Here is a 288,358-nt window from a genome sequence, read left to right on the forward strand (position 1 = left end):
AGAAGTCCTGCATTGCACTCTGTATTAGTTTCCTAGAGCTGCTGACACAGAGTATCACAGACTAGGTGGCTTTAACAGGAATTTGTTCCCTTACAGTCCTAGAGGCTAGAAATCTGAAATCAAGTGCCGGCAAGGTTGGTTTCTTCTAAGTCCTCTATTTTTGGCTTGTAGATGGCTATCTTCTCTCTGTCCTTCTACATCACCTTTCCTTTATGCATGCCTGTCTCTATGTCTAAATTCTCCCTTTGCATAAGGACACTAGTCATATTGTATTAGGATCTGTTGTGATGACCTCATTTGACTTGATTACCTGTAGACCAGCTGCAAATAAGGTTATATTCTCAGATACTGGGAGTTAGGACACTAGCATTTCTTTTCTTTTCATTCTTTCTCTTTTCTTTCTTTCTTTCTTTCTTTCTTTCTTTCTTTCTTTCTTTCTTTCTTTCTTTCTTTCTTTCTTTCTTTTCCTTTCTTTCTCTCTTTCTTTTCCTCCCTCCTTCCTTCCTTCCTTCCTTCCTTCCTTCCTTCCTTCCTTCCTTCCTTCCTTCCTTCCTTCCTTCGTGGAGAGGGGAGCACAATTTGACCTAAAACAGACTCCCATGGCATCTTGATTTATACTTTTTGGCGAACGCTCATCATTCTCTCCTCCCTGGCATGCACGCTCCTTGTGGGTATAACTGTGTATGTCCTCTGGTGAGCCTTACACTTTACACACATTCATGAATACTGGGGCAAATGAGTAGTAAACAAGGCACTCATGGATGAGTATGGGCCACTGCCATCGTGACAGGCCTGGAGTGTACAACACATGATACTAGAAACAGACCTTGGCAGACGATGTGGCTGCCACTGAGGTTGGATCTGATCTCTGGAAGGACCCTGCCTAACCACCAGAAAAAAGTCTTTCCCTCTGGGACCTGAGATGTCCTACTGACAAATGATGCTCCATGCCAGCTCTTTGTGATTCCTGATCTAGAAAAATAGCATGGCCTCCTTCAGGAAGCACAGGTGCTCGGGGTGAGGGAAGGAACCTCTATAGGTGGGGATGGACTGGGGAGCAAAGGGAGGGAGCCTACTTTATAATTACCTCCTAAGATGGGCTCTAACTAACAAGACTTACGGTTCTCAAGTGCATTGTTTAGTTGCTTGGTTTTCTACAAGTAGAAATCACTAATTAAAAGCAGGAGCTATGCTTTCTTTCTTCCCTGTCCCATTTCATTTTTCTTTGCTTCCATATAAGCACAAGCCTCCTTGTTCAGTTGTTCAATATTTCTTTACCTTTATGGAGCTAACACAGCCTGTTACGACCATTTCAGGAGGGATGCTAAAATGGTGTTCAGATGGTAAAGCCGGACTGGATAATTCAGCGAGATTTAATAACAGGCAATTTATGTCAGTTTCCAGATCACAGATGTCAGTTCCAATCTCTCCCTTAAGAGACTTGTCGAGCTCCACGGCATTCGATGTCAAGCACATGTCCCGCCATCCTGGTGAGACTACGATGTCGAGCTGAGGGACTTTGCACACCGCCCGCCAGTACAGCAGCTTGCATTCATTTCTGTTCCTGTAGCTTTCTTTTCAATGCCAGCAGAATGATACAAAAGCTCAGCAGAGGACCAGTTCATTAATAGAAGTGAGGGGTGCTGGTCCATTAATCGATCTTCCCTATTAATCCTCAAGGATCAGCATTATGCACCACACATTCAAATGGGGGAAACTAGGATACGAACGGCACCCTCACAGCAAATCCATGGTCCTGATTATAGGAACACAAATCCCAGAGTTTTTTCCCCTTGTGAATCCATCTTTCAGTTTTAACTCTTAGGGTACGTCTATTACAGGTGGCCTACAGCTGTCTAACAGCCTCTCTCTGAAGCAGAAGGAGCAAGTGCAGGCAATGCAATGCGTTTACTTTTAAAAAATAAAGTGGGATGTTTACTTTGGGTCAAATGCCATACCAATGTAGTCAATTTTCCATTATTTGCATCTGAATCATTCCCTTGATCCTCCATTTGTTATTGCTCCCCTGGCCCTCCCTAAGCACCCCCGATACTGCTGTCTAGGAAGGCTTTGCACGGAGGCCTGCTTTGAGAATTCTGGCCTTCACTCTGGGTCTGAGAAAGGCCTATGACATTTACTACAGATATAATAATACGAATGGGTATGATACTTGGTCTGATGAGGTCTGTGTAGTAGTAGGTATAAAGTGAGAATAAAAATGTTATTTAAATAATTTTAATAATTAAAAAAAAAAAAAAAGAAAGATCAGTGAGAACGAATTCCCAGGTCCTCTCTCTGGGCCCAAGCATGATGCTGCCCACCCTCAATGAGGGATGTGGGGATGGTGTGTGGTGGGGTGCTGATTGAGGCCTTCACCCCATGGGACCTCAGAACCTCAGACACCCCAGATAAACATTCAAGGACCAGTGTCTGAGCCCTATTGTTAATAGAACAATTAAGATGCTGAAGAACAAATGCGATTTTTCTTTTCAAAAAAATATGAACATATGTCCCTATGTTAGCCAATGTAAAGAAAAATCTAAAATATACATCAAATTACTAAAGTGCTTGTATTTGGGAAGTGGCGACAAAGATACTGTCCTTGACCAAACATTTAGCTAAGCTCCTGAGATCGGCTAGGCCCTGTTTTGGGGCATGTCCTCCAAGAGCCCACTTTCGGCAAGAATCTGGTCAAGCAGATTTTCCCGGATCCTTGACATCTGATCCTCCTCCACCATCCCCCAGGCAATGTGTCATCGCAGTGATTTGCCTTCAGCAAGAATCCTGTTAGGCTGATTTAGCTAGAAGCCTCCTTCCCCTGATCCTGATGTTTCCTCTTACTTTCTCCAGCTAAACCTCATTGCAGGGGTCCCTATACTTATTGTGAAAGCCCTAAATAAAGTCTGCCTTAATGTCTTAAGAAGTGTCATGGATAGCTGTCATTTGCAATTCCTAATTTATATATCCCTATAATGTTTGCATTTTTCACATAGGTCAGTGTTACTATTTTTTAAAACAGCTTTCTTGAGGTATTATATATGCCATAAGATCCACCTACGTCAGGCGTATTTGATGGCATATATAAAAAGGCTCCTGCTTGTTATTTGCGGTGACCTTCACTCCCATCGCCATCTCCAGCCAGTCCCCGCTTGTCCATAGGGGGACTTGCATGTGCTCTAAGACCCCAGTGGACATCGGAAACCTTGATAGTAATGAAGCCATATGTACTATGTTTTATCCTATATGTATGTACCTATGATAAAGTTTAATTCATAAATTGTGCACAGTAAGAGATTAACAAAAATAACTAATAAAATAGAACAACTGTAACAATATATGTTAATAAAAGTTATGTGAGTATGGTCTCTCTTTCTCTCTCTCTCTCTCTCTCTCTCTCTCTCTCATAACTGATCTGATGACAGAGACAGTTGTTTATTGACTGCCGGGAGAGTAGACGGCGTGGACACACGGGACGAAGGGGCGGTCCCTTTCCTCTATGGAACAGAGCAGGACAGTGTGGGGTAGCATCATGCTACCCGGAACTGTGCGCTATTGAAAACTTATTGTTCGTTTCAGGAATTTTCTATTTAATATTTTTGAAGCAGAGCTGGCCATGGGTGGCGGAAACTGCGGAAGTGAAACTGAGGGCACAGGGGGACCACTGTAAACGAAGCCTAAAACTGTGTGGTCGTCCATTGCTGGCTACTTTCACCGTTTGAGGGGTTTCCATGGTGCAGTGTGCTTCGGCAGTCTGTTGCCTGAGCTGTTGGCTGGCATTCTGTTGTACAGAGGTACCACATTTGGTTTATCATCCATTTCTCAGTCCTCGTGGATTGTTTATGGCTTTGGGCTCTTATGAGTAATGTTTCTATGAACATTCACACACAAGTCTCTGTGTAGACAAAAAGTATTAACTTTTTTATCAGAAAGAAAAACAAAAATAAAGGACCAAAATGGGTTCTCAAGCTGTTTCCGAAATGCATCACCTTTTACCAAAATGGGACTTCTATGAATAGGGTCAAAGTTTTAAAATGAGGGGACAAAGAAGTGGGATCCTGAGCAGGCTCTCCTCGGCCCTGACCGGGCACCGCCCAGGAGGAACAAATAGGGACCGTGGTTCCACTTCTCTGGGAGCTGCGTATATGCGTTTGGTTCCTCTGAAACCTCTGAACACACATCTCGTCTCTTCCACTGCAGCTTTGATAGAGATCACAACCCAAACATCAGTTCCCCTCCTTGAAAGTCTTTTTGTCCAAAAGCAGCACCTTAGGGAAATGCCAGTCACCTGACTTTGCTGTATTTAATTAAAGTTCGCCAGGTTGCTTTGTTTTCACAGTGGTCCCTGAGAAAGGCCTGAAGCTTGGTGCGACACAATTGGCTGAGCTGTTAAGATTTACCAGTTCGTGTTTTTAGGCTGAGTCCTTTCCCAGTGTGCAAAGGTCAAAAGTCGCCGCTGTGAAGAGGAAGAGATCAGGAAACCAGCTAAGAGAGGATCTAGTTCTATAAGCAGGAAAGAGATATGGGGAACAACTCAGAGTCAAAGAGGCAAAGAGTGAATTAGCAATACGAGATGAGGAACCTTACTTCCGGAGAAGAGGCGGGAAGCAGACTGACAGCTCAGCACTGGGGGACAATGTTTAATATGAATAGATGTACACGATTTGAAAGCTCATTGCAGGTGAAGGGACAACGCAGAGGTAATGAGTATTGCTGATGACACCTATTGTATCTATCATCTACAGCAGGCTCTCTGCTGGAAGTTCTTATAGCAAACCGAGTTATTTTCTGGGCACGTAAGGACCCAGGTGACCCCTTTGAACTGTCACTGACATAGGCAGCCCTGCCTCTTTTCGACACTCCACTGGTTCTACAGTCCTTCTCTGTTCCTCATTGCTTACTACCTCTGAGCCTCTCTCTTTCCTTTCTACATTTATTTCTTTGGAAGTTTCCTCTCATTTTGGTTTGACCTATAATTTCTAGGTGCGTGACTCACTTCCTTCCTTAACTTCAGCTCTTCTCTTTTCTCTGCCGGCTGCCAGAACGATAACATTAACGTCAGCAGGTACCTAGCACTTGACAACATTCAAAGAGCTTCCACTCGATTCTCACTGAAAATCAACTATATGATGTGGGCAGGAAAGCATTTTTTTTTTTTTAAAGGAGTTGTGTAAGTTCTTTATAAATTTTGGATATCAACCTCTTATCAGGTGTATCATTAGCGAATATCTTCTCCCGAACGGTTGGTTGTCTTTTTGTTTTGTTGATGGTTTCCTTTGCTGTACAAAAACTTTTCAGTTTGACATAGATCTTTATGAATTATTGTCTTGGTTTTCTTTGGATAAATACCCAGAAGTGCAATTACTGGGTCAAAAGGTAGATCCATTTTTAATTTTTTGAGGAACCTCCATACTTTTTTCCAGTGTCTGTACCAATTTGCAATCCCATCAAGAGTGTATGAGGGTTCCCTTTTCTACGCATCCTCGCCAACACTTGCTGTTTATTGATTTATTGATGATAACCATTCTGACATGTGTGAGGAGATATCTCATTGTGGTTTTAATTTGCATTTCTCTGATGATTAGCGACCTTGAGTATCTTTTCATGTATCTGTTAGCCATCTGTATTTCCTCTTTGGAGAAGTACTGTTCAGGTCTTCTGCCCATTTTTTAATTGGATTGTTTTTTGTTGTTGTTGTTGTTGAGTTGTATAAGCACTTCTGGGTATTTATCCAAAGAAAACCAAAACAATAATTTGTACAGATCTATGCACTCCAATATTCATGGTAGCACAATTTACAATAGCCAAGATGTGGAAGCAACCTAAATGCCCATCAACAGATGATTGGATAAAGAAATCATGGTTCATATATACAATGGAATATTACTCAGACACTAAAAAATGAAATCCTACCATTTGCAATGACATAGATGGACCTAGAGGTTATTATATTGAGTGAAATAAGCCAGAAAGAGAAAGATAGATACCATATAATTTAACTTATATGTGGTATCTAAGGAACAAAAAGAACAAACTAATCAAGAACGGACTCACAAATATGGCGAATGATTTGGTGATGGACAGAGGGGAGGGGGGTTGGGAGGCTGGGAGAATGAGGTGAAGGGTTAAAGAAGTACAGGTTAGTAGTTGATAGCTGGGCACTGGGAACATAGAAGAGGGAATGTAGTTAGCATGAATATGATAGCTAAGTGGAGGGCTAAGGGAGGGGAGAATCATTTTATGAGCATTATAGATGTCTAACCAATGCACTGTATACTTGAAACTAATTTAAATAAACAAATTTATTTTAAAAAAGTACTCCTATAAAATAAGAAAAGTAAAAAAGAAAAGAAAAGAAAAGAAATCAAGGTGGGAAAGTTCAATGACCGGCCAACATCACACAATCGAAAGGTGATGGGACCGGAAGTTGGTTACAGTCCCAGGGTAGAGGCACATGAGTAAGTGACAATATTTCTAGCAAATGGCTTGTTATTCAAAAGAAGGTAAGAAAATGCATCTAGAATACGTTAAACTTAAGCCAAAGAGGAAGGCAGTAACAACTCATAGGAAGTCTACAAACTTGTTCAAAACCATGAATTTAAGCTCTGAAGAACATTTGAGCCTGTGAAGAGTTTTCTGGGTCATTTTTAGGTTTTCTAAATGCTTTATGTATTTAATATTTTTAAAAGGCACCCGGATCGTGAATTTGAGATGTAGATATAGTTGTAGGATAAAGAGTTTCTACTGAAAAATGATTTGCAAAAATGCCTTTAACGTAGTACTTAGAAGTCATTTTATGGGTCAAATATCTATTTGGTCTTCTGCCCATATAGAAAATTTTGCCCTAAACTAAATTAAAAGGTTGGTTAGCATTAGTGGCGAAATACTGGTACTAGGTTAACAATTACAAAAAACTATTTTTCAGAAAGGAACATGCTTGGAATACAATATGAACCAATCAATTAATTATTGTGTTTATTCCGAAGCTTTTATTTTGGAGTCCTAGATTGCAAAATGACATGTTTAATGTTTACGACAGATATTAGAAATTGAGATGTTTTTTTATTTCTACTATTTTAGAGTAAAATTGTAGATAATGTTCCAAACCACCATCAAAAAATGCAGAGCAAACTTTTCTGTATATAAACTGTACATAAAAACAAGGCACTATACATTTTGGGGCGATATTAAGGTAGAAAGGTGGATTTGCACAGATCCCATGCCAGGAAGTACACATTTTTTGTTCATTTTAGCACCGTAAGCAGCACTCAGAACAAGTCAGACCTAATGCTGTAGGAGACGTTTCTGAACACGCGTGAAGATACGAATCAGTGGCAGAGCTAATTCCATAGAAGCAACTCCAACTACCTTTTAATATTATTTTGACACCAAAAAAAAAAAAAATCTTAAAAGTGAATGAATACATATTGCTTTGTTAAATACATATTTGATTTATATGGTGTTTATATAAATATATATATATTTTAGAATCCACAAACTATCAAAAAAACACTTTATAAAGAGAACTGCTTAAAAAAAAAAAGGCAACGCTTAGCGGGAGCAGGAGGGCGGAGCTGGAGCAGCGCGGAGGAGCCGCTGCTAAGGGCGCCTACGGGCGGCGTTTTCGTGACCATCACCTGCTGCATTGTGGAGAGTTTCCGAAGAGTTCTCTTAAACATTTACAAAATACACAACTCCGGGACAAGCAGTGGCGCTCATAACTTCAGGTTTTGAATATTCTGATTAAAAAATATTTTTAAAAAGACCGGTCCAAAAAATATCCATTTTCCTGGTCCATTGATATTGAAAGTGACAACGGAGGTTCCGCCAGCATCTCTCGGCTCAAAACAGACCTTTTGCTTTCTTCAGGTTCACCTGCTTCCAGGCCGGAAGTGCACTGTACTCCTCTCTCGTCATGTCTAGTGCAAACTGGAAGAATGGAGAGAAATGCCCAGGGGCTGAATGAAAGGACTCCTGCACCAGCCCAACATGTGGCTTAACTGCTATCCCACCTGAAGAGACACTTACCTCGAAGTCTTCATCGGTGAGATAAATCTCAAGCTTTAGAGGGTCAACGCCCTCCGGCAGTGGCCTGGCTAGCAGATCGGCCAGAGGATAAATGGTTTTACAGAGCTTGGCTAACACGTCTTCCACAAGGGTGATCTGATTCGAAACTTCTGTGTCCTAGAGAAGAGGAGGGGTGGAGAGGAAAACTCTGTGTCCCACGTCTGAACATGCTCTATCCTGTGCCTGCAAATACACAACCCAGTCCGAGCCCCACCCAGCCTGGAGACCCTCGCTCTGAAGTGGACCAGAATTGCCCAAAGCCCCTCGGTTCTCCTGACTGACTAGTTATCCCCTCACTCCACCATAAAGTTTAAACAAATCCTCAGGGCGGCCTCGAAAAAAGGTTTAGGGAATATCACATGAGTAAATTATGGCATCTGATCATTAAATCTGAAGTCAAAACACCAGAGCATTCAAATAATGAAATTTGTGTAAAAAATATTTTAAAATACTTAACCATAAGAGGGATTGCACTCCTCCCTTTCCCCCACAGACCCGTTACTTAATCCATGATAGAAAAAGAAGGTACGAAAATGCATCTAGAATATTCTGGGGCTGAATTAAGATTTTTATTTATTTATTTATTTATTTTTTTTTACCACTGTATGCATTTAATCCGAACAGGTTATTCAGGTAAATCGTCTTCCTCTGTTAAAACTGGGGTCCCAGGTTGGCTGCCCTCCTTTTGGGTGGGTGGGTGGGAGGAATGAGTGGCTAACAGCGCAGCAATACACAGACTAGCCGTCAGGAGGTAGTTTTCAAGCGAGTCTGAGACTGGGAATAAGCTACCCCATGCTTCTGTGCCTCGGCTCCTTGGCTGGTAAAATGCGGCTAGTAATAAGGTGAATCTTAACGAAGTGTTGTGAAGATTAAAGGAGAAAATCAATATAAAGCGCTTGGAGCCATGCCTGGCACACAGCGAGCTCTCAGTGAATGTTAATTATTATTACAACTTATCGGTGTGGGAAGCCCAACTGTCTATTCACTGGCCGGAAGCCCACCCGCGGGTCTGCAGAAAAATGGCCCTGATTTATGTCCTTGAACCTGGACTGCAATGACAGTGCTCGTACTCCCCAGAGCTTGGAAGTTTCCTGGATCACATATTCATTGTGAACAGAGCCCCCCCCCCCCCATGGTGTTCGCATTGGTCAGCAGGCTGCCTTAGCCCCTGTGAAGATCAAGTCCATTCTGCTACAGGGAGAGGATAGGACCTGCATTATGAAGTGGGCTCCCTCCGTTGTTAAGCAGCGGGGAACTTTTATTTGTTTAAACTTATTCAGACCTCCTATAAAATACACTCATGTCATCCCCTCCCTCCCCACCGGAAAGTAGCTCTCCCACACAGTACGAAAACCAAAACGGAACAAACCTATTTTCCACCCAGCCAAAAATACCCTTCAATTGCTATTGCTGGCAATGTAGAAAACTTATAAATTAAAAAATTCTACATAGCTGTAGAAAGCTTCCCTTTTTTTTTTTTTCTGTGCAGTTGGAAATGATAACATTCTGGTTCCTAATATTTTTTTGGCAATAGAGATTCTGATAAATGTCTCATGTGGCAATACCAGGTGGTCTCATAAAAGACAATATTAATGAGATAGTGAGCAGTTCCTTATCAACAGTGACTCACAATACAGTCATTCAGTCAGTTATCTGCACATGTTAATTCATCGCAGAGTTATTTTGTGTCTTTTCTAACACAAGGTCAACATCTGAAACATGAGGCTTTTGTTGTGCCTTATGTGGACCTTGAGAAGCAATAGATTTTTAGCTAATAATGAAGAGACAGTGGCTTTTATTTATGGATATTCTCAAAGTAATTAAATTTATCTTTGCTTTTAAGATTTTTAACCTGAGTACCACGTGTAGAAAATTACCAAAATACTTCAATTGGTTTCTCCTTGGGCTTTTCCTCTTCCTAAGCTAATTCTGTGTAGACTTGTTAACATGTTGTAAATGAAAAAACATGTTCTCACTTTGAAAATGCAATTGGATGCTTCCCCCCAAGGTCAAGTCCACCCACGATCCAGAAGGCGTGGAGCCACCTTCACAGGGACGGACGGGGGTGCTCACCATCTCTGTGATCTCAGCAATGTCCTCTCTGTGCTCCCAACTGGGAAACATATTGGTGAACGTCAGGGGCTCCAGACCAGCGTGGATCAGGTAAGATTTGGGGGGCGGCTTCTTGATATTTTTCCCTGTGGTTACATAAAATGCAAGTGTCAGTTCACTCAGGGTGGGCCCAGAGACCCCAAACTTCCTTTGTTTGGATCTCTAGACTTTACATTTAAGACAGAAGTTTTGGGTAGTTCATAACAACACACGGATGATGGTTATATAACATGTTAATTTTATGCATATGACAATGCATGAAATTGCATGTAATCGACCTGACTCTACTTCCTGAACATAACAAAATCCTTCTAGGTCCTTGGATGGGCGAGAGAACTCTCTCTGTGGCCGCTGGGCGGGACACTTTCTTCCTCCCTGCACTCACCTCTGACTTCCTAACTTGGGGTTAAGGTCAATGTGAGTGAAACAGCTAATTAAAGCATTTTATAAGCCACTTTAGCTTAAACATTTGGTGGTAAGTTTAATTAGTTATTTATTACTAAAGAGCTTTTCAAGAAGGAAAGCCATCGTATACTCGGTGACACTCATCAAGCAAACCTTAAAAATTCAGGTAAGAAATTACTGGCATTTTCATGTTACATAGAAAACCACACATTTTAAGTGGACAATTCAGTAAAAACCCATGAATTGATTATAGATCTTTCTTTTTAGCTATCGCACTAAAGATAATAATAAATAGACACGAGGTTGCCATTGGCTTTCCAGCCTGCGTGGGGAGCTTCCTACTCCCGGTGTGAGGCTGCGTGCAGTGTGGACAGTGTGTGGGTGGAGGCCGATGCATCCCACAGCGTGGTTAATGCAGAGTACAAAAGGGTTTTAAGCAATCCTGGGCATTCCACAGTATACACGACCCTCGAACAACCTGGGGTGGGGGTGGTGGATTAGGGTCACCGACACCCCACGCAGTCAGAAATGCACATATCACTTTTAACATTCCCCAAATTTAGCTGTCCCTTGCTATCCGCAGGGGATTGGTTCCAGGACCACTTGCAGAGACCAAAATCCATGGATGCTCAAGTCCCCTATTTCAAATGATGTGGAGCAATGCACAGTCAGCCTCAGCATCTGCAGACTCCCAACTGCAGGTCGAGAACACTGGTTTTGATCTGCAGTTTGTTGAATCTGTGGATGTGAAACCTGTGGATATGGAGGGCCAAAGTTTTTCAATTTTTATTGAAAAAAATCTGCGCACAAGTGGACCCACACAGTTGAAACCCATGTTGTTCAAGGGTCAAGTGTAGAGCATTTAACCTGTAGGGTAATGAGTCAGATGGTTTCATAACATAGAAGAGAAAAGTGAAATCTCATTCATGTCGGCAGCTGAGAATATTCTAATTTCAAAATAAATAAGCCTCAAAAGTGAAAGGGAAAAGTTATTAATTAGTTCCATCACTGTCTGGTAGGCTTTTTCAAGGCCAAAAGGGACTCTGACCTAGTCTGCAGAAAACCAGCTGGGCACCATCCTCTGGGCGTCTGCTGGCCACTGTGCGCACGTCTCCTGGCCCGCCCGCCGCCCCGGGTCCCTGCCCGGGGACGCTCACCTCTGCAGTACTGGAGCACGGTCTCCATGGCGCTCTTTCGGTCAGAGGCCCAGCGCATGCGGGCAGAACCTGTGATCTTGTTTTCGATGGGCCACCAGCCTTGCCAGAGGTACACCTCATGGTGATTGTCAACAAGGAAAAGTGCTGTGAGGGCGAAGACAGACCAGGCAATCAGGGGCTTCTTCGTGGACGCTTCTGGGTCACTCTTTCCCAAACCTAACAGATGCCTTCCCTCCCTGCCCCCTTTGTCAGCGGGAGAATGCCCTGGGCCATTACATTCAGGGACAAAGGGAAGATCTTCATAACACCTCAGCCCTTTGAACAGTGAGCCAGAACAGACTGCTAGGCAGACAGCGGTGGCGTGGCGTCGGTGAGGCAGGCATCTTTCCCTGCCTCACCTCGTCTCTCCTCCAGTCCCGTCTCTCTCTGCCCCTCCTCCACCGCAGGCCTGCCTCTGGCCCTCCGGGACACTGGCACTGCCAGGGGCTGAGAGTGGAAGGAAGAACACACATGCTACTCGAGGCGCCGTTAGCAGTGCTCATCTCCGAAGAGCATGTGAAACACTGCGGAGCACATCACGCTCGCCCTGCACGGCCCTGAAGCTCACGCCCGCGTGTGCCTGCCTTGCAGGTAATGTAAGCCCGTGGCTGTTGGAGAGAAATGGGCCTTAGACATCAAGTGCTCTCACTTATTCTCTTCATCGAAGTCTGCCTGGCTCTTACTTGCTGCGGCAACGGGATCTCACTGCGAGCTCAGCTCACCCTGAGTCCTTTCCTAGCGCACAGTTTAGGATTCTGTGAAAACCACACACTTGAAAAGCCAGAGGAGGTAGATAACCCATCCCGAGGCAAAGGATGAAGGGGGGCGGGTAGCAGCCCCCCTGTGTAAGACACCTTGCTGATGTTTCCCACAGCATGACTCGTGTAGCAGTCAAGTTTTTGAGGTGGTGACCTGGGCAGCCAGAGGCGGCTGAGGTTCCTGGCCGTGGCTCCAGGCTTTTATAGTGGGAGAGGGGAGCAGCCATGAGTGCAGGGACCGCTGAGCTCAGGCTTGCCTGTGGCGGGGCGAGGGTGGTGTCTGCACAGCCCAGTCTCCAGTGACTGTGACTGTCCCAGCAGAAGAAGAGCACAGAGGCTCTGCCTTGAGGTGGTGGCCGAGTGGAAACAGACTTAACCTTGGGGCTGAAAGACACGGGAGCGAGCCACGGCTCTGCTGAGCAGCCTTGGCACAGTGGATACTGTTCTGTGCCTAACTCAGCAGATATGCCCAACTTCCTGCTCCTTGGCCACTTGCTTTCCCAGGCCCCCTTGCAGCTGGCCATGCAAAAGAGCTCTGGCCAAAGGGGTGTAGGCAGAAGTCTGCTGGGGGCTTCGGGAAAAGCTTTTGCTTTATCCGATAAAAGGGAGCGACATGGCCATTATTGCCCTTTCTCTTACCCCCGTTTTTTCTGTCTTGGACAAAATTGCGGATGGCGGGAACAGGGGCAGACAGCTGGGGACCATGAAGCAAGACTTAGGGAAGGCCGGGAGAGCCGCAGACACCCCAGGCCTGACATGCTGTGCCCCAACTATTCTTAACTGGTATGTCTGGGTGAGTTAAGTAACCGAGTCTCAGTTTCTTATAATAGGTGTTTGATGTCACCTTCTTTTTGGGGTAGATGTGGGGATTAAATGAGATCATATAAAAAAAATGTTCTGACAGTGCCCTGAACAAATAAAAACTGCCTAATAAATGCAGAATGAAAATAAAAAGGCTTTTGGAACGCACGTCTTCTGCATGACCACTGCCCTCCGAGGGCCGTACCTGGCTGCGGGGCGCTATACAGGTCTTCCTGCAGGAAGGGCATGGAATTGACCACAGAGGGGTCCCGGGCGGGATACATGAATTCTGTGGCTGAGAAATCTCCAGAGCAACTGCTGAGGATGAACAGGCGGGGCGTGAAGTTAAAGTTCCCGGGATCTTGGAAAGAAAAGAGAACAAAGCTGAAGAGAAAACATTCACCAAAGTAAATTTCAGATAGATTGGAGAATTCACGTACAACACAAAATAATCAAAGAATTAGTATTAAAATACATAGGGTTTATATGAGTTTGGAGGTGGGGAAGGCCTTTTAAATCGTAATTACAAAAGAAGCCATCAAAGGGGAAGGGATTTATGCCTTGACGACATAAAAATGAAAAATCACATTGCAAAAAAATAAATAGGCCAATGAACAAAATGAAAAGGTAAATAAGAAAATGGGCAATAAGAAAACTCATTAATATCCTTAGCGTATGAACAAAAATTGCAAAAAGCCCAAATAAAACATTCGCCAAAGTAGAAATACAAATGGCTAAAAAATACGTATAAAAAGTGCTTAATGGTAATTTAAGACATCGAGTTAAAACAGTGCCTAGACAGCATTTTCCCTCATCAATTTTGGCAGAGATGAGCAAGGTGACGTGCCGAGTCCATGACCGTGCTGGGAAATGCGCACTTTGGAGTATTGCTGGGGAGAACGCACCTTGGTGCGAATGCCCTGCTGATGCACTTGTCGATGTGGAATATAAGAATTTTGCTAGCTGAACACAGCAGATCCACAGCTAGATCGTTATTTTAAAAATTATTCACAACCGTATCATTATAAAAAATGGAACTGGAAACAACTCAGCTCTCCAACTTTAAGAGAGGTTTAAGTAGAGAATGTCATATATTACAGAATACTCATGGAAGCTGTTCATAATAAATTAAAAGGAAAAACTAGGGTACGAAACAGTATGTATAATGCTATCCATATTTTATTTATTTTTTTTTAAAAAGTGTGTATATATAACAGAGAAATGTTAATTTTGGTTATCTTTGAGAGGTGATTACAAGTGACTTATCTTCTTTAACTTCCCTGTCTTTCAAACATTCTCCATCACTAATAAACATTATTAAAAAAAAAAACTACATACGAGTTTATAAAAATTGAGAGGCAGTACAATGGCGTGCTTATGAGTATATATATACCACTGCTGTCCAACCTTGGTCAAGATAATTAACTTTGTTGTGCCTCAGTTTCCTCATCGGTAAAAATGGTAGTGTGTTGAATTGTGAGAATTAAATGAGTTAATGTCTGTCAGGTGCCTGCATCATCCTAACTGCTTAATAATTGCTAGCTTTTCTTCTTATGTTAATCTGCATTTAAGTTGATCTGTATGTATTTTGTCTTTTGTGCACTGAAACACAAAACTGACCTACTGTCCAATTTAAACTCCACTTCTCTGCACCCTGGGTGCTGGCCCAACTGAAATCATCTTGTTCCAAAGGTTCACACTGTATCATTGCTCGTCTGATTCCCTGGAATTTTCTTCTCTTTTTCCTTTTTCTTCAAGTCATACCTACCTCCAGCTCCCTGCAAATGTCATGTTTTCATGGACCTGGGTGTGATTTTTCCTGGCACAAGTAATGTTTTTCTTTTTAAACGCTCAACCTTTTTCACCTGTACCTCTTCATGACACATGCAATTTTATTTGGCATTGTAATCAGGTAGACACATCACTTAGCCTCACCAGGTTGCAGGCCTGTGAGGACCTAGCCTGGGTTTAATTCATTGTCTGGTGTCCACAATAGCCGCTCAATACCTACGTGCCAAGCAGATTAGTGATCAGAGGCTGTGGGATGTGGTATTACCTTGAAGCATGCAGTCATAGGCCTTCCTGTCTCTCCTTCCTAATGCATCCCAGAATCCCAGAGGCTCGGAGCCTTCGTCACACTCGTGTATTGTCACTTTGCTGCTGCTGTGAAGTCCTGCTTCCAGGGGGCATCTGCATAGAGACCAACAGTCTTTTTTTAAGCTTTGGAAGTGTTGGCAGCACAAAATTATTCAAGACTAAATCTACAGATGAGTTCGCCATCTCTCTTTCATTTTCGAACGGCAACAATTCTTACTAATGAACAAAAACACGTTCTGTAGCTTGTGAGTGTGTAGAGGTTGGCCTGGTTCTTAGAGAGGCATGTGCAATCACATATAAGATGCACTGAACATGATGTCCACTTACATATGTAACATACACATTTGCTATTCCTGGTCCTCTCTCGCTGGAACATCAGCTTCATGGGAACAGACACTTGGTTTTCTCACTGGCCAGTCCCTCGTCAACTAGGCACTCAATGATGTTTGTTGAATGAATGAGGGAATGTGTTCCTCATGGATTTGTCTTCTTCTTAGGAGTCCAAGTAAAAAATCCGGTGGGCCGTGAGTGCCTTCAGATACCTCACGGAACATCATTTATCACCCCTCCCCACTCGCCGGGAATGGTTGAATAAATTAGTGATCAGAATGGTGTTGTGAGTTGAAACATATTGCTTCGCAGCCATCTCCATGTTGACAGGCCGCTTGCCTTCCTCCTTCTCCCTGCCCTCCCCAGGTGGCACTAGGCTTTAGGGGGGTCCCGAGCAAAGCAGGCCATACTGACCCATCTTGGTGCCCAGACAATGGATTTTGCCTACTTGGACTTTGGGGGTGCCAGGAAACTCTTCATTTTTACTGTACAGATGTTACCAAGGTGCCCCCCAGGTCTCAGCCTGAGAAATGCTGGGCATCTCCTGGATGATGGGGGATACTGAGACCTTTTTTTGCTACTCGCAATGCCCATTTTGCACAGGCTGCTAGGAGGTGCAGTGTCCCGGCAGCAGCCCACCTCTGACAGGTGACTGTCCTTGACAGCCCACTTGTGAGTCCTCAATGGTGCAGCATCGTGTGCTCCCCTGCGTGCCTGCTTGGGAGAGGAGCGAACCCCAACACCTGTGTGCTGGGCCCGAGACGTGCCCCGGGGGTCTGACGACTCACTGTCAGGTGCTGCCTTTGAGAATGCAGAAATACAGTCATTCTCTACAGAGGGGGCATCTTACAGTCTGGCACAGCTGGTGGTTGCCCAAACTCCTCATTAGCTAAATGGAGTTGAAAAAAAAAAACAACATTCCACTATCTGACAAAATTAACACTCTGAACTGCTAAGAGATATCTGAAATTTGCTCTCTTTAAGCAGCAAAGGACTTACAAAGAAATCGCAGCTACAAAGAAACTGAAGTACTTGCTGGGGTCCCGTCCCTTGCCTGCCACTCTGCCTGTTATTTAGGCAGGTACATCCTCAGGGAGTGGACGAAGCCCTCAAGTTGGAGGTTTTGGCTGAGATGTGTTGGGACGTCAGAGGTCCTTGACAATGGTCCTAACTGCCCTTGTCGAGTTACTGTCAGAACACATGGGCACACCCGCTGAGACTGCTGGGAACCCTTCCCACCACCTTCTGCATGTCCCATGGGGAGCCCTGGCCACAAAGAGCTGTCACACACATAATACTCACTGTTCTTTGATTTTATTTGCTGCCGTCCTTCCAACCTCCTTCGTGTGGGCTTGGGCTTTGCATCCGTGCCACAGGTAGATGAGGGCTTTATTTACGTTGAGGACAACCATGGACGTCCTGGACCTCAGGCTGCTACAGTGACAGGCCACTTCCAGCAAATTTCCTTCCATGGGCACCTCTCCTCGCACACAGTACAGCCTCCACTCACCTGCAGGGGGCACCAGCGGCACAGGGTTAGCTGGCGGTGAGCTTGACAAAGGAAAACTGCCTAATAAATGCAAAGGGAAAGGCAGACCTGCCCTCCTGGGTCCCTGCTCAGCGGTCAACAGCAAATACCACCCTGTGACTTAAGGGAAGGTGGAGGGTAAGATCATGCGGTGGCTGAAGTCAGCAGCTGTCTCACTGCCAACCCAGAGAACAAATCTTTTTGGAGCTTGAAGCAGGTTGCCAAAAGTTCACGATGAAGATAAACCATTTTTACAAAATTTGAAAATGCCTAGGTAAGTCATATAAAGGCTCTAAAGAGTTTTTTTTTTTTTTTTTTTTTGGATGCTGGCCAATAACAGTATCATAATTTATAATAGGAGATCCACTGATTTTTTTTTTTCCCTCCTAAAAAGAGACAGAGTCACTGGGAAGATTCCATTTAAGGTGAAGTGATCTTCCAGCCTCCATCCAGCATGCCACGCTGGGTCCTGAGGTCCACTGCGCAGGAGGGGAGAGGGTTATGAGCCTCCCATCAAGCTGATTCACGAGGCAGACACTGGGAGGCATTCGGTGGTAAAGCCACGCTCGGCTACGTGAAGAGAGGAGTACTTTAAACCCCCACGCCTATAAAAATACCTTCCAGGAGAGGGGAAAAAATCGAATTCCAACTGAAGAAGTGACTCACTTTGCGCATTTTCTTCCTCCTCTTCCCGTCTCCCGGAGTGCACCACCATCCCCCCCTGGAAGCACTGCAGAAAACAGGGGGGCTCCTTTCCCTGGAGAACCTGGACCTTCCGATTTAAGCACATTAAAATAAGTATTATGTACTGGGTTTTCAAAGGCATAAGAATAATACACGCCATGGTACACAATCGGAAAAACATCCAGAAGCACAAACAAAAGCCAGTGACATTACTATTACCTAAAGATAACCACTATTAAAATTCGAACATAGAGCTTTCTTTTCAAAGTATTTTTCAGGTATCTATTTGTTTTTCAAACAAAAGCAGGATTGCTATTTTATGATGCTTTCTATCCTTATTTTCTTCACTTAACATTTGTCTGTTATCGAATATTTTTTTAACATGTGAATTTTGATGTATAAATGGTATTTCATGTATAGATATAACACGATTGATTTAAACACACTATTAACAAAATAGACTTCTCAGCAGTGAGGATGACTAATCACGGGCTTAGTAATTCCGAGGGAAAGAACCGTCTCCTTCGCAATGTAAGAGTCTAGTCAGAGCCACGCGCCTCCGGACCTCAGCCTCCCCTCGTCTGTCAACACCTGTGTTCCCTCCCATCAGGTGTTAGCTGCATCATAATAATGTTAGGGGTTCACGGTCGGTTAATTCACCCTCCCTTTGACAAGACATTTTCCCTTAAAGAGGAAATCGTTGATGGAGCCGCAAGAAGTCCAGGAGCACTGCTGGTAGGAGGCATTTCTCACCAGGAGTTAGCTCATCAATCTCAGGGCCCATTTGGCATAATTAAGTGCCACTGTGTGGCAGTGCTTTATATGCCTAGTGATTTTCCATCTGTTGGTTTAACAAAAAAAAATGAAATGCTCCAACTAGAGAGATGAAGCCTTAAAACTCTAAGGATGATTTTGAGGGTATGATTAAAACATCGTCATTGATGGCTTTTATGAAAAAAAAAGCAGTTGAAATTACCTACTATTACAAATAAGTGAAAATTCAATGGTCATTAACAACTACTTGTAAAATATAGTCTACAGTAGAAGATGATTGTTTCTTAGGGATCCGGAAGGTGGAGTGAGTATTACTCTATTTCTGGAGAAAATTCCTTTGTTCTCTCCTTTCCAGCTATTCTTAACTATTTATCCACCATAGGAAAAATAGCTGCACATAGTGTCATATTTCCCCAAAACCCAGAGCCAGCTCTTCATTACTGGCACTGAAGGGTGGCACATGAGGCCCGGATAATCCCAACACTAGAAAGGATGTTTACAAAACCTTGGATGGGGACGGTAGCACCTGCCTGCCATTATTCAGGCCCTGGGGTTATAGTGGTGTCTAAGACCGGAACAGAATGGTCTCTTTAATGTTTGTGGGGGAAAGACAGGTAACAAATAAGTAAATAGAATGGCTATCAGTTTCACACAGTGGGAAGTGCTGTGAAAAACGAAATGCATAGTAAAGGGACAGGGAATGATGGGAGCATGGGGAGGGATTTGGATAAAATAGGGAGGTGACACTGAAACCTAAACCTGAATCATGAGGTTGGGAGTTACATGCGAACCTGGGGGAAGCGTGCCAGACGGGGAGACAGCGCCAAGGCCCCGGGCGGGCGGAACGAGGTATGTCTGAGGAACAGCAAGAAGGCGGGCGGAGCCGGGGGCTGGTGCAAGCCCAGGGGAGGTTGGAGAGGTATCCAGGGCCGACCATGAAGGTGCTGGGAGACCACTGGGAGGCCACTTAGATTGTAGGTCAAGTGTGACAGGTAGCAAGGGAGTGACATGATCTGACATGTTCTAGAAAAATCCCTCGGGTTGCTCTGAGGAATGCAGACGACGGAAATACTCATTTTTACTTTAATCTCTGATATTTCCTTAGACTAGAATTGTGTAAGCGGAATAACTGATGAAAGTTTGTGAACATTTTAAGGTTCCTGAGCCTCAACTGTTTCTCAGGATGGCTGTTTCAAGTTATACCTCCAATGAAAGCACACGAGGGTCCTCATGCTACTGGCTCCTAGACAGCCTGGGTCCATCTGCTGTAAAGCATCTCTACAAAGGTTAGAAGTGGAAGATAGCATCTCTTTGTTTTATTTATAATTCCTTGATGATTAGTTAAGTGGGACCTTTTAAAAAACACTCATTGGCCCCTTGTCCTTGTTTTGCAGATTTACTATTTGCAGATCCAATATTTTATTTAGGATCTTCCAGGCCAATCCGTGGAGAGATGAAAGGTGAGACGCAGCCTGAGGTCTGGAGAAGCCAGACCAAGACTAAAACAGTGTGTTGGGTGAGTTATCTTTGTTCGCTAGAAGTGGATCCTTAGGGGACCTGGCTATACATCCCAGAGCTCCTGAAGGGTCATCTTTTTCATTTCCGGTGCAGCAGCTTTCCAGGACCTACCTGGGCACCCCTTTCTTCATCCAGCTCCACTGTCATCAGGGCCGACGTGCCCTTCTCACTCACAGTCGACTGCCGGCCTTGCCAGAAGAAGTAGACGCACTTCTCTTTGCCGGCCACCCTTATGGAATGCTCTCCCTTCTGTCGACTTCCCACTGCAGACACACAACATAGCAGGGGGCCAGGTGAGTGCCCGATAAGCCAAAAGAAGAGCAAACACACGGCTCACTTACTGTTTGTGAGGACAAACAGTAAGGAAATAGCTTTTGGGCAATGGGCTGAGGAGAAATCATTTATCACTGGAGGGCAAGTCAATCACACTGCAGGAGAAGAGAAAAACCACCTTTCTTCTAGCTAACTGAGCCTGAGACCTGGAGAAAAGCGATCTGAAGGGCTCTCTTGATACCCCAGGAAAAACACCTATTATCCTAGAGGAAGACGCAGACACTCCAAGTGATCACCAGAGCAGGACCTGTGGCTCTCAAAGACGCAAACGCGTTTTCCATATTACACCATTCTTGGGCAAACGATTAGCTGGTAGAGACAAGATATTGAAAACAGCAGCTGGGCCGGCTTTAGGCACAAAGGAAAAAAAATTTAGTCTGTTAAAACTATTCCAGTTGGGAGGCAGGGGGAACACTTTGAAGTCTCCAAGTTCTGTCAGAAATGGAAGAGACGAATTGCTGACATATCATTTTCATAAAATAATCTAGGACTTAAATAATGTCTGTCACCAGGGCTGTAGCCAGGATTAGTAAGTGCTTGTTATCCTTATTGTCTGGCACCTGGCAGGCATTCGACACTTAGCAGCAGCCCACGGAAGGCAGGTCTCACTGACGAGCTGTCACAGAAAGTTAATCGGTCAAGTTGTCATTTTAGACAGTATTTCAGACCACAAAGTCACTGCCTATAGGAATAGATCTCACTACAGAATCCCCTCATTCATTCATCATTCATTTAGTAAATATTTACTGAGTATCTACTATGTGCCAGCAACTCTTTAGGATACTGGGACCACAATGATGAGCAAAACAGAAGAGAAGAGAAAAACCACCTTTCTTCCAGCTAACCCATCCTGAGACCTAGAGAAAAGTGCCTTGAAGGGCCGTCTTGATGCCCTAGGAAATACACCTGCAGCACCTGAGGAGGTGATTAGGGCAGGACGCTGACCCTCCGAGGCCTCTGTGGAGCCCAGGGAGCTGGCCTTGCTGCGTGGCTGTGTGGGCTGCCTAGTGTCCACCTGCCTTGGAAGGTGACCGTCCTGCCTTGGCTGCTGATTTCTGCTCAGCCTGTCCCAGAAGAATGTCCCAAGCTCCAAGTTTGCAGGTGCAGCCCTTGTGGGGTATGAGTGATGAGGAGGAGCTGGACTAGCCATCACTAAGGGGCCAGTGCTTCTGTGGGGACCTCGGTGGGACTGCAAGTGACATTGGGCTACGCTTTCCTGCTCCCAGAGGGACGGTCTGGAATCTGAATGCTCCCCACTATAACTTAATTCTCTGCAGCTGGACTTCTTCTAAATTATAATTTTTCTCATAAAGGTACTGCTGGGTCTGGCTGTGAGATGAACACATTGTTTATTGGGAAGAAATGCAGAAAGTATTTAGCTGGCCCAAATCATTATTTCCCAGGCACCTCCAAATAAAGAGTCTATGAAGGTCTCCAATCTTAGATTTACTTTTAAATTAGTTCATTTTAATAATTATTCATTCATTCATTCATTCGTTCACTTGCTATTCTTTTTTATAACAGCTAAAGTAAGGGAGTGACTCAATTTCACACTGAGGAGCCTGTTAGCCTCCTTCTGTAAATATGTGATTCCCTTTCTGTATTTTAAGAACAAGAACTCTGTTTGCCTTTAAAGGTTGTTTCTTAAAGTTCCCTCTTCCGGAATCCCCAAAGTTACTAGGTCCCCTCCCCGCCCCATTCACACTAAATTCCCTCTTATTGTTTTTATGGCCAATCAGCAGCTCAGATTATTACGAGTTTGCCAACTCTGTGTCACATCAGGGAGCCTGCATCCATGACAGTCACCCGCAGGAGCTGCTTTTATTTTGGGTAGATCCGTGTTGTCTCATCTTCAAGTTAAAGACGGCAATTACGCTGTTGCAGCCGAGAACGTCGATGGCGATTTTCTCCTGCTCCTAACACGTGAATGCGTGGTGGGCACGTGCTGCACATAATACGTCCCGGACCATGACACTCTGTGAGCTGGGTGTTATTATCTCTGTTTTCCAGGTGAGACAACCCAGGCTCAGAGAGGTTAAGTGACTCTACCCAACTTGCCAACCTGGCACATAAAGCCTGAGAAAAGATTGAGACGCAGGCCATATGGCCCCAGGACCTGTGACCTTTCCTCCCAGCACAGGGCCTCTTACGAAAGGGAAAGGGGTTTTAGTGTCCACTGTGCTCTCTCCTGGCTGAGACTTCAGTGGGTTACTTGATTTTGGTGCTCTGTTCCTTATCTGAGAAATGAGCATAAGGAAACATCCCATGGACTGTCCGTGAGGCGTTCAAGTAGTGGCTGTGGTAAAGCCCCCACTGTGCGCCTTGTGGGCTGGGTGGACCTCTGGGCCTGCAGCCCACCTCTGGGCACAACCCTGCACAGCCCCCGTGCCCTGCCTGGCGATGCCATCCATTGGCCGCCCAGGTCTTGCTCTGCTGGGCTTTTCCCACTGCGGGCAGGTGCCGTCTCAGAAAATCGAGCCCTCCTGCTGCAGCACGAAGTAGTTACCTCCCCCTGTACTTGCCTCTGCCTCACTGTCATTTGTGCCACAGGCTTCTTGAAGGCAGGATTTGCAATATTTACTTGCTCCCCCCACAGTCTCTAACACACAGGTGTTTGATTAGCAAATCAGGGCCTCGCCGAGGCCCAGCGACAGCACCACCTGGGTGGCGAGGGGCCTGCGAGGAGGTGAGTCGACGATTTTGGAGCTGGATTTGGACATCTGAGTAGTGACATAAACTCTCAAATCAGTAGGATGATAAACGCTAGGTGTAATGTGGGTAATGGCTACTCATCAAAGAAAAGGGATCCTCTCCCCAAAGGTCACTCGCTGTCCACCCTCACTGCTTCTGGTGCCAAGCATACCATTGTTTTTCTGCAAAGAGTATTTCACTGGCAGGAACCCTGAGTCTGACTGTGTATTTACTCTACCAGATCCACAAAGCACTGCTAGGTTCTCGGCCTCTCAGGAAATAGCTTCTTTCATTTTTAACAATTTTTTGTGCATGTCTTTGCTACCCTGTTACTATACCATTTGGTTTCAGTTCTACATCATACAGATATGCTTTACTTAATGATTCCTATTTAAGCAGCCTCCAGCCACACGACAAATATTCTCCAGAGGCAAATCATCATTTCCCTAGAAAACCTCTGAGGACAGGGCAGGGGAGGGAGTGAAGGTTGTAGAAAAACCTTAACATGCAAGTTTAACCTCTGTAAGGAAACAGATGTTGGCAGTGCTGAGTGGTTAGGAATTTGTCTACAGGTCGACTAAGTTGTCCTCAAAGCGAAGGACTAGGTGGGCACACTGCGCCTCCGCCCCGGGGTGGGACGCGGCTCGCGGGGAGGCGGGCTCCAGCAGCGCTGCGTCCTGGCCTCGGAGCGGGTGCCCGCCCGCCGCGGTTTGAAGAAAACGAACGTGTCACTAACCTGCGGTGCTCACCATGTACTTCCACTTCACCACGTAGGCGTCCCCTTCGTGGAACTGCCCGATGCTCTGTTTGGGGAGCCTGCTGTAGTCGAATTCTAGGATGTGCCAGACATCCACAGAGACGCTGGTGATCTCAAACTGCCTCCTGTCGCCCCCTTCCACCAGGCCGTAGCCCCGGCCCACGTTCACCCCATCCAGCACCGTGCCAGCCACCGTCTGGGGCACTGGCACCATGCGGGTTACATCGTATGGCTTGACTTCAGCCCTAGACTCGTCCTAGAAGGGAACAGAGAGAACATCTGTTCAGCCGGCTGTTTGTCCAGCCGTTTCCTCTCAGGCTTGTGCTGTCTCACTGCTAATGGGACAGCGTAATAGTGTGTTGCTTTCACACTCTGTCTCAGGGTGTTGAAATGCGCTTGAGAAAGGCTGCCTTTAGGAGAAAGGATATGGGAGGCCTGAATACTCACTTCGCTATTGTGAATGGGATGCTTATAAACCCAAAGGTGCAAATAGGGCTATTTTCACTCTCGGAGTTGGAATATAATTGGAAACCAGATTGCTGGCAAACCCTGGGGAGGCTTTCTGCTTCCGGGCCTCTCTCGTTGGGGCCGAAATAGGCCCTGAAGTCTGAGGCCTGGCTACCCGAGTACCTTCTGCTGAGCAAGGTCTCCTGCGTTCTTCTCATTAGGTCTCTTCAGTTCTGTCCAATCGAGAAATTTCTCCTTGAACAAGATAGTCTCATTGTGTTCCGTAAGTCGCCCAAATATTGCCCAGTCCGGCCGCCCCTGTCCTTTCCTGCAGGTGGGCGGGGGGGGGGGGGAGGAGTGGGGGAGCAGACAGGAAGAGAAACAAAATTAAGCCATGCTAAAACAAAGGGACCTAAAACGAACACATGTGGTTATTGAAAAAACTCCGACTACATAAGTACTATATAGAATGAATGCTTTATTTTACTACATAAGCGACATTTTGTTTTTTTAGCCCGAAGCCTTGAGAGGTTTTGTATCCTTGGAGCTGATGAGTCAGAATGCAATGCGAACCACAATAGGACTGGACTTTTCTTTCATTCTAGTAGATTCTCGTATTTCAGATAGCCTGGGGGTGGTGCACTAGACCGTGAGCTGGGGGAGGCAGAAGTCACATGCATTTGTTCCCCAGCTCCTTTAACGCTGCCCACGGGCACCTGCAGGTGCTCACCAAGTTTCTGTCAAGTTCACAAACAGCTGGGAGTTTCCCCTGAGCTCTCTACTATTTCAAGCCATGTTACAACGATGTTCTCCGGTCTATTCTCCTCTCTTATTAAACTGAACATACTGCATACATCATAAAGTGAATGTTTGCATATTTATTTCTAGGCCACTGGACTCGGCAGTAGGTAGGGGCAGCACAAGGACACCAGGAAGGAAGCGACACAGCCCAGCCTGGAGGTCTGCTACTGCCTCAGGACCTCGGAATCTGAAACTGCTCGGAACCAAAGGTAACTTAGAAAAAGGAACAGGCATTCCTCAAAGATATGGCAGGTTCGGTTGCAGACCACCGCAATAAAGCAGTGTTGCAATAAAGCGAGTTGTAATCTTTTTGCTGGTGGAGGGTCTTGCCTTTAATGTGTAAAAAAACACGGCATCTGTTAAGTGCAATAAAACCAGGTGTGCCTGTGCCCGAGAAAGTACACGCTGCAGAGGGTCCGGCCCTGAGAAGGATGCGCGGGCATTTCTCATCCTTCCAAACGCACCCTTGGCTGTGAACTGGGCCGGGGATGCGCACATCCCTTCAGACTGATGAGCATGGCCACTGCGCCCTGCTGTGGCCCCTAACCCATCACTTCCTATTTTGGCCCAGACTACAGTTTCTGACATCATGGTTAAGGCACATTGCAGAGGCTGCCCGTTTCAAAAGAGACTGAAATGATGATGCACGGGATACAAACACCGCCACCTTATGCTCCTACGGGACTTAAGGAGCCAGGTATCAGCAGCTATGGAAAATGCAGGACTGCCCTTGAAGGGCTATGGTCTTTCCCAGAGAATGTCTGAATGGCTGTCTTTTATACAAACGCGACTCTGCAGACCTGCTACGATGTCTACAAAAGGGAACTTGGTTTCAGCTTTAGAAGTGCAACTTTAAAGTTGTGAAGTCGCACAAACAAGAGCGGGGGTGGGGGAGGGGTTTGTGAGCCTGTGAACGGGCAGGCGCTTCTCTCTCCATCCTGCCTTAGGCGTTGGAACTGGGCCGAGTCCGGCCGGGTCAGTGGTTTCAGGCTCCTCGCTCCTGAAGGAGGGCTGGATGCTAAATACTGGCTGTACCTTAAAACCTCTGGGTTTCCTTTAAAACATACTGATGCATAAGCACCTCCCCCCACCCCCCAAAAGGAACTGAAAACACCTCTCCAAGGCTGGGCCTGGCACATGCATTTTTTTAAAACTCCTCGGCTGATTTTGATCTGACAGGTGTTGGAAACCAGGGGGTTAGGTGAACCCTCCTCTACTTCCAGATCTATGATTATGTCGCTGCAAAATTTGAATTGTCCAGCATGTGGATTTTAAGCTTCAGCATTTTTTCCTTTTGCTATACCAAATAATATATTCTTTTTAGCCTCAGCTCCTGTCTGTAAAACTCTAGTTGTTACAGTACTCATTTGTTTAAAAGGTATTTAAAAACACTTTACCTACATTGGCAGAATTTTTAATTGTTTCTATAGTGCTAATAATAAAATCAATAATGTGATTTTAGAACAGGAAGCTAGGTAGGAAAGTTGAAATTTGTACACTAGTTCAATGGACAGTATTACAATGCAGTTGTGTGATACCTAATATTCTATGCTGTTTGGTGGCACATCCATTTCTAACCTATTATATGGCACACGTAATTAAAAATACTTCTTTTTTCCAGTAGTTAAAAAAATCCTTTTGCATATAAGAATTATTTTTCTTATGATCGTATTTCTTAGAGTTTGTGGATATCTTGCCAATCTGCCAAAAATTACTTTAAAAAGTCCAGTACACTGTAGAAAATATTAAAATTACAATCATTATATCTCAGCATATCCTCTCTTTTTTCCAATTAAAGGCAAAAACATCATCTACTGGCAAATAAATAGTAAATCCTGGAATTCAATGGCTATGCTGGGAAGGTGTGAAATTAGGAAAAAAAAATGTATTGCTTTTGTAGCTTCAGATCAATGGCTCAATTCCAGACCCTGGGAAGTGTTCAGATCAGCACACATTTGGTTTAAACAGTTGCTATTCATTTGTCACAAGAGCACCTGGAACGCCGCAGGGGAGAACAATTTGTTCACTTCAAGAAACAAAAGATAACACATTTTCCAGAAGGTTACAGTATCCGTATTTCTGTATTAGTTAGGTAAAAGCTAAAGAAATGTCCTTTTTGTGAATATTCACGGTACTGCATTGCAGTCATTTATGAAAACAAAAATCTATGAAGAGTGACATTTGACAACCGCGATAAGAACTGAGGCCCCTGAGGGAATCAGCTCACTTCACAATGCCATCGAGATCACAGGAGTACCTGGGAATAAGTGGATTGCATTCTCCAGGATCCAGAGGGTTAATGTCACAGTTCTCATAGTCAAAGGTTCCATTCCACAAGTGCTTGGCCAGCTGAAAGGCTATTTTCCGTTGCGCTAATGTAACTTCTTTTCCATGCCACACGTAAACTTCACTACCAAAATCAAACACCAGGACCTGGGAGAATGGCACAGAAGAATTTTTTAACTTCAAGGACAAGCTCCCGCTGAATCGGGTCCCTACCGATAGGGAGTCAAACGGGTGATGATACAAATCCAGACGCGGCAATCAATACAAACGCAGAAAGATCACTGCAGAGCCAGGCTTTGTCCCGTGGGTGGGATTTCTAAATTCCCTAAAGGCCCAAGCTGAACTTTCAAACCACCTAAAACTTCCGATTCGTAAAAACGTTAAGGATGTCTTCCTATCTTTCTTTCTTCCCCTCTGCTTTCCTCACTCCCTCTCTCCTTTCTTCTCTCCCTACGTCCTCTGTCCACTCATTCACTTAGCGCGTGCAGGCCACTTCATACATGCCAGGTCCAGATGACCCAGTGTTGTCATCTCTCCTCTATACGATCCTAAGAGTCGCAAGGGCAAAGACCATACCATACTCGTGTCTATGGTAGAGTGCTGTTTGCTGAATGAATACATGAATGTAACGCTCTTTCTTATTTCCATGCCTACAGTTCTACTTTCTTCCTAGAATAATTTCTCCATTTCCAGTAATTCAAATTCTACTTAACTTCAAACAAAGCTCGATTTCACTTTCTCTTAAAAATTACTCCTGAGTATTTCTTTTTCTGTGAATTTTTCCATTTAGATGCCCATCTATATCATATAATCAATCTAACTTCGGATTACATTCTTTCTAACATTCTTCTATTCGATGAAATTTTGTGTCTTTTCACTTTTCCCCTCAATACTTAGAATACTAAACAGTACTGGAAATGTACGTATTTAATAAATATTTACTGGCATGAGAGAAAAAACCTAACATCACTTGGAAAAATATAAAGAGAAATTACATATATACATCTACTATTCCCGAAACTTAAGAACTGAAAAATACTTTGTTTAATATTTATACAAAAATCAAGAGCTAGAACTAAGTAACATAGACATTTTGTGTGAACTAGAAAAGCTTTGAATGCTTCGATGAACCTCCTCTGAACAATTTTCTAAATTCTATGTGAGTATTTAAGATGACAGTAATGGTTTGAAATCACAAATAAACATCCTTTCAGAAGATGCCACCCTTCCACAACGGTGCGGACACTGGCTAACGTTCATGGGGCACTTGCTGTCTACTCTACTGGGCAGCCCTGTGCAGGGCGCCCCTCTCACTCACTGTACCTCTTTTGATTGCAGAAGGGAGCACTTTGGGATTTTCCCCCAGAAGTCATCATCGGGAACGAGCTTGTCATCCAGCAGACGGTAAGTGCAGTTTGTTTCTATGATGGCTGTTTCATACAGCTCGTCTTCTTTCGGGTCCCCAGCAGCTTTGGGATATGAACAGTAAGAGGGCATTATATTATAAGCTGAAAAGTGGCTGATTCGGAAGGATAAAGTGGGGTAGGAGAAAGAATATTCAAGCTTCTCATCCTCTGAAGTATAGTCAACTTACATTGATAACTGGTTTGGCCACCCAGAAGCTTCCAGAAGTCTTTGGCTGCATGAGTGTGTGTATTAATCCCTTCTTCGATAGTTTGGATGTAAGTAGCTCTACAACCCAGTTCCCTCTTTGTCTGGATTAAAGTTGCAAGTTCCGAGGCCTGAAAAAAGGGAAGAACATTGCATGAGTAGACAAGCCTGTGGCCAGATGGGGTGGCACACGGTGGAATCAGAGACCAGAAATGGTGTGTGTCTGAAAAGAAAACCTTGTGACCATGAGGGGACCGAGGCACTGGTTGTCAAGCATTTTCAACGAAGTCAAGAAAATATAACTAAGAACCAGGAGTATCAATTCTTTGGAGCAGAAGTTCTCAGTCTTCGGATTCAGCAGATCACTTGGAAAGCTTAAAAAAAATACCCATTCTCCGGGCTTTTCCAATGAGATTCTCATTCATTAAGTCTGTAGCAGAATTTCATAGGTATCTGGGGTAAATGGCTGTGAAGTGACATGCCAGTTTCTTTTTTACACAAGAGTGAGAAAAAGTCCAGGACTTAAATCTGGAGGAAGAGGTCATAATCCTCCTAAAACATCCCACTTAAGTACCAACATAAATGATTGTTTGAGAGACATTCAGGAAAATAACCGCTATTATCCCTTCTCACTCGAATGAAACATTGCACATTGAGAAGCTTTGTAATCATCCAGCAACTGGTTGAACAGTCCATTGGTGTATAAACGAGATGCTTAACTAAACTATTGTTATATTTCAGGTACCAACCTTCGCCTTTTCTATGACATTTGCAAACTCTCCTACCCACAGGAAACAGTAATGGGGAGAGAGCAGGAGGAAGCAGTCCCCGCTGTTGAGTGACGAAGCTCGAGGTTCAACCAGTCTCGTCTGCACGTGTCTTCTTCCTGAACACGAGACAAAGAGTCACCATCTCCCCAGGAAGGAGAGCTCTGCCAGCCACAGGAAGGCTCAGGGAGCGCCCCCATCTGAAGCATCCCTTTCAATTCTCAAGAGCCTCGCCTACTAATCCCAGTTCCCGTGACCAGAGCGGCAGAGGGAGTTTTCGAATGACAGCATCACGGATTACTTTTACTTCAGCGCTTTCCCAAATGTCGCCATGCTTTAGGACCCCTATCGGGGCACGTGTATGGAGTAGCTGAGTCCCCTCCTCCAGGAAAGAGCACGCATGCCCCTTTCCCCTCCTTTCCACTCTCCTAGCCTTCTCTCCACTCGGCCCACCCTGACATTTATGACCATGGCCAGCTCGCCACAGGTGGGGTGCACCTTTGTACAGCATCTGCTTCCACGGGAGTTTCCACTCTAACCCACAGGAGAGGGGAATTGGCCTGGTGCTGCGATCAACACCCCCTAAATGACTGTTGATTTAAACCTTTCCACAATCACACTGATAGTATAGTGTCTGGGTTAGAACTAGGGACAGAGGTTGGTTATTCATGCTGGTTACCAGTCTTTTGAGTACACTAAGGACAGTAGTTATGCAGAAAGACACTGGAAACCCTCGTAGATGGAGAGGCTACTTCATCCATCCTTCTCCTGGTGATTAGTCTACAGCAGTTGCCTCTTGAAGGCAGTGAAGTCTTTCTTCACAGCCCAGAGCTAAGTCTCCATCGTCGTAGACAGAAAGAGTGTTGGCGTGAAATCCAGCCCACTTCATTTGCCTCTGCTTACTCTGTGTTTCTTCTCCAAGAATGTGCCTCTCTCTGTCTGGCCTGCACTGACTCTTGTTTACCTCAGGGAGGATGCCTGCGTGGAGAGAACCACTGTGATGGCTGAGGGGGCATCTGGTAACTGCGTGGCAGTGCATGGCAGGGCCCACGGGGAGGCAGCCGCCTCTGGAAGGGAGACACCTGGGTTCAAAGCAGCTCTGCCTCTCAACAGCTGCTGTGACCTCAGGCATGTGCTAACCCCTCTAGGCCTCAGTGGGTACAATACCTCGGGGATTTTGTGACGCTTGTGTGTGAGGAGGTAGCTCAGTGCCCGGCCCCTAGCAGGTTCTCACAAAGCGTGTGTTCGCTTCTTCCAACAGACGATTCCAGGCAATCGCGACCCCTGCCGTCTGCAGACTAAGACCCCTGCTCCGCGTGTCTCCTCTCTGCTGCTCCCACATACCTTTAATCTGCAGCAGCATCAACTTCTTGTAGGGCACCGCGCTGTTGTTAGAATTCTGTTCTGTCAGGTTGACGCTCCGCAGACTGACGTTGCTGAAGTTTTCCTTACTGGCTAAACCTGCCAGAGTGACCTCTGAGAAGTTGGAGTTGGAGGACACTGGGGGGTTGAAGAAGGAAACACAGCGCAGGGGAAGCAAGATGACCAGGTGAAATGACGACACTTCTGAGCAGAAGTTATTCGCAAGTGACTATTTTTTTCTTCTAAAGTTAATCCTGGGCTGGAGAACTCAAGTTTGATTAACTATACAGTTTAATGCTTAACCACTATATTAAGAATTGAACACTGTACTGAAAATATAAACCGACTGCTGACAAGTGTCACACCTCACCACGCGGAGACAAAAATTGTGTGACAATGTGGTACAGCTACTTTAGTATAAAATCAGAAGCTGGACTCATTTATTGCAATTTCAGTGAATGCTTTTATCGTTCCTTACAACGTTTAGATGTTGAGAATGCATTCCCAAAGAACCCTGTTAGATACCTTTCATCGAAAGTCTTTATTTTCTACCCAAAGTAGAAAAGTGGGCATTCTATAAGAGATGGTTTAGTTCTAATCTTTTTCTGGAGGCAAATTGATTAAATAGCTGATGTCCTGAGGTCCTTTGCTCTCAGACTTAATATTATACTAATAAGATGTTGAGTTTTCAGTGTGGACCAACAAGTGTATATATGCCAGTCACCACAAAGCCATCCTCTGCGCCCCCTAAAAGTAGAGGTAAAGTACCTAAAATGGGCACCAATAAACATTTATTTCTTCAGCTCATTGTTTCAAAAAATGTATATGCTGGACAGAAAGTCAATAAATCATTTTGCTGGGATTAGTTCTCATACTGAAGAAATATAACACACCTTGACAATTCATATGGCACAGTGATTTGGAAATATACTTTCTTAGTAAACCAGTCACGTTGAAAAGACTCAACCACTTTATCTAAATACTAATTTTTAAGGAAAACTTTAGCAAATAAGTTTATGAGTGCTACAGTAAAATAAAAATTACAAGAAGAATATTCAAAACAGCAAGTTTATATATGCCATTATCTCCTCTAAGGAAACTGTTTCAGAACTATGAAACCTCACATTACTGGGCAGAGAGAAGCAGAGCAGCTTAGGCTAAAGTGAGACAGAGTGGGGAGCCTACCGCCTCACTCCCCCTCCACTGCCCCCACCCCAAGTCGCCCCATTCCACCCAACCCGCACCCAACTTCTAGGAGCCTGAGGGTCCCACCAAAGACATTGGCAAAGCATTGGTTTATGCATTAATTAATAATACAAAGAACTAGGATTAGGCAAAGTAGTGATTTGGGACATTTTTCCATGAGAGATCAAATGATTTCCTTTTGAGTAAGATTAAGTGGAGAATTATTGTGTTTGGGCCCAACAGAGCTAAACATGCGTTGATTTACAAAGCCCAGAAACATCCTGCTCCAAACTCTCAAAAGAAAACTGCAGGAAAACAATAATTTGAATTCACCAAGTGAATTTATCACTGTAAAAATTTCTGTGAACTGCCTTTAAATCCCAGGTAGGTTTTCTGCAGGTGCGTGCGTGCGTGCGTGTGTGTGTGTAAACTTACTCATTTTTATTTAATGGGTGTCTTATGAGCACTATTACCAGCCTTTGCAAGGCAGAAAAAGGAGATGATTAAAATAACCAAATCACCAGTTCCCAGGCACAGAAGCAGTGTGGTGCTTCCAATAACTCACTCTTTTCCACTTTCATTCTCTTTGACTCCATGAAGGCAACGTTCAGTCTCTGCTCAGTGTATTCCTGAAGGAGATCTTCTCTTGCTGCCAGCATTTTCAGGGGGTTTTTGGAAGCCTGAACCCGGCGCTTGGGCCTAACTGCACGCTTGTGCTCAGCCACTGAAGACGTCAACCTGAGGAGCAGAACAGAGCTGCAGCCCCGTCTGTGATATCGCCCACTCCTGGTTTATTTGCGAGTCTCTGACCTGAAGTAATGGGCTCCACGGTTTTATTTCGCACTTTCGTTATAAATCTTAAGACACCTCCTCTGGCCTACCACTCCTCTGTCATGGAGTCACAGCTTCTTGGGGGATGGAAGGGAGGAGATTTAAGGAGAGTCATTTAGTTCAGGAGCCCAGCCAATCATGGACATCCCTCACTCACCTAGCCCTACGATCTCTGCCTGAGGAGCATTCATGCCTGACGGGCAGCTCATCCCACCACTAGGCAGCTCTGAAGGGTAGGAAGTTCTTCCTTAACCTCAGCACCCCCAGGCCCCGGTCCTAAGTCTCTCTATTGGAATAATACACACATCCACGTCTTCTGTCAATCACAAACCCTTCAGGAATTTCTAGCTGCCATTGCTTCTCTATTTAATCTTTTTCTAGGCGAAACTTCCTCTTTACATGATAATTTTTCAGTTCCCTCACCAACTCCCCCCATTAACTAGCCTCCTCTCAACACACTGCCCCCTTCCGAAAAATAACCACTATTTGGAGAATATATGCAAATAAAATAGGCCCACAAACCAACTATGACTATCATACACTCACAGGATTCACTGGGGCAGGAGACCAGACGTGGGGAGGCGGGGGACCCAGTCACACGATTGCCCGATGGATTCCAGCTATACTACTCCCAACCTCCAACTTCATGGGTTTCTGTGCCTGCAAATCTTCTTTATATATAATATTGTCCTGTATGTATGTGTGTGTGTAAACATATATATATATACACATATGTGTATTTAAATGTATGTGTATACATATACATATATGTGTGTATATATATATCTGTTTACACACACACATACACATATATATATATAATAATTTAAACAGTGGCATTTGAGTTGGGAGAGATTGAGAAATGGCTGAATAACTATATGTGCAAATGCCCCAAATATTATTTAAACATGGGAAATGGCAAATTGTTTATTTTTTAAGGTAGTGGATTGGAAAAAAAAAACTGAACACATTGAAAAATGCAAAAACGTATCAAGAGTGGCTAAAGGAACAATTTATGATAACTATACAGACTTCTGGAAGAGACTATGCCACTCATAGAGAAATAGATAAATATGATTGATAGCTGTGGGGTTAGCCTGCCCAGCGTACTATTCTCCCTGCTTCTGGTAAGAGCAGCTTGCCTCTCGTTTGTGGGACCAACCTTACTCCATTCCCCACTCCCCACTCAGACTCAGGGCTGGATCCAGAGACCAGCCCTGGCCAATCAGCATCTTCCACCCCTTGGCCACAATGATTGCTTTAGGAATGGACTCAGGCCCAAAAAAATCAAGCCTGGGACTTCTGCTGGACTCACTGGGAGGAGAACCTGCCTGTGCTGGAGTGGCCAAGTAGGTAGCTAAAAGTCCAGAGCTAGGGGTGGCCACTCCCCAAGATACGACAGCCTGAGAGTGAAGCCAGCCCAAAGGAAAACAGGCAACACAGAGACCACCTTCTTATGAGCCTCCAGACCCTGAGTTCATGCCTACGCTCATCAGTGAGCGAACCTGCAAATCCCCCTCTCCTTTCTTTGGCTAATGTCATTTTGACTTGGATTTCTTTCTGCCACTGAAGGAACCTTCATACCATAATCATTTTTCTTGGGTGGATTAGTCACATTCCTATGTGAAGAGAGATCCTGGGACACCACTGAGAAAACCCTCAGATCTACAGATTTTATAAGTTATTCTAAGTTATGTGACATGTTTTATTCATTTTCTGGTTAGTTGTATTAACCTGAGCCCATGCGATCCAAATATTTTTGAAAGCCATGAGTAAGGATTCAATATGTCAAATACGTCAAATAAAAGAGAGGCATAGAAATCTCTGCTAAATGACGTTAGTCTGAAAATCGGCAAAACAGTGTTGGAGTTATGTGAAAAACCCAGTGGCAGTTTTAGGACCAGGGCAAACATCTGTGGCACATGCAGAGCTGCAGCCCCGTCTGTGATATTGCCCACTCCTGGTTTATTTGCGGGTCTCTGACAGAAGCGATGGGCTCCACAGTCTTATTTCCCAGTGCTGTGTGTGCAAGACTTGCTGCTTGAATGCGCGTCTGTTTTGGGTTTGCGCGCTGTATCTACCCCGCAGCACTATTCGTCTGGCTCACAGTATACGGTAGTCCTCCTAATCCAGTTTCACTTTCTGTGGTTTCAGTTACCCACAGTCAACTGTGGGCGACTATTAAGTGGAAGTTTCCAGAATAAACAATTCATACGTTTTAAAGGTGCACCGTTCTGAGTAGTGTGATGAAATTTCCTGCTGTCCCGTTCTGTCCTGCCAGGACCGGGATCATCCCTTCAGTCCAGTGTCTCCGCATTGTACATGCTCCTCGCCTGTCAGTCAGTAGCCATGTTGGTTATCAGGGCGACTGCCATCGGATCACAGTGCTCGTGTTCAAGTCACCCTATTTTACTTAATAGCCGCAAAGTGCAGAGCGGCTATTTGGATATGCTAGAGAGACGCCGTAAAGTGCTTTCTTTAAATGAAAAGGTCTGTGTGGATAGGAAAAAACACAGAATGCACAGGGTTCGGTACTATGCATGGTTTTAGGCATCCACTGGGGTCTTAGAACTTATACCCTGTGGATAAAGGGGACTATTTTAATAATTTGGTTATAATAAAGTTCTATCACAGGAGAGAACACAGTGAAGAAGATCCTAATGAAAGTGCCGGGTGATGGCTGATCAAGGAATCTGTTCTCAGTGTGTGAAAGATAGAAATTGCAATAACTCACTTGGGAGCATAAGGATCAAAGATAACATCGAAGTCTTCATCCAGCTCCACAGGGCTCCTCGGCGCCGTACAGTCCATACTGCGGTAAAATTTGGCAAAGGTTTCATCATCGTCCAGCTTCATCACCTCCTTAACAGATTTGCCAGTGACGGTGAGTACAGTTTCCTGCATCCCACCAACTGTCGACAAACAAGCAAATAAAGGCCATAAGTTTGTATAAAAATATTACTTCAATTGGACCTCACAGTGTCTTAAAAATTATTTTCCCCCTCAGTTCTAGGAGTGGCGAAAAGATATTAGTGACATCCAGGGTCCTGTGATGCTTCCTAGGCCTTCCTGGACTTTTCATGAAAAGACTTCTTGTCTGAATATAGCTTGTGCCATGACGTGGGAGGAGAGAGGGAGGTTGGCCTTGCTGCATGCAAGCCCAGTAAGCATTTCTGAACTTGTTCCTTTCGCTACTGGAGGCAGAACCAGCTTCAGCCTCATTCTAGATCAGGGGTTGGCAAGATCTTTTTCTGCAAAGGGCTACACAGTAAATATTTCAGGCTTTGCAATGGAGGCTATATGGCCTGTGTTATAACTACTCAACTCTGTTGTAGTGCAAAAGCGACTATTGATAATACTTTAAATAGACATGATCATGTTCCAATAAAACTTTATTTACAAAAACAGGTAGAGAACTGGATTAGACCCCTGGGTTAGACCACTGTTACAAATATATGTAATAAACTTTGAATCATGTGCATCCTTGCCTTGCTAGGTTAGTTATTCTATTACACTTTTATATTTCTGGTTTAGAAAGACTGTTTGTATTATTTCCAGCCTATTAGGGATCACTGTCAAAGGAAGAGACTCTCAAAGCTTAGTATTTTGATGAGTTTCAAGTACTAGACATTTTTATGAAGAGATGAGGCTATTGCTGCATATTATTATTTTATTTTATATTGAAATATTTATTTTAAAAAGTATTTAACAGAATTTTCTTTTAGAAATCATTTGTGATTATAACATAAATATATCGGCTGCTACTTTATTGGAAATTGACACATACAATTTAAAGTTCATCGGGCCCAAGAGCATATAGGTTTTGTATAAGTATAATAATCTGCTTTCAGTGTTAAAAGCAAGTTTAAATCATGATCCTGATTGGATTACATCCCAAGGATTTAGACTTAGAAACAACTGTATTGGGGGTCCCCAATTTAGTATATTATCAAGTGAATCAAGGCTTGGAAATACAATCAGACTTGACCAACAACTTCATTTTTAAAAAGATAACAAAGATAACGCTTACAGTATGAATCAGTGCAGTTATATATACAGTTTAGATGAGAAAAGCCATCACAATTGGGATTTAGAGATTTTGAGAGAGGAGCAGGTTCTTTTTAGGTTTCCTTAGCTATTCACTGAAATATGAATCACACCATGCTGTAAGCATATAAACCAAAGCGTCCCTCTGGCTTCTGGCATGTACCTTTGTTATTCAGCCTTCTTAGAAAGGTTTCCAGCCTATCCAACTTCAGGTCCGATTCTAACTGCATGTCTGGTCTGGCTTCGATATCTGGCAAGTAGAAAGCATCAGTGAGTGAGTGCCATTGAGAACTCTTCCGGTCATAGAGCCACTGGCATGTCAGGCACCTTGGTGACTTACCTTCTAGGGGTTTAGAAACTGGAGTTGTTCCCCTTGTTTTACTGCAAATAGGGGATGCTACTGGGGTTATGGCAGTGGGTGACGCCAAACCTGCGGATTAAACAAGCGAGCTACTTAGTACCTCAGGATCATATCTGGAAATCCCCAGACACTGCTGGATCTCTTTTAGCCCCAGTGTGGATATTACAACTTTACAGGATTCATACACACGCATGCATGCACGCGTGCGGCACACGCGCGCGCGCACACACACACACACACACATTTGGCAGGTACCATGACTATGTAGGGTAACTGCAAATGTAGACAGAATTTGATAGTTTCCAAGGACTGTACTAGCTGATAAGCTGCCATCCCAAAATTAACAATGAGGACATTTTGGAAAAGATGTCCGTAACACGTTAAAAGAAAAAGAAAGTACAACAGGTAACAGAATATATTCTAAAGAAAGCAGTTGTGAGTTTTGAAGGCCCTTCGGGGTGGTGGACTTAGTTGAAGAGAAAGCCTATTTGCACTGTCTCCCAGAGAGGAAGTGGAGAAGGGGCTCTGTCACACTGGCTGGCAAGTGGCCCCCAGAACTGGAGTTTCCCTCCAGGCTGAGGTGAGGTAGGGTCAAGTTTTGCCATTGGGCACATCACTCAGAGGCATGTGGTTCCATTGAGCAATTGCCCAAGGAGTGCTAGCCTTTTAGAAGAGCAACACAGAAGAGTATACGTTTAAATTGATTTTTGATTGTAGGAAGGGTGAATCCATTTCAGGGGTGGCTGGGAACCAGCAATTTGCTTTCACATTTGTTTATCAAGAAGCAGGGTGGGAGAAATTTTAAAGAGAGAAATGGTAAGGGACATACGAAAGGGAAGGAAAGGAATTGCAGCATAAAGAAGGTAACTGGATAGAAGAAGAAACCTTAATAAAAAACAAAGATGAGTATTTTTGTCCTAACCTAAGTAGGTGGGATTAGAATGGGAAGTAATTAGTGTGTTTACAAAGAACTAAATGAGATGTTAATGTTCTTTGCATCCATCTGTAATGCATGTGAAATCCTCTGGTGACACTGCCACTTTAAGCACCCATCAAAGAACATGGGCAGGAGATATAAATCACTATGTCTTATAGGCCCTTCTTCCTCTGAAATGGAGAAAGATGTATTATTATAGCCTCTGATTTTAAGGAAAAATAATGAAATACAGTTTAAAACTTAAGTTTTAGTTGATGTTCTAGAAGTACTTCTCAATATGTACATAAATTTGGTGATGACGTCAATAAAATTTCCAAAATTGATTTCAGTTACCAGACCGGCAAAGGGTTTACATCAGTGAGAAAGTAAACTTTCTGGGAAGAAAATAAGGACAGGTAAAATTTGGTATCATAGCCTGGGGCAGTAGACTGTTACCTACTATAAGGATGCATAAGAGACATGGCAACGTTCATTAGCACAGAGGTCATTAACTCTGAAGCTTATAAACAGGCCTGACTCAAAAGGCAACCGGGAAACTTGGTCCTCCGTACTGTCAGGGCACCCCCTGCTGCCCACTCAGGCAGCAGTGTGCAGGAGTGCTCCTGGGGGTGGGCCTTCTCTTTCCCAGCTTGAGATAAGGAGGAGGGCATTTAGATATAAAATTACACAACGTTAAAACAAAGCAAAGCACTCCCTATACCTGTTTCTAATGGATTCTACATGCAACAACTAGTCACCCACTCTTTTTGGGAATATTTTCTCATCTCTCCTATTCAAAGGCATACTTTTAGTATTCTTCTTTCAAGGGAAATACTAGAATACCACAGAAACCTTGTGGAGTACTAATTGTTACAGAGACTCTGGGAATGCCAAAATGGGAGAAAGTCCTAATGGGGCTAAAGGAGAGCAGAGTTTTCTGGGGTGAGAGAATGAAAACTAGGGTACAGCATGCCTCTTGGCAATTCCCCAGAACAACTCGCAGCTGCGAAATGTGCCATTATAACCAGTGAGATGGGACATCTTGGTGGCAGTAGTGTAGAGGGCTATTTTAATCTGTGGTGAGTGTAAACTGGATGCCAAATTATGGCAAATCAAAAAGATCTCATCACACAAGTGAAAAAGACAACTCTGTATATGGTAACAAATATCAGAAAATTAGGGTGCAGTTTTTTCACTAGATGAAAAGTATAAGAAAATTATTTCCTGAGCAAGCCATATATCATCTGTTAAATAAAGATTCCTGATTTATTCGGGAAAATGTAAAAGCAAACTCATCCATTAAGGCAGCGGTTCCCAAACTTTTTGGCACCCAGGACCGGTGCTCCTATGAGAATCTAATGCCTGGTGGTCTGAGGTGCAGCTGAGGCCGTGATGCTAGCGCTGGGGAGCGGCTGCGAACACAGATGAAGCTTTGCTCACTGGCCCATCGCTCATCTCCTGCTGTGCGGCCCAGTTCCTAAGAGGCCATGGACTGGTATGGGTCTGCTGCCCGGTAGTTGGGACTCCTGCACTAAGGGACAGGAACTTCTTCAATCTTGCTCCCCAAACCTGCATAACAGCAAATCTCCTTCCTCTGACACTGCTGTGGATGAGGGCAGTAGGATTTGGTAAGTAAGGGACTGCTTACAAATCAATTATGATTTTTTAAGATGGAAGAGGAAAAAAAAAAACCTAAAATGAAAAGTTATCAGGATAAAAGTCCAGGCTAGAGGTTGGAAGATCTGAGCTTTGGTCCAAGTTCTCAGCTTGAGTCCTTCTTAACTGAGGTGGGCTTTAGGGGCCTGTCACTATTAACACAGAGATTGGGCTCATGTTGAAGTAGGTTAACATGATTGAATAGTTCTGTGATTTGGTGAAGAACATACTCAAATGCTACCTCATTCTGAGAGTAAACGGTCTGGTGTTATCTTCTGGCAATTCTGAGATGAATTAAGAATTCGTTACAGAGGATTCTTCCTCCAAGATTTGCGTTATCTTAATTCAGAGGGTTCCCCAATATTTATGACAAGGCTACAATTAGGTAAGCACTATGTATGAGGATCCTGAAAGGTTTTGAGAAAAGGGAAAGATAAACCTAGAAAGCTGATAAATTAACTCTGAGTGTGAAAACATTTATCACTAGGTTAGGAAATTTGCTTTTAAAATAATAGCTTAGAAAATGAAGGTGTGTGCATATAGGTGACAAAGGGACAGCACATTTTAACCATTTCCTACAGGATCTGGAGGCTCAAAGCTCTCTGGTGACTTTACTAACCATGTGATTCCTCAGTTTCATAAATCTTTGGATACAGACTTCAAATCGGTTTCAATAGCTCAGCTGCAGGAAAATGACAATCTGCAGGAAAATCCAACTTCCTTGTAACTGGATAGATCTTACACACATCTATTAAAAAAAATACCTGGAAATTAGGCTTTGTAAGCCAGAGAACTCTAGTTTGATGGAAAGGGGCTTAGGAATTGCCCCACAAGGGAGAAGAGATAAACTTTTTCTTCATTGAGAAAGGCTAATTTAGGTTAACTGATTGCTAGATGGCAAGAAAATGGAAGTAATTTTAAAGCAATTATAAAAAGGACTAAGATTTGTTAGCAGATTTGCAATTGCTTTTGAAACCTGTGCTCAATTTCCAAATGGCTAAGTTTTGAAACGTGACTAATTGAATTAAGCTTCTTACATTGAAGACGACGCCATGTATATAAAAAGGTTTTTGGTAGGAATAATCTCACAAAACCTACCTCCAAACCATTTACACAAGTTCAGTGAAGTTAAAAACTAGAAAAGATAGTTTTAACCGCGCTGTCACAGGCCACCCTCTATGGGTGACGGAGCATGCACACCCACGCGCGCGCGCATGCGCACCCGCACGCTCTGACCTTTCTTCACCATTCTCCCGGCCACCGTAAACTGAGTGGAGTCGTTAGCTGCTCCTTTGCCCTTTGTCTTCCAGGCTTCCTCTCTCACAGTAATGAGGTGCTTCCTCTCTTCAATAGTCATCTGGTTCTCTCGACTCTCTGTGACCCGCTGTTTTAAACATGTACGAAGGAGAAAATTGGAGAGGAAAAATGACAGAGATGTAAATTTAGCTTGTCACATTCCATGTTGATGAAAAGAATGCCAAAACAGGAGCTTTACACTGTCCAAAACTGCCCGTAACTGTTCTATCTGAAATAGGTTTCCTTATTTCCACCTTGGGTTAGAGATTGCCATCGATAGATAATATTGAAACTTTAAATTAAAACGTAGTAGATTTTTTTTATTTTTCACTTATTTATTTGGAACACTGAAATAGCAGAATGATACTTTGTAAAAATAGAGAGACTGCCTTCATGTCATGAACTTTATAGGGTTTTAAAGTTGCTCTGTTTGACCTATTTGGTTAAACTCAGTTGATGAAGAAATGTCTCTCTCTCTCTCTCTCTCTCTCTCTCTCTCTCTCTCTCTCTCTCTCTCACACACACACACACACACACACGAAGGGGAAAGGGAGAAGCCAGCAGGTGGGGAGGAAGCAAATGTCAATCATTGGTGGGTCTGGTAAAGGATATACGATAATGGTCTTTCTATTATGGCACACTTTTCTATAATTTTTAAAATTTTATCAAAATAAAATTATCAAAAAATTTCAAAAATCTTTTTCTTAACTTTTCTACTCACGATTGATGAAATGACCCTAATCCTAAGTACTTTCTGAATCACACACCCTTATGAAATTATGAGGTTGATTTGCCAGGAAGACCTCATCAAAATTCATAAAAAAAAGTAAGTTTTCTTTGAAAGTAAAGTTTCAGGAGTGCATTTTAATCAAATCAATATGGCACTTGGCTTGAAATATTTTGAGAAAACATATAAAGTGCCAAGAAAGTTTGCTTCTCCAAGGACCCAGACATCACTGGTTCTGTGTGAAATCAGTAATACATCTGCGAAGTCCTGGGTGTGGCAGTGGGATGTGGTTAATGACTCAGAAAAATGGTATCCCCAAATCATCAATTCCATTTCCCAAAGCTCTAAGATTCCCCTAGAGCTTCTAGGAGAACGTGACAGATAGGAGTCCTGCCATGACACAGTTGTTTTAGGATTTAAAGTTTCCCGCAATCTGCCAGATCTATGTTATTAAGGTGTATTTTTTACTCCCCTCTAAATGATAACATTACGTATAAAAATTTTTGCTTCTCTAGAAGTCTCAGCTTAACTTTTCTCTTTAATGGAGTTGGTTTAAGACCCACTAATTCCTACCATCTCGCTTTACATGGCTCTATAATGGGGTAAGAGATATATAGCTTGTTTATTCACTGGAGAATCTAATAAAAACTTATCCCAAGTTGCTATTAAATTATAGAGCTCAAAATGTGAAAACAAGTAAGATGGACATCTTTGTCCATTTACTTTCCTTCTTTTAGCTTAAAACTTCATTATTGTCCTGTTCTTCCCTTCTAAGTTTTATCTCCTCCTTTAGAGAAGAACATGATGCATACTGTAATAAGCATTGTGTCATTTACCAGGTTTATTCAGGTTTAGCTGTTTTTAGTATTGACTGGAATGGCAAGAGAGAGTTGTCAGAATGGAAGCAGAAGCCCTACTCCATCTGTCCTTCACTCATTCAAATATGGATTCCATGAACGAAGTGTGGAGAGTTGGGGCCGGGGCACGTGTGCGTGTGCATGTGTGTGTGTGTGTATAGAAAGCAGTGAAAAACTGGGAAGAGAGGAAAGTCTTGGGGATGGCCAGACACTTGACAGAACACAGCTTGAAACCACAAAGGGTAGCTCTGCAAGAATGTTTTCAGGCTGCCACGCTGTTGCTGATAGGTTTGCCTCTAAACACTTATGGTTGACCCTTGGACAGGAGATCGAACTACGTGGGTCCACTTATATGTGGATTTCTTTTCAATAGATACTGTAAATGTATTTTCTCTTTCTTATGGTTTTCTTCATAATATTTTCTTTTCTCTAGTTTATTGTAAGAATACACGTAACATTCAAAATACGTGTTAAATGAGCATTAATTTTATCCATAAAGCTTCTGGTCAATCATAGGCTATTAGCAGTTAAGTTTTGGGGGAATGAAAAGTTATATTCAGATTTCCACTTGCATGGGGGTGGGAGGGTCAGTGTCCCTAACCTCCGCATTTCATTATTCTTGGGTGAACTGTACTGAGAAATCATAGTGCAAATCTCACTAAATGTTTCTGATGCAGGGAAGTGATACGTCGGAGAGCAGAATGAACCTGTATTACTAGGATTAGTGTAAATTTAAGGGTAAAAATCTCCCACAACTGGAAATCTTTAAAAAAGAGCTTTGTAGAAAATATTGTGATCTGGCTTTACATTTTTTATCTTATTCACATATAGTTAAAATAAATTATAGAAAGAAATGATAAAAGTACATGCTAGGTAATAGAAATAAGGTAAAGTGACAAATCAAGTACTTCTCAGTTTTCAAAAACGCTATCACCATTTAGAATTCTGTGCACTGTTAACGAAACTTAGCTTTGCCGCCACAAAAGTGATTTCAGGCCATCACCAGTGCATGTAGCCTCAAGTGGCCTGAACAGAACGTGAGCAAGATCTCAAGTACACACGGACCTTGGAGTAACCATAATTTGGTCTTGTTGTCACCTACCAGCTCCTAAAATGAAAGGACAGGAATTACGGGAAATCTTATTCTAGTACAGCCCTGAGGCATATGAGGGAGAAGAAATTGTGTGACGAAACTTAAAAAAGAGACACCCAGTCCATTTAGATAGAGCCTATGTGCTGTTTAAATGCTCTATTTTCTTCTCTGAGCTTCTGCGTTATTAAATGCTGACAGCAAGATTGCTGGAAGAAAGGAGTCTCCTGACTGCTGGGAACATGGACAAGCTAGTGCCACGTGACTCGCATAGAAAATATTTACCTGGGAAGACTGTCAAGGAGTAAACATATAGACGTTTTAAGACACTTTAACTTTGAAGTAATAAAATAGAGATCGTCTCTGGTAAATATATTTTTTAAAACTTAAAAATATGTGGAGAGATAGTCCATGTTCATGGATAGAAAGATGCGATATTGTTAAGATGCCAGTTCTTTCTAATTTGATCCATAGATTTGGTGCAATTTCAATTTCCCAGAAAGTTATTTTGTAAAAATTGATGAAATGATTCTAAAGTTTATATGGAAAAGCAAAAGATCCACAAAAGCCAACACAATATTGAGGGAGAACAAGTCAGGGGACTGGCACTACATGACTTTGAGACTTACTATAAAGCTATAAGTAGTCAAGACAGGTGAGTATTAGTGAAGAAACAGACAAAGAGATCAATAGAACAGATGAGAGGAACCAGAAACAGACCCATGCAAACATACCCAACTAATCTTTGACAAAGGAATAAAGGCAACACAGTGGAGAAAAGATAGTTTTTTCAGCAAAGGGAAAACCTGGACATACACAATGAAAAAAATAATCTAGATGTAGACCTTACACCCTTCAAAAATTAATTCAAACTGTATCATAGACCTAAATGTAAAATGCAAAACTACAATATTTGTAGAAAAAAAACATAGAAAAAAGTCTCGATGGCCTTGGGTTGTCAGTGGTGACTTTTTAGATAAAACACTAAAGTCGTGATTCATGAAATAAATAATTGATAAGCTGAATTTCCACTCTGTGAAAAACTTTCAAGAGAATGAGAAGACAAGACACAGACCAGGGGAAAACATTTGCAAAAAACATATTTGATAAAGGACTGTTATCGAAAATATACGAAGAACTCTTTCTTACAAAATTCAACACACTCTTACCATATGATCCAGTAATTGTGCTCATTGATGCCCAAATGAGTTGAAAACTTATAGCTATACAAAAACCTATATATGGACACTTATAACAGTTTTACTAATAATTGCCAAACCTGGGAGCAATCAAGACACTTTTCAGTAAAGAAATGGATAAACTATGGATCGTCTAGACAAGAAATGTTATTCAGCATGAAAAAGAAATGAGTTATCAAGTCATGAAAAGACACGGAGGAAGCTTAAGTGAATGTTACTAAGTGGAAGAGGCCAATCTGAAGAGGCTGCCGCCTATACGATTCCAACTGTATGACATTCTGGAAAAGACAAAACCATGGAGACACTGAAAAGATCAGTGGTTGCCAAGCACTGGTGGAACAGAGGTGAACAGATGGTGCACGAAAGATTTTTAGGGCAGAGAAACTATTCTGTATGATACCGTAATGTAGGATACAAGTCATTATACATTTGTTCAAATCCACAGAAAGTACAACGCCAAGAATAAACCCAAATGTAGACTATGGATGTGGGGGAATACTGATGTGTCAATGTAGGTTCGCCAGTTTTAACAAATGTACCACTCTGGTAGGGATGTTGGTGGTGGGGAAGGCCATGTTTGGGGGGGGGGACTAAGGGGTCATCTGGGAAACCTCTGTATCTCCCACTCAATTTTGCTGTAAATCTAAGACTGCTCTAAAAAGTAGAGTCTATTAAAAAATATATGTATATATGTAGACTACATATTTAAGGAGTTCAATAATATACCTTTTAAATAAGGGTGAACTTGTGTTCACCCTTAGTGATAGAACTGCAAGTTTGCCCAGATTTGAGCCTCTTTTTTGGGTTGACACTACCAGCTACGTGGGGCGGGGCGCTCACAGACCAGCATTCCTAACTCAGAGGAAAGAAACCAAGGAGAGTGAGGGGAAAAGTCCACCTTCAGGAGTAGAAATGGGGGTTCCCACATGTGAAGATGCAAGATGAAGACAGAGGACCCCGAAACACCGCTTCCTGGCAACACTCCCGCCAATTTCACTTTTTGAAATCCTGCACCTCACGCGCAAAGACCTGCTTTGTTACGACTAGTCCTAAAGGTACTGCCATGAAATGTTTAGTAGAGGCCACCTTGTAAAGTCTCAGTCCTGGTGAGGAGACAGAGGCCCTGACTGGGAAGTGACCCAGCAGAGTTCCATAGAGAAGGAAAACGAGAACCTGGGCTTCAAGGCAAAGGGGATGCCACCACTTTTCATAGCTCTTTTGACACCAGGGACATTCAAGGGGAATAAAAAATAATTATTGTTGCTTCTAGCTTTAAAAATGATCACCTATTATGCACCAACAGAATGCCTCAGACCAGGCCAGGTGGCCCTGCGGGGGTGGGGTTCAGGCAGGGTGTGGTGAGGATGAGCATGGAAGGTAGAGTGCGGGAGGCCTCTGGTTTCTCATTTCTACAGAGCCACTGCAGCCAGCTCACGTCACACTGGCCTCTCTCTCCTCGTACCTTTCTCCCTGTCCCTTCCACGCTCCACACTGCCTCCACTGCGTCCTCCTTGTCTATCGAGCTAAGCCAGATGGCATTATCACTGAGCTGGCGGCAGGAACTCCCTGGGGGATCTCTTGGGCTCCTGACTCAATTAAGGATATAAAGCTTAGAGAGTAAAAGGGAAAACTTTCTTCTTCAACCAGTTTCATGACTGTGAGGTAAATTAATATCACCAGGTCTACTTGAAAGTCTGAGCCAAGGATGTGATGTGTGTGACTGACTCTAACTATATGAAGAACTGATTAAACACACACACACACACACACACTAACACACACATGTACACACACACAGGCTGAAACGCAGCAAAGGAGCTGCTTCCCCAAATGAAACAAGATTTTTCCTACTGCTCGGAAATTGCAATGAGGCTTAATATGTGTTGGCTTTTCCTCACCTGATTAATAGATACAAAAGACAGGTATTTATGGGCAGCAGGTATAGCAGGAGAATAAGTAGAAGCATATACAGGTTCCTATAGAGCAAAGCAAGAGGATTAGAGGTGAAAAGAGAATACCGGAGCGGGGTGGGGAGGGGGAGAGACAAACACAATGATTTCTCTAACAAAATGTTAATTTACTCATTGCAATTTCACTTATCTTTCCAAAAGAGTAATTCCTATTTGTTTATTTTTTAGAACGCTGAAATAAATCCACATAAGCACAGTAAATATACCCAAAGTCAGTTTTGTATAAGTAATTAAACGAATTAAGGGCAAGATTACTGCAGTTTATAGAAGATACTAAGTCAGAGAAAGGAAGACCATTGCTTCTACTGACAATTTTAACATTTAGCATACAATATCTCCTTTAAAGTTTTTTCATTACATGATTAAAAAGAAACGAAAGGAACTAGGATAGCTCTCCACTCTGGATAAAGGTGGCATCTCACCCCAGGATAAAAATACCAAACAGGGAGGAGGCACAAGGGAACGTCACCAATGAGAATGACACGTGTGGACATAACTGGCTAGAATCTAGAGGACCCCTCTGTTAGAGTCAGGCTTACCCAAAGCAGGTTAGAAATGGCACTATCATCTGAAAATCCTCCTTCTTCCTACAGGTTAAAACAAATAGTAACATTGCAGAGTGTCACAAGGGCAGGGTCGGGTTAGGGTGTCACGATCTCTTTCCAGTACTTGGTGCCTGGGTTTAATTAGTAACATGCACGTGCTCACAAGTCAAGGGGCACAGAGACCAAGCAAGCTCATGCCTTGTCAGCAGGATGGTGATTTTTAACATGAGCCCCTCTCTCCCTCCTCTCCTTGCTCTTTCAATTGGCTTCCTTCTCCTAAATGCAGATTTGGAATTAGAACACGCATGAGCAGATTTACCTTCCTTGAATTGTCAAGGGCTTGATTTGGGAACGTCATAGATCTTAGCTTGACTCACTGACCTGATCCTACTGAAGCTCAGTAGGTATAAAATCGTAATCTGAGACTCACAAATAGACACAGGTTGTAAAGGCAAACTTGTAAAGGGTTCTTATTTCCCAGAAAAGTTTGATATCCTGGATGATTATCAAAACAAAAGGGCATGGGATTCTCTGGTTATGTATTAATGTCGAATATGCCAAAATGAGATCGGAATTCAAAAGAATTATTTGGTGAAAATAAATAACTGCGATTTAGTTCTGATAGAGATTCCTGCCAAGACACTTTCTTAAAACTTCGCTTCGTGTCATTTCTCTCACTCTTTCGATGGAATGAGTTACCCTGCAGCAAACGGTCCACAGATCATGCTCAAGTACACACATTCCACACGGTGTGAACTGGGCCAAATCTACAAACCAAATGGCTTCACTGTCTTGAGAACTAATTATATATGCTAAAAAAGCAGAAATGTTTAAGTCAGGTTAGCACTGCCCTAGACTAAGCCAAAATCGGGAGAAAGAAGAGAAGAAGGGTGACGAGGGAGAAAGAGAGGAGAGAGAAGGAACTCTCTGTCATAGGAAATGACAGTCGGCTAGGTGAATAATTAGTGTTCTTAGGCTCCAATTCATCAGTCCTGATACTGGAAGATAAATTTGGAAAGCAAGGAACTGCCGTTAGGTTGCGTATTCTCTGAGACATGATCGATCTTTTCATAGGGAAAGGAAAACTCTTAGTTCCCCAAATCTATTCATGGGCCAAAAAAATATTTTCTTACCATATAGGACCCACAAAGAAATGCTAGTTAGAGAACTACAAATTTGTTTTGTTTGGAGACAAAGCCTTTGACAGAAATAAAGCAGTTATAGATTTCTAAGGCAATGTTTACATTTTTTTTCAATGTGGTAACTAGACAACCTACAATTATTTATGTGGCTCACATCGTATTTGTATTAGATGGCAAGGATTTTCATGGGGTCAATGGAAGCGATTTACAGAGTCCCGTCTTTACTTCCTGCCTCCTCTGCATTCCCATGGAGGGCAGCTCATGAGACTATGCTCACCACACACAAAACTTGAGGAGGACAAACTGTAATATGTTTGGGAACCATGAATATATGCTGCTTGATGAATGCAGGGAGTAATGACCTGACTGTAAAACCAGTTCCTTTCTACCTTGGTGGAAAAGGTGGGAGGGTCTGGTGCTCGCTCTGCTGGGCGGCTCTCCGTTAGTAAGTCTAGATCCAGTGCAGGCAGCAAAGTCCCATCTGCATGCACCACGTTGTGACCCATGCCCGTCCCTCACTCTCCAGGGCAGCATTCAGACACCCAGCAAGCAGTGGCGATTACTCAAATACTCCTCAGCTCTTTGGGGACTGTCTTAAGACAGATCAGGTTTAAGGAATCTCACATTTGAGCACAGTGAAGGTGTGACAGAAATATACGGCCAGCCTGGGGAGGAAATCAAGCCAAGGGCTTATCAGAGGCCATGTGAAAACCACTTGACCTCAACAGAACTTGAGATGTCCCAATGTCTGCTACACGAGCCTAAAATAGATAGGCTTATTATAACTTCAAAGAGCCGATTGTCTCAGGCCACAGTGAACTAGGTTACTGAGGAAGAGTGGGAGAGAGAGTTCACTATTGCTGCAGAATCTGCAGCTCCCATTAGTCAAGACGCGTCCTCTCATACACAAGCCCCAGTCACTTAGAGCCCCAGCACTTCCTTTGACTAGAGTTCCCACCCCAGGGGCAACTGCAGTCCCCTTGTATCTCTTGCCTTCCAAACACCTTAGCCAAGTGTTTAGGCAGTTCAAATCTCACCCTCTACTCACAGCCTCTGGTTTCCATAGCCTCAAATGACCCCTGTCTTCAAAACAGGTAGGACACTTATCTCATTCTACTATTCATGAGGAAAGTATCTAGCTACGAAGCACATTTGTAGCTTTATTTTAATTTTCACCTGGCCTGATGGAACTGCCAGTCCCAAGGCTTTTTTTTTTTTTTTTTTGCATCTTCCAAAATGACCGACGTGAGGTAAACGTTATTTTTGAAGCAATGACTTCAAGATCTTTTTAAATGAAGTCTGTGGGAGTTAGGGATAAATTATCTGAGGGACTAGTTTTCACTTGAGGATCTTATTCTTAAAATCCAAATTTTACATGTATGCAAATCTAAAGTTCACAGCTGATTGTATTTGAGAAATTTACTAATGGCTGGGAATTAAGTGTTTTTAGTCATTATCTTTAAAATCATGTATGTCTCAAAAGAAAGAATTCAAATTGCTGTTCCAATTTAACCTATGAAGACACAGAAATACTATATAAAAGTGTCAGAACTCCTGCCTCACAGTTTTATGCACACACTATCTGTTTATGAGTTTCTTAATGAATAAAGGTCGTATTCATAATTTCTCTTTTTTGCAAATGCTTAAGTCGTTTAGAACTAGAAAGGCACCACGTGATCATTTGGTAGAAAGTTTCTTCTTTTCTTCTCTGTGTGAAGACTTTTGATCCCGGAAGTTGCCTAGTGGAGGTACCACAGCGTCCCTCTTGCTTGCAGCCAGCAAGTTCATTTGCAATCAAAGGGCCAAGCAGTAGCAAAGTCACCAGCCACTTTGAAAGTGTGCACTAACTGGTCAAAAGCTGGTCATCATTATGTTGGTAATTTAACAACTTATCAAAACTTTTGCACATGAAATCCTTGCCAGTACTAATAACAATGTGTTACTAAATTTTATTTAAATGCACAACATTTTTCCTATGTATTCTCAGTAAAAGGCACACCTGCTCATTGTGAAATATGCTTAAAATTAAAAAAATAAGGACTCACTGACCACGAAAATTGTGTCCTTACTTTGTTTACCTAGGTTTTAAATCTCAGTATAGGACAATTAAGTCCATATTTTATATGGAACTTATAAACTTTTAGTGGTCAATTAAAGTTTTTCATAATAAAGGCTGTATTAACATTGCAAAGTCAGACTTCACTTAAGAAAGTTTTGAAACAAAGTAAACGTACACACTTCAAAATGTAGGTGGTACAGTTACCAGTTCTATCACATCTCAAGACTTTATCTTTTGATCAATGTAAGCTGTTGCAAGATAGTTAATGTACGTTCAGTGTGTACTCAAACAGGAAGGCAGTGCTAAGGCCTCACAGAGTGGTGTTAGTGAAGTTGCGCATGCCTGACTGATGCACTTGCAAGCGTGATGTTAGTCAGAATGCTTTTTCCTAACATGGAAAACGTCACCTTCTTCTTGAGCGACTGCTCCGCTTCTTGTACGTGCAGGCTGCTTGTGACAGACGCTTTGCCGTACTCCTGTTTTCTGCTGAGTCTGTTTTTCCAATCTTCCTCACCACTCTTCTTCAACAGTGCTAATCTACAGGGAAAACACACCAATCAGAAAGTTCAGCACCAAACTCTCACTTGTAATAGAACCATAACTTAGATAAGTTAGAAGTCTTGGCCCGTTAAATGACCACAGCTGCCTAATTTTAATCTTTTTGAATTTCACTTTTTTTTTTTTTTTTAAGAAAGTATGTGTGGAACAATAACACAGGGGGCCCTTTGCTAAGATGGTCCCATAGATGTTAACGTTGATTGAAATGCAAAGCTGAATCTGACTCATCAGATAAAAGATGCATCATCATTCCACCAAAGGAATAGCTGCGATTTTCCCTTGCCCTTGGTGAGAGCAGAGAGAAAGGAATCGGTCCCCAAAGAAAAAATGGCTGCCAGTGACCCCTTCTGGTCACTTGATATAATAATATTTAACGACTGAAGCTGAATAGTAACTTATTTGCAGAAAATACAGCAGAAGTGGTTTTAAAAACGTAAAGCTATAAAACACTGACACTCTATTAATCTCATACTTTTCAATTACAGGTAAAAGTTCATATTTAAGACTGTGTCTCTTCCTATATTCTGAGCTCTGTTCTTTTCCTCCAAATGAACTTGCTTTTTCTTCTTAATACAGAAACTATTCTCTACAAACCCATTTTTAAAATTATTACTTCAACTTTCCTCAGGGGAAAGCTATATACGAAAAAAGAATCTAATTAGCTGAGATTTTTCCTAACCTACTTTAGGTCGACTGCAGCATGTGCTGCTTGAATGTTATATTCTGTGAAAGGTTATTTTCATGAATATGAGGCTGTTTCATCTAACTCCATCACAACGAATGAAGACGACTTAAGCATTTCCGCTGGACAACACAGAAAAGGTAAAAGACAAAAAAGTGGCGGTCATTAAACTCATGTGAGCTGAGGCTCAAACAATTGGAAAGATTTGGCAAAAAACGGCCAGAACCGCTTTCCCTGTCCCCACTTGGTGCCGGACGAGCCGCGGAGGGTGAACGGCTTTTCCCACACGTGTTCTCTCCCCGCGCAGTCTCACGGCGCTGCTGACTCACCGCGGGCGGCCGCGCATGTGGCGGGCCGAGGGGCGAAACGTCTGGTCCTGCACATGACACAAATTACTGCCTGTGCAGTTCAAACAACTGTCAGCACTTTCAACATCTGCCAAGTCCAAGTGCTATTTGCAGGGCTGTGATGTTGCGAGCCTGGACATCTGCTTAGTCTGATGGGAGAATCCAGCGAGTGGCACCGTGTTAGCCTATTAACCCCGAGGCCTGGCTGGGGCCACCGTGACATGTACTTGCCAGGCCGCCCGGGGAAATGTCCGCCCTTCTTGCCCCCGCCCACACTTTTCCAGCAGGGAATATTGGCCCGAGACAGCTGTTCCACCGGCCCCCAGCTGACAGCCCTGCCTCATTAGAACCAGTTCTGTGGGGTCACAGCAGTCAGGGCTGGGTCACACGGGACGGGCGAACCGCGTGCCCCTAATCTTCAGCATATTTTTTTCTTCCCCCTTTAAAAACTGTCCCTGTATTCAGAGAATCACCAGCGCCACACAAATTTCAGATAGGGCCAAACAGCACTGATTAGTGTTTACATCAGATCTTGACCTGGGCTAATTTGCAGGCTGGAGGAGTGAACTAATCATGTCTTTTAAATGAAGGCAAATCAAAAATCAGAAAAGGCGGGTCAAAGAGGCATGATACCCCTATCCCTAATACATAAATCTGGGCCCTCTAGTGGCTGAAATCTCCCAGGTAGAAGGTAGGAGCCTCCAGTCTGTTGGGGGAGCGTGGATACAGCCATTCGGCTGGGTGGAGAGCAGATGGGTGGGTGGAGGATCCACAGGGGGACCCCTGGTGGCCACTGTAAGTCAGGATGCTGCAGGCTGGTAGGAGGCATGGGGCGGGTTCTTCAACCTTCCTCAACTAAGTTTCACATTCCACCAGTTCCAGTGAAGGGATGGATTCTTTACTTTTTTTCAGTAAACATCTCTCACGCATAAGGAAGCTCAGATCCGTTTGTTTCAGTAATTGTGTAAATGAGATTTCTAAAAGCCTACTGTACTTTTAAAGAGATATCAAAGGTTTCGTCCCTAAATAACATAAAGATTATTTGATTTGCTATGCTTTTCAAAGGAGTTCCCAAACGGGAACAATTTATACCCCAATCATTTAGACAGTTGTGAAACACTGATGTTATTAATCCAGTGAAAAGAAGCAGATTGTATTTAAGTTCCATGCTATTTAGGGTTCCAACTTGGCATTCAAAATGTCAGAAAAAGATAGAAAAAGAAAAAGATATGCTTCCTTAGGCATCAGACATGTTCTAAAAGCGGAGTGCATTCAGGATTGAGTTGGGAGAGGTAGAGACTAGCCTCTGCTGTCAGTTCTGTCTGCCACGTGACCCTCGTGGTCTCTAGAACTAAACCCTCCCTCGGAAAGAAGAAAAAGTTAGGATCAGGTAAAACAGTTCCATTTTACATGCCACCTTAAAAAAAGAAAAGTAAAACCCAAATAAATAGCATTTTTATCTTAAATAGGTCAAATTTCAATATCTCATTTAACAGAAGAGAGGGATTATAAACCCTTCCTAGGGAAAAGCTATCATAGACAGATTATAAAGATATGTAGTTCTGTGACTTCAGCAAAGTACAAATAAAAGTACCATTAAGATTAGGGGGGAGATCACTGACAATATATTTCATATTAGCATAATTAATTATAAGTAGCTGCTAAATAAAGTGTACCTCATCCATTTTTAAACATAGAGGTATACCTCATTTTACTGTATTTTGCTAGACAGAGCTTCACAGATGTTGCATTTTTTACAAATTATAGGGAGGACCCTCCACCAGCAAAAGGATTACATGTGCTTTATTGAGATACTTGCTTTACTGTGGTGGTCTGGAACCAAACCCGCAATATAACTGAGGTATGCCTGCAAATTTTAACAATTAAACTGAATAGCTAACTACTTAACATGGATTCATTATCATCACATTTCTGAACAGTTCGGGATTACTCTCAGAGACTGAGAGAAGTTCTCTCTCCCATTAGCCAGAGGTTCTGGTATATACAGTCGACTTTGAACACACTTCCAGGCAGTTCCCAGAAGCCCTACAGCTATTCCAGAACTTCTCAGATGTCCACAAAGCCTGGGTTAGGAAGCTGCCACTTTATATCATCTTGTATTTTCCAAAATGAGAATTTTACAGGATTGTTAACATTTACTAAAAACAGGCACATGAGTAATTATTGCACTGTGGACAGACACAAAACTTTATCAAAAGTCCCAAGTCCCAACAGATAGATTATACCCAGGGATAGGGAATCTCCTTTATGAACCTTTGAAAGAAAGGGTATATTAGTATTTCCATTGGATTTTACCCCCAGAAATGTTTTCTGATATGTAGAATATCAGAACTTGTGTATAAGTGATGTTTATCATTAATTCCATTCAATGGTATTTCTTCCTTCTCACCTAACTGGTGTTAATAGTTGGCTGTCTAGGACCAAACTCTCTTCGAGCCAAGTTTCTGCAGAGGAGGACTTCATAGGCCACACAACTTCCCTGATTAAGACATCGCTTTTATTTGGCTCATCCCCTCAGTCCTTGTCTCTGCCTCCTCAGTCTGGTAGGTCTGATTTATTGCGAATTTTAAATAATAAAGGTGAAAATAAATAAGTTCTAACAACCTTACTAATTTGTTAGTTCAAAAAGACTCCATCTAAGTAATATTTTATGAACATTGTTCAAAAGCTTGGCTTGAAAAACAGAATGAAGAATTTTCATTGTGTTTTGATATATCGTCTTAGGTAGTTTGGAATGTAGCTAGAAAAATAAGAGTGGCCGGAGCCTGACAGAGTGAGATTTTTGAGTGGTGGGAGGTGCTGAGGCTGAGCCCAGGTGGGCAGCACCGGAAGGAGACGATGGAAATAGTTCTGCCCATGAGATCGATGAGACCTTGCTCAGGTGTGTTCCTATCACTATTACCGCTGCTCAATTCAGCAGTGGCTTAAAGTTAACAAGGAAAATACAACCTGAAATATTTAGCTCTCATTCTTTGTATCTCTCCCATTTAAAAATATCCTCTCAACCCTCCATCATTCTGAAATGCTGTTATGGGATTGCTATGCAAATGTAATCTTTCATTGCTATTATCTGATAAAAACTTTCTAAATGCAGTTCAGAAAAGTCATCCATTTTATCTTCTGTAAAATAAACAAAACTTAGATTCTAATACCGAAGATTGATATCCTACATATGAATTTATCTTCCTTCCCTCTGCATACACTTTACACAGACAAATAGTCACAAGCAGTGGGCGCATTTATTCTGAAGCCACGTGTATCCAAGAGAGAAAAAGCCAAGAGCTTTGCTCCTATCACTGGACAGCCAAAGAGTTTAATATAAAAAAAAGAAAAAGGAACTGCAAACAAAAGCAGCGCACAAATGTCTGTTTCTGTCGGTTTCCTCATCTGAGCCTGGAGCTGGCATTCTTCCAGCGTTACCCAGCCAGCCACCAGGGCGAATGCAGTTCACTCCCAGATACCCCGACTTCCAAAGAATTCTAGCAAAACGGCACATCCTCTCACTCAGCCAGACTCCTGATTTCCAATCTTTCTTTGCCCATTACTCGGATTTTTTTCTAGAAGCAAAACTTTAAGTTCCTCCCTAATAGAATGACTTTGCGATCGTTGGATCTGATTACCTCTCTTTAATCGACATGGTTTTGCTGGGTGAATCGAGGATGCCCTCCACCACCGGCGCTTTGATCTCTCCAGCAGCAAACATCGCACACGGATTCTTATAGTGCTTCTCCTGCGCCTGTTCTGAAGGCTCGTGCTGCTTCCAGGACCCTGGGGGTGCAGTCTGGGCAACCGTTTTCCCAGCAGCTGTGCCGGTCTGCTCAGAAGTGGGCTCCCCGAACTCCGCCGCTGGGAAGCAAAGGAGCTACGTCAGCACTTCCTCCTCCAGGCAAATGTGCTCCCAGCTCTTCACCCCTAACAATTCTGCACTTGGAGTTCAATCTGTGGGCACATGGCTCATTACCCAATCCACTGGGATTTATGCAAATCTGCGGCATGCTACATTCTGTGAGAAAGCCAAACTTCCCAGTGGGTTACCCTGCACAGCAAACTGCTTTGTGACAATTGGTCTTTTCCTGTGTGCAAGGCACAGGAAGTTAGTTTTAACTGTATGCTCCAGAATGTTTTACTCCTCCAAAACAATCTTTCACATTTCAAACATGCCACATTCGCAAGTCAAAAGCACTCTTATAACTTGCACACTATTATTTTATGTAAATGTAGAAAGAGAATGAAAGGCCTATGCAGTACAGTTTGCTAGTCTGCATAAGAGGGATGCAGAAAGCAAGCCTGGAAATCCACAGATCTGGGTTCAAGTCCGGCCGCCCTGTGCTTACCCAGCCCTGGACATTTGGGGTCACTGACTTATAAAAGGGTGAGCAGAGCCGGCAAGTTCACAAGGCTGTGATGTGAGCTAATGTGACCAGTCATTCAACACCCTTCTCAAGATGTGTGAAAGAGTGTCAGCTATTTTTATGGCTGAAAAACTGGTAATCCACTGAACAAGTCAGATTCTAGGGGAAGAGAAGTCTGGGGGAGAGTGTAATTCACGCTACTAGTTATAAGCCACTAGTTACAAGCTACTTCATAATTCAGTCAGAAACGCTCACAGACACATGCAAACAATCAAGCAGAAACTAAAAACCCAGTCAGAGGCAGTCAGTAGCAGCTCACCTCTCAGCGAAAACTTCCTCTTTGTGACATTCTCCATGTCCACTTTCTCCTCAAAGTGCTGCCTGTCCTTCAAGTCTGGGGTCCCTGGTGCGGTGCTTTCCGCGGTGGAAAATTCCTTCAGCACGTCACCCAGAGGGGCAATGGGAGGACTGGCCAGCTCCAGGCTTCCCTTTCTAAGGACAGCGTATTTAGGTTCCTTATGGCTGTCTCCTTCCCGGACTTGGTTAAGGATGGCGTAGGATGGCTCTGCTTCCTCAAAGGACCCGTACTTTCTAACACCACCGTCCCTACCTGTCGCGGCTCTCTTGCTCTCTGTCTCTCCCAATTCTCTCAATGTGCCTTTGTTCCCACTGCCTTCTAGTGAAAGCGGCCAGGCTTGGGACCTCAGAATGCTTCTAACTGGAGAGTCTGAATTTTCTATCGAAGAAGGAAACTTGTAGTCAGTGGCGTTTGCGTTGTCGTCCACGGACGGCTGTGCCCGCAGCTCCCCCGCGTACATTGGAGTGACTGTGGATGCCACGGTGGACACAGATGTGTTGACAGTGGGCGAGAAAGGAATGAGCTTTCCCCTTTGCACCTGGGGGGACACAGCGAAGAAGGGAAAAGCCGATTTAAAAATACTGTCTCTATAAATCCCGGTGGGTGGATAGACCTAGATTGAACTTAGTGCAGTGTAATGCTCATCTTAGTGGGAAACCGATCCTAGATATATTTATATAATGTATTTCATTAGCTGAAATCCATCCGGGTGAAAAGTAGATTCTGCCCCCTATTTTTTCTCTCCAAAATGAACTCATTCCAGATGATTCCGAATTATAAAAACAAGAAAGAAAAAAAAAAAACCATACTTGGCATAATGACTTTCTTAGGAATGAAGTTGTTACCAAATCATTTACAGGTAGATCGCCTTGATTATGTCATTAACCTAAGCCTACACGGTGCTCCTACAGTTTAAGAACATACCTGCAAACTGGGATTGGATTACGGCGCACCCACCTGCTCCACCTCTCCAAGCGTGACCGGCTGAGTTTGGTAGCGAGCATTCATTCTCCTCTGTCTCACGTCTATTCTGTTTCGGGTAGAAATAGCTTTTGAGACCGGCTGGGACAATTTGTTAAACAAGGCCAACTTCTCGGCTAAGCTGAGAGTGGAAGAATCAGGTTCTCCTTGTTCAGCAGAATCTTTGCCCTCATTTGCCTGGTCTCGGGCTAGAGCCTTTTGGTGAGCAGAGGCCTGTAACCTGAAAGGGAGAAAAAGTCGGTAACACAGATAAAAGAAACAGAAGCCCGCCACTGATCGTATATATTAATTTTCCTTCCAGTGTCAGTTTTGAAAAGGGCTCATTTTTGCCCACGTACATTCAAGACAGGTGCAGGCACTTATTTAGCCATTAAACAAGACAGCGAATAGCAGAGTAGGCTGGTGACACCAGCATTATCAGTTTCATAAAGGGCAGATATTTAGCTCTAAAATGTCCCTAAAAATTGAGCTTCCTATTTAGGGAATTGAGGTTGGTTTGGACATACCTAATTTTAGAGAGAGAGGTTGTATTGTTAGTATCAATAGCATGTAAGGCTACAGGGAGTCTTAAGGCATCACCATATTTGGATATTATCTAATTATGTGGTTCAGAAGGTAGTCTTTTCATTTTAAATAATTAGGAAATAGAATGCTTATTCTGTCAACAACATTATCCACAATACAGGGTTTTCATTTTCACTTGCTAAACACAAATGGTTTCATCTAAAGATTCTTTCACTCCCTCACTTTAGCACTTTCTCTCAGAGGTTTTCTCTCTTCTCTTAAAGGCACTTAAATTTGTACTTCCCAATGACTTGAAAAGTGAAGGAAATTTCAGGCAATGGCACATCCCTCCGGCTTCTAGGCAGAGCAGAAGGCTTCCGGTTACATGGCCTCACTGAATCCTCAACAGTTTAAGACAAGGTCCCTTAGGCCACTGGCAAATTCAATTTTCAAATCCAGAAAACAGAATCTTCTGCCTTGACTCCAACTAATCACCACTTCGCAAGTTGCCCCAGACATAAGAGCAGTGTCAGTGTTCCAGGGTATAATAAGGATGGCAATAAAGGAGCTCTGAGTCTCGGTGTCTGTCCTGAGGGCTAGAGGCACACCAGGAGGGCAACCTCAGCCTCCCCCCCAGAAAGGTCCCAGCTTCTGGCTTGTGCCAGCTGTATTTCTGCACTGTCATTTTACTTCTTTTAGTCTTATTTTTAGCCTTTGTGTTTTGGCCCATAACAGCACAGTAGAGGGGCTATTCCCAAGACTTAAGGACATAATTTTAAAACACGATAATAAAACATCTAAGTTCAGTCGCTACAAATTCTCGATTTCCTAATTTCCAAATATAACAGCATCGTCTGTACATTAGAAACAGGTAGGACTATTTTTTAACACATATTAAAGAAAACCGGGTATTATCAGAATGTCGACATTCACGTTAACTCCCATTTTTCTATTAATTTTTATTAAGTGCTAGTATTTTACATTGAAGAATGACATTTCTTAGGGATGGCTATGATTATAAAAAACAGCAAGAAAACAAATGGATGAGTGAGTTAGTGTGATCCTAGCTCTAATACATCATGGAAGCAGGTAGATGAATTTTTTTTTTCATGCAGGCATACATGAAGTTATCAGCATCTTGCACTATGACAAAACAAAATGCCACACACTTCTGGAACAACTCATTACACTGACTTGTTTGTCAAGTAAACAAAAGGCATTCACGGTTTTAAGGTGCATCTGCAATTTAGCGTCTTTGCCCTCGGGGCCGCATGCCGCTGCTGCTGTCCAGTACCTGGCAGGCTGCACCGTGCGCTTAGCTACAGTGGGGGTAGGAAGTCTTGCCATTACGGGGTGGGTGGCCACCGGGCACGAAGCAGGGAGAGGCTCACTTTAAAGCAATGGCCAAAGAAGGAACATTCATAAGGAGAGAGAAGAAAAGAAGCATTAAGGAAAGCATAGTTTTCAATTCAGAAATGCGAAATCAAATATTTTAACGGAATCATTTTCTTATCATTGGGAGAATCACAAAAGAACTGGAAAAGCAATGACAAAGTCTGGAAACAAGAGACAGAGGCTGCTCAAAGTAAATGGAATAAGAATAGGTTTTTAGAGCTTAGAAAGGATTTACCCTATCTTTAGAAGAAATAGTCAGCAAGCCTTGCGAGGTGATAATTTTTCCTTATATTTACTACTTTCTCCCATGAGTAGCTGCTTTATGTTCTACCACAACCACTCAAATATTTAAAAAAATTAAAGGTAAAATTAAACTTATTTGCTAAGAGTTCCTAATAAGTATAGGATGTATTTTTTCCTAAAATATACCAAGAAACTGAGGAATAGTTGGGGAAATAAAGGCGGCTAGCTCATCAAACAGCAGGCTCACAGGTATGGGCTGTGACAGAGAGGCCTCTTGGGATGTTAATATCCTGAGTATGATGTGCTTCAGTTATTCAGGAAGTGTGTGTGTGTGTGTGTGTGTGTGTGTGTGTATCCAGAGGAAGCACAAAAATAATTTTTAAAAAACTAATAAAATTTTCACTTGATGGAAGCGATTATCCCTGAATGAATGAATTACTTTGGAAAATCCATTCCGAACATATTAAAACATACTGCTCAAAAATTACTTTCCATAGTTTAGAAAGTTATCAAACTTCCTTTTTTTTTTTTTTTTTTTTTTAACATTAATGGGAGACATGGTATCTGGAATTTTCTTGAAAATAATGCAGGAGGAAAGGGGAAGTGAATGGGGAGGGACACAGGTAGAGTGGGAGCTGAAGATGTTGAAACTGACGAGAATGTGGGGTTCAGTATATTAATTCGTCTCCTCTCATGTTGTAATTTTTCCATCGTAAAAGAGTTAAAAAATGCAGAGATAAAAAAATTAAAAGAAGGTCCTCTTCAAGTTTTTCTAGGAGATACAATAGGTAACGTGTCCCATTCCCAGGTTCAGAGAGAGCAGTAAGGAAACTTCCTAAGCACCGGCTTGCCTGAGGCTTCTCATGAGACCATCTCCCCATTCACTCGTTTTACTTACGAGTCTTTACATCTTTCCCCCCCCCCCCCCAAGACATTACCGCCCAGGCCAAGAGGCGGCGAGGGAGACTCACGTGGCTGCGATGACCACCTCCTCGCTGGTGACCGGCTGGGTGTGGGATCTGTCCTGCAGCCGTCGCAGCCTTTGCTCCACGGCCGCGTTTCGTGAGCGTCGCTTAGGGACGTTCTTCTCATCAAACGACTTTTCCATTTCCTGAGACCAGAAACGTGGTGGAATCCTTATGACTGAGAGGAAAGGAAACTGGGGCAGCAAAATGTCTCCACTCCATTCCCCTTCTGACACTTTAGTGATCAGGAGTGGGCACGTGAGGTGCTCCAGCTGGTGCTCCAGCTGGTGCTCGCGCCAGCTCCGGAGAACCCAGCCGCGGACCTGGGGAGAACCACGGTGGGCCAGCGCAAGGTGGGGCGCCGAGGGCCGGGAGCCGGACGCGGCTAGGAGCAGTGGACGAACTGACAGTTTCTACTCAAACACTTTGGCACATCTTACCCTGAAAAGCAGCCTCTTGGCAGCGACACTCAGCTTGGCTCGCTCATCGACCTTTTCTTCATCTGTAAAAAGCCACGAGATAAACACTGAACATCATTAGAAAATTCAGGCAAAGGCTCTCAAAAGTCTCCCAAGGCTGACCTGGAAATCCTTCGAATGTAAGAAGAGATGTGCTAAAAATTAGAAATGGCGATATTTTCACCTCGTGGGGAGCCCCTTATTCAGCCCAGTGAAAATATGCTAATTTCCATTGCAATTAATCAGATGAAACTCTGCCTGGACTGTAATTTTCTACTGTACGATTTGATGAATTGAGATTTAATAATAGATTAATTTTGGAAGGAATGTCTCTTCTTCATTGTGGAATAGCAGCAGTAACAAGAAAAACCTTTTTTGTTGTTGTTCAAATCAGTTATTTTAATAATGCTCACTCCAGCCTTACTTAATACTCTCAAAAATAAGGGAGAGATCATCCAAAAATCTCACCTAGGTTTTATTATATTCACAGAAAGAAAGCCTGCAGAAAAAAAATTGATATGCACCATAACCTCATCCCCTCAAAAAAAGCAAAATCGTATTTAAATCTAATCCAGATGAGATGATAAAGAAGAAGCAAAAGGAAAACACATACTTACCCTCGGCAGTTGGCATTTCTGAATTTGAAGTAGACCTGGGAAGGATATTAGCAAATAATAATAACAAAAAATTAGCTGATGGGAGTAGAAGGTCCAAATATAATATTGCATTAAAAGTAAAAATAACAATGCAATGAAACTGTCTTAGAGAATATCATCCTGAGAGCAGTTCTAGTTGTGAATACATGTGTACAGTTAACAGACACGTGGAGTGTGTGTGCACACAGCTCAGCCAAGTGCACACCTCGTGGAGACAAACCAGGCTCAAGCACGACTTATTAAACATAACTGATGATAAGTGTTTAGACCAACCTTATCATTTCCAGACATAAGCATGTGATAATATAAAACTCGAATATACCAAGTAGGTGGAATTTATAAAATGAATATAAAATCTCCTACTTAGTTATTTTCACTGTAAAATGTGGTGAATACGCAATATGGTTTCTAATTTAACAAGGGTATAAGGAATTAAAAAAACATTAAATGAAGAAAAATAATGTTCAACCTCTTACAGTCTGAATGTAATTTAAAACTGCATCTTGGGAAACTGTTGTCACGGTCAACTTTTTTTTTTAAAAAAAATGTATTTATACAAGCTAAATAAATATCCCTTATCAATTAGATGGAAGGATGAGGATTAAGGAATCACCACACTCCATTTAAACAGGATCAGGACCACCACTGTAAGTGAAAATCCCACATGAGCTCTTTTAAGTACCTAGACCATAGAACTACACATGTGCATGCCTACCTATCTGATTCCTTTCGTTCTGCTGAGGTTATTGGTTGAGTTCTAAATCTCTCAGAAGTTTTTCTACTTTCACCAGGAGAAAAATACCGTCTTGGTTTCCGGGACCCTCGCTCCCGTTCCACAGAGGTAGGCAAGCCAACTCCTTTGGGTGACCTCTCAACCCGCGATTGGCTTTTAGAATCATCGAGAAAGAGTATACGGCAGGGAAATGGGGAGACAGAGAGAGAGAATAAAGCAAAGGTTTATGCATCTCAGTGAGTCAAGGCACAGACACTGCCAAATTCCACTGCACGCCTCTACCATGCACGTGAAGGAGGTAGAACATTCCAGAGACCCAATCCTCCAGCTCCCCATTAGTATGCGGAAGCAGAATGGTAGTTTTGAAGCCGTTTTCTATATGGTCTGCCCTGCACACTTGTGAGCTAAGCTTAAATATGACTCAATGCAGGACACAACACAAGTCGAGAAGTGAATAATTCTGCCAAGGGCGTGCAAGTGACACATCGGGAGGACGTTTGAAATATCACCTACAGTTCGGGTTTCTTTCTGGCACTGGCAAACTCCAGAAATGCATTTCGGAGCTGGGCGACAGAGACCTTTGTGTCCAGCATGCTCGCTTCCACTTGGGGCCCCTCCGCTTTGGGACTCTGCAGCTCCGGCTCTCCCTTGGCAGCCAGGTCCTTACGCTTCAGGGCCTGGAGCTGAGGGGGGCCCGTGTAGTCAGACAGGGAGCGGGTGAGGACCTTGTGCTTCCTCCTAGGTGCTTCTTGTTTGTGACCTGAAGCTCTGGCATCTTGGAACACAGGCTCACTCTGAACATACAAAACCATTTCGCTCCTGCCGGTTCTCTCAGTGAACTGGTGCTGAACTTGAGGCGAGTGTGACGAGTTTTCTGGTTCCTTTTGATGTTCTAAAGTGACTGTGCTAACAGCAGGCTTGCCAAGGTCCTCGTTTCCAGAGAGGTCTTCCTGGCTTCCTGCAAGCCCGCCGTCCTCTAATGCCAAGAGCGCTTTCCTGCTGTTCTCGAGAGCATCAGTGAAGGGCATGTCTTCCTCTGCTTTTGATTCACAGATATGGAGAACGGGGGTGTCCCTTCTCTCACCTTCAAGAACCTTCAAGGTGGGAGGCTTTGTGACGTTCTGGGTGGCCGACCCCCCCCAGCTGCACTCAGACACACTTTCTGGGGTTTCTGAGGTCACCAGCACGGCAGTGTGAACAGGATCCGCTGGTTGGACATAGCCACGGATCGGCTGTCGCGCAGAGCCGGCCACCTTGCCCGTGACCCTATCAAAGGCCGAGTTTTCTGACTGAAAGGGCAGGTAAGGCGTCGGCAGGGGCTGGTGTCTCCTCTGAGTTAAGGACTCTGAGCCAAGTTCGGGGCTGCTGCGAGCACTCTCCTCTTTCACCAATTTTTCTCTAACTTTAACTCTTTAAGAAAGAAAAAGGATTTAAGTTGCAACGTGCAGTAACTGCTTAACGGGAAGGAAGCATGCGCAGATTACCAGTGAATGGAAATCAACCCAAAGAAAGAACGACTTGTGAGAGAGCATCTTTGATGGTTAATGCCAGAAACCCACAACTTGCGAGATGAATGATTTTCAGTTGAGCTTCCAAATGTGCATTCGAATGCCGGTGTGGTGCAAAACTAATTCTACCCTCTGCAAAGCCGAGAGGGGTCAGATGCTGTCCTGAGAGAGAATGAATGCCTTCTGAATAAATGAATACCCAGAAGACACAAAAAAATTCCTTATTATATACCACAAGTATGCATGAGGGCACACTGAGGCTGATGCTGTGAATGGTAAGCTTTTTGCATGTATCTGGATCTTGGGGGTAGTTTCCAGGCACATACACACCTATTGACCAAATGTAATTTCATTGTCTCCTGGAAATGCAGAGCATTTGTGATTATTATTATTTTTTAATTGAACTTAAGATACAACAATCACCTGTTTTCAAGGACTCAACTAAACATCTACAAGCTTTTTCATGCAATGCAGACCACATTCATTCATTCAGAAGATATGTGACCAGTTTGGACATTGTGACTACTAATAATTGTAGCACCAAGAAGAATGTTAGGAAAAAAAAAAAATTTGTTGAAAGAATGAATAACCTAAACATTTTCTCTCCTCTGGAATTGCTATTAGGCCGTTGGTTGAAAAGTAATCTAAAAAGAGACTGCGCTAGTTGTCTCTAGAGTTATTTAAATATCTGAGAGTAAAAGTGAAATCCATTTTAAAAGCTACTTTTCTATTTTTTCTATTACTGCAGAAGCAAAATAGCCAAGAGCTCTGGCTGTGGGGTCCGAGGACACCTCGGTTTCAAGCCTGGCTCAGCCTGTTCGAGCCATGTGGTCTCAGGCCCTCTTACTTGCCTTAGTTGCTTTACCTTTTAAATGGAAATAATAGCGAAAAAATGTAATATCATATCTGCAAAGCACATGGTTTAGTGCTTAGTAAAGAGTAAATATTTAATAGTGGTAGCTGGTTCTTATTTTTACTTTTTGAAATACCATGTAGTGAGAAAGGAGAAGTCATTGAAACTGCTAAAGAATGGATTACTAATTGGGGATAATCTTTAAAAAAGAATGCCTTTGGAGTGAGAAAAGCGATTTCTTGGGAAAAGTAAACTTTTATTTACTTAAGATTAGCCAGCAAAAATTATTATTTCTGTACACACTTTTTGGAAGAGACTATTTCCTTAAATGACAAAGGTACCTGGCTATATTTGATATAAACTCCTACATGTTTTTCAGCATAAGATACTGATATCTATGTGTATTTCATTATAGAAAAATCAAAGACACACATGAAAAGCAGTTACTCTGAATGATTCAGGGGAAAAAAAAAGCATTCTGAGTCGTTATTTTTCTCAGGGCCTAGGCAGTGTTAGACTAGCCAGTTTTCATATTTATAAGCTTTGTTAATCAAAAGAAGACTGAAATGTGGTTCAAGTTCTCCTGTGGAATGTGTCCTTCTAATCAGAGACAATCTGAATGTTGTCCTCAGCTGAGAACAAAGTGACTGTTAGAAACTTAATATATGGGTGCTTTGTCCTGCCAATGACTTACTCATTCTTATTCCTTCGGCCTCTCCCTGCCCCCAACCTTAAAAATGAAATGATAGGAGTTTTTGTCTGCTTTTAATACCACAGGCCCTCAATGTAACTATAGAAAATTAACTATTGGCTCAGAGATGAGGAGACATGAAAACAAGGAGGCTAGAAGCGCCAGGTGAAGGGTGGGGGTGGGGTGGGGGTTGCCGACAAGATGGGACACTAGCCGGTTAGCAGGCCTCAAAGGAGAGCAGCCCAGGGGTGCCAGGTAGGTCCTCACCCCTGCCTCTCGCTGGCAGTGAGTGAGCTGGTGAGAGAGGAGAAAAACGAGAGGGGGAGCCAGAAGATTTTCAAAAAGAGGAGCAAGAGGATATGCCATTAGAACGGATTAGGGCAACTGAAGGAGAAAAGCAAATAGTTAGCAGGTAACTTCCAGCAGCACCTTTTGGACACATGGTTTTCAAATGCACTGCAGTTAGAAAGAGGAGAGTCAGCGTTGGGCGATGTGTGGAACAGCAGGGCGAGGCAGCGGGGAGAGGAGAAGCACTCACAGAACAAAAGCCAGGCATTCAGCCCGGGGATACCTGGAAGGCCAGTTGATAAGTGAAGGTGTGTCCCCTTCGGAGTCTTTCTGTAGAAACCACTCATGTTTGGCTTTCCCTGTACTATCATGTACAAAAAACAAAACTTCAGGTAATTCCTATTGAAATATCAACGCATACACAGACTTAATGATTATAATTTAAAATCCAAAGGCTGACTTCTGTTAAGTAAAGAGTGATTCTGGCTTTTGAAAGTGGATAACCCCATTTTTTCCATGGGATTTATATTTATGCCATGGACTTGCCAGGACATTTGGCTTACGACTGAAACCAGGAGACAGACGTAAATATATCTAAAGCCACCAAATAAAGGGTGTTTTTTTTTTTTTAAGAAAAAGTAATTTGAAAGTATTAAGAGTTGGTTATATTCACAATGGGCCCACGAATACCAGAGAATTGTCTTGTAAAAAGTTGGATTAAAAATATAAGGCAACTAACTAATATCCATAAGTTTTGCTAAGGCACATTGTTAAATAGCCAAATATAAAAAGTGTCCAAAAGAATACCTATTAAATAAAAGTAATAAATAAAAAGAAAGTCAATAAGGTCATATCTTTAATTGCTATTATGTTTTCCTTTTGTATTTATCACTGAATAATGCAACCAACATAACAGTTACCAACACTAATTCAAGTCTATTCGATAAATGTTTTGAGTGCCTACTTTGTACAAAGCACTGAGCTAGGCTTTGAGAAGTGACGAAGGTGAATCAGGTATCATCCAACCATTAAAAAACTTATACCATGCCAGGCAAGATAATATATGATTTACACATTCATTCCTCAATGCACAATCGAATATAATGCAAGGTTGAATATGAAAAAGTACAGCTGACCCTTGAACAACATGGGTTTGAACTGCAAGGGGCCACCTGGAGGAGGATTATTTTTAGTAAAGATACAGTCAGCCCTCCATATCCCTAGGTTCTGCATCTATGGATTCAACCAACTGAATTTCTTTAAATACAGTATTTTTGATCCATGGTTGAGAATCCATGGATGCAGAGGGCTGGTTGTACATATTGTTCCATGCTATTTTATATCAGGGATGCTTGAACATCGCAGATTTGGGTATCTGCTGGGGCGGGGAGCAGTCCTGGAACCAATCCCCGATGGATACCGAAGGACGACTGTAGTTAAATTTTTAGGGAGTCAGGTTAAATGAGATGCCCCCAAACTTCATGTTGTTCAAGGGTCAATTGTAATTACATGAGGCTGAAGATATTTTAGGGAAAAATTACAGGCAAAGGAAATTGTGTGGTAACTATGTCAAGTGAGACACGGGAGGAATACTCAAAAACTTACCTGCATCCTCTTACAAAATGGAAATTCTGTATGTGAGTTATAGTTTGTCAGCTCAAACCCTTACAACCTATTTGCAAGGGTTTTTCAATACCAGGCTGGAAACACATTTTAGATCAAAGCAAGAATCTGTCTGTCCCCATTTCTGTACATTTTGCTGTGAAATCTGTTACAGTCTAGACTTGAACTTCTGTTTCTCCAGTAATATCCCCCCTAAACCTATCACCCACTTCCCTATGTCCACTATTATAATAATTTAGCCCATAGTCGATAAATAATTCAGATGGATGGGAAGCCATTTTATTTCTAAGTATAAAGGGTCTAATTTCTTAACATTTATTTAAACAGAGGAACAATTTAGCATATCATCTACAGCTAAGAAAGGATACAATGCAACGTAGCACAGGATACAGAGGAAGAAGAGGGAGTAATGAATACTTACTTTTGAAAGTTATATCAAGTTCATATGACTAATATTCTTATATCACCGAGTTATTTTAAGGCCCAAATATTTTTGGTATAATAGAGTGCTTTGTAAACTGTGAGGTATTAAACAACTTTCTGAATATGACCTTCGATAAGAATAAAACTTGGTCAGAACCACCATAAAACATTTTCAAGGGCTTAAAAATATGTCGAGTTGGCTTTTGTAAAATGAAAACAATAGACACAGAGACGACTTGCTGGGCTCCATTAATTCACTACAACTGAGATATGAAGCTGGACAGAAATAAACAAGTAACTTCTACCGTGGTAGGGGAGACTCAAATTTTGACACATTGTATATATTACAAATGTATGTAAGGAGAAATAAATGCATTGTGCAGAGAACATAGTAAGCCCTTTGAAGTGCTAGTCTCCTCCTCTCCTTCCTTCTTCATTAGACAACACAGTATAGCACATTTGAGCTACTGTTTTTATATTTTAAAGAGATGATACATTATTCCCAGTTCAGAAGCCATGTGATTTTAAGGCGGGCGGGTGCAGCCTCACCAGGAGAGCCCAAGCATGTCTTAAATGAGTTTAATGCAGGAGTGATTTAGAACAGTATATCTCCAAGTAATGCATTCAGGAACCTGGAGACTGGCTAAGGCACTTACTCAGGTGAGCTTTTCTGCCATCAAAACCTTAAAATAAAAATCAGTGATGAGGAGAGACCTAAAGTTAATTAAATACTTATTATTTAATTAAACAAGGCTGTCCTGGGCACTTCATGTCCACTTTACTGCAAAACGTGGTCACTTCTCAGTCATTCTCTCACTCACCTACCAACAGCACTGGATATAGGTGATCGACCACTCACTCCCTTCACCCGCCTTCTACCTCACTCGGCAGCCTTCTTTGTCGATTCCCCCTCACCACCTGGAACTTCAGAGGTCAGGGTGCCCATGACTGTCTCCTTTCCTCCTCCATCAACAGTCTATGCCTTGATGACCTCACTCAGCTGACCATCTTCCAAGCTTTATCGCCAGTCCGATCGCCCCCTTGAACTCAGACTCCTGGATTCTACTGGCTACCTGACATTTCCATTTGGATACCTAACAGATGGTTTAAATTTCACATGTCCAAAAAATAAACTCTTAACTTCCCTCCAAACCTCACTTGTACCGGAGCTATCTCTAGTTCAGCAAATGGAAACTCCTGCATTGAGGTGCAATGGCCGAAACTTTGAGCTCACCTTTGACTCCTCTGTTTCTTTCATGACCCGCATCTAAGTCATCGGCAAATCCTATTGGTTACCTTTCAAAGTATAACCTCTTTTTACTACATTTGTTGCTATCATTTTAGTTCAAGCCACCACCATCTCACACCTAGATTACTGAGATGATGGTCTAACTAGTCTACTTATTTTCATATTTTCCCCACCTTTAGTCTATTTTCATTAGAATTGTTTTTAAATAAAAGGCAGATCTGACATTCTTCTTTTTGATACCCTTATATGGCTTCATTTAGAGAAAAACCCAAAGCCCTCATGATGGGCTACAGGGCTGTCCTCATCCGCCTACCCCTCCTCACACACCCCCCCTTTCCCTACCCTTCCTTTACCCCCATCACCTCCCCTTAACCCCATGCTCCTGTCTCACTGGTGACTGGGGGTCTCCTCAAACAGTGTCCATGCAGGGACTATTTCTGCCTGGATGAATCCACCCTGATAGGTGCATAACTTGCTTCCTCACTTTATGTAGGTCTCTGCTCAATGCTTATCTTCTCAGAGAGACCTTCCTAACCACTTTATATCAAATAAGAACCCTTAATCTTTATTCCACTTTCACTGAATCACTCGAATTTTCTTCACAGCACTTATCACACCTGTCACATGGCATACTTATTGTCTCTCCCTTCACCAGATGTATATGCTTCTTAAGAGGCTATTGCATCATTAGCTCTCAGAGCAGCATGTGGAAAATAGCCGGTCTCAATAAATATTTGCAGAATGGGTGAACTGTTGAATGTTAATCTCCACAACAACTCTCTGAGGTAGTCTTACCCTCATTTTATAGATGAAGAGAGAAAAGTGCAAAAAAAAAAAAAAAAAAGAAAAAAAAGAAAAGAAAAATGTATTAACTGCCCAAGATCACATGATCTTGATTAATGAAAGGATGGATCTTGCTATGGGACCCCACAGCCTACATCATCTATTTCTCACAGGCTCCCACATTCTAGAAAATAACTATCTTCCTGGTTTAAATGAGTAGTGATGTAGTTGGGATGTCAGTGGTCATGTGCTCTAGGGCAGGGGTCCCCAACCCCCAGGCGGTGGACCAGTACAGATTCATGGCCTATTAGGAACCAGGCTGCATAGCACTGTTTGCAGCCGCTCCCCAGCACTAGCATTACTGCCTCAGCTCCACCTCAGATCATCAGGCATTAAATTCTCATAGCTGCCAAAAAGGTTGAGGACCACTGCTCTAGGGCTCAGCAAGGAAAGCACCAAAGGCATCTTGGTCGCGCCCACAACCCTGACCATATACTGTCTCTCCAGCAGACAGCTACTCAATTACCTATAAATCCTGCAAAACCTAATCATCTTCTTCTGTTTTTCCAAATGTACAACATGAAATGAAAGGTGTCTGGCAGTGAAGAGCAATTTGGCTCACAGGGCACTTGCTGCTGAAGGGTGCTAGGGGAGAAGGGAGATGCTGGGACCCAGACGTGGCAAAGCGGGTGAAATTTTGTCTCCTTCCTCCACCAAAGAAATCTACAGCAGAAGGCAAGTGTAAGAATCAACCATTTGGAAATGAGAAAATTCATGGGAGGAATAAACGGAGACCAGGTGATACTGGATGTTATGAGGAAGGGATTATAATCTGAGGACCAAGAGAATATTTCAGCTGGACTGATCTCTTGGCTCCCCCATATCCTCCAGCAGAACAAAATAACACTGTGATATGACACCTAATGCATGAAACCTAATTCCCAAATTCACAGGTACTTTGCAGACTTCACATCACAACAGCTAAATATCAACTGTTCATCAATAAATATTAATGTATTGGCTCTGACATATGTGTAATGCCAGCATCGGGGAAAATAATTTTAGCATGCACAGCTGACTTCATTGTGTTTTGACCATTCACTGGAAAATCTGAAATTAAAAATCAGGTCTGTATAAACTACATTGTCCATCTTGAGAAAAAAGAACAAGGCTGAAGGCATCACTCTGACTTCAAATTATACTACAAAGCGATGGTAATCAAAACGGCTGGTATTGGCAGCAAAACAGACACATGGACCAGTGCAACAGAATCGAGAGTCCAGAAGTAAACCCATATTTATATGGGCAAATTATTTTTGACAAAAAAAAAAAAAAAGCCAAAAACATGCAGTGCAGAAAGGAAAGCCTCTTCAATAAATGGTACTGGGAAAACTGGAAAGCCACCTGCAAAAGAATGAAACTAGATTGTTGTCTATCACCACACACCAAAATTAACTCAAAATGGATTAAGGACCTGAATATAAAACTTGAAACAATAAAATGCATAGAAGAAAACATAGGAACTAAACTCAAGGATATTGGACCTAAAGAGGATTTTATGAATTTGCCCTCAAAGGCAAGGGAAGTAAAAGCAAAAATAAATAAATGGGACTATATCAAACTACAAAACTTCTGCTCAGCAAAAGAAACCATCAATGAGGTAAAGAGACAACTATCAGAATAGGGAAATATATTTGCAAGCAATGCCTCTGATAAGGGCCTAATATCCAAAATATGCAAAGAATTCATATAACTCAATAACAACAATAACAACAAAATGATCCAATCAAAGAATGGGCAGAGGACCTGAACAGACACTTCTCTCTAGAGGACATACAAATAGCCAACAAATATATGAAAAGATGCTCAACATCTCTAGCTATTAGGGAAATACAAATCAAAACCATAATGAAATACCATCTCAGTCCTGTTAGCTATAATCAGCAGGACAAGTAATAATAAATGTCAGAGAGGATGCAGAGAAAAAGAAACCCTTATACATTGCTGATGGGACTGCAAATTGGTACAGCCACTATGGAAAACAGTATGGAACTTCCTCAAAAAACTAAGAATTGATCAATATCTGGTGATAAAAAGAAACCTAACTATGGGAGGTGAACGCACAGTATAAAAATATATATGTCTTACCGTTAAAGTGTACAGCTGAAACTTGTTGGATTTTGTTAACCAATGTCACCATTAAAAATAAATAAATAAATAAATAAAAATTTAAGAATATTATAACCACTTAAGATGGCCTTTTTAAAATTGAGATATTATCAACAGTCAACATTAAAATTTCTCCTATGATTTCAAATAATTTAATTTAATATAATGTATTTTGCATTGATGAAAACAAAATATGCAAGGGATCTGGTTTTATATATTAAAAATCTAAAACTATAGCACAGAAAATGAGTTATTGGTTATCAGGGCCTGGGGGCTGAACTGTTTTATATCTTGTAGTGATAGTCATACGATTTTATATAGTTGTCAAAAATACATGAAATTTTGTGGATAAGGATGAATCTACTGTAAGTAAATTACACATCAATAAAAATAAAATTAAAAAATCTTAAGCCTTCTGAAAACTATAATTCAGCCTTCATAACTGATCTAGACAAGAGTCAGAGTTCCAGGATTTACTTTGGCACAGATGTTCAGTTCAGTTAACGGGATTTTCAAATTCAAATATCTCCTTTCATTCTTTAAAAGCAAAAAAAAAAAGAAAAAAAAATTTACAAATGAAAAGTCAGTAAAATGTGGACCACACACAGTCAATGCCACAAAATCTATTTTGGATCTTTTTCCTTCCTTTCCTTCAAATTTTCTCCCCAAAGCCCTAAGAGACCGAGAAACCTGAGTTAAGAACTAAGAAGAGCTCAGAGTGGCCCCTTCAGTGTTTACATTGGTAAAGAAGCCAAATTCTTCCTCTGGAAAGCTGATTAAATGCATGCCCTGGCTCCCAAAAATAGTGAATCAAAGTACAGAGCTGATCTGGCTAATTCACAGGCACCACAAAACTATGAAACACAGGGGAAGCATTTGGCCAAGTTTTCCACTGTGGAACACAGCCTGATTACAATACTGCATCCCAAACTCAGATGAAAAAATACATCATTTGTTAAAAGTACATTGATTTCTGGCATTGTTTTGGAGAAGTAGTATAAAAACAGGTGAGTTTCTAGAAATAAGAAAAAAAAAAGATCGCATCTGAATAGTGGTGACAAAGCCTTTGGTTTTCTCTTTATTTCTTTAAGTCTTACACGGATACTGTTATTTTATGCAGTGTTCCTTAATGTTGTGCTTAACTATTTTTCATAATTAAGGCTTAGTTAAAAAATGCACATTGGGAAGGATTAGTTTTATACGATATGAGTTGAGTATATGATATGACCAGGCTACAACAGCTAAGCATGGTTAAGAATCAGTGTTGGTGGACAGATACAAGGATGATAAACCTTTTCTGCTTTAAACTATGTGTGTTTTGATTTATATTACACCTCAGTTAAGAATGATAGAGTGAGGCCTTTTTTTGAGAAATGAAAAGTTAGAAATTCAGAGTTTTCTTGGGACAGAAGCAAGATACACAAGCAAGATAACTGGTTTCTTCCATCTTGCTGAACTAATCTCAGCACTGAACGCCAAAATGCTGCCTCCTCGGCCAGGAAAGGGTGATGGTCGAAGGGACATGCAGCTGGACAGTCTGAGAAAGTGCTGGAGTCTGAGGAAGGTGCTGTCGCGAGCCTTCCGAAGTGGATCAAGTTTCTGGTTCCCGGCTGGGTTTGGATTTTCATGTCCCCTGCTTGGACTCTAAGGACCCCTCCGAGAACAAAGTAATCCAGGGATCTGACCGGCTTAGTCATGAAACCAGCTCAGAAGTGGCCTTTCAGGGCTGGAGGTTGAGTTTACCAGCCCTCAAAAGCAGCCACTGTTTTTTTTGTTTGTTTGTTTTGTTTTGTTTTGTTTTGCTTACTTATCGCGATTCCCACTCACAGTTTAATAATATTTATGAGTACACTGACTCAAGACCATAATACAAGAATCCTAACCTCTAAGTGGAAAAAGCTTTATAGCGTAAACAAGAGCTACTCGAAGCGTGTGCTGCTGATCGTGTCACTGGTCGACGATTAAAGGCTCGCAGAGTGAAAGTGAATGACGTCCTTAGCCTGCCGTTTAGTGCGGCTGACGTTTTCCCCGTAGCCTGACTTTGTTGATGAAGGAAACGACTCATGATTCACATTTAGGCACAAGTTCCTTACAGGCTGTAGGCGGATAAAGGGTTTGCAGACTGGCTATTCAAGTAGCACTGCTATAGTTTGGTGACACTTTAAGGAAACAGAAAACAGTAGAACATTTCATTCAAAAATGATGTACTGAGCCACTTGGTGTGTGCTAGATGCTGGGCAGTAGGAGGGCAGGAAATGAGAAAATAACTACGATAAGGCACCTACGCTTCCCATCTCACAGCCTGGCATGATAGCAAATTCATGGTGCCGTTCGCGGTTTGTGGGAATCCTGACAAAACTGCTAAAATCCCTTTCTGCGTATGTCAGTCTTGTAGGACGTTGGCCATTTGAATGTCCTTTTTCCTAAGACATGAGGTACAGGTGAAGCTGCGTTTGTGAGAAACCTCGAACTAATCTGGTTCATGATCACTTTCTCCTCTTTTCCTTTTTGGCAGAATCATCATCAGCAGGAGGCCAGTCTGATAACATTGGGCTCTCTATGCCACGCCAAGCTTGAGCTTTATAACTGTGCTGGAGAATTAACAATCTGATAACGAGAAGAACGAACGGGTTTGAGAGTCTAAGCATGAGAGAATGTGGAAGAGACTCCAAAAACGATTCCATGTTCTATTAAGCCAGGGAGAGGTTTATGAACACTTGGAAAGGTCAAGGTAGCAGGGCAGGCGGGAAGGCAGTCTCTCTAGACACGTTCTCATTTGTCAACAGTTCAATTCGAATGAGATACCCAGATGTAATTTGACACTGCAGAACACAGGTGGACCAGGACCACCTGCGCTATTGACAGTTCGCTTTCGTTAATGTTCCCTGAGATTGGATTAGCCATTTTGGCAGTCACATAAAGAACCTGCTGTCAACTAAAACTCCTAGGTCTGTTTCCCATGAACTGTTGTTAAATCAGGTTTCCCCAACCTTGAACGTGTACACTGTTCTTTGCCCCGTCTAAGTACAGAACTTTATTAAATTTCCTCCTGTTAGTTTCCGACCATTGTTCCAAGTGTGCGTGCTCCCTTGCCTGTGTGCTCCCATTCCTTCTCCCTCCCTCGCCCTTCTCCTCGTCTCTCCTCCTGCTCTGACCCTCCATCCAGTCTCTCTGTTTATGCCACCAAACTTATTTACAATCTCTCTCCCAGAAATTTGATCACCCTATCACGGGTATCTTCTAGATTAGCTAATGAAACGCCAAACAGAACCAAGTTAATGGCAAAGCTTAACCTGGAACCAGAGACTTCATTATCTCATGCCCGGGTAACTGCAAACACCACGTCAGTGGGTTCTATGACTGAAAATAATCCAATCCTCCACACTCCTTCAGAGCGATCTTTCTAAAATACATAACCAATCATCCTTGCTCTAAAATCCTTCAGGGACTCCCATTGTCCATGAGGCCAGGACCAGATGCTTCTATGTGTCATACAAGGCACGCCCTGGGATTGGTGCCCACCTGGCCCTTGGCCTCGTCCAGCCCCCTTCCTTCTAGATTTACAATGGACCCCTCCAGTCCTGTACACTCACCGCATCCTTAAGGGCTCGGTTCAATTATGATCACTTCTCTCAGGAGAAGAAGCGATACATCATCTTGGTATTCCCACGGTACCTAATCTTGGCTTCCAGAACCTTATTTACCCCTTTGTGTTCAGTTATTTCCCACATTTTAAAAAATCATATGCCCAGCTAGAATGAGAATGCCTGGAACACAGAAGGCTCAATGGCTCAATATAATGCTCCTCATTGATCAGCTAAACTACTTTGGAGCTGAAATTAACCCATAAATCAATACCTATGAGATATGGATAGATGGATGGATACCTACTGAGTTTGGATCTTCCTGTACTACAAGTGTTCATTTGGTTTATGAAGGCGAGGCTTTTAAATACCTTACGTAAATACACATAAAATGTTCCTATAATACCCCCGATCTTTTCTAAAATTTCCAACCACCAAAAGGCAAAAGGGGCAAACTCTTTTTGTCCACTATGATGGAAAATAGAACTAACACAAATAACAAGAGCAGAGTATAATGGAAAGGTCTGATGGATTCAGAGAACCTGAATGAATGAATAATGGATATGGACTCAGTTTTGTTAAAGTAGCTATATGGTCTTAATCTAGCTATTTATGTTCTTTAATCTTTAGTTTCTTCATGTATAAAATAGGTTTTTAAACTGAATAATCTCCAGGGTTATTTATATTTCTAAGATTTAAAATTATTTAAAACCAAGTATTTATTTTGTGGGGTGTTGGGGTGAGTGAACTCCCCATAGGGCAGAGGTTACCTCAGGTATAAGAACTATTTTAATGATGTAGCAGGAGTAAGAACTCACCTTCAGTTGTCCTAGATGACAGGAGTTGCTCTTAGTTTGTGTCCCTAAGTATATTATGACATGCTTTAACTCCCTATATCCTTAAGAGTCAACAGAATAAAACATGCTTCCTGCTACAAAAGGAAGGTTAAATCCAGCACAGCAAAATTACTTTCACCCCGTGAAAGTCCAGATCTAATTATGTAACAGCTTCTAATTATAAAACATTATTCGGCTTAAGAAGAATGTCTATTAACTTTAGCGTGTCATTCAAATTTACAGTGCATTTGCTTAAAGTTGCTTGTTTGGAAAAACAGCTAATGATCGCTTTGGATATATGCACAGGCGTATGAATGTGCAAGGGCACACATGTACAGACAAAACTCTGCATTTAAAAGCTGGCAGATGTTTGCATTTTCAGGACATAGTAGCAAGTATTTTGGGTGACCTGTTCATATTTAATTCAATGCACAGAAATTGATGCTTTTCATTGAGAAGAGAATAAGATGAAAAGAAAATGGAATGAATTGCGTATACGTTAACAGCCAAGGCTAGGAGAGCAGGGAGAGGACAACGATGTTGGGGGTACAGGGACTGAAAGCCGAAAAGGATTCCAGGCCAATACTGGCATAAGCCCAGAGGTCTCTTTGCAGAGTGGATCCTCAGCGGTCTACATTTTCCATGACATTCTGTTGTGAATGAAGCCTGCGTTAGAGAACCTTCCTGCCATCGGAGGGATGCCGATGGTCAAGAGGCAGTCGTTTCTCTCAGCATAAGTCTCTTGTGGACATTTCTATCAGTGCAGGTAAGAGACAATTAACAACTAGAACAATGAGCTTGAGGCTCTGGGGACAGTTTTTAGACTCCAGCCTCTCACTGTGAGATGAGTAAATGCAATCAGAAATACACTACAAGAATGCAGCATAAGCCCCTTTCCTTCTCAGGTGGCCCAGTCTGCACGTCACGGTGTTATAGAAACAGCTCACTTTGGAGGGTGCCCCGGTCTATATTCCCGAGCTCTCTGGTGTGACAGGGGGCCCCGTCCAAACCATCATTTACCGATGGCAGCTGTGCCCCGGTCAAATTTCAGCATCAGCTCTGCATGAGATCACCGTCATCGCTTTCTGTCCACTGATGTTACAATTTGCTAAGTGGGAGAAGGAATGGAGAGGATCACAGTCATAACAAAACGAGCGAGGGCTTTCTACAGCAGATCACCACTAGGAAAGGAGGTGCCACTCCCTCTTTGTCAGCTCACTGCGAACAGGGAGTCACCACTGATGGTCAGGAAAACAGCAGCCATGGGACTCGCGTCTGAGTTTCTCCACTCACAGAAATAACCAGTATGGTGCATGTTATTTATTTATTTATTTTCTAATAATAAGAGATGCACAACATCGCAAATTCCATTAGAGCTTTGATTCAGGATTTCTAATAGTAGCAGCAGCTCAGATTTTTTAAAAAATGAATAATGCATAGGCCTCCAATCACTTTAAATTTTATTCTAAAATCCACAGTGGCTGAATCGACAAAGAATGGTTCATATCAGTAATACTACCTCTCCAGAAAACACAGTTTCTGAAATTCCAAGTTTACGGGGCTTGGAAGGATTTGGTAAAGGGGGTTGGGAGGTGTCTCATGCTCTATTCTGTTACTACGTGTATTCTTAACTTGCCTCAGAACAATGTGTTTGCCTGATTCCCAGGCAACTAACAGGATATCTGAGCTAAAGACCTTGTACCCTATGTACACACATGTATATCTTCTTTATCATATACACTCAACATTAAATAATTCTACAATAAATTTATTGCTTAGCTAAGTAACACTCTTAAGACTGTTACTGAGCTTATAATGCTTGAAACCAGCACAGTACCATGAAGTACTAGAACTAATGGTCGTTCCATGTGCACATGTATCAGTGTTTATGAATCCATATTGGAACTGAGCATTTGATACCTGGCTTACATTTGAATTTTCAGGCCACCACAGGCAGTCTTGGGATGGTATATTCATGAATGATGTATTCATATTTAATTAAGAATTACCTGGTACTAAAGAAAGAGCATCTAGCAGAATGTTCACCCTTTTTAAATCTATCTTCACAAGATGAACAAATGGAATTATTACAAAATAAATTTTAATTATTTTTTAATGCATATGTCACACAGCATTTTCCATCCTTTTTAATGTGAAGATATCTCAGGTACTTTCTATATGTGAAACGATTTGTGTTTCTTTGCCTAAAAATCATGAAATTGTATGCCTTAAACGGTTTTTAAAAAATAAAGTGTGTGCTTCCTCAAGAACTCCATTATAATTTCTTAAGTATTTTAAGCCTTACTTTGTGAGCGTAAGGCAATGGGAGGCTAAGGCGAGGCTTAGGAAAGCTTCTAGGTAATGTGCTTCTTCAAATAACCTAGAAAGAAATGACTTGAGATTTTAAGTTATATATGTTTTTTAATATTAAGATTTTAAGTCACACAAAACGATTAAGTGTGCTTTTTACCTGGAATACCCAATGAAGTTTTAATTATTATCACAGCTGATTTAAAATATCCCTGAGACTATCACATGTGATCTAGATGCCAACCTCGACGCTGATATGACAACTTAATTTTCGGAATACAGCAACCAGAAATTAGACTCCTCATCATTTTTAACCCAGGTAATTGTAAATTTCTTTCTTCTAAATTGGAATGTTAGGTTTCTTTGTCTTGCTCTCAAAGCACATGAAGAATTCACTTTGATAGAGTGTAACTAAGCCAAGAACAAGGTTTCTTTTATGAAATGCAAATTTCCCAAACAACAGACTTTCCTTTCAAAATATGAGACAAAGGCCACAGCCCCTAAATTTCAAGCAGTTACATCCACAGCTTAACAAAGACCCTCAAAATCCAACCTCAGGATCTATAGTATTTAATTTTCTTAGAAGCTGATATCTTGAAATATTTTAGTTTGGATGATCAAGTAAGTAGTGACAGGTCTTTGGCTCAATAAACTTCAATGACTAAAATGATCTGTTTTAGATATATTAAAAGAGACCATATTTAGATATATTAAAATGATGTGAAAATGACCCCATTTACCTTCTGTCCCAATGTGGAATAAATAGGAATATTTTCCAAATTTCTTTTTTCAGAGTAAATTTGCTTGACTTTAGGTTTTTATCCTTCCTCAATTCACCTGTGAAGTGAACGCTCGTTTGAGCTGAAAAATACACTTATGACTTTACCTAGGTAATTACCCTAAATCTTAAAATGCAATATTTAAGAAAATTATATTTTAAATATGGTCATCATACTCATTAAATTTAAATTAGAAAGAAACACATATTCTCTTCTGGTTGGTAGTTGACTTTCTGATTTTATACCTTTTCTAATTTTTCCGAATGGGAGTTGTTCTTGTCTTTGGTTGATCCTATTATTACACAGTGATTTCTCTTAATGGCTGATCTTTTTACTAAGGTATTCTTACAAACAACTGTTTCCTTAGTGTGTTGATATGCTTACATAACTGTATGTCACAGCTGTTTTCAGTGCATATAGTACTCATACTCCATATACTAAACTGAGACCCTCCCATTGGTTAGTGGTGGCCCTTCTGCTTTGGGATTTTAGATGACAGCAATGAAAGCAATCATCAAAAAGTTTTGCGTATGATTACAGAAAAACAGGTAACGACAATTATTAAAAGGCAGGTGAGAAACATTAAAAAGAAGGGTCCTGAAAATGTCCCTATGACACTTGTTCAGTTTATTAAAAAAAAAACAAACATGTGAGGGTTTCTGCTTTGGTAGAACCTGTTTTGATACTGTGGAAATTAAAAATCTATATCATATTATTTCTGCCATGAGCCCTGACTGCAAGACACCTCCAGGCAGAGAGAAGGCACGGGAGCTTCCCACGCGAATGGTGGCCAGCCTGGGCTGGGTGCTTACCTGGGTCGAGCCTCAGTGGGGAGTGGCGGGTCACCAGAGTGGCTCGGGGAGGCTGGCTGCCGAGGTGAGGAGAGGGGCACACTGTGCATTTGCTTTGGGGACCTTGGCACTTCACCGAAGGAGCAGTCTCGCCCAGAGAATGGGAAGGATGAGGAGCTCTCAGCCGTGGGCGGCAGGTCGCGGGCCTGTTGCCCAGTGGCACTCAGCTGTTGACCTCGTCTTTGGTTTTCCACGTTGAGCAGTACCTCCGTGTCAGAGACACCATCCCTGCCGTGGAGGGCATAGTCCTGGGGTTCAGCCACACAGGTCCTGAGCCCCGGGATCTCAGTCCTGGAGTATGTGGAGCTCGAATCTTTGCTTGACTCGGCTGGCCTGTCGCTTTTTCCTCCCCGTTTCTCACCAGCATCGGGCTCCCTCCTGGACTTGGTGTATCGAGACAGAGACTCAGAGTCCGCTTCACAATCCAGAGTCAGCCCATATTTTTCTGCCAGCTGCCGTCTCCTCTCTGCTTTGTACCTTGCGATCCTTTCGGCTTTGGACTCAAGACCCTGGGTGTCCATGATACCTGAACTATGGGATGAGTCACCATGGACGCCTGAGGTTTCTGTGCAGTGTTTGGGTCGAGTCTGCTTTTCTAAAGAAGAATCAGAAGTTTCTTCCTCTTCATTTGATCGGCCTATGAGAAGATCACACAGATAATAAATACAGATTTAAGTAAAGACACACATTTACTATACTCTGTTTTGTACACGATACACACTTGAGTTCCTAGGCTGTGAAGGACCAGTTTCTCACACGGGAGTAGTCAGCTAAAACGGTTTACCTGGGATGCTGAAGGGATTTGAGATCTGCAGTGAAATACTCAAAGGCTGAAAATGTTCTATGGACCCGTAGGATGCAAAGCGTGGGCTGAACCAAAGCTCAGTCCCCACCTTGCTCTCGAGAGCTCGTGAGTCCTTGCTCAGTACTTATTTCCTCTTATTGATTTATGTTTGTTTGTTTGTTTGTTTTTTTTTGAGTTTAATATTCATGTGTGAGGCCAGAGGACGAGTTCTGAGCCCTCTGGAAAACATCGTAGATATTCAAACTGCTGTAATTGGACAAGAGAGGGATTGTGATTTCACAGGGTCTGATAGTAACCATAACAATAATAGCCCATGTCAATATTCACTGGGTTGCTGTTGTTTGTGTGTGTGTGTGTGTGTTTTAATAGAAGTGGCTTTTTTGAGTTATAGCACACATACTTGATGTAGAAAATGTCTACCCTGAAAACACAGGAAGGCGAAACCCCAAATCACTAATATATAATAAGCAATAATAAATAAATTGATAATCCGCCAAACATTTCTACATATTCCTTCTAGTCTTTTATATAATTGAATTCTTTTATACTACATTCATGTTCCATATAAAACATTTTTCTATATTCAGAAATCTTATTTTGAAGACATCATTCTTTTAAGGCTTCATAATATTCTATCCAACAGGCATTCCATAATTAACCCTTCTCATATTAGTGGATATTTAAGTTGTTTCTAACTTTTAATCAGTCTGATTTTCTGATTACTATCACAATAGATAGACTTGTAAAATTGCTTTATCATAAAGTACAGCATTTTAAGACACATACTAGATTGTCGAAATAATTTCTATAAAGTCTGCATCAATTTATACTTGAATCTGCAATATGCGCTCTCTGATAAACATTAAGCATTAATTTTAAAGATTTCCTGTGATTACTAGAAAAAGAGAATATATGAATTTTTAAAATTATTTAATAGCCATTTGTATTATCTTATTCTTCTCTGGAATACCCGCCTGGTCAAGCTTATTGTTCTATATCCAATTGATTCAGTGTCGTTTTTATTGGTTTGCGTAGACTTTCATAGGAACATGAGCTTTGATCTTATCTATAAATATTTTCAAACTTGCTTGTTTAATTTTTTTGTGAAACCTGTGTGTAAGATTTTCTTTGGAGCATAGATGTTAACTGTTATGTACACAAGTAAATTGACCCATTCATTTGTGATTTCTAAAGCTGTTTCTGTGTTTTGACAGTCCTTTTCCATTCAACTTGAATTAAATATTTACCATGGTTTCATGTTTTTAAATTATTTTTTAAAAAATTAATCATGTTATTAATTGAAACTTATTTTTGTGTTCAATGTAAAGTGAGAAATGTGTTCTTTTCCCCACTCCACTACAGCCCATTTCCCAATACCATTTTATTACATAATTCTTCCCTTTCTCACTAACATGTGATACTTTAAATGATCATATAATACATAGATTAACATTTTATATACTCTAGGGTTTATTTCTGACTATAAATTTGGTTCTCTGTTTATTCTTTATTCACGTATGTAATTTTAAAAATCTAAGTACTCTAGTTTTCTTGCCATAAAAGATCAGAAACTATAGACACAAGCAAACTGATAATATCATGAAGGGAAATCAACAGCCTTGTCTGAGGAAGAACTAGGAAACCCTGGCTGTAAAAAGCAGCACCACGGAGCAGCAGAGCTGCCGAGCCAGGGATGGGGGTGGGATAGGTCGCCCTCTCCCAAGGCCAGGTTGAATATTTGATGCCTCCAACAAGAACTGAGGAATCAAGGAAAAGCTGTCATGTCTGACATACTGCTTAATATGAGATAAATGTGTAATCCATCTAAAATTATATATATTAAAATAATTTAAATAGAACATTTGTTGCGTAAACATGTAGAGTAAGAACCCTAATCACTCGAGGTCCAGCTCTCCCCGGTCCGTCCTAAGAGCAGCTGTGCCCTGTGCTCGTTTCAGGGTGTCTCCTTTACCAAACGAACTTTTACTGAGGATCTCTAACGGCAAGCAGGTCCTGCACCAGGGCCCTGGAGATGCAAAGAGAGAATACAGTCCCTGTCCTTGAATGAGAGGAATCACTGGTCATTGACTACCCCATTGGGTGCCAGTGCTGTGACAATGCTGTGACAATGGAGGACCACGCCTGTGAGGCAGGGCAGAGCCAATGTACGTGTTGTTGCGGTTTTTAACAAATACATGTATTTAATAAACAATTGCATCTATACGATTCACTTTTGTGGACTATCTTGTCTTCCAGTACCACTAGGTAAAAAAGGCTACGTGGGAGAGCTTGGGGAGTGTGCTCGATGCCAGGCCAGGAGGCAGTGCTCACCGATGTGGGGGCTGGCCGGGTCTGTGGCGCGCATGTATCTGGGCGTGTCTTCCTCCAGCAGCCGGTGAGTCACCAGCCCCGTGCAGCTCTGCAAAAGGATGGGCTGGGTATCCGTTTCGATTCCTTCTAAGCGCCTGGCAATTCTTTCTTTTCTGTGCAAGACACCAAAAAAGGCAGAGTGAGCAGTGAAAATCAATTCTAAGGGAAAACTGATAGTTTGGCCAAACTCTTCTACTTTTTCTATTTATGTACAATAAATGTCTTACCTTTTCATTTCTAAAAATTCTTTACTCTTTGGTTCAAAGATTTTTCTTAATTCTGCAACTAAAACAAAAGACAAAAAGAGAGTTCAGCATTTACTAGTTATGCATTCGTTTTACTCATGTGTGCATTGAACTCCTATTTCTGTTCTTGGTTCCCCACGCAACAAACAGTGTTACGGAAAACCGAGCATGTTCCTGTTTTCTGGAGGATTCTCTTCTAGTGAGGAAGGCAGATGTCAAATGAGAGGCGTGTACACGCACACACACACATGCATGTGGATGCACACACATGTGGCTCAGATTGGACTAAAAAGTAAAACCATGAAAGTAAGGGACAGAGTGACAGAAGCGAGTTTTATTCCATCCAGAGGAATCAGATGAGGCCTAACCCATAAGATCTCTCTAGCAAGCAGATATCCCAATAATTGTTTTTAACGTTATTAGTTTTAGGAAATATTTTAAGGTTTTCATTGATTTGCAACAGTAGAGATTAATACCATGGCCCCCTACATGCCCACGTGCAATCATGACACAGTACTCCTGTGTAAGCCTATCATTTAACCTGTAACTATCTGTAACTACCTGATTGTGTTTCCAGTGGTACCTAATGTAAGCATGCCTTGGTGAATTACAGCTTAGACTAGCACAGTTCCATTCCTGCGCCTCCTTGTACAGGCCTTCCCTGGAAGGAAATGTTAACACTTGCTTCCTTGATATACTTTAGGTGGACGATGGATAAAGGAATTACCGTAATTCTCCCACCAACACTGGATGACCAGTAAAATGTCTTGTTGTTGCGAGGATCTCATGTGATACTGACTAAAAGGATATGACTGAGATGCCAAACAATTGTTTCTTTGGAGAAATGGCCAAATTTTGTGGAGAATAAAGGTCTCTCTTCTCCCCTCCTCCTCAATCACGAGAATTCATGCGGGCTCATCTGAGTGGCTCCTATTGAGGACCCAGAAAGGGGTGGGAGAGGGGGAGGAGTCACTGACAGCTCCGGGGCCCATAAATTTTTTTGAAAGGCTGAATCAAAGAAGAAACCCATCAGAGGGGTATGAATACATGGAATTTAATTCAACTGCTTCCATTTCCATTTGGTCATTTGTAGGCATGAGTCAAAACCACACACACACACACACACACACACACACACACACAGAGCTTTTATACTGCCCTGTGATTGTGTTCAGAGATATAAGCTTTGTTTTAATTTCCTTATTTACTTTTAAATGAAAGCCAACTTAAAATTTTAGTTGGATTGACTTCAGTTAAGATCGTTGGCTTCTAAAGAGCCTCTTTTTCAACTGGCCTTCCCAGGAACCAGAGTAGCTAGAGGCAGAGGCGTGCTTGCTCTGCAATGTTAATTATATTCCTATTTAGAAGACACGGGTATAATGGTAATGGTGCATTGCTGGTATACCCCACCCTGCAGGCTTTTGGGGAAGCTTGGCTAATAATAGCTTCCCAGTTAACAAATTAGCACTAGTGAGATTATGGTGATGAAACTTTAATGGTGGGTAGCAAATATTTTGAAAACATTTTCAAAGAGATGTAAACCAAAGAGCATCAATTAATTATTTAAATCCCAATGAAGAGATGGAGCTGTTATTTTTATAAGACTGCTCAAGAAGCTATTGAAACCAAGTGCTCTGAAAAGTATGTCTTGAACCCGTGCCTCGAACTCACAGATGAGAAATAGAGTATGTTAATAGGGTCCTGAGTAGCATAATGACACTTGCATGACACCTACCTTTTCTCCTTCCCAAATTATTTCAACTAGGTACGTTATGGTCTGGATGTTGCTGTCCCCCCAGATCGTATGCTGAAATCCCGATCCCCATCGTGATGGTGTTAGGAGGTGGGATCTTCAGGAAGTGGTTGGCACTGCCCTCGTGTTGCGATTAGTGTCCTTATCAAAGAGGCCCCACAGAGCTCCCTTGCCCCTGCAACCCCAAAGACGACCCTAACCAGAACCCCTGGTCTTGGACTTCCGGCCTCCGGAATGGTGAGCGATGAGCCCTTTCTGCTTTATAAACAGCCACCCAGTTTATGCTATTTTGTTGTAACAGCCCCAATGAACTAAGACAGGGCAAGGATGAAAATATTAAAGTAACACACAGAGCGGCACATAACTTCCACTGGGAAAAGTTAAGATTGACTATTTTTGTCTTATTGTGAGTCTCTGAAAATCACTTTCATGGCATTATTTTTTTTAAATGTTCCTATAAAAATTATGCAATTAAAGACATGACAAAGTGCTTCTAGCAATACAGTGAAAAATCAAGCAAGTTGCTTTTAACACTCTATGTTCCATATTCTAGAATGAAAGATCAACTAATTGTGAGACTATGCAAATGACCCACCCACAATAGAACTATAATTTTTCTATCACCACTACCATCCTGTTTCAGTATTCTATAGGATGAAGAAAATATGAGAAGGGTGCACGCTGGTGGTCAGAACATAGTTCATTACAGAAACTGAACCCCAAGAAGCCTGGGGCAGTGAGAGGAAAGAGAAAGATAGAGCAGGTAAGCCAAATTATCCTACTGTCCATTAAGGTCTCTTGTTTTCTGGACAAAACAGGCTGGGCACACACACGCATGAACACTGTCATCTAATAGGCATTCACTGCTGGGTATAAGAAGTCTCAGGATAGCACTTAGCAGACATACAGCTGCACCTCATCGGGGTCACAGACTCATAGACTCCTCACTCTGGAGTAGATCGGAGACCACTATGGAGACGCTCATGGCCTTCTAAGTGGGGGATTTCTCTGCAGCGAGCCTTGCATGATAGTATGTTGAGTAGCATTGGCTCCTACTGCATTTCGAATCATCCTGTTGCTGTCACATGAAAATGTTCCCATGTGTTTCCACAGCGCCCCTGAGGACAGTGCTGTCCTGGATGGAGAACCATTGATCCCAGGACAAAGATTTCCAGTAGGAAGTCCCCTAGATTATTCCCTAGGTTACGCCAATGTCAGACACCACTCTTTCAATCACGAGTACATTCAAACTCAAACCTGTGTCAAGCCTAAAACCTTATACTCCTCTTTGATCATGTACTGAAGAATAATGAGCCATAAATCAAACTGTACTATAAATGTATTGGTGAGCATATTCATTCTTAGGGAAAATCTATAGCAAATCTTTTAGGAAAATTAAAAAAAAATTCTTCCAGAAAATAAATTACTTCTAAATCTATTCCTTCTTCCAAAAATATTTTTAGTTACCAATTTGCCCCCTTCCTAAAGCCATGAAATTATAGGGAAAATAAATAACATGGAAGATAAAAAGAAGTAACAGGCATCTTGAGTCTGGCTTCCTTTTCCCAAGTCTATAATTTAAAAGTAAAATTAGTAAAACAACATGTAATATAATTATTCTAGTGCATCAATTCTGTGGAAAAATACTTCAGTTGTGTAAAAGGGAATGATGTTTTATTTGAATTGCTGATGTGTGTGTACTTTGTTTGTTTCTTTTAAGGGGGGGAAAAAAAACTTCGTATAGGCACTTATAGTTCTCCTTAGGCCTCCAATTGAATTTTGGTCAGGTTTATTATAAAGCACTGAAAAAAGCTAATACTCAGAAATCATGAAAGTCACCCCAATTGTAGAAATGTATGTTGTCACTTCACTGCTTCATTTATAAAGACTACCAAAAGTTCTATAGCTTATCTTCTGAATAATAATCTTGAACATAATTTATTATTTATGATCTACCCAAAGAAGTTCTCTTTCTTTTAAATTATATAATTTCAGACTCATAGAAAGTTAAAAGATGTCCTTCATAACATGTTAACATTTTACTACATTTGGTTTATTTTTATCCTTTTTTCATCCCTTCATATGTATATTTATGTGTGTACACGTATATACACACAAGCACACATGCACACATATTTACATATTAATTTTTCTGAACTATTTAAAAATTGCAGCACAATGCCCCTTTACTTCTAAATTCTTCACTATATATTTCCTAAAAATAAGGAATAAGAATGTTTTTAAAATTAAACAGATCTAATTCAATTGGTTGTACTCTGTGTCACGATATATATAATTCATCAATGGTTCAAGAATCAGTATACTGATTAATAGTAATCCACATATAAACAAGCACAACTGATCTCATTTCTGTTGTAATAAATTTTCCACTTTGCTTTCAAAAACATTAGGATTTTAACATATGCTAACTTATCATTTATTATACCTACTTTTTAATTGTTTGAGCAATATGGAGTCTATGAGTCTACATCTTTAGTTACTTCTGATGGGAATTTATTGGTCATTTTCCAAGCAAGGCAATTTGAGGGGATTTGGCATCAGGGCTATAATACTTTATAAAGTAACAACTGTCTAGTATGTTTTGTAATAATATTTAATACCAACTTTCAGATTTGCCTGGTGCTTTTCTTGGGGAACATAGTTTCTTCAATTAGGTGTGAGAAACAAGTTTTCTGGTAAAGTTATTGCTGAGTTCAGTCCTCCAAACCTGAGTACGTAGAATCTTCCAAAGAAATACAAGGGGCGGGGGACTGCCAAGAACACCTCTCTCTTACCCTGCCTTTGACAGCCTAAGAGCACAGGCCAGATCCAGAATATTCTGAATACTGATCTTACTTCCCACAGGAATAAGCACTTTAACGTTTACATTTGGATGGAAGCCGCTAAAATAAAGGCAAGCAGCATATGAAATAAGCGATTACAAAATCAGAGGGATAAGGGGGAGGGGTGATGGCTAAGAAGTGCTGCGTTTCCTTCTGGGGTCATGAAAATGTTCTCAAAGTGACTGTGGTGATGGACGCACAACTCTGTGATTCTACTAATAGCCACGGAACCATATGCTTTAAATGGATGAGTCGTACGGTATATGAATTATATTTTAATAAAGCTGTTAAAATAGGTAGAGTAATATATTTGGTCCATTTTGTAATTCCTAAATGGAAAATCTATTTTAACATTATAATTGTCATATAAATAAAGTTTTTAAATCTCTGATTACCTGATTGTGATACACAGTTAAAGGAAGCCCCTTAGAGGAAAATCAATGATCATTTTAATGCTCAATTTCACAGAAGAATCCCTCATGCTAAATGAACAGAAAGAAATTCTGTAATCTTATAAACAAACATAAAACTCTAGGCCATTAAAACAATCAAAATCAATCCCTTTTTAAAGCTAAGCACTGATAGAATTATTAACATATTTGTTAAGATGGAGAAATGACAGCTTGCTGGAATTAGATTAGTCTTTCCAAACATGTGTGCCCCAATTCATAAAGGCATAGATTGTGAAATAAGACGGTGGAAAATTTAAATGAAATTCAGGAGAAGAGATCTTAGTAATTTAGAAATATAAATCTGGTTAACATATAAAATGATCATATCGATTTGTGAAAATTATGTTTTTATGACCAATTATGATAAAATTTCTAATAAAACTGGTTAATAAGCTTAAGTGTTTTAAAATGTGTTTTTAAATTTTGTTACATACGGAGTTGTTGAATCTTTAGGAAGCTAGCATCTCATATTGTTTTTAATTTTTCTGATCCCGAAACTGTTTATTGTATTAAAAAAAAAAAAAAAAGAACTAGGGCAGAGAGCGAGGAAGAGGGCCCCTCCTTCATAGTGGTCGAAATGACTTTTGTCATAGAACTTTGCCTAATCAGTCAAATCTAAGCTATTTCTAAAATCATCTGTTCATTGTTATAATTTGTTTTGATAATCTTCATAGATTTTAAATTTGGCTCAGATTAAATTGAGTTTCTTTGTCTTTCACAAAGTCTTAAAATTGGAAGGACCCTTTCATTTCACACCTGGCCCACACACCCATCCAGGTGGGACCCTCCATAGTCTCTGTTCGCCCTGTGACTACATGGCCGTATAACCTTCCTTGTACATTTAATGAGGAGGACTAATAAGATCACAATGCAGCCCATCTCACTTCTCGGTCCTATGAATTCCAGAATTTTCTTTCTCATATGAAATCTCACTTACTTCCTTGTAATCCTACACATTATTCTTATTTGGGGCCCCTGGAGCAATGCGGAATAAGCCTACATTCCAGTTGACAGTTTTATATGTATTTGACAAAATGGCCCTGTTTAAGTTTACTCTACCAGGCCAAATCCCAGGTGTCCTTCAAATATCAATCTTCATCAGACTGTGTCTAGGTATATCACCCATTCAATTCATCAGGATGTATGTCGATTTGTCAGTGGGCCTTTTAAACTGGATTTAGTTTCTATTAAAAGAATATTCTTTCTGGTCTAATTTCGTTTGGGCTTGATCTTGTGGTATTTTTTTTCTTTCAAATACAAAAAAAAAAAAAATCTGACCTTGCAGAAATCTGAAGTAAGGGTTACAGAGCTCATTCTGGAAGGAAGACAGTGTGTGAGCTGGTACTATCCTGTGCTCGTGATACAGTGCTGGAGACAAAGACCAGGTAACATTCACGTCATTTCGCAGGCAAAAGTGGGGGTTCTCGGTGGGCAGCAGATGCAAATATTATATTGAATATCTGTCTTTACCAATGAAAATACTAATTTACCACATATGTGAGTGCCTACTCGGGGAAGAAGAGAAAAGATGAAGATACAGTCTGCTCTGGTGGTCCGGTGTGTACTACATAACCCTGGAAAACATCAGGAGGCTGGAGGGCATGGGAGGGCTGAATGGGGAATAAATGGGAGTATGGGCAGAACTCGCCACCCCTGGAGATGGCTAAAGGTAGGAGAGGGAAGAGATAAGGTCGATTCTAGGAACCTTCCTGCCCCTTTCCCATCTGGGCTCCAGTGAAAACTTGAGGATGCCTAAAATACAAGAAGAGGGGTCCTTTAATTGAGGTTAATTCTTGGATGAAGCAAAAAGGGGCACAAAAGAGAGTATAAGCTGAAGGTCAGTGAAAGAATTTTCAAAGAAAATCATATGACACAATATTTATATGCCCAGGACACTAGTCACCATTTAGAAAGTCTCACCTTTAGGGAGTGCAGTTAAAAACTTAGCATCGATTCTTCTTTTGACGTTAGCAAGTTGTTCTTTATCTTCAAGCAAGAACTCTTTCTGAAAACTAAAAATTACTCCATTAATAAAATATTTAACTTAATTTAAATCAAGAGATATTAAGTAAAAAATTGCAGATGGTAAAAATTATCTGTTACATATATGTAAATACATGTATGTAGATTATAAATAAAATGTTTTATTTGGGGGAACTAATTGGTTACTTTTTTATTTACTTATGCTAGTATGATTTTTTCTTTTGCATGTGCAAATAATTTCATCAGCACAGGCAGGTGGTATAACATAGGGTGGTAAAAACATCGTTCAGATTGACTACCTGTCCTGGAGCCATCAACAGCTGTTTCAGCTTAGATTAATCACTCAAACTCTCTGTGCTACATCTACTTCCTCAGAAAATCAGCAACTTGTCTAGGTGATGTACACATTTTCCTCCAGTGCTGAAATTATATTAAAGTAACAAATGCCTTCCAATAATCAAGAAATCAAAGCTTGGTGAATATGTTTGAAAGGTTCATGAAAACGTGTCTTGAGACAAATAAAAGCAAATGAAAGGGGAGAAGAATAAAGGGATTGAATATTTACTATGTACTTTCTATGCTAAGCATATCCCATATATTAATTATCTTCGCAAGGCCCTATGAGGTAGGAACTACTTAGTGCTACCCTGATAAATGTTTAACAACTGGCTCCTTCCTCTTTTACCCCCTCCCCCCACAAACACTTGCTTTGTAGTATTTGCTTGTAGTGTTAATACTCCCATCATGGCCATTTTTAAGCTACCCACAGGACTCGCTGAGCTCAAAACTGGAAGACAGGTGCATGCCTGCTCTGCCGAGGCACTACCGCACACCACTGCAACTATTATCCTCCTTGATTTACAGATTAGGAAACTGTTAAATGACTTCCCCAAGCAGGCATATTTGGCAAGAAGAGTATATGAGATGCAAATTCAGCTCTTGCTCTAACACTACCTCCAGTTGCTGCCCCAAGGCTGCTGTATGCACAGCTCCAAGGTCTGCCACGGGAGAGAGCCTGGAGCTGGGCTAGACAACAGAGCTGCTGCCTCGCAGCAAGACAACAGGAAACTAATATTCCTTAATAATATGATCACATCCAGAGAGGTGAACGATTGGCCTGAAAACACGTTCAGTGCAGAGCTGGCCTTCCCCACGCACTTGGCCTCTGTTAGTGTTTCTGCCCTAGAGCATACACTTCCACAGAGCCCCAAGGAAAAGCCTGAGGAAGGTGCTGTGCATACTAGGTGAGTGGGACACATGAATGATCTGTATCTCACACATAAATTAATGTCAAGGAGCTTCCATATATTCCGCAGCAGGGTACACCATCCCATCTTCCGAGAACCAAGCTCACCTGAAACCTTAGTTATTGCTTGTAAACGTGGTATGGCTTATATTCATAAACATGGGTGGCATGTATTCACATTATTTAATAAAAAGTCCTGAGAACAGTAGCCTTTACAAACTACACTTCAGACTGCTTGAAGATCCTAGGACACTTGCTTAGATCAAAACATAGAATTAGCGCTGACTGCTAAACAGTGAATGGTAACGCAGTGAAGATTTCTTCCGGTGTTTTGTTCAGATGTATGATTTAGTATAACTTAAAAAAATTAAATAACTGCAGAAATGTTCCCTACTTAAGGAACAATAGGCTCTTTCAGTTGATTAACTGCTTGTTTAAATAGCTTGATAAAGTTCTGTACTTTCTTTGGGAAACTAAAATCCTAAGAAAAAAATTCTGTATTGAAACAAAATGATGCAATCCCTCTCCTTAAGCCATTGACCTTGGGGTACAAATATTATCTTATATTTCCAAAAATAAACATCTGAATGTTCCTGTTTGCCTCCTTTTTTCTGCTTATCGAAAAAGCTCAATGAAGCCACTAATGAAGGCTAAGAAGCTACCCCCTAGTTATTAAACATTTTTGCTGAAGTTTTACAAAGTTGAAGTCACAAGCATCACGTGACACCCCCTGGCTCCACGTGCATTTACTGTCTTGAAGCAAGCTACAGATAGTGTCGGCATCAGTAGAAGGGACGGCCTCACAGTTGGTCAGAAACCAAAGGAAAACCAAAGTGCTGTTAGAAAAATCTCTCAGGCCTGTCCACGTGGTTCACTGTAATCGCTACCCCCTTCACCTGCATTCTCTCCTCTCCAGCCTCCTTCCATCTGGCTGAGCCCTGCTCCTCAGGGAAGAACCCCTGACCCAGTGCCTGTCCCACTGTGCGCCAAATCTACACTTTGCACCTCTGTAATTTTCTTGCATTGTAGAACATACAACAAGGGTCTTATTTTATTTAAAACTATTGATTTTTTAAAATGTTTTTTAAAATCAATAAATGTTTTGAAGGAATGAATGATGATAATATAATACTTCAAATGCATATTATGACTCACTCTGAAGTATTTTATATAGACTTTATACACTGTTGTTATGTTAGGGACGAATAGAATTACACATATTGAGAATAATTAAAGGGTATATAATTAATGTTATAGTAGCTTCCTTCCTCATTCCCTTTTTTCCTTTTTTTTATATCTTTCTTTCATCTTGAGAATATATGATTGGGAAAACATCTCTCCTTATTACCTTTGCTCACCTTGCATACATGAATGAAAATATCGGTATATTTGCATATGTTTATAAAGTAGTCTATTTTTAAAGTCTCCATTTTCAAGGCAAACTCTTATTATTGGGATCCACATGGCTGTCTTTACATTTTGTTCTTGCTTCTATGGCCTCTCTCTCTTGGTCCCACGAATGCCTGCTAACTTCTGAGGAAGCGGATGAGCAGACAAAATAAGGAGCCGGAAAGTGTGGCTGTGACTCATGTCACAAAAGGTGTAACCAGTGCAAGACCCCTCCAGTCAATGTGAAACTAGGTTTTGAAAAAAAATCATATATCTTTCCTTGACTCTCTATACCCAAAGGCGCTAGTCAGTTGTGAAAACTGTAGGTAAGACACGCTAATAAAAAAGTCTGGACCATTCGTGAATGAGTAACTCCTGATCATCTAATGGCTGATAAAACAAAATGCCTAAAGAGCCCTCACATCTCCCTCCCCCCGCTTTTCTGAGTCAGAGGCACCAGAGCAGTGTGACGGGGAGGGCCCTTCCCCACTCCAAAGTGACTCCGCGCACTGGGCCTCTGGGCCTCGGATCCTGGGGCATGCTCTTCTTTTTTTCTTTTTCTTTTTTTCAGTCCTTGGTTGACTCACAGATCACAAGGACCTTGTCAGCTTACAATCTCTTATTTTTTATTTATTTTTTACGCCTACAGCACTTAGTCTTCCTGGGTGGTCTCCCATCCAAGTACTAACCAGGCCCGACCCTGCTTAGCTTCCGAGATCAGACTGGATCAGGCTTGTTCAGGGTGCCATGGCCTTAGCCTGGGACATGCTCTTGCTCACTGGTCATCCCCTTCGGGAGAGGGACTCTCTGCCTGGACAATCTCTGCAGGCCTCAGTGGACTGCTTTAGCTTGACTGAAAGGCATGGGCCTATATTTCAGTATGAAACTATTTCTCCATATATAACTAAAGCAAAAGCTACAGTTTTAATTTTCTGAATTATAATTTTTAGTGTTTTGAATATTAAGAATCACCTTTTGTATTTTTCTTTATCTTGATCTCTTCTGAAATAGTGCTCACTTTTTATGACTAATTTTTTCATACTTTTATCTCCTCTCTGCTTCAAAAATCTAAGGAGAGACTGCCCCTGTTCTGTGATAATTTTTTAGAATGTGTCCCATTAACCTATTCGATGTCCAGCAGTAGCAATAAGGGGAAATCTTATTAAAGCGAGAACAGGATATACTGCCATTGCCTTCTATCTTTTATAAAATGTGGGATCTATTATTACAAGGACTATTCAGCACCCATGCTGTGAAAAGCTCCCCTACACCTATAATCTGTTCGCTCTTCTACTGAAGTTTAAAATACAAGATATGGGAGATGAAAACCCATTACCTCATATTTTTACCTCTGGTGTCTGGTTGACTAGATTCCTTTGAAGAAGGCAGGTTCTTGTGCCTCCAGCCCATTTTACAATTCATACCATGGCAAGAAGGCCATACTTTTAACAGGTACACATGAAATAATACCCAATATTTCAGAATAGCTGTGTCCCTCTGAGCCTCTCTCCATGAACTGCCTGAACTTTATCTCTTGTACTTTTTCTATCCTTGAGTAAGCAATGCCTTCCCATCCCCCTTTCCTTTTCTTCCTTCTTCTTTGTCATTATTAGAGCTAAACTAACCTGCTAGGGACATATTGGGAACTTAGCTGCTATAGTATGAATGTTTGTGTTCCCCTAAATTCATTCATATGTTGAAATCCTAACCCCCCCCCCCAAAGGTGATGATATTAAAAGGTGGGACCTTTGGAAGGTGATTAATCATGAGAGTGAAGACCTCATGAATGAGATTAGTTCTCTAATAATTCAAGGCCTCCCTAGACCATTCTGCCAAGTGAGGACGTAAGAAATCGGCAGTCTGTGCTTGGAAGCAGGTCTTCGCCCCACCACACTGACACCCTGATCTTAGACTTCCAGCCTCCAGAACCGTGACAGATAAATTTCTGTTATCTATAAGCTACATAATTTATGGTATTTTGTTATAGAAGCCTGAACAGACTAAGACATAAGCCTTAGATTCTGTTAAAAATATGGCAAAGATGCAAAATATGGGAGATTGTGTCAATCACTAGAAAGAGAAGATTTCATGAATCAAATAAGAATCTTCCTGATGACCCTCTCTCAGTGTTGCTCTGGTTTACCTTATACTAAGATGTGGATGGAGTTCATCAAGGCTTTACCCCATCTTGTGTGTTGGCAAGATCGATTCTGCCATTTTCGAATACGGAGCCAGGCTTAGCCTGATTAGGACAGTGGTTAGACAACTGTTTACTCCAATGCTATCAGAATGCAAACCCTTTTTAGTAAAGAAATAATGTCATACATAAAACAGGAGGAACGAGAACACCTGAGTGGAATGAAAGGTAGATCAAAGTTGGGTCTTTTTAGCACAACGAAGTGTAGGTTGAGATCCATGTCTCTACTTTGTGGCTCCTCTTAAAAACCTCAAAAAATTTATCAGAGACAGCACTCTAAGAAGCACCCGAGAGGTAGCCATCTTGTTTGGCACAAATTTTAACTTTTATAGATCTTACATCAATGACGATGTACCACAGAGTTTTAGCAATTAGGTAAATTAGATTAGTATCCACAATATCCTGTAGCCAAGGGAACTGAAAGGGTAAGAGAGCAGGCATCAAGAACTCACTAGGGAGATGGGTGGGGGAGGGAAGGAAGAAAGAAAAGGAAGGAGGAAGGGTGGGAGGAAGTAGAAAAGGAGGGGAGAGAGAGAAGAGGAACGAGGCTAAACCCTGTCTTAAAAAATCAAAAGCTCCCTACTTGATGGACAGATTGCAACAGGACATCCCGCTTAGAGGCAGGTATGAGAAGGAAAGGATAATAGTTCTTTACAAGTTTGCAATTATAGAGACACCAACATCCGGTTCTGCAAATAGTTCCCATAAACAGCATTAAATGCATAAGAAGAATCTTTGCTGGTTGTGCTGTTAAGTTAGTTGGCTTCATATATTTTAATAAATTAAACTCTGCAGACAAAACATTTTGCCAAACATTTAAACTCATGAATTAGGAATTTAGGAGAATACTTTTAAAAGCTACTACAAATCTTCAAAACAAGATTCTTGAGCAGAGACCACTTTACCTTGTAACTTTTCTTCGACGTGGGAATCCAATGAAGCTTAAGTTTTTCTTGTTGAAATCTAAAGGGAAAGAAATAATGTAAAATTGAAATAACTACACAATAAATTTTTAAAAACCCAATGGGAAAAATGTTTTTTAATCTCCCTATGACCATATAATTAAAGAAAAAGGAAACCATTAACCAGATAAGAACTGTGAATTAAAAAAATGACACCTAAGAATCAGATTTCACAATATGTATTTTATAAGGCAGGGGTTTTTTTTTTATTTCCTCTGTTGAAAAGAAGTCAACATATTCTGTAAGAAAAAGAAAAAACTCTGACATAGTTTAATGCTATCATTTAAATTCATATAGCTAAAAGAATACCTCAAAGCAATTAAATATTAAATAATATAGTCATATACTTGGGAGAAAAAAGAATTAAACAATATTGGTCAAGAAAACCAGAAATGTTGAAAGTCATCACTGTCTGATATATTTAAGATGCTTTTGAAGAATGTGCAGGTGGGGCACGGTGAAGACCTGAGGAAGAGCAGGGGAGCACTTAAGCCCTGTTTTTATTGTCCTCGTTAAATCCTAAACAATAACAACACATCAGATAAACCAGTTATTTATTTTTGAAGATAAACCTATATTATGTAAAGAGAGCTGGGAATGACCCCATTCGGCAAACACACACACACACACACACACACACACACACACACACACACACAGTGACCTGGTTAATCAGAACCAGGCATGGACAAATTTATAACCAGTCTAATGGCAAGTAATCTGTTTTATAGCTTTTGGCATAGCAACAATTTGTCCACCAAGAAAACCACAAGTAGACCACTTACAGAAACTCTCCCCAATGGAAGTACCTTTTACTGTTTAATATTTGGGGTCAGAAGCCTGAGGAAAAGGAGGTACAAAATACACCACATGCTGACATGTCATTATCCATCAAAATACATCCAGATTCCTGGAGTTTGAAAATTCTGACCAACTAGAGAAATATAATAAAATGGAAAGTATAATGCCAACTAAACATGTAGGCTTTTCTCCTATTTAGAAAAAGAGAACTCAGTTCAAAAAGCTATCAAATATTACAGAAGAAAACTCCTGAATCTGAGGCCTGAATAGTTCTAACCACTTCCTAATAGTGCATTTGTGCTGGAAAATATTTTTATATACGAGGGCTGAATTTCAAATGTGACATTCAAAATAACCTCAGCATTTCATTTTTGTTCAATCAGTGAACTGAATATGTGATACCACTTCAGTAGTTAAATGGAAAGCACACATTTTCCCGTGCTAGAAAGGAAGCAGCTAAAAAGACAATATTTTGTTCCAAACTGTCTCACACGGAGATTTAATAAAAAGACACTCACCGCTGCCTACTGGAAATAATTTAATATATGTAGCATTTGGTTTAGAAAAATATTTTAGCTAAAATGCAGAACTTGATACAAAGTTTGGGCATTCCAATTTAATTTGCATTTTTTCCTACATAAAGGCTTTAGTGGTTTAGTAATATCTTTAAGTTATAACACAGAAAAAAATTCACATTTTCCAGCAATTCCAGGATAAGCCAATTTATAAACTCAAATAAATACTTAAAGTGTCCTTTGAGAAAACTGTGTAACTAACTGGACACACAGGAGAATACAAGGTAAAACGAAGGATACGAGGCATTCACTATGTTATAAAACATACACACGTAAGTACATTCTCTGTTTTTCTTGCCTTACCTTGTTTCTCAGAGAACTTGAAAGCTCCCACAGAGCTGGACATCCCTGGGCTTCTGAGCATGGTTACACATAGACAGTTCAGTAGCAGAGCCTGCTCTACAGCTAATTCTCAAGCAGCCACAGCCTTTGGCCCGGCTAAGCAAAATTGGGATGAGATTTTTTTTCAGCACAGGGCTCCTGCAATCAGGCACTTGTGTCCTTGAGAGCATAGTAACCGCGAATCAAGACACTACTGGCTAGAACAGCTCAGACCCCGTAATCAGATTATAAGCAGAAATGAGGCCTAAGGATGCTGAAGCTGACTGGACTCCAGCGATGAGGCCCTGGTGATATTGGCACTTCAAATCCATGGCCAAAGCACAGCACATGCTTCAGCTGAGCAGACAGTGCTATGACCTACCATCATCGTGTGTGTGTGTGTGTGTGTGTGTGTGTGTGTGTGTGTGGTCATAACAACTTCTCCATTACCCCAAAATAAACAAACGAAAGAAAAACAAACAGAGCTTCTCCATGTACTAGGAAGAAGGGAAGCTGCCTAACTATTCTCAGGCTGCTCTGAGTCTGGCTTTGGCTAAGTTAAATGAAATATTTCACCTAACAGGGAGCCAAAACCCCATAGTTAAGAGTTAAGATTTATCAACAACATACAAGTGAAATTGTGGGAAAAGGAAAGGCAGGTATTACTAGAGGATCAAAAATTTTAATCTAAATTAAGCATTATCTATTCGACTGCCCCCTGCTTTTTTTTTTTTTTATCTTTTAAAAAGACTTAATTTTTTTTAGAGCTGGTTAGGTTTACTACAAAATTGAGAAGGTACAGAAAGCTCCCATGTGGCCCCTGCCCCCACCCATGCATAGCCTCCCCACGATCATCGTAACTCAGCAGAGTGGTACACCGTTTACCAAGGATGCATCTACATTGCTACATCATGATCTCCCACAGTCCAGTTTAACTTAGGGTTCCCTTTTGGTACTGTACATTCTATGGGTTTGGACCAATATAAAATGACACATACTCACTGATATTATATCATACAGAGTACTTTCATTACCTTAAAAATCCTCTGTGCTCTGCCCGTGCATCTAACTACCCTTCTCCTACGACTACAGATCTAGAGTTGTGCCTTTTCCAGAAAGCCATATAATTGAAATCATACATAATATAGGCTTTTCAGATTGGCTTCTTTCACTTAATAATATGCATTTCAGTTTCTTCCATGTCTTCTCATGGCTTCAGCATTCGTTTCTTTTTTAGTGATCAATAATATTTCATTGCCTGGGTGGACCACAGTTCATTTATCCATTCCCATCCTGACAGACATATTAGTTGCTTCCAGGATTTGGCCATTACGAACGAAGCTGCTATAAATATGTGTATGCAGGTTTTTTGTGTAGCTTTCAGTTTTCGACTCATTTGGGTATCAAGGAGTATGACTGCTGGATTGCATATTGAGTATGTGTAGTTTTATAAGAAACCGCCACACTGTCCTCCAAAGTAGCTGCACTATTTTGTGCTCAGGAATGAGTGAGAGTTCTGTCACTCTACCTCTCTGCCAGCATCTGGTGATGTCAGTGTTTTGGATTTTTGCCATTCTTATATGTGTATAGTGGTATCTCACTGTGGTTTTAATTTGCACTTCCTTGAGGACATATGATGTGGGGCATCTTTTCATGTGCTTATTTGCCATCTGTATATCTTCTTTGGTGAAGTGTCTGTTCAGGCCTTTGGACCATTTTTATTCACTTGTTTGTCTTGTTGCTGTTGATTTTAAGAATTCTTCATATATTTTGGATAACAGTCCACAAACAGATGTGTCTTTTGCAAATATTTTTCCCGGTCGGTAGCTTTTCTAATTCTCTTGATAGTGTCTTTTGCAGAACAAAATTTCTAAATTTTAATAAAGTTCAGCTTATCAATTATTTTCATGAATCATGACTTTGGTGGTGTATACAAAAAGTCACGGCCACATTCAAGGTCATCTAGGTTTCTCCTGTTATCTCTAGGAGTTTTATAGTGTTTTATATTTAGGTTGATGATCCATTTTGAGTTAATTTTTGTGAAAGGTGTAAGGTCTGTGTCTAGATTTATTTTTCTGCATATGGATGTCCAGTTGTTCCAGCACCATTTGTTGAAAAAACTCTCTTTGCTCGATGTATTACTTGTGGGTCTCTGTTCTAGAAAGCCATGGCTCCTTGTACGGGACTCTCTCTCTAAATTTAGGAGCAGGGGTTTACTCTGTGTCTTTCCTGCTCCTACGGACTCAAGAAGTGCTTATTTTCAGTCCGTTCAGCTTTTTACTTGTTGTTTGGAGCAGTGACTCCCAAGCTCCTTACATGTGGAACCAGTAACCCTGGAGTTTCCCCTATGGCTGGTGGGTCTAAGCAGTGATAACGAAATTCCAAGAAAATATGCAGTAATTAAAGACACTGACACTTTTATAGCTAGAAAGGGCATTAAAGAGAAACTAGGAAAATGGTCCCATTAACAAGATGAGGAAACAGGGGACTAGAGAAGTAACTTGCTCATTGGTAGACTCGTGGTTAGTGATGGAACTGTAGCGTCTTGGGGAGGTGAAATCAAGATCATGATTGACCCCCACCAGAAGGCAGGGACCCTGACTATGTCCGTTTTTATATCTTTCGTACTGAATACTAAAGCTGGTGTATAGCAGGCTTGCAGTGAATGTTTGCTGAATGACCGTATGAAGTAATAGAATAATCTTTTCTCAAAGCTAGAGAGCATATTCCAAAATGATTTGCATTGATTTTATATCCTGCTTTCAAACCAGATCAACTTAAACAGATTTCTAAACTACAAACAACTTGAAAATGAAGAATTACATGCCAGAATAACTAAGGCATATCAACAGAAGGTACATCAGCGCTGGTTACTATGTGAGTCAATGACCATAGCTGGCATTGTCTCTATAGTAATGATTGCTCCAGCTCTTATAAAGTTAGAAGAAATGTGGCAAGTAGGGCGGTTACAGAAAAACGCAGCAAGGAACCACTGAAATACTGTAGATAACACTGTGGTGGAAACTTTATTAGGAGGTAGTGGCCAACTAGGAACAAAAAGAAAAAGGCAGCGTGGGAAGGAGAAGAGAAAGCAGAGTATGTGATGGCCGCAGCTGACTCTGGAAATGAATAATCAGATGGGGTAAAATAATAGCTATATTCATAAATAATCCATTACAAAGAATTCCACAGTTGATAAAATGTAGTCTCATTTGCTTGTCACGATTTATGTTCCTGAAAAGCACTCTGTTTACAGAATACTCAATTGAATTATCCTAAGTGAATCTAAATGTTTCTTCTGAATTATTAAAGAATAACTTTAGTTTAAATTTTTAAGTTGAAATTCCAGGATGGAATAAAAAGAATTTGGATATTCTCTTTAAGTTGGTATTGGGATTTTACTAGAATTACTTGCCTCAGCCATGAATTATGACATAAAGCACACAGATTTAAATATGGCTTAATTATTGAAAAGAAAAAACAGAAAGTTCTTTACTAAACTCTGAATAAATAATTTAATCTCTTTAAGTATCTAACGCACATAAACCAAATAAGACAGTAAAGAAATCTATATTTTATATCAGTAGAAAGTACCCATGACACTTTTCATTTACTCTCCAGTAATTATAATTAATGATGATGATAATAATAATTTTTATTATTATTGTTATTATTATTTTAGGTTGGCAGATTCTCACATGGGAGCTACAAACTAGGCAAACATTCCCTCACATCATTCTGTAGGTAAACATATTTTATTCATCTGTAGAGAAAATTCTAAATTGTAGGTGTGATTTTCTTAAATTTTAGGGAGAAGGTATCTCAATATAAAACTGTGATGTTGCTGTTACCTTTCTAACAATATCACTTAGCTGCCCACTCAGCACAAAGAAAAGAGATGCACAGAATTCTCTGCCACCGCGTCCACTTAGAAACAGTAACTTTTTCCATTTTCAAAGCACTATTGTCTTCCATATTCAGAAGCAATGCTTTATGGAAGTAAATATTTTATTGGACGTGTTTGAAGTTTTAATCTTTGAATTGAAAAGAAATAAAGCGAATATCTGAGTTGCTTGTAGATGGGCATGCAAAACCGTTTTTGGGGAGGAGGCATAAATGTGTGACTGAGAGGGGAGGGGGAGGTCACTCTTACAGGCCTGTACATCTCATGTCATGCCATACTACACGGGTGTGGCTGGAGCGAACTTGATGACCATGAACAGGCCCCTGGGATACCAGCACCCCAAAGTGGCATCACTGGACAACTGAATCAGGCCTTGGGAAACCCAAGACCTTGGACTGTGGGAAAATTGGAGCCGAAGGAGCCCTTCTGATCACGTGCTCTTCATTTTATAAAATGTTAGCAAGGTCGCATGGCTTATAGTATGGCAGTGAGAGGCTGGAAGGCCACATCCTCTCACTCTCCTTAGGACGACTCCCACATCCCTGATTAGCCCGGACACAGAATAACAGGGGCCATTGCTGTACTCTGGTCCTGGGTCAAAGTCAATCTCCCAGGGCGATAGCTCATGTGGGTTTAACTGGTAAGGGGTCAGCCTCACCCCAGGAGGAGGAGTTGAGCCAAGAGGTCCTGGTTGCTTTTAGCCAATCTCATATAATTTCTTGGTCTGGCTTTGGTTCCATAGGTGTTTCTCAAGCCAGGGCTGACTCCAGACATGAAAAGTAGGGTGCATTGAAGACCCTAAGGCGAAGACAGAAGTCAGCATGCCTGGTGAGTGTGGGGGTGTGTGTGTCGTGAAAACAACTGATTAGTCTATGATTTTTCCTTCTCTTACCAAGGTTCCATCTTATTGGAGAAGCACTAAAAGATTGTATGAAACAATGATGCAGTAATTCTACTTCCAGACACATTCCCAAGGAAGTGACTGAATGAATACAAGGCTGTTCACCACAGTTTTATTTATAAATCTATAAAACTGAAACCAGCCTATGAAGGAGAATGTATAGAAGCATGGGTAAATAAATCATACAAAAAAAACCTTGTTGGAAAGAATTAGTGATTTAGAAAATGTTTCATGACATATTACTTTAGAGATACACACACACGTGCCTTATCAGAAAGACAGCGAACAGACCAAAACATTTCAAGACTCAGAGAGAACTCTTCATGTTTTCCTCCTTTTCCAAAGTCTCCACAACAAGCATGAGTTACTTCTATGGTATTCACCAAAAACAATTAAGTACAAATAAAGATTGAAGGCAATAGGTCCCCTTGAAATCCCAAGGTTTAAGTCTTGGACTAAAAATCTGGGAGAAAATCACATTCATAAATGGAATTGTACCATAGACCTAAGGCATAGCAACTGTCCAATTTCTTCTACATGCATTTCTTGGCTATAATTGAGGCGTTGATCCAGACGATAGCCAGTTTCCTTACAATATGCAACGTAGTATTTCTCACGATCACACAAAGTACCTGGATTCATCCCCTTGCAAACTGGCGATGGAACCTACCTGTAAAGCCCCTTTACACCTTTTCTTCTCTCTCAGTGCTTCTCCATTGTTAATCAAACTTTTTTTTTTGCTAAAAAAGCCTTCATTGTCTCCTACCTAAGGATTATGAAAACTTGGGCAACACCTGAGATGCACTTCTGGGCCCATTCTAAGCATAGTGCCTACCACAGGGACTATGAATACTGGGTGAACGAGTGAATGTACGAATCAAGCGAGCAAGTGAGCAGACAAGCAAGGCAATCGCCTCCATGCTTCCTCATTCTTAGATTTTGCCTCATGCTCAGCCAATTCTATTTCTTCAATGGGCAGCATGAAGGAGAAGTGTTATCGTTCCTTCCTTACTTTGAGACTCCTACTAAAGTCTTGTCTTTCTTAAAATGTGAAGCAATGATGTGGAACACAAGTATCTGTGTGTGGGAAGAAAATGTTAGATTTGCCAGGGACATGATGGAAAGGGAAAAACAGAAAAGAGGATCCTCTATTCCAATAAGGGATAATGTTGATATGAGTCCAGGTAAAAAGGATCACCTCTTAAATAACCAAGGTCAAAAGCTTAGGGGACTAGATGACAAAGGATCAAGTTGTTAAACCCTCAGGGACCGCAGGACTGTGCACAGTTGTGGCTCAGGATGACTCAGAAGCGATTCTGAGGAGCCAGCCAGTCCTTCTGGATGCTGTTCTGGCTGACAATGCGCATGCAGCCCCGCAACTAGGGGCAGACGGACCCCAGATGTCATTATCACGGAAGAAGAAAGGGAAACAAAACCAATGGAAAGGGAAGCAGCTGAGTACCCCATGGGCAACTAGCCATTTTCTACCATGCCTGGTGTGGTGATGAAGAGAATAGAAGACTGAGACCTTTACTGACTCATCATCACAGGATAGGCGTGATGCTAAGTGCTCTGTGAAACGCATTTGGTCCTCACAAAGCCTGCAGGGAGATCCTATTACTATCCCCATGTGCAGATGAGAAAACTGAGCTACGGTGTGGTCTAAGGTAAATGCTCAAGCCTAGAATGACCACTTAAAATGTGTTTCTAAAGGCAAAACCACCTTTCCCTGGTCAAAGTAGAACCAAAGGTGCAAATACGCAGATGAAGTCACGATCGAGCGAGTGCGTGAACGTGGAAGCACTCGGAGCACACTACCTAATGCGCGCAGTAATCTTCAGATTGAAGAGATGCAGGCATGTGACACACTCCTGCCAAGGCCCGTGTGATGCCGTCTTGTGTCCCACTCTACAGGAAAATGAGCCAAAATGTAAATGGGCGAAGTGAAATTACGACTAACAGTTGTCTGAGTACTTTCTGTCGTGAGTTATTGGTTCATTCCTAAATTTAAGAAGTGTCACAGAACAATTTTAATGAAATCTACTGTGAGCTACTGAAGACGATGGATGGCTGGGCTGAAACTCCGGAGTGAAGGATATATTTTTGCAGCCAAGCGAAGGACTAGTTTGTAGGCTAGGAGCAGCCGTAAATGGTTTTCTCATTTTCTTCGGTGGATTTTATTTACGTGGACCCTGAATCTGGGGCAGGGTCACCTGACGTGAAGTAATCCCACCAGTCAGGAGCCCGTTTAGTCCTCTTCATTTCCCTTTCCTCACATACTCCTTATTCAGACATTCCGGGTTCCTTATTTTACTGTAATTCTCCTCTTGTGTGCATTGTGCAATGCTTCGTGAGTTCTGGTTAGCAGTAATCTTTAGGACAAGTCTGCAAATAAAATTTTGTGTTGCATCACTATGTAAGGTAATTTAAAATAGGCCAAGTAAGTAGAGATGAAAAGGTAAAAGTACTTTCAATAAGAAATATTACGACTTACAGATATGTCTTTATCAGATGTGTTGAAAGAGCCATGTCAGTCATGCTTTAAAGAAAGGCTTATTGCAATCCTCTAAATTAAAACGTGTATTATTATCTTTACAATGAATGTTCAAATGAACAATGTTAGCACTTGTAGTGAAAATTACCTCTAATCATTTTAACTTCTGGCTGATTTTGAATCTACGGCTAATGATTCTTAGGGAAAATAATCTAGATAACTTAGAGGAAGAGAGGCTGGCCAACTGTTTCTCAGAGCAAGAAAACACAAAGGTTAATCCCATGTTTAACATGTACACTGAAATAGACATACAATGGAATATTATTTAGCCTTAAAAAGGAATGAAATTCTGACACATGCTACAATACCAACACATAAAGTTTTGGTCCTTCAACAATGACTTCACGAATCAGTATAAATTTAGGTGTATGCTGTATAAAATCTGAAGCTGTATCACAGAACATCATAAGCTACAGAACACTGTATCTTTAGAGCGGCAGAGGCCCAAGCCTTGCCACCCCCTCACTGAGGGGGAACCCAGCAGGAAGGGGGTTGAGGCCACTGCAGTTCTCAAGGGAGATGGGAGGAGGCCCCTGCCAACTCTGATCATTTGATACTCACTATTTTATGGTTTTCACATGAACTGAAAGCTAGGAAATACTGAATCATCAGATATGAGAAATTTTTATGAGTCTAAAAATCCAGATGGTAGACAAGTAGATATATAAAATGACCGTTGGCACCTAATAGCTACTCTAGAGCTATACTTGAATGATTTGAAGGACAGAACTTTGAAAAAAAATAATTTCTGGGCTTCCTTCTCCTCCTTTATTAAGGACACTTTAATACAAACAACAACAATGGTAACCTCAACAACAGTAACAATACGAAAACCCAAGAAAAATTCAGCAACATGCCATTCCTAATATCTCCCGTATTTTCCACGAGGTTACGCTAACTGGTACCCAAGACCTTACCTAGAGTTTCAAAACAGGTTCCCAAAGCATTTGCTGATTGATCGGAGTGCCGGGAGGGGTGTCGATGAGATGTGACATGTCCATGCCAGTTTTAGCATGGGTGATAATCACCAGGAAAGCAGATCTTGTGTTCACAGAATGGCTGGCAGGGGAAAGTTATGACACGCAAGTCGAAGACATCTTCTACTATGCTTGTTGAAATCACTAAAGATAGTTTGCACCTACGAGCAAATTTAACATCTGATATCAAACTTTGGTATCAAACTTTGTGTGCCTCAGAGTTGCATAAAATGTTTGTTGAAAACGAAGGTCTCCCTAACCCAGAGGATTACGAGATGCTCCTAAGTTCAAAAACCACTCATACGAGCCATTCACGATAGTACGTCCATGATGCAGCAGGAAAAGTGAATCAGATGAGTTTGATGAAGGAAGACTTCTTGGAGGAGGTGACTCGCAAGCCTAGTTGTAAATGCAGAGAAGAGGGCTGGACGTGCCAGGAGGAAGATGTAACACAAGCCTGAGAAGCGGAATGAGAACGATGCTTGAAGGAGGCAAGAACGTAAACGTGGGCCACGTTCAGAAGGAACAGAGAGGAGACTGGCCGGGCCATTCAGAAGCGACAAGGAGGCAATGGAGAGCCTCCCGGAAAGAGGAGATTCCTCTGCCATGAAGAAACAAGGAAGCCATCCAGGAAGCCCGGGCAGAAAAAGGCTTTTCAGATTCTCTTTCCACCTGACACCAAGCTGAAACACACCATTGCTGCACAGTCTTTGGGCGGTGAGAGGCCACTTGCTCAGGAATGTGGATGTATTAGCCCAGTCATTTCCTAATATATGGCTTGCATGTCTCTTATCATTTCAGCCTTTGAACTGGGACTATAAACAGTGAAATGAAAAGCTTATAAACGCCTTTTTTTTTTTCGATTAAAAAAAAATCTTATTATCATGATACTACAACCCGGCCCATGTCTGGCAATAGTGCTAAATGAGCTTTGCTCTCCATTATCAGACAAGACCAGCCAGCCATCATATCACAGCCAGTGAAAGATTGACTGCCGAGGATGTGAGGTACAGGGGGAATTCAGTGTTGAGAGGAAGATGTAAATTGGAGGCTGACATTTTTCATTATCGCATATTTCTAGTAGATTCTCAGCCAGCTACCTAAACCCAATATGCAAACAACAAATGTCAAAGATTTCACCCCTATCCACCCCTGGCCCCAAACCACTCCTACCTCCTGCAGTGCATATTCACTCCATCTCCAGAACCCGTACCCTAGTCTCACACGGGGTTCGCTGAGCAACTACTAGAGGTCAGACACTGGGGTGGTCAGTATGCTGAAAAAATTGCTGCCCTCAAATGCACTGAATTCATAGTCAAGGAGAGAAAGTCACGTAATAAATTAAGGACAGAGTTCTGTACAGAGTGCCAAGGTCCTTTTCCACCTTGGTAACGCTGACGCCTTTGCAGTTTCTCGACATCCTTTTTATCTATCAAGTATATACATTTATTTGCCTTCCCCAAAGATGATGAATTCTTCCTGGGTAAAATGAGACAGTGTTCCCTCGAGCTATAGACCAACCAAAAGTACAAGCAGAGCTGAGACACACATTGCGGGACTGATGCAAGAACTTCCTTCCTAGAGCACAGAACATCTGTCTCTTCCTTCCTCCTCTTGCCTTCCCAACACCTGATGCTATGAGCGGAAGCATTTTAATAATGACAATGCATGAAACTGTCGCATCCTAGACAAATGTAACTCATCATATGACTTTTTACATTCACACTGTTTCATTATTACTTCATTGTAGCTAATCACTTATTGAAATAATTAAAGAAGAATCAACCATCACCAATTAAAACAGTACCATCTATTTGAGACAGGGATTAAGTAATTTTCCTCCCCTTATAAAGGCAAAACTGTTTCTTAACTTTCTAAAACCAGTGTCTAGCCTTCAAAATCAAATAATCTTTTGTCATTAAAACTTCAGACAAATATCTTTAAATTAATCAGAAAAGAGAATTGCCCGCTTGCTAGAGTTCTAACTTGCTCATTCAAGAGAAGTAGGACGTAAAAAATTCAAGCAATAGACTTGGAATTTATAATGCAGTAGACTTTTGTGCCTTCAAATCAGGAACTCATAGTTTATGTTCCAACGAGAGGCCCCTTCCCATCTTCTGACATCTTTGTGATGCATAAAAAAATGTGTCACTACAGAGGCTTCAATGCCCCTTCTAGTTCTGGACACAGCTGATCTTTTTCTCTTTATAATCGGCAGTGGCAGTCATTTTCCCCCTGGCCAAAAGCTCTCACTCACTGCCTTTCAGGGGTCTTCTAAAGTCCTAGTGGTGCTCAGCACCAACCTAACAGGTCCCTTTTTGTAGAGGTTACAAGTTCATGTGGACAAGTAACTCAAAGGGATAGCCCACGCCTTGGGGAGCCAAATAGTCAACAGAGATGGAAACAGATATTTAAAACAAGAAAGAAAAAAAAAAGAATTTCTTTAACCAAGAGGGCGAAAGTGAACTTATCTGTTCCCTGAAGGATAAGAAGCAGACACAGGTCAATTAAAAGAGGACAAGGTCAAAACAAACACCTAGCCACCATCACCTCAGACGTCCTTCTCCCACTGCAGTAAACGTCCCCACACAGACACCCAACTCACGTAAAGGGCAGGTGAGCTTTGCTACTGCGGGATTTCTAGAGGGAGAGGAGAGCCTCTCCCGGTGATGGTGACGGGCAGTTAGAAGAAGCTGCCCGTGGCGCTTCCTTCCGAGTAGGCCAACACCCGCACACTGTGCATGAACAGTCCACTCAAGGAAAAGAAACTTGTGTGTGGTCGCCTGCCACGAGATTAACTCAGGCTCCTCTATTTGTGCATGTCTCACCTGCAGCTTCGGTTCATGAGCCATAGCTAATTTCAAGAACTTGAGCAAATCTGAACAGAACCTTCAGTTTAGAAAAGCACCACCTTCCTTGGTCTCCAGCTGTGGAAAAAACTCAAAAGAGAAAATTTAGCTTAAAACCATTCAGGTTTTCCCCTCGGGTGCTAAGCTGTGGCTATTAAACAGCAACACTCATTAAACCTTATTACTGAAGAGAACAAAGAGGGAGAGGAGGGAATGTAATGAATGTAATTTTGGACAAGAAAGTTATAATGGAGAGGTCATTGACGAGCTCATTCAAATGAACTCTACATTTTTTAGAGGGCAACAAAAAGTGACTTGTCCAAGGTCACTTAGCCTATGTGTGACAGCCCAGAATCCAGGGCTCCTAGGACTCTCCTCTTTCCTTTGGACAACCTTGACCTTACTGCCTGGTGAAATTTCCTCTCACCCCCACACGACCTCAGCACTAGAAAGCCTTTACTAGAAAATAAGAACAAGACCTAAGAGTCTCCAAAACATTTTTGATTAAAAGGACACCATTAACCGTTTCTTCATAAAGACCACACTCCACAAAATAAGTCCTGACACAGGACTTGTTAGAACAAGCTACACAATAAGTGAATCTCTAGGAAAATGAGATAGATATACCCCTCTGTCCTTCGGGAAGTCACCTCCTGTTTTCCATCTGTACCAGAAAGTATGTCTGCCAAGGACAGTGCCTGTCACTACAGTGCACTAGAATTAATTGAGCAGTACTAGGTCATGTCTCTAGGGTATGGGCTCTTGGGCTCCTTACAGGATGCAAGTCCACTGTCACAGCTCTGCAGGCCTGTCCCCAGACGCCAGCCTTCTCGGCCTGCCTAATAAGGCAACGTGCAAGTTGACTGGCTGGCTTATAGGTCACCCACTGTTTACCACACAGACTCTGGGCTGGCAAGCAAAGCCAGAGTCCACCTTTTGGCAGACAAAGGGTTACCCTTTGCCAAAAACTCTTAAAAGCCTGCACTGTTAGTGCATTTACATAATAATAAACTCAGCTGGTGGAGCAAGCCAGACTCTAGACACCGGGTCCTCCTGCAGGGTTAAAGAACCTTAACTTTAGCTGTGGCCTGAGGGAGCAAGGCTGTGCAAGGGAAACTTCTCTGCAGCTGTCTTTCTGCCTCTGCAGTTGCTCCCTTCTCACAGCCCCTTCACGAGCTCCTTCAGAGGATCACAGAGTCCTGATCTGTGGAGCAACTTGTTTAGCACGCCTCCCGACTCACGGAGGCACCCTGACTTCGAAAGAGCCACTGGCTGTCTCCAAACAGATTGCATGTCCTGGATCCTTAAGAGAGGGTCACTGGGGCAGGTGCAGGACCAAGCCTTCGCAGCGCAGAAAATCAATATGCGCCGTGAGAAATAAACTGCGTTTTCAGATAAGGAGACTGAACTGTTGGCCAAACCATGCTTGAATACAAACACCCATTATTTTTAATCCTGTGAAGGCCTGGCCTTGCAGACTCTCCCCTCCTGGGGCTCCTTGGACTTCTATACATATAAGGAAAAGAATACAGCTATGATGATTAATTGCAGCACAGTCATAATTGCACAAATTTCCTTCAGCTTTTAGCCATGGGTCTCCTCGTCATTCAGAAGGCATTCTACCCACTGGTTCCCCAAAATGTGATCTGTCCCTGCAGAGTACTGGGCACTGTCAACAGACTGCTACGCTGAGCCAGCGTGTGACGCTGAGCCGGAGCATGATGAGGGAGGGTCAGGGAGCATGAAACAGCAGACCTGTGAGGACGGCACTCACCGAACCACTAGTCCTGAGTCACACGTGAAGTCAAATATGTGGTCAAATTATGTGATTATGGCAAGCAAAAACTAGTCTGACAGCCTCACTCTTCCTTCAGGCTAGTGTCCAGCATTAACTTCTTTGTATGTCATAGACCATCCCTTTACAACTTCTCAGAGCCCCAACAGCTCACACGTAACAGCCATTCTTTGCTTCTCAGAGGAATGGACTTGAATGTCTGAAACCAGAGTTATGAATAAACGGATGTTGTATCACACTACCTGATATCAAGCTATACTACAAGGCTACAATAACCAAAATAGTATGGCGCTGGCATAAAAACAGACACATGGATCCATGGAACAGAATAGAGAGCCCAGAATAACTTCCTGCCTATATGGTCCATTAATCTATGACAAAAAAAAGGCAAGAATATACAAAGGGGAAAGGATAGACTCTTCAATAAATAGTGCTTGCTAAACTAGACAGATGCATGCAAAAAATGAAATTAGACCATGTTCTTACATCATACACAAGAATAAACTCAAAATGGATTAAAGACTGAAATGTAAGACCCAACTCATAAAACTCTTAAAAGAAAATGCAGGCACTAAACTCTCTGATATAGAATAGCTCTTAGTAACATTTTTTTTCCCCCTGATATATCTCCTGGGACAAGAGAAACAAAAGAAAAAAACAAACAAATGGGATTACATCAAACTAAAAAGTTTTTGCATAGCAAAGGAAACGGTCAACAAAACAAAAAGACAACATACAGAATGGGAGAAGATATTCACCAATGGTACATTCAATAAGAAGTTAATACCCAAAGTTTACAAAAATCTCATATAACCCAACACCAACAAAACAACCCAATTAGAAGATGTGCAGAGGACCTGAATAGACATTTCTCCAGAGGATATATAGATGGCTAATAGACAAATGCTCAATGTCAATAATCATCAGAGAAATGCAAATTAAAACTACAATGAGATATCACGCACACCTGTCAGAATGGCTATCATCAATAAATAAAAAAACAAGTGTTGGTGAGGATGTGGAGAAAAGGGAACCTCATACACTGTTGGTGGACTGCAAATTAGCACAGCCACTATGGAAAACAGGTTTCTGGTTCCTAAAAAAATTAAAAATACAACTACCTTATGACCCAGCAATTGCACTTCTGGATAGGTATCCAAAGAAAACCAAAACACAAATTTGAAAAAGATATATACACTTCTGTGTTCATCGCAGTGTTATTTACAACAGCCAAGATATGGAAGTAATCTTAGTGCCCATCCATTAGCCAACTGGATAAAGAAGATGTGGTACACACACACACTGGAATATTACTCAGTCATAAAAAATAATAAAAATCTTACCATTGTGAAAACATGGATGGACCTAGAGGGTATTATTATGCTAAGTGAAATAAGTCAGGCAGAGAAAGACAAATACGGTATGATTTCACTTACATGTGGACCCTAAAGAACAGAATAAAGGAACAAACAAAACGGAAGCAGACTCACAGATGCCGGGAATAAACTGCTGGTTGCCAGTTGGGAAGGGGGTTCAGGGGATGGAGGAAAAAGTGAAGGAATTAAGGAGTACAAATTGGTAGTTACGAAAACAGTCATGGGGATGTAAAGTACAGCACAGGGAATATAGTGAATAATATCGTAATAACTACGTACGGTGCCAGGCGGGTAGCAGGCTTGGTGGGGGATCACTTCGTAAATGCGCGAAGCCTGACTGCTATGCCGCACACCTGAAACTAATATAAAATATTGACTGTCAACTGTAATTTAAAAATTTTTAAAAATTTTGGCGAATGGGGTGGGGTGGGGTGGGAAACCCAGATGCCTATTCAAGGCTAGCATGTTGGGGTATAAATTTTAGACCAATTTTTAGTTTTCACTGAGCAGGTTTACCTATTCAGTCCCCAGGGGATTCTCTAATAGAGGTGTTCGGCAATCCTGTCAAGACATTCAGAGCAAAGGGCAACAACGAGAGATGTGGGATAGTTAAAACCGAACGCTTGTCCTTTAGCCCTGTGGAAGACGGCCTTGGAAAGCAGAGTTTAAAAAAGTAACATCAACCCCCATATCGTCCTGACATGACTTTACTCTAAAGGAATCAGCTTGCACTCGCCTTTACAACCTCTAAATTAGGCAAAAGTAGGAGAGGAGCCACAGGTGGCCAACAGGTGTGGCCAGAATCTGGCCGGTGTAGAGTTGCTCTAGGCCCCTCCAAAGGCAGATGGAGTCAGTCAGCAAGTCAGCTGCCGCCTCCAAGCCCTGAGCTGGTTGGCTTTTGTGCTTATTTGACTCTCAAGCAACTAATTTCCCATTATTTAAGGCCGAGTTATAGAGGACTGAAATACTGTTATTTCCTTTTCTTCTTTAACTGCCAGCTTTTGGGGCTGTTTGATTCCTAATTAGTACTTCCAGCAGAGACTGGGCCAGGAACAGAAAAGTTGGTGAGACAGCCCAGCTGCTGGCTTAGCGCTAAGCCTCGCCAGCAAGTTCTGGCAGCCAAGGCCCCTTGAAGAGGATGCTGCTGCCGCAGCAGGGAAGGGGAGGCGTGGCAGGTGACCTGGAACTCCCTTGCCATCCCCACGGGCCAAACCTCAGAACGTTAGAAGTGGCAAACTGAAGGTAGTAAAAAATAAAACAAAAGAATTAATTTCTCAAATAATCAGCAATGACTACTGAACTAATCTTAAACTTATTCTAATTAAATTTAATGTGGTAAAAGAAAATTCCTCTTTCAGTCCCTGTGACTCACTTCTTAACAACAAACGTCTTCCCGGAGTTACCCTCCCACAGGCATTTCTCTCTGAAGCTGGGTTGTCCAACAGGTTTTCAGAACAAGAGAACTATTCACAGACTTGATTATATTAACCCAACTGACACTCAGTTTCAAAGGTATATATTTAGTCGGATCCAATTAGCAGGACTAGAGCCACTGCATTTCCCCTCTGAAATTAAAGCTGTGTCGATTACATGGGTAGAATGACGGATTTTTATCAGCTCTTTTCCTCTTCAATTTAATATGTACATTACACCTTCTTAGCTATTAGCCCATATATGCTATTTGGTTGGGTGGCGGAAAGTGATTTTAAAATGGTTAAAGACTAAATCTTCATTTACTATATACACATACACATATTTATTTATATAATACTTTATTTTTAAATATATTATCAGGCTATTTTTATGGATATATTTTTAACCTGGACACACGCTTCCCCTGTTAAGCTTATAACAGGCTGATACAGCATTAAACGTCTTGCAGAACCGAATTAGCTTGGTCATAGTTATCCACATTAAGAGTATTATTAGCTCCAGTACTAACCTTTCTTTTAAAAAGAATCCATTAAAAAGGTGATTTCTTAACTGCACTATGTTGTCCCCTAGTGGCATAAAGGAATCAATGCACTTTCCAAAGTTGATTTTACAAACAGCATCCTTAATAGAAATCCTCAAGCCATTTTGTTTACAGCAACTTTAATATCTCTGAGATATGTAAGAGCTAAAATGTCAGAAAATTACTTTATCACTTATTCAAGAAATATGTGTTGAGTAACCTATAGGTCAAACCTTGTTCTGGGGCCGGGAGACAATGAGAATCAGTGAAAAAATTCTGTTCTAGTAATAAACTGTTAAAACAAAAGTATAATATAATGTCTCACATACCCAGTGGCCTTTCAAGGTATGTGAGATTTATATTATGTGAGTTAAATATCAAATACTCTGAAAATGCTGTTGATATTGTATTGTGGGCGTTTCTTTTCAACTCCTTGTCTGTCCTTGTCACCGCTCCTTGGGCACGCCCAGAGCTGTCCACCCTATGCCCTTGACAAGTATGGACTGTAAATATCCATGGAGTAAAAACCAAGGAAGCTTTATCATCAGCTAAAGAAAAGGGCTTCTGCTGTTTTCAGTCGTCCATATTATAAGCTCAAATATTGATAGTTATAAAAATGAGGCAGTCTCATAAAAAAGTAATAGGTCTACATATATAAACTGGTACAATAATGTCCCACAGTCACATAAACATTATAATGGTGTAAACATTCTATATAGAATCTCACGTCTGACAAAATAATACATTCCAAAGTCATAGAACACTATTGTTTTACTCCTCCCAGCCCCCACCTCTTTTAAACTGGCAGTGTCAGAACGAATAATGTTCCTGAATATGTGAGTTCTTACAGACTATCAGGTGCTACAGGACCTACCAGGGCAGCGGACAGCACCCTTATACCAACGTGGACCACTGGCCATGGCTGCGCGAAGCTCCATGCTGAGAAGGGTCCTTCCCCACCCACTTGTGGGGAGGTCCGAGAGCTCTGGGCGGGAGGCAGGCAGGACAGAGCACCTGCCCCAGCATCCGGCCATCCCCGCCGCTTTACGCCAGCCCCAGACACTGCTCTTACGCTCAGGGCACATTAAGACGGTTCTTGAAAACAATGTTAATGCTTTTAGCAGTTAATTGTCATAGACACATATTCCATTTTTAAACATATTGTATATCTTTAAATATGAAAATAAAGCCACTTGAGTGCTTTATAACACAATGCTCCCGAAAGCCGAATACATGTAGAGTTCCCTTTACTACAATTCCTAAATTTTAATTCCACCTAAACTATCCAGGTGCTAGTCACAGTTCTGTGTTGCTAAGATCCTTCTGGTTAATGGGGAGGCCTCTGTGAGGGAGATTTAAATGTCAAGAGGTCCACAAATACAGGGTAGTTATGTGGAAAAGGGCAAATGGCATTTGCAAGACCTACTAGGATCCAAATTAATAGTAAGCATACAAAACCATGGTTAAAATATACAAAATGAGCTTTGTTAGGTACAATGTTCTCTTAGAAAAGCCTAGTTGATTTTCAAGCAAAATATGTGTGACTATTATATAAGTCCAAACAAAATTCAATTGATTTATCTAAATGTTTCTTTCATGGCCAACGCTTGGATAAAAGTTCATTCTATGCACTTATGTTCTTCATTTTTAGTGCTAGAAAAGGGTGGTAGAAATAGTCTAATTTCAACTCACTGTCTAAATTCAAAGGAAAAAATCTCATTTATTGATTCGTTATGCTGAAGTTTGAAACAAAAGCAGGACTTTGGATAATCAAAGTCACATTGAAAATGATCAAGTATAGTTATCCAGGCTTAAACATACCTTGAAGAGTGTGGCCCTAATCTCTGTGTTATCCCTAAAAATTTTGATAACAGTCATGCTAATATTTGTATAGTTACAGGGCACTTTGAAAAAAGGGGAGGTTTCATAAGTTTATACTGACTGTATTCAATAATGTTTTGTAAAACTTTCACACTATTTTAAAAGTACAAACAAGGCACACACTGTCCCAGAGTCTTTGCAGGCCCTGACAGGAGCTAATAGTTGAAAGTAAACTGGTAAATTCCTGAAGCTTGCCCTCAAACCTTCACATGAAGAATATAGGCAGTTGTCCCTGAGTACTCAAAATATTTCAGTTGTGAAAATCTGAGGACATTTCTCCTTCCCTGCTCTCCAGGAACTTTCCAGTTCAAGGGAACCCATGCATGAGGTCCCCAGATACCTCTCCATCAGAAACCAGGTTGTCTTCACTCAACTCTGACCAGGCTGGTTATCAAAACCCACATATGTCAAATGCCTGCTCCTCCCCACTCAGCCTGCTTCCTCCTTGATCATGCACAGATATTCACAGTGCTTGGGAGATTTTCCTCCAGCCTAAATCCTCTGAGGAAAAGAATGATACATTATGGAAGTTCCTCAATTAGCAACATGATATTTTAGACAACGTGTCAAATTTTATTAAGAATACTTAACACCAAGCTTATATTAAGCTATAGTTAATACATAAATTACACAAACTCTATAGTTCTTTTTTTTTCCCCCTTAAAGACAACATGTTGTTAAATGTACTGATTGCGAACCCTATCCTCGGAGATCCAAGAAGCACTTTTATTAATGTACACCCAGTTCTGCAAAGCTTGGTTGTCTTCTCACCCAGCCACTGCTGAGAAGATGCTGAGGCTTCTGAAAAGTTAAGGCCACACTGAGGGGAGAGGGGAGGAGGGGCTGGTCCAGGGGCGGAGAACTCCTTCATGTCCCCTTAGCACAACTTCGCAGCCCTATGTCTGCTGAACCAGGAACGGGAAGTCCCAGCCATATCTGGCTCCTTGATGGAGTTGGGGATTCTCGTGGATGGTTCCCTAGAGGCAACACACACTGCAGCCAAGGCTTGCTGGGCACGGCGTGGAAGGGGCTCCTGGACTTCAGCCCACGCCCACGGAGCATGAAGTGTCCCAACAGCAATGACACTTATCTATAAAGGACAGTGAACCAGGAACGTACTGGCAATAGTTATTCAGTTGAGCAATAAAGAAAGAGCATTCCACTCATTCTACTAACCAGTTTCTTGACGGGGAAAGAGCAATGAATAACGTAAAAACCGAACAAAATACCTATGGAGGGAGAGCTTATAAACTCATTTTTTTTTCAAGACAAAAATAGATATTGCACAGAGCAAAAGCCTACACTTGGCTCTCGATTTCAGTGCTTCTGCCTCTACCCTGATGGGCTGTGTGGACATACCACTGTCACACACACTTTCCCCAAATGCCTGGTGGTTCTGTGTGATCGTTCATGCTCCACCGTCCACGGCCCTCAGCACAGCACGAGGCATCAGGTCACCGTGGTGGAGCGCAGAAGGCTGTCCTGCCTCCAGCACCCCCTGCACTACCTGGTTTCCCTTGACTGGAGACAAGTCCGTGGCCACTTGGGAAAGGACTACTGTTCTTCCCACCCTTAAGGCCGCAGAGCCCGAGGGCTCATTGCTCTTCGGGCCCTGCTCGGACGGCCCAGAGCTTCCTTTTCTGTGGCGTGCATGACGAGGCAGTGGGTTTCCTGTCTGAGAACCAGACGCGGGTGGCACCACAGGCCCCTTCCCTGTGGGAACGCCCCCTCCCCTGGGAGCGTGGCTGTGAAGGTGGACTCTGCTGCTGTGCATCCATCTGTAACTTGTCTTTTGAAAATTCCTTTCCCTTTGGATGCAGAAGTGAAAGCATTTTTAAACTCATAGCTAAGGGGGTTGGAAAATGTTGCCACAGATAATGAGGCATCAGGGTGCAGCCAGAGGGGGTCACCTCATCCTCTCCTGCACTCGCCCCATCCTGCTTTCTTAGGTAGGAAACCCAGTTCTCACCCAGTGCCAAATACAGCAGTCATCACACAGTAAGGATAAATTAATAACATCATCACTTTACACTTACATAGTCTTTAACTCCAAACAAAGTCCTTTCACTAGCTCATTTAATCTGCACACGAATGGACATTGGAAAGTGTTTGATAATTTATGAAGTGCTTTGGTCTAGTTTCACGGGAATCCGTTCCCATCCACAGATGAGGAAACTGACCCCCAGACAGGTTAAAATGCAGGGCTTGTGAAAAATGGGGAAAACAAAGGGTTAACGGATGGGTTCTGTAAATGTGGGTATGTGACTGAGCGAGGGCTGTCTGGTCCCTGAAAGCCACACAACTCCCCCAATTCCTGCCTGAGCTTTTAAGGGCAGAGAGGACCAACCTGAACTGCAAATTCATGCTCACGATCATGGCTGCCCCCAGATCTCTCTCTCCTCCTTCTCTCTCCAGCTTCAAGGGAGACTTGTAGACATTAGGGAAAGTATAATTTCCATGTGTTCTAAAACCCGGCGGCAACTACCTTCGGGGTGGGTGAGGAATAGGGCACGGAGATGTGTGTCTGGGGCTAGTGGGATAAGCTCTATGTCTTCTCATGAATCACATGAAAAGCCTATCAGGTTTTAGTCACAACTGCTGTCTTCCAGTTTTGGCGATCGGGGCTGTTGTAGACACTGGACTCTGGCTCAGGAAAGGGTGAAGTGGGAGAGAATAGATTGAAACAAGATTCTCGCTACATTCTTCGGGTGACAGATTTGGAACATGAGCTAATGCACACACCAGCCTGGCCAAAACTGAACAAAAACAATGCTATCTGCAGCTGCCTCGGGGCATCGTTCTGAGCACAAAATAGCCTCTCCCGGCTCCATCTCAGCAGCCGCTCAGTTATTTTATTTTTTATTGACGCAAGGGTGTGGATAATCCTTGCAGGCCAATATGTCATTTTGTTTAACTTCAGAAATATTTGATCACACTGATTTGGCAAAGAGAAAAGTGTTCTACAGCAGGAATATTTCATTTCTGCAATAACTAGTTTGAGCAAGTCAAGGATGAGACACAGAACGTGGGCCCCAGACTGCGGGGTCCGTGCCTGACACCTAGGTCAACACTTAGCTCCTCAGCCTGACTTTGACCTTGGGGCACACTCACAGGGTAATAGCTGTTCTTTCCTCTCGTCTGGAAAATTTAGAACAAGTTCTGAATCACAAGAATCCTTTCCTTTCTTTTATTCATTCTCTCTCTCTCTCTCTCTCTCTCTCTCTCTCTCTCTCTCTCTCTCTCTCCCCCCCCCCACCTCCCTCCCTTTCCCTCCCTTTCTCCATCTTTCTCCATATTACCATCCTTAGTTTGGAACTTTTTGTAGTCTTCTAGCAGGAAGCAAAAATAACAAAATCAGTTCCTAGACAGGCACACAGACAAGATTTGGGTTTCCACGAGATGCAAGAACCATGGCCTATCGGGTGAATGCAATTTACAGTAAACAAGAAAGGATGCCCGGCGAGTAGAGTATTGTTCGTTAGAGCCCTCTCCTGCGCGCTTTGCTGCTCTGAGTGGCAGAAGTGGAAGTGGGCAGGAGATCATGTACATGCAGCCCATGCATGAACTGATAAAATAGACTATGCACAGCACAAAGGATACTCTACTATTTAGTGCTTTGGGATGGATGAGATTCTTACAGAGATTGCTGACAACTTTAACTAAATTTTGGTCATGAGTTATAGATGACACAGACTAGAAACCAGAAGGGGACCGTCAAATTCGCCCAGGACCTCCAGGTACAAAGACCTTTGGGGGCTGGAAGGGGCTCCAGAAACCCTCTGGTTTCCTCGTTCTCCACAGTGGCTGACTATTAAGAGTCTCGCAAGGAGACCTAAATTCTCCCTATGCCCCAGCCACAGCCGAGATGGGTGCCACAGAAGCTCCAGGTGGCCCCCAGGCTTGGGGATCCCCAAGTGATTCGGGGTGCAGCCCAGGGTGAGAATCACGGCTCCTGGAACCTTCCCACTCCAGGGGAGATGCACAAGTTATTAAGGTGTCATGAACCGTGAAGTTGAGACTAAAAACTCACAGCTTCTTTTGTTAAACACCCGCATCATTTACATAGTAAAGTTGGTTGCCTCGTGGCGCATTGAAGCAAATGTCATCAGAGAATATGTGATTTAAATTTAATCAGTCCTAAGCCTTGGAGAGAAGGGTACCCCCTCACACTTCATAGGGTGAAATTACGATGAAAACACAACGAAATAAGTTCCTAGGGAGCCAGGGAAAGGAGGAGATGGGACAATGAAAGACTGGCCTAACTAACATCCCACAGTTGTGTCTGCATACTCCTCTCCCCAGGGACCACCCAGTAGAAGGGGTTACAGTTAGAAGGACCAACTAAAGCAAATGACACCAATACCTATCGTGATTACGGGTCCGGTCGATCTCTAACACTCAGATCGCGAGCGACTCACTTCCAGAAATCAGATATAATATAACCCCAGGACACAGGCACTCCCCTGAAGTCTGCGATGTTCCTTCTTGAAAAATCCCTTTTCCTGGCTCACTTCTCTCTGTCATTAATATACATTACTCATGTGCTGACTTGAGAGGTTTACATTTTATTGTGGTTTTCATTCTCTGCCTCTCAGAAACATGTTACTACAATTATACAAGTTTGTCATCCAAGGAAAATAGCTCACAATACCAGCATAAATACGTTCCCAGGGCAAAGGCATAAAAAAATTCCCCCCTGGAGTTTCCCTTTGTTTTCCAAAACGCTACACGCCATGTTTTAATCTAAAACCAGTGCACACGTCAGATTTACCGAAGCCCAGAGTTGGAGCTAAAAGTGATTATAAAGATCAAAATGTGCTATTCTTTATCTGCAAAATGGATGCTTAGCTCTAAACCATTATCAGGTAGAACTGCGTTCTCATGCATCTCTCTAAAAGAGGAAAAGCATTGAGGCTGGCGGAGCTACGTGCATTCTTTCACCCTAGCACACAGCCGCTTCTGGCCCCAGTTTTGGGAGGGAGTCAAGCCTGATTCAGGATTGAACCTGTGGCTTTCGGCTCTGATGTAGCAGCAGGTGACGAATGCAGATGATACGTAACACACAAAGCAGCCTGGAGGTTAAGGGCTTGGGCTCTTCAGTAACAGACAGGAGGCTCAGACCCCAGCCAGCTCTGGTGTGTGCTGGCTATGTGCCTGTTAGGTCCATCATCCCCACTAATGATGAAAGCTAGAAGGTCGTTCTAAGGATGCAGGACACTCACGTCTGTAATAGAGAGCTTGGCACAGTACAGGCTGCTGTAGATACCATCACCAGGTGGCATCGTCTGCCGCTCCCCACCACACTTCCCTCTTTTCTTTCCCTCTCTGTCCATTTCATCTCTTCCCCATTATGCTCTTTCCCGAGGCAAATACACAGATTCCTTTCTAATTTATCACCTGTACATTTAATGCTCGCTCGGACCATTATCCAGTTTGCTCTTCTAATTGTTCCTCTTTTTACCAGTTCACGACAACAATCATCACTACAAATTCCACTCGGCCCAAATCTGCAACACTTTTGTTATCTGGTGATAGGCGTGGCCATGTTCTCTCCAAACATGTGGCCCTGGGTTATTAGGTTATATTCCCATCTTTTAATGATTTATGGAGCAATTAGCAATCTGAAAAACCCACAGAAGAAATGTGCCGTCCATGCCAATGCGGTTTGGATTATTCTGCAATGATTTACAAACAAGGAGGACATCGTGGGGTGTTCCACAAAGCACTCCCCGACATGGTACGTGTTCCGACAGCACTGGCTTGCATGCCTCGACTTCCCTCCCCGGCTCCACAAGCCCAGAGAGACGGAGCTCTTTCATAAAGGGGCTGTGGCAGTTTCAGTGTTCACCACCGGAATGATTTGTGGAGGGGGAAAAAAAGACAAATGTTTCCATTCGTCAATATAACACACATGCCTGTGGGATCGTGCCTTCCAAGAAAAAAACATGTAGACTGTGTGAATTTTAAAATGCAGTTTTTATGGCTTTGCCATAACATGTTTAAAGATACAAACTGTCAAGTCTGAAAGATGGCTAAATCTAATTCTGGAAAGAAAGAAGGAAGAGATACAAAAAATTTATTAAAATTTTTTTCATTCCCATTAAAATGATAATGCAGGATTTCTTAAGGCCTGACTGCTAGAAGCTCAGAATGGCGTGCTGAGAATTCAGTGAAACAAGTGCCAAGCTGGACATAATTGTTGACATGAAAGGCTCTTAGTCTCAGGGGAAGGAATAACTGTGAAAGGACCCCACAAATCCTGCCCATCTCTCTCATCCTCTTATCCAACACAGGATGGAAAAGCAAATAATATTTCTAACCCTTTATTCCTTATAAGGTAGAAAAATGGGGGAAGAAAAAAGGGAGAGATTAGTAATTTTGTTTTTCGAAAGACTAAAAACAACCATCTTTGTTTTTCAAAGAAGGAGTTCTGTTGTGTGAACTAAATAAAATAGGTGCTAACGTGCAGCCTTTAAAACCCCAAAGTGAAAAAACATGGCAAGTAAATGCCTGAAGTCTCAAACACAGTAAAACAGCTCTGGCTCCAAGCTAAAAATCTCCTAAGAATCATGACATAATTTATGGTCAGACAGTTCATCAAATGTCTTCACTTGGAGTTTTGAAACATACTTGGTATTCATATTTAATGGAGCAGCTGGCTGGATCAGGGGGAAGGTGATGAAATGGTGGAGGAATGAGCAGAGGGAACCTTCCTGCTCGGAACGCTCACAGCATCTTACTTAACCAGAGTACGCATCCAGGGCCGGTCAGACCATGATCTGAATAAAACATATATTGAAAAGCACATTTAATGGGCACCCGAGGCATATGTTTTCAAATGACCTAACTGTTATTTTTGGATTTTCACTCAATTCATATAAAATTATACTGCTAATAGATGCAATACATAAAGCCAGGACTTAACCTGCAAAGGAGACTCTATGTACTGAATTCACAGTACAGTCTTTTAAAATCCAGTCTATGATTGTTAATTTCTTGATTCATGTGATTCAAATAAAATGAGAAGGTAGAAGAGTTACAGTGAAATATTCCAGTCTTTTCCCTCACTTCTTAATCACGTTATTCATTCGTTTGTCCTTACAGAATTTCTTTATGCAAGCAAATACAAATGTTTATTTCCCTTATACACAAATATATAGCATACCTAGTGACTTTTTTGTGGGGAGAATCTTTCTATATAGGCACGCAGACAGTCAGTATCTTCATTTTCTCACAGCTGTAGAGTGAGTGCTCCCTAACTTACTCAACCAGTCCCGACCGGACAGATGGGCATCAAAGTTTCTAATCTTTCTCTATTTCACACAAAACTACAATGTATAACCTTGAATCCAAGCATATCTGAGGCAATGCTGATGAAACTAACAAATGGCTCTCACAGGTGAGGTACCATTTTCCATCCCATCAGCAATGGTTCTTGGCGCCCCCAGTCTCCGCAATCAGAGTCCATGATAAGACTGCTAGATCTTTGCTGCTCTGAGGTTTCCCAGTCAGAGCTGATTTTTATTTCTCTTACTATCGATGAGGTCGCGCATCTTTTCACATGTTTTAGACCCACTTAATTTCCGTTTTCCTTTTCTGTGCTGTTGGTTTAGATGCTTTGCCAATTTTCCTAGTGTTGACGTTTTAAAAAGGATTTCTAGAAGGTTATGTATTATCCTTTAGCCATATATGTGTGATATGAGTTGTGAATAATTTTCCTAGTTGTTCTTTTTCCCTTTGGTGCCCCCCCCCCCGCCTCACTGCGAAAGTGTTGTTTTCTAAATATAGTTGATTTTTACCACTTTTTCATTTCATGATTTCTGGATCGTGCATCAGTTGGAAAGGTCTGCCAAACTCATGGCTTTTGAAGAAAGTCTCCTATGTTTTATTCTGGTACTTTACTTTTCTCGGTTTTGAAAAAAATTTAAACCTACGAAAAGTAGACAATGCTACAATGTATCCACCACTACGTATAATAATTATTTAGGTTTTGCCATACTTGCTTCTTCTATCTCTTCTACAAAATTATTTTAAAGCAAATCCCAGATATCAAGTCATTTACCCCTATAGACTTCAGTATGCATTTAAAAACACATGGGAATTTTCTTGCATTCTATTATCATTTTTAACAAAATGAACAAGCTATTTGTTATCATCTAATATTTGATCTACATTCGATTTTCTCCAACTGCCTCAAAAAATCATTATATAACTTGTTTGTTCAAATGTGTCTACAGTTTAATTTTTTAAAAAACATCTAACTTTAAACATTTGATCTACTAGGTATTTATTCTTGGTGTATGGGACAATTTATTTATTTTTCCATGTGGTTACCCAGTTGTCCAACATGTAGTTAGTAGGCCATTTTCCCCCATTGATTTTAAATGACACTCTTTTCCATTTCTTTTATTTATTCCCAGATATACTTGGGACTATATCTGTTTTTCTAATCTGTTTCACTGTTCTGTTTACTCATGTGCCAGCGCATCGCCTTTACAATATATTTAATAAGCAGTAGCTCTTGTTTATTTATCCATGTGAACTTTAGAATCCACTTGCCTAATTTTTTTTAACAGTTGGTATTTTATTGGGAATGTGTTAAATTTAATTAACTCGGGAAGAATTGATATAGTCATAACTTTGAATTTTCCTATTCTAGAACATTGTGCATACCCTTCCACTTTTTAAAATTCTTTTTGTACTCTTAAGAAGTATTTTACAGTTTCCTACGTACAGATTTTACCTATTGTTATTCCTTGGTATTTAATCTGTTTTGTTGCTTTAGTTAATATGGTCTTTTCTTCCTCTAAAGTCTTAGAACAGGTTGTTTGGAGGTCTCGCTTTTAACAGTGCCATGTTGTTGCTCTCTATCTCCAGATACTCAAAGGCCCAGGCTTGCCTGTGCGAGGACCACCAGGCCACTCCCCTGAGCAGAGCTGGGACCACATCATGGCAGGCCAAAGCCTTCTTGCCCTTACTGCAGTCCTATACATGGGCAGGGCTCAAGGCACTGGGAATACAGAGTGAACAGAAGATAAGAAAAGACAAATTCTGAGAGCTAGGAGATTCCTTATCTTCTGTTGAGGTTTTACAGAAGCTAAACTTCCTCTAATACACAACAAATAGTTCGCTGTGATGAACTACTCTGCACCACAAGCATCTGCCGGAAAATACCTTCGGATTTCTGGGGAAGGTGGCAAAGGCCCTCAGCGGTCAGCTATGGGTCTGCAGTCATTCAGGCCGTCAGACTCTCTGCCTCCCACCCTCCCGCCTGCACTGTGTGCAGAGGCCTCACTCACCAGCTGTTCTCACTCGTAGCCACCTACAAGACCTCCAGCCTGGGCAGCAGAGGCGGAGGCTGGAAAACCCTTTTCTCGCAAAGGGCACCATGCTCTGCCTGCGCTCCTGCTCACCCTGTCCAACCTCCATTGCGGTGGACGCCTGAGGGCCGAGCAACCTCGCCCTTAACACAGGTACGTCCTGTAAGGGGATCCCATTTGTGTCTCTGCCATTCTTCCAATCCCTCACGCTGAGCAATTCTTCTGTCGCCCGCTCTGGTTCCTTCCTTTCTCTTCCCGCTGCTATTATCCTAGTTCAAGACCGGCACAATCACAGTAGCCTCCTAACGACTGCCTCCTCTTCCACCCCACCCTCCGCACGGCCATAAGCATCTGTCCTGTCACACCTCCCAGGGTTTCCTGTGGCCAAGAACACATACTGCTTATCTTGTCATTTAAGGCTCCCCATTGCCCAAACAGTGTCCATTCATTCCGCCTTCATCTGACCTTCCCTCCTGCTCGCCAACCTCCATCTTTCCACTTATCCAAATCCTCCTCATCCTTTACATCCATGAAGTCTTGGCCTCCTGCTCCTCAGCTCCTACACCTCATGTCACAGGCTTTCCCCCACCGTGACAAGTTGTGTGTGCGCACACCCATGAGCTTCTGGGCTGCCCGAGGAGCCTCTGTAGTACCTGAAGTGCTGCTTGCTCATAAAAACTTCCACATTGCACTTGTGCATGCAGGAATCAGCTGTTACATATCTGCCAGTATGTCAGAATTCTCTACTTATTCTGCTCTTTCGATATGTAACATTTTGCTTTCTTCTTGCCTCTTTGGATTACAATAAGTAACACTTATATGACACTAAGTACCTGAGAAGAACTTCCAGTGGCTGCACTGGTGACAGTCTCTACAATACAGCCATCTCCTGAGCCTCGCCTACATCCTTCCTACTGCAATTCTTGGTTTACTCTACTTCAGCGAAATCCTTTTCACTTGTTTACTATCTTCAGGGCACTGCCTCTTCACTTTTTTTTTTTTTTTTTTTTTGATGTCTTGAACACTCGAAATCCCCTCTTTTTTAGAGCCTTTATCTGTCTTAAATGTAAGAGGTAGATACTCGTGCTGGACAGTTCCCGGTCATCTCAGAGACCGCGGTGGGGAGAACTGCCAGTGATTGTCAAGTGGTTACTCATCCCCTGCTGCTCCCAAGCCAGGCCAGGACATGATAAGTGTCTCCTTTTAGTTTTGACAGGCATGTCCCTATGGCATATGATGGTTCAAATGCTTACCCCTTATTTAAAATAAAAGTTACTTGAAATTTTATAATATCCTGGGATATTCTAGAGAGGAATGGGGGGCAGATCGATGTCAAAGGTAGAAAAGTCCTTGAATTCAATTGGAACCCAAAGGTAAGGTTGACTGTTGTTAGATGTGGCTACAAGGAGGCACGTCCCCAGCCCCGAAGTACCTTTCAGGTGAGGAAAAAGCATATCGCAGAAGAAAAGCAGCTACTTAGGAAAATTTCTAGTCAAAGTTGGTTGGAACTTAGAGGGAATCATTTAAGGTAACTGGAGCTAGCTGGCTTCTTGGGACCTCCACACTTGGGACAGCCTAGAGGTTCAAGGTTACACATGAATATTATAAGAAAAAGGGGCCATGCCAGCGATGAGGAGACTCTGTCATCCCACGGACATCAAGCCCCAGGGACACCGAATGGCTTAGTGGGAGGTGTGGGTGGCAATGGCTTCTAGTCCGTTGGCAGAACGTTGGCTCATTGTTTTCTAGAAATATTCTCCCCTAGGGGATGGCCCTGATTTGGTGGGACTCACCTCCTCAGCTATCTCGGAAAATATCAATTCTCAGCCTTACTTCCCATTACAAGTAAGAAGAGAATCTGCTTGGACCTCGGGGTGCATGTGTATGCCAGCAGGGTGGTGAGGTCATCTGAGCGAAGGTCCCAGGGCATCTGGATACACAGGGACAGTAGGGACAGTAACAACTGACTACAGGTTCTTAATCCCCTCGTTCTAACTATTCTCAGGGAAAACTCTTCAGAGCATTCTGCTGTCCTTTTATTCCTCTAACGATATCGGGTAACAGAATGCCTGAGCATTCTTTATATCATCCATGAGAGCAGTGAAGGAATTGGAGTGACCTCCTCCATGAGCTGGGATGAATTACAGTTGAATCACCTGCAACTATTCTGTTATTGTTACTAAGACAAGTAGTCCATAATTTCCCTACTTGTAAGAACTCAGAGTTTGGGAGCAGCACTCTCTTCCCGTATGTGCTCTGCTCATGTGCCCTGCAGTTCGACAAATGCTGTGCATTTCAAAGAACAGCTCTGGAGCTTTGGATCCAGTAAAGTAAGAAGAGGATAGCAAGAGTTCTCTTGAATTTTAAACACATTTTTTTCTAAGAGATGTTACACGATTTAAAAACACACAAAAAGTCAGAAAAGGAAAACTCAATTTCCAAAATACCCTTCGATCCTCACTAAGTGTGATTTTCCTAGTCACATACATCCTGACTGTTCTCGAAGCTCTGTTGCTCGTGAGTCCATTCACATGCTGGATGACTGAATGGCACTGGACCAACGTGCATTAGGGGCGGGGACGGGAGGGCCCCTATGGTGACACCCACCATGCTGTGTATCAGAATCACTTGGGGTAGGATTACGGCACCCTCTAATTATGAGTAGATAGGTCTGGGGTGGGGCCCAGCAATCTGTATTTTTTAAGACCCTTATTGAGCGATTCTAACAATCATTCGATTTTAGAAAACAATCACCTCCATGAACTATGATCTCTTTCAAACTGATGATGATATAACTTTAGTTGAAATGTTTTAATCAACTCAGACTTTCCTCTAGATGAATAATATGCAGATATTTATCTATAATTATACATTTAAACTAAAAGAATCTTCTCTTCTTTTATGTATTATTTTAAAATGAAACCACCTAAGGGTACTAAAACCCAGGCAGTCACCTTACATGAGTTCCAAAAAACCACCCAACCCCACACAAGTAAAAAAGTTTGACCAAGAGTTTTGACCAAGGCTTTCTCAATGTTTATTTCTCAATGAACCAGACACAACATTCTGGTTAAATAGGACCTGCTGAGTTCTGCCTCCTCAGAAAACTGTCATGGGAATGACCACTCCAGTATCATGAGGAGCAGTCATTTTCTATTATTGTTACTAAGATAATACACTTTAAACAGTTTTTTAAATTAAAAAATATTAAATCATTTCCCTAGATTTCAATGAAATCATAGGTTCAAACCATCTATTTTTAACATCAAAGTTACAAAAGATATTGCAATAAAAATTTAGTTAAAAGACGCCCTTACAGCTTAGGGCTAAAATTGAAACCTACAAATCTTTACCCTAATGAAGGTTAATAATAATCTCTCAGGAAACACAGCTATGTGGCAAGTTAGGCTCGAGGTGTTTTATATATATCGGCCCCTTTAATTCTCACAACACCCTATGTGTCATGTCCTATTATCATCCCCATTTTACAGATGAGGAACTTGAGGCAGAGCTGAGTTACCTGCCCATGCTAACACAAGCAGAAACTACCAGTGCTGAGATTTGAACCCACAAGTTCTGGCTCCAGGCAGGGAGCCTACAGTAAGAAACCAGATTTAAACTTTCAAATAAGTGAATCACATTAGCAAGACTTTTAAGGTAAAACACAACATCTATTCAGGGAAAATACAATCTTTAAATTGCTATTGTTATAAAACTATCATATTACAATGAACTTCTCATTTGCTTTAGATTTAAATAATTTTCGAAACATTTGCCACCTTGTTTTCAAATCTTTTAAAATTATCCTGATTCTCTCAGTTATATTACAAGACTCAATGGTGTATTATTTAGCATATTTTCTCCATCAACACACAAAGCAAATTCAAGATGGCACTGATTAAATGACAAATTTGATTTGTTTATTGGCAGTACCTTCTGTGTTTAATTACTCATTTTATTAAAAGCTAAAAACTAGTTATCCCTCACTTGTCACCTGCAGTATAAAAATGAAACTGTTTAAAACAAAAACACATAATTACCTTCCTTGCTGGAGAAGGCTTGAATGAATCAGAAGTGTTACAAAGCAAATCTTTCACTAGAGAGCTTGGCAAATTGAGGATGTTCACTATGCTTTCAGCTCCTTGCACGTGTGTGTGTGTGTGTGCGCGCGCGCGTGTGTTCCATTTATCCGGATCAGTAATGGTTAGAAGTCTTAAATATCAGAGACGCCAATATCAAATATAAATATAAAAACATTTTCCAAATCCTCTTTAGTTATGCTTCAAGATATCTGCCACTTGGAAATAGCCAGTTTTCAGAATAGTTAAGAGTTTACCAGACTTCAAACAAACTTCCGCACTGATTTCCTAATGTTAATTTCAGCAAATTTAAGCTGACATGATGCTTTCCCTACACGATTTGCAATAACATCACATAATACCCCATCTAAATAACATGCTTCTAAAGAAGACCAAATTTAGTTTTTGCTTAACAACGCAAGGTTCTTTCAAAATATAGATAAGTGGCTTATTATACATTTACTATTGGGTTAAACTGTATTTCTAGCTTTAAGAGAAAACACGTAAACATACTTTATAACTTTGGAGTTCAAGCAATATGATATATATGCACAAGTTGTTCCAAAATCAAATAAAATCTACAATAAATTGATATTCAAGGCAGATCTCAGATAAATAAAACCTCACATAGAAAACTTATTAATTTAACATTAAGATTTACTGTACTGCACTGATTTTTTTTTTAATGTAAAGTACATGGTTGGTCACGTATTTCTCTTAGGAACAATAAATTTTATTTTTAATTTCAAGTAATATACTAGTCAATTCTTTTGCCTAATCCTAAAATGACAGAGCACAGAGTGCAGACAGAGTGTACCCGAGCACTGCTATTTTTCTGCCTGGGCCAGGTCCACACAGAGGAAGGGGAGGGCGGGTGGAAACTAGGCTCCCCGGGCCAGATCTGATAGCAAATAGGGATATCTGATTTGGAAGACTGATGCCTGCTTGAACATTCCATGATCTGGCCAAGATGTTAAGAAGGTTTCAAGACCTAAAACACAGTCGATGTCATGGGCCATATAAAATTGTCCTAGTCACCTCCAATCATGTGATAAAATGATTGTGGGCAGTGTCCGTAGAGATGTAAGACTGCCTCCAAGGAGCTCACGTAAGCCAGACAGGAGAGGACCGTCATCACGGGAGGCTGATTAATTCATTCTTCTTCAGAATGGGAGAATGTTCAATAAATTTGATTTGACAGAAAGCTTTACAATAAGCCAAAACCCAACAGCTGCACATACTTCAGATTAAGAACAAAGACCTCAACAAAGAATTCTTAGGGAAGGGGGATTTCTGGTATAGTTTGTCAAATTTAAGTTTTACTTTACATCCATCGTCCATGGAAAGGAGAACATGGTCTCTTCTGAGTACGATGGTCTGTTTGCAGCTCCCAGAGAAAACAGGGCACTGTGATGAAGGAGGCAGGGCTTTGGGCCTCAGGCAGAACTCTTCTGGATTATGGTTGCACAAAGCAAGAGTCAAAGCAGGGTCAGACCCAAGTGTTCTCCAGCTCTGCTTCTCACGCACATGCACAGCGCCTGGTGCAGCCTGGATCCTTCCGACCACTGACAAACCCAAACGTCTTCATCCTAGTCATGTGTGACTCTCCAGGTACAAGAGTCCAGGCAGATCCCAGAGAACTGCTGGGTCTTTTCGTAGCCAACAGTCTCTGCCCTAAACCCTCAGCTCCCCCTTCCTTTCCAGGTTACAGTTGTGGCCTTTAGGGACACACCTTAATGCAGAGCGTTTTGTGTGGCCACCAAGCTTGAAGGTTCCATAAATGGGGGTAGGAAGGAGATTTGTGCTAAAAGTGGCAATTCAAGATCCAGGTGGCTTTACCATCACCCAAGCAGCCTGAAATGACGACAATTACATCCCCCAATGGAAAAATAATCAAACAGAGGATGAATAGTGGTTGTGACCTAAGGCTCTAGGATCCAATGGAAACTAAATTAATGATCCCCCATGAATTCCTCAGAGGGCTGGCAGAAGATAGGATGCATAAAAACAACTTTTTTGGTCGTCCCTGTCTAAGTTCTTTTAAATACTTCATTTGCTTCAGAATATATATTTAAGGAGATTTTCAGTACCAGAGAACAAATGTTTTCAAACGGATTGTGGGTCACAGTCAAAGCCTGTGTGAAAGAAAACTGAGGGATTTCATGTAATTTGTTGGGCTGTCAAGCTTTAATGACTCCTCTGCCAGAATGATTTTGGTCAGTGAAAACGAAAACTAACCAGACGTATGACAAATGTTTACGATCAGGGTCAAGAGTGTTTACTCTCCAGCAGTTAGCTTTTAAAACAAAGGAGCTTTGACTGAAGATGAACTCAATGCATACAGCCAAAGCTGATATTTCACACTCTTTGGAAAAGTGACAAACTTATAGCCACCATTTACAACGCCCACTGAGTCCTAGGCATTGGCTATGAGTGCACATGATGAAGTGGGCCTCCTCATGGCAGTACCTATTTTTAAAGGCCAGCACATGCGTACACACACACACACACACACACACACAATATGATATGGTTTCCCTAAGAAAGTCACAACTGCCAAATCGTTACCACATTTCTAATTTTAAATTTGAGTTAACGAATACCAAAACAGAAGCTGAGGTTTGATTTTAATTTTTGCTCTACTAAAATTAAACTAGAATGTCATGTACTCACTTTCTCCTTGCTACTAGTGGTAAACTACATTTAAAAAATGTAAGTAGGCATTTTTTAGTAGTTATTCATATCTATTCACACACACAAGTAAAATACACATATAAAGATAGATAACAGTGAAGGAAAATTACCAATTCACTCTAATAAGAAATGAGTCTACACAAAATCAATCTATGTTTCATTGTATAATAATTTTTAAAAGATCATTTATAGTAGTAACAGCATTACAAAAGCTACTAGAACTGTGTAAAGGGAAATTTTTGTCTATATAAATATATTATGTATGTATATATGTTTTAAAAAATTATCATTGCACACATTAAAATCAGTAAAACTTACAGATATCCATGGCTATACTGTCTTGATTTATCAGCTGAAGATAGAAAGAGAGGCAGCAAGAGAAAAGAAAATATGAGAAAAGAGAAGTAAAATAGGAAGCAAGAAAATAAAAGAAGAAAAAGGGAGGAAGGAAGGAAGGAAGGAAGGAAGGAAGGAAGGAAGGAAGGAAGGAAAGAGAGAGAAAGAAAGAAAGGAAAGAGAAAGAGAAAAAGGAAAGGAAAGGAAAGGAAAGGAAAAGGAAAAGGAAAAGGAAAAGGAAAAGGAAAGGAGAGAAGAGAGTAGCAGGAAAGATGGGGTGGCTGACTCTCCTTATATTGCCCCTAAATATTCACCCACCACCCTGACAAACCAAAGAAGGTCAGGTGGTAACTCGGATAGTCAACTGTGTTGGTTATTTTAAAAGCATCCATTCAGCTCAACAGCTGAACTGAATTGTTTCTGATATATAGTCACCTAATCCAATTTAACACATTTATTCATCTAGACTCAGTGCAAGGGTTAAACAAGAGAAGTGAGGAAATACTCCTGCCTCTTGATTCCATGTACTTAACTGTAGATTACTGTATTTGTTAAGAAACAGGTAAGTCTTGTTGCACTTGTAGAGTGAAAAATCACCCTAGTCTATTTTGATTTCAGATGAGAAGAAATGCGGTGGAGAATTATCTGACCCCCTGTGTTATTCTGTACATGAGGACATCCTGCTAATTCTTGCTGTGGCTGTAGGGGCTGACAGGAAGGCCACATAATCCCGAGGGAAGGCTCCCCACGGAGGCTGCAAGCTCCCTGAAGCTGGAAGGCCGAATGGGTGGACAGGAGGGGCATTCCAGACTGAGAACACAGTGCCAAAGCAGAGTGGGGAAGGCCCGCGGCAGGCGGGAATAGGAGGCTGTCATTGCTGCCAGAGCCTGGAGTGCAGGGGGAAGCATGACCACCTCAGGGCAATTTACCTGGCTTCCAAGGGACATCACAGCAGCCACCTGGGCTGTGGCCCTACAGGCAGAGATGAGGGCAACAAACTTGGACATTAGCGGGTTCCTTCTCTATCCTAACATATCCTCCATCCCTTCATTTCCTGCCTTGCCCAAGAGTTCCAATATTCTGTATGGGTTCATTTTAATAATAAAAATTCTGGGGAAAAGCTAAACACACACACACACACACACACACACACCCAGAAGCTTGAGAGCACAGGGAACCCTAGAAATGACGTGGGTCACTGCTGATCTTTTAGATGAAAGAGTAAACAATTTGTACAGGTTCACAGGGCATCTCTGTCCCCTCTTTTTACTGCTCAACTCCGTATTATAAACCATCAGAGGTTTACAATCTGTAGACATTTGGGGGAAAATATTAGTAGCCACAGTAGGTACTCAGAAATAAGTGGATGAACAAATGGCAAGTATTTTGCATGGTTCACTCGTTAAGTACAAGAGCTCACACAAGCCATTATCACAGAAACGTCTCCTAAGAACATACATCATAGCACTGGTTCCTAAAGGACATCTTTAGTTTGTATCCGTAACTGTAAAAAAGTTAAAAGTAAAAACAAGCAAACATAATTTAACCTAATTTCTCACAAAACCTCATGACCTTAAGCAAAAACACAAATGTAGGAAAGAGGAATAAAGTTGCCAATGAACAAGCCGGCAACACACTACATTACCAACCCCCTGCATCACTCCGAATTCTCACAACTTCCTGCTCACATTGATCATCAAGTAAATGCCACCTGTGATACTATCTTGACGGTTTTAACTCTAATGTTACTAGCAATAATGAGACTGTAGAGCAGGGATCTTAGGGTGCATAACCCAAAATGTGGAAACGAACATTTAACGTGTCCAGATCCACAAAGAACCTAGAAGACGGTACCATGCGTGTGTGCACGTGTACATGTGCATGCTTGCACTGGGAATGTGGATTCGTGAATTGGTGGGAGGGATGGGGAAGCCACAGAAAAGTTTCCTCTGATACAATAAGCTTCAATTTTTCTTATAAAGCACACTATTTCCTCTTTTCCTTCTGTGATCCGAGCATCGCAAATCGCCTGGATACGTTGGCAGGTGATGCGCCACGGACCTCAAACTCATGTCAGTGACGCATAAAGTGCAAGTCCACATTCTCTGGACCAGCTCTGTCCAGTGCATAGGGCTCCTGCAGTTTGAACTAATTAAAATGAAGTCAAATCAAAGAGCCATTCCTTAGTTGTACTAACCACATTTTCGAGTGCTCAACAGACACCTGTGGTAGTGACCACCCTACAGAATAGCACCAACTAGACAGTATTACTCTTAGCACAGAAAGTTTGACTGGACAGTGATGATTCAGACACACAGGCAGCTGAGACTGTTTCAGTGGGTGGATGTGTCTTCCAGACCACACCACATGGAGACCTCCGGGCACCTCCAAGATCCTCACTTCTATACAAATCATCAGAATGAGACCTTTAGTCTCTCATGTTTTTGTTCTTAACTTTTTGGGAGTAACAACCATTTTAAGAAAAACTCTGAAAACAGTGGATCTTCTCCATTAAATGAGTTTTCAAAAACAAACAAACAAAAAAAACAAAACCAAAACCAAAAACCAAAAAAAAAAACGCTTTTCCATAAGTTTCTGGCAGACATTCTAACCTTCTAAAGCCTGTTCACGGACCTGTTTAAAATTATCTGTTCAACAAAGTCATCTTTCACAGTGATCTGACACAATTTCCTTCCCTGCATTAACAATTTTGGCTTCACCCTGCACTATGTTATCTATGTCAGTCTTTTTTCTTTTTTGAATTTGAGCTCATTACTTACAGAAATCATCATCAGCTCTCACATTAGCTAGAGAGATGCTATGCATAAAAATTATGTGTAGCATGCTCAGAAAACACTCAGCTTAGAAAACTCTTTCCATTAAATATCAAAGTAATTTGTTCTCAAACCTCAGAGCATCCATTTACTATCTAATTACCATTTTTATCTGGAGCTACTGAATAAATTGTAATTTACTTTTAATGAAATAATTATCTTGTGAAGGACAAATGTTGGAATGTTTACAGTGCCATGAACCAAGCAAGAACGCTCTTCACAACTTGTGCAAAATTAAATGTAAAAATACTACTTACATATGATGCAGGCAGGAAGGCAGCTAATGCCCTAGTTTGTATAAAATTAGCTTCACCTGATGGTGGAGGAGACCAGATGAATCATTTTTAAAAACACACAGAGAGATAGATGACAGATTCCAAAGCTTCTGTTGTAAAACAGCTTTTCTCACACGATGAGTAGCACGTAAGAGTTCATCTGATGTGACCAACCTCTTTCTAAACTCCAAAGTCTTCAGATAAAATGACCTTTGTTTTTTAATTTTTGTTACCTTTTATAGAAAATGTTTCAAGAGAGACAAAGTTTGAAAAGTAAGAGAGAATTCAAGTCAATTCAGTGATTTATTTCTGGAATATCCTGGTTGAATGATATCAACGCCGACTTTTGCCTTGGCAATGAATCAATATTTTATAGATAGTATTTTATTACTGGAGAGAACATGGGTTTTAAAAAAAGAAGTAGGTATCTAATCTATACTTGCCCGAATTGAACAAATTAAAACAAAACAAAAACAAACAAACGAACAAAAACATGGACTTTACCAGTATTAAATGATAGAGGAGGAGAGAATTTTGTAAAATGAAAAATGCAAACAGTAGGTAGATATTAAACCTAAGAAGCACCTTGTCACATCAGATGAACTCGTTTGGGTTAGGAACCACGGCAGGCATTTATCATTCTGTCATTTGAGTACTTTAAAGGCAGGCAGGAGGGTGAAGATGAAGAAACTCAGTCTGAGCACCTGAGCACATGACTTCATTAGATCTTAAACTCTGTGACAACGGAAATTTTGTTTTTCACTCTTCTTTCCTCGACACCCTTACCAGTCCCTGGTGCACAGTAAGAGCTCAGAAAATAATTGTTGATGAAGAATGAACGCCTGGCGGTGAGCTAATGAACTTAAAAGAAAAAGGAAAAAGCTGAGCACAGCCTACTCCTGTTGTAAACAGGAAAATTCTGTCTCAGGCAACAGGAGAAAAAGCCAAAGTCCAAAAAAGATAAGAATGAATCAGGTTAGAGAAAAGAAAAGTTAAGCATTTAAATGAACACAAAAGAAAGGAGAGTTTAATCTTAAAAGATGGCAGAAAGCTCCAAAAATTAAGGACTGAAGACTGAGAATGGTGTTGAAGCCAACAGAGAAGGAAGAAATTAGCTGCATACTAAATTCAACAGAAGCCACAATGAGAAGATATTTTAAGAAAACATTTATGTTCTTGGTCAGGACAGCTCTAACCTGTTCCTGCCCTCCAGCCTCAAACCTCGCAGATACAGGGTTCTCCTTTCCACGGTAGGTCGGAATATTTTCAAGCTCTGATATCTTTGGATTACTGTGTCCAGATAAGTCGAAGGGACCTTCGAAATCCTTAGGTCAGATGCTCATTTGAATGAATGAGGCTCAGAGAGGTTCAGAACTTACTCAAAGTCATGGAGCTTGTTATTAATTAAGACCAGGGCTCCAAGCATTCCTCAGGGTCAAACTCCTTCAATTTCCAAATGCGATCCATGCTCCTCCTCCCCCAAACGCAAGAAAAATGCTTCCTGGGAGCGTTGGGAGGGGGCTCGAGAGTGGGCAGAGTGCAAAGCTTATTTGCTATTCTCATTCCCACATCACTTTCCTCCCATGTGCCCCCTACTCCACCTTCTTAGTGTAATTCCCTTTTGAAATATTTAAGAACTCTGGGTTGCCTGCAAGCTCCTTGAAGCCTCTAGAGAGAAGAACTGATACAAATCCAAGTAAATTCTCTCTCAAATGGGAGGAGGATCCTGTGTTGGGGTACAAGGTATCACATGAAGCTTGCTCATCCTTGTCAGCTGCATCAGAACAATATTTATCTACTCATGGAATTTTAAAATATTCAATACTTGCAATCAAAAATGTATGAAATGATAAAGCCAAATGATTATGTGTGTGTGGCTAAAATGAACATCTGCTGAAAATTAGGACTCTGAGCATAATTTGGATAGCCATGCTTTAACACCCCACTTTTTCCCCTGAACCTGCCTCAATCCTAGAGAGTCATTAGCCACATTAGATACCCAAAGCAATAATTAACAACTACAACAACAAAATAGACATTAAAATGTGATTTATCCTTGGGTTTCATAACAGCAGCTGTTAAAGGAATGAACTAATTGCAAAATAAAAGAATGTTGGAACCACCCTACTACATGTTTAACTGAATTATCAGCTTAAATTAAAATTTTTTTTTTCTAGGAAAATCTATATACAAAATCCGTACTAAAACTTTCAAAGGTTATTTTACCTTTATAACTGACTCCTTAATTTAATAAATTTTTAGCTACTGGAAATCAGTTGCTTTCCCACTGAGTTTTGGCCAGGGTGGCTCGTTCTTGCTTGGAGTGTGATGTGTGTACGTACATGTGTATATTTAATTATTTTAGTTTAAATGAGACAAAATTAGATAAAGTAGTTTCAGCATGTATAAAAGATCAAGGCTTAAAATAAAATATTCAAAATCTTAAAAATATTAATACGATTTTTCTGTTTAATGATAATATACATCTGAGCCTAAGTTATTTGCCAACTTTCAAGAAGGTAATTGAAAATCAGAAAGAAACAAGAAAACTCTGATTAATCAAAATACAGTTCACAGATTGTAGGTGCAATATTTCTAAAAGCCCTTTAGGTCTTCACTCAGAAACTGTTTTTTTTTTTATGTATAATTCTATCAATAATGGTTATACAGGAAACAAACCCTAACATAGCTAATTAGAAATGGACAAATTCTAATTAAAAAGAGAAAATAAGCTATAAAACTCAAATGAATATATGCCATTTGAAACAGACAAGACATATAATTCACGGTACAAAGAGTAACATAAGAATTTTTATCCTAACTTGGACCCTAAGAAGAGAGATGAGCAAGTAAAGAGACAGACTATGCTTTAGAAAATGAACGCAATAGGATGACTCTGCAGTCTGGACATTCAGAGCAGAGGCCAGAGCCCGGTCAATCTCACTGCACCTGAGATGAGATTCTTACAGAGGTGCTCAGAGGTAAAGCTCGGGGTCGAAGATCACAAAGGTCTCCAAGAGGAAAGAACAGTGCTCACTGAGTTGTGGGTGTTGAGTGAATGGGCAGTGAAAAAAAAATAGGTGATGCTGTGAGGTCAAGGGGAGCTTTATTTAGAATGGAGGAAACCTGAGTATGCTTTCAACATGAGAGGAGGGCCAGGAGTTAGGCAGCAATGGGAAATAAGAGAAATGGGGGGCACCTGTGTGGGAAAGGGTGGCCTAAAACATACAGAGGAAGAGATTAGCCGTAGCAGACAATCTCTAACCCTGGGAAGACTTCTTCAAATCCCCATCCCACCGGGTGGTTCCGCAAGGAAGTCGTTTAAAACAATGCTACTCAAAGTTGGTCCTCAGACGGGAGGGCAGGGTTCCCCACTCTCCTGTTAGGAACTGGGCGGCACAGAGGAGGCAAGCAGCAGGGGAGCCAGCAAAGCTCCATCTGTGTTCGCAGCCGCTCCCCAGCGCTAGCATCACCGCCTCAGCTCCACCTCAGATCGTCAGGCATTAGATTCTCATAGGAGCTCTCTTCCCTGGTGCCAAAGTGTTGGGGGCCACTGACCTAGGGTCTTAGCTGCTGAATAGGTGGCCCTACTCCCAGGTCTACTGAATCAGAATCTGCACATTAACAAGATCATAGGTGAAGCCTATTAACTTTTGAGACGCTCTGTTCAAGCAGTGGCTATAAACATGGTCACTGAAATCAGATATACCTGGGTTCAAATCCAGGTCTACTCTGACCTCATGGTATGTTTCTTTGGGAAAGCTTCTCCAAACCTCTATAGAATGGGAACGATACTACTATTTCTCAGGGTCTGTTGTACAAATTAAGTGAGATAATGTATGTGAAGAGCTTGGCACTGAGCTTGGCACATGGTAATAATGGATGGTGTGTGATTATTGCTTTTCCCTTCCAGCCTACTTGTGTAATAGCCTCGCCAAGTCAGCATCTGAACCCAGGTAGGAAATGAGTTTCCCAAGCACAGGGAACATGCTGCAGTCATTTTCATTTTAAGGCACCCAACCTGGAGACCTGCACACAGGTGCGCAATGTTGATGCGAAGTGCCCAACCTGCTGAAATGAATCCAGCACTGTGACCCGGGTAAATCAACTCTCCTGAAGCAAATACTGAAGTCCTTTCTTTAACTCTATTGACACGAAAGCCAGTAGAAATAGGTTATGAACTTCTTTAAGATTAAAGGATCAACTCTCAGAAGAGAATAATCAAGTTACGAGGTGAAGCACATTCCTCTTTCGAAAGCTGCAATGACAGGGAGTGTCTGTAAGAAAGTGAGGCAGGGCTCTTTCTGAACGAACATCAAGGTGCTAGGCTCACCTCCAAGGTCAGCAGGGCAAAACACTCTGAGATGTTTCGCCTAAGGGATAAAGTTTAATGCTTGGGAAAAGCACATAATTCAAATCACACCGCTAGATGAGTTCTTCATTTTAGGCAAGGCTCCAGTGATGAAGTGGCTGACTTCATCGAACGCACCTTAATTTCCTGTGTTGGCAACAGCACACATACATAAACCCCATCAGGCTTGTAACAGTAAGACAAGTGTTTCTGCTCGCATTATTAGATATGGAGAAAAGCAGAACTTACAATACAGAGCACCCACTTCTGTAGTGAATAATACATAACACTGGCAAAAGCATTTAATGGAGCACAGTTCAATTTTGATATGAAGAATCCACAAGTCATTCCAGTACAATTCAATCAACTCAAGTTTGTGGAGCACTCACTGGGCAGTGAGCACGGGGCTAGATCCTGGGGTGGCAAGAGGGCTGGGACCCAGGTGCCTCTTTGGGCACCCCCTACAGAGGGAGGGAGCACCAGGACATGATGCCAGAGCCCAGGAGCCCAGAGGCAAAAGGTCAGAGGAAGTTTTTGGTGGGCAAGAGTAGGCAGAACCCTTCAGGGAGAGGTGCCAGCAAAAACAGTGGCTTCAAAGACCCTGAGAGGGAGGCTGAGGAGTTGAGTGCTAGCCTTTAATCAGTGGGAAACCATGGAGTGTTTGGCTTTTGAGGAGCAACATGATCAGATCTTGGTTTGGGAAGGTCATTTCGAGGATGGACATGGAGAAGCTGGGGGCAAAAAGACCGATTAAAGGCAATGTGATCATCTGGGTAGGGGACAAGGAGGCTCAGAGGAGGTGGTGGGCAGGAGCATCATTTCACAGACAGACTCAGTGGCCTTGGTGACTCAGGGAAAGGCATCAAGGGTAAAAGCATGGCTTCTGGTTCAGTTACCAAACAAGCAAGAGTTAAACTGCAAGGAATCTCCAGATTGGGGGATTCTCCTGGTCACAAGGAGGCCCCTGGGACGTGTGCGTTAATGTGAAATTGCAGTGAGTGTCCAGAAAGCCTAGGCTGCCGCAGAGTGAGGAGATGACATCCTTTGCATCGCAAGAACAAAAAGAGGCCCCTGGTGGCCCATCGCCACAGCTCTCCATGCAGCCCGTGACCCTGAACACTAGCTTTCTGGGCATCTTTGTAAGAGCCAGTGGCCCTTTTCTTTGGATACGATCCCTCAACTGTACACCTTTCAGTGACCCCAGGTGTCGCCAAAGATGCTCATTCTGAATTGAAATTCAAAATCGCCCCGCAAGAAATAGTGTATCTCAAAATACAAGCAAAGTTATCTGCGTCTGTTGAATGAAGGTAATATAAGCTGGGCGCTGCAATCGATTTTTCCTTTGAAAGTTATGCTCGTGGCACCAGAGTTAGACTAATCTCAAAAAAGCATTTCCCTGAGGACTCTCTCTGCTCATCTCTGTCACCTCCTCTCCTTTTCAGAGAAGTGATAAGGGTGATCGCTCCTGGCAGGGATCCCAGCTGCTTGGCTCCTCGAGGGTTCTCCCGTTAGGTGAGAATTGGCGGCCCAGATACGCCCAGTTCCCCAGTTCGTTGCTGCCTCTCTCGGAGCTGGGGGTGGGCACTTACACCTTGCCATTTTTCTCAGCAGGGGAGCCCATCAGCATTTTGGCCGCGACAAGGCTTTGTCCTATGGGACTGTACCATGTTACAGGACATTTACAATTTGTAGCCACATTTCCCCATATGCCAGCCATAGTTATTGTTGTAAAGCCCAGAAACACCCCAAGCATTTCTGAACGCACGCTTGGGTTGTCAGACCACCTCTGGTTGACAACCAGAGCACTATTCGTTGATAAAGCTCATTTCTATAAAATTTTTGTTTCTCTACATGATAAAAATCATTAGTGTTCCTACTGGTCCAACTGATATGGTATAAAGAAACAGTCTTTCCACCTCCTCCCCAAAGGAGAACCATGCCAAATAACCACAAATATTCTCTAGTTCATTGCTATTTTTCAGCAGAAGCAAATCAACAAGCTAAATTATAAAGAGACCACAGCTATGTCCAGGGCTTCCAAGGCTGATACACCATTTTTTCTTGGAGAATTTTAAAGTGAAATATAGTTCAAAAGCTATAAACTAAAGCAAGATTTAAGACAAAAATCTGGAACATCAAGAGGGTCTATGAATCAAGTTTGAAGAATCAGAGTACCAAGGTAAAGCACCCTGAAAACAAAGATTATACAAAAGGATACATAGTGATTCATATTTCCAGATGTATTAATAATAGAAGCGAAGTAAAGCTTGCCTTCTGCCCTATCCCCATACTTGAGATACAATCATCGAAGTACCTTGTGTTGTCAATACGCTTTTCATTCCAAGTCTGTAAGTGCTAAGATTAGACAGAATGTATTTACTAACTGATATCAACTTCTCGGTGCCATTAAATAACTTTGTTTTTTTAAGGAAAAAAAAAAAATCTAATCATTCCAAAATCAAAAAACATGCCCCTAAGATGCCTAGTGGAGTAACTGCAATAACTAACAAATACCGGCAGAACATTCCTGTGCTGGAAGTCAACAAATCCTTGGGAAGCATGCTCAGACAGATAGCACTTAAAAAAAACAAAAAACAAAAAACAAAAAACCGTATTTAGATTTATAGAACGATTTTTCACTTACTTCAAATTTCTGCATAATCCTTGTTCCTCTATGTTAAAGGGGGTAAAAATCACACTGTAATTCCTTATTTTTCTAATTAAAAAATAAACAAAACAAAACACATTATATCCTCGAATCCAGCTTTGGGTGTCTTCAAGTGTTTTCTTTGCGTCTCCTTTCAATGACTACTACTTTCAAATTCTAAACAAAAAGTAAAATATCAAAAGTGAAGCCAAGAAACACTGTACAAAATCAAATATCACAAAGCAAACCAGGCAAGTGCATCTATTCAAACTGATGATTCAGAACAGGATAAATTTAGAACGGTGCTTTCCGAAAGGCATTTGGGTGCCAACTGCAGCACACAGGTGAAGGCTACATCCCAAAAGTTTCTCGGAAGAAAGATCGCCAAAATATTCTTAAAAGGAGTCTTCTTTTTGAAGTAGTCAGTCCCCCGGCGTCCTTGATGCTGAACTTCCCCAATCTGGCCTTGGCGTGGCCATCCATTACTGGGTAAATCCACGTGAAACCTGAGGACACTTCAGCCTGGGAGGACGCGGTCAGAAGCAGTGGGGCGATCTGCATGGGACGGGCCTTTTATGGCCTGAACTCAGAGAGCCTTCTCAGCTACTCTACCAAAATAGCTCTTGAAACCCAGAGGAACCCATCAGCTGTTGCAACAGGCCTGGCTAGCAGCTATTTCAAATGCAATGAGATTGTTCACATCGTCTTTCAGCTTGTTTTGCACAGAAATTAAAAATGCAACATTAGTCTTCTAACAGGCTATGACAGTACAGAATGGAGCGGGCAAATATTTCTCTAACTCTACTTTCGGGGTTAAAAAGAAGAACACGTAGTCATTGATAAATCTCAGATGCTAAACACTCAGAAAGTAAGTGATATACCTATATATGTATATACATTAAACAGGATGCTAGAAAGGCACAGGTTTATTTACTGGTTTACAAGTTGTATACGTGTCTGTGGATTTCTTCCTGCTTCTAATAATTGTAAAAAAATGAGTCATCCTAAGAAAGAATTGTGCTGGAAGTTCTTTCGCTAAAACTATACAAATATTTCATCTCAAAACCAAAGGCAACGCCCCGAACTGGCAAGATCTATCCTCAGATGGACCTCAGTTCTCTCAACTCACTTAAAAACCAGAGGAACCTTATCTAATAATAATGAAAAAGAGCTATCAAGCACGACCACTTGTTAAAAGACTATTTACATTTTTTAGATATTTAAAACCAATTATTATAACGCTACTTACAAAAATACTTACAATAGTAGGCATCTCTGTTGTTAGGAAGAATGAAAGGAAGTCTCAATCGCTCATCCTAACTTGACCTTAAGACCAGAACTCCTGGGCAGGAGCAAAGGCTGCGCTGCGTGTGGCAGGCTGGGTGGTATGCCTCTGGGTGTCCGTCCTCAGACCACCAGCTGCATCAGTCAGCCGAGGCCTCCCGAGCAGGATCTGAGTTCCTGTTATTAATGAACTCTGCAAGACAAAGCCTCCTCCTGAACAGACAGTCCTGTGGCCAGGTGAAAAGATGGCAGACACACCCTGCACAGCCGTAATAATTAAACACCATCATCACGACTACTTTGTACAAGGGTTAGAAACAATTTGTTCGAGCTAATTTTTTTACTGTTTTTAAGAGGACAAATAAGAACTTCACAGCATGACTTCTGCTTCCTATTCTCAGTTCTGGCCCTCATCTTATTTTCCCTTTGGACAATGTTGCTTTTCATCCATTTTAAATGTATCATATGTTGTTTTACATATTTGTATAAGCTGCTTTAAATTCCTCCTAGAGCAAAGCAGTCAGTGTAAAAATAAATTAAAATTATGTAAAACAGTTGACCATGGGGTCATTTAAGATAAGATTGGAAGAGAAAATGAATCACTATTACAATGATGCCATCTTTTTTTTTTCTAAAAAAGACTCCCACGAAATACACATCTAACTTTTTAATATCTCTTAAATTGTTCTTCACTGCTCCCTGTAGCAACCAAACAGGCCTAGATTAGTACAATAGACTTTAACAAAAAATTCTGCTCAGATTTCTCTTTTATGCACCCTTTTTGTCTTTGTTCAAATCTCAGTTAATTCTATCTGTGAAAACTGTATAAATACTTTCCTCAATTTTTCTTCTATCTGCTGAAATCAGAAAACTCTTGTCACACAAACTTCTTTTCAAAAAAGGACAGTAAACAGATCTGATACACATAAGAGTAGATTTCATGATATACCCATGAAGAAAATGGAAAATCATATATTATAAATTAAAGTTAAAATAAGAAGTAGATTTAAACTTAGATATTTCCAAGATATTTGATAAGCAACTATTCTCATTTGTTACTATTTAATACTGTTATTATAACAATATGGTAGTCTACTATTCTTTCTAGTAACTGTTCATTATATCAGCTTTATTATGAATTTTAATGTCTTTTGTAAGCTGATATTTCTAAGAGAAACTAAATTCATATTTCTATAACACCTATTGTATAACAACAATAAATATGTGGAAACCAAAACAGAAAACATGACCTCATTAACAATAATTCCACAGAACATAAAATATTTAAATATAACATTAGCATATACAAGATCGGTATGCCATAAATTACATAGTGTTGATAAAAAAAAAAATCCAAGAAGATCCAAATAAATAAATAGATATATACTGCGTTCATGTGTTGGAAGAGTCAACATAGTAAAGATGTCAGTTCTCCACAAAACAATCTAAAGATTTAATGCAATTCCTATCAACATCCCAGCAAGGTTTGTGGTAGATTTAGACAAGTTTATTTCAAAACTTATATGCAGAGGTACAGGTCTTAGAATAGCTAAAACAATCTTGAAAAAAGAATAATAAAGTGAGAGTGATCAATCAATCCACATTGACATTTACGATGTAGCTACAGTAATGGAAAAGAGAATCCAGAAATAGATCCACACGAATATACCCAACTGATTTTTGACAAAATGTGCCTTTTCAACAAGTGATACAGAAGCAATTAGGTATCCATAGGAAAAAAAAAATTAACCCTGACCTAATCCTCACACCTATCACAAAAATTAACCAAAACAGATCGTGAAATTAAATGTAAAACATAAAACCATAAAACCTTTTAAAAAAAAAAATAGGAGAAAACCCAGAGGACCTAGAAAAAGCATTCTTCTACTTGACACCAAAAGCACAATCCATAAAAGGGGGAAAAATGATGAATTAAAATCATCAAAATGTAAAACTTCTGCTTGCAAAAGACCCAGCAAAGAGGATGAAAAGACATGTTATGGAGTGGGAGAAAATATTTTGCAAATTACATATCTGAAAAAGGACAAATACCTAGACTATATGAAGGAAAAAATTCAACAGCAAAAAAACCAAACAGCCTAATTAGAAAATGGGCAAAAAAAAAAAAAAAATGAAGTGATAATTCACCAGAGAAGATCCATAGGTGGCAAATAAGCGCGTGAAAAGACATTAAACATCATTAGCCATCAGAAACATGCAAATTAAAACCGCAGTGAGATGTACCTACACACCTATCAGAATGGCAAAAATGAAAAACGGTGACATCAAATGCTGACAAGGAGAAACTGGATCACTCGCACGCTGCTGGTGGGAACGTAACACGGCACAGCTACTCTGGGAAACAGTGCAGCAGCTTCTTAGAAAACTACACATGCCACACCAAACTACCATATGACCCAGCAACTGCACTCCTGAACATTTATTCCAGACAAACAAAAACTTAACTTTCACCCAAAAACCTGAATACAAATGTTCTTAGCAGCTTTATTCATAAGAGCCAAGTCCTGGAAACAACCCAGATGCCCTTCGGTGGATGAATGGTTAACCAAACAGTGGTGCGTCCATACCAGGGAACGCCACTTAGCCACGGTACAGAACAAACTTTAATACACACGTCGACCCGTGCGGATAGCCAGGAATTACACTGAGTGAAAGAAAATCGATCCCCCAAGGTTAGGTGCTCATAGTAGATCGCATTTACTATTACTCATTTACACGACGTTCCCCAAACGACAACACTGTCGAACTGGAAAACAGATTAGTGGTGATCGGAGGTTAGGGACGGGGGCGAAGGGCACCACGAGGGGTCCTTGTTCTGGAACCCTCCCGCTGTCTCGATGCTGGTATCCTGGTAACGGCACTGTTTCATGGTTTTGCCAGATGTCACCCTTCAGGTAAAAGGAACACAGGCTCTCTCTGTATTACTTTTGACAACTGCATTTGAATCTATAATTGTCTCAAAATTAAATGTTTAAATATTAAAGAATAACCTACTTCAAATGAAGCTTCTAAATGCAACCCATTTGTAAACGGGCTACTTACTGTAATTATACTTTATAAGGAAAACCTAAGATTTTCCTGTCATCGGTGTCATTTTAAGAAATTCAAATTGGAAATCTTTCTACAAGGATGGAAATCATTGAGCCAGCGTGAAGTATTTGATACAGAATAAGAAACGAAAGCACTGTTTTCCAATTAAATATGTTTATTTGGCAGTTTGTGCTTAAAAGAGCACCTCTAACACCGAAGGCCTACCCAATAATAGAACGGGATTCTTCCACATCATTTTCAGAAGTTCAGCCCACTGCCCAGGGTGATTAATTTTCAAAACCTGACCTGCACTTGAGAAATAACAAGAAAACAACAATTCTTTAAGAAAAAAGAGGAGATTGGGCCGTCTCGAATATGATGCTCCTGTAACTATCACAGAAAACGAGTGTCTGAACTCCAGAGTTGTGTCGTCTTGAAGGCTTTATTCTTGGAAATAAAAAGACAAGACAAAAGTTCAGGCTTCTGGTCGAATGGGCAGATGGAGACTGCCTCAGCGCCCTTTATCCTCTCAGGTTGCATAAAACCTGGGTCCGAACGCCCAGAGCTGCCCGTCCTGAGGACCAAACGGACTTATTCTTAGAAAAGAGTAGCTGGGAACACCCTGTAACCCACAGACGAGACAAAGCTTCGTTTCAGTTCTCTGAAGAGCAGAACGACAAACCCAAGAATACGCTCCAGCTTCTGTCATCTCTCAGAGGCAGCCAGCGTTCCTTCAGCTCACCTCACCTCCCCCTTCCAGCACCTGCCCATCCCGTTTCTCCTTTTATCAGTGCGAACCTTTCACAAGCACTGTCTCCCCTGCCCCGTCCGCTTTGCTCCCTGAATCAGTTTTGCAACTGGATTCCAGCTCCCTCACCCGCACACAGGGACCATGCCTGACACTTCTGACCACTTCCACCCTCCTGGGACTTGCTCTTTTTAAAAATTTCTTTGACACTACTTTCTACACCTTTCCCACACCTGGCTGAACTCTCCCCTCCCGAGTCACTACACTGCCCCTTCTTCCTTTCCTCTCCTCACCTGTCCGTTTCCCAGGACTCTGACCTGGGCATTCCTCTCACACTACCTCTCCCAGAGTGAGTTCTGCCACACGTGAGGCAGGATTCAGGATGGCGGTGATTCCCGGGGGCTCAGAATAACCGGGATATCTCACAAGAACATGCAACTCAAGACAAATAGTGCTACCTCATCCTCTCCCACCATGACGCGTGCCCCCGTTTTCCTGACTGACCACAGCCTCGCCGCCAGCCCCGCCTCACCCAGGCTCATCACTGTCATCCCAGCCACCTCTGAGTCTTGCAGCCCCAAGCTCAGCCTTCCCGTCTGTTTCCTCTTTCCCATCATGCTCTCGTTGCCTCTTTGTCAGGACTCTTGCAAGAGCCTCGAACCGCTCTCCCTTCCCCCTCCCCAAACCCATCCTCTCCATTGCTTCCAGAGAACGCCTTCTAACTAGTCCCGACCTGGTGGCATCGGTCCCAACAAAAACCTCCGCACCGGCTCCAGCGGCAGCTCCCCAGTTTGGGTCTGGAGGTGCTGCCTCCCCTTCCGCAGCTAGTTACTTCTCAGTGATGGAAGCTGCTGGACACGCTTTTTAAATTAAGTGTTCTTGGAGAGTAAATGTAAGAATGTTCTTGTAAAAGAGTCACTTTCCCCCTCTTGCATACAGATATTCATCAGTAGGAGGAAAAAAGGATCAAGTTGCAAGTAAATACTTGGGAAATGGCACTTAACCCAGGGATTATCTCATAGATACCAAGATCTGTGGTGACTTGCTTTTACAGATGTATTGTTAACAGTTGTGTGACGATTACAAGGAATTTTAATGTCTTCTTTATTACGAACATCACATGTGGATACACTCAGGAGATGTGGGACGCATGTGGCTAGCATCCAGCATACATGTGCCGGTGGAAAACCGGAGGTCGCGAGTGCCTGGCCTATGGGATAAATTCCAAAGTTCTGGCCTCTGTGAGCTGGCCCCTTCCTATGTCTTCGGTGGCACAGCCCACTACCCCTCCCCCAGCCGGTGACCACGAGAAGCCACACGGACCATGGTTGCTGTGTCCACGCTGTCGTCTCTGCCCAAAATGCCTTTCCTTCCTTTTCAATTAAAAAAAAAAAAAAATTCTACCTTAAGACTCAGTTGACTTTATTTCTCCTATAAAATTCCTGCCCTGATGTGATCTATGATTTACAACCTCTACACTGTTAGCATCCAGGAGCCAGGGACACCACCTTATCTCTGTATCCACAGAACCCAGCAATGTCTGTCACTTGATTAATGCAATAAATATCTCTGATACGGAGACTGAAAACTAGAATTAAAATAGCTTGCAGTTAGTTCTTTTTTCGCATTTTAATCCAGCAACAATATCCTCCTATTTTTTTCTAGGTTTGATTAATCGTTACTTAATACCCCTTTGAAGTTAGAGTGACAAGCGGGCTCCTCAGTTTATAGACAGGGGTTTCGGGTAAGCACTTCCCATCCCATTTTCCCTCCGTGAAGCACCTATTTCAGAGCAAGGCTGATGTCAGAGCATCGGCCAGAACTGTCAGGGCAGGGAGAGCAAAACAACAAAGCTCTCTGCCTCCTGAAAAGTTCTGCTTTCTAAACGGCAATGACCATGAGCAATCATTAGAAGTACTTTTTCAAGCTGCTCATTTTCAGGGGATGAAGGGACTAGGCAATCGGGATCTGAATTCCTGATTTCTGCTGTGACAGTCCCAGACTTGGAATCACTTCACTTTTTTTTTTTTCCACTTCCATAAACTTAGGATTGTGACATCTATGAGTGAAGACAGGGACATGCCTTAGTCTCTTGACATTCACACTGATACACTACTATGTGGACAAGTGATTTTACTTTGGGATAGGTTTTTTTTTTAAAAAAAAAAAAAAGCAGGAAAAAGGGGGGATATTTTTTGGTTAAGAATATTTTGCAGCCAAAAAAATCTCTCCCAGATAATCTACACTAATCAAGCAATGGGTCTGTCTGTCTCTCTGCCTGCCTGTCTGTCTCTTTGTCTCAAAGCTTATGGAGAACTTCACTGGCTTTGGATAACAATCTTTCAAGCTCCAAGGTCATCTGTAGGTCACTGGCTTGAACAACAAATGAGCAAGCCAACTCCTGACTCCCAGGCTGCTGCTTCAAGAGCAATGGGTGTGTAGTGATGCTCGGCATGAGCAGAACGGCTGGCCTCACAGTCAGAATGAAATGTGAGTTTGCCAAGGGGGAACCTGGACCGTGTTTGCGAGTCCTGGCTCCAGGAGCGCAGCCTCTCACACAGCGGGACCAACACCACATTCCTGGACACCGGGCACAGAGTCTTGAGAGTAACCGGAGATGTACAAAGTGTGACATGATCCATTTAGGCCATTATATCTCTAAAAATATGGGATTTCTATCAATTCGTCACATGGCAGAAACATGGAGGTTGCTTCTCAAGCGGGAACATGAGCATAAAGTGGTGCAGCTGGTTGAGTGAGGACCTCCTACTCCACGGAAGACTCTAGAGGCTTTTTCCTACCCACGCGGTTGTTGACATCCACACCGTGTTACGAAGGAAAACCAGGAGCAACGTCCAGACCTCAGAGATACACAGGGAACAGGGGGACCCGGGCAGCTTTCTCTTCCAGACTCCACGCACCGAAGGGCCCCACAAACCCTTGGCTGGAAGCATACTGCGTGCACTCCCCAGCTCAACATGGGTCTCGCTGTAAAGTTCATTCTCATTTCCCTGCAGAAACGGAATTACAAGTGATGGCTGCATGCTTGCGCCAACCCACAAAAGCCTGATAAACCTGTAATAAAGTGGAACCACAGTACCAATAATTCTATAAAATGGAACCACTGTGTGTTATAGCTTACAATGTATCTGTGGCTCCAGCAGGGGACCCTAAAACACAGCTTCCTGGCCACACGAATGGTGACTTCCTACCCTGAGGTTTAGGCAGCGACTCTTGTTTTGGGGTGGGGGATATAAAACTGAGGAGGAGGGTGTTGTCTGAAAACCAGACTGTGGGAACACAGGGTAGGGGGTGGAGTCAACTGTGGGGGCGGCATGGCGGGGGATGGAGGCTGAGTGCAGGAGGATGAGTAATTTCTGGGGCAAGTGGAAGATGCTAAGAACTTAAAAGTTCAAGAAAAGAAAACACAGGAATCGACTGATAAAGTTTAACTTTATGAAGCACTTCACTTTTTTCTTAAATTTCTCATTCCATTGCATCAGGTGAAAACTTGATTTCGGTCTAGAGACCTAAAATCACAATCTAGATGGAGACTCACATGGTCCCATCCAGTTCTAAAAATGTGAGGTTCTGTAATTCTAGGGCAAAATGCAGCTGTCTCATAGTCACCAAAGAAAAAATGGAGAGAACTAGAAGAAAAGAAAGGAGAGGAGAAAGAAAGGAAGGTGACCCAAGAAGAAAGTATGTTAATGCGAGACACTCTGGAGTGAGCATCATTAGACAGCAGGACAGTAAGCCAAGATTAAAAACACTTGACCACACCTCTGAGATTCTAGCACAGTCTGTAACAGACAATCCCTTCGAAGACCCGAAGGTAGCTCGTGAACTCGTCATGCCAGAGTGGCCTATTTGTTAGCATGAAGAATTCCTTTCAGAGGCTCTACTGAAATTATAAAATTAGCAGGATAGAGACTGTACGTTGCGTCAGAGGGATGGCAGGAAATACATCAGCAAATATACTTTCAATCAGCTACGCTTATTTAGGGGTTCTCCCAGGCACTCCTCGTTGTGGCTTTTTCTTGGCTTCACATTCCTATCCCCAGTGCCAACACCCCAAGAACAAGGACAGAGACTTTTGTCTGTTTGTAGACTGTCATTAATATTCAGTACCCAGAATCGTGCCAGGATCGTGCTCAATAAACAACTGTTGAAGGGATAGAACAATACAAAAGAATACGTATTTTGCAAGGAGAGGACCAAAACAGAGTTGCTCCAAGGTTCCTTTCCGTCCCACTGCTCTCACCGTCGCCCCGTCTGTGATCACAGTCCCTGTGGGCTTCGGGTGGGCCGTTCCGCAAGCTTGAATTAGTTTACTTCCTTTCCAAGTCCCTCCTTGGGGAATTTTTTCCTCCTTGAGCAGTGCCTGATGTCAATATAGGATTCCCTTGCAAATCCCTCCATGAATTTCTGATCTTCCAGACACGGGGTCACTTATGCAAATCCACCGCACCTGGACGCAGTGCACGCGAGGCCCTGCCCGCAGTCTCTCAGGTAAGCTAACTGACATGGTAGATCCTGAAGGCAGGATTACTTTCCAGAGCCGGGCTCAAGAGAGGCCCTCCCTAAACGTTTTCTGATGATGGCCAAGCGGGTAAGTTCAGTTCTTTCTCTCCAGAAACACGACACTGCTTCCTATACCAACAAGTATTAATTCAAATCCCTAGTGGGCAGTCCAGGATATGACAATTACGGTAATCTAATCTTGCCGAGGAAGAAGTATGAATCATCATTACACGGTCTGACAAAGAGCAAAGCGATTAATCCAGGCTGCACAGAGGTCAGGGCCCACGGCGAGAGCTCCTTGTGGGCCGCAAACCAAACAGCGGTGTTCGCCAGCCCAGCACCACGGAGGCAAAGTCACGGTTTGAATCCCAGGGGAGGAGCCAGGAGCAACAAACCCATGTTCTTGGGACCACATGTTAAAGCCATTTATTCTAAGGGAAACTCTGTGAGTGAGGGGACAGAGAAGAGGGAATTTTGGGCTCAGAAAGCTCACCTCTTCTGTCTTCTGACCGTGGTGGAAGCTACTTCAGCTCTGAAGCTTACTTAGAAATAGGAACTATGCAATCGTGGTTTGCAGAATCATGGCATCTCAGAAAAGACTGAAAACCCCAATTCTCTCCGGGGGAAAACAACAGAATATGCACAGAACACGCTAGACAATGAAAGACAAATCCAGTCAGAATGTTCTCTTAACCACATCACAGAAACATCCTTTCTGAGGGAGGGTCTCGGCCTTCTCCTGCAGCTTTCCAAATGACCACCAAGGTGCCCCATCTCCCAGCGAGAAGCCACAGCCCAGTGCACTTGGGAAGGTCGGTCGGGGCGCCCGCAGCCCCAAACCGTCCCTTGGCTTTTTTTTTTTTCTTTCTCTTTTGCACAGCTGTGTTCAATTTTCTGTCCTTGGGGTTTTTAAAGGAACATTTATTCTAGGGCCAGGATTCTCAAGTTTTATGGTTATACAACTCCCTCTCCCAGAGCCAAAGAATGTTTGAGAAGCCTAAACCCAGCAAAGAGAATTAGTAAAAGTATCCAAATGAAAGTGAAATAAAAAGTTAAGGCTTATTCCAATTTATATTCAACCTCTTACTTGATTGTAATATACCTCCTGATTGCCCTTCAAGATGTATACTACCCATTTTTCATGCAAATATAGGTGTGTGTGTGTGTGTGTATGTGTGTGTGTGTGTGCATGTGCACGCGTGTGTGTGAGATTGGGAACAGGTATGGAACAGAGAAGTCTAAAAGCGTTTTCCTATTCTTCTGTAGTTTCTGTTTCTCATTTTATGGTAAAGTTTATTTTAAATAAAGCCTACATCTTATATTGGATTTAATAAAAGATCACAAAAAAAGAGAGTCCTTTAGGAGTTTTATGTGCTCGTTTTTCCTATTTAGAGAGAGCTGGATAGTAGTAGGTTTTTAGTAATAGGACAGCAGTTTTAAAAAAAAAACAAACCTGTATTTTTACTTCAAGTCAAACTAGTGGCATTTTTAGTTGAAATGCTCTAAGCTAAGTGTACTGTCAAAATCCAAAAATCATCTCCACACACACACCTAAAAGAGAGCACGAAGCCCCCACCAGCCCACGAAACGCTAGCCTGGTTTCTAAGCTCAGCCAGACAAAGTTATTTCAGAAGATCCGGAAGATCCTTACCTGTCCTCTTCTGCTGTTCTCTCGTCATGTCACCCAGATTCCCACATCTCGAAGACATCTGCCCCAAGGCCCTGCCTGCGCAGGCCCACGGACATCGCTTCTGTGTTTGTCCCAAAGGCTAGCCGCCTGCTTCCTACAATTCATCTGCTCTGACAGACAAAGACAAGTTCAGGCTTTGGGGCCTGAGGTTTTTGACACAGCACACACCACCCACATTAGAGGCCTGGCTGCATTCCAAAACAAATAAGACATTTTTGAGAAACAAGCAATTTGCACAGAGCCACCCTGAGCAGAAAAAGACCCGTCAGTACTCCTCCATAAAATGATCCCAAATGCTGTCAGGAGCACCTGCTTCATAGAGCCACATCTCTGAAAACCATCAGAAGACACTGTCAGCTGACCTTGCCCAATCCAGGTCATGATAAACCTTCTGCAGGCTCCTCTCAAGAAACAGAAGCAGTTAGTCTTGAGCAGAGCAGACCAAACCCATTCTCTTTACCACCACTTTCTCCAGCTCTTTTAAAATCGAGATATAAAAAGTGCCCTTTAGCATGGCCCTGTAGGCAAAATAACAGGTTGAAGTTCAAATGATTCCTCCCAGATAACTACTTTCTCACTCCCGTCATTGGAAGTTGCCAGAAGTTAGAAACATCTCCAGACCTAGGGCAGAGGACAGCTGAAAACCACGGATCGTGACGTCATGGCTTGTCTTAAGCTGGTGCTTTCCTATTTCCTCGCATACGACATTCTAGCTTTCAACAAAGTAGGACACACTACTAATATCGTTTTCTCATAATAATAAGTTCAAAACCCTGTGGAACTGTGCACTAGAACAAAGATGATCTAGAATAAGGATGTTTTGATGAAAGTAATACTGAAAAATCTCCCCTCTAAATCCGCAAATACATGCCCCCTATACAATAAAACACAATTGAACGACAACATCATAAATTTAGTTTAAAAGCCACATGCAGAAGAAAAATCCTTATAAGGAGCTTCTAACCAGAGCTTGAAAAATGAGGATGTTTTCTAATTTTGTGCCAAACACTGGATTTTAAAAATATTGTTTTATGATAGGCCATTTATATGCCATATAAGAAAGAGCAGATTTTCGAGCTAAAACCTAAGATACAACTTTTGCAATGTGACTCACGTGTCCACGCACACGCATGTGCGCGCACACACACATCCCGTTAAAAAAAAACAAACAAACGCTGCTTGGACTCACACAAAACGAGCAGTCAACAGACGTGTGATCAAAGCATGATTTTTGCCCAAAACATCAAATGGGCTTTATAGCCTACATAACAGTCCATTTTCTCAAGAGAAATAAAAGACTGGGTTGTTACCTTTGAAAGCTGTTGCCACACAATCTACATGGGAAAGAATGCGTTGATGCCAATGGTGAGATGCATGGTAAACGAACTTCCCAGTGGTAACTTTTTGAGAAAGTTACCACTTTTCCCTCCACCCACCTCACGCAGGACCTGCTATAGCCTCAGTGGTACAAATACTGGGTTCTATTGATGTCTAAAGAGATGCAAAACAGTGATGTGTGTCAGGCCAGAACTTTGCCTTACGAAGACTAAATCTAAAAGCAGGGAATGCCTTTTCTCTTTGTTCTATTTCAAATGAAGATTTTAAACAATTCTACCTAAATTTCTAAAACAGCATATTAGTAAAATCCTTCTCTTACCTTTCCCCAATCAAAATAACACAAGAAAATCAAAACCATTAGAAAACAAAGCAAAAGCGACCCTCCCTCTGGATCCCAGCCTCCCTGCCCCACCCCTACCTACAAGCTGGCTGCTCCCTAGATGGAGGATGTACACCCCTAAGAGCTGGTTCAGAGGGAACAGATGGCCTTCAGACCCCGCTGACATGTGGCACTCAGGGGTTTCTGCAGAGCAGGAAAGGACACCAGGATTATTTTTCACCCGAACGTGGTTCCAGCAAAACTTCTAGAAACACCTGCCTACCTCTCCCCACTTTAGCACCTTACAATCCCTCTTCCACCCACTCTGATCTGGAGTCTCCACTACTGAATCATGCTTTTTCCTTCTTTCTTTCCTTCCCCCTCCCCCTGTGGTACCAGTTGTTTTCTTGTTTGTTTGTTTGTTTCTATTTTTCAATTATAGTTGGAACAACATTCACCTTAGTGGTCCCAAAGGATGCGTCCGTCCTCCTCTTACTGACCTCTCAGTCGAACCAGCTCTGTGGACCCCTCGCTCCTCCTCACGTCAGAGTTCAGTGACCCTGAACCCTTCTACCTTCCTTCCTCCCTGGCTAGCGCTCCTTTTGTTTTCTTTGTGGTTCTCTTTCTTTATTCCACCTCATCTTTAGCCTTCTCTCTCTCTTTCTCTCTCTCTCTCGCCTCTCTCTGTCTGTCTGTCTCTCTCTCTCTCTGTTTTCTTCCTTGTCTATGGATTTACTGAGTATCTAAATTTTTATCTCCAGCCAGGATTGTTCCTCTGAGTTCTAGATGCACATTCAGCTGTCTGCTTAATAGCTCTATCTGGATATTTAACAGGTACTCAAACTTAACATGTCCATAACACAACTCTGGATTCTCAAAGCTGGCCCTCCTCATTTAAAAAACAACAAATGAAAAAACCCCCCAAACTTCCCCCATCTTTCCTCCCCATTCTCAGATGTTGCCATGGCCAAAATTTAGGAGTTGTTCTTAACCCTCCCTTGTCCTCACTCCCTCTATGTTGTCTATCACTAGGTGCTGACAGTCACACACCCAATAAAGTCACACAGCTTTATTGACATATAATTCATATGCCGTACAATTTACCAATTTAAAGTAAGCACTTCGATGCTTTTTAGTATATAATAGGGCAATTTTAGACATTTTTGTCACCCGCAAAGAAACCACGTGCCCATTAGCAGTCATTCTCAATTTCCTTCTAAACATTCCAGTCCTAGGCAACGATTAATCTGCTTTCTCTCTATATAGATTTGCCTGTTCTGGAAATTTTATATAACTGGAATCATATAATATATGATCTTTTGCATCTGGTCTCTGCCACTTAGCATATTCTCAAGATTCATCAATGTTGTAGCATGCATCAGTACTCTGTTCCTTTTTATACCTGGATACTATCCTATCATATGGATATACAACATTTTATTAGTCTGTTCAACTGATAGTCATTAAATTGTTGCCATTCTTTGGCTCTTAAAATGATACTGCCATTAGCTTTTGCATTTTTGTATAGACATATGTTTTCGTTTCTCTAGGTTATATCTAGGAGCGGATATGCCGGATTATGAGGTACCTCTATGTTTCCTTGTATGAAGAACTGCCAGACCATTTTCCGAAGCAGATGCTTTGGAAAGATTTTGCATTCCCACTAGCAGTGTCTGAGATTTCCAATTTCTCCATATCCTTACCAATATTTGTTACTCTGTCTTTCATAGCGGAATGGGATAGTATCTCATTTCTTTTTGATTTGCATTTCCCCGATGGCTAGTGATATTGAGAATCTTCTCATGTGCTTATTGACCATTTGCATATCTTCATTGGAGAAATATTTATTGGGATCTTTGCCTTTTTAAAAATTAGGTTATCTTCTTACTATTGAGTTGTAAGAGTTCTTTATATATCTTATCAGATTATATAAGTTGCAAATATTTTATCCTATTCTGTGGGTTGTCTTTTCACTCAGTAACGTCTTTCAATACAGAAAAGTTTTTAATTTTGTTGAAGTCTAAGTTGTCTATTTTCCTTTTGTAATTTGTGCTTTTGGTGTTATACCTAAAAAGCATTGCCTAATGAAAGATCATGAAAATTAACAACCTTATTGTCTTCTAAGAATTTTAGAATTTTAGCTCTGACATTTAAGACTTTGATCCATTTTGAGTTAGTTTTTGTATATGTTGTGAGGTACGGGTCCAACTTCATTCTTTTGCATGTGGATAGCCAGTTGTTCCAGAATCACTTGTTGAAGAGACTGCTCTTTTTCCCATCGAATTGTCTCAGAACATTTGTCAAAAATCAATTACCACAAATGTATGGCTTCATTTCCAGTCTATGAATTCTATTCTCAAAACCTATATGTCTGTCCTCATGCCAATGCCACACTGCTTGTTTACTGTAGCTACATTTTACATTTTGAAATCAGAAAGTGTGAGTCTTCCAATTTTGCTATTTTTTCAATTCTATTTTGACTATTTTGGGTCCCCTAAATTCTTATATGAATTTAGCATCATATTTTCAATTTCTGCAAAGAATCCATCTGAGATTTTGATAGAGATTGCATTGAATCTATAGATCGGTTTAGGAAGTATTGCCATTTGAACAATATTAAGTCTTTTGGTCCATGAATATGGAATGTTTTTTTCACTTATTTAGATTTTCTTCAGTTTCTTTTAGTAACATTTTAGAATTTATTTCTGAGTACTTTATTGTTTTTCATGCTGTTGTAAAAGAAATTATTTTCTTAATTTCATTTCAGATGTTGTTCAGATGTTTGTTATAGCAATAAATTGATTTTTGTATACTGAGGATCTTATATCCTTCAACCTTTCTGGACTTGTTTATTAGTTCTTCTTTTTCTCATTTTTTTTAATTAAAAATTATTGGAATGACATTGATTAACAAAATCAAATAAGTTTCAAGTAGGAGTCATATACATATATTGCACTGTGTGTTCCCCACTCAGAGTTAGATTTCCTTCCATCGCCGAATATTTGACCCCTTTTACCCTCTTCTACCCCCAGTTCCTCAACATAATGAAGGCCAGATATGACAAACCCTCAGCTAACATTATACTTAATGGTGAAAAACTAAAAACCTTTCCTTTAAGATCAGGAATGAGACAAGGCTGTCCACTGTTGCCACTACTATTCAGTATAGAGTATTTTGAAAATGTCATTTTGGAAGTCCTAGGAAGAGCAATCAGGCAAGAGAAAGAAACAAAAGGCATCCAAATAGGGAATAAAGAAGTCAGATTATCATTTTTGCAGATGACATGATTCTCTATGTAGAAAACCCTAAAGACTCTACTGCAGCACTATTAGAAATAATAAATACGGTAAAGTTTCAGAATACAAAATCAATGTTAAAAAACCTATAGTGTTCCTATACTCTACTAATGAAATTTCAGAAAATCTCAAGGTCATTCAGTTTGTAAGTGGCAGACTCAGGATTAAAACCCAGGCCCCTGGCTCCCCAGACCATTCTCTGAAATATCTGTTATCATGCCTATCAATAATTGCTCTTACTTACTTCTTACCTTATTTACTATCTGCACACAAATATTGCCAAACTCATTTATTGTTGTATTTTTAGAATCTAACATCATGTATGGCTGGTGTTCAATAAATATTCAATGAACAAATAGAACACTGGTCTCAAGATACCCCACAGTCAAAGAGTTCCTCCACATGTTAAGTCCTGCTGCCTGCACTCACCATGGAGCTTCCTGAGGCTCATTCGTTTTTGAGATCCTTCAGTAAGACAAATTGCATAACTTTCAGCCAATGTTTTTCAAACTCATTTGAGCACAGACCTACCTGCCCTTGACCCCACTGCATTAGGAGTCAAGGAAACTGTGTTCCAAGGAACACACTTTGAGAAATATTGCCCCAGAGAGGCAGTCAGATAGAACATTTCCTGCAAGGAAGCTTCCACTCCCCTTTCTGTGGGTAGATTTGCTTTCATCTAGAAAGTTACCCTGAGAGTCCCTGAGAGTTCTCTCGTAGTCACAACTAAGTTCAAAAAGAAAACCCCAACTGCACAGATAACTTTAATTTTTTTCAGAGCTCCGATTTGTTGAATGTGATTCAAATAAATTCACTCTTCATAATGTACTATTTTCAGAATGCAGGCAAAAACCAATGATGTGTTAATCACGAAACAGTTATATTTCTTTCCTAAATATTTACCGTAATGCTGACACTTAAATCATGGCTTCAGATGTAGAATGACTTCAAAATCTTCATATCTCAGCTCTCTGAGTCTTCGACATCATCTGCTCAAACTGTCTCTGAAAAGGGAGAAAGAAAAATTTCTACTTTGAAACCTAAGAAAACAGCGAATAAGACAACCGCATGTATGATCAAAGCAAGATACACTGCTACGATTAATTTTATGCTTCTAAAGAGCTTACTCTCTTTCAATTATTCAGCTACATCAGTGATTACAAATTATAGGCAGTAGCTAGAGCATCTTTTTAAACCTCATAAAAATATTCAATTAAAAATACATTTTTCCTTCGTCTCTCAGTGAATGAAATCATTTCTATGTAATGATTCTCCAAAACGCTAATGTTTCTGTGGTGACTGAAATTTTATGTATTTGGCCTGAAAGCAAGAGTTCTCTTGAGCATATATGAGGTACTTTCTAAAACACCAATTAACATCAGATCCAGATAAGGGGCTTTGGGAAGAGAAGCCCTGTAACAGAGGGAGACTTGAGAAAACAGCGGGTGGGATGGAACTCATCATGCAGAGCCATAAAGAGCTGACAAAGGCCAAATTCCTTAGAGAAAAAGACTGGATAAAAAACTTAGGAGACAGGAGTAACCCATCTAGGGCACGCAGAGTGAGCGGCTGGGCTAGAACTGGCCATGCCATTAATTCCAGGCGGAGAAACTTTTCAACGTTTCTTTTCCTCAAAGGCTGGGGTATGAGGAAAAACCTCATTCATAGTGCAAATACAAGAGCCGGACAACAGCAAACGTACTTTTCCTCTGGTAACTTTCCTAACTGCGTGTAATTTGTACACAAGATGACTCACGTAGTAAGAGACTCATTCCTGACACCGAAAATGGCTGGCTGCCTGCGTGGATTCTGATGACTCAGCCTGAGAGAGGGGCCCTGAATGAACACAAGCAAAAATCCTGGACTACAGAGAAAAGCCCCCAGGTTTATTAGTTAGTTAGTGGCTTTTGGTTAGTGGTAAGGGGTGGTTTGGGGAATTCTTTTGTTTTAGGCTACTAAGGCCCTTCCTCCTATTTCTTTGCAATATCTATTCAGAACTTCCTTGTATCACCTTTGGAAAAGGTCATCTTAGGAAAGAGTTCGCTCAAGCACAGAGCACTCTGAACTGGACAGCGGCCAGCGACTCACCAGCACTGTAAAGGACCAGAACTGGGACCAGTTTTGTCTTTAGAAGCATATGGGAGGCATGGTGTCAGAGACTGTGTTACCTTGTATGGAAAAAATGGGGTTCATCTCCAGAAGCACAGGCCGAGGCAGCTTATAAGGAAATCAGCCCATTAGTGTCGAGGGGCGAACGGGAGTTGACCCGTGTGAAGTTCCCACGCAGCAAAAAAATAGTTACCACTGTTTGGTGAAATACAGACAGCCAAAAACTCATTACTTGAAACCACATAGGTGGCTGTGGTAAACACAGATAAACTATTGGGTTTAAGTAGGCTATTTTTGTGCCAAAAATAAAATTATTTTCCCTTCAACCTCGTAAATCTGTTTATTACTAAAAAGCTTTGGAGCCTTGTGAACTGAGCTAGAGCAATTTAAGCCTCTATTTCTTCTAGGATTTCTCCTTAGGATACTCAACTGGGGAAGAATTAGCCCATTTTGGAAAAAGAGACCCTTTTTCTGTACTGGCCACAAAAGAAAGAAAAAATGAAATTATTCAAAAGGAGAAAAGGCCAAGAGAACCGAAAGAAGCCAAGAGGCAAGGGCAGGAGAGAAACACACACCATTGCCTCTTTTCAGAGAGCCCCCCACTCTGCCTGGACCCACGTGTCTGTCTGTCCCTGGCCCACAACTCTCAAGCACCTTCTAGAGCAGAAGTTCTCAAACTTCAGTATGTCGAGAGACCCCTTGGGGCTCTAGAACCGAGAGGCTAAAAAGAAGAAAATCAATAGTGGAGATTATGAATCCAAGGACCAAAACGTTTGAAAGGCCTGTACCTGAAGCACTTCAGTCTTAGGAATTTAGTTTGTCCAAAGACAAAAGGAAAAACCTCAGTCACTGGGTAATAAAACTTCGAAATACAGCCACTGACACAAAAATAAATAAATGAATGAATTTTCATGCACTTGAGATACCTTGGGGAAAAGGAAAGAGCAAGACCACAACTAGAAAGAGGTCCAACTTAAGTGACAGGTTGAAGTTTAACACACTAATCAAACCTGTGCAAAAGCAGAAAAAACTGCAGAGGAAAATGGGGCACAGGGGAAAGAATCAATATGGCTCGTGTGGAAGGAAAAGTAGTTTTCCTCGAGGTCAGACCCATAACATCCTGTCTCATCTCTCTGGGCTTCTTCCTCACCATTCTAAAGTATTTCTTCCAGATGAAAGATAAACATTTGCTTGACTTTCAGGTGATGATGAATCCCTATGCAAAAGCTCTGACATGACTTTGGGACTAATTCTAGACCAACTCTGTCTGGAGGGAAGATGTGCCAGAGAATGGCATAAGATACTTTCATCTTAATGTTTCAAAAGACAGGTTTGACAGGAGGTGCCGATGGAGGTGCCCACAGTGCGGAGACATTTCGAGTTTTATTCACTTACCATTTAACTACTACAGTGTCAGGGACCTCTAGGTGCAGAGCATTTGGCAGGGTCTTGTCTCCTCTTCCCCAGGCATCCAAAGGTCCCTACTGACTGTAGGGATGAGGCCTCCATGAGACCCAGGTTTTACTCTGGCTACTTTCTCCGCTCGTTCTTTCCCTTGATGCTGAGAACAAGGAAAAAATGTTCTCCAGAATAGTTTCCCAGAGTCACGGGCACTTCCTCTCTACCCTCAAATAAATCTCAAGATATCTTTTAGGATTCAGCTCAGATGCCTCTAGTTTCAATGAGGCCTTCCCTGACTGCCCGACTTCTTCCTCAGAGACTTTCCTCTTTCTTAAATCTATGCCAAACATCTGATTATAAATGACCACTGTAGTTAATCCTCAACTATTCTGGGTTGGATTAGCCAGAGCAATGGATAGGTAGACAGACAGACAGGCAGGTAGGCAAGTAGATAGATAGATATCATTATTATTATTTGAACATTCATAAAACAATCAAATCAACAAAACCGTATACCTATTACCAAGTGTCCATTGACTGGAACTACAAAGAGCCTACAGACGTCACCGTGGGTTATACGGTGTGGGGACAGCCTCATGCCGTCACCCCTCAGACATGTACTTACTGTGCTGTCGCTCTGCTAGCACTAATTCCAGGACCACACGAGTTGATGGCAAAACTACTAGTAAATGACTAGACCCTCCTGTGCAGGAGCCAAGGTTAGAGGTAAATGAGCAAGGACACAGTGGGCAGGTGCCACAGGGGATAGGGCGGCAGGGACACCAAGGGGGAGGAACTCTCGTCAAAGGTCGCTGGGCCCACTGCGACACCTTTCAAAAGAGGAAAGCACAGCTCTCAATGACACGCTAAACTGCCTAAGCGTCATTTTATATGGGGGCGGGGGGAAGGTGGTACGGAAAGTTTGAATAAAGAACAATAGACCATTTTAAGAGTACCAACACTGGACTATTCTATTTTTCAAGTAATAGATTTTGTGATCCTGAGGTATTATTATTAAAATATTTTTACACATTAGGATAATATCCATAGAACAGTGAATATTTTCCTAAAAACTGGATATTTTACTAAGCAAATGTTGTTAATTTTCATTTAAGTAAGGGTATATCAAATGCATTTCAAAGTATAATATGACTGTGACAACTTGTTTGGTACTCCATTTCTTTTGGTCAAGAGTTATCTGTATTTCATATGTATATTTTTCTTTAAAATGAGAGTGTGGGTTTTTACAAGCAGGACTTTTATCTTGTATTTTTTAGTATTCAGTCATGAGTCCAGTGCTCAACAAATAGATGCTGAAGGACTGACAGGTGTACCAGTGGGCACGGGGACAGCTCACCCCCTCCCCCCAGGGCTTGTGGCAATCAGCACACTGCCAGCTGCAGGAAGATGCTCACAATCAAAATAGCAACTGACGTGGGGACACATGAAGGAGAAGAAGCTAAAATAAGCACCATGATCCTCCCTGATGGGATCCAAAAATGCCGCCCCTCTTTGTCCTTGGGGATATCTTTTGCTCCTACAAAATCCTGGGAGGTCTTCTGCTTCAAATTCAAAGGATGTGGGTATTATCCAAAATCACAGATGTAAAAATTAAGTTAATGAGCAGAATTCTCAATTTTAAGTTCCCTCATCTTTTTTTTTCCCCCTCTAAATTTGTGGTGCCCCCCGACGACTTGCCTTAGTAACCATAAAATGAATAAACAAGTAGGAAGCAAACATTGAAGAAAAACAGCTTGGTGTTTATAGAGATACATGCTTGTGAATATGATTTTATTATTGTTTATAGCATCCAAATATAGTGCTATGGACTGAATGTCTATGTCTCCCCAAACTTTTATGTTGAAATCTCAACCCCTAGTGTGATGGCATTAGGAGGTGGGGCCTTCAAGAGATAATTAGGTCACCAGGTGGAACTCTCATGAATGGGATTAATGACCTTATAAGAAGACACATAGAAAAGCTTGCTTCCTCTCTGCTCTCCACCATGTGAGGACTCCCCAAGAAGTGGGCTCTCATTAGGAATGGAACTGTTAGCACCTTAATCTTAGACTTCCCAGTCTCTAGAAATGTGAGAAATGAATGTATGTTGTTTAAGCTGCCCAGCCTGTGGTATTTTGTTAGAGTCGCCCAAACCAACTAAGACATATGAAAAGAGCCAACTTTATATTTAGTAATTAAATATATATGTATCTATCTATGCATAAGTATATATAGTCTGCCTTGTCTGTGGGGATACACTCCAAGACCCCCTAGATGCCTGAAACCACGAATCATACCAAACCTTATATCTACAGCTACTGAGTAAAAGGAGGGTGGCATCTACAGTGTGGAGATGCTGAACAAAGGGACAATTCATGTCCTAGATGGGACTGACCAGGATGACGTGAGATTTCATCATGCCACGAAGAATGGTGGTGCACAATTTAAAATGTATTAATTGTTCACTTCTGGAATTTTCCACTTAATATTTTCACTTAATATAACCTTGGTTAACTGCAGGTAACTGAAACCCCAGAAAGCTAAAAAGCTAAATCATGGGTAAGGGAGGACTATAGTGTGTGTGTGTGTGTGTGTGTGTGTGTGTGTGTGTGTTAGTATATATAATACCAAAACACATAATATCCTAAGTTGCAAGACAGAAAAACAGAATTTCACCGTGTGCCTTAGGGGGCACCACGACTTGCTCCAAGTGTCCTTAAACTTGAGCAGGTCTGAAAACCAGCACATGAGTATATTCTCACAGGCAGTTCAGGAGGCACTCTAGGTGTGCAGCTGCCGCAACAGAAAGGGAAGTAAGACCCTTCACAGAACGGATCACAGTGGGCTTGAAGCAGCCATGATATTCGGACCCCTCTTTGGCCTCTTGGACACTTACGATTGATCGATGTGGTTCAGCATTTGCTGAAGACAATATTTTCCATTATTCTCTACTGGCTTCATATGTGCATGTTTTCACAAACATAAAATTATTATGCTAGATCTTGCTCTTTTTTCTCTAACTGAATAACACACACACACACACACACACACACACACACACACACACACACAAGAAAGAAAAAAACAGACCTGGAAAGACTGGGGAAGAAAGCTGGTGCGCACCCGGAGGGAGAGTGTTCCGGAGGAGGAAAGAAGAACAAGAGCGAAACCTCAAGTCTTAAGAAGGAAGTCTGACCACTATGCCCAAGGCAGGGCACCACTGGCAAGGTGTCCGATGTGGCTGGAACAGAGCGAAAGAAAGGAAGAGTGTCTAGGGAGCGAGCAGGAAATGCTGGTCAGGGAAAGCTGAGCACAGATCATATAGGCCCTGTGCCTAGGAGGGGCTTTGGGTTCTATTTGAAGTTACCAAAAGCCATTGTTGGGTGTAGGCTAGGGAGTGATATGGTTTTGATTTAGTTTTAAAGACTCACTCTAGTCGCTCTGAGGAAAATAGGCTTTGGGCGTAAGCAGATGTGGAAGTGGACAAGCAGCAGCAGAGAATTTGATGGGAGGCCACCCAGCCATCAAGGCGGAGACAGTAAGCCCAGACTGGAGGTGGTGACGGTGGAGGAGATGAGACGTGGCAGACTGGACAGCTGGGTGTGTGATGGAGCCACTGACTGAGCTGCAAGGTGCTGAGATGGATGGAGCAGGTTAGCTCCATGTTCAATACCAGCTATCTGAGTTGCTGGAAAACGTGTATAAAATATTGTTATCAGAGAGTTCGAGAAGTGAATTAAGATTTTTTTGTTTTTTTTAAAAAAAGGTTAATTGGACTCAAGTAACATTAAACCTTAAAACTTTCGTTACAATGGAAGTGGTTGACTCAAGACCAGCTTAGATACTGATTGCATCCTGCGGTAGCATCCCCGCTGACTAGGTTATTTAGTGAACGCAGCTAAGAGATGGATTTCTGTAAGAAACTGTACACTCCACTAGCAGGCTTTCCAGGAAACGAAAATTTCCCGTGAAGCTAATAAAAGCAGCAAAGCTTTCTGCAATATATCAACAACGCTTTGAAGGTCCCTTTTGTTTAACCCTCGCTAAAAGAAAAGAATGTCAGCTAGATTGTAGAATGCGAATATTCTTTTCTAAATGCACAATACGAAAAAGCTCTGTCCAGTGGGAAAGAAGTCAAATTGTCAGACTCTTTAGTTGGTTTACATGTTAAAGCCTTTTATATAAACACTGTTTGCTTGACATAATCCACATCAATGTATTTATCTGCTTTACAGATTATTTTCTTCTGCTGCCAAAGGCATCTATTTGAAGAAAGCTCTTTCTGAGTTTTATGAAGCTAACCTTGAGAGGGGCCAGAAAAACAACGCACACGTGCACAATGGGATCCAGTTTGATGCCTGCTAATCGGAGTAAGATACGGTAGCAGGAGAGCCAGCAAAGCTTAGCTTCCACATTATGGGCCTTCGTGCACATTCCCAAATCACATGTTTTAACCAAGAGGAGATTTATGCCCAGGATCCAAAACACAAGAAAAAGTTTAAATTGTTTTGATTGGAATTACTGTAGCCTGTTAACATGCACAGTGTCTTCCAGGAAGATATCAACTCCCACATTTTCCATCTCTTCCTCCCTTTTCTCCCCAGTTCAACCCTAAGAGCAACAACACAGAGCCTAATGGGAAACCAGATCAAAACACTATGGGATGCCAAGCACAGAGACCTCCAGGGACAACAGGCACACACATCGCTTTTAATCTATTCCTGTTGGTGAGAAAAACGCTTCAATCCAGTTGGAACCATCCAAACTTAGAATCATCGTCTTAACTTAGTCTGATTTTCATTTTTCAAAAGAGATTCACTCCCCAAAGTAACCATCCTCATCCAGCTCCCTTCATTAGCAGAGAGAAAAAAATCTTTTGGTCACATAGGGCTGGGACAGGTGACCTAAATGGTTTCCCAATGTTAACCTTTGGGGAGCATTTCTGAAACCCTTTAATGGTTTTCTTGGTGTTTTCTTACCACACATATCTCTTAGGATATACGCTTGGAAAGATCTGTTCTCAAAAAAAATCACTGTTTTGCTCTAAAGGATTTCTTACTCAAATCTCTGAATTTAGTGACGTTTCCTACAGTATCAACTATTACAGAGAGATTTTTCTGGCTTGTTGCTTTAAGATGTTAAGATGAATTCTGCTTTTTAATCTGGTTGTAGGACTTGCTTTCACAGAGCACTAACCAGATGTTTCTCCTCTTTTCCAGGAGACAGCAGCATCAAGGCTTTACACCCAAGGCTTCTCCCAGGTCATCCATTCAGATCTCTACCTTATTTCTTCCCAAATGTTCCAGACAAATTTTTTTCTATGTCTATTTTTTTAAAACTTAGAGTTAAACCACAAACATATTCACACAATGCCAAATCCTCTGCCAAGACTGAATTAGTGTGGTTTTTCTTTTTGAACTCATCCATGACCTAAAGATGTATTCTATCTGGATTCTCAGAGATCTGTTAAATATTAATCATGACAATGTGAAATGTTAGAAAACTGGGTCAGTCTGAACCTCCATTATTAATCTGGTCCGCCATCATTTCTTGGTGAGATTCTATAACCCATTCTGAAACTGTCACTGACCCACTTGAGAAGCGAATAAAACCTGTAAGCTCCCTCTCTAGAAATATTCCAAAACAAAATGGAAATTATAATTGCCATTCTAGAACAGGAGTCAGCAAACTGCAGCCCAAAGGCCAGATCTGGTCCACTGCCTGTTTTGTCAATAAAGTTTTATTGGATCACAGCGTTGCTCATTCATTTCCGTATTATCTACAGCTATTTTCACACTACAGTGGCAGAGTTGAATAGTCATGACAGAGCCCATAGGGCCCATAGAGCCTAAAATATTTACTCTGTGATCTTTTCCTGGAAGTTTGCCCACCTCTGCTTTAAAACGATGACTGCTAAGAACATAAATTCCACTCTGTATGGTTTTGCAAAGTTACTTAACTAGCATATCCTTTTCCTCAGGGTCAAAATTAAATGACAAAATTATATGCAAAAGTGCCCAGCACAGTGCTTGAGATTCAGTAGGCAATACATATATGTCCTATTCTTCTACTTGCCAAGCTCCTCCTGGTCCTTCAGTACCTGGTATAAATACCTCTTCTTCTCTGTTGTATTCTCTCGGTAGAGTTAGAAATCGTCTCCTCTTGGCATCACAATTTATTTTAACACTGGATAGTCCATATTCTCATTATCTATCTTTCTTTCCATCTAGTATGTGGATTCTTCTGAAAGTGCCGTATCTTATCTCCCTCTGTTTCCTGAGGGGAGGGCACATAGCAAGATCCTAGTAAAGATTTTTTTCAGAGAACGAGCGAGTGAAGAAATAATAAATCAACACTAGAAATATTCTTAATTCTCAAAGATGCCATGCAAAGATCATTACTAATATTATTACTACTAGAAAATAATACCTGGATTCCCAAACCAAATTTCACAAAAAATGAGCACTTTTTTTTTTGGTCACCGATTTGAGGTTACAACTTGCTACCATATTATGAAGTTTTATTGAACAGGCAAAGGGCAAGTGAGCACTCTAAGCATGTGCAGGTACAAAGAAATTCCTAGAACCCAAGGAAGCAATAAAGACTCTTGTTTAAACCTAACAACTTAAAAAAAAAAAATCTCTAACCAAACCTCTCATGTTTGAATAACAATATAAAGTGTGATGTTCTATGTCTATAACAAGACCCTGAATTTAAGATTTCTAATAATAGTGATGCACTCTAAAAGAAATTCTTGAAAAGATAATTGTTTTGGGTTTTCATGGATTTAGTTAAAAGAGATTCATTCATTTAGAAGTGAATGAGTCAGGCACGGAATTAGGCAGTGAGGATATAAAAGTGAAGAAATAAAGATTCTGCCCTCACTCTAGTAAAATAAATGAGCTTACACAGATCTTATACTTAATTTTGACAAGATTCTTCTTTGAGTTATTTATATTCCACAAATTTTCCATTATCCTATATACTATAAATAACTAAGAGGTTCTCATATTTCTAAAACAGAGACAGCTTTCCATACTGGATTATTTACGATTGCTGCTATAACAAATTATTACACTCGTGGTGGCTTAAAACAACACAAATTTATTATCTTAGAGTTCTAGAGGCTGGAAGTCTGAAATGAGTCTCACTGGGCTGAAAGTCAAGGTGTTGGCACGGCTAGTTCTTTCTGTAGGCTCTAGGGGAAAATGCATTTCCTTCTCTTTTCCAGCTTCAAGAGGTCACCTGCTTTCCTTGGTTCGTGGCCCCTTCTTCCATCTTCAAAGCAACAAAGATGTCGAGACTTTATCACACAGCCTCACTCTGACGCTGACTCTCCCATCTCCCTCCCTCACGGAGGACACTTGTGATTACATTGGGCCCACCTGGAACATCCAGGATCCTCTCCCCATCTCAAGATCAGCTGAGTAGCAATTCCTATTTTCCAGGTAATCTAATGCATTCACAGCTTCTGGGGATTAGGATGAGAACCATGATTCTTTGGGAGCCATGATCCTTCCTACGGCACGTATCTTTGTAGCCATCAGGTCAACGAGCCGAGGTCACAGCATGAAATCCGGAACACCATGATTCCTAGACACCAGCGTCCCCCTTGCTAAAATGTTACTCCTGCCCGCGCAGTCCCCGCGCCTCACGGAATCACGCCACCTGTGTTTCCCTCCCAGTCCCGCTGGGGGAAGTGGCCATTTCCCATTCATTAAACCAGGTTCTATCTACGCCCCCAGCTCTTCTAAAAATAACACTAATGATTTTTCTCCTGCCCTTCTCCAAATAAAAGGAAAACCATGCCCTTTCCTCCATCTTTCTATTCTAATGAGGGATAAACCTCCATTGCCCATTTTGCACAAAGACTTGTTAATTGTAGTAAAGACATATTCACCTATATCCCGTTGCTGTGTTAGCTCAGACTACATGTGTTCTTTCATTATTCTGTTTTTAAAGTTCAATGAACATGTGTGTGTGTGTGTGTGTGTGTGTGTGTTCCCGTGTGTGTGATATAAACTCCTTGAGAACCAAGCCCATTTAACTTGCTAAACACAGATACTTAGTAAATACTCGTCGGCTAAGCCAAAGACTAAGCAGTCTTTGGCCATCAGTGTAAGATAGACATGGTCTGGGACTATGCACAGAGTTTCATAGAGATTTCTTCTCGTCGGAGGTAAGTGGAAAGAAGTTGTGGGGCAAAGGAGGTCACTTTGGGCCCTGAGACATCACCTCAGGGGGCCGGAGCAGCTGGCTCTTGGAACATGGAACTGGATTCTGGTTTGGGGGAAGGAGAGCCAGCTCTTCTGTTTTTGACAACAGCATTTGGCCACATGTAGGGCTCCTTTTCAGCTGGCATCAGCCTGGGATTTAACGCGCGTTTGGCTCCATGGAGCAGATTTTCCACCTCTGTTTTCCTTTTGGCGCACAGTCGTGACCCTCGGTACTGGAAGCGTCTATTGAGAATCAGCCCTAGTCACTTGGACGAGAGTTCTTCCCAGGTCATCAGAACCCATCTGTACATCAGAGAGAGTTCACTTACCTTAGACACATTTCAAAACAAAGGTTTATAAAATAGCTTGATATACTGGGTACTTAACAACTGCTGTTTAATCGCGATCATTGTCAAAATTTCAAATTAAAAAATATTAAATTAAGGAAAGAGATTCAATTGTCTTGACGTCCTCTGGATGTGACTGTCCCAGTGTCCTTTTCCATGAATTCTCTCCCTCTCTTTCCCTCTCAGTTCAACTGCCACCCTGCCCTGGGAATACAGATGACAAAAGACGTGTTCATTTTCCACCTCCAAGTGATGCTTCTAAGGTGCAAGAGGTGAAAACTGCTGGGAGATTTCCATTTCTCCTGCTCCTTTGTTGGCCATGCACTGCAACATCCCCAAGCAGAAGGAAAAAATTCTATCAGGAGAACCAAGCTTTGCCCAGCCCCAAATGCTGTTAGTGCCACTAAAAGTGACAGCTGGGACACAGTTTCATTGGCTACTTAGTGTTAATCTCCCAAATTCCATGAGAAAAGACAGGGAGAGACTGACTGCCTTTTCCATGTCATTCGCCGTCCCCAGGAAACTCCATCATCCGTGCTTGATGCTCTTCTCTGCATTCATCACACCTTAATGCTCTTCCTTCAACCCAGAGAACTCTAAAATATGCAAGCAAGAACACCATCCAGGCGAGGACCCCTCAGTCCAGGGGTGAAGAAAGGCTTGTGACAGATGGGTTAACGTCCCTAGAAAGCCATTCATCTGGGACAGACCCCTGCAGGGAAGGCGGAGCCCACTTCACCTGGAAGACTTCGACAGGCCTGGAATCTTACTGGAGCCCTGCATGTGACAGTTACACATGGAGGGAAGTTCATAGACTGTTTCCTGGAGGAGTTATGTCCAGCACGACGTGGCAGACTAACCTGGAGAGTGGAGAAGTTTTGTCCAAATGACTAAGCGTAGAAGAAGCCTCGAGAGTTCGGTGACTATTGGAACACCAGTCCCCTTGTCCTTCTGTTTCTCCTGTGATTCTCTTCTCACACTTCAGGATGAGGGGAGCATGAGTTGACCGAAACTGAATATGTGACCATCCCCCAGCAGGGTTTTCTTAGAGCGGCCCACTTATAAAATTAAAAATACCTAGGCTGATAGCTGCTTTGAGGCAATGGAGGAATTATCTTGTTCCACTAACTTTTACTAAATTCTCTCCTGTAGTGGTAAATGCATATGGCAGATCCTCATGAGAACAGAAGAAGTGAAGAAAGCCACTGGATCCATTTTTTAAAAAAGAGTGATTCTTCCCTGCATAGGATGGGATTCCTTTATTAAATATTGTTAGAAAAACAACGACCTAAAACAAAAAGTATTGAATAAGGTTGGCAGGTTTAAGGATGAATATCGGAAAGCCAGACCTTTTTTAAACACCTGTGTGGTAGGTGCAATGATAGAGGCCGGGCATCCAGTCCTGCCTTTAGTGTGGTCCATTCAGCTGGAGAGCAGCATCTGAAGCACACAGTCTAGGACATGCTCTAATGTGAGTTTTGTCCAAGGGGCCCCAGAAGCCCCCTCCCCAACAGGTGCACCTGACCCAGCAGGCTTCTTTGAGAAGGCATCTGACTGACATCACTAGTGATCAGTCACGTTTAGCCCCTTGGGAAGGATGGGGAAAGGTATTCCAGTTAGTAGGAACAATCTGTGCATGCAAGGCCACAAGGCTGAGACTGAGCCTGGTATTTTCAGAAAGCCAGTAGTATCTTGCACAAATAGAACATGGTACAATGGTGGGGAGGATGGGAGCTGGCATCAGAAGGGCCCTCTGTGCCAGGCTGAGACGTCAGGCCTGAGGCTACAGCCAAAGATTTTGGCTATAACAAGTGCATCATGGATTTAAGAAGGGTGGCAGTGTTCAGTGCCAGATGAAGGACAGCAAGGCAAGGTGGAGGGAGGGAGACAGTGGTCACAGATGAGGTACCCAACTTGGCTGCATGCTGAGTATTACCTGCTGGGCTTGCCTCACTAGAGCAGTCATGGGGAGGAGAAGGTGAAGACCACAAGGGAAGCACAGGGAGCTGCAGGGCTGGAATGAGGAGTTTCCCGTGGAGGAGGGGGCAGGAAAGATTTTACAAGGGTCTTACGTTTGCAATTGGCGTTGTAGGGAGCAGGATTTTGTCTGGCGCACTGGGAAGGTGATGGCTCAGGGAGAACGGAACTCTGGTGGAGAGGAAGAGCGTGGCAGGGCTGGAAAGCGAGGCTCAGGGCATGCGTGGGAGAGTGGGGAAGGTAAGCTGGCAGCAACTACGTGATGCAGAATGAGAGCTTCATAAGTGCTATGTGAGGAAGAGAGACTAGCTACTACAGCACAAAGCCTGACATGCAAAGGCACAATAATTTCTAATGCCAGAATGGTGTGTGTGTGTGTGCGTGCGTGTGTGCACATGCATTTGTGTCTGCGAGAGAAACAAGAAACATAAGTCCATGGTTTCATTGAATTAACATCTTAAGTCTGTCTCAAAATTATTCACCAGCTGATGAAAAGACAAATATTATTGTGCCTTAAAGTCCTTGTACCTAAAATTTCCTTTCCGAATAAACTCATTTAAGCATAGAGCTTCTGGAAAAATCTGCCTCCTAGCCTCCGTCTTCTTTATGATCACCTGGGATGGGAAGCCAAAAACCCAAAACTTACCCTCAGGGCATCTATTCAAAGATATGATTAGATCATCAGAATTAGATTTGATTCTTCCATCAGCCAGACTTTGGATCTGCTACATATCCAATTATGCATATTCAATAAAGCTCCTTCTCTCTGTGTTCATTCATTTATTTAAACAGAGGCAGGCTTTAAGAACAGGCTTAAACGGGAAAGCAAAGAGCCACTTTAGCCCCTATCAGGGACAGACATTCTGCCTCCACGTGACTTACCACACACTTCCTCTCAGACCTGACCAGAGGGGAAGACTCATTGTGACATCAGCACACGCCCTTCCTGCCACCCCACCTCCACCCTACCCGGCTGCAACCCATCAGAAAGGTTTCCTGGGTGGGGCTGGTGAACACAGCAAGTTAAAAAGTCCTGCATGGACAGGATGCTGCCTCTTGGCTTTTGCATCCCTTCCACATCTCACGTGTAAGCATCTTGGAAAGAATTCTCTATGCTTTAAGTGGCAGATAGGCACGGCTTGGCCTACGATCACCCATGCAGTACGGTACAGCACACCACCACCTCAGCCATTCTGGGAGAGGGACAGCATGTGTTATTACAGCCCGCAGAGTGGTAGTCAGTGAAGGCAGCAGCTGCTGCATCAGTCCAGTGAGAAATTCATGGTCAGAGGGACTGGTCCTGTCCCCAGGGAATGTTTGGTTTGTTCAGGGAGATATATTTACTACCTTTTAAGTAAATGTTCACTGAGCACCTACTATGGACCAGACACTGTTCTGGGTGCTCAGTGTAAAGTAACAGATAAAACAGGAAGAAATTCTTTGCCTCACGGAACTAATATTCTAGTGATAAATAAGGAGACACCATCTGCACATAGTTAATAAAAGGAACCAAACCAAGGACAGGAGGTAAGGACAAAGCAACGCTACATTTAGAAGGAAGAAGGAGGAAATACTTCCTTCTGGAAAAGGGACGATTAATGAGGAAATGGAGCCATAAAACTTTATAGTCTCAAGTGAATATGACCTCCAGGGATGGTCATATTCAAAAAGAACTACCACATGGCGCTTTATCTCATGTCCGCCTTCCGTAAGGAATGGTAAATGGGGAGGCTTGGCCATGGGAGGCAAACACTAGGGGTTCAAGGGTGGCAGAGCGGGTGGGGGGTTCGACATGTTAAGATCCTAAGAGCCAGGTTTATAATCGACTGATGGTAATCTCCTTCCGAACTAAGCAAACCACACACGTACTTCAGACAGCTGCTCTCTGAAGCATCGTTGGAGCACCACATCTCCACGAAAGTATATCCATGAAATCACTCTATCTCCAGACAGCCCTCCAAGGTCACGAGTGCTAAGAGGGAGCTATTCAGGAAATATACTTGGGAATAATAGCTTCAAGAAAGTCACCCCCAAAGCATGATAGATGCACCAGAAATTACAAGTACAAGAATCTAATTGAATATCTTTGCTTACTTTTTTAAAAGTATGGGAAAAACAAACAAACGAACAAACCAGACACCAAAAACCTCACTTCCTTTGGGCCATCAATTAAGAAATTGTAGAATTCCTTTTGGTTGAGATGAACCTAGAAAACCCTCTTCCCAGTTCAGCCAGCTCCTCTTCTGCATCATCCTTGTCAGGCAGGTGTGCAGTTTCTACAGAAATATCTCCATTAAGGGAGATCTTCCTCCAGGCAAAGTGACCTATTCATTAGACAGTCAGAGGTTTCAAAATTTCTCCAGATGTGTCTTTGTATCTTGCATCCATTGACCCTCGGACTGACATGGCTAAAAACGTAGATCGATATGAATTTGAATATGGTTTGTTCGTTTGTTTGACTAAATCCAATCATTAGGCAGAGCACTGGAAGAAGAGGGGAAAATAAATTGATACTTAGAAAACTGGTGAGCAGGAATGGTGATTGTCTCTATGAACAAAATACTGTGAACAGATTTTAGAAAGATGATCTTTTGGGAAATACTAAATGAGCTAATGGCTGATACCTGAGCTTCTGGCTTAGCGTTCTGGAAAACAGAACTGAGGGCATCAGGTAAAAAATTCTGACCTGGAGAGGATAACCAGCTTTAGGATTAGGTGGCTAGGTGAGAGGAACTGTTCCTGGAGCCCAGCCAAAGAAAGAACTGGTCACAGTGAGGCCATCACTTGTCATGGGCTTAAGTGAGCTGAGACCAGGAAAAGGGATAAGGCAGCTGTTGTTAAATTTTACCAAATTTATGTGTGATTAAAATGAGTCCCTACACTTTAAATGTCTGTCCATGACTTATGTCTTAGATTCTCACATTTTCTCTCTAACCATGGGATGTCACACAGAACAGGCACCAGAACATTCTCAAGAACACGGTCTTAGAAAAAGAAACTGCTTAGCTGGGTCACACCTTAATCCTTGGATAGACCTACCTGGGAAAGCTTATTTAAGAAGAGTATGCTAAGTTTCGTTTCTAGAAAATCATATATCAGAATGGTATCAGTTATTTTTCTTTGTGAGAGAAAATATCCAAACTCTCATTTTTTTGGTTTGTTTGTTCGCTACTGTTGCAGCTGGCTTCCACAACAGTATTGCAAACACATTCTGAAACCATCAATAATTAATTACCTTTTATTCTGTTACTCGAACTCAAAAAGAAGTCACCATCCCTTCATGGGCTTCTCCTCTAGGTATGGAAAACAACCAGTCTTCAATGTAGCTGAAGTCTGAAAGGAAAAATAAAAAAGGTTAAAAATTATAGGATGTAACTGCCAAAGCTGAGAAATTACGTGAGATGGACCAAATTAGTTTGTGCTTAAGTAAACTTCTGACAATAATGGACTTCATCCTCCTCTGTCAGCATCCCTCATCCCATATAACCTAGCACAATGAAATCGACATACAATCTCTACAATTCTCCAGTTTTCTTCTAGTTGGCAATTTAAATCATGACTCAAATTGCCTTGATCATACTTATTTTAACCTGATTTAAATGGAAATATTTGCCATTAGCTACTGTAAACAAGCAGGCTGCCCTGGATTTCATCAACACATAGTTCTCTTTTTTACCCAATGGAGGCAAGAAATTGTGGCAAGTTATGTCAAACAAGCATTGCAAACAGTTCACCCGCATATGCGGAGGGTACAACAACACCCACAGTCCAAACTACATATACAAGTAGGAAGGGAAAAGTACCAAGTGTGCTTCCTTTATCTTGATAAGAGGTAGCAAATCCAATTATAATGGATGAACAAGCTATTATTCCCCAAGGATGCATTGAAAATCTCCAAGATCTTGAACTAAAATGAAAAGTGCTGCAATTTTTAATAATGTTGGATTAGCGAACTCAGTCTGTGGATGCTTTCCTGCTGCGAACACATCTGCTCCTTGAGATTGTTTCCCTTCTGGCTTTGTTCTCTGGACCAGCTGAGTGTAACATCCGGAGCCAAAGGCCACCAGCCTTCCCAGGTGATCTGATCCTGGGTATAGTGTGGCAGGGTCAGCCAGGCACCTGAGGATGCCGCCCCAAGCATGGGCTTTCTGAGCCCTTCCCTGCTTCCCTTGTCATTTAACACCAGGCTCCCCGGGATCTCTTTGCCCTGCTGGGCAGCAGCAAAACACAATGTTCCTCCAGTTTTCCTTGTTCCTCCCCCTGCTTCACTCAGCCAGATGCTTTGCCTTAGTTTGTTTCTTCCTGTTTACACCAGCAGCAAAAGGCCCTTAAGTACTGAAAAGCACACAGAACTGTGCTACATGTGTGAGAAGCTCCTTTGACAAAATGGTCTATCTAAAGAGATGTCTATGGTAACATGGCCCCCAAATTCCCCAAAATTCTGAAGTACAGAGCTGCTCAGTTGCCAGGATATATTGGGGTGTGTGTGTGTGTGTGTGTGTGTGTGTGTGTGTGTGTATGTGTATTTGTGTGTGTATATATATATGTATATGTATACACACACACATACACGCACACATATATCTGTACACACATTTACTCCATAGACTAATAAACAGCTATTAGAACAGATAAGTGTGAAAAAGAGAAAGCTATTTAGATTACAGTATACAGGAAAACACTTATAAGAAATAACACTATTAAAAAGAGCAGAATGTAAAATTGTTCCAAAGTGCTGATTACAACTTTACCAGGAGTACGATTACATATGGATATATATATAATATATATAATTTATATATTCTATATATATAATTTATGTATATATGGATATATAATATATATAAATTATATATATTATATATCCATATATATATATATATAGTCAAAAAAACTAAAAGGAGTTGGTTAATGACTATTAACTTGTAGCAGTCTATGAAAACAGAGTGATAAAGCCCTTGCCAGTCTTGAAATATCAATCGCAGAATGCTGGGACTAGAAGGGACTTCAGCTCGACCTTTTCATTTCACAGATTAGTGAATCTATACCAAAAGACATTAAGCGGCTCGTCTGCGATCATACAGCTCCTCACTGGCAGAACGGAGACAAGCACGAGGATCTCCCCACTTATGAATCTGTCCTCTACAGAGCAGACTACAGGGGACAAATGCAAATAACTCAGGGGATCCTCGTTCATGAGAAGTCATTATCCAAAGCCCTATTTAGTTAGGAGCTTTTCCAGAGAAACATGCCTTCAAAGCGCTGCATCTTTCCTACTAACCAACCATTTCATGACCTGAACTCCCACCCAAGACTCTGTCCTTGTTCACGATCAGTGTGAACGCACGAGCCTGTCTATCGGTGTCTTGCACCTCCCACATAATGACAGATATCCACTGCAAACTGAAATTGCAAATCTTGCCCCCCAAATTCAGATTTCATGAGGTTAATCAAAATGACATTAGAAAATACGTCGAATAACAGGTCAAATAATGGCAGGTGGTGACTAAACAGTTTGATGAGACAATCATTTAAGAGAAAAATTTTAAGATAAAAGTTTCAACATGGAAGAAGTTTAATATTAAAGAATCTAAAAGTCCCGAAGAAGAATGACTAAGACCTCGAATGTTTTTATAAAACTGGCCATCTTGAAGATATGATGCAATGCCAAACATGACTTTAAAAGCACCACAGCATACTATCCAATGATTTTGTCCAAACATTTACTCCTCTCAAAACAATCAAAATTTGATTTTTGCATTGCACATTCTAAGATAGCTATGGTCAAAATGATCATTTAAATTTCATTAAATATAAACTAAAATAAATTTATTTTCATAATTTTTTGTGTGTGTTTTTTTGGGGGGGAGGGGATGGGGGGAAGATAAAGTCCCAAAGCTTTTTATCATTATGTTATGAAATTTTGGTTCCCACTCAAGTGCATTCACTTTAAATGGCCTTTTCCTGGTTCTAATTATTCTCAGATAACAAAGAACTGCTATGGAATCTTCAGAAAGAATTTGTTTAAAGTATTAGTCAGTAGTATGAGGGTATTTACATCATTTCAAGCCAACCATACAATTTAGAAGCAGGAACTTCAGATCTGGATATGAAATACTAGAGGACACCATGCTTTTATTTTGACCCTCTGTCATGAAAAACAATACAATTAATATTTTATTTTATACAAAATCAAAACAAAGGTTACACAATCATGACTATATTTGTTTCAATTCTTTTGGAGTGTGACAATATAATAATACATTCGCTACCTCAAATTACGTAATTAAATTTCAGTTTTAAATCTTATTTTAGTTGACAAAAACCATGGAAAGACCTTCATAAACTTCTTAAGAGTTGATGATTTGCATATTGCTATTAGTTCTACCATCTGCAATGATCTCTGGTTCTATATAAATCTTAGCCTGAATTTCACCTGAGAACCATCAGACGGGCTGAGTTTTTCTATATTCAAAATATTTATCACATGAAAATAGTTAACATTTAGGAATGTCTAATATTTACTTAGATAATGAAGCTATTATACTATCATAAAAACCCCACACTTCATTTTAGATGCATCAATTATTCAGTGGAACATTTTCCTTCCAGAAGAATAAGAATAGCAAGAAAATCTTTTTTCCATTAAATAAAATTACAACATTCTATAGTAGAAAGATATTTTTTTCTTTTAACTTCCAAATCTTTAACACTATTAAGAGTCTAAAGAATAATGAACAACTTAAAATATGTGGGATGATAATAATTTTTTAAAGATTTACTTATTGGGGACTTTTTAAAATAATAAATAATAAACGATACATGATTTAGTTTGCTTACTAGTCCTGTCTTGAAAGTCAAGACTGAGATTATCGACTCAGTGTTGCTGTCAAATTTGCTTCTCTCAAATGGCTATAAATGTGTGGCTCAGGATTGATGTGACTAACAGTTGCTTCCAGGAAGGACAACAAAGCCACAGCTCCCACGGCCACCAGAGGCTGAAGAACTAAGATGTATCAAGTATTCAAGTATCTACTATAGATACTTGAATTATTTCACCATCGCGATCTAAGAAGAGGAAGAAGTTCGAAGTCACCCTCTCACATACTTGAGACTCATGCCAAGCCAATCGGATGAGGCCTCTCTTACGGTCCCTCCTGGAATGGAATTAGAGAGCAGCTAGAAATTCAAGGACCAGGGTACTCCCTGCTCTCGCTTACTCAGGTAAGTCACCGTCAAGCTCAGTGAAGAACTTTGATGGTTTTATAGCTATCAAAGGAAGTTTTGTGCAGGAAAGCTGAATCAAACCATAAAAAACAGGAAATCATGAAATTGCTCCTTATTTTTGGCCAGCTGACTGAGAAGCAGACATTTGTCAACATTAAAACTGCCTTTGCAAGGAAATGCATTTCTAGAATATTGACCCTAACAGGTGCCATGATTAAGATGATAATAAACTGACTAACTCTCCCCTGCTCTGTTCAGCAACCGCGTAGCCACAAGGGAGGCAGAGCATTCTCGCCACACATGCAGGTGGCCCAGGTTGGCTCAGGAATTGGACAGAGTCCAGCCACTTCCTAAACTTGGGCAAGTTCCCTCACCTCTCCACACCTTTTTGCTCTCCTGTAAAATGGGTCTTGGAACAGACTCATGAGATTTTTACAGCTTTAAGCGTCAAGCATGCATCACAGTGCTTGACATACACAAAAATGTTCAGGAGGTTAGTTATTCTTTCTCCTGCCACATACAGAATAGAATAACTTTCTGCTTTCTCTGAAACTTGGGGGAAGCTGCATAGGATATTTTCTCTAATTAAAGCTGAGCCTTTCCACCCAAAATTGTGACGAGAATTTTTTTTTACTGTGAAAATACAGAAAAAGTAATAGTTCAGAATGCAGCATTCTAAGATATTCTAAAATCCTTTTTCTTAACAGTTCATCCAGGATAGAATGACCCATACGATTTGGGTTTAATGGTCGCTAATAGTGACATGGTGCCAGGCACCCTTAAGTGTTTTCCATGTGTTGACTCGATTAAAATTTATAATTCCCTGAGGTGAGAACGGTGCTCATTCCCATTTTGCAGATCAGGAAACTGAGACACAGGACGTAAAGCAACTTGTCCAGGTGTTAGGGCCAAGCCTGGATTCGAATCAGGTGGGGCCTTTCCAGAGTCCACACAGGACTTTCGTTTAGTGTATTTATTGGGAGAATGGGAGAAGAAAAGGCAAGGAGGGAAGAAGAAGGAAAAAACCAAAACAGTCTAGAGATTCTCCTCCCTTCCAGCACACAGGTACATGGCAAAGAAGACTTCAGTTGTGAAGACGTCACCAGATACATTCTCACTGGCTGGTTCTTCAAATAAAAACATTCCATTTCTTAATAAAAGGGCAGTATTTTCCTGGAGATATTTGGAGAAGAAAAAAGAGAAGCCTGGGACCAGGCGGGAATTGTATCATGTGGCAGCCAAAAAAAAAAAAAAAAAAAAAGAGAGAGAAAAAAGAAGAAAAAAAAAGAGAAAGGAGCGTGTGATCCTAGATCTTACTACAATCTAAAACCAAACCACTTTATCACGACTGCACAAACACAACACACCTGTGAATTCCAGACCTTTCTCCCTCTGCAGAAACAGTCCTCAAAGCATTCTTCTTAAATATGATGCCTTCAAATGTGAGCAAAGCCAGAATACCAGTAGCTGTCACTGAATCAAATATGAAAATATATGTGCTTGGCCTGTGCAAGTTCATCACCAATGTTAACCAAATCTTCATTCATCGTTAAATATCTTCCCCATTTTAGAGGAAAGTTTAAGAGATGGAATGTTTTGCCTGAAGCCACAGATTGAGATAGATATAAATATACATATAGATATATAGATACAGATATGTGATTAAAATTCCAGCTTCTAAAGGCTATGATGGGCCAAGGAGTCCAGTGAGGTTCCTGAAAGACAACCATCTACCCCCAACCCAAAGAGAGGCCCCTGAGAACTATGATGGGTGACCACTGCACCCAGTAAGGTATATACCTGCATCAACAAGGATTGGAGTAATAAGTATTAATATAGTTTCTGTTGCGGTTATGGTCAATATAGTTAGTTACGGCTGCTGCATCGTTTTCCCAAATACAATGTATTGCCTCCTTAGTATAACCAAAGCGGGGAAGGAAAACTAGAGAATTTGGGATCTGTGGGGAACCTCAAGGTGAGAGATTGACATGTTAAACAGTATGAACTGATATAAGCTTAGGTATAGAATTACAAGAAAACCCGGTGTTTTGGAGTAACTGTGGATTTGGAAGGAAAGATGGCTAAAGGGGGAGGGGCCTGAGGCATCTGCAGAGGCGGGCTCTTCTCTAGTCTGCATTTGCTATACAACCTGTGGTGTTTCTGGAGACAGACATCAAGGAAGCTAGGAAATCAGGGCTCCATGAGCTAAGAGAACTATTTGTGCTAGAGGCCAAGAGAAGGCCCGGGGCCCCACAGCAATGAAGACAGGCTAGGAATGAAGACGCAGCACTGCGAAAGCCTTCAGCAGCCACAGGCAGCAGCTCGCCTAAATCATACAGAATGCACTGTCTGCTTCTCTAAAATACTCATTTGTCATTTCAGAGGGTGAATAACCTTGATGTCTCCCATGAGAAAATCCTCATGTGTGAATCATCTCGCCCCTCCTAAAAAGGGGCAAATTTTGAAAGGAAGTAAATCCTGTATTTCGTATTTGAAACTAGGAGGCTAGGTATAGACACTGGGAAGCACATTCACACAGACCGCTTGAAATTTTTCTTCAAGCTCCGTTTCAGAATCACAATGGACAGAAACACGACCACCACAGGCGACAAGGTGACGAGGCTCTGTGCCCAATGTGGTGGCACCTGTCGAAGCAAACAGGAGACAGCCCGGCGGATGAAGCACCCTCATCGAATGACGCTGTACAACTATGCGTTTTAACGTGCTCAGAAGATAGATCTGAACAACTGGTCGATGAGCTGGATTTAACTCAGCGCTCTTCTTTCTCTCACAGCTGAATAAAAGAATAGATTTTTAATAATTGAACAACTGCTGCTCAGTCGCCATATTTTTAATGATAGCTCAGGACACGTTGAGACCAGGCTGACAAAGAGAATTTTTCTCAGCAAGATTTACTAAATTTTTCAGCGAGAGCAACTGGGAGTGGCGGGCATTGGATGTGAAGCCAGACGGGGCCAAATCTTCAGGTAAGACAGGGGAAGGCGGCTCAGACCCGGCCTCAGCTCGCCTGCGAGCACCCACGTCGCATCTGGAAGACAATGGTGACTTCCTCTGGGTACGACAGTGAACCTGTAAGCTCTGAAGAAAACAAACCCAACACACTGAACAGCGGTTTGGGTTCTCGACCCTCCCTTTAGACAAATTGATAAGCAACTGGAAAGTGGCTTTCTAGACTTACTCTATACGAATGGGCTCTGGCTTACCCATGAAAGATAGAGGGAAGCGGGTTTCCAGACTAAGGGAGGAATCACCATTTTTCTTTGAAAAGAAAAAAAATGACCCAGTAAAGAGCAAAGACACAGATGAAGTAATTAATTCACCTAAAATAAAGAGCAGCGCCACAGGCAGGCTTTTTTAGTAGATATTTTGCCAAGACAGACTGTTTCCGGCATAAGACAAGAGCTCTAAAATAAAAATGTAGCTTGAGAGCTAGGTGAAGAAGGCGCTCGAGGGACCGCTGAGATCCTAACTTCGTTTATGTGTGATGGAATTCATGGTAGAACGAAGCTCACCAGTCGCGTTCTTCACTGAGAAAGCCCGTTGGTAAGTGTTTCCCCTGAGACACACTAACCTCCAACATGACACAGGGACGCCCTCCCACCAAGAAGACACACTTGCAAAATCCTTCTACTAACAGGAGCCTGGAAATGTCACAAGAAGAATTCTGGACGCACACAACCTCCCCTTCCTCCCAGCGAAGCCCCTCCCACCACTTCTGAAGCGGGGAAGAAACGGTATTATTTCCATTATCTATGTGACGCCATCTGCCACCCTCGTCCCCAGTCATGAGTTCATTCTTCTGGGGTATTTAGGTGCTTAAATAAAACCAAGTTTGAGAAGCACTGTCCTGTCCTTCAGCCCATAACCTCAAGGCTCACCTGACTATTTTCAGAAGCAGGAAGGAAACAAGTAGTAGATACCGCTGATGTTGCATGTTCCTCTTCTCCGGCCCCGCGTCAGCCGGAGCACAGGCCGCCCTCCCAACGGCAGCCCCTCCTGGCACATGCGATGTGGTGCTGTCTGCACTGTACCCCTTTTACATGTGGGAATTCTTCCCCTCTCTCCAGCACCGTGTCCCATGCCCCCCTTGGGGCAAGGAAAAGCCCTGCGAGGCTCCCCTCTCCTCCAGTCACAGCAATGGGCATGTGACCCAGGCCGAAGAGATCCCTTTCATAAGATTTTATTCAGTAGCACTAGAAGAAATCGGGTCTCTCCTCTTTCAGTTTGGCTCAAAGCTGTAAGAGCTGCCCCAGCCCTCTTCCAGGCCCACAGGCTGCAAGAGAGCACGAGGGCACCTGAGTCCCCACTGAAGCCGGCTTCTCCCTTGGTCTTCCCCAGTATGTCGGTCAACAACTTCTCTGTTTTGCTTCAGTTACCTGAAGTTGAGGAGGTCGTGGATGTGTAACCCCTGGCTTTCTTCAAGAAGCTAAAGACTTTTTTTTTTTAATTAAAAAAAGAAAATTTTTATATCCAATAATATACCTCATTACTATTTCCTATAAAAAAATTCCTCATTTGGACAGGAAATAACTTGTCACAAATATATTCATAAAATGGTCACTTGCATTTTATAGGAAATTGTTCTAACTTTATCCTTGAAATCTTATAAGTAAATGGTTTAGCTGTAAGGCTCCAAGTCATCTTTTAATATATTGTGACATTCTAATAAGTTTGAAAAAGCACATAAAAGACTTTAAAATAATTATGTCATGTCAGAAAGCACACAGTGGCATCTTAAAAAGTAATAAGCAAAGATGTTTCACAATCAACTGTCCCAGTCTAAAGCCTTTAAAGACTTCTATGAGGAACGGAATAGTTTCTACTATTTGCATAATGTTACATCAAAACAAGAAGAACTATTGAAAGAAAAAAACTCCATAGCCAACAGCATAACCAGACACCTTCTCACAGCATCTGCATGTCCTCAGGGACCCAAGCCAAAACCATTCATTGAAGATCAATGTCTATTAGACGTGGCAGGACTAATCAAAAAAGTTATTCCATGTCAAAAATGAGGCAACCCTAATAGGCATTGGCTCAAAACTTATTATGGTAGCACTGAAAATAAATCCCCAAACTGCCACAGCTTACAGACCTTTGACCTTTCATAACTTTCAAACTATCTGTGGATAATCTGTTCACTGGACAGGTCACCTCCTCGTGGAGCTGCCCTAGGTGTTTCCTTTTCCTGGTACAAAGCCCCAGCTTACGACCCACTGTTGACTTGTTGCTCTTTGTAAGGCTGCCTCCCATGTGGGCCTCCAACTCTAGGAGGCCAGGGTTTGTACCCATCTCACTTCCTGGCCTGGATTCTTAATAGAAATTGACAGGCTGCCTAACAAATAAACATTCATTAAATGGATGTCAAATTTTCTTTCACTTTTCTGTAAAAACAAACAAAAATATACAACAACAAAAAAACCTTGGCTATTAGGATCTCAATCAAGGTAATCTAAAAATGTGAGGGCCCCAATGTAGGCTTGAGGGTAATGTGAAATAATCTAGGCATTTACTCTTAATACAGGAAAAGAGAAAGCTTAGATTTTGTGAAAAGAACAAAAAATCTAAACTTTAAAACCAATCTATGATCTTTCCCTCATTTTCATGTTTTTTTCATCAGTATTTTAAAATTTCTCTGGGTTGTTATTTAAGATTCCCTTCTAACACTGGATTTGATGGTGACTTGGGTCAATTCAGGGTCGAATACCAGATACTGAGCACATCTGCACTTCCCCTTCCCAGGCTGCCTGTGCTGATAAAGGACTGTTAGCCCTTTAGCCATCTCTGCCACCTGGTATCAGAAACTCTCCTCTTGAAAATCACATCTTCCACTCCAAATGAATTCCTTTTCTCTACTCATAAGCTGCTAGTTCATGACAAGTGAGGCAGGGACAGGGCAGGGGATAGAATATAGTTCTCCAGATGCATTCAGGAGGCCACTGGGGTTCCAGGCTCAGAACAAAGACCCCAGCGTGGGGCCAGCAGGGTGGGCACATGGACCCAGGCAGGAGACCTCTGTTATGTGAACAGTCCAGACATCAGTGGCCTCAAAAGGTGGAGAAAGGCATCATGAGGAATCCCCAGACCTCCCTACAGGAAACAGCACCCCGAAACAGGGGGTATTTCCCATTCCATATGGAATTGCTCAGCAGCCCTGAGAAATAATCCAGTTACAGGTAAAGGCAAAGGCCCCTGCAAGGTAAGTGCCAGGTGTGTTCATGAACTGTGTGTTTATTGCTATAGAAAGAATGCTTGTGCCTCCCCCACAATTCCCAAGTTGAAATCAACCCCCAATGTGATGGCATTAGGAGGTGGGGCCCTTGGGAGGTGATTAGGTCATGGAGATGGAGCCCTCATGAATGGGATCAGTGGCCTTCTAAAAGAGACCCCAAAGAGCTCCCTCGACCTGTCTACCATGTGAGCACATGGCCATCATTGAACCTGGAAGTGGGTCATCAGCAGACACTGAATGAGCCAACACCTTGATTTTGGACTTCCCAGCCTCTAGAACTGTGAGAAATCAGTGTTTGTTATTTAAGCCACCCAGTCTATGGTATCCTGCTAAAGCAGCCCAAACTAAAACTAAAATTTATTATTGTCCAAGTTCACTAGTATTTCCTGCTTTGGTGGGCTAGGCTCCCAAGTCTGCCACCTCCAAAACTGCAAGAACTTCTCTCGGCCAAATCTGTCATTTCCCATTAAGTTTTCCAAGTCCACAGAGTTCGTTCCACTCCTTACGTGTGCGTTCACTTAGTAACCAAGCATGCACTAAATGGTAACATAAAATATGTTGTGCTACAGTATTTTTGAAATGTTATACAATGTCTCCCTTACTAGCAGGGTTTATTTTCTCATACTTTTTCTTTTTTTAAAGTCTTCAAAGCATCTAACATATGCCAACATATAGAGTAATTTCTCAATTATTTACCAATTCCGTCTAAAATTTAATTGATCATTTCTCCCGAGTGTACTTTTCATCCACAACTAGGAAAATTATTTACCAGTGAAACTAAAAAATTAACTATTATTTATTTTCATTTGAAGAAATGTGAGAAAGGTGACCCTAGAGCGCAAACTCTTCAAACGAGAGAGCCAGGATAAAAGAGGCTACACTTAATAGTACTCTGGGGGAACAAATCAGTCCTTCACGAAACAACGCTCAGCTTTGGAGGAACAGTGACAAACGGCATCACCTCTGCCTTGGACGATCTGCAGCAAACAGGGGGAAGAGGATGTCTGAACAAAAAAGTGTGCCGCATATCCAGGTGTGCTGCGAGTGTACATGCACGAGGGCACGCACATCTGGTGCTCCCAGCAGCACTTGTCACGGCCACTACCCCTCGAAAAGGCTGCATGTGTTGGCTAAGTAATACACATAGATGTTTGAATGAAAACTCATTCTTTCTAACCAATGTTTGATCCATACAGATACTGTCCCACATATGAAAATGGATAAATACGTTAGCTCAAATACTTTCCAGGGCCTTTAACTATGATTTATCCTGGTAACATCTGAAGTGTTTATAAACAAAATAATAAACAAAAGAGACTACCCCATATTTGGTTTTTTTAAATTAATATGTAAGACTTCAACATTCTAAGAAAAAAAAAAAAACAGAGAAAATAAATTCTAGTAACTATGGACCAGGGTGCTTTGACTATACACCCTGAGTTGTGTAACTTCCAGTGTCCCAAAAAAATCGCAGGAAATTGTGATCCTTATACGGTAGCCTGCTGGTGTTGGATGCAGGTACCGTTATGTGTACTGTAGTAGCATAAAGCAAATGATTAAATCTATATCTCCTCTGGGGAACCCAGGTTTTCAGGTGGGAAATGGGGAAGGTACATATATGGAGTTAGGGAAAAGTGAGGAAGGTGGATTTCAATGGGAGAGTAGCAATGTAAACTAGTAACTTTTTTCTTAAATTTAATTCCTTGCTCTGACCACAGAAAAAGCCTAGAAACAAGGGCACACATCAGCACAGAGCGCACACAACACTCGGATTTTTATTTCTAAGTACCATCCCCTGAAAAGGAACCAGGCACCAGGCTCCACGGAGGAATGTCTGATTTGAAATCTGCGGCAATGAAAGTACAATATGAACCCAGATCTTATACTGTCTTTAAAAATGGAGAGCTCATAACGATTTGTACCTTAGTGATCAAACTTGAAGTTACCTGAAGTGCGATAACCTAATGACAGCTGCCCTCTGATGTGACTGAACAGGAAGTGCACAGCAGCCCTTTCTGGACAAAAGTGTTCAACGTGAATTGAATCATTAGGAGCCAGGGAGGCAAACCCTGCCTGTGGGACGTCTGTCACGACCACTAGTACAGAGTTTGAAAAAAGGACAGTTCCATGAAAAATAAGTAATGGCAAAAGCTCTATTCTAGATTAGAAGAGACTTGAGAAGCAAAATCAAAAGAAATGCATGAACACTAATTGGATCTGGGGGTGGTGTGCGGATAAAAGAGACATTTTTGGACAACTGGAAAAATTTTAAAAGAACTGCATATTAGATACTATTATTGGATTAATGTCCATTTTATTCAGTGTGATGATGGCATATTATTGTGGTTATGAGAACACTGTCATTTTTAGGAAATGTCTGAATTATTTATTTAGGGATAAATTTTATGGCATTCGCGCTTATGTTCAAATGGTTCATTAAGGGGGAAAAATGTATGTGAATAACAGTTGATAAATCTAGGTAAAAAGTATGGGAGCCCCATTCAACTATTCTCACTTTTTTATAAGCTTATACATTTTCAAAACTTAAAAACTTGGAAGAAAATCCCAAGGAAAGGAAACTTTAAATATCTTCAAATATCATGCCATTAATTTTGTCCTAATTTCTGCTAATAACTATGTTTGTTCGTTTGAAGATATTTATGGTAGTGGTGATACCAACAGCAGCAGGAACCACAGTTGTAGTAAAGAACAATATTTTACAGATTAGATGAGCTTTTAAAATAGTAACTAAATGAATTATAACCAGTTAAAAATAATGTGGCATATTTACAAAAATAGTAGTGAAAGCCACTGTGCTAAGTACTTTTCATAAATTATCTCATTTACGGTCATCATACTTCTGATAGGTACTATTACCATCCTCATTTTATAGATGAAGAAATTAAGATGTTAAAAAGTCACATATAGTATAGTTTACATATATATATATACCTATTTAATATACATACATACATATACACATAAATAGTATATATCAGGGCTATGATTTAAACTCAGGTAGTATGACCCACTAAAGCAAGGGGAAAAACAACTTTCCTAAATGTGTAAACTTACATCAGTCATCATGAAACAAAAGATTCTGACACATTTTGAGAAGATGAATACAACTATAAAGACACAACTATAAAAGAACACAACACAGAAGGCTTAGAAAAAGATACAATATGGAAACAAACAAAAAAGCCAATGAAATTTAAAAAATAATATAATCAAAGAAAAACTTCAATAGAAAGATTAGAAGATAAAGTTATAGAAATTTCCTAGAACCCAGAGCAAAGGGATAGGAGATGAAAAATTAAGGATAAGATAAAAAGACAGAGGACTAACCTTTGACTAATAAAAGTTCTAAAAACCATAGAAAAGTAGGGAAAAAGAAAAGGAAGAAATTATCAAAGAAATAGTAAAAGAAAACTTCCCAGAGCTAATGAGGCGCGAATCTTTAGACTTCAAGACTTGAAATTTATGGCGGAACTACCTCTCAGCACCTATCTGCCCTTCCTTGCCCCCTTTCTGATCCCGCAGCTGGACTGTTGCCAGCTGATATCAGGTTAAGTTTTGTTAGGGTGCTGGAGGTGGTAGTTCAGGAGGAAGGGGCTTCTCTGTCAGGTGTGTCCTGGCTAGCTGCTCCTGCGGGGCCCAGTGGCCAGCAGCATGTGGAATGCCTGCCCCGCCCCCCCACCTGCCGCCCATCCCCACCAGCTTACTCCCCTCCACACGAGTCTCCGCAGCACTCTTGCAGGCACCCAGAGGGCTGCTTTCCCGTGAGGTGCAGCAGCAGCAAGCCTGGGAATATCCCCAGCCATAACTTGTAAGCACCGAGTGCAGGGATTCCCAATAAATCCTGTCACCTTGTAAGCAGACAGTGTGTACGGGGGCTGCATGCAGCATCTGGCCTGGCTGTGATGGCAGTGGCAACAGGCCCATGGCCCGTCCAAGGGGTTCTGATGCTCAGCTTTGGGGGTGGGTGAGGGGCAGTTACTTACAAATTTGATTCTGCCTCAGTCCTAGAGGTAGTGGCTGCTCCCTGCAGCCGCCATTGCTGTATTCTTTACATTCTCTTTTCCAACTTATTGGCTAATCCTCTGCTAACCCCATAGTAGTTAATCCCCTGTTATTAATGAATAATTCTTTAAATTTTCCTTGTTCAAATTTCCGTGATTTTTGTCTCCTGAACAGACCCTTACTGATACATCCACTGATTAACAAACAAAATAAAAGGGAAAAAAATTACACCCAGATACAAATAGGATAAAAAAATGTTGGCCTGTAACTACTCTTAAAGATGGAGTTCTGAAAACATTCATAGCCAACTTAGCTGAGGGGCAGCTCTCCCAGAATACCCTTATTAATGATGCAAAAATAAAACCAGTTTCTTCCAGAACCATGGGAATGCTGACGGAATTCCCATCCAGCTAAGTCCAGACCAGGTTGGTCCAGAGGTCACTGTGTAGGAACCCATGGGAAGAGGAAGGGAAGCCGGAGTTGACCTATAGAACTTGTCTTGGCCCTGTCCCAAAATTACAACCCACAAACTGTCCCTGAGGTCAGAACTCTTGCCCTAAGGGCCTAGCACTGAGGGAAGTCATCCAGCCTTTGAGTCATGGTCATCATATCCTTCAGAGACCACTAATTATACAAGACTTCCTTTGCTATGCTCCTAGAATTTGTGGGTGCTGTGGAACCAGACAAGCAGGAAGCAGCTGCAGAGCAAGAAAAGTGGGAAGCCACCCAGGTATGGAAGCAGGGTCCCTAGATTTAGATGCAAATAGCCTCTGGCCTCTCCTGTCCAATATAAGGACCACAGGCCACACAAGTCTACTTGAAATGTGGCAAGTACAACTGAGGAACTGAATGTGAAATTTTAACTAATTTTAATTGATTCTAGTTACTTTTTTTAAACTGAAGCAGTATAAAATATTTTTCCACAAAACACAAGTGTAATGCTTTGGGAGCCTACACCTTACTTTAAAGGCAATGTTGCTTAAGACAGTGTTGGTGCATTGTAACATGCGACTCCACACCCAAACACATCACCGATCTACTTACTTGGTGTTAACAAGATGATTCAGTTGAAGTAATTTTTTTCTACACATTGATGTAACACTACAATATGTTCCTTTGAATATTTTTATTTAGACAGTACAAATTATAGTGATAATTATGTAAGTCATAATTGGTGGTTAAATCAAAATACCTTAAAAATATTTGATTAAATCATTCTTTCTAGTTTATAAAATAAATGTGGTAAAATTTTCAAATTTAGAACAGTCTTACTACCGATATAAAATTGAATGGAGATATAAAAGCTAGTATTATGGTCGAAACAGTAAAGGATAAAAGGGACTAGAAGAAAAACTATCATGAGCAATTGCAATTTGCTGTGGCAGAGCAAAATAAAAATGGCTGTTTATTGCACCAAAAAAATCAGAGATAAAGCAGACAATATTAATGAGAGATGATTTCAGCAAAGACACAGTGAATTTGATGCTAAATTTCCTTTCAATAGTCAAAAAGAAATCAATCAAGTTAGTCATCTGAAATCAGAATTAAATATCCCACGAAAGTTTTAAAAATAATTTTTAACAAAATCTTAGCTTGTAACTTTGGCCAACAAAAACAACAACAACAATAAAACCATTTTATATAGGGAGATGGCATAAGAAATTTATATTAGTTACGGAAATTTTGTTAGTAAATTATGAGGAAAAGATAAAAAAGATATTGTACAGAAAGTGAAAGATTTTAAATTAAGCAACCAAACTGCTGTCCATAGAATGAATATAAGAAGATCTTTCCAATACTATGAAGGTAAACAAAGTCTAAATTTGAAAACCACAAGCAGTTTCCTTTAGCGTTAGATGAGTCATGTCATATAAGAGGCATTGCCTAATAAGTATCCGGGGTGCATTTTGTTTCAAAAGACTTCCAAATTTATGACGATATTGTCATTCACAGCCTAAAAAAAACTGAGCACAGATACTTTGGAATCTTTTATATCTGTCAAAGAAGAATTTTAGACATGAAAACAAAAAGCTTCTATCATGACAGACTATTCCAGCTATGTTTGGGTCAAAAACCAGACTTGCTAGACTTTTAAAACAAGAAACTAGCATTTCTTTAGTGCTTCCTCCTACTATACGATATTAATTTGTAGTCAGTTTCCTGAAGCACAGTCTGTGAAAACTGTCATAGATATTGTTTGAGTTGTTCAGTATACACATTTAAATACTATGAATTGCCACGAGTTTATAGAATTGCTGAAAGCGAAGACAATGAATTCATTGATCACGTGTTCTTTGCCAGTGATTTTGGCTGAATAATGGAAGAGTTTTACAAAGATTCGCTGTAGAGTGAACTCCAATTCAAGATTTTCTTTAAACAAAAAGAATGCTTGTCAATAATAAAGACAAAACAAATAGCAGTGTGATTTATGTTTCTCAATAGTTTTCACACTGCACCTTAACAAGCTAAATTTGAAGCTCCAAGGGAAAAAAATAATGCTTATTTATGACCTAGACAAATACGAGAATTTATATCAAAACTACTTTTCATATAAGTAAAAAATAACAATTTTTTACTTTTTTCTAACCTGAATCAATATGCCAAAGACTTAATTGGAGTTAAATGCATTATATAAATTTCCCTCAAAAATCTACAATAAAGATTTGAAGAATATTGAGATTAATAAATTTAGAGTTGATTTTTGATTTTTACAATGCCCTTTTGAATTTGACATAATCTTGAGTTGGCATAAGTTAGTGGATTTATATAACTTGAGTAGACATAGCCTTAAAAATAATATGCTTTGGTTTCAAAGAGTCAAATCAATTCTTCTAAAAAACATGAACTAGTTTTTTCAATTGAGATGCAAATATTAAGAAACAATATTTTTGACCCTTGATTCAGTTATTCAAAAATGTAAGTATGTTTTGAACTTGGTTACACAGATCTACTTTTTCAACTACAGGAAAACCTCAGAGATATTGTGGGTTCAATTTCAGACCACCACAATAAAGTGAGTATCACAATATAAAAGAGTCATATCTTTTTGCTGGTAGAAGGTCTTGCCTTTGATTTATAAAAAAATATGTCTGTGGTGTGCAATAAAGAGAAGCACAATAAAACAAGGTATGCCCGTATGAATTTTATGAAATCTAAAAATGGACCAAGTATTTCAGATGAAAATGTAGTATCTGAATTTAGAACTGCTATAACTCTACCATACAAACCAAATTTCAAGGCAGTACAATAAAAAAGAAAATAAAATGTACCATTAATATTTTTATACTAATTACATGTTGAAATTAGAACATTTTAGATAGACTGAGTTAGAGAAAATATATAATTGAAATCAGTTTTATCTTTATTTTTAAAAAGTTTTAAATTTGACTACTGGAAAATTTAAATTACATATGTGGCTCACATTACATTTTTATTGAATAGTTAGAGACACTGGCTACTCAAAGTAATCTTTTTCAGTGTCATTTGAAAGTTTCTTAGAAATGAAAAATCTTAGGCTCCAGCTGAAATCTACATAAGAATCTGAATTGTACAAGAAATCACATGTTCAGCCAAGATAAAGTAATAGGAAACAGATTTATCTTTTTGTCTGAGACATCTTAAAAAAATTAAGAAAAGAAAAAGAAATGAGACAAAATATATAAAGCAATACTTTTCAGAAGACAGACCATCAGGAAGTAAATGAGGTGAGACTATGATTTTCCCAGATTATTGCCTCAAGAAATTTCCTGGCCAAGACACAGGGAAGGAGAACGCTGGAAGAGCCAAACAGACTCCCTGAGTTGAGGATACAAAGCTGAGAGTCTGAAGACGAAGTGTTTGAAGGACAGAGGAGAGATCTGCACAGAGAGAGAACTCTAGATATCTGCAAAAAGTCATCCTTAATATTCAGCTGAGTACCGATCAGTGCATGTATGTGATAAAACTACATGGGAAAAAAATACTAGAAAGGATTAGCAGTAACACTTACTGGGGCTCATGGCTAATGAAGTACCTGTTTCCATCAGACAGAGACTGGAAAACTTCGTAATTCAGGGGTGTTAGGTGCTCAGGAAAATCTTGCCTCCATAGTGGTGAATAATTAGCCCCACTCTGCACACTGTCTAGTTCCACCTAACAAACATTAAAAGCAAGACACAAAAAAATCAACTATCTCCAACTAATACACCTATGTCCCAAAACAAAGCTAGGAATATTTATAGTAATACAAAGACATCCAGCATCCAAGAAAATCACTCATCATGTCCATTAAAAATTACCAGACATGCAAAGAAGCAGGAAAATACAACCCATAATGAGAAGTAATGTCAATCAACTGAAATTGACCCAGAATTAAGATGGATATTAGAATTAATAGACAAGGATGGGTGGTAAAGATTTTAAGTTATGATGTGAATATATAAAAATGCAAATTAAATTTCTAGAGATGAAACCTACAATGTGTGAGATGAAAAATACACTGGCTAGGATCAATGGCATAACAGACATCACAGAAGAAAAGATTAGCAGATTTGAAGACACAGCAATAGAAACATCTCCCCCCCAAAAAAAAACAAAGAAAAGAGGTTTTTTTTCTTAAATGATCAGGACATGTATGAGCTGCAGAGACAGCTGAAGTCGCCTAATATATATGTAATTGGAGCCTTCATTGGGGGGAGGGCAGAAAATAATATTTAAAGAAAAAATAGCTAAAAATATTCCAATGATAATAAAAATATAAATCAAAAGCAAAAAAGGAGCTCAACTAACCCCAAGCACAAGAAACACAAAGAAAAATACACTAAAACACTACAATTAAATTCCTCAAAAACCAGTGATAAAAATAATTGTAGAAGCAATCAGAGTTAGAGGATGCATCATAGATAAATAAAGATAAAGGTGACAGCAGATTTCATGTCAAAAACAATGCAAATGAAAAGACAGTGAAGCAACATCTTGAAAGAACTGAAAGGAAAAACTGTCAGTCTAGGATTCTATACCCAGCAAAAATATTTTTTTCCAAAATAAAGGCAAATAAAGACTTCATCAACCATATAAAAGTAGAAAGAATACATCACCAGCAAATCTGCAAAATAAGACCTGTTAAAAGAAGTCCTATAGCATCCACTTAGAAGGAAAATGATAAGTAAAAATATAGATATACACAAAGGTATGAGGAGACTGAAAATGGCAATTACCTAAGTAAATACATAATTTATTCTTTAAAAAAGAAGTGATTTCTAAAAAAAAAACTATTTATATGAAGTTAATTACACATGTAAAGTAAAATATATGATAACAATAATACAGAAGCCAAAATGGACTATGATTAGTTAAAGATGTATGTTGTAAACCCTAAAGCACCACTAAAATAACTAAACAAAGGCAAATGAAATCATTCAAAAAATACTTGACTCTTACAAAGGAAGACAGAAAACAAAATAAAATAAAACACAGAGTAACTAGAAAACAAATGAATGATAGACCTCAAACTAACCATATTGACAATTACATTAAATGTAAATGGTCTAAAAAACCATCAATTAAAAGACAAAGATTATCATGTTGGAAAAATACAAAATCAAGATTCAACTATATACTGTCTATAAGAAATGGACTTTAATATAAAGACACAAATTGGTTAAAAATAAAATTATGGAAAAAGATATACCATACTAACACCTATCCAAAGAAAGCTCAAGTGTCTTTATTAATATTGGACAAAGAAGATTTTAGAGCAAAGAATATCATCTGGTACAAAGAAGGTAGCCAATGGATCAAGAGGACATAACAATCCCAAACATCTATTTAATATAGGAATCAAAAACTGATAGAACTGCAAGAAGAAAGACGAAGTCACAAGAATATTCATACGTTTTGATACTGCTGTCTCAATATATTAAATATAATAAGCAGAGCAAGTAGACAGAAAAATTAGTAAATACATAAAACTTTGCACAAGATCATCAAAGTTCGAGAGATGCTGTTCTACACTACTTGTCCTGGGTAGATGGTTCACATTCAGGTCAACTGCTGGCAAGTTTTTCTTTTCCCTTATTACTGGTATCATTATAACTAGTGCTCTTTTGTCTGGCTTCCAGGCTAACGAGGAATTAGAAGAGAAGGTATTTTCAGGAAAGCTAAACAGGAAAAATAAATTATAGGATTTAAAGATGGTAGAGTTGAAAAGTGCTCTACTTATTTGTCTTACATCCCTGGAATTAACACTAGCCTCACACTTAGTTTTAAACCCCTTGAGATGTAAGGTCCTCATCTGTGGGACTACACTAAGAGCTGCTGTCAGGTGATGCGCAGACAATGCCTAGCACTTAGCCTAACACTGAATGCACCCTTAATAAACCTAAGTTCCTTTACTACTAGCTCTGACTAGTCAGTGTGAACACCTAGTGCAAAGATTAGCTTTCCAGCACATCTGCTTGAATAATCCCAGTGAGGACAGGGAAGGTCAGTATCTTCAACAACAAAGCATGCTGGTATCTCCATTTTGATCACTGAAAATCCTGAGACATCATTCGATTCAGTCAATTCTTTCCCTTCTAACCCCCAATAAAGAGCTTTACAGTAGTAATTTATATTTTTCTAACAACTGTTGCCTTACATGTCATAATGGATTGACAGGGAAAGAGAGAAGTGGGACAGCTTTATAATAAAGTTTTAAATTGTGATATATCATAAATAACTATAACTCTCTTAAGTTTTTTTTTTTTAATCCCATTGGAAAAGCTCTATTGCTTATTACTTATTCAATTAGGAGTGGAAAAAACAGGCTAAGAGTCAGAAGACATGATTTTCAGGCCAGACCTAGTTACCTGCTTCTTTATGATCTTGTGTAGAAAATTTTTCTTTGGAGATTCATGAGCCTTAATTTTCTCATCTATCTAAGAAAGATAAGATAAGCCCTGTTCGTCTTACAGAATGCACAAAGAATTAAAATGTGATGCATGTTAAACCACAAACCTTACTTAAAAATACAAGATAGTATTATTTTGAATGATTATAGTCTTCGTTCCTCCTATTAGTATAGAAAATCAAGAGGTACCTGGAAGGGGAAACTGTTCAATATCAAGCTACTGTTTTTCTCCTTTTTAGATTTATACACTCAATATTATGTCAGAAATCTTGAGTTTTGGAAACTCAAAAATATCCCAGATCACCCTGAAAAGATTTCTCGGAAAGTAATAAAGAAATGTAGTGACAAAATAGAGAGTAACTTAACCAATACTATATCAAAAAGCCCTAGAAGTTAAGAAATTTTGGCTAAACAGTGGCCCAAACTTTCCCTAAAAACCTTACTAGAAAGTTAAGAAAACAATGGCAACATTATACCTAAATTAAGCTGTTAAGAAAAAGAAAGAAAGAAAGAAAGAAAGAAAGAAAGAAAGAAAGAAAGAAAGAAAGAAAGAAAGAAAGAAAGAAAGGAAGGAAGGAAATAAAAGAAAGAATGAAAAAAAGAAGGAAAAATAAAGAAAACAATGGCAGTGGTCTTTGGAGGATACACACGTTAGAACAAGAACAGCAGCAATGACCACAAAACTGTGTTTTCACTGAGTTAGACACAGATCCAGGATAATCAATGTCTTTAGCAAAAAACATGTAAATACTTAAATCCCATCCTTGAAACCCAATGTGGACTTAGAGGCACTAAAAACTCCAACCCCAATTTGATAGGTTCATTCTTAACTTTTTATTATGTTAGCATCAAGCTGCTCTTCTGGAATCCCCTATTACATGTGTGACTTTCACTGTGATGTCACTACCAATATTTATCAGCTTAGTGCACTGAAAAATGAGTGTGACCGTAGTATTGGAAGAGCTAGGTTTCAGTTTCAATCCTGTCACCCACTAGACACATGATTTTGCCCAGCGGCTTTATCTCCATGAGCCTCAAAACTGCTTATCTATGAAATGGGAATAACACTGCTTACTTGATGTGGTGGTTGCAATTATATGATATCAGAAAAGTGAAAGTGCCTAGCAGAGTGTACTGCACATAAATGCATCACAAATAATTATAAACTTGAATAAGCATCTCTTAAATGATGATTATTCATGATGAGTCATTTTCACAGTATTTTAACTGAAACTTCCTGTATTCATTATTAGGAAGGCATTACTCTTGGCAAGAGCTGTTTGTCCTACCTGACTATGAATGATACTTCAGGTAATGACAATGATAATAATAATAATAGGAAAAACATCTTGAAGGAGAAAAATTCTCTCATACTATGATAAATTTTCATCTTTTAACTTGTCTCCACTATCCTATCTATCTTAAAACTAAAACAAGCAAACAAAAAAACCAAACAAACATTCAATCTGCAGGCATCCTCAGATTTATTTATTATACTTGGTGATAACTACTAATCGGTGAGCCTGAACACAATAAAGGCAATTCTTCCACAGCTTATTAACTCTCTCTGGTTATCCCTAGAATCAAAAAAAACAGAAAAACTATTTGGAAACTATAAGATGAAACAGAAACGCCACTCTTGGGTAACAATCAGGAATCCATGTGAATTTGGCAACCAAAGAGCATAAAAAACTTGGAGAAGAAAAAGGTTTGGGTGATGATTATGCAAACATAGCACTCAACTTTTAAAGCCAACTTCTAGCTGCAATGGGAAGTGCTGGCAAACAAAATGTACATTGGAAACCATGGCTCATGGTTGTGAGGCGGGCAAAACCTGAGTGGGTTTATAGATGTTAGTAGTTCTACAGCCAGATGGGAGATGTTACAATTTGAACCGAGAACCAGTAATTGTGCTCAAAATGAAAGTGAGAAGTTTTCCACAGTTTTCCACAAGTCTGCAGTTTCTTCTAAGGTTTTTTTGTTTTTGTTTTTGTTTTTAAGAAGCCTAGATGTTAGAGATGAAGCTAATTTGTTCATGGAAACAACAACAACAACAACAACAACAACAAGAGTGCTTTCACTGCCTGTTGTAACTCTTGTGTTTTCTTCCAACACTGTGAGAATCGAGTATAGAAAAAAGTGCCACGCGACGAAAGCCTTTATTTTTCTTTAAAGCGCTGAGGAAGTCTTTTTTTAAAAAAAAAAAAAAAAAAACACACACACACAGATGTTGGGTTTACATAAATAATCGACCAGAACATTTTTCTGTCTTATAATTTTCTTGTCAAGCATGTAATATATTTTTATTTTTCCTGGAAACTCAATGTCAGAAGTATATAATGATTGTTTTTCAATAGCTAATTGGATAATTATGAGGTCAGAAGGATATATATATATATATATATATATATATATACACACACACACACATAAATCCTCTTTAAAAGTCTTACACTAAATTCATTTTTAGGAGTGGGATGGAAGTGGTCTAACTTTGCTTGAAGTAAGTTCTCTCTAAACTTGAGTTCATGGTCTATCAATTTTCCAGGAATGTAGGTTCTCAGGCTTATTTTTAGAGATTTTGGATTTAAAATCCAATGGTCTAAAAAATGCACTGTTTAAATTAAAAAAGCATGTTTACTTGCAAATCTTCATTCATGGAATTTCCTCATTATGGCACAGAGCGCAAGGACAGAAGTCTGTTTTTCTTGCACTGATATCAAGAGCTGCATCTGACAGGACATATAGACACAGCCCCAAAGCAGCACATGCTTTTCAAAGTGTATTCTAGAGCCACATAGTAATTCACTCTAAAGAAGGCTGCCCCTTTATCCTCACTGGTTCCTTGGGAAAAAGTCAGGTTCTCGCTTTCCTTTCAAGCCTCTCCTTTTCTTCAAGGGAGGTACATTTTCCCCTTCCTGCCTGACCAGTATTCTTAACAATCACAATTGGGTTTTATCAGAAATACAGACTTGTAATCCTTAAAAGGCAGAAAAGAGAGGGGGATAAGAGAAGGTAGTCTACACCATGCTGGACGTGAGACGAGAGCTTAGAACCTGGATGCTGCACACCAACATGCTTCTCCTTGATGAGGAACTTACTCTACTTCAACAGGCCTGAAATAAATCCACTTTCCTCGCCCCAAAACAGCCCAGAACAGCAAGGCAGAAACCAGAGGCTGTTGGCTGCGATGCACAGCACCAAGAAAAGAGGCAGAGAGCTGTGGGTACAGTCCCCCCACCCCTTCTCCCTGGGGTGACAATGAGCCTAGCAGCCAGTTTCTGCAAAGCCTGGCGGAGGGAAAAGAAAGTCTCTTTAGAAATACACTTGGCAAAACACTGAATATAAAAGATCTTCTGAGAAAATGTGTAATTACCAACACACTGTCACTGTCTACACTAGATCCACATGGTACAGCTGAACCCTCGAGCAACATGGGCTTGACCTGCCCAGGTCCACTTACACACGAATTTTTTCAATAAATATATAGTCAGCCTTCTGTAACCCCGGGCTTCACATCTGTAGATTCGACAAACTGCAGTTGAAAAACAGTATTCTCTATTCTCAGTTGGACGTGGAGGGCCGACTGTACGCATTGCTCCACACCATTGTATATAAGGGACTGGAGCATCTGCGGGTATCTGCAAGGGTCCTAGAAACAATCCTTCTTGATTACAGAGAAACAACTCGGGAGTCAAAAGTTATTCGTGGATTTTTGACTGCATGGGGGCGGGGGATGCCCAGCACCCCTAAGCCTGCACTGTTCCAGGGTCAGCTGTATTTCCTTTCTATGACAGTAGGTGTAGTCTAGATGCCGTTTATACGAAATGGCTCTCCAACTTCCCTTTTCATTTCATACAGTGATAGAGATGCATGGAGCAGGAAAAGTAAACCTAGGAAGACAGTGATTCATCCTCTCATTTATTGCATAAAGTTTATGACTTTGGATCTGAGTTTAAACCCAGACTCTACTAATTACCTTACCTCACCTGAGGTACTTAGCCTATCAAAGCTTCCGCTTATACAGTTGCGCTGATTAGAAGAGGCGCAGCCTGCCAAGCCCTCAGCAGGGGGCGTGGCATCCGTTAGTCAATCCACAGCGCAGCAGTACCCCGGCCACCACACCCTGTGTCTCTGTTACTCCTGGACCCTGCTTCCATCACAACACTGATGACACCTTCTTATGCTTTGTGCTTAAAAATGTCTCTCCAGATTGTAAGCTCCGTGAGACAGGATTCACTCTATATTCTTAATACTAAGCAAGCGCACAGACACACTCGCACGCCATGTGGTTAACAAAGTTTGCTGAACAAACGAGTGATTGAATGAACAGTCTGTGTGATTACTTTCTTTCCTTGTTTCTCTATAATTCTGATTAAAAAAAAAAAAATTCTCCAGACATTGTTATAGAGGGACAACTGGAATAGGTTAACTGAACTTGACCACGTCGAGATCCTGCTGAAATTTCCAGAGATCCCTTGGTCTGGGTGAGTTATACAGCCTATATTAACATAAACTCCTATCCCAGGGCCATGTGCAGACTCCTGTATCTACTGCAACACGATAACTGGGCTCCTGCTAATTGGTTCAAGAACCAAACTCTATTGTGGCACAGGTAAGCATCCTTCCACTTTTTTCAAAACTTAAAAAATAAAAAGAGAGCAAGGAGAAATGTCGTCAATTAAGTGGTCAGCACCAAAAAAATAATTCAGAGAAAGAGCAATTTCCATGCAGTGATCAAGTACCAGGTGGGAGGGCTCAAGTACCAGGTGGGAGGGCTCAAGTACCAGGTGGGAGGGCTCAAGCGCTCATGGCCCACACAGTCCCACGAGTCACAGGTGTGACCCCCACAGCTCTGGCTCCAGGCAGGGCAAGAACCTCCTTTCCCCGCTGCTTCCCAAAGCCGGTCTGCTTCGCTCCTGACTCCCCATTTGTGTTCATAGCTTTGGAGAGAAAAATAAAGATTCCTAAATCAAAGATCTCCTCAGACCTACTCTCCAGTATATTTTCATGGACACGGTATCATTCGTTGCTAGGAATACCTTCAAAGAGTCTCTGGAACAAAGACCCCAGCGCAGTCTTGACCCATTGCTCATAACTTACACACAAGTCAGACTGGCCACGAAGCACAAGCTGCCTTCCAAGATCTTTCGGAAATACATACACACACACACACACACACACACACACACACACACACACACACATTATTTTTAAGAGGAAGCAAGCGTTAATTCTGCTCTGTGTATGTACAATTTCCATTTGCAAGGGAAAGGTTATCCCCAAACAAGCTCACGTTCCAGTGACTTTCTGGGTACTGCCATGTGAAAGAAGAGCCAAAGTAAATTTCAAATGCTTTTTGCCTAAGTTCAGGCCTTTGAATGCCCTGACCTGACCAGTTTCAAAACAGGTGTTTCTAAGTTTCAATTCCACTTTAAAAAAAAAAAAAAAAGGTTTCCTCTAAATAAACACTATGATACAGTGTTCGTATAATTATTATACCCAATGCAGGTGACAGACAGTCAAGCAGGATTGGCTCAAGACCAAGGCAGAAGGACCTGCAAATTGTTGGGAAGAATAAGGGAGAAAGAACCTACCTCTTAAGAAGCGCTGTCATAAAAGGGCAGGAAGGATTGTGTATTTAAAAGTTGCTAAGTAAATATGAATGTCCTCATCACAAGAAAAAAAAAATTGTAACTGTGTGTGGTGATCATTTCTCAATACATGGAAAGAGTGATTCATGTTGCATACCTGAAACTAATATAATGTTCTATTTCAATTGTGCCTCAATGAAAAGAATTAAGAGGGTTTAAAAAAGGGGGTTGGGGGAGAAGAGAAAAGGAAGAGAGAAAGAAAGCAGGGCAGCCCCAGACAGAAACAAAGACACGGACTGGAAACCCAGGCAAAGAGCAGACACAAAGGGGCAGCGTGCAGAGCCAAAATGCGGCAGCCTGATCAGCTGCAGGAGAAGCTGGCAGAAGTCATCAGAAAAAATGGCAAGGGGGGAAACTTGCCGCCAAAGAGAAAGAGGGGACTTGGGGGAAGCAATTAAACACCAACGACAGATGGAGATAAGGGCACCGGAGGCAAAGTGTCTGCAAGACATTTGAAACCGAGGAGGACCGCTGGGAGGCGGCTGGGCGAGCAGCACCAGACCAGGAGCAGGAGGGGCAGCGTGTCAGAGAGAAAACAAAGGGTCCTAGAATGAAAAGAAAGCTGCCAAAGTTAGGGACCAGGAGGGTGGACTGTCAGAGTGTGTGTGTGTGTGTGTGTGTGGTTACTAGGACCGTGGCTGCACAAGGAATACTAGAGAAGCCTGGAGCACAGGGGGGCCCTCCATGCTGCCCCCTCAAAGCTCATCACCTTCCTCCTCCTCCGGGCAAATGGCTGCTGTTTCTAACCTCGAAGGAGCATGATGCTGAAGGGATGACATGGTCACCATTGCCAAGGGGGGCTGGCTCTTGTTCCAATGGTCCCCCTTGTGGAAAAGACAAAACCGGTTAACTGTGACCATCCATCTGTATCTGACAAGAACTGTGCAACACCCCAAACCATTAGTCAGGAATAAACGCTTTGATGCAATAAATACGAGGTCATCTTCTAAAAGGAGCTGAGCTGGTTGGGGAAGGATAATGGGCCCCCTAGCCATCGTTGGGCCTCGGTGTGAACGTGCGTGTGCATGCGTGCGTGGGTTGTAGGAAGGAGGGATCCATGTGTTAGAAAGCTGGCAGTCACACTTGAGAGCCAAGACTTAAAAATATAACATGATCAGTGAATAAGTGAAATGTGCAGAGAAGTGTAATGAGGAAGAAAGAGTTATCTCAGGGAAAGAACCCAGTGGAAAGCCCAGCGGGGACCGCTGTCGTCAGGCACGCATAGTGAAGCCCCAGAAGGAGGTCACTCAACCTCTAGCTTTGGATAAGTTGATTTTTCCAAGACTCGGCCCTTGAGAGTGAGTTTTGGGTAGGAGATTTTTGTTCTAATCCTAGCCCAGGCGAGGATCTCAACTGCCGAGCCTCAGTTTCCTCTTCTGCAAAACAGAGCCCCTGGGCCATCAGCCCTGAGACTCCAACAGGGTTCTCGAGAGTCTCAAATGAAAATAGCAGTAAAATCAAACATGAAAGCTGAAACATTGTGAAAATGTAATATTAATGCGCAAAAGGGATGAAGTAAAAGATGCATGAATGTATAAACGGAGCCCAGCAGGGATGAAAGGGTTCAAAATTGTGAGTCTAACTCAGCACCTGTGAGTTGCTGGAGCACCTGATGCGACAGCAGTTTACAGCACGAGAGCCCTTAAGAATTAGCTGAGCATCGCTGTCAGAGGGCTTTATACATGTCCAAGTAATTACGGTTTATTTTATAACCTCTTCTAGAAGAGAGGGAGTGAAGCTAACCGAATCCCAATAAAGGGTTGTGATTTATGCTGGAGTTTCTAGAGGGTATTTATTCACCTCCATTCACACTAATTAGGAAAGTAAAATGAGTTAGTGCTGAGCAGGAGTGGGGGGCAGGGAGGTTGAGTAGAGATCAGGGTCTCTACACAGACATGAGGCCTTCTCATTTTAGGGCATGTACACAAAATTTGCCAAACCGCATAGTAGTGCCTATTCCATCTTCCTGCACCCAGCCTCTCCTCGATTTTTATTAGCACGTCAACGTGGTACTCTGGCTTCATGTGAGCTGACATGATCATAACACCAACGCGATTACAAAAAAGGTACCTGAAGAGGTGCCTTCACAAAAAGCTGCTGCCTCTAGGCCAGCCCTCCCTCATATGGTATTCGTTTGTCTTATTTCCAAGATGTGAGTCTATCTGGGGCTGGGCCCAAGGCCTTACTCATCTTTATAGGCTCTTCAGGCCTGCCACACTATAAACACTCAACAGAAGATTTGCTGAATTAAACCAAGAGCCAAGTCACCTTGGATAAGTGAAAACTTCTTGGAAACTCAAGTTTTCTCACAGATAATGGGTGTGGGCAAAGTACCTTCCAGCTATAACGAATGAAAAATAACCTAATCTTCTGGAAACTAAAAAGCACTGTCTGGACACACATTATAACTTTCATATATCTCACACAATAGAAAAATGTATGTAGTAAATCTGATTCATATGGCAATTTTTAAAACATAACACTTAATTTTAATATTAGACCTATTCCTTTGTTGGGGAATGAAATATGAAAGCAGCCTAGATTTTAAGTATGGAAAAACTATATACCCTGGTTATCCTTAAAAACATTTATTCAGAAAAAAAAAAAGTTAATTCTGACATTTCCTTTTAAACCTTGCCCCATGACAAACTATATCTGGAATAACATTGACATAACAGAAACAAATAGGACTATTTACAATGTCTACAGTTTAACAAAGGCGTCTGGATTTTTACCTTCCTTGGTTACTGCACAAAAGCAGCAAATGTAAGTACAGTTGCCTCAGCAGCTGGCAAGTTCTCTTCCATATGCAAAGAAGTTGTGGAACAGCTGGGGAGTGCAAGACGCTTTTGAATACGCTGCTATGTGATCCAAAATAAGGCTGCCTGTTCATCGTCTTCCCTACAATGGAAGCGACAGCCCAGCACAGGTCTGGCGCATGCCCTGCAGCTGCTTCTTTCTTCCCAGTCAGAGCGCAACAAGTGGCTACAAATGGCGTGAGATGCACAAAAGCTTCTAACCCTGTGCATGCTGTCACTTGGTTACATATCGCGGCTTATTTTCCAGTGAGGGAAAAGAATGCTACATTTTGTATCCAAATGTAGGAACCTATATAAGGCTTTAAATGGCAATCCCACCCTGTACTCCAGTGCTATGCATTTCTTGGTGACAACTTTCAAGTTTGGGTGGTATTCAAGGACATTATCAGGTTTCCAGTGCTTTAGCCCGTGATTGTTTAAAAGATAAATGCAAAAACAAAATCGAGAACTATAAAGTAGCAGTGGAAGAGGTCTTTCAAAAACAACTTGACATATTAGAAGCTATTTCTCCACCTGTATTTACTAAATGGAAAAGCTTCCAAGTTTTACAACATATCAAATAGCTATACTGGTTGTTCACTAGTTGTTCAGCTTAACTGGACATAACCATGTGTCTTTGTGTCACTTTCCAAAAGTTAGTTTAACAAATTTCAGGTCATACATAGTTTACCATATTTGAGCAAATGTTTTTGAAATGTTATCACAAACTCTCGTTCCTCCTGTATCAGTTTTGTAGCTTACCTTTAAAAAGACTCCAAAAGAGATGCTATTTTCCAAAGAAATAGTCCCGTTTGCCAAGAATGGTCCAACACAATTCACACAGAAGCAGATACTTTTCGTTAATGTTATAAATGGCTAGTGAATGAGCAAAGAGAATACTTGCTTCCTTTTCTCCAGTTTATTTGGTTTTGAGTCCCCCCTGCCCCATGTGCTGTCATCTTGGCCATTAGAATATTGGCTTCAGATTTAAAGGAAAGAGAAATGACTGGAGGGCTGGCCGCAAAATGACATAGCAGTGAAACTCCGAGGAAAGCCCTGTAGTTCCCGAGCCTCTTGTAAATTCCTTGGGCAACTAGACAAAGTTTTCCATCACTGCCAACCACCCCCACACACCACTTGCTGACCAGAAAGAAGAATCACTGACTGCTCTACATTGCAGTGTAGAACTAAGAAGAACAGGGAGTTCAAGACAATTGTTGACCATTTTATCTTTTGGACTGAGAGAAGGGAAGAAAAAGATTCTGTTCTTAAATGTCAGTTATTAGTTAACATGTGTTGAGCAGCTACATTGTGCTAGTGCTCTAAGGCACCTTTTACAGGTTATCAAATTTAATCCTCAAAGCAGGTTATATTATTCCTGCCTTAGAAGAGGAAAGGGAAGCTCAGAGAGGCTGAGCAACTTGCCTGGCATGACAAAGCTATAAATGGTGCAGGCAGCATTTGGTGCTGGCCATTCTGACTTCAGAGGCTTGCCCTTAATCATCATGCCTCGCTGTCTCCACAACTGGCACTGCACTAGGACATTCTGAATCACTGTCATTCCAGACTTTCAAACAACATCTTTCTTTAAGGCAATCCATCTTAAGTTGCATGCAGAACAATACCAACATCCCATATTGTAAACTTGAGCTCAATGATTCATAAAGTGTGTGGATAAAACCATGTTTTTTTTTTTTCTCAAATGCCTAAAAAGAATTTTACAATTTTAACTCATCGGGCAGTTGATTAAACTTGGCCATATTTCCAAGGCAGACTTCACTTAATTTTAAACACATATTAAGCAAGTGGCGAAGTCACACAGCTTAAACAGGGGAGGAACTAGAGCTCCTTGCAGTAGGAAAGGCAAAAGAGCTCCATGCACGTAGAGTTCCTGCTTCCGGGCCCACCTGCCTGAGGAGACGTCACGAAAAGCAAAGAACAGCTATTTCTGACCCTCTCAGGAGTTGTCAGATCATTCTGAGGGTTTTAGTTGTCTTCATATACCCTAAGTTTTAAACTAAGATTGGTTTAGTTCAGTAGCTGGTCCTAATGAAAGCCAGCAATATGTGGAGAGTAAGTCTTACCCTAATGCCTAACATGATCCAACTGCGTCTGGGGTTACACAGGGGTCCCCAACCCCTAGCCCACAGACAGATACAGGTCTGTGGCCTGCTAGGAACCAGGCTGCACACCAGCAGGTGAGCGTCAGGCAAGGGAGGGAAGCTTCATCAGTTTTTGCAGCAGCTCGACTCAGCTCCACCTCGGACCATCAGGTTTTAGATTCTCATAGGAGTACCAATCCCTGGTGCAAACAAGGTTGGGGACCGCTGGGTTACAGTATGTACCCTGACCCTTCCATTAGCAAGCCATAAACAACTCTTCAGCAACAGCCTTTGGAAAGAAACTGGGATGAACAAACAGTACTCTGGAGCAGGACAGACTCTGAGTCCTGTAAACCCTTTAAGTCTCAGTTTCCTCACTTGTCACAAAGAAAGAACCACTTTGGAGGAGGCTTTGAGGTTTGCAAATGAAAGGTGAAGATCCTTCTAGAGTGTGCATGGAAGACTCTCTCCATTAGACTTCAGAAAAACCAGTTCCTGTACTTTCTCTACTACAGAAGAGGGAGTGGCGGCAGATAAGATAACACAGTGAATTCTATCCTTTGATTACTGAGGGATAAAGTTTCACAGGAGCAGAGGGCCCTGGGTTTCCCTTCCCCTACGTCTGAGGGGAACCTCAGGCGCTTGGTGGAGAGGCTGCCCCAGCCGTTTCAGCGACAGTATTTGTGCATGTGCTGGGGTTTGTGTTAAGTTACCCCAATCTGGGGGAAACAACGAACTCTCTTAATTTCTCCCGCTGTTCTCTCTTCTTCTGGGTAACTTCCAATGGCAATAAACTGTCAGACTCACCAGAGCTGCAATGCCCGCGCCGGAAGCGCTTAACCCTGCACCTGACCCAGATTGCGGCCTGGACTGGAGCCTCGCTGCCGCCAACTCACAGTAATGCAATTACAGCCTTCTGGAGCTCCGCTCAGGGTGCCGGGGACTGCAGGCGGTCACGGGGGACGAAACCACTCCCTCTGGGGAGACCGCACGAGTCCAGAATCTACAGGGAGGGGCGTGGACCGCGGGCTGCCTGGGCGCGAGGCGCGCGGAGTTCAAAGCCAAGCCGCGCGGGCCGGGTGGGAGGCGCGACCCCGGGACCCGAAGGAGGGGCGCGGGGGCCACGGCAGCCCTCTTCACTCGCCCGGAAAAGAAACAGGCGGTGTCGCAGTTCTGAGCACACGCGTGCCCCTCCCCGGGCCGCCCCTTTCTCTTGCCCTCCTCCCCGCGTAACGGGCCGCGGGGCTAACTTCCCGAAACTTGGCAGAGGGAAATCCTGACCCGGCCGGCACCTCGGGGCGGCGAGCGCCAGGGCGCGCCGGGGACGGAAGTGGGTGGGAGCAGTGGCCGCGCAGCGCCTTTGTTACCGCTCGGGGACCCCGCGGGCCGCCGGGAGCACCCCGTCGCCGCGTCGCGGGAGTCGGCCACTCCTTCCCTGCCCGCCGCCCCCAGCAGGACCTCACAGCGCCAGAGTCAAAACTGACCCCACCTCCGGCCCCGGAGAGGAAAGCGCAGCTGAGTGTCGTAGTGTCGCCGGCCTGAGCCCTACGCTGCGTTCCCTGCCCCTTGACCACCGCGCGAAGGGACGTTCCTCACCTTCCCGAGCTTTCTCCAGACCTCCGGGGAAGGGGTGTCGGCAGAATCGCCGCTTCTCGGGGACACCGCCTCGCCAGCCCCGACTTGTCAACAGCGCCACTGGCACTCCCCGTCTCCTTTCTCAAAGCGAGGATCGGTCCCGGTCTCTGGGTGATTCACTGTTGCTACTTACCTGGAGGCTCGCACAAGTCCCCTCCCTCCGCCGGCCGGAGCAGCGATCCCGCGCTGGCGCCCTCTGCCGGGCCACCAGGAGGGAGCACCCTGGGGACAGAGCGAGGAGCGGCGCAAAGGGTCGGGAACATGGAGCCCAGCCTAGCGCAGGGACGCCCCAAGCCTCCTAAACGGGTCACCCCTTTGCAAAACAGGGGCCACCGCTCTGGGACCCTCCTTGGCCGCCAGGCCTGGGCCAGGGCGAGGGCCAGACCCCGGGCGAAGAGAACCAGGGCTTGTCCCTGCGCCCTAGGGCACCCACGCGCGCCCCGAGTCGCCCTACTCGCGGGCCGGCAGGTCCAGCCCTGCCTCCAGGAAGCGTGCCAAGGAAATCGCGAGGGCTCGCGTGCACATGTCCTGTTTTAAAACACTGGAAAAGCAGTTGTGCTGTGTGCAAACGTAGTTTGTGCCTTGTATCTTAGTAGCCCTCTTCTGCCCAAATTAAAGGCACGGAGGGGAGGGCAGTGACCTGTCACACCCCTCGCCAGGTCCGAGGACTAGGAAGAGGCTTGGAGCGAGATCCAGGTGTAGTTGCAGCGCCGGGGGCTATGGGGTCCCGGTCCAGCGGAAGGTCTGGAGGCCGGGTCAGCTCGTCGCTCCCCCTCTGGGAGAAGTGGCTGCAGGAGTAACTCTCTTTTTCGCCTAAGTAAATACACTACCAGTAGTTTAGCCTACCTCCGCCCACCCCATCCGCCCTCAGGTCCTGAAACTTTGGAGGGAACCAGATTGCAGGAAAGAAAACCTACGCGTCCTGCGATGGACCGCGTCCACACTGCCACCCCAACTTCGCGACCCGCTCACCTACTCCGCGCGCCGCTGCGGAGCCGGGGCCGCACAGGCTGTTCTCGCCCACCTGCCGGGTCGGCCGCGCGCACACGGTTCCCCGCGGCGACAGAAGTGGCGGCTAGGGGCCGGGGGCACACACGCGCGGGACCTCGGCGGCTGTCGCACAGGCCCCGCTGTCTCTCGGAGAGGGGCCGGGCAGAGTCTGCCTGGCCCCAGGCGCCACAGCTGCAGGAGCAGAGCAAGTTGCAAGACTGATCCGGGCGGACCCGGCGCCTCTTCCCCAGACTGCGGGAGCACCAGTCCTGGGGCGGCGGGCGGCGACGGGTATTAATTGTAGTCCCCGGGTGTCGGCCGCCGGGCGCTCTGAGTGGCTCGGACAGCGCGCCAGGCCTGCGGGGCCGGCCCCACCCACCCCTCAGCGCGCGCCCGCGCGCACGCTCCCGGCGGCTTCGGCTCCGGGGCTCCCGGCTTTCAGCCGCTGCGTCCTCACGGCTGCGGAGGCTGGAGGGCGCCGCTTACCTTAGAGACCCTGAGCGGGCTCTCCGTTTCCACTCAGCCTAAGGATAGAGCCCAACAGCGTGTGCGAACTTTGGGGTCGTTGGCACTCTGGGCCCGTTGTCAAGGAGACCATCGTTCCGGGGCCACTCGCTATCGTGAAAAAGTCACGTCACCCTCCCAACTGACGGTCTTGACCAAGGACCATACCCTATCTCAGTGGTTCTCACATATCACAGTTTAGCTAATCAGCATCTTCTAGGTATGTTAAAACACGGATTGCTGCCAACCTCCCACCCGATAGATACCCCTTTCCTGCTTCTTTAATAAAGTCTTCAAGGGCCTGAGAATTTGCGTTTTTAACAAGTTCCCAGGTGATGCTGAGAAAGTTGTGAGGACTAAATGAGTTAAGGCTTGTGAAGTACTGGGTAATCTGCTAAAACAGCAGATAAATTTAAACATGTTAAATGCACTTGTGCTACTTGTCTAAGTAGATAGCTGTTCACATTTAATTTTCCTCCAAGCCCTTCTTTTCCTCAGAACGTGAGACGCTCCCGTCTTCCCTCTTCTGTATCCACCAGGCTTATATACCAAGTGTATAAACGCCAGTCAGAAAAACGAAAGGCGCAGTAACAAAGTTTCACAGACTAGGTGGCCTAAACGACAGAAATTCATTTTCTCACAATTCTGGAGTCTAGAAATCCAAGATCAAAGTGTAGACAAGGTTTATTTCTTCTGAGGCCTCTCTCCTTGGCTCGTAGGTGGCCAGTTTCTCTCCTGTCTTCACGTGGTCTTTCTTTTGTCTTAATCTGTGTCTTAATCTCCTCTTTTTATAAAGACACCAATCATGCTGGATTAGGACCCACCCATATGACCTCATTTTAACGGAATTACCTCTTTGAAAACCCTATCTTTTTAAATACAATCACATTCTGAGGTATGTGATCACCCCCCCCCCCCCAGGAGGGACACAACTTAGCCTGTAACAGTGACCTGCACTGTCCCTAAGACACTAGAACAGAAGTTGAACCTCTGCCTTCCCTAGTCTCTGCTCCATCCCTACGCCGTCCACTAAAGGCTGGCCAGTAGACTCACCCAAACAGTTAAAGCGCTGTGATTAGAGCTGGAAGGACTTACAATCAAGTAAAGAAACAGCCCTCTCAAGTCAGTTTACGATCCTCTGAAAGACATCAGTATAACACTCCAATCTGAAAATATTAGGAATCTGTCAGGAATTTGGAACTCTTGCCTGGCAAACATTTCAGAAATGGCCTTTTCCCTTTGGCTAATGACTAGGTACAGAGTCACCCTTAACTTCGTCCAGGCTCTGTTAGAGTTATGCCCTCTACCTTGTACCTGTGTCATTTCCAGAGGCTCCTGAAGGAAGGACTGCGTGGAATAAATCCATTAGTCTTGTCCATGAGTGCTCTGGTCACATTTACAGCTCAGAGGAGGCAAGAAAGGAAGTGAGAACATGACTGTCTGTACTGACCCCACACTAACTAGAGCTATCAAATAACTAATATTCAGCACATCAGCAATTGCCCTGAATTTGGAGCCTTCCCAAGGCTGTATTTCCAGTCTTCTGTTGGTCCTACTTCATAGCTTTGCTTCATGGCTTCATTTAACACCAGGCCAGACCTCTCTCCCCAAGTTCCAAATCAAAGTTGGTATTGCATCCCCATAGGCACTCCTGACTCAGTGTCCATCAGTAAGCTCTTTCCCCAGACTGTGTCCTCCCCCTGTATTTTCTGTCTGTGTAGATGGCACAAATGCCACTCTGGTCATGCCTGCTGGAAACCTGGGAGTCATCTGAGACCTGGTGTGCTTTAATCCACCTGCTAATGTGCCCTTGATGTCTCTCAGAGGCCTCTGCCCTTCTCCATTTCTAGCACCACTGCCTGGGCCAAGGCCCTTTGTACTATTCTCCTCTGATTTTCAACACCAGCCTCCTAACTAGACCTGTTGCTCCAAACCGGCTTCTCAGCCAGCATCCTCCACACTGCTGAGTTGGAAGGACTATTTCTTTACTAGATTTTAACTCTTTCCAGCTCTAATCACACCCCTTTAACTGTTTGGATGAGTCTACTCACCAGCCTTTAGATCTTTTGAAAGATCTTCAGGGATCTTTTGAAACTAGAAATCTGATTAAACTCTCAATGGGATTCCCTTTAAGTTTTAGGAGAAAATTCAAGTTCCTTTTCTGTTTCCCTCCAGAGGCTCGTTTCTGATCAATCTCCATTAAATCATGAGCTCCTAGCAGAAAAGAACCTTATCCTGTTTATATGTCTGAAGCCTAGATTAGACTTGAAGTCAAAAAAAGAAAGTTAGCCTTAAGGGATGAATTAATTCTTAGAAATTCACATGATCTTGTCAAACGTAGGCTTTGTTTGCAAATACTTTACTTGGAGCAATCTTCACTTTTCTGGCATACTTTGTGAACACTCTTAAGTTATCTATTGTTTAAATTATGGGTTCATCCTTTAGAATCTCTAATTAACTTCTATGCTTCCTAACTACCCAGAGTTCCTTTGAGTATTTCAAACCGATAGCCATGAAATCAATTCTGTGCATTTTTGTTTTATGAAATATAATTAGATTTTAAAATACTCAAGAACATCCTACATGGCAAGAAGTAGGTATAGTTTTCATGAAACATTTTTTTCTGGTTAACTATATTTGTGAGTTGTGTGTGTGTGTGTGTGTGTGTGTGTGTGTGTGTACAAGGGTTGCTGTGTCAATCAAATTTATTCCTTCTTGTGGGTCATGATCAAAAACCCAGAGCAACACTGTCTCAGGCAGTGCTGGAGCTGTGCTCACCTGAGGACACACATTTATGGAGATATTGAAGGGAGTAGCTGTTAAGAAGAGAACATTTACTAGAAGGAGAAATTCTGAGCCAGTCTTTTAATCAAGGAATTGGCAGGGTGGAGAATGAAATACAGTCCTCCCTCTGCACACAGTAGGTGCCTCGTAAATGGTTTTATTGACTGGTGTATGCACAGAGATGGGTGAAAATGTGTAAGATGAATGAGGGATGTTCTCTTGGCTGGAGTCTGTCAGGGAGTAAGAAGAAATGAAATGAGTAACACAGACAGGACGAGGGAGGCCTGGTTTGTCACCAGACATTGCTGGTGTTCCCTGAGGTTCACAAGCATGAGCAAGACGTGCAGTGACATGGAATTCCTCACCCGGCTTCCACCAAACGTCCCCAGATGAAAAGTATGTTAACTTAACCTTTGCTGAAATAAAAGTATCACTTGCTCTGTGATAAAGTTGAAAGTGGAGAAACTCAAAGCCAACTGTGCTCTCGAGTGCTCGAGAAATATGATCAGTTCAAAAGCCGAATTTTCTAATTTCCGATAGTCCACAAATCTGGAAAGCCTAGTGAGAGAGGGGCAGAAATGAGATAGGATTATGTAACCAAAGGAAATAACAAGCAAGCGGCCCTTACAAAACTATCACCTTGAGAGTTATGCCAAGTATTTCCATCCATTATTAAATGTCTTCAACCAAGGAACCTAGATCCAGCCCACAAATATTTAGAAGGCTCACTCCCTAGTCTAAAGTTTAGAATCTATAAAAGAAGGTTGCCATGTAAATAAAGAATACATATTATTGCTACTATTTTTTTTTCATTGCTTAAGTCATTCATGTCTGAGTAGATTAGAATAATGAAAACTTGGGCAGACAGAATACAGACAAAATGTTTTTAAAAGAAAGACAGATGGGGAGGACCAGAGATAGCCAAAATTATAATAAAAAAAATTGTAGAAGACAACTATTTTGCTCCCCTGCTTCTAAATAGAAATACACTTGGCCATGAAGATTATTATGGAATAATATTTTATTATGGAAGATGGACAAAATCTGAAAGAAATGAGACTGTGGCAAGCATGAGTTTTAACGAAACTTTAAAATAGGTTCCAGATTCTCTTCTTCAGTTTTTGGAAAACACACACACACACACACACACACACACACACACACACACACGCACACACACACACACACAAGGATGGGTTGGCAAAAAAATGTGTTTTTAAAAAAATTCATGGAGAAATTCTCTTTGACATTATTTTACAACATTGGCCACGTCTCAAGCACATAAACTGAACTAGATGGGTGTCAATGAAAAACTTTCTCCCTAAATACAGAGAAGATCCTTTAGCTATATTTTATGTTCGACTTCTTATTCTGTGTAATTTTAAAATTAACAAACCCTTCTTTAATACTTTTAAAATGAGCAATAGTTTGGGTACCAAGAAGAATGTATAAGTGAAGGTTCTAACAAAAATTGAAAATATAGGGCAGAAGTTACTCATCTTCAAAATAGTGGCTCCAGGAGGCTGTGTAGTTATTTCCTTTACGCTCTGTTTCTTTTGGCATGGCCAACATTTTTTGGCTATGAAAATTGGTGGTAAACCTTCCTCTACTATCTACTTGATTTTTGCCTACTCTCTGCTTCACCTGCCACTTCCTCCTTCCAGCTTCCTGTTGGCTGAAGCCTGTTTTCTAGTTAACACTAAAGTTCACTTCCTCTTCATTCTCTGAGGGTTGCAGAGCCAGCCTGCTTGGGTTCAAGGCTATGTTACTTCAGGTTGGCTATTTACCTTCGCTGTTCCTCAGTTTCCTCACCTGTAAACTGGAAGTAATAAGAATACACCCTTCTGAGGACCATTGTAGTGAACTTAGTACAATACTTCAAACACAGTAAGTGGTTAGCAAGTACTGACTATTGATTTGACCTGTTACAAATGAGAGCCTCAACCATCATTCTCGCAGTTAATCACTTATTTGAATGAGAACCGCTTCAGACTTGGTCAGTGTCGTCAGCAGTCTGTGGGTGATGGGATGGCCCCTTCGTGCATCATCACAAGCCTATCACTTGTTTTTGACAACAAATTTTTATTGAGCTTCTCAGGCCCTGTGCCAAACACTAAGTGAAAAGTTATAGACTGCCATCTTTGCATTTGTGATAACAAAGGGAATAGTCATTATCTGTGGTCACCAATGGGTGAAGTCCGAGGATGTCTAAGTAATTTTTCTATGTTGCCATTCCCAGTGGATCCTGGGCCCCTTGCAAGGCCAATCTCCGCTGCTCTGGCTGAAAGGAAGTTCGCTTTGCCCTGGGTTTCCTTAGTAACTCCCAGGATCCTCAGAGCTGCTTAGCTAATATCCTGCCGCCTGCCATCAGCGGAGCCCCTCAGCGGTGTCCCTCGACACTGATCTCCACAAATTTTGACTTCTGGACAAGCCAGGGTCTGGGCTTAGGCGCCACCCATGGTGCCTTGTGCCAGCGCTTAAGCAGAGGCATAAGAACAGAGGCGCCAGGGGACACTTACATAGGGCTAAGTCGCGACAGATGTATAGAAATTACCTAGTAAAGAAAGGTAGAAAGAAAACCTCAGAAGACGATCCGCTAACATTTCAAGAGTCTTGTTACCTTAACTATTTTCTACAAAGAGTAGATACTCATTTTTATGCCAGCACAAAACCGCCTGAGTGACCTTGAAAATATCATTCCAACCAGTTGCAACAGTGGTCTAGTTAGTGACGTTTCTGCTTCCGTAAGACAGGTGAGAGCTCTGGAGTGGTTTACTCACCTCAGTTGCTCACTATAACTGCAGGGGACAGGTGACAACCCAACAACTTGGACTCTTTTTAAAGCTTCCTGAACTTCTTTCAAGACCAATCTAACCCAAAGCCCATTTGTCTCAATTGAAACCTGTTTCCTCCAGTTCTGTTCTTGAGCGAGAGGGCAAGCAGCTGATTGCTGCAGCGGACAGAATCCTTCGCATAGCTGGAGATCTTCATGTTTTTGTTCTAATGCTGAGCTACTGTAGGAAGATCTTTATCATTCCACCCTTGTTTATTAAAAACAGCCCTTTCATCCTCCTTATAAAAACTTGCCTAACTCTAAATCGGGATTGTATTTAATACGGCAGGATAAAAAACAAGTCATTCTCCGCTTCCGTACAAACTGGCACAGCACAGGAAATCAAAGACCAGCCATGCAGTCAGAGGCTGGCAGAGCCTTTTCCTGCTGGGGAAACTGATCTAAGATGTGCCTTCTGACTTTAGCCTGATAAGCCTTGGAGAAGATGATGTAAGAAAAGGCTTAAAGAAACCTCACTCCAGAAAATTAAAGCCAACTGACTTGCTTAGCCATGACAGTTAAGTGCACCGAAACCATCCAAAGGGATCACTTGCCCTATGGAAATCGAAGGCTTCTACCATGCTTGAAAAAGTCTGTGTGCAGAAGTTCAGATGACGTGACCAGGAGGTTTGCAGTTAAGTTATAGGACTGTCCTATGAACGAATCCTGAAAATTACAGTTAAACCAGCAGGCATATCCCTCAAGAGGGCTCAAAACTCTCAAAAAATCTGTGCTGAAGATCAAAATCTGGGGTTAATCATGGGTCTTAAGAATAGTACTTTCTTCTAGACAGTATAATAGATCTTTCTTAAGAGATTAAGACTACAGTTGCAGAGCTGGCCAGCAAAATGCCTATGTTGTCAGGGCTCATGGGTAGGTTTTTCGAGAGTGGTAGATAGGCTTGGTGGTGGACCTTAGATATCATGCACACTTTCTGATTGTTGCTTCTTCTGAGATCTTGTCACCTGCAGTACTAGTTGTCCCAACTCTGCCCTTCCCCATACTCTACACTGCCCTTTACTTCCCAAAGATAACAGAAAGATAGTAGCTTTGGTTAGGTTTCAGTTCAAAGTAACAGAAAATCCTCTTCCTGTTGGCTCAGTAATGAGGCCCCACAGTGGGAAGTACATAGAGTTTTAGGAGTCACTCAGTTCAGTGACTCTAGGTCTGTCTGTTTCCCTGTGGTTTCTTTTGTTGAGCTTCATCCTCAAACTCCTTCTAAGCTTCCTGCCTGTGCTTGATAATAATGTCCACAAAAAGAAAGAGAAAGTCACTTCTGGAAGCTCTTTAAGAAGACTGAGAAATAAGTTCCTTAAGCCCCCAGGAACTTGAAGCCTCTGTTTGCATGCCATTGGCCTAAATTCCATGTACCCATTCCTAAATCAATCACTGGCCAGAGAGATGGCAGTGCCCCTTGACCAATCAGGCACACCACTGATGTTGAAGGTGTCAGCCTTGTTCCCCTGAGGACAAGGGACTCTGGAGGGAATGGGACTTGAACAAAATTGGTATTCTACTATCCCCCAAAAAGGATCAAAATGTTGCTCAGTAGACACTGATGATGTCCTCTGCCACAGGATATGTTTTTATTATAATTATTAACAATAATTATAATAATTTATAATAATTATAATAAAAGTTATAGTAATTTTTATACTGTTCTCCAAATAATCTGTCCCTCTGCCTTCTGGCACATGATAGCATTGTATTTCTTGGCTCTCTCATGGGGCCATGTCGCCAGATCTGGCCAGTAAGCTGTGAACTGAAGTGGTCTCTGTGACTTCTGGGCCAGAGCACTTAATTGCCTGTACTAGTCTCTCAAGAGAGTTCTTTTCCGCTGCTCCCGGGACCAGCAAGGCTTCAGACAGTGGCTGTCCTATCAGCCTGTGTCCTGGCGTGAGAACAGTGTGGAGCGGTGCCTCTGGACTACCTGGAATGGGCAATTAGCATGATAAAGAAAAAAACACACTTTGATATTTTGAGATAATTATTCCTGCAGCAAAAGCCTAGCATATTTTGACTGATGTAATAGCTAACATCTATTGAGTGTTTACTATGTTCCAGGCATATGGTAAGGCATTATCACTAATTAGTGCTTATGGACTGAGAAATCAGGAGTGGTAGGCGCTCCTTCCATCTACTTACACCAACAAAATGACTTCTTCCTAGGCATTTGTATCAACTGGCACTTGCCTAAAGTGTATATAAATATAAAGATTGCCCTGCCATGTGACAGATAAATGTCCTAAGGATTTTGAGCAGAAAACAAGCTCAAAGTTTTAATGTATGTGTAGGAATCATCAGAAAGTGATCAGGTACATTTGGGTATATACAGTGAAACTTCAGTAAGAGGAGAAATAAATAAATGTGCTATTGGAATAAAATTCTCCATGATTCTCTTGTGTTTGTGCATGTCTTGTGATCAATGCACTGACTGCCTTTTGTCCCAAATATATTTTTGAAGATGCTTGTAGGAAAAAGTTTGAAAAATAGAGATTCTGTCTCCCCCAGAGCAAAGATTAGGTTTGCCTATCAACTTGGAAGGTAGAGACAGTATATTTCTCTGAAGCAAAGATAGACATACTTACTGTCCAGTACATTAAAGATAATATCTCCATTGCACAGCAGGTATGTTTAGTGCCCATTTAAAAAGAGCCAGCTTCCTTAAGCGCACAGTTCCTCTCCTATAATGCAACCCACTGGGTGTGTAGCCGTCATCACCATGTGGGAATTGATGCTTATGGTGCAAAAATTCTGAGGCACTAACTATTGAGATTGCTGTGAGTAATAGATGGTCCTTTGTCTCTGACCCAGGAGTCTCGTGTCTCCTGGAAACACACACAAAACTTGGCAGGCTAAATTGTTAGCTTGCAAGTAAGGAAAATCTCAGATCCTCCATACTTCCCGATACTTGCTGTGCTGTGGAGATATTATCTTTAGTATACTGGACAGCAAGTAGGCCTGTCGTTGCCTCAGAGAAAGACACTGTTTCTGCCTCCCAAATTTATAGGCAAATCTGATCTTTGCTAATTTGAACATTCCAAATTAAGTATAAAGAAAGCAGTTAGAGAGAAATCTTGCTTATCTCAGGAATTTGCCTCAAAAAACTCATCTTTTCCCCAGTAATATTCCTATGTTCTTTTATTAAACCTGGCAGGCTCAAATGATTGAAAATCCCCAAATATGTATGGCCTTGGGCTGGATGCACATGTACTCAACTGCTCTCACCTGTTAGGATAATTTTCTCTTTCTTCACATCCACCTGAAAATCTAAGCAACCACCTTGAGGAAATAAATCAGAATGCTACCCAGGGACGCCATTCTCAAACCGGCTGTCTGCTCTTGTTGGCCCTGCTTTCTGTTTTTAAATATCAGAAAAACTTGGCACTCCAAGTCTCCAAGTTAGAAATGAAATCTGCTCAGTAAGATTTCTATTTGAACAGAGTGTGGAATTGATTCTAAAGGTTTGGTATAAGCATTAACATCTAACCTATAAGCATGTCACCTGCCATGTCCTGAATGAAGTAAACTTATTACAGACAATCAAGGTTCAGAGAACAATGAAATTTTCAGAGCTCTTTGTACCAAATTACACATTTTCCTCTGCAATTCAGTGTCAAAATTAAGTAATTTTTAATAAGACACCACAAAGTTGTGACAGGTCATACATGAGACATAGATGCAAACATATTTTTACCTTTGCAAGAAAAAAAAAAAAGACAAAATAAAACAACCTGAATGAAATTGAGACCATCCAGAAATAATCTTAAACCTAAGCCACTGAGTCATACTCAATGACTTTTTAAAAAAAATTTTTATGTGTCAAACTGTATATCAACTGTATCTTATCTGAAACCATAAGATGTGCTGAGGAAAATCTTCTCTTGGAGTAAAAATTCAGTATGACATTTCTGTAAAGACCATAAGGCATTTACTTTCAGATATTCAGTTCATTCATTTATTAATTCAATCTAAATGATTTACCGAATGCTTATTAATATGCTAGGCTAAAACAGTTACAATCTCTGCCTTCAGACATGTTCACACAAGAGAAGAGTTAAATTTCAAAATATGTTAAGGGCTATGAAGAAAAAGTAAATAGCACTGTAAAAGTTTATAAAAGGACCTCGAAGGCCTTGTGCAGATGCCTGCTTGTTATATTTGGGCAATGAAAATGAAGGGCAAGTCCAAAATTTGTGACAATTTGAGCAACAAAATGTATAATGATAGCAAGAGGCTATAGCTCATAGAATAAAATAAATCTCCACCAGTCCACAATGATAATCAACAATTGGATAAATAAATGAATGGGGGAGGAAAACTGCTTCTTACAGTACATTTACAATTAATAAATATAAAAGGGATGATGGAAGTAGAAAGCCATCATTTGAAAAAATACCACAGTAATAATCATTGTATATTAGAATCATCAAGTGATGATAAAATTGGCAGGTAGAAGTATGATGAGAAACGGAATATACTTGCATACATTGCAAATCTCTCTTCTCCCTCACCACTCCAACAAAGAGTAACTTTATAATGGAGAAACTTGGCAGACACCATCGTAACCAAAGGCTCGAAGTTAATTTCACCAGTAATGAGACATTAATATCACATGCTTCCTGATATGATACACTGAGAAGAATACAACATCACTTCTGTGATATTCTTTCCAAATTATGTATAATATGAATTTAAACATGAGAAAACATCAGATAAATCCTGAGACTCATGCTACTAGATAACCAGCCTGTGTTCTTCAAGGTTGTCAAGGTCATGAACAAACAAGGAGGAATAAGGAACTGTTCCAGGTTGGCGACTAAGGAGTCTGAACTCCCAAACGCAATGAGAAGTTGAAATTCAAGTAAGATCTTTAGATTAGTTAATGGTATTGTGTCTTAATGTGAATTTCCTTTTTTTGATAATTATTCTGGTTACGTAAGATGGTCACATTGAAGGAAGCTGGGTGAAAGTATATGGGAAATCTTTGCTCTATTTTTGAAGTCTGAAATTTTTTTAAAAAAATAAAATGTTTTTTAAAAAAGGAAGTTAAAGAAAAAGAGGCCAGTGCAGCTGGAGCTTAGAAAGTGAGAAGAGGCTGGCGATGCTGGACAGGCAGAGACCGCTCGGGGACTTGTAAGTGATGTCAGAAATGAGTCTTTAATCCAAAAGGAAAGGAAGATGTTTAAAGGGTGTACACAGGGCGGTGATGGGTCAGATTTGCAATTTTCAGAAATCACACTGGCTGTAGTGGGGGAAATGGTTTAGAGAAAGGCTAGAATACATGTGGGGAGATCACAAAAAAGGCTATTGCAAGAGTACAGGAGAGAGAATGCTGTAAGCATGGCCTAGGGTGATGACAGAGAGAATGGTGGACATGATGAAACTCTAGTGATATTTAGGAAGCAAAATCACAGTGATGTGGGTGTGGAGAATGACTGAGAAATGGGTGTCACAGGGGACTGTACAGTTTTGGCTTGGCCAACTAGACAAACAGAGAAGTTATTTATCAAGAGAGAGCAAATGCTGAAAATGGAAAGGACGTTGTGGGTTCAGCCTCGGATATTTTTATTTTGAGGTCCTTTCAATGGGTCCAGACAGAGATATAAGAAAAGACAGCTAGATTTAATGGGAATCAAGCTCAGAGGTGTAGTCTGAGGTGGAGATAAAAAGTGATTACTGAAGCAACTTGCCCCCAGAATAGTGGGGGAGAGACATGCAAATGAAATAGTTATAATTATTCAATGAAGTACAAAAATTGAGTAATGAATAAAGTTCTCTGTGAGCAGGACGGAAGAGCTGCTAATGTGGGTAACTGAGAATGGGCTTCACAGAGGAAGTACTACTGAGTTGAGCTTAGAAGGATGGACAGGAGTTTGCTAGGCTAATGCAGAGGAATCTCTGGACAATCTTCATGAATTATTTCTGTATTTTTTAAATTAGTCAGTGAGGCTCCACAGGTCCAGCTAGCAGGTATTAGTCAACTATCTGGACTCTACAAGAAAAAGAGAGGAAGTATGTTTTCAGTTCTCCAACTGGTCTTTCTTTGCTTTTTTCTCTTATTGCATATATATTTGAATGCTATCCACAGTGTATGAACACTCCAGAGTTTTCTCCTTTTCTCTTTTCCTTTAATGCCCCTCTCACCAAATATCCCCAATTCCTACCACAGGGCACTGTAGACTGTTTCCATATTCATGAGGAACTGAAGCATTCCCACCAGTATCAATTTTAAATTATGGAACAATAACATTGTAGCAGGAATTACTGGTTGAGAATGACTTTTCTTCAGGGCTCCACACTAAGTACTCATATTACAAATGACTCCATATCGTTCAGAACTAGTTTCCACCCCCACTCACCAAGCGATCCACTTTTCTCCCATCAATATCTTGGTCTGAGATCACAGTGATTATAGGGGTGGGAACAGGAGGCAAGGTACTTGCGCAAGAATTGCGTATCAGAATTTCTGGTGATTCTAAGAAATTGCCCAGGGGATTCTGAGAAGTTTAGGGGAAGAACTTCTTTCTTTCCTCTTCTCCCAAGTTTATGAACCACTATTCAAACACCCTTAATTCTTTCCATAGAGTCAGACTCAGAGAACTTGGGTCTCTGGGATGACTAAACTGCCAGGGAGGGTCCCCCCCTGATGGCCGCTAGCTTCTGGTTGAGGACTCACTCTTAGTGAAAGCCATGCAGTAGGCAGCATTTCCATCCATACACACTTTTCATAAATTTCTTCAGATAATTTCAAGAGTACTTATGTTTAGCACATACCTTTTGCCCATTGCTGTCATTAATGACTAAGACATAGGATAACCTTAACAGAATGTTATATTAAAAATATATTAAACTAGCAACAACCAGTTGATAATTGAAATTACAATAAACAGTACCAGTGACAATAGATCAAAATCATGAAATACTTAAGGACAAATTTTGCAAAATATACACAACACTTGAACAATGAAAACTGCAAAGCGCTGCCGAGAAAAATAAAGAAGGCCTAAATAAATGGTAAAAAATAATATGCTCTGGGATTGGAAGATATTATATTCATGTCATTTGTTCCCAAATTGATTTATGGAATCAATGCAATCCCAATAAAAATTCCAACAGGTTTTAAAAAATAGGTAAATTGATTAATCCCTAGTTTCCTTGGCTTTTCCTCACTTCCTTACTTTCCCCCAAAAATAATATAAAATAAAATAAAAACAGGTAAATTGATGAGCTGATTCTAAAACTTACATAGAAACACAAAAGATCTGTAATAGCTAAAATAATTTTGAAATAAAAGAGCAAAGTTGGAAGACTTATGCCACCTAATTTTAAGACTTACCACAAGCTATAGGAATCCAGAAAATGTGGTATTATTAATGTATGAATAGACACACAGAACAAAGAAACAGAATAGAATCCAGAAGTAGACCCACACATATACAGAAAATTGTTTGACAAAGATGTCAGTGTAATTTAATGGGGGAAATTATAGTATTTTCAAAGTTCTTATAATACATATGACAAAGTACTTGTACTGGAATATTTAAGAACTCTTTAACTTAATAAGAAGTAATCCAATAAAAAATGAAAAGACATTTCATACAAGGATGGCCAATTAGCACATGAAAAGCTACTCAATATCATTAGTTATCAGAGAAGTGCAAATTAAAAACACAAGAGAAACCATGACCCACCCATTAGAATCTCTAAAATTGAAAAGATATACCAAGTTTAAAGCCAGTGTCAGCAAGAATGTAGAGCAATAAAATGTTCATACATTGCTGGTGGGAAAGCAAAATTATGCAACCACTATGGGAAACAATTTGGCACTTCCTTATAAAGATGCACTTGGGGGTAATTTCCTAGAGTAGTAGTTAGCATGTCTTCTTTATACGCAGAAGGTCCTGGGTTCGAGCCCTAGCAGAGCCAGGCCCAGCCAGGCGCGTGCCCGAGTGAGTGGGAGGAGACGCCCTACCTTCAGAGATCCAGTTCTTAAGGGGAGATGACATCATCCATAGGTCAAGAGTAGAAGCAGGGGTGGTGGTGGGATTAAAAAAAAAAAAAAAAGATGCACAGAAATCCTATTTCTAATATTTACCTAAGAGAAATGAAAGCACACGTGCACAAAATGACATGTAGACAAATATTCATAGAAGCTTAATTTACAACAGCCAAAAAAGTAGAAACAACCTTAATTCCATCCATAGGTCAACAGAAAAACAAATCGAGGAGCATGTTTACGATAAAATGCTAGTCAGCCATAAAAACAGAATGACACGGGTGGGTATCAGAAACATGCTAAGTAAAAGAAGCCTGACCCACAAAAGAGTATGTACTTCATTTACATGAAATTCCAGAAGAGACCAATCTAATCTGCAGTGACAGAAAGCAGATCAGTGGTTGCCTGGAGCTGGGGGTGGAAGGATTGACTGGGAAGCAACACAAAGGAATTTCCTGGGGTGAAGCAAATGTTCTGTGTTTTGATTGTAGTGGTGGTTACTTGGGTATATAAACTTGTCAGGACTCATCAAAATGTACATTTAAAATAAGGACCTTGTATTGAATTAAAATTAAATCTCAATAAAGTCGATTTAAAAGAAAAACCACAAAATAAGTAGAAAATACTATACTATACGAATGTTAAATTTTGAAAAGACTACATATAGATATAGAGTGAGTAATAATTCCGTGGACCTCAGTCTGCAACCTGACTGAACCTCTGTGGTGATCACAAGTCCTTCTGGGAGCTGCCAATGGGCTTGCTGGGGGACCTGGCCTGTGTTCAGCCTCTCGTCATCTGGAGATGCCATTGTTTCTGCTGAGTCATGGGACGAGCTGGGTATTCTGCTTCAGCCCTTAGCTGAAAGACCTCGCCTCCCCTTAGCGGCTCAGGTCTGCTGACTGATTTCATAGGCTGTCATCTTTCACTCCTGTACCTTCCCAGAACTCCCAGCATGTGGACGAGCTCATACTTGCCTAGCCGACTTTTCACTTGAGGCTGAAGTCTTTTCAAAGTTCACAGAAAAAGGCAGCATAACTACTTTTGCCTTCATTTCCCTCTTTTTCTCTTCTCCTCACAACTTTGTCTAATTCCCTAAATCACATTCTATTTCTATAGGACTCTCTTTGAAGCTTTATGCCCCCTCAGCTCAACATCACCCATGATGCAGCATGTGAGAAAATTCCAAGTTTCCCTTTTATTTCAAAAAGACTCAGGAAAAGAGTTCCCAAATGAGCCCGCAGTCACCACGACAGTGCCTATCATATTGAGACTTCACAGTGCAAGAATGGCAGTTGGCATTGATCCCAAATCATCTATTTAAATGTGATCTCACTTTGATTTTTTCTAATTTCTGCAAGATAGAGCTCAAACACCGTAGTGTTGCCTACCAGGCCATCACAATTTGGTCTTCACGGATGCCTGGAAACCATGCCTTCACTTGTCCTCTGCTTAAAAACACTTCAAATCTTAGCTAAAAGGTACCCTCCTGAAATCTGACCTGCACACCCAGCAAGCATATATCAGTCTTCCTCACCATGCCTCTGTTATGGCACTTACCACATAGTACCACAGAACTCAACTGTCTGACCATCTCTCCACAAAAATGTCCAGCTCATCAAGGGAAAAGATAGCAGCATAGTCATCTTTATACTTCCCATGCCTAGCACTGCTCCTCATCCATAGTAAGTACTCAAATCCTTATTACTATGGGTCTCAGTGCTGTAAGAGATGCAAAAACCACTTAGGATTTAGTTTCTTTCTCATGGAGTTACAAGCCAGAAGGAGAGCTTAACATTCATGTACCTATAGTGCTTAGCTGTTTGAGCAGGAATTGAACAACAAGAGAGAAAATTTCAAGTCAAACAATTGGCACTGATGTTTAAACTTAACTAATAACCATTGCTAATTTTTAGTGAGAACTTTCTCTGTGTCAAGGGCCAGCTAAGAATTTACAAGCTGTATCAGTATACAGTTGCTGCTGTAACAAAGCACCACAAACTAGGTGGCTGGAAACAATAGACATTTATCCCCTAACAGTTCTGGAGGCTAGAAGTCCAAAATCAAGGTGTTGGCAGGGACGTGCTTCCTCTGAAGGCTTTAGGGAAGAATCCTTCCTTGCCCGTTCCAGCTTCCGTTGGATGCTGCTAATTCTTGGCATTCCTTGGCTTGTAGCTCTATCACTCCAATCTCTGCTTCTAGCACATGGCTTCCTCCCGTGTGTATGCATATATCTCTGAGAGCAATCCCCTGTTCTTATATGGACAGCAGTCACTGGATTTAGGGCACACCCTAATCTAGAATGACCTCATCTTAACTGATTACATCTGCCACGTATGTTTCTAAATCAGGTTACATTCTGAGGTTACAGGTGGAGGTGAATCTTGGAGGGACAATATTTAACCCACTATACATGCATAATCTCATTTAATGTTCTCCACAGCTATATGAAGTAAACATTATTACAATAATTATTTTATATTCAAAGAAACTGAAATATAGAGAACTTAAACAATTGCAGAAGATAACATGCTAGGAATGCTAGGAATTCTGATATTAGAGCATTTTATGAGATTCTCTACCATGATCCGGCACTCTTAAGAATTTTAAAAAAAGAAGTCTTAATACTGTGAAATATACTATTTATTTAAAACAGTATGGATAAAATAAATGTACAGACTAGAGAATATTGATTAAATGAATACCTATAAACCCATCACTCAGCTTAAGAAGTAGAACATTATTGGTCCCTTGGAAGCACAATTCTGCTTTGTTTCCTCCACCCATGGGTGTGAATCTGAGATTGCTCCCTAAAAAACTTCCTGCATGCTAACTTCCATCTCTGAATGAGCTTCCCAGGATCCCAACCTCTGAGAACTTGTACCAGAAATGGCCTAAGAAAGTACACTTTAAAGTGGGATTTTGGTGATTGATACTCCACCAGCTGGGGCAACACAATAATAAAGACACCACCATTGGTAGGTGGAGCACAAAGAGCCCCTGGTGTGCCGCAGTGGGCCTACAGGGGGTTGGAGAAACCCAGGATATGATTCGGAGTCTACAGGTTGCTAATTAATTGGATGTTTGGGGTGAGGAAAAGACAATATATTAGGATATTTAATGCTGGGCTAGAGAATGGTAACCACCTCCCAAAATTTCTGTGACTCAATACAACAGAAGTCCATTTCTAGCTCATGTTATGTTTCTAAATATTGACTGGTAAGTGGTGAGGGAAGGGCACTCTGCTCCGTACACTCATTCAGGGACCCAGGTAGGTGAAGCCTCCTTCATCTATGGTTGTACTCCATTGAGAATACAGTATCTCTATGACCCTGTGAGGCAGGGCAAGAGATACAGAAGCATTAAGTGCAGTTTCCACTCATATCCCACGGCCCCTACTTGAATAAAAGGGAAGCTAGAAAATATAATCTTCCTGTATGCCTAGGAATTGAAAAATGAAATGAAGTTTGGTGAAACACAGAACATTATCTCTGCTACAGAAATAAATCTAGATGTTTGGCTTAAGCAATTAAATAGATGGTGTTACTATTTACTGTCCTAGAGAATGTGTGTGTGTGTGTGTGTGTGTGTTGAGGAAATCAATATGTTAAGACTGTGATATCTAGTAGTTGTGGACTAACGAAGTTGTAGAGTAGAAGGTTGGATGAGGAGTCTGGGGTCCCAGAGGAAGGACATGGTTAAGGATATAAACTAGGAAGTCATGAGCGGTTTGGGGCGTGAGGAAAGGCAAGCCAAGGAGTGAGTGCATCCCACATCTTCCATCCCTGCTGGGCCTAAAATCCAATGCGATTAGAAAGGCCTTTTGATTTTATCTGACTGATAAGTACCTTCCACTCACTTTCACCCAAACTCAGTGCCGTTCAGCATCTGCTGAGCGTGTTAGGGCAGGGGTTCCCAGTCAACCTGCTGGACCCGCAGGGCGCGAAACTGCCTTTCTCAACAGCTGGAGGAGTTGGCGGTTGCTTATTCTACATATCAGACTGGAAAATAAAATTCTTTGATTTAAAAAACAAAAAATTATTCGAGCGAATGCTTTGATTAAAAGAATTAAAAACTCACTACTTTAGAGTTTTCTGAATTCTTTTTTAGTCATTTTATCAGTTTATTAATTCAATCACTAACTTCTTTTTTTTGTTTAAGAACCTCCTTTGTGCGAGGTCGGTGTTTCTCCAAGTGTGGTCCCGACACACCCTTCCCCTCGCCAAGTGCTCACTTAAAATGCAGACTTCTGGACCTTCTACAGCATCCACTGAAGCAGCACTTCTGAGAAAGGAGCTTAGGACTCTGCATGTTTAACGATAAGACCTGGTGAGTTTGATGAACAAGAAAAAGTGAAGACCATAATATAATATAACCTTGCTTAGAGGCAGAAAGATGGGGGAATGGTCACCCAAATTCCCTTCCAGCTCTGCGAACTTAGAAACACAGTCTGGTCTCCTTGTCTGGGGAAAGTGATATTCCTTGAGATATTGAATGTCGGAGGACGAGAAGCATAGCGCCGGGCCTCGCAGTGGGTTACTCTGTCAGTGGTTTCCGCCGAGGACAGGGACTCAGGGGCGGGTACACCAGGATAAGGGCCTCTTTGGAGCTTTCCCAACTCACCTCCAGCACATGGGTTCTGATTCCCCGCACCTGCCATACTATGCGCAGGTAGGCAAGAAGGTGGGCAGAGGGAGAAGTAGGTCAGAAGGTTGTCGAAAACTGGGATAGGAGCTTTTCCAAAAGGTACAGGGTCCCCCTCTCCTGGCTGGAAATTACTGGTACCACCATCTTATTTTATCAACTGGATCTTCTTTTAAGTTGAAAGGTGACCTATTAATATTATTTATGTAAGCACTATATATTAGCTATTACTTCTAACATTATTTTAAATCCTAAAGGTGAAGATTAACCATTACCTCAGCAATAAAATTATTTCAGTGTTAACTAAAAAACATTGTGTTTTATTTTTTATTTGTGTTTTTAGGTATAATTAACACAGAACATTATGCTCATTTCAGGTCTACAACATAATGGTTTCATATTTGTGTATATCGTGAAATGGTCGCCACAATAAATCTAGTTAACTAGACTTTTTGAAATGTAAAACTTAATGTTTTCTCCTATCCAAGTTGTTTTTGAAGAAATCATAGATACGACCTTTTCTAACTAAATCGGAACCGGATGATCACATTCTGCACTGAACTCTGTGCATCCAACCACGAAAGCGGGCGACTGACGACCCACAAAGAGAAAACAGAGTTATTCCAATCCGCTGCTCTGCGCTCTGTTATCACAGGTCAGTTCAGCTGTAAATGTGCTTCCTCTCTGTCCCACCGTGCACAGGCCCCCAGGAAGCACTGGGGACCCTTTGGGGGCTAGCGATGCTTCTTCTCTGAGTGTCAGAGTTAAAAGGGAGGCCATAAGGAGACCTAGACACCTGACCCTCCACCGCCGATTATTCGTGTCACCTGGCACTGAGCCAGGGACACAGGGGGACTGAACTCCAGATGGGCTTCACCTGACATGTGAGAAACTCCGTGGAACCAGGAGTCCTAGATGGATGATATAGAATTTTCTGCAATAAATGGAAAAACTAGAAGGACTCTGAGGACAGTAGGAAAACAGGCCCCTTTGCATACCATGGTTTACGTTCTTTTTCTGTTTTTGCAACTATTTTCTTTCAGCCTTGAGAGGTACTTATGGTTTGTATGTTCTACAGGAAAGAGGAGCTTGGAACTTTTGAGTATGATCCAGGAATTTCCAGTGTCACTATTTCAAAGAAAATAAAAATCAGTTTTTAAAAATGATAAATGTACTACCTGCCCACTTAAAAACTCAAATAGAAGAACAGTATATAAAAGATGGAAAATAAAAGGCTAAATACTGTTAACATTTTCCTACGTAGCCTTCCAGAGTTTTCCATGCATGCACAAACATTGAAAACATATATTTTAATATTTGTATACACTATTATGATACTTGCTTTGTTAATGACTATTTTTTATATATTTAATAATATATTGTGGCATGTTTTATTTGAACGTATACAGATTTATTCTATCCTTTTTAATAGCTACATAATAGTCTTTTTAAACTGTACTTTAATTTGTATACCAATCCCCTATTGATGGACATTTAAGTTATATATATTTAAAATTTATAATATTGCAGTGAACATTCTTTGTATATTTTGGTACACTTATGTAAATATATCTGTAAGATAAATTTCAGGAAGTGGAGTTGCCATGTCGAAGGGTGTGTGACTAAAACTTTTTTTTATAGATATTATCATTCCCTCCATAGAGGTCTTCATATTTGACCAAAACCATCTATAAAAAGGATGATTTCCCTCCACCTTCACATACCCTGGGATTTAGTAAACTTTTAAGTCTTTGCCAATCCGAAATGTAAAATACAAACCAAAAAGGTGTCTTTTTCATTTCAATTTGCGTTTCTTTCATAAGTGTCTCCACTTCGATGTTTTAGCAAAAAGATGCAAAACACACTGTGCAGAGACACCGCGCCTGCAAAATACTGCGCGACAGTATTTCGTGTGCCTTGATGTCATTGTTTCTGCTGTCCAGATGGTTTTCTGAAGCTTTTGAGGAAATAACAACGAAGGTGAGGTCAGAGATGGCGTGTTGATGAAGCAACACTGGTCCAGACGCAGGCTGACGCTGCCCTCATCCTGCCCACGGGTCACCGATCGCCTGGATGTAATGTCATCAACAGCCGGAACGGTGCGGTCCCAGCTCTGACCTCGCCTAGTCACCCAGCAGTGCCAGGCGCACCCAGTGTATACCCTCCCAAAGCAGCCTTTTGTTTTCATTTTTGGGGTTGGCGCGGGGAGCAGCTGCTTGGAGTTTTATCAACAAGGCGTGAATTAACGCTGCATCTGTTCCTGTCAAGATCCTGTTGGGTGTCCCAGCAGGTATAGAATGAGCAGATCTAGAGGAGGGGAGTCAAGCGGGAGGAAAGTGAATCTGTCAATCTGTGCACAGATTCCCAGTTGCCGGCCACACCCCTCGTTCATCGTTAGAGGCCATTTTGCTTCTTTTGATGTGACAGGGACTGCCACAGAACTGACTTGCTCAACCACATGCTTATTGCTGTATCTTGTGGCCTATCAGGCCAGAGAACCCAATGATAGGCATGTTTGAGGTCAAGGGTGGCTCAGAGGCAGCCTCTTCCTTCCCCGATGCTTTCTCTTGGGCCACGTGGAAAAGTCACTGACTAGCACAGTGGTTAAAGCTCAGGCTCAAGAATCTCATATGCTTGGTGTTGAATCTCAGCTCCGCCAATTAATTCCTGTGTGACCGACAGAAAGCTGCTTAACCTTTCCATGTCTCAAATTTACAGATAATAATCATACCTAACTCACAGAGTACAAGGATTTCAATAGGATAATTACGTACAAGATGGGTGCTTGGCTTAAAGCGCCCAATCAGTAAATGTTGGCTGGTGTTATTGCAACTGGCTTGTGGGGCTCCAACTGTCCTGATGTGGAAAACCTATATTGCTTTTCAGATCCAAGTGATAGAAAACCAGTAAAGCAAGGATTCATCAGAAATCACCTCTTTCTTTCCACCTTTCTTGACCTACGTTATGTGATTTATTGCCTCACTCATTCTTCCTGTGGAAATCTCCTTGTAGCAGGAGGACTCAGGAGGGAAGGCGCTCAGGCCCCGTTCAGCAGCATCGCAGAGTTCTCTGACACTGCCCACCGAATGTGGTCGTGGACCCAGGACAGCTTCACGTAAGAAGGAACATGGAGGAAATGGTGTCCAGATGTGGCATCTGAGTGGGGGGAAAATGCCCCGCTTGCCAGGTCAGATGAGATTGAAAGGGATTAAGAGTTAGAGAGAAATTTCTCCAGGATCTCATAATCCCCTTTGCTTCCAAGCCCTGGACATTAATTGTGTTCATGCAACGAGGGAGAAGAGGCAGAAGTCAATGGTGCTCTCCAGTGATTTGTGCCATGTTCCTCAGTCACAAGGTAGTTAATTTGTAATGGGATGCCTTAGTGAGTGATAAGGAGAGAACTACCATGTATGTGCTGGATAAATAAGAAATGATAAATCCCAAAAGTTCTGTAACCTGGAAACGTGACTGATGGAAGCTGTTCTACAGAGAGAACAGGTTCAGTGCCGTTAAAGGTGAAGGCGAGACTATGCTTCAGACCTAACTTAGCATTTACAGGAAATATAGGGAGTTAAATTCCACCAAGATGCACACGCTAAATATTTCCCTAACCCGAAACATCTGGCAAGAAAACAGGTCTGGAGTCTTAAAATAGGGAAAAAAAAGAAAGAAAAAAGGGAGACTGTCCTAGATTAAAGTGACTAAAGAGACATAAAACCCAAAAATAAGATGAAAAGCTCAATTAAATCCTTGTCCAATAAAGAACAACCTTAAAAAAATATTTGGGGACAATTGGAGACATCGAACATGGACTGAATTTTAGGTGACACTATGGAATTATTGCCAATTTTTCTGGGCATTGTTATGCCATGTGGTTATCAGGAGAATGCTCTTCCTCTCAAAGATGCCTGCCGAAGTTACCAGCAGCAAAGCATCATGATGCATGCAGTTAGTTCCCCAATAATGAGGGAGAGCATGAGAGGCAATGAGAGTAAATGTGGCAAATACGTTAATTGTCAAATCTAGGTGAGGATTGTTCTAGATGGATCTAGGTTCTAAATCCTAGAATGCAGATAGATCGAGATGGATCTGGGGACCAGCACACATTTTTGTAGCATGTGTGTGATAGCATACTTTATGCATGAGTAAGCCTCTTCCTGTGGGAAGGATGGAGGCCTTCTTGGTATCATGTCTGTTCTTGAACTGAGAACGATTTTGCTGTGGGCGGCCCATTTCCTGGGGCTGAACCAAGGGGACACCTTCCTGCAACAGCAGCATCTCTAGGTCCTGGGGCTCTGCAGCAGGAGGGTTCTTCCAGTTCATTTCCCTTTATAGAACTCTTCCTTCCTTCCTTCCTTCCTTCCTTCCTTCCTTCCTTCCTTCCTTCCTTCCTTCCTCCCTCCCTTCCTTCCTTCCTTCCTCATTTCGTACAGAATGTGAGATAGCTTCTCCCTTCCTTCCTACATCTCCACGTAGAAAATAGGGTTGTGTGAGAGGTAAGTGGCAGATTTTCTTTACTTCCAGTGTAGCATCTTTTCATCATGCTCAACCGGCCTAAGTTTTGCTGCCATTTACGCTTGTTGCTCGGAATGCAAGGTCTTCTCAATTTGTTAAGAAGAATATTGAATATTGTGTTGCTCTTTTATCTTGAACTCCAGAAAACGATAATTTAATCCGAGGAAATAACTCTCTAATAGCCCATCTTTCAGGCACAGGCATAGGCTGTGGGGAGGGCTTTTGGGTAAGAAGCTCTTTTAGCACAATGGTTCACATCATTGGAACTTGACAAAAGACAACAAACCGTTCTGAGCAGTGGGAATTCACACTGCGCCTCTCACCAAAAGATGAATCTTTATCCAGCTGTAGAAAGCTTGCTTATCATAAAGCTAACAAACCTAAACTGGGTCTGGACAGCCAAACAGGCGGACAGCAGTGGAAAACAATATCCAAGCCACTGTTTGCAAAAGAAAGACAGAACGGTGATGTCCAGACCTTAACGTCCAATAAAATATTCATTAAAAATGAGGAAAGACAGCGTAGGATTGGCAACTCTTATTTTTATTAGAGAAATAAATAAAACCTATCCTCTGCTATTACCATAATCTCATGAAATGAGGAATATTTAATTCCACACAAGTAACAAGGGCATGATTGGCGAATAAAGCTGCCTGGGTTGGAAGACAGAGAGGGCTTTGATTGGCAGGATGCCCAGAAGGGCGAGGGGGTTAGGTGTTAGCACCCTCCATTAGAGTGCTGTCATAAAAGCAGAGCAAAAACGCCTCTGAAGGATTAAAGGAGGCGATGCTCGGAGTCTGCTCCTTGACCCACTTTTCTGACATACGTCGCTGTCACCTAATAATGAAGTGTTAACGATTTACTCTGCATTAGAAAACAATTATGCCACATATTTCAGGATGCCAATAACAACCCTGTGTATATTTAAATCGCTTTATATTTTTTAAACAGTATTTAATTCATTGTTCACAACAGTAGTATGAGGTTCTCACAATAAATTGGATCATCTTATTTACCTCCCACTTTACATTTGAAGCTGAAGCTCCCAAATTGATTCCTGCCGAATCAGCAAACAATCAAACACGTGCCGATAGTCAACTGGCAAAATGGTCTGGATCCGAACCTCGTAGGCAATGCTGTCCCAAATTGGAACCACCTCAAACATTCTTAAAGTCTTTAAAGTACCTTAAGTACCTTCCAACCATACTTCAACCCAAGGGAACAGAATCCAAATGAAGTAGTTCGGAAGTAAATAGTGTGCATGGTACAAGTTAATTCTGGAGAAAAAACGCAGAATTCATGCCTAAAGCAGACGTAAAAGAACCTATGCCAAAGGACTGGATCATCACCACAGCCGCGAGTCCTCCAGAAAGCAGAGACTGAGGCAGCACTAAGGTACTGACAGTGCGTGAGAGGTGCGAGCCAGAGCGTTGGGAGGCAGGACAGAAGGGAAGTGAGACGGGAAGGACGCGGGGCAGTGATATGGTGCGCCGCACAAGCCGGAGACATAGCAGTAGCTCAGGAGCGTGGGCACTGGGCAATCAGGACCTCTCTGGAAGGGCCAGCTGACGAGCCACATCTCTGAGTGGCCCATTGAAGGAGGGGAGGGAGCCATGTGCTCGGCTCCTTCCTATCCCCTCTCTTCCATCAGCATAATATCACCCATTGGGAGCTTTCCCATGTGTGGGATTCTGGAAGCCAGATTCTAGGCCCGATGATGGGGTGCTTTGTCCAAGTGTGAAAGTAGAGGGTCTCAGGGTTCTACAGAGAGAGAGAGGGGGGATGGGGGTGGGAGGAGGCAGAGGAAGAAGAAAAGAGAGAGAAAGATGTGGGCAAATCTCAAGAGGTTTATGTCCCATGCAACCATCATTATTTCCTTGTAAGTACACAGTCACTCCATGATGTTCAGAAATTTTTGTTCTTTTGGTTGGGGCAGTACCAGTTAAGACATCAGTTAGCATGATGATAATTTTTTTCAGTGCTCAGAGATACTTACTGAAAGAATCAGTCAGTAAGAGAATATGGAAATGTTTAAACAGATGCAGTTAAATTTTAGTAAGAACCATGAGTGACAATTTACATCGAGAATTTTCCCAAGACTAAAGATATTGAAAATTGCTTAAGTCCTCAGGTCCATAAGAACTAGAAGTTTTTAGATTCCTGCTTAAATATTAATGAATTGAGACATTAACATTGTCTTAGTTTGGTTTCCTCGAGAAGCCAATCCAAAAACATGAGGATTTGAGTATAGGTAGTTAATTTAGTTACGAGGTGAAGGAGAGACCAATGAAATAGGGAGAAGTGAAAGGTGGAGGGAAAGCTCGTGTTATCAGGCTGGTTGTCACTGAGTTTAATGACATAATACATCTGGGGACTCTGGGAGCCAACATAAGACCCTCCTCAGAGTAATTGCATGCAAGGGACAAGGAAGCTGGAGTATTTATGCATTATCTATACATTATCTCCTACCAGTGGTTGTTTGAGAGCTGTTCTCAAGGTGTGTTATGTCTGCAGAACTTCCAACCTGCTTTGCGGAAGGACAGAGTGGTCTCCACTTGTTAGAGAAGCCCTCAGGCAACGACGTGCAGATGCTGGCAACTGGGTGTTAGGCCTGTGTACCACAGGAGGGTACAAGCAGGGCACCCACGAAGCAGGCTGGCCTTGACTTGTGCTACCTTGTCACCTCTCAGGATGAGATGACTCAGCAGATGCCTTCAGATAGTATGATAGCTTCAAACTTTAAAAAATGTTTAATTTTGCTAACATAATATCCCTTTGTGAAGTAGATGCTTTATCTTATTTTAATTACTTTGGATGCATTGAAATGCATTCTATCAAGTGGAATGCTTTTTTGTTTTGCAAAAGTAAACTTAGAAAAAGTCTGTAGGTAGCTAAAATCAGAACACTTTGATGTTGGAAAATTTGTGATTTTTTTTTTTTTTCTGTAACAGGAATTTTCCTACAAAAAACTTCTATGCCTTCAAGAAGTTAACTAATTTTGCCAGGTATCTGAATGGTGGAGGTGGAAGTGTATTCATTCAGGCTAAATTTAACAGAAAAGGGAAGCAGACTTAACAGACACATCGAAATGGTCACACTCACAGAGGACTCTCAAATTCAGTCTTAGCGCATGTCACTCAAAAGTTCAAGGCATCCTGGTCAAGGCCAGGTGGAAAATTCTTGGCCACACTACATGAGCATAGGATGGCCGAGCAGGCATTAATAAAAGATTAATGGCCTAATTTATGTTCATTTATTTTACTGCAAGCTCAATAAACAGTCATGTTTTTCTCAGATCAAACATTAAAGGAATCCAACGACCAAAGTGGTATCTTTGATGTGGAAGCAGTGCTGAGGGCACTTGAACATGACCGCTACAGTTTTTATTGCTTTGTGCATAAAGAGCTCTGAGAGTGTTTTCAGAGCAGGCCTGAGTGAGGCCTTTCCATTCCGTCGGCCTCCACGGAGCGTCTGCAAAGTGTTTCTCTCTGTTCTTGCCGTTTCACGCTGTGGTCTTACATTTTGAATCCGTCTTCCCTAAGTCAGGGCTTTTCCTGGCTGATTGCTTGTTGGTTATTCTCAGCTGGAACTTGCCTGTGATGTTTCATGCCGTTTTCCTCTCTTGCCTCATTTCTGATTATTCTTGTCATTCTTCAGTGTTCTCTGCTGGTTTGAGTCTTTCATAAGATTTTCCTCTACAGGTTTTCAGTCTTACACATTGTTTGACCATATTTACTCAGCAATAAGCAAACAAACAAACAAACAAACAAAAATAAGCCAATTAAAAGATGGAGTAAAATTTGAAGAGATTAAAAAAAAAAAAAAAAGCTTCCGACTGCTGTAAACGGCCTTCTCTCGCTGCTTCCGAGAAGGGCCGACATTGGGACCACGTATGGGCGTGCTGAAGACGCAGGCCCAGGAGTCCTTCCAGAGCCACGCACTCACGTCCCTCTCCTGCTGTTGAGCTCTTTCTCTTCTCTCTTTTACCTCCGTGGTCACGACAAGGTTGAGGAAAGAGAAGAGAGTGGCTCTTGATGAGGGAGTGTTTGGATGGGCACCAGAGTGACCGCGGGGCTCAGACAGAACCCCAGGCTCTGTAATGATGGCCGATTGAGTGCTACTTCCAAACACAAAGAAAGACATCTAAACAGGCCGAGGAGAACGTCCTTTCAAAATCACATTTCTCCTTTATTTCATTTTAAATGTGACATTTCCTTTGTGGAGGTAAGAGCAGGCCCCTCTCCACTCACTGCTTGGGTGGTACAGTGAATTGCACAGTGCGTCCCCAGACTCATGCCCACCTGCAGCCCTAGAATGGGGCTTTGTTTGGAATGGGGTCTTTGCAGATGTTGTTAGTTATGGATCTCAAGTTGAAATCCTCTTGGATTTAGGGTGGTTTCTAAATATGATGACTGATGAGAAGAGGAGAGGACACAGAGAGACATAGAAGGAAAAAGGCCACATGAAGACAGAAGCAGAGACGGGAGTGATGCTACCACAAGCCAAGGGAAGCCTAGGGCCACCAGAAGCAAGCAGAAGACTGATACAAGTTTTTTAAGGAATTGCTTTGGAAGCAGTGGCAGCAGTTGATTTAAGAGGTGAGGGATGAGTAAGCAGGAAGAAGTAAGAGACACCTTTGGGATGAGGGAGAGTCACTCCATTCTGAAGTACATTAGCAGCCTCAGGGAGGGTAGGTAGAGTCCAGTGTGGCTCCCAGGTGTCTTGCATGGGGCTGAGTATCTGGTACTGGAAAATATAAGAAATAGAACAAGCTTAAAGTGGCAAAGATAAATTTGAGGAGCCCATGGAACGTTCAAATGGAGGTGTCCAGTATCGGCTGGACGGATAGGTCTGGAAGTCATGAGGGAGGTGGAAGCTATCACTGGGAGACATCAACCAAGATGAAAGCAGGGATTGGATGAGACCACCCTGGTTGGGCATAGAGTTAGAAAGGAAGGAAACGCAAGGACAGACTTCTCGAGAATGAGAAGCAAAGACACTCACCATGTGAGCACACTGTGCCCAGTGCATGCTAACAAGCAAGGGCCTTTTTTTTTTTTTTTGATAGACAGTGTTTTTAATGATTCTGTTTGTTCGTGTTTTCTAAAACTTATGAATAATAAACTAACATGGCTAATGTGGACAGGATAATAGACCTCAGAGTCAAAGGAAGATAATTATGATGAAGAGAAACATCAGACTCAATCATCCAAAATAAACACAGGAAATAGGAGTGACAGACGGTAAATTGGTTGCAGAAAACAAATGGGATTTCCTGTTAGTGGGAGAAAGTAACAAAAAAAAAACCTTAAAATATTTGAAAAAGGGCTTCATCTTGGATTGATGGTATAGTCCAGCAACACACCTAAGGTAGGTGTGAGAGCTATCCACGTCTTTCCTAACTAGTGTAACCAAAGTCATTCTTTTCTCCTTCTGTCAACCTACCTGGGCTCTTTCTGTGGTCCTACAATCATTTGTCACTTGTTAACAACCTCTGGTGAAAAATTTCATCTAGATAAAGCAACACTTGATTGGAGAATTCTTCCAAGAGGAGGGCTACAGAAAAGGGAGGAGGAGGAAGAGTGTCTGTCCACTTAGGCACACACTCACCTGTGGCACAGGTTTGTTGCAATATCTTCTTCCTTCTACCTATGAATACTCAACACTGAGTTCAAGAGTCACTCTTTTTGAGAAACTGCCCTGATCACTACACAGCTCCCCACCCCACCCAGAGGCAAGGTTAGGGATTCTTCTCTGAGACTCTGTTGATCTTATTTACATTTGTCTCTCCCTGGAGTTTAATTCATTTCATAGCCACCTGTTTATCTGCCTTTCTCCACCATCTCTGTGAGTTCCTTGGGACAGGGGACCAATCTTAGTCGTCTTTGCAGAAACAGCACCCAGCATGGTGCTGTCCCAGAGCTCAAAAACAGTGACGCTGACCAACCTGCCCGCTGCCTGACAGCAGCCCAGGGACCTCACCCAGTACAGGTTAGCTGGCCTTGACCCCTGCCCTTGGCCTGACCCAACTCTCTTCTGAGTATCTTCCTTGTCCACCTGTTCTGCCTCTCCTTAATGTGAGGACAAGAGCAAGGAGAACCCAGGAGAGGAAGAAATGGAAAAATTTCTCCCAGGCAGAGGAGGGAAGAGATCCAAGAGGAAATGACAGGCAGCCTTGAACTTGTAGCAGAGAACCCATCACACAGAAAAAAAGGAGAGACAATTGAAACCTGTTGGGGATGGACACGAACCCTACCTTCTGTCACATAAGACGCTGCTGATCTTCCCTTCATTTAGAGGCAGTGAGGATGGTTTCCTTGACGGGTCTGCTGCCTGGATATGTTACAGTTCTTACAGCGGAATTTGACTATTGAGAGAAGCGCATCCTCACAGTTATTCGGTTAGAACACCAGTGTGGAGAGAACCTCTTCTACAGCACGATACTGTTTCTGAAAGCACATTCCTATCCATTATCTCATCAATCCTACTGGAATGCAAAATGTGTCTTATTCTCACAATCTTTAAGTATGAAAAACTTCAAACACAAAAGTAGAGGGTAGACTGCAACAGACCTTCAAACCCAGACTCCTCTTTCAACAATTATCAACATTTTGCCCACCCTGTTTCATTTGTTCCCTACCTCCTTCTTTTTTGTTAGAGTATTCTAAATCAAATCCTAGGTAACTTTGTTTTCTCAAAGCCATATTACACCACGAAAAATACAAATAATTTTTTATATTATTTAATAAAGTCAATTGTAGAATAAGTATGCTTACCCATTTTTTTTCCCACAAAAAAAACTGAAGCTAAAAGACAAAAGCGGTGTGCTCAAGGTCACGTGGCTGTAAGGAAGGGCGCTGCGCCGGAACTGGGCTCCTCTGACCGTGCGCTGCAACGCGCTTCCCGCCGTAGGCCCGTAGGCCCCGTGCTTGAGAAGTGGAGGAAGTGGGGAGCAGTCATGGAGCCTCAAAGGCAAAACCCAGCTGGTGCATTTCTCAGTAGTTAGGATATTGCAGCTGCAACCTTTTGTTCTCTGTGAGATTTGTTCAAATCCTTTCCCATAATCAACCCAAATAGTGCATGGTAGACAGAATCCCGCCCCCTACCCCGCTCCCCCTGCTGCTCAGCCTCTCTGCAGCCGTCCTGTGTGCTGGGCGCTCCGAGGCTCCCACTGTGTGGTAGGGAGGAATTGGCTCCATGCGGTGTTCTCTGGATGTCAGTAATAGTGTGAGGTCTACTTCCTGTATTCTGTCACTTCCCGAAGCCTGGTGAGCGTTGGCAAGAGAAAGGAAAAAGAGCCTGGAAGTGTGAAGGGGAAATCCATGTGCTACCAAACCTTCTTTTGGAGAGGAGGGAGAGTCATGGCGGCCAGACTGGAGCCCTCCCAGGTAATGCTTCAAACGCATCATCAGATCCTGTCTCCTGGGCAGCGTCGCCGTCCCTGTTTGTATATTCAGTTCCTTATATACCTGTTCTGGATCTTTTGGAACAAGACAGCTATTGGCATTAATATAGGCAGAAAATGAGGTGATGGATGCATCATGCCACACCAGAGAATGAGAAAAAATCCAGGAGAAGGACCAAAGGAAAGAAGGCACAGGATGGAGTGGAGAGTGGGTCAGAGCAGCCTAGTCTGCGGAGTCCTCAGCTATGAAGTGTGTTTATTTTAGTCATCCTGAGTCATCAGCTTGACAGGCTTCCCAGCTGCAGGGCTGTGTCACCCCTGATGTTGAGATGTGGCTGGGAGGCAGAAAGCTTCAGAACAGAGGGAAAGCGGCTTTTAAATAATAGCAACAGCCAACAGAGACATGCTAGTGAGGGTCACGGGGCCAAGGCTCCTTCCTCAGCAGGTCCCGGAACCAAAAGATATTTCAGAGTGAAAAAAAAATTAAAGCTTATTTTTTTTTTTTTTTAGATTGTCAGCCGAAGGGAGTTAGTTTGAAGTCGAGTAGTGTGGTTTTAATTTTTCCCTAAGAAAATATCTAATATTTAGCATTTTAAAAGTTTAGCGTTTATGCTATGACACATACACACACACACTTAGATATATTCTTTTATATGTATCAAATATTATGTCAAAATATTGTATGTTTCAGGGAAGGTGGAATAACCATACTTTTCTCCCCTCCTCTTACAAAGTACAACTGAAAATCCTGTACATTACATATAAAACAAATATAATAAGACCCTGAGAGGTGAAGAGAAGGCAAGCAGGCTATAAATTCCAAGGTCTGAGAAACAACATAGCCATAAGTTTTCTAGGTTTTCTGCTACTTCATATATCCCAGACTTGGAGCTGAAGAACCTAGCAATCTGAAAATGGCAGTGAGTACAAACAAAAAAGCCCTCCAACAGTGTTTCTCTCTTACCCAAAGGACCAAGAAAGAGGCTGCCTCGTAAGACAGAAAACTTTTAGATAATAATCACTCCATTCCGACCAAACACCACAGAAAAGACTGTGGTCCCATTTCTACCTGTGCCAGAAAAGGCTGAGTAAGGACCTGGATTTCCACCCCTGACCCCCCACCCAGCAGTGATGAGGTACCCTTCTCCTGCCCTGCTGAGGCGGTGTCAGAGGTGACCTAATGGAAAGTCAGGACTGTCACCATTGCTCAGAGACACCTAAGCCATCTTCCTGTGCTGCCAGCGGAGCTCCATGAAGAAAAGTGATGAGGGACTTTACACCTTTGTCATGGAGGTGTCCGTGGAGGACTGGTGGAGAGCCGGAACCTTTACCCTGACCCAGCAGTTGTGAGAAGCACCCCTCCCCTTAGGTGTCAACAGAGGCCAAGTGGGGAGGGGAACCCGGACTTCTGTTCTCAGTTGGCGATAAGGAGGTAGCCAGAAGGGTGTCAGATGGAGTTAGCTAACACAGGAGGGTCCAATAAGATTCAGAGGCTCAGAACATGATTCCCCCAAAATCCAGGTCACCATAGCAAATCGCTCGTCATACCAAGTACTAGGAAGGCAGCGAGCTAAATGGAAAAATATAATAGATACCAACTCCGAGATGATGGAGATGTTAGAATTATCTGGCGAAGATTTTAAAGCAGACTATTTTGAAAAAAATAGAAAGTCTAGGAAAGAAATAAAAAATCTTAGTAAAGAAATAGAAGATATACACACACACACACACACATATACATATATATGTAAACCAACTGTAAAATTTAGAACTGAAAAAATGCAATCATTGAAAATAAAATAATTCAACGGACGGGCTCAAGAGCAGAATGGAGGGGAAAGAGCAAAGAATCGGTGAACTCCAAACAGAACTATCTGAATGACAGAAAGAAAATAAACAGAAAAAATGAATAGAACCCCAGGGGCCTGTGAGATAACAAAAGATCTAGCGTTTATGGCATCTGATCCCTGCAGCAGGGGAGAAAGAGAGAAGAGCTGAAAATACACTCGATGGGGTGGGGGGGGGGAGGGGGGATGGTGGGGGTGGGGGGTGGGGAGGTTCAATATTAAAAAGATTAATCGGTGCAATCTACCACATTAACAGGTTAAAAAATCACCTGATCATATCGCTTGATATCAAAAACGTATTTGGCAAATTTCAACACCCGTTCAGGATAAAATGCTCAGAAAAATAAGAATAGAGGAGAATTTACTCAACTGGATAGAACATATAAGAAACCTATAGATACCGTTATATTAATGGTGAAAGACTTGTGTTTTCCTTCTCCGACTGAGAACAAGGCAAGAATGTCCACTTTTATTAAATATATTACTGGAAGTTCTAGCCAGTGTGATAAGATAAGAAATAGAAGTTCAATATATAGATCGAAAGGAAAAAAAAAACTGTCCCGATTTAAGATAACGTGACTGTGTACATAGAAGATCCCAAAGAATCTACGTGAAAATTCCTAGAACTAATAAGTGAATTGAGCAAGGCCACAAGATACAAGATAAACACAAAAACAAATTATATTTCAATATATTAACGATGAATAAACACTGACATTAAAATAATATCATTTATAATTACTCAAAAACAAAATACTTAGGTATAACTTCAAAACAACATGTACAAAATATGTATGCTGGAAACTATAACATGTTGATGAAAGAAACCTAAGATCAATTAAATGAAGAAGCAGACTATGTTGATGAGTTGGAGAACCTAATACAGTAAAAAAAATATCAATTCTCCCCAAATTAATATACTAGTTTAATGCAATTCTTATCAAAATCCTAGCATTTTTGTAGATATAGACAATATTATTCTAGAATTTATATGGAAAGACAAAGAAAACAACATAGCTAAAAGTTAAAATAAAAAAGAATAAAGCAGGAAAAGTCAGTCTACCCGGTTTTAAGACTAAATAAGTCATCAAGACCGTGTTGTATTGGCAAAGAGATAAACACAGAGACCATCGGAATAGAGAACCCAGAAACAGGCTTACACAAATATGCCCGCCTGATTTTTCGCAGAGGTGCAAAAGCACTGTGAATTCACATATACTCTTGAAGTTCTTCAAGTCCGATTCCTGATTCCTGGAAGGAAGTTGTGAGTTAAGAACAGGATACATCTAAACAAAAAGTCGCACTACACTATCAAAGAAAGTTTCTCATCTTGCACCACAAGTCCAGATGGAAACTAAATGACAAAATGACAAAGCGGTTTTCCAATGATTCCATCCCCTTACGAAATCCTCTGCATTGTTGACTTCTAGAGATTTTACCATTCACAAATTCTAGGAGTTTCTGTGTGAAACCGCTCACGCCTGATTCCAGGCTCCTCTCCAATGGCACTCTGCTGTTGGGAGACCTATTTTTCTCCTTTTCTACCAGATCTGGAACTTTGTTCTTGGCTGTGTTAAAATGTTGACTGTAAAATATAAAAACAGTGTGTCTTTAAAGTATCTTGAAATCAATCAAAAAGGAAAAAAAGCCTGACAAACATTGCCTTCGTCAAGCAATCAAAGTGACAGGCTCTGTAAGGGACACACGGAAATCACGAACCACGAACAGGACGCAGTGGGGAAGAACACAGCATCGCTTCTGTCCTGTTCTTGCCATATACACAGAACTGAATTTAATCACGAGGGAATATCATACAAACAGGCGGAGAGACAGTCTATAAAGTAATGGGCCTGCCATTTTTAAAAATGTCAAGGTCACGGAAGTCAAGGAAAGGCTGAGGAATGTTCCAGACTGAAGGAGACTAAAGAGACGTGACACCAAAAACGATGTGTGATTCTGAACTGACTCTTTTTGCTATAAAACACATTGAGGTAAGTGGCGAAATTTTAATGGGCCGAGGATTAGGTGGTGGTAATGCACCACCGTTAATTTTCTAATGTAGATGGTTGTGTGGTGGTTGTGGAGGAGAATGTCCTTGTCCTTATTCAGGGGCTAGGGCTTTAGACTGAAATTTACTCTTGAATGGTCTAAGGGGGGGGGGGGGAGTTATTTGTACAGTATTTGTAACTTTGTAACTTTTCTGTAAGTTACTGATATTTAAATACACACACACACACACATACACACACACACCTTACATAGAGCTGGAAAAGACCTTTTTATAGTTTTATTTTATCTGTGTCCAACTAGCCTGAAAAAGCTTTTTTTTTTTTTTTTTTTTGCTAATTTATCTTTCTCAGAGGTGGTGTGAGGCTGCTCTAGGGTTAATGCACTGCCTTCAAAGGAAGGGCTCAGCATTGACATTGAGCAGATGAGTGTAAAAACAATTCACGACTATTGGGATTATCGGCCTTGGCTGAGAAAAACATCATGTAGATTTCATTAGGTATTTCAAACCAGGGAGGGCCTGGTTCAGGAATCAAAAAATATGTGGTATCCTCACTTTTACACTGACTGTTAGAAGCTGCTCACTAAACAATGTTCTTTTCACTTATCACAGTTCAGAGAGAGAGAGAGAAAGAAAGAGAAAAAGACAGAGAGAGAGAGAGACCCATGTTCCTTTGAAATTGCCCTTCACAACAAAGCACTATCTTTTCCTAATAAGGCTGTCCACACTCTCAGATAGAATTAGCCACAGAATGCAATTCAAGTTCTCAGTGCATGGAATGCCAGACAGCAAGACAAACATCTATTTATATGTTTAGTGATAATGATGTTTATCTATTATGTAATCATTTCTCCTACATTTTACAAAAGAGGCTGTGCTCTTGGTAAATGATCCTGGCTCGCATCATTCCAGCCAAACACGGAAAACTTCAGAGTTACCAACAATGTAGTCTAAACAGGCATGGTTTCCAACTTTGCCAATTTTTTACCATTTTAAAGCTGACTGTAACACACAGTGGGTGAGACATAATCTGGAGGTGGTGGTAGCAAAGAATGAATTTAATTTGGCCAGAGGCCTGAAACTAAGTCTCTTTGATTCAGAGAATGGCATTTTATTATGTTTGAGGTGCATTCCCTTTTTGGTTTGTCCCAAACTAAATTGAGAATGGAATGCACTTCAGTACAAACAGAATCCAGCTTGACAATAAAACCAGGGCTCGGCCCGCTGCTAATATGTTGAAATGCTATCTGTCTGGAGAAGAAGGAAAAAACCAGTGTCATTGTTGATATGAATGAAAACCGAGGGTAGTTTGATGCCACACATCCATCCCTTCCCCACCCCGCGTCCTTCCCCCCGCCACACACGGGTAACATGAGTGGAAAAAGATGCACTGTGCCTGCAGCCTCTGCGTGAAGGGTGGCGCTTTGGTGATGGAGGTTGACGCACTCTCAAGGTTCAACTCTGGTGGAGAATGCAGGGAGCAATGGAGGTCGTAAGTGTTGGGACAGAAAAGGAGAAAAGTCAAAACGATCAATACTAGGGAAGACAGTAGAGAAAGTCTTCTGAAGGGGTTACTGGAAGAATTTGAGGGAGACTCTTCAGATCCGGAGACTGAATAAAGAACAAGTTTGTTTTTTATCTCCTTAAGAGAGACAGACTGTCTTAGGAGGACTTTGGCCTGAGAAGATCTTTTCTCATCACGAATTATACAAAATATTCATTTGCTAGATCAGGTGGGAGATGTCCCAGAAGGAAACAATAAAACCCTAACCTAGACAAGGAAGTTTCTGTGACCCGGCCAACGTGGAGTGGTAAGAAAACCAACTTGGGCATCAAGACCCCTGAGCTCCAGTTGCAGCCCCGAGATTAACTGTGGGTGTGGCCACAAAAGAAGGCTTTGAGAACCATGACTCAGTTTCTCCACCTGCAGAATGAGTGAGTTGTTTAGGGTCCTTTCTGGATCCATACTTCTGCACTCTGGTCATGGCGAAGACCTAGCACAGCAAGACAAAGGTGCTGATTCTCCAGGAACGCCTGTGACATGGGGAGAAATCGGAGTTCACAGAACCCAATTGATGCTGTAGGAGGCCAAGACTTTCCTTCTGCCCTAGCTTTGACTTTTGCATCGAAACTCAGATAGTAAAGACAGACTCTTTTTCCCTGATAGAAACTCTGACTCAAATCCCACTTGCTTTGTAACAAAACTCTAAAGTGACATCACTACTAAAATATGATGATGATACTACTGCTAGTAACAGATGAAACCTAACAAACACTTATCATCCTGGGTCTCTTTCTAAGCACTTTACTCATTAGCATGTGTATTCTCCCTATAACTTTCATCTTCATTTTTACAGACGAGAAAACCAAGGCGTGCAGAGCTTGGGTTTCTCAAGTCAGGTGATAAGCTGCGGGGCCACGACGTGGACTGCTGCTCCCATTACCACCTCTTCTACGCTATTTGGTTTAAATGTCTAAACAATGACAGATTCCCTTTTTACTCTTTTTATTATCTTGTCATATTACTGCTTCGCTTCAGTGGCTCTGCATCCCCTAAACTATAAGATAAAATCAGACCCCTTGGTAAGAAGCATCCAGCCTTCGAAGATCTGTCTCTGGCCACCCCACCTGGCCTCCCCTTGCTTCCACTGTCTGCTGCATTTGAGGCTCTAGACGTGAGGAATCACTTGCCTTCTCTGAATGGACCACGGTTCCTTACTCACTGTTTCTTTTTCCTAGTAACCAACTTACAGCTGTGTCTTCCGGCAAAGTCCTGATCAGACTTTAAGTCTTGCGCAGGCTAAGCCATTCTAGGTAGACTCTTCTGGCTCTTCCAGGTTGAACGAAGCACTGCCTCCTGGGTTCGTCCACATTCCCTCCACAATTTCAACATCATTCTATTCCAGGTCTAAGCACACTGTGTCAGAAATGCCTGCTTACCTCACTGACTGGAAGTTCCACAGTATCTTGTTTATTTTGGTACTTCCAGTGTCTTCAATATGCTTTTGATGAATATTTGTTGCACTGAATTATATCTCCAGGTAACTTTGTTGGTGTTGTTAGGTACTTGAAATGAATAAACCAATAATTTCTGGAAAAGCTTTGATATCAAATGAGTAAAAGGGAGATCTTGATCCAGTCATTGGGAGAAACGCCTAATTTTTTGTATATTAGGCACAGAAATAACAATGAGGCTGAAAATGGTGGACAGAGAAACAAATAAATTATTTCAGGAATAGAAAGCAACTAAAATGTCAAGCAGGGAACATAGCTTTTAAGTTAGGAAAAACACTTCAACTATAACATTCATTAATATTTTGTTCAATGAGAAATCTGTCTCCAAATTTTATTTTCTTCCTGAAGTTGTACGGTTTACATTAAAGTAAAACTACTTTGATGTGTTATGCCATTGATTAATCTTTCCACTAAATGCCAAGAAAGAAATGCTTCCAACAGTCCATTAAGAAAAACTCATTTTCTTTGTTTTCTCTTTGTCCAATTACTTGCCAATAGCTTTATAGTTCTACAGATGCAAGGTGATGAGATTTCTGAGCCTGAGAAAGGAGTTTTCACAATCGACAGATATAAATCTTGGAAAGTTATGCTAAACCACAGAGGAAATGTTTAAGCAATGACAGATTCCCTTTTTACTTTTTCAAAAGAATTTATATTTCTTTTCAGTAATTCTTATTTCCCACATAATGTCATTTAAAGAAAGGCTCCAGAGTAAAATTTATTGTGGACCCTAACTTGATCTCATCACTCAGTAGACATACTTCACCCTGAAAGGCGGCCTTAATATTTGGGTGGGAGTATGTTGTTATGGTTGTTTTTAGGTAGAAACTACCCCTATGTCCCTTTATTTACTTCTCATTAACATCAAAAGACATAGTTCTCCAGTGGAATAAATGAGCAAATCTACTGTGTGTTTTAAACATTTTCGTAATTGTTTCTGTATGTCTTTCCGGAAAGAAGGACTTTTTTTATTTGAGAAAGAATAGTCATGCACATTACTGGCAGATAGAGTCCATCTGGAAAAGTCTATAAAATCTCAGTGTTTTGGTACTGGCAGGGGCTGATGGTCTGGACTTAATTTTTCCGATGAGGAAACTGAGGCCTCTTAGGGCTTTGAGGAGATCCCAGATGCTGTCCACGGGGGACTCACAGTCCAGGCTTCCAAAGCCAAGTCCAGCACAACTGTTCACAGTCTCACAATATAGCAAAAAAAAATCTACCTGTTGACCGTAACTTGGAAGGAATTCGTTGATTTAGAAAAATTCCAACACTAAGAAGCATTCTCGGTTAAAGACTATGCTGGAATATAAAACTACTTTTCAAGCATGTGTGCTGTTTAATGGCAGGAAATGAAGAGTAAATAGCACAGAAGTGAGACCAGTAATAAGAGATCACTTGAGTAAAAAATAAAATAAAAAATTATAGGGATTTTTGGAACCCTAACTCAAATGATGGTCTCTCCCCCCCCCCCACCACCAAAGGACAAATCATCCATCCATAAAAAAGATGATGGACTCTCTGAGTCTCAGAAATTATAGAAACAAACCAAATAAGTAAATCATAAAGTCAGGAGTGATTTGGTACTGGCAGCGGCTGATGGTCTGATAGACATGTGGAAATCAGTGCAAAGTAGATAAAGAATTTTCATAGTAGCCCTGAATAGTGCAAATTTGTCTTTCATTACAATGGAAGGGTTGAAAGGGTTAGAAATGGACAATGCAGAAAAGGCAAGATACCTGCTTCAGGTAAGATAAGCAGAGATGAGAAGCTCTGTGGGAAATGTGGTGTCAAGGATGGCCCTAGCCAGGTGGGAGGCAAACATCTTCCCATATGGAAAGTACTTTCCTGTCTCACTAGGTGATCAGTTTTAGCTGTCCTGCAGGGTAATCCCATGGAAAATGGACTAAAGAACAATTTAATAAAACCCATCAAAATGTAAAATATAGACGGTGTTGGTCCAGCAATTCAACTCCAAGGGATTTATTCTACAGATATACTCACAAATATCACTGAGTACATATAAAAGGATGTATTGCAGTATTACCTGTAATTACAAAACAGGAGAAACAACCTACATGTCCATCAGTGGGGACCGGTCAAATAAGGAATATTTGTATGAAAGGAATGAGATGTGTGTGTGTGTGTGTGTGTGTGTGTGTGTGTGTGTGTATAAATACTACTATGCAGGAAGTGTGCCTGTTCCTTTTCATGTAAAAAGTAGGGGATACACTTATGAATGTATAAATAGTTTCCAGATGCATAAAAATCTGTTATCTCTGGTGAACTTGAAGTCTAAGGAAATAACAATAATGACAATAATATCTCTCATTATATAGAGCTTATGTATGCTGGCACGAGTCTATGTACTTTATATGAATGAAGAAATTTAATCATAACAGCAGTTCTCTAAGTCAGGCATTATGATCCCCATTTATGGACAAGAAAATTGAGGTGCAAGGAGTTTCAATAACTTGCTTATGTTCACCCAGGCCATTAGTAGAGAAGCCAGATTTGAACCTGGGCAATTATCCTGCAGTCTGTGCTCTGAATCACCACATTACAAAATTTACATTTCATCATATATCCTGTTTATTAGGACTTTTCAGTTACCTTATTTGTTTATGTCATTTTTTTCAGAATAGAAACATAATTTAAGACGAAAAAAATCATAAATAGAATGACTAGCTGGCTCCTCAGCCCATCTTCTCATTAGAACCCAGAATGCCCATAAGAGGGAGGACATGGGGCTGGGAGCGGGACCAGCTCACTTGGACCTTCGTTGGCCACAGCACAGAGTTTGGATTTTATCCTCACCTCAGTGGAAGCTACTGGAGGTTTTAAGCAGATGAGTGACGTGATCCGATTTATGTTTTCTGAGAGGTCACTCTGGCTGCTTGCGGAAAGCAATTGGGGAAGGACCATTGGGAAAAAGACGGGAATCAGAGCAGTTGGGAGGCTCCTGTGGGGTTTCAGTTGAAAGATAACGGCTACAATGGAGAGAGCCGGGAGGTGGTGGGATGTGCTTGGGCAGGGGGTATATGTTAGAGGTAGAGCCCATTGGACTTGCTGATGTGAGAGAGGGAAGTAAAAGGGAATCGACGATGACTTTGGTTTTTGTCCTGAGCAACTGAGCATATAGTGGCGCCATTTGTTTAAGATCTGGAAGATTCTGGAAGAACAGAGTTTAGGAAAGAAAGAGGAAAAAGGAATAAGAGTTCTGTTTGAGTCTTGTTCAGTTTAAGATGCCTATTCATTGTTCAAGCAGAAATGTCAAATATGTAACTGCAAAGATTAGCACTAGAGACAAAGATCTAGATTTAGGCACAGCTACATATAATGGGGAATCTCAAATATCAGTAGCTTGCACAAGAACAAGAGTTGTTTCTCTCCTACTTAGCAGTACTATGGAGACTAGCAAGCTGGTGCTCATATAAGGGTATCACAGTGTCATCAAAGATCCAGGCACCTGTCTTTCTGCTTTGTCACCCTCAGCATGTGGTGGCCATCCTCAAGGCCATCGCATGGTCTAGGATGGACCACAGAGCTCTCACCATTAATTCCGTGTTCCAGGTGACAGGAAGAGTGGGGAAGGCTGTGTCTCCAGCAGAGTTGGCTCCCATTGAGGAGCCTTCCTTACAGCCACCCTTGTATCTCATTGTTCGGAACTTAATTACATGGCTGCAGGGGGTTGTGGGAAATGTAACCTTTTCATAGGTGCACTGCCACTCTTAGTTACATCTATCACGAGGCTTCTAGGTAATGAGTACAGTCTCTGCTATTGAGAGTCGTCAGTGTCTAAATGGTATCTATGGCTATGGTGTTGAATAATGGCACAGTTGTGGGGAAGGGCCAATCACTAGAAGTAGCATAAACAACTCTAAAGTGACTCTGGATCATGGAAGCGTGGAGCACAAGAGTTTGGCTTGGTTCGCATAAGTCTTTCCTTGTTTTGTTCCCAGGCTTTATGTTTTCATAGCCCTTGATTTTCCTTCTCCCGTTGACCCACTTTACACTTATATAATCTTGTTGTGTTTTACACACTCTTTTAGGAAGTCTTTCTAAAACATGACTGGGCATAAATAAACAAATCAGTTTTACGCTGGTAGAACTGAGAAAGGAGAAGAAAGATACAGAAAAAGAAGAAGGAGAAGAACAGAAGGGAAATAGACCTATGGGGAAGCGAAGCGAGTGACTGAGGAGCGTTTTTATGGGGGTGGGGAAGTGGTGCCTCAGAACTTGTCTATTTAGGTGTGTCACCTGGACATGTTGAAACCCAGATTCATAATCAGAGTTTCTCTTCAGCCAATTACTTCCTGGGGTCTGTCTGGAGGGTATAATTCTTGATAAGGAGTAATGACTATGTGGCATGGGCAACTGTCATTGGCAAAAGGAACACATTCCTTCTTGGTTACCTGTGACCAGTGGTTTGTGTCTCATAGAAGAACCTCTTGGTAATAGGAATGGAAGTGAGCTTCCCATATGTGATTATATACAGAACCTTGTGATTCCAACTCAGGTAATGGTCTGTGGCCCAGACTTCCTCTGTTCTCACTGGTGATGGCTGACACTGAGGTTCCAGAGTCTCTGGCTGTTGCCTTGAATAACTCTATAGGTACAAAGGAAGTTAGTGAATACTTTTTGAATTTGAAGACATGCAGGAAGCGGAAGGCTTCATTTGCTAGACAGACAGCCTTCCTCAAATAGCTTCATTGTGCCATTAATAAATTCTGCAAACAGGGAATCCTGTTTTGATTCCATGACTCAAAGCAGATTGAGTTGGCCCAGTTGCACTGGGGCCCACGTACCCACTGAAGCAAGGACGACTGAAGTATCTGGGTGGCTGGACCTGGAATCAGAGAAGAATCAGGGAACTTTTTAAGCCTCTTTCCCCTTTTAAGCCTCTCACTGCTTTACCCAAGGCAAAGATGGAAGGGCCACCACCAGGCCACTGAGTACATACAGGACTGCCATGCGATTGGCAAAAGGCAGACTTTCCTCTAGCAGGTGTGGCTCCCCAGCCGAGTGTCCCTGTAGTAGGTACAACCTTGGCTCCTACCCAATTTACATGTCCTACTGTCACAGGTTGAAACTGTTCCAATACATCAGGCCCTTCGGGAAGCAGGCTCTGAGACAGATTTTAGCGTGGGGCATGTTCATGGAGAGTGCACTTGAGATCGAGCCCTGTGGGAGTCAGGGGCAGAAACTGATGGGCAGAGGGAGAAGCCACACTGCAGTGAAGTTCGAGCACAGCCCTGGTCGACCCTGCAGGGAGTTATAGTGGTTCTCCAGAGTTGGACCAGGACTGTCAGGCCTGTGTACCCTGCATGGATCAGCCACTGGCTGTGGGCCACCTGGAAAGGGTATAATATCGGGGGAGGCCACTCTGTGTAGCTGAGGTGACTCCTGAAGGGGCTGACAGCGATGCTTGGCCACCGGCACTCCCAGCAGTGATGTAACAGGCCTTTCGTTGAAGGAAGACCTAGAAGACATATCACAGTGCCCACCACCCCGCATCAAAGCTGACCTTTAATAGTCTAGTTCTTCTTCAAAGCTATCCTTGATATTAAGGTTAATCAGAGTTCAGCAGTACACCAATAGGTGAGGGGCAAGAAAACCATCACTTGCCTGCGAATTGCCTTGGGCCTCGAACTCCCTTTGAAATGCCTTGCCTTAACGTGATATTCAGGGAAAGCTGTTTTTACTCTAGTCCTTTTGGACCTCTCAATTCTGACCCCAAATTAAGCAAAACGCTAAAAGATATGTTCAGGGACTCTCAGAAAGGGTCGGAAAGGGCAGGAGTTTGCTGGGTGCACTGGTGCTGGCCCAAATGCTCTCCCTGTACTGGACTGTGGGGACAATCCAGTTTATCATCCACTCTCTTTGTTTCCGCGTCTACTCTGAGAGGCTCATGGAATGAAAATCCTGCAGAATCCCCATATTCGGCCTCGAGAGAAAGCCCAGGAGAGACACAGGAAGGGAGAGGATGAGGGGGCTTCGAAGGCAGGCATGGTGCCCACCACCTTACTCCAGGTGGCCTCGAGTGGGGGTTCCACTCGAGGACCAGAGATGGACCAGAGATGAGGCAGGGTGCTGCGGCCAGTCAGCCTGGTCGACCCCTAGCCCTGCAGTGTATTTGCATTATGGCCTTGGGAAAGTTGCTTAACTGCTCTGTGCCTCAGTTTCCCCATATGGGAAATAAGGACTAAGCACAGAACATACCGCATAGTGTTCCTGTCAGGACTAACACACGCGAATTGCTTAGAAAAGTGCCCGACACATAGTATGCTCAGGAAATACAGCTCCACGACAGAAGGCAGGAAGGAACCTGTGGGCTGGGGGTCACGTTGAGGCCAGCTCCTCCCTCGCAGAGTGGTCTTCACCGGACCAGAGCCATCCAGAGTGAGCTTCAAACAGAAACTTCTGGGGGACTTTCAGATACTTCAATGTGATTGTTTATCCACTTAGAAGTGATCTGTAAGGCAAGTTTTGCTCTAAGAAGCAGCAATTTGTAAAGATTTTGTATTTTTTCTGGGAAGAAAGCATTGTCACAGATGCTACAGAGAAGCAAACAATGAAAACAACCCGAATGAGAACTCTAACCGTAACCTCGAAATTACTGTTTCACTGAGTTGCTCCCTAAAACAAAGCTTATTTTAAAAAAAAAAAATTAATAAACCAATTAGAGCTGGAACAGAACCTCTACAAATATAAGACTTTTATATAGTAAAAAGAGAGCATAGCGGTTCTCTAGAATCCAGCTGCCTGGGTTCTAGTCCTGGCTCTGCCTCAAACCGTCTGTCACCTAACCTCTCTCAGCCTCTGTTTGTCTCAGATATAAAATAGAGATGATAATCACAGAATCTTACACATAGCTTGTGGTGAGACCCAAATAAGGTAATGTGTGTAAAGTGCTAGTCATAGTAAACCCTCATTAATTGGCAATATTGTTGTAGTAATTTACATGAACTACAAAGTAAAACAAACATAAGAAATTAAACAAAGAAACCCACGGTGCTTGCTCCATTTGCAATCAGTATTAGAAATATCATTTAGGTGATGCTGCAGTAACAAAACCCTCCAAGTCTCATGGCTTGTGAGGGATTTAAAGAGATGGAGAGAGGGAGAAAGCTTTCTCCCTGACGCATCACGGCCAGCACAACTGGTGGCTGGGCAGGGTGACTCTGGCGGCTGCGCAGAGGGAAGGGGAGTTGGAGAACCAGGCACTGCCCCTTAAGTGTTGCCACCCGGAAGTAACACGTATCAGTTCTGCTCGTATTTCACCCGCTAGAACAAGTCACACCGCCAAATGAAAGTGCAGGGGATTGAGGAAGTGAAATTTCTCCTGCGCCCAAAAAGTGGGGGGGGGGGGGGAGCAGATATTGGGCAGTGACACTAAGCGGGACCCTGTTACACCCAGAAACACCCACCAAGCTTCCCCTAAAGCTCTTCCGGGCAGTTGCTGGAGCTCAGCAGGACAGTGAAATGAGTCTCCTCCTCAGACAGAGGACACCAGTCTCTCCAAATGGTTCTCTCAGGCCCTCCCAGTTTCCTGTCCTGCCGCAGAATCTACGTGGCCTTGGAATAATTTTTTAACAGTTACTGACGTCTATAAAGTAAAAATCAGCTCTATAAATCTGTTAAATAAGTATTATGCTTAATGGTATTTTACAATTCTAATTTTTTACTGAAATTTTGATTACTAGATGATCTTCACTATTAGAACTCATGAAAGAAATGCTGATTCTGACAGCTTCTAATTAACATTTAAAGCAAAACGTAAAGTAACATTTAAAGCGAAATTTAGCTTTATAAAATGTAAAGCTAATTAGGTATTCTAATAACTAGCTTTCACCATAATTTTAATTCTTAAAAGGTTTGTCTTAAGTCCTCTTAATTTTTAAAGTTTTTACATTATGACAATGCTAAACATACTCGAAAGCAGACATGATAGTACAATGAACTCCTTTATATGGAAACTTGATATCGTTTCAACACTGCATACTTCTGTGGATATCTCTAAAAAATATGGCTATTTTCTTACATGACCACAAAGCCATTATCACACACAGTAATTTCTTGGGGTCGTCGTATATCCAGTCTGTGATTAAATTTGCTCAAAATTTTCTTTTTGAAGTTGGTTTGTTCTAAGTTGGATCTAAATAAGGCCTGAAAATTGCTTTTGGTTGTTTACATCTATTAATTCTTTTTTAAACTGGAGAAGCCCCTAGTTTTCCCCATGCCATGGACTGATTACAGAACCTGGGTCATTCATTCTGTGGAGTGTCCCACACTCTGGATTTGTCTGTTGCCTTCCTTGTGATGTCATTTGGTTTCTTCCGTCAGCTCCTGTCTTTCCTGTCTATGGATGTTAGCTCTAATGGCCTGATTTGGTCAACTGTTTTGGCAAGGAAATGACAGAGGTAGCCACATGACTCATGTTATATCTCATCCACAGGCACATGATATTACGTTGTCCGTCCGTGTGATGCTCAATCGAGCAGAAGGGCCAGGCAGTGGTAGTCCAGGTCTTGTCTTCTATTTAAAATTCTTCACTAGTCCATCGTCATACAGGTCACTTATTGGCGACTGGAGCTTTGAAGCAATCATTTCATTAGAGGTTGCGAAAGGCCGTTTTAAACAATTCATTAACTTTTCACATGTGTTAAGTTCCTTCCATAAAGTGATATTCTCTCAATAAGAGTTATTTGGTTACCCCAAATATAGTTCACACAGGAAAAGCTGAAGAGGTGCTTAGTTCTTTCTCTCCGAGTGCTTATTTTCAGAGTAATGATTGGGTGCCATACTGAATCCTAGTGGTGTCCAAAGAGTTTTTCTTATTGTTTTTTTGTTTTGTTTTGATTTGGTTTGGGTTGTTTGCTTGTGTTTTTGGTAGGAGATGAAAACTGTCTGAAAAATGTCTCTCGATGATGATGATGATGATGATGATGATGATGATGATGATGATGGATTCATGGGTTTTTATGTATTCGATGTGTTTCAATTAATTGCATTCACTAATTAGCCTTGCATTGTTCCATCTTTGGCCAGTGGGAGTCCTTTTGTGATGGCTCTTGTGTCTTTTTCACATGACTCATTAGTCTCTGACTGCTCGTTTGCATTATGACAGAAAATATCTCAGCTCCTCTTACATAATTCCTACCTCGATTTGGAAGTAGCCATTCCTCCAAAGAACCTGCTTCCTCCTAGTGGGTCTACTGATTACATTTTAAAACCCCAAATACATGTCTCTTTATGTCCATCAGCCCGGACATGAAAAAGAACATCTATTTTTGTACTACCCTCTCCCCAAAGCCTCACACACAGTAGCTCTACTTTATACCAAAGGTCTGGAATAGAGGATGGTCAGCAGTCCCCTCATAAAGCCTCGTTGCATTCCAAATGTGTAAATATTTTTATTCTTGATATTTCCCTGTTGCAACCATGAGTTTTTGAACTGACAGACACAGTAAGATGTAAAACAAAGCATAAGAGAATCAAGGAGAGATGTGAAGTTTCAAGCTAATGGGGCCTGAAGGTCAAGGGAACAGTGAGACTCAGGAGAGGGAACCAAAACACGAGGTGGCAGCAATTCTTGTCCTGGACACATGCGCCAGGCTTGACGGACTGTCGCCTTCTCTCTGAGGACATCACCCTCTTGGAAGGAGAAAACACAGAGTGCAGAAGGATTCACAGGAAGCAGAGGAGGTTGAAGGGGACCCCTGGCTGACATCAGCTGAATACACCCAAACCATCAATGAGGGACCAGATGCCAGAGACAGACATCCACCAGGAACTGGCGACTCATGGAGATCAACTGTATTTTGGAAAGGCGAATGAGCTGATCTGATGAATGAACGAGGGAATGTTCATGCCAAGTTCCCTTGAACATGATCAAGGAGAAATTGGTGCACATTATAAACATTAATAAGTCAATTGCCAATTGTGTTCTTGAATCATTGGCCACTTCGAATCCGGAGCAGGAGAGCCCTTCAGAGGCGTGGCATTGGCTTTCCAGCTGGGTAAGGCAAGACTAAGATTTGATTTAATCATTAGGGTCCTCGCTTGGAACAGCAGGGTACCTTTCAGAGAAATGTAATTTTAATCTCCTCTTCTCTTCGACTTTGCATTAGGATCATATGAATCCTCTACTATGTGGCTGGGCACAAGCAAAGACTGAGTATTGAGAATCTAGCTAAATTTATGCTCTGGGCTGTGGTCCATCTGCTGAGCAATGTTGTTCAATTAGCAGACCTCTCCTTTGTAAACCATGTGGCCTGCTGCTCAGTTTGTTTGAGTCCCTGCCATCAAAATAATTTTATATGGGCAGTCATTGCTCAGTGTTCTGCAAGTCATTTCCCGTGCTTAAGACCATACAAGGTTAGAGTTTGTGTCTACTTAGTTTCAAGGTTCAGCTAACTAAGTCCTGTAGGATTTCACACATAATTCAAAGGAACCCAGAGTTCTGGTGTCCTAAGAAGAAGAAATGTGGGAAATAAAACCCATGGTCGACATAAGGAAGAGACTTATAAGGCCAACCTCTGAACTCTCTCTAAGAGTTTGTCCAGGTGGGCTTTGCGACGTACTTTGCTCCAATATCCCATGTTTACGCAAAGCTCTGATATTTTAAACAGACAGAAAGTTGGCAGAGAGCTCCCCCTGAATGACTGGCCTGTTGCTGTCATTTGATGCCTGACATGACAATCTGTTTTCTGAGGGCACGGAAAGAAGTCTGAGATGGTTTTGAGATAAGCACATTAAGGATGTGCTGGCTTTATAAGCACCGTGTTTGTGATCACGGCGCCCTGGGAATACAGAATCCAAAGAGAAAGCAGCGCCCAGAGATCTCTCGTTGCTGGAGGTGGGGGGATTTGGAACACTTGGCCAAGCATCTGTTTTTCTACCACCTGCACCTAGCTCCCCTTTCTCTCCCATTTTGGTCCCCTCTCCCCACCAAAATGGGAGTGTCGAGTAGGTTAATAATGGTTGGATGTCAGAAGAGAGGTGACCACGGAGGGCTGGCAAATAGACTTCATCTCGGGGGTCTATTTAGAGAGGGAGTCCCGCCCCTCTTCTTTGTTCTTTCAGGAGTTAATGCTCCTGAAGACTCCTGCTAAAAGGTTTTTAAAAGCATAAGGCACAGATTCAGCTGATAGAAGCCCTCCACTCCTCGACCGATAGGAAGAAATTGTAAGAATGTCGAGAAGACAGCTGCAGAGATGATTTCATAGCTAGACTTCCTGACCTTTCTTTGTCCTCATGCAAAAGCAAGTTCTGGCTGCAGCAGCTGTCACACTCGTCTTCCATCGTAAGTGCCCTCATTGCCATTGTGTTGTATCCTCAAAGTTTCCAGTACTGTTCAAGGGCTCTGGGGAACGTGCCAGGAAGCACAGACTGAGGCTCGCTCACATTCTCCTAAATCTCAGTGGGGTAAGCATGAGAGGCCCAGCACAAACTCAGCTCTTAAGAGCCTGGCTGTTTGTTCACTGAGCTTATTCTCAGGCCTTCACCTGGGTTAGAGGCAGAATTAAGTGTTAGCGACCATGAGATTGTCCAGCCACTAGCTTCCCAGCATGATAAGACTACGCCTGTAGCACTGTAGTTGGCAGCCCCTAGCCATGTATACGTGGGTGGCAGGGCCTTGGCAGAGGGGCGGGGTGTGGGCTCAACAGGGTCTCACGCCGTGGTGCCAAGCTACAACCTCTTCCCTCCTCTCGTCTTTCTTCTCTCCCTGTCCTGTTACAGATGGACTGTTTCTCTTCCCATCCTGCTCCTGCCTTCCATTTCCCATTTTCTTCCTTTTCTCCTCTTTAAAGGAAAACAACAACAACAACAACAACAACAATAACAACAACAAAACAACGAACCTTCAGCACCTGGTCTTCCTAGGTGGTCTCCCATCCAAGTACTAATGAGGCCAACCCTGCTTAGCTTCCCAGATCAGAAGAGATCGAGATCGAGCACATTCAGGATGGCACGGCTGTAGACCCATTCCTCCTCTTTTTTTTCCTACTCTTTTCTCCTTTCCTCTGTCTACCTGTGATCTTTTCAGCCCTGCACCATCTTTAACTCCCAGGCCACTTAATTAGTCAACTCACCCAGCACCTGCTGTATGCTAGGCACTGTTCCCACCACTGGGGAGAAGGTGGGGAAAAGGCAGAGAGATCCCAAACCTTTAAAACTGACATGATTGGAAGATGGTGGAACAGACTGCCAACAAGGAAGCAGAGAGGTAGATATCGGTATTTCAGGAGGTGAGACATACAAGAAAGAAAATAGAGAAGGGTGAGAGAAAGTGGTCGTGGGGAGGGGAGCACTGTTTTAGCCATTTTGATGAAGGATAAATTTTTCTGAGAAGGTAACATGTACTTCAGATTTGAACATTGAAGGGGCAGTGGCTGGAAGAAGATTTGGGAGGAGGTACAGCAAGTGTAGACGTTCTGAGGCGGCAGGAAGCTTGGTGTATCTGAGGCAGGAAGGAAGCCAGCGTGGCTGGAGCTCAGTGAGCCCAGGGTGCAGAGGAAGTTTAAGTTGCAAAAGCTGTAATCTGGAGGAAAGGACTTGGGGTGGGTTCTGTTGAGTCAGGAATTTAAGCAAGTGAGTGGTGAGATAATATTTCTGTTTAAGAAAGCTTCTGTCTGTGCAGAGGAGCAGGGGTGTCTGCCAGGAGGCCAGGTGGGAGGCTTTGCAGTAGCCCAGAGATGATGGGGGCTTAGACCGTGAGTGTAGTTGAAGAGGGAGTGACAAAGGGTCACATTAGGGATATATCTGGGAATCCTTCTTTTTCTTTTCAATTGAATGATGCCATATACTGAGAGTAGCAAATTTGAGATGGGGAGAAATCAAAAGATGAGTTTTGGCTATGGCCACAGTTAAGCTATAAAGCAACTTTGTGAGAATTACCAAAGGCACTGCCCACAGGAGATGTTTCTTTCCTGCAGCGCAGATGGAGCCCATACCAGAGCTCATGGTTTAGTGAACCCGATAGGCTGGGTTTCAGCCCCCTTGGCTGGCTGCCTTAGGCATCGCACAGGTTGGACAACAGTACATAATGATCCTGGTCTTGGCCATGTTACATCCGAGATACCTGTTCAGCATCTGAGTCAGATAGCTGAATATGTGGGTCTGAATTTCAGGGAAAATTGGGGCTAGAGATGTGAATTTAGGAGACATAAGAGCATCTACTATTTAAAATCAGGGGATTGGATGGAATGTCCTAGGCTGTGAGTGGGGACGAGGAAGCAGAGCTGTCCAAGAGGAAAGCCTGGGCCACTCCACTAGGCAGCAGTTGGGAAGAGCAAAAGAATGCAGCAGAGAGAACCAGCAAGAACTATTGGTGAGATTAGAGGAAAACCTGGAAAGTCATGGCCCAGGAGGCAAATGGAAAAATTGTTTTAAACAGTAGAGGTGGGCTCTGTCAGATATTGCTGAGGTCTGGGTAAGGTGAGAGGTGCCCAGATAAAGACTCTGGGGTGCGGAGTATGGAGAACAGAGAACTAAGCTTGATCAGAGTGGGTTGGAGAGAGAGAGAAGGACACAGAGGTCGCCTTTCAGTGAGGAGAGAAAAGGAGGCGGGATCTGGGCCAGCTTTTTCATGATAGGCAGTCTTTACAAAGGTGCAGCTTTTTATACATGGGAATGATCCAGTAGGGAGAGAGAAGTTAACGATTCGGGATGGTGTCAGTTCTGAGTGGAGGGGTCGCCCGGAGGCGGTCACACGGTGGCTCTCCTCTGACTCCATCTACATTCTCAGTGAGGTTAGAGTTAGGAGACTATGAAGTGGGGGTTTCAGAGAGCGGGAAGCGAAAGGACCAGGAAATGTCAGAGGACTGTCGGGGATGGGGTCAGGGGAGGTGGGGGTGGTGGTGGCGCCAGGCAGGTGTGTAGTCCTGGGGTGGTGGTTGTGAGGTCTCCATCCCCTTCAGGTGTGTGAGCGCAGCGCAGGCAGTGAGCAGTTCAGACAGGGAAGGCCAGCGGGCGAAGAAGGCGGGAGATGAGGCAAGGGGCTGGAGGGTGGATGCAGGACGATGATTAGAGCGAAGAACACAGACGCTTAAAAAAATAAAAGGAAAAGCCTCAAGTAGCACAGGAGAATATGATTATAATCTTTGGGTGAACAAGACCTTTCTAAGCTCAATTATGGGGCCGAAAGTATTAGTAGGAGGATGATTTGATATCAATGATACTTTAAAGGAAATTATAAGCAACACGTATAAGAAGTGACTTCAGCCTCTCTGCCCCCTTGGCTGGCTGCAGATACTAAGTCCAAGCCTTATAATAAGAATTTTATACAAGCCTTATAATAAGAATTTTAGTACAATACTGTATTGTTATAGGCATGGGATTTGAACGTTAAAGTCTATGCTTTTACCTAAGTTATAATGCTTCCTCCAACTTAGAATCTTTATAACATATATTGCAATTAAAAAAAATTGAATATCCATTGACTGTTAAAAGCTCCTATAAATCAATAAGAAAAAGATCAATCTAATAGAAAGATAAGCAAGGAACTGCAAATAGGCAAGTTACAAAAAAAGAAAATACAGATAGCTAATAATATGCTTCTTGGCATCACTAAGATATAAAAAATGCAAAGTACAGTAATAATAAAACCCTATTTGTTTAGCAAAGATAAAAAGCATACCAAGAGTTGGTGCTGTCACACATTTTGTCAGAGTTTAGATGGGTACAAGCTTCATAATGGGCAATTTGGCAATATTTGGGGTCATCTTCTTTCCTCTTTAGAATTTATCTTATGTCATGCAAAGATACATGTTCAACATCTTGTCATTATATTTTTTATTATAGAAAAAAGGGAAACAGTACAAATGGCTACCAATAAGGAATTGATGCTATAAATTATGGTAAACTATAAAATGAAATACATTGGGAAACTTAAAAATATTGAAGTAGAATAATGACCTGTGAAAATGTCTAAAATGTAGTATAGTAAAATTAATTTATTCAGTATGTAGACTATGATTCTAGTTAGCTTCATACATACTTGTTTGTGTATATAAAAATGTATGGTGTAACACACAAAAGACTGTTCTTTGGGGTATGGGATTTGGGGAGGCTTTCACTTTTATTTTTCACATTTCATTATTTGAGTTATTTTATACTGAATATATATTATTTTTACAGTCATAAAAGGAAATAAAATGTTATATAATTAAAATTAACACAGCTCTCTCAAGATGAGAGTTCCTTTTTTTTCCCCTGTTGGTCTTTAAAAATCTCCTTCCCTTCCTTCCTTCCTCCCTAACTTCCTTTTTTTCCCTTCCTTCCTTCCTTCCTTCCTTCCTTCCTTCCTTCCTTCCTTCCTTCCTTCCTTTCTTCCTTCCTTCCTTCTTCCCTTCTTTCCTTCCTTCTTTCCTTCCTTCCTTCCTTCCCCCACTCCCTTTATGCTCTCTCTCTTTTTAATGCTCCTCCACTACCACAGTGTGATACCTTGTAAGGATTACAGCTGTATCGTCTGTGGAGGGCAGGGGCCCTATCTGACAAGTATCCTGTCTCCAGCACCACACCCAGCAGTGCCCCAGGTACAGAGGCAGCCTCGGTAGTTTCTGTTGAGCATCACTACCTTACTTACTAATGCACCTGATTTTGACTGTGACCCTAGAGCAGCATGGCTAACCAGTCTTGCTTGATCCTCTGTGGGTGGAGAACTTATCACACCAAATGCTCAGGTAAATTTGTTGAAAGATTCACAGAGAACTGTGGATTCTTGAGGTCTACATCTGGGTCAGTTATTTGCCTGGTACTTAGCACAGAAGTCACATTGCACCCAGTCAATAAATGGATAAATGAATAGATGAACAAGTGGGAAAATATTAATGTATCTTATAGGATATGCTGAAGTATTTTACATTCAAAACCATCATACATGAGACTGTTGCTACCCAAAGTTAAGGACTGTGTGGAGGACCAGCAGCTTCGTTATCACATGGGAGCTTATTAAGAAATGTAGGATCTTGGGTACCCCGTGCCCGCCCCACCCCCCCACCTGCTGGATTAGATCTGAATTTGGACTTGATTGATCTACACCAATTCATGTGTGTGTTAGGGTGAGAAGTTCTGCTTAAGAGGGAAAGTATTTGGCTGCTGCTTTTTAATTTCTGGGCTTAAAGTTTTTCCTACCTCTTTAGTACTTAATTATGGAACTTGAGAGGTTTTGCTAGAGAATGGACTAGACAAGGAAGCCCTTGGATAACTAACTGCAAACTGGCCAGTAAAGAGAGATTTTTCAGAGGAATTTTTTTTTTTTTAAACCAAGGATAAAATATCTGTGTTCCTATTATTTGGCTAGTTCTCTAAATCCTCTTTAGCTTTGCTTGATGCCAGCCTCCTCAGGATTAAAGCAGGAAGACTGTTAACCTCCACAGTCTGCACCTGAAGCAAGGCAGAGGATGAGGGGTGTTAGAAGTCACTCAGGCAGGGGTGGGGTGTTTTCCATCTGGGAAGTAGCCAGGAGCCCAGCTCAGCTGCCAGGGACAAAGAGGCTGCAGCTCGAACCCTCCTTATTTCTGGCCTACAACTCCTAAAGCCCCATGAAATCAGCCACTGCCAGCCAGCTCTTCACAGACAGGCAGGCAGACTCCACAGGGGTGTCCAGGATTATGACTGAGGGGCCCTGGCAGGGAGGGGTGGAAAATGAGGCCTTGATTCCAAGCCCAGAGTCATGGTTGTAAGCCTCTTGCCGCTTTCCAGCAGAGCTCTAATGCATGCTGCCCTCAGCCAGGGCTCTGAGCTGGGCCTTGCAACCCTCCCTAGTGAGTCCGGGCCAGTGCCTGCTGGGGTGGCCCTCAACTCCCCTCAGGGAGGAAGGTTGCTTTGGCTGAAGGGCAGATTCATAGTGAATATTAGGGACACTTGGCTTTATCCATTGAAGAGCTCAGGAAGTAGCCGGCCTTCCCTTGTCTCCCACCCTCGTCCTCCCTTGCCTCCTGTCTTTCTCACTCTATTTATTCAGGGGCAGACAGAAGCAAGCTGAGCTGAGCTACCATTATTGTCTTTAGCTGTAGAAACTTGACTTTGTTACTGGAATAGTGATGTCAGGATGAAGATTCCAAAGCGAGGACCTCTCTGCCATCTTGAATTTATCTAATGGCATTCTGCCAGTCTGTCTGGAATAGCAGAGATAAATATAATCCCATTTTTATTGACTCCAAGGTCCTAGTATAAAGCTTGAATTCGAAAAAGAGATAAAACACACTTGCAACATGGGAAAAGTTTCTAGAAGTTCAGGAGTGTATTGTAAATATATCACATGCAAGTTCTAGCTGCTTCCTTGAACAAACTGTTATCCAAAGTGTTAATGCATTATTCCAGGTCCAGACAAAGAGAGATTCATGGGCCCGGCAACCACTGACTTGAGCTGCTAAAATTCAGCTTATTGCTTGTTACTCACTCACTCCTCTGCTGGAGGAATCTTGTAATTGGCAAAAACTGAATTCAGTATTTCTCTGAAGGCTTCTGGTTAAGATGGTGGAGTAGGTAAATGCTGGGCTTGCCTCCTCTCACAACCACATGGAAATTACAACTAAATTACAGAATAGTCATCATTGGCAGTTACCTGAAGTCTAGCTGAACATGAGTCCTACAACTGGAGACACACAGAAAAGGCCACCTCAAGACTGGCAAGAGGGGCAAAGATGTGGATCAAGTTGGTTCCACACCCTCGTGTGGTGGTTGAGAATCAGGAGGGACATCTCAGCTGTAGAGGCCTCCCCTGGAGGAGCGAGGGGTCCTGGCTCCACACAAGACTCTCCAGACCAGAGTTCCAGTGCTAGAAAGAGAAGTCCCCACTATTCTGGCTATGAAAACCAATGGCTATGAAAACCAGTGGAGATTGTGGCTGAGTGAGATGAAGTGCCATTGGAATCAGACATTTCTCTTAAGAGGCCAGTGCACACGTGGACTTACTCGCTGACAGACTTACTTATTCTGAGCTCCAGTGCTTGGGCAGCAGTTCAAAAGGTGTGGGTGGGATATGGGAAGGAACTGAATTGTCTGATTTGAGGGTGAGGGCTGTAGGGGCAGATTTCTCCCAGGCAGAAGCACTGGCAGAAGGCATTTTCCTTTGTTGAGCCCTCCCTCGGCCTTCTATGCAGACCCAGGCGACCTCCATATCTGAGTCTCCATCAGCCTGGTAGGTTGTCCTGCCCCAGTGGTTCCCTGAGACCTTGCCCCGCCCAACTTGTGGGCCCATCCAAGCCGCTTCCAGAGGCTTTTCCATACAAACAGCCTGTCTTGGCTCATGCTGCGAAATTTCCTAAAATTTCTCAAAGGTTTACAAAATCTAAATAAAAAGCATTTGGCTTTAGTGTGCTCCTTGCCTCTTGCTGAGTAGCCTCAAGGATGGCACTAGTGGCAGCTGGCCTTGATTTGCGGCTCGGCCTCTCAAGGCACATCCAAGCCCAGCGTGGGTGGCAGCCATCTGTGGATTGCTCGGTGACTCATGCCAGGTGATCGATCACAGCCAGGACACAGGCTGTGACTGAACTTGGCCTGTGGTAGGGCCCATCCAAGGAGGCCCAGGCCTGCACACCCAGTGGCCAGCTTCCATCTGAGCTGGAGCATCACCCAGGGCCTCATGAAAGGACAATATGCCCAAAGTGCAGACTGGGCAAGCGTCAGAGTCCTGTTAAAGTGAATCCTGCTCCATAGCCCCTGAACAATAGCTCCTCCACTGTAGCCACAGGCCAGTCCTCACGACCAAGTAGCCTGAGGGTCAATCCCTCCCATTGATGTACAAACAACAATCAAAGCTCAACTACAACAGGAGGGTACACACAAAGCACACAAGGAACACACCTGGAGCACTCAGTTCAGGTGACCAAGGAGACTGCACCACTGGGCTCCACAGGACACATACTGCATAAGTTCATTCTACTAAGACCGGGAGACATAGCAGCTCTACCTAATACATAGAAACAAAGACAGGGAGGCAGCCAAAATAGGGAGACAAAGAAAAATGTCCCAAATGAAAGAACATAACAAAGTCCAGAAAAAGAACTCAACAAAATGGAGACACGCAATCTACCAGATGCAGAGTTCAAAACACTGGTTATAAGGATGCTCAAGAGTAAATGATCTTAGCGAGAGCTTTAGTGAAGAGATAAAAAACATAATAAATATGGAGATAGAAAACCTGAAAAAGAATACAATAAATGAAATGAAGAATACAGTAGAGAAATTCAACAGTATATTAGATGAAGCAGAGGATCAAATCAGTGATTCAGAAGATAAGGTAGCAGAAAAAAAAAAACAATCAGAACAGCAACAGAGAAAAGAATCTTAAAAAATGAGGATAGTTTAAGAGGCCTCTGAGATAACATCAAGCATACTAACATTCATATCAGAGGGTTAACAGAAGGAGAAGAGAGAGCAAGGAATTGAAACCTATTTCATGAAATCATGATGGAAAATTTCCCTAACCTGGTGAAGGAAATAGATATAGAACTCCAGGAGGTACAGAGAGTTGCAAACAAGATGAACCCAAAGAGGCCCACACCAAGACACATCATAATTAAAACACCAAAGGTTAAAGACAAAGAGAGAATCTTAAAAGCAGCAAGAGAAAAGTAGTTACCTATAAGGGAGCTCCCATAAGACTGTCAGCTGATTTCTCTACAGAAACTTTGCAGTCTAGAAGGGATTGGCAGGAAATGTTCAAAGTGATGAAAAGCCAGCACCTACAACCAAGATTATTCAGCAAAGCTATCATTTAGAATTGAAGGACAGATAAAGAGCTTCCCAGACAAGAAGTTAAAGAAGTTCATTACTGCCAAGCAAGCAGTATTACAGGAAATGTTGAAGATACTTTTTTATGAAGAAAAAAAAGAAAAAAAGATTTAAAAAATGGATAATAAAATAGCAATAACTCCATATCTATCAACAATTACTTTAAATATAAATGGATTAAATGCTCCAATCAAAAGAAATGGTGGCTGAATGGGTGGGAAACAAGACCCTTATGTATGTTGCCTACAAGAGATTCACTTTAGATAGAAAGACACACACAAAATGAAAGTAAAGGAATGGAAAAAGATGTTTCATGAAAATGGAAACAAACAAACAAAAAGTTGGGGTAACAATACTTATACCAGACAAAATAGACTTTTAAGCAAAGGCTATACCAAGAGACAAAAGACCCAGTTATCCTACTTCTGGGCATTTATCCAAACCCAAAACACTACTTTGAAAGGACACATGCATCCATATGTTCATTGCAGCATTATTTACAATAGTCAAGATAGGGGACAACCTGAGAGTGCATTGATGGATGAATGGATAAAGAAGAGGCGGTACATGTATACAACGGAATATCACTCAGCCACAAAAAAAGAATGAAATCTTGACATCTGCAAAAACACAAATGGACTTATTGTGCTGAGTGGAGTCAGTCAGACAGAGAAAGACAAATGTCATATGATTTTACTTGCATGTAAAATCTAAAGAACAAAATAAACAGAACAGAAACAAACAAAAAAGTTCTCTGAAGAGCAAAACAAAGATGATTCTGCTGCTCACGATACCTCAGCTGTGGGAAGGCAACTCTGATCAGAAGCAATAAGCATTTGAAAGGAGGAAGCAAGGTGTTTTCAGGTGACCTCAGGCAGGAGAGTGTCTGCAGGTGTGGGAGGAGCCTGGGCTTAGGGCAGAAACAGCTGGGAGAGTATTCTAATTCTGCTTTTTACTGAGAAACTAGGGAACTGGGTGAGAAGTAACCTTTTTGAGTTCAAACTTCTTTAGCTGTAAAATGAGAGTAGCAGTGTCCACAACAAAAGTTTGTTGATTAAATGAAGAAACATTCACAAAACACCTAATTCTGTTCCTGCTATACTGTTGGTGCCAGTAAAGCTCGTTACTGGCATCAGAGGTTCTCCGTGCAGGTGTGGGAGAGAGGAATGGGTAACATAATGACTTTTCTTCTAACCTATGTACCTCTATCTGCCCAACTCCCCATCCACCTGAGTCAGGTATCTAGATGTGCTCCCTTCTTATCTCCACATCCAGGTCCTTACAAAGTATGGCTATGTGCACTTGTGTCCTTAATGGTCTTTGTCAGAAGTGCATGCTCTCCTCTACCTGGATGAGAAACATGCTGAGTTCCCAGCACCAGGTATTAATGCGTTGGATGTTCTCTCATGATTTCTAGCAGTGCCTGGGCTTAAGGAGGAGACTGAGCAGGGGTGGAGAGGGAGTGGTGGCAGGTGGGGGTGGGGCCGGCAGGCATACGCATCAGAAAATCTGTGTGGTTCTCTCTCTCTGATACCATTTACTTTGTGAATGATAAATACGATGCTTTTATAGTGGAATCTTTTCTTATACTGGCCATTTTAATTTATAAATATTTTCTAAATGATCTCGGTAGAAACTCCCGTTTTTTGATGAGCCAAATTTTCACTACATGATGCAATCTCAAAAATCATCTTTCCACAGATATTTCTGAACTTCTACTTTCAAAGCCACATTTTCTTTTTCGTATATCATAGAAATATTTAGAAAAGTTTTTAGAAAAACATTTTTAAAAATCTGCAAATCTAGCTTTTTCATCTTAAAAGTTTATGATCTAAGATATTCAAAAAGGAACAAATACTATAATGAATATACTCCTATATCTATTGACCAGTTTAATTTTATAAGGTTAAAAACAACACAAATAAAATATTTTTTTTTAGAATATGAGATAATGCTATCTGAGAATGAAAGCAAGAACATAATGAACACAGGCTTCAGGATGGTGGGTATCTGGTCTGGGAAGGTGAAAAAGTAGGATGGGGAGGACCACATAACTAGCCGGATTGTCAGGTTTTAGCTTTCTTAGAGGATGTCATGAAGCAAGGTCTATTAAACAATTCTATCTTCAAAGTTCTAGGAAGCCTTCCCCTAAAAGACCTCAATTCCAAGATGCTTGGTGAGAGAAAATTCTAGATCTCTTCAAAACATAGGCCTCAGCAAGAACTCCATACTTTTTGAGGTAATATACTTCATTCAATGACTATGCAATTCAGATTCATAAAGTAATAGGCCAGAGTTAGGACTAGATATAGCGAAATGACCTGTACTATTGTTTAGGCACCTAAAACAAGGGAATGCCAGACTGTGCCTATTCTATTTAGGTGACTAAAGAAGAGTTAAACAAATCCTACAGAAAGCACAAAGGAAAGCCCACATGAGCTGCATGCACGTAACAATATGTTATAGATCATTTCCCCTTTTCAAAGGAAAGGCATTTCCATAAAGTGAGTTTATTTGCTTTACATCTGGTATGCAAGATTCCTATAAAAAGATGATTTATAACTCAACAGCTACTCTTGTTTATTACACAGCTTACATCATCATCTAATATCGTTACATCGAACCAGCATTGGCTCCACTTTTATTGCATTCGTTATCAAGCCTGTAGCTCAAACAAAATGCTTTATAAAATGAGGCCCAGAAAATAACAGATAACATGCTATTACAATCTTCTCTGGGCTTGAAGGTTTATTCCAGCTGGGCTATGCTTGGCCCAAGGAGAAGCCTCTTCTATCTGTCCCCTTAGGCACACTTTTCCCTTGGTAGGAGCATTCTTCACAGAGGGGCGGAGTAATATCTTCCATATGTGTGGGGCCTGGTAGGAGTACGAAGTCCAGCATCCATTCCATCTTTTATGGTAATAGAATCCCAATTTGGGGGAGGGAGGATGGAATTACTTCTCTCTGTGGGATGGGCTTTGGGAGTTGGTTATGCTTCCCCGTAGTTACGAGGGAGCCAGTCGATGAGAGCTAGACTAAGTGAGCTCCTCACCATCCAGGAGCATCTCTGGCCTTTGAATCCCGGTTCCTTTTTGGAGGGGAAAGGCAAAGGGCAGAGACAAAAAGACAGGAAGCCACTGGCGTGCATTCATTTGGGTAGAGGTACTTGGCTTTACTGAAATACATTTCTAGGCCCGCGGCGGAGCCACTCCTGCTCAGGGTTCTGTGTCATCAAATCGAAACTTAGATAACTTTCGTATCCCTGTAGATTCTCCACTTGACCAGAAACGCAGTATGTCCAGTCCACCAATTCCCAAACGCCAAGGTGACTCTGGGCTCTATTCTTATTTCCTTGTTCTTTATTCATTTTCTATTTCTCTTTCTTGTTCCTTATTCATTTTCTATTTTTCTCTTCATTGTTCTTTGTTCTTTATCCTATGAAAGCTTCCTGCCTTTGACCCATTTTACACCCTGGGAAAGGGAGGTGGCCTTTTCCATGAAGTGTTAAATGAAGTTTGTTTGTCTTCAACCATTTTTTTTAACAGATTAGACTGTCGCCAGGTTCTAGGTCCAAATCCTTCCAGTGAATTCTCTTTATCATTAACTATATTAGCATTTCGTCTATTGCTTGCAATCAAAGAACTCAGAATCCAAATGCTGGCACTGCCAGTCCATAGCTGTGGGGTCTTGGACAGCTCAGCTCTGGAACAAATACGATACAGCCTGTCCTAAGGCGTAGATCACATGAGCCGGCAAATGTGAAATTGCTGACATGGAGAGAGACGTGGATGGAGTCCACAAGTCTTCACGCACACTTCTGAGCCACCTCAAAGCTGTGTATTGTGTACAGCATCGATTCAAACTGCAAAATGAATGTCTGCCGTCATCATCAGCTCCCGACGGTGTGTGTATTCTCCCTCCCACTGGAAAAAAAATAGTCAGTAGTAGTATTGTTCCCTCCTTCCTTTAAAGAAATTCTGATGTGAATCCAGAGAATGTCCTGTGAATTTCCTTCTATTGTTTCCTCCCTTCTCCCCCGATGCCTTTGAAAAAATGACAGGCAGCGTTTCATTGACTGGTAGCGGGAAGTTGCGCCCATCCTTGTCATCTCCTGGCGGCTCTAGGAAGCCACAGCAACAAAGGCCACCACCGCCACCTGCCTCCAGACCTGGCTCTGGAGCTGTTCCAGGCCTAGCTGCCTTCATGGAAGCCGTGTAAAGACCAGAGAAATGAAAGTTCTCATGAAAACAAAACCCAAGACGAAACCAAGCCGGAGGTGGGCCAGGCTCTGTCCAACCTGAAGCTCTGGCTTGCCCAGAAACTGTCTATGACACTTGCACCTGACTATTCACTAGGGCAAGTTCGTGTTCTTGTTGCTCAACATTCATTTCATTAGCAAAGCGCTGTACGTTAGTGTGGTTTCAGCACAGACACTGAGACAGTTGTTGCAGTTACTTACACTGTGCCCAACAGTCATTTTGTGTCACTTGCTGATTGGGATGGGGAATCCGGACAGGCCCCTGTTCAGCTGGCTGTCTCTGCTCCACAGTGTCTGGGGCTTCAGAACAACTCAAAGGGCTAGCGGCTGGACAGTGGCGGCAGGAGGATGTGCCCTGAGATGGCGGGGTCATTCGCATGGACAGGCGTGCTAGGCAGGGATGATGGGAAGGCTAAGCTCAGTGGGACTGCAGCCGCGGAGCCTGGCACAGCAGCCACAGGATGCAGCACACACTGCCTGCCTTTTTGACCTGAATCCTGGCTACCTGGTCTCTCTCCCCTCCATGTCCCCCCTACCACATACACATACCTGTGTGCCATTGGCGAGAAAAGTCCACCACCTGGCCCAGAGTCATGGGGAGAAGTGTCAAGGAATTGAGAGCCATGCTTAAAATTACCACGGGCCAGTGAAAGACTGTCCAAGAGGATTGTTGGGAAGGCAAGAGGGAGCCCTGGAGCCTAGTTTAGTCATTGTCAGCATTCACACTCGGCCTTCTCATCTGGGCTCCATTTCAACTCTCAAAAGACTACTCTCTGCTGCCCTTCAGCCTGACACTGCCAAGTGCAGTGGTCTGAGAACTGAGGTGCAAGGTCAACCACAGCTGGACCACGTGCTGAGCCTCACAGGACCCCCAAAACAGCCATTCTACCCTTACCCATGTTGGGGAAGCTGGGCGGGGAGGAATGTTACCAGGGCTATGTCAAAGCTAAGAGTGGCATGGGAAAGGTCAGTCCTTTCTCTCCTTTGTCACTCCCTGAACACCTTCATGCTTCCCTTGACTATCCCCTTCCCCCATCCTTACACCGGTATCTGGCCCTGACATGTACTGGCTCAAAGGAGCATCTCCAAACTTGAACTCCTGGGGCCTGCCAAGTCTATAGCCCCCATAACCTGCAGTCCCTGAAAGCAAATCTGTACAACCTGAACTATTCCCTCTGGTCAGCCCTGGAATCAGTGAACTCATGTGACAATGAGCTGGCGGTACACAGGTGATGCTCTCTAGGAGGGCGAGCATCATGCAGGTCAGGATGGCGGCTGCTGGTCTGCGTGCAAGGATGTGCCAGCACTGAGCACCGGTGTGCAGGAGGACCGCGATGAGCACAGCAAGCTCACGTGCCACTTCAAATAGAAAAGGAAGGAACAGGTATTAGGAATGAAAGGGGTGGAAAAAGTTGTTACGGAGATTTAAGTAAATAATAAAAAGTCCCTGCACAGAGGAATGAAATTCAGGACTGGTGAGATAAAAGGTGAGGGAATGTAAGTGTCACTTAAGAACCCCACACGGAACCCTGAGGAGCAGATGCTAGTGTCTGCTCAGCTCGGATGGACCCTGAGCCCCTCGATGCCAGGCAGGCGTGGCCATCTCTCAGGGCTCTCTCCCTTCTTGAGGCCATAGTGTGTGGTCGGTCCTCTGGGCTGTGAGCGTGACTGTCCTCAGAGCCAGCTACCAGCTCTTTTCAGTTTCCCTCATGAAATAAACTGGACCCCCGCGAAAGGCTGTGACCTGGCTCTTTGTACCAACATTTCCCAGAGGCCCAAATGTGCACCAAGAAATAAAAACACAGGTATAAAACTGAGGCCCAATAGGAAATTTATGTGACATCCAGGAGACCTTGAGTGCTGGGGGGAGTTCCCCAGCTCCCAGCCTCAGTAATAGCAAAGGCTCCAGCGCATAGCTCTGGGTCACTCTCTGCGTGCAGGCTGCCGAGTCCCCATCATGCTGATGTGTTCTTGCATGCCTGTGTCTTACTTCGGTAGGAAAACAAAGTGTATTGTCTGAGTGTTCATTCTCAACAATCCTTGAAGCTGGCTTAGTTTTGCAACTGGTGTAGCTCACTCTAAATCCTAGCCTGCTTTGTTGGAGCTTTGAGCCCTTCTCCGCCCCTGCTCTGCCCCCAAGCAAACTCATATCCTTAACTGACTAAAAGTTCCTATCATGTAGGTCTCCCTGCCTTACAGTTGTATACTCTGGTGGAATGGGCTTTTGTCTCAATTCTTAACTCCCTCTTATCTAATGATCTCGATATGTTTACAATATGAATATATAGTATATACAACTAGACTGGTGAAGTTTTCATCCCCACCCCAGTCATGCTAGCTTTGGGCCCCCGACTCACTAGAATGTGGGGGACCATGATGCGCGTGTGTGGTTAGGTTTGCTCTGTTGTACTCTGGTTCCAGAATGAGCTGCACAAGGAACTGACCCAAACTCAAACTCAGCCTAATGCGGAGCTGCCCTAGCCAATCTGCAGACCCATCAGCTAGAAAGAGAAATCTTAGCAATCCATGGAGTTTGGGGATTGTTTGTTATACAGCATATTTAAAGCATAAGCTGATTGATACAGACCCCATGGGGAGAAATAGCCTACCTCATGGCCAATTCTGTTATCTTTCTGAATTTATGATTGCAATGGATGGCCTCTCCCATGAAAACCCCCTTGCACCAGCCAGGTCGGCTCCTTCCTCAGCCTCCCTTCTTCAAGCCCTTCCCATCTCACAGGCTGGCTCAGGATCCCAGTCACCTTGATAACAGGTGACACAACTGATGATAGATGAGGTTGATGGTTTTGCAGTGCAGATACCAAACTAAGACACTGCCCACCCTTCTCCCCTGGTTAAGGAAGTTCTGGTGATGGGCAGAGGTGGAGGCACAGTTGTCCAGTCCCTTCTGCCAGGGGCTTGTACTCTCTTAACCATGGCTAGCATTGCTTATTATTATTGTTATTGTTTTTGTTGTTGTTAAAAAAATACATGTAACATAAAATTTACCATTTTAGCCATCTTTAAGTATAAATTCTGTGTCATTAAGTACATTCACATTGTTGTGTGACCATCACCACCATCATTGCCAGAACTTTCTATTTTCTCCAGCTGAAACTCCGTGCCCATTAAACACCAACTCCCCATCCCCTATTCCCTCAGCCCCTGACAACCACCATTCCTTTTTTGTCTCTATGAATTTGACTACTGTAAGTATCTCATATCAATGGAATTTTATTATATGTGTTCTTTTGCGTCTGGCTTATTTCACTTAGCATAGTGTCTTCTAAGTTCATCCATGCTATAGCATGTGTCAGAATTTCCTTTCTTTTTAAGGTTAAATCATCCTCTATTGTATGCATACACCACATTTTGTTTAGCAGTTCGTCTGTCAGTGGATGTGTGAGTTGCTTCTACATTCAGGCTGCTGCGAGTGAGGCTGTGAAGCTGTGAACGTGGTGTCCTGCGGGCTGGGGCATCTTAACTAGCTGTGCGTGCAGCTGGAGGGCGAATGACAGAAGTCGTCTTTTGGGGGAGTGCCGAAGTCAAAGCTGGGAACGAGAATCAAACTGTGTTTCCCCAAACCCCTCTTACCGGGCCGAGATAATGAAAAAGCAGGTGGGGAAAAGCGTGTTGTCATTCTGACGACTTCTTCCAAAGAAACGTTTTTTCTAATTTCTAACTCTAAATATTTTAAACTCTTGGTTGGCATAGAGCTAAGGGTTTCAAAAACTCTCCCGTACCCTCCTTTGCAGCTCTGCACTGGTAGTTGATGTCTGTCATCTCCAGAGGCAGTCGCCATTGCTCCCTCCTCTCCCTGGGCGAGCGTCCTGCTCCACCCGTCAGGAAAGCGGAATCCATTCCTGCTCTGCCTCTTCCACCCTGGCCTGGCCCTGGGCTGGGCCGTGACTGACCAATCAGGGTTCAAGTGCTGCTGTGCTGGTTCTGGGCCGGGACTTCCGGAGGCCTGGCGTTTTCTGCTTTCTCTCTTGGAGGAGTTCAGGAGACATGTAGAAAGGCCAACTACCAGGCCCGCCATGCTGTGAGGATGCCCACGCCAGCCATGTGGAGAGGGCACACAAGAGAGAACCAAGGAGCCAGACTGACAGAAGGAGTAAGGCCCTAGTCACATGACCCCAGTCAAGGCACCTCAGCCAGCACCCCCCACTCCTCGCATTTTGGGAATGCAGCCGAGACCCAGACATTAGTGGTGGTGCCGGGCCATGCCTTCCGTGCCTTGTACAAAATTCTGACCCAAAGAATTTGGAAGAAAATTAAACAGTTCTTTTTCACCCTGCCAAGTGTTGGTGTGCCTGAAACGCGAAGTAGTAGTCTAGCACTTCACTTAGGAATGTGGGAACACTCAGCGTTTGCTGCTTCAGTCTCAGCTTTTTGGAACCTGAGCAGAAAACGAGGCAAATGAAATCCCATTTTAAAATCCTGTTACATACATTTCAAGTTATTCTGAGAGGATTTAGATGTGATGCTTTGTTAACCTTTAGCATTCTGTTTTAAAAGATACTATCATCAGGAAGAAACCTCTAAAAACAAAATTCTGACAATCAGCAATAGGCTGGCTCCTAACATTTCAGAGCCTGGGGCATGAGGACAAATAGAGATCCACATACCTGTGTCTAGAGTCTTAAAGACAATAAATCAGGCTAACAGCCTATTAAATTAAATTAAATTAAATGTGTTCTATCTTGCTGCTTTGAAAAAAAAATACCTTTATAACAATTTTGAAGGCCAAGTTCAAATTTAGCATTCTTGACTCTTTGGAACTGCACATTGGAATATGGTGGCATTGGGAGAACTGGCCCTGGCTCCCGGCCTCTGTTCTATAGGCCGTGTCTTCTTGGGGAGGGAGGATGGCATTACCTCGTCCTGGCTATGACGATACGCGTGGGGCATTGCCAGCCGCGGAAGCCCACCCAGGCCTTCGGTGTGCACTGTCTTGATTGTGTCTTGATCATGTACTGCTCGTGGGCCTGACCTTTAGTCTCCAGCCCCTCTAGATGGTTGGAACTGATATAGAGTGTCCCGAGTCCCCACGATAAATCACACCATTATGATGTACAGTGGCTAAAGACCCTCTTATTAGGCAGGACATTCCAGGGGGCTAGAGATAACCTCTCGGTACCGAAGGGCAAAGGCCAGACCTTTCTTTGGGTAAGACTAGCTCTTCGTCACCCAGGGGCCCCTCCTGCCCAGGTCTGGGGTCGTCGTGATCAGAGACACTCCCCGTAAGGCGGCGTGATCGCACGGGGAGTGACACAGCAGAAGCGACGTGGCTGCTGAGTGAATTCTCTGAGGAGCCCACACTTCGAAAGGGAGCGAAGGATGGAAGGAGGATCCCGGTCCGAGAAGAGAAGCCAGTGCGGCAAGAGCAGTGTCAGAAAGGCCTAGAATGGACGGAGGCTTGTGAAAAACACCAGACAACGTAGCGTTTTTAGTGAAGAAATGCAAAGAACAACCTGGTTTTTGGCGGGCGGTAGGGAGGATTATGATCTACACTGCTGCTCCAGAAACCTCCCTGGAGTAGGGGAATCTGTCACTTGTCCAATGAGAAAATCCAGTAGCTATAAGAAAATTAAAGCCAAAGAGAGCAAAAGGCTAATGAGGGAAGCCGACCTTTGCATCCCCTACTTGGATTTGGCCTGGATGCTGGAAAACTCTCTCGTGGTGAGTGAGATAGGGGGACAGACCAGGTGGCAGTGCCAGCGGGTAGATTTATATCTGGCTGTAGATCCTTGTGCTCAAAGGTGAATCGTCCACCTGGAATGTACCTCCGATGGCTCTGTCTCAATTCTCATTTTTATTATCAACTTGGATTAGGAAAAAGATATTCTTATCACTTTATAGATGACACAAAGCCCAGGGGATCACTGATACCCTGAACAGAAGAATCGGGGTGGAAATAGATGTTACCAGAACATAACAACAAAAGAAATTTAATTGAGATTCATATATATTCCTTTTATGCTGTATATGTTACATATCTTCCAGTTTAGGTCCAGGCAGACTTGGCTTGATAAGAATTTCTGTGAGCAAACCTGAGGCGTTTTTAGTCCTTGTAAGCTCTGTATAAACCCACAACATTGTTTCCCCATAATATGAACAGGGCCTTAGAATGCATTGAGAGAAATAAAGAAAATACATTTGTGAGGGTAGCAGCAGTTTTGCTATAGTCTGTGCTGGTCAGACCACTTCTGTTTAGCTTCCTATAAAACCATCAGGTCCAGAGAGGGTTGGCTCAAGTGATGACGACTCTGGAAATGGCATCATTTAGAACTGGTGGAAGAAGCTCAGTGTTTTGAGTCTGAAATAAGAAGACTTAGAAGAGACTTGCTAGCTGTTCTCTAATATTTGAAGAACCATCCTAGGGAAAAGGTGATAGATTTATTCTATGATACTCAAGGGGGGAAAGATGAGGAGGAATGAATGGCAATTCCAGAAAAGGCTTCAATTTGATACAGAGAAGAATTTTCCAAAATCAATGCCTTATGTAGTAGTTAGCTCTAATTGCTGGAAGTATCCACATAAGGATATTACAGAAAAGGTTTTGGAATCCATGAAGATATAACATCTGAACGAAATGGAGGATCCCTAATGGGGGAAATTTCAAGCACTGTGGTGGGCTGCAATGCTCATCAAATTAGATCACGAAGGCAACTGTCTACTACCCCTTCGGTAACGAAAGGATGGCTCTCGTCCCAGAACTGGATAACTTTTCCCCCTTAGGTTTGAAGGTTTGTAATAAATCAATAGCTCTTTTGCACCCAGACTGAGGTTCTGGTTTTTCACATTGGCAACAACGACCTCCCATTTGACTGTAATACAACTGGAATAAAACTAACTCACTTTCCATATGGTCAGGTGTGCAGAAAGCCCACGTTCTTGTTCATTTTTCCTGGATTGTGCTTCTTGGTATGTTTCAAACATCTGCACTCCTCAAGATCTCCTATTTATAGCCGATGAGATGTTGAGATGGCCCAGGGGCTGACTTCTTATACTCGCTCCTCTATAAAACTCACAGCAGCTATAAAAACTGGCTATTTTCTAGAAATTGTACCTCTATTATTTTTCATATGCGCAATGTGGCACCTGCAAAGATGTATCTGTGCTGACCTTGTAAAAAGTTCGACTTGGCTTTCCTTTTCACTGCGAAGAGCACATTTGATGAAAATCAGATGAGGTTTGAGGTCATAAGTGGTAGTTTGCCAACGGAGTTGCACTTAAGGGATGGGAAAATAACAACAATAGATGCACGTGTCCTCAGGCTAAAATGCTAATTATTGTGAAATGGACACTTTCTGAGGCAACATGGGATTATATAAATTTGCATGAAATTAAGAAAGCTCTGGGGCGTTTTGGGCCTGCCGGGATGGATAAAAAATTTCCCCAATACTTGCAAGGCTTTCCTGAGAATGCGACTCATTTTCCCTAATTCATGTGTATGTGCGTCGTTCTGGCTCTGGTAGAAACGCACTGCAGCACATTCTCAGAGGCATCAGGAAAACCAGGAGATTGTGTTTGTGCTGCTACTTGTTCCTAACCTGAAATGAGGACAGAGCCTTCTGTCTTCATGACCTGATATCAGCACATCAAGATGAGCTTTGTGATGCTTGGGACATGATAAATTATTATTGCATTTACTTTCACCACAGAACTTTTTCTTTCTTTCTTTCTTTCTTTCTTTCTTTCTTTCTTTCTTTCTTTCTTTCTTTCTTTCTTTCTTTCTTTCTTTCTTTCTTTTGTATTTAAAAAAATGGGGTTTCAATGATTTAAGAATCTTTAATAATCTGATAAAAGAAACAGCCTCATAGTGTGTTAGTATATATAGTGTTACACCTAATTGACGAGCTTCTGGCAAATTCTAATTGAGACATTCTTGATCTTTTCAAAAGGCCAATCAAAAATTTGTGGCATGGCTTGAGGGACGCCCTAGCCCCACCTTCTTTGTTAAATCCTTCGGGGAAGGGAGGGACAGCAGTGACAGTGTGTGTTTCATTGGCAGTTAACTGTCTGGTGACCTGTGTGTGCACCGTGGAAACCTCCCGCCTCTGAGTGCAGACTCCATGCGTCCAGATGAATCCGGGCACCTGTGAAAGGCAGAGGTGTATGTAGGTGGACTGCATGGCTCCTGTCTGTGTTCCTTGCACTGAGTCAAATGCAAGGAACCTCAGCTCCTGCATTATACAGAGTCTGAATTTAGAACTAAAAGGGGACTTGAGAAATAACCTGGCTGCATGTTAGAATCTGCATGAGGAGCTTTTGGCAGGGAGAGGGCGGGGGCTCAAACTGACCAATGCCTGGGCTGTAAACCAGACCAGTTGACTAAGGGCTTCTGGAAGGAAGGCCCTGGTGTCTGGGTCTTCTAAGCTACCCAAAGAACCACTGATCCTGGCACCATCCCTTCATCTTACGTATTGTAGTCACACAGTTAACTAGGGCCAGAACTGGAGTGAGAGGCCTCAGGTATGTTCTTTTTAAATATAAATAGCCCAGCTGTGACACATATATACAATGGAATATTACTCAGCCCTATGAAGAGATGAAATACTGCCATTTGCGACAAACATGGATGGACCTCGAGATATCATGCTAAGCAAAATAAGCCAGACAGGAAAAGTTGAAAACCACATGATATCACTTATATGCGGGATATAAGCCTAAAAGCAACAAATGAACAGGGCAAACAAGCAGAGACTCATGGACATGGACTATAGACTAGTGGTTACCAGAGGGTGGGGAGGAGGAGGAATGAGATGGGGTAAAAGGGGTCAAATATGTGGTGACAGAAAGAAATCTTACTATGGGTGTTGAACACGCAATGCAATATATCTATGCCTTACTATTGAATTGCACACCTGAACCTTCCTGGATTTCATTAACCAATGCCACCATAATAAAAAATAAATTAATTAATTAAAATAAAAATAAATAAATAAATATAAATAACCCAGAAGGAAAAAAAAACAGAAAGTTAATTTTTAGTGTCTTCAGCCTTTCCAATTCCACAATTCCGTATTTACTTCTTTGGCTATGTCTCCACTCCCACCCAACACTCCTGGGGCTTTGCGCCCTCAAAGCTCATCCCCTTCCTGCTGCCCTTTAGTATTTAGAAAAGACCATTTCACAGTTGCTGTGATTGGTGTGTGCTTACGAATACAATAGTGCTCCAAGGATTTCCCTCCCCTGGATATATGTACTTGAACATATTTCAAAGCCCTTAAAGTTACTTCACTCTTCTGGGATTTCAGTTTTATCATTGGTAAATAGAATTTGGTGTTCAAGAATCCAGTTCTCATACTGGAAGTATAAGAATTACCAAAAGTGTAGAGAAGGGATTCCCATTTGGGGAGGGAGCTTTGGTAAGCCGTGAAATCACACACAGCTGCCGTGCTCCTGACGTGCATTTGGGCCATAGCATTGATTTAGTGCCCGTCTGTGCCATTGAGAAAGCCACGTGCAAGCCCTGTCCTCGGGGACCCACGCCATTCCTTACGCCATCCCACCAGAATGAGCTCTTCCATGCTTCTTCGAGAAATGTGGGAGTTCACTGCGAGCCACCCGAATGGGGAAGATGGGCTGAAAATATTTTTCTTTTTTCCTAAAGAAGAACAAAATAATTTGACTAAAGGGTGAGAAAGACAAGTTCTAAAATGTATAAGAGGTTATCTATGAAGAGTGGGCTAACAGATACTTTAAGTGTTTTGTTTTGTTTTTTTAAATATAATTTTATGATGAAATTTTCTATAAGCATGGATTATTTTTATAATTGGAAAATACAAACTGACATTTTAAAACGGTAGACTGGAGGTACTGGAGGTTGGGGGAAGGGTTCATGGACCGAAGATCCAGGCCTCTGGTTGGCCGGACCCCAGCCCTCTTACAGATGCTGACATTTTACCAGCAGGTACCTCCTCCTCTGACTGGAGCTTGCCTGCTGAAGCACAACCATCCGTGGACAGGGAGCTCATCCAGCCTTATTAAGCATCCATGCCTTAGTATGGCAGAGTTTGAAAGATTCTTCCATGGGAGCAGTTTTGACAGCTGGAGGTGATAGTTTAAGTGGCCCGGGTGCAGAGGTAGGAGGCCAGGGCCAAGCTGGAATAGGGGCTTTCAGGGTTGTTGAATTGCCGATGTTTCCTCATCCTCTGTGAGTGGAGAAGAATGGTTTGCAGCCCTTGGGAATTTGCCTGCTCATGACATGAGAAAGTCGAATGAAGGATTAACTCAGATGAGCCCACTTTCCCCAAGAAGATGGAGGGAGTCTGTGTTGACTCCCAGCCAAAACAAGTTAGGGAAATAACAATCCTCTCTGCGTGAATACAAAGCGGCTTCATCTGTAGAAATAGTTGAGAAAAAGAAGCATGAGGAATATGGCAAGAGAATATGTGCTTGAGAGTTATCTCTGTGCGTAAGAAAGCCATTCGGTAAATATTTATTGAAGTTGTACTTGAGATATATGCCTGACCCAAACAGAGCCATTCCTTTCCTTGAGAAGTTTACATTCTAGTGCAGGGAAACAGGTGACAAACAACACGAATAACAAATAAGGACACGATGTGGAATGTTCAAAGGTGCTAAGTGTGCCAAAAAAGCAAGGAGTTTGGAGATAAGGCAGAAGCAAATGCCCTGAGTGCTGGGGAAGCAGACACCCGGGGCTTCCTTTCCATGGTGGAGGGAAATGGGACGAAGCCAGAGGACTGGTGGGTCTTTGGGGGAGGGCAGATCCTGCAAAGGGTGGGAAGGGGGAGGCAATGGCGGAGGGATGCAGACAGACGACCAAGTCAAAACTTTCTTTCTTGTGGTCGTTAAGCAGAAGCTGAAAGAGGCTCGCCCTCCTCTTGGGCTGCATGACCTAATAAGGTTTCTTCCATCTTGCCTGCTTTGAGTCTGGCCTGAGAGAGGACGCCCTGTTCTCCCTGGCAGGCGCTGCAGAGAGGCCACAGTGTTTAGGATTTCTGAGCACCACTGGGTGTTCCAGCCAATGATTCTCCATGTGACCTTCCTCAGCACATGGGGGCGGGGTGCAGGAGAGAGGGAGAGGGTGCAGGGAGGGGAGGGAGGGCATAGGAGGGGAAAGGTGCAGGGAGGGGATAGGAGGGTGCTGAAGGGAGGATGAGGAGGGTGCAGGGAGGAGGGAGGAAGGGAGCAAGGAGGAGAGAGGGAGGGTGCTGAAGGGAACGAGAGAGTCAGGGAGAGGAGCTTCCCTTTTCAGTCTCTGGCACCAGGCTATTTAGCAGCTGAGAAAAGGCAGACGGGACAGAGGGATAGGAAAAAAATGCCAGGGCTCCAGTTGTATATGGACAGCTTTTCCAAAGCAGCTGAAGCTAAGAAGAAAGGTAATTGAGAAGGCGAAGAAAATAAAGGACCATTGAGACAGGAGGTTGGAGGCATTTCCGTTGTGTTCTTGTGTTAGTCGCAGCATTTCTTCAGACAGAAGCTCCCTGGGTGGCAGCAGGGCCGGCTCTTCAGGGGTCATTTCTTCCCTTGCCTCCTACCTTGCCTCATAATAAATAACATGGGAGAGGACTCCTCCATCTGGAGAGAAGAAAAATGCTTTGTCTCTTGCCTCTTTTAGGCTCTTAGCAGGCTGGAGGGAGCTTCGAGACCAGGGAGCCACATGCTGCCTTCGCGGAGGTGGACGCTGGGCTTTGGGGCGTGGCTGCACAAGCCGAACTCAGCCTCAGTCCAGGGCATCTCTGATGTGTGCCCACAAACAGAGGCCTAGGACAGAGGAGTGTGCTTGTGTTCGTTTATTTGTTTTGCCATTAATGAGAACATTTTGAGGACTTGAGGTTCTTTGAGAGATGGGAAGTCAAGGCCAGTGAGAGCTTTGCTGTCTATCAGATGGCTAAGCGAGGATGGAGTCGGGGCCACTCAATCTTAGAGTTCAGATTTTATATTAAACTGGCCTTTATCACAAGCTACACGTTTCATCAGTTACCCAGTATGAGCATTACCACGTATCCACATGCTGACAACCTGCCCAGGGCCTTGGGAACCGGGCAGGGAGCATCTCTCCACGCACTTGTCCCAGACAGGTGTCCCAGCGCCCAGTGTCAGAAAGCAGGTTTGGGCTGGTGCTGGGCTGTGGAGAGAGAGCTGACTCCTGAGCTAGGAGCATGGGTGCTGGCCCCTGCCTGGTCATTAAGTCACTGTGTGACTTTGGACAAGTCCCTTCCCCTCTCAGGCCCTTTGTTTATGATCGTTGCAGTGAGAGGTTAGATTAGACCAGAGCTTCTGGAATGGTGCTGGTTGGCCAGAAGGAAGGTCAAAGAGGGGCCCAGCTGCCTTCGTTCACAGCACCGCAGGCTTATAATATGACATAACATATAATATAATATGTACTATATATGACATACTATGATGGGCTCAGACTAAGCTTGTATTTGAAAGGAGGATTCCGTTGCCTAAAATGTTTGCAAACCCCCGTGTCAGGTGACTTCTGAGGCCCCTCCGTCTGTGATTTCATTATTCATTAAGCAATTCCGAGTGGTGCCAGCGAAGACTGGCAGTGTTCTCTTTGCTTATTTAGGAGCCTGAAAAAATGCCAAGAATTCAGAGTCAGAAAAACACCCTTTGGCTCCTCATTTATCTAGAGAGCAAAACAAACTCACTTAACAGATTGTGTGGGTCTAGCCAAATGCCAGTGTGGTGAAACCCTCTCTACCGCTCAGGGGCATTTATTACTTCAAGCCAATTTCACACTCACTGTCACCGGGACGCACCTACGCAGGTGAGGCCAGAGCCCGCCCTGGGGAAGCAGGCAGAGCCCTGGACAGCATCTGAAAGCCACGGGCTCTCATCATGTGTGCATGCAGCATTTACACTTCTCGTTGTTTGTGGGGAAACTTAACATCAGTGACAATAGCGATACGGAAAATCCCACAGTTAATACAGTAAGTGGGGCCCAACGCTTGAGTCACATGAAAGACGGGGTGGCATTACCAAAGGTTAAATGAAGTGGTGAGGAGGGTGCGGGGTGAGCCTGTGCAGCTGGTTGAGGGGGTGGTGACGGACAAAATCCACCTCAGCCCGGCTGCTGTCTGGGACCAATAAGTACGTTACTTTCCTTCCCTGGCCTGCTCCAGTGTGAATGAGGAAGTAGGCCAGGGGTGAGGCTCATTGGCCAATGACAGTGTACAGAAAATTAGATGGTTAAGGAACTTTACTATTAGACTTTAGGAAGAAAAAAAAAATCTGAATGTCAAACTGCATGACCAAAGTGTGGGAAAAAGTTGCCTGGCCAACTCAGCATCTCAGGGTGGTTTTATGGTTTATTACCCAACAAATATTAAAAGTCCACCATGTGCCCTGCACTGTTCTAGAAGTGTGGGTTGCACAGTGAGCCAAACAGACAAAATGCCCTGCCTTTGAGAGGCTTATATTCTGCCGTCACTCATTTGTCACTTGTTTAGTATTCCAGCTCTCCCTAGGGGAGGCGCGACTTGAGCGTCTGTGGAAGAAATTACAGCATAGAAGCCATAAAGGTTACAGCTCGGACACCTGGATTCGGCACCTCCTCCTCTTGGCTGGCTAAGTTCTCTCCTTAATCAGGTTCCTGGCCCACGACAGCACCTGGTCAGAGTCAGTGCTCAGTGAGGCGGGCGGCCCCGCAGCTGTTGTCCGCCTGCCTGCGCCCAGCAGCGGCTCTCTCGCCGGTGGCCCTCTGTTTGGTTGCCATGGGCGCTATGTTTGAGGAGAGCCAGCAGCAGAATGTGTGCTGTCAGATGTTTGTTTCCCCTGCCTGGTGATCGCGTGAGCAGGTGCTGCTGTCCTTGGATCAGAGGCCACTGTGCCAGCCGCCCCTGGGCAGGTGTCGGGGGCGCTGCCTCCACCCTCACGGGAGGCCCCACTCAGAATACTTTGGCTTTTTGGACTTGGCAAGACGCCTGTTCTGGGTGAGAAAACTCACTCTCCTCCCGCGTCCAGCTCTCTGTAGCCTGACTGCTGTGACCGAGATGCAGCGCTACCACGGACTGGCTGTGCGGCCTGAAGTTGACACTTAACCTGTCTGAGCTCAGTGTCCTCCTCAGCAGAATGGAAGTAATAATGCTCGTTGCTGAGTGTTGTGAGGATCAGACGAGGCAGGAAGGTGAAGGGCCGTATGACTGTGAGCAAGAGGCCAGTTCCCTCATCGAGCCACACAGAGCAGGTCTATTCTGTCCAGATCTTTGCCTGCCCAGCACGTCAGATCTAGCTGTTTCTTACTTCCTTCCATGTCACTTTCTAGTCTGTGCACTTCAGCACATTTGGCCCCTTCTGTGATCATGAAGCCATCAACGTCTGTTCGACCGGAGGCTTCTCAAAGCGGGGCCGGCTTTATTGCTTTTTGCAGCCTCCCCTTCCTCTTCCACAGAGCTCAGCAAGTAAGAAGTGCTCAGCTTGGGTCCCTCCCCACATGGACGAACATGCACACGAGTGAGGAGGTGGCCCTTCTCTCCTGAAGACCTGTTTATGCTGTGTCGTGTAACACTGATTCTGAAACTGTGGCTCAGAGATCTAAATTTAGACTCTCCTGCCTCAAGCCATGCAATGGAATTGAAATGTATTACTCAAGGTCTGACTTTCTTTCCTGGGCTCTCAGAAGCATGGCTAAGTAGCCACGTTTGGGGCAGCCTGCAGCTTACAGTCTTGGAGAAGCTTCTTGTTGAGGTTTCTTTGTTACCACTGAGGTAAGCTGCCGCTGAGGCTTCTGGAAGGTCTAGCTCCGTGGTGATCTCACGGGCTGGTCTGGAATGCCCCTGTGTGTGCTGCCAGCCCGTCTGTCTCGCCCTCTCAGTGGCTCTTAGATGCTCTTCTCAAGGACTGCTAATGACATTCGAGGTGGCTCAAATGTGCCGCTTCTCTCTGGGAATTAAAAACCACAT

At 42.1% G+C, this 288,358-nt stretch overlaps 1 protein-coding gene, 2 long non-coding RNA genes and 1 pseudogene across 15 annotated transcripts; 1 reads left to right on the forward strand and 3 right to left on the reverse strand.

Annotated features, from left to right (window-relative positions):
• Positions 1–6,947: 6,947 nt before the first annotated feature.
• SVIL (supervillin) lies at positions 6,948–212,264 on the reverse strand. Of its 12 annotated transcripts, XM_036228072.1 has the most exons (40): positions 113,981–114,004; positions 97,592–97,649; positions 91,792–91,883; positions 84,806–84,863; positions 84,540–84,691; positions 81,365–82,040; positions 67,080–67,160; positions 63,970–64,866; positions 63,439–63,609; positions 62,685–62,719; positions 62,050–62,111; positions 61,616–61,755; positions 60,301–60,396; positions 58,479–58,722; positions 57,483–58,059; positions 56,432–56,657; positions 51,611–51,740; positions 47,997–48,044; positions 47,386–47,463; positions 41,555–41,702; positions 37,726–37,815; positions 37,549–37,635; positions 36,073–36,250; positions 33,073–33,245; positions 31,305–31,460; positions 29,943–30,079; positions 29,177–29,324; positions 28,906–29,051; positions 27,554–27,729; positions 24,679–24,823; positions 24,028–24,304; positions 20,379–20,530; positions 17,958–18,063; positions 17,066–17,273; positions 15,393–15,526; positions 13,542–13,697; positions 11,739–11,882; positions 10,138–10,262; positions 8,026–8,181; positions 6,948–7,926 (listed from the first exon to the last, which is right to left on the reverse strand). In XM_036228072.1, exons 4-40 carry the CDS (start codon positions 84,811–84,813, stop codon positions 7,840–7,842), a joined length of 6,750 nt encoding a protein of 2,249 aa, XP_036083965.1. In that variant the 5' UTR covers positions 84,814–84,863; positions 91,792–91,883; positions 97,592–97,649; positions 113,981–114,004; the 3' UTR covers positions 6,948–7,839. The 12 variants fall into 12 exon arrangements, with proteins under 12 accessions (XP_036083965.1, XP_036083966.1, XP_036083969.1 ...); XM_036228073.1 differs by lacking the exons at positions 47,386–47,463; positions 47,997–48,044; positions 63,970–64,866; positions 113,981–114,004 and adding exons at positions 161,226–161,326; positions 177,608–177,705; positions 211,905–212,264; XM_036228076.1 differs by lacking the exons at positions 47,386–47,463; positions 47,997–48,044; positions 63,970–64,866; positions 113,981–114,004 and adding exons at positions 161,226–161,326; positions 177,608–177,705; positions 211,909–211,931.
• LOC107503854 lies at positions 12,259–20,507 on the forward strand. Of its 2 annotated transcripts, none has more exons than XR_001595318.2 (4): positions 12,259–12,368; positions 19,906–20,035; positions 20,144–20,265; positions 20,361–20,507. It is a non-coding gene; the product is annotated as an uncharacterized LOC107503854 (long non-coding RNA). The 2 variants fall into 2 exon arrangements; XR_001595319.2 differs by lacking the exon at positions 12,259–12,368 and adding an exon at positions 13,243–13,318.
• LOC118609178 lies at positions 95,130–95,248 on the reverse strand (annotated as a pseudogene).
• Positions 212,265–239,028: 26,764 nt separating the features above from the next.
• Positions 239,029–242,111, reverse strand: LOC107503852. The gene is made up of 3 exons (XR_001595317.2): positions 241,978–242,111; positions 241,458–241,568; positions 239,029–239,947 (listed from the first exon to the last, which is right to left on the reverse strand). It is a non-coding gene; the product is annotated as an uncharacterized LOC107503852 (long non-coding RNA).
• Between the last annotated feature and the right edge of the window lie 46,247 nt (positions 242,112–288,358).

The sequence above is a fragment of the Rousettus aegyptiacus genome, unplaced genomic scaffold (genome assembly GCF_014176215.1).
Source record: "Rousettus aegyptiacus isolate mRouAeg1 unplaced genomic scaffold, mRouAeg1.p scaffold_m13_p_10, whole genome shotgun sequence".
Classification (NCBI taxonomy): domain Eukaryota; kingdom Metazoa; phylum Chordata; class Mammalia; order Chiroptera; family Pteropodidae; genus Rousettus; species Rousettus aegyptiacus.

Coding starts and splice junctions, on each gene's coding strand:
- SVIL (XM_036228068.1), bottom strand. CDS start 99,388: ATGCTCAGAAGCCCAGGGATGTCCAGCTCTGTGGGAGCTTTCAAGTTC. Junction 58,723..60,300: donor CGCACGGTGCAGCCTGCCAG/GTACTGGACAGC, acceptor TCTCCCTTTCAG/GTTACAGGCCTCTGCTCACC. Junction 24,305..24,678: donor GAGACCTTGCTCAGCAGAAG/GTACTCGGGTAG, acceptor GTTCCCTTCTAG/GACGAGTCTAGGGCTGAAGT.